We start from the raw sequence: 288,358 nt of genomic DNA, 5'->3' as shown, positions 1-288,358 counted from the left end.
GATGCCCAGTGTCCCACAGGAAGCTGCAGCCGCTGGGCGGGAAGGAGCAGCAGCTGCCGCGGAGCAGCATGGCGGTCAGCAGGTAGGAGCCGTGGCTGAGATGGCGGCCGCCCAGCGCTCTGCTGAAGGCAGCTCTCGGCATTGCTCCTCCTGCTTGCTGTCTGTGTGCAGCGTCTCCTCCGATGGCCGGGAGGTGCTGGCGGTTCTGCTGCACTCGTGTCTCCTGGCGATGCTGTAAAGCTCGCAGGTCTTCCGATCCCTGAGTTTTGAAGGCCGCTTGTGTGTTTGTGTCAGTGCTGGTTCTCGAGCTCTGCTTCAGGAGCGGTTTAAATGATCCAAAAGTCGGAGGAGACCCAAAAGTAGCGAGGGAGCAGAAATCCTGAGAGAGATCCTGGAAAGGTTTGTTGTTTGGAGTGGGACGCTGTGAAAATGGGGATTTTGGGGCAATCTGTCACTGCTGTGACCCATTGCTGCCCTCGTCCCGTGGTAAATTAACTTGCTCTCAACCTCCACATTAATGTATGTGTATTTTATAACCAGCCGTGCTGCAGGCAGAGGGGATGAGTCCATACTGTAAATTTACAACCTGAGGGCTCTTTATCCGCCAGGCTGTGCTGCACAGCAGTTCTGTTTCTGAGGAATCAGACTGCACCTTTTCTGCAGTTTTCTTCATCTTCCATTGATGTGGGCCTGTGCCCAGGGGTTTTGCTTTGGGGTTTGGGGGTTGAACGGTAGGAAACTCAAAGCCAGACTCTGTGCTGCGTGCTCGCTGCCTCAGAGAGCACATCAGAAAATGCCTTGTGCGTGATGAGTCTTCATTTCACAGCACAGCTTCTTCCAAATAGAAATGGACATTCCCCTGGAGAGCCGAATCTGCCCCATGGACTCTGAGGGAGAGGATGGGCAGCAGCAGGACCCATAAGGACTCTGCAAAGGAGGTCATCTGCCCATGGGAGAGCCCCACAGAACAGCAGGGCTGGGTAACCAGCAGCTCCTGAAGCAGATGGGATATTGCCTGTTCACAAATGCTGCTCACTGAGACGATGAGCTCAGCCACGTGTGGTTCAGTACCTGAGCCGTGCTGCTGAAGAAGTGCATTAGAGCTGACCTTCAGCGTCAAGGAAGCTCAAACTACCACAGCTGTGAATAATGGGCCCTGATACACCCGTGTGTTTGTAATTCAAGAATTCGAAGCATTTCTGGATTTTTTCCTTCCTATCTTTGGCATATTCAGGTCCCTCCATTACAAACTTCTTGATAAATGAACCTCTTTTCTTGCCCAATAGCAGATGGAGAATTTATGCCCATATATCCTGGAAAACGGTCTTATCTGAATTACTTTCTTGGCCATGAGGTGTCAGCACTCTGTACAAAGCACAGCTGGAGCAGAACTTGCAGGCATTTTTCAGAGCGGGACTAAGACTTCAAGCACCGAGTTCATTAAGAGCCAGCTAATAGTTGGGACAAAAAGAAAACAACGCTAAACCCTTCCAGGGAAGCCGTGGAATGGTATAATTTCTTAATCAAAACCAAAAAGAATCCCAAAGAGCAAACAAGGGCAGCAAAAGCTCATGAGCACTTCTCTATGAACTCCACTTTACCTTCTGTGACTTCTCAGTGCCAGGATGGGTCCTGAAATCACAGAGGACAGAACTCCTGCAGCACCTGAGGAGGGCAGCAGCAAGTCTACGTTGGCATTTCGAGCCTCTCCAAGCTTAGACTGAGGCATTGCCACCATTTAAATCTGTGTTGTTCTCAGGAGCGTTAGAACACTGCTTTCTATACCTTATGCCAGTGTTTCAAGACGTATTTCAAGATGCTTCTTTGTGGAGGGGTTTCCCAGATGTGTGTGGTGTGGGCCGTTATTCTGTGAATTGCCACGTGGCCTTGGACTTTCAGTGTTGCTATTTCATACTTCTGATTGTAAATGGAGCTTTACCTATGTGGCTGACGTTGTCCATCATGCAGACTCCTGCTGTAGGATGTAAAGTCTCTCTTCCATTATGCTCAGTGGTCCCCACCCCATGACAGGAGGTAAAGCTGCTGATCAGTACATTGTATGGGGCTGACTTTGCAGAGTTCGTGGAATCATAGAATGGAATCATAGAATCATTCAGGTTGGAAAAGCCTGCCAAGATCTCCAAGTCCAACCCCAACCCATCCCACCGGGACCACTGACCTCATCCCTCAGTGCCACATCTCCATGGCTCTGAAACACCTCCAGGGAACAGGGATTCCCCCACCTCCCTGGGCACCAGTCTGTGTGCAGAAAGCACAGCCTGTTTGAGTGACGTGCCAGGCTGTGAGCACCATCCTACGTTTGGATGCTCCAAAATCTATAGCATTGTTCTCATATTCAGAGTTCTCCCAATCTCAGGGCAGCTGGGGAAAAACAACAGACTGTGACATCTCCATTGCCACAGAATCTCCCAGAGGAGCAGAACCCTGCAGTACCCAAAGCAGAGGTTCAGCAGGAGGCTGCTGCCTGCACTGTCCCTGTTTGTGCTGTGCAGTCTCTAGAGGTGACCACCCATCCCCAGTGCGAGTAAAATGTGATGTCTTCTGTGGCTGTTTTTGTTAAAAGTGTTTCTCAGCTGCTCCTGAGTTCTGACTCGTATATATTTTTCCCCTGCATGGTCGATCTCAGGTGATCTGCACTACTTTCCTTCCTAATGGACCCCAGGCACCCACCGCCTGTGGGCTGGAAACCAGAGCTCCAGAAGCTCCACGTCCCCACTGCCATTCAGTGCTCACACGGTGACATCTGAGGTTCACAGCCCCGTTGGAGGCTGGGCACGTTGGACTCACAGTGCTTTCAGCTCCAGCAGTTCAGTTCCCCTCGCTGTGCAGCCCACTTAAAGCCGCCTGGAGTCACCTGGAAGAATTAGCTCAGTGCAGCAACTTACACATCCAGAGTATTCCGGTAATGCGAGGGATGTGTAAGGTTAATGACTGGAAAAAGGGATCGCTCCCTGTGGGCAGTTTCTCAGAAAACTCCCTGCTGTTTGGCTGAGAGAAGAAAGGAGTCTGCAGCGGCGGCGAGGATCCCAGTGCCCTGCTCACTGCCTGCTGTACAGGGGGCACACGGCACAGCGCTGGGAGAGCTCTGTGTCTGAGCTGCCATGCTGCCGTCGGGCTCCAGGTATGGTTTGAATGCATGGGGAAGGGTGAAGGACGGCGCTTGATGAATGCTCTGCTCCTAGGTGGAGGTCCTGTGCCGTGTGCCAGTTCCAGCTCCTCCTTTGTTCAGCCTGCCCCACAGGCACTGGGGTTTGTTGCGATCATGTTTGTACTTTCCTTTGTACTGTCTTGGCTACAAGGGAGGATTCTGGGGTTCCCCACATCCCGGGCTGCATCCCAGAAACCTCAGGGGGACTCTGTTGGGACGGGATGGGAGCAGCGGGCAGTGCTGGCAGCTCTGCCACTTGCAGGGCTGCTCCTCAATGGGCACACAGCGCTGGTGTGACCCGAAGGCTGGAGTGTAGGACGTGGCATCCCCATGGAGCCGAGCCCCTGTTAAAATGCCCAAATTAAAAACTGTTCTCCAGGTGATGGATGTCTCTCAAATCTTCCCCCAAACCTAACATTTCCCTCTCTTCTTCCCAGCTGGGAACACAAACACCAAAAGCATCAAGCACCTCTTTTATTTTTTTCCCTCAAGTCTCTGACTCTGCGTTGCTCAAACCTCATTAATTTAAAAATGGAACAAAGAATGCTCAGCATCCCACAGGATCAGGCCTCGGGAGCAGGAAGCACCGGTTGGCTCAGGAGAAAACTGGTTCCCATGGGATTCGTGGGGAGGTTTTGGCAGGCTGTGCAGTGGGATGGCTCTGTAAGCAGGCTTGTCCTGCCCAAAATGCTGCTGTGGGGAACAGCTGGCCCAGAGCATCACTGCATCCCCTGCTGAGATGGGAACCTAGCAGTGTAAGAGTTCTGTGGCTGGAAGTCACCTCTGCAGCGTGGCATCCAGCTCAGGCCCTGGAATAGGATCAGTTCAGGGCATCCTCATCCCTACCTCTGAATGTCTGAGTATCTGAATGCTGATAAATACATTATTAGTCAGCTTTTTTGGGGTGTGGAGCCTCAGGGATGCAGGAGGAAATCCAGGCGGTGGGGGAGTTTTCCCTTTGCCTCCAGGGATTTGTTTTATGCATTTTGCACTACGGCTGGCCTGGAAGCAGAGGTGAGCACCTCATAGGACCCCTTTTGGGCTGCAGGTTCCCAGATCTCTTCTACACCACACCAAAGAGGAAAAGATAAGCTATTGCAAGTCAGTTTACCTTTTAAAATTCATGTTGCCATAGCAGCTTAGCACACTGTCTCAAGTCCTCTTTCTTGGGAAACTTTGATCACCATGAAAACAGAATTATGTTGTTCTCCAGCATGTTCTACATATAAATATACCAAAGTTCCCATAGTTCATGCTTCAGCATCTCTGCAAAGACCTCTTTTATTGCTCCCTCACAGCATTTCCCAGGCCAGAGGACAGCACTGGGCTCCACAGCAGTGCGAAGCCATGCCCCCAGTGCTCATCTATCAGCTGAGCTTTCGCTTCCAGCAGTTTCCAGCACACACTGGTACAACACAGCACTGAGCCCAGCTGCCAATCCTTCCCCATGGATGGCAGCAAAACCCCCCTCCCTTGGCTCTGCTCTTTGCCCACCAGCTCCATCCCTTCTGTGGAGTGGGGTCATCATCACAAGGGGACACCTGAATTTATTCTCAGCATCCTCCTTGCTGGAGCAGCTCTTGCTCCTACACCTTCCCTCTGTTGCACTGTGCTGGGAGCAATGGGAGGAGTTTTCATAAGCACCATCACTTCCAACCCTGCTTGGAGCAATCCTTTCGCTTTCATTACGTGTCCCATTTTCTGGTTGCATTCATGCTGGCAATACTGGAAGTGAGCAAAGAAAGAAAGAAAAAAATTAGACTGGACAAGGATAAATTTGCAACAACAACCATTGCAGTCAATGGGTTAAACAGCACATTAACCCAAGCTACCATCCTGCTGCTGTTGTTTGCATCAATCCATCTCCCCACACCAGGTGAGACCCTTCCAGGCCAGGACTGCGAGAGGGCAGTGGGATTTCTATTAGTGTGCACAGCCAGACTTCTTCTCATCAGCATTTTCTTTTTTTTCTTCTTTTTCCCAATCAAATGAAGGAAAAAAAAATAATAATAATAAAAAAGGAGAAGAAAAAATTGGGGTAAAAGTTGAAGAACACTTTAATTTATAAGAAAAAGAACTAAATAATTGATGTAGTCATGGTGCCAAAGGTAATTTCTGCTGCTCCCTCTATCTCACAAAGACATTTAGCATTGATTGAGATCAAAGTATCAAAAACCCCTGCTGCTGAGCTGAAAGGCAAAACTTTCGGCTGCCTTTCTCCGCTCTAATAATATCGTCTTTATGTAGTTAATAAACTGCACACTTCAGTCAAACTATATCATTACAGAAGACTTAGGGAGCTAATAATTTAAAAGCAAAGAATTGCCTCTGTTCTTCGCTTTGAACTAAACAACATTCTGTTGAATGAAGGGGACATCAAAGCTTTGTTACTATTACCAATGTGGCTGGAGCATAGGGCCGCACAGAGTGTGTACTTCAGTCATCAAGAGAAAAAAAAAAGAAAGATTAAAGAAATTGGCTTATCAACCCACAGGCAGAACCAGGTGTTTTCTTTTCTGCTGTGCAAGCATCAGGTGGTTTGCTTATCAATGAGTTTTCTTGTTAAATAAATGTACATGACTTAGGCTGGTCCCTCCCATCCCGGCTGTGGCCCTTTTATTTTCTTTGGAAAACATGGGATGGTGGCTGTTTGTTGGCCAACCAGGCCTTCTCGCAGGGGCTGCCTCCGATTGCTGCCCCACTTTGCTCCCCGTGTGCCATGGGGCAGCAACACAAAGTCCATGGCCGCCAACAGGGCCTGGTCCAGCCCCAGCTTCTTCCCCTTGGACGTTGCTCCATTGCTCGTTTCTGAAAGCGTTGTCATAAGAATGAGAATCAGCATGGAATCATAGAATGGCCTGGGTTGAAGAGGACTTCAAAGGTCATCTAGTTTCAACCCCAGTGCCATGGGCAGGGTTGCCAATGCCCAGAGCCACATCCAGCCTGGCCTTGAATGCCCTTAGGGATGGGGTGCACGGAACAGTGGATTTTCTTTGGCCTTTCCATATATCTGACTAAGTGCAGAGGGTTTTCCCTGGGGCAATAGGAGAGTGAAAGTGTATTCCAACGGGACTTTCCATGATGCCAAATTGGACCTTCCAGTCCCTTAGGCTGGCGATGCTCAAATATGGGGCTGTGATGTGAACTCTGCGTTCTTCTGTTGGTGGCTGATGTGGTCAGCACCTGAGAACAGGGCCTCTCACCCCTCCTGCTCACACCTCACAGCCCTGATGCTCCCCTGGGTGTTCCAGGCAGATCTCAGAGCCGACAGTTTGGTGGGGCTCTATTATGGGATGCTTCTACTTCTTAAATGCTGCTTTTCATTTGCATCAAAACCTCTCCTTGCTTCTTGGCGGTCTGGATCTTATCCCCTATTAAAGACTGGAATTTAAAGAAGCAGAAAATAATGGCTTATTTCAAAGTAACAATTCAACCACTTTTTGAAGCGGTGTCCTTATTCAAAACCACTTAAATTTATACATATTTCCAAGTCTTTATTATCCTCAGAGGCTGAACCAATTTGGATCTTGATTTCTGCAAGCGTTCTCCTTGATTTCTGCATCAGAAAGTCAAGATGTGAGCAGACGGGACGTTAACCATAGGTAACTAATGGCTTCCTGAGAATTATTGCTTCCGTTGCTCCTTAAAATACTTTGCAAAGCCTATTAAGGTGGGGAGAAACTTCATATCAAACAGGCTTCTGCGAAGGGACAATCTTCTGCTTTCGGTCCTGTGGAATAGCGGGCTGGAGCTTGTGCCAGAGCACACGTGCAGGCGTGTGCATGTGCTGTTGGGCTGCACTCATCGCAATAGAAGTGGCTTCACTGTGCACTGCGGACAATCTTTTAGCCCTGCTGCAGTTGCCTTTCATTTCAGTAGGGCTGACACCTTTCTCTGCAAAGTGGAAGAGGTTCTTCCAGCAGGTACACTTGTGGTTGACCTCCATCTAATGACCAGAAGAATGTAAACCGCATTTTAAACATAGAGCAGCTTGCCCATCACTGCTTGCCTTCTGCAGAAGCAGTGGTGAAGACAACCTCATGGGTCATCTCTCAGACAGCCTGAGCCAAAGGACCCCTGGCGTGCTCTGCTCAATGCGTATGGACTGTCTCTAATGGGATCTGGCACAACACCCACAATTTGCACGCAGAAATTAATGCTGAGTGGGAATTTCAGACAACCCGTAGAGCAAAGCATCCAACACAGTTTCTGGAGAATAGTGTCTGTCCACCTGTCTGTTTATCTGTCTACCTGCAGGCAGATTCGTTCACAGAATGATAATTTCTGCAGCCTTTAGAAGTACTCCCACATCCACGCAGCTCTGTGAGCCAGCACGGTGCTGAGAAAGGCTTTCCAGTTGGGCAGGGATGCAGAGCTAAAGGCTCTTGAGCCAACCTGCGCAAGATCTGGCAATACAAAGAAAAGAAAGTGACTCTGATGGGAGTGCAAGGCAGAGTGAGGCTGTCTTTAGCCTTTACCAAAACCACTGTCAGTGCTTTTGCCTTTTCACAGCACAGCTCTTCGCAAAGCTAATTGGGTTAGTGCCTTGCAGGGGGTTTTCAGTGTCTGCAGGAGATGGGCTGCTGCAAACACCTTCCCCTTCAAGGCGCACAGCGTTGCCTTTTTCACACCACAGCTCTCTCCCTGGCTTCTGTTCTCGAAAAGCAAAAGTCCCAGGCTGTTCTTCAGTATCAGCCATTACAGCATTTCAGTTCTTTCCTCCCAGCCATTTTCAAATGTTCAACTTAAAAGGAAGATGTTTCATTTTAGGCCAAATTCCCCCCTCCTCTTCCTTTCCCCTCTCTTCTCCTTCCCCCCTCCTGCCTTTCTCTGGAAGAAGAACAAAGTCATTCAAATCAGGAAGCTGAGGAACTCCATGTACACTTTCCACTGGGACCTCAATCCCTACTGGTTTGGCTTGATTTGATTGAAGTGTAATTTAATCCTTCACCATTTGTCATAATGTCATTTATGTATAAAAACAACACCGCATCCAAATGTCAGATGAGCAGCGAGGAGCTCTCTGGGAGGCACAGAGCCCAGTGGGGCGGGCTGCGTGCTGGGGATGGAGGGGCCACGTCCCCATTGGGTCATTGCTGCTGGGACGGAGGGTCTGCACTCACAGATGGGGTGATGGTGAGCACATCCGTGCACGTGCTGGTGAAAATACCATGGGAACAGTGCAGTGGTGGTGACAGCATTGGCCTGTTGCCCTCCACTGCCTGCAGGAGTGTGGTAGGGCTGCACTCTGTAGCTCAAACCGTTGAGCGGAAACCACTGAAGAGGAAGGGAAAGAAAGGGAAGGGCACTGCAATCAGGATTCCCTTCCGTCATGTCTGGGCTTCTTCCATCCCCTTCTCAGTGACCTCTCTATTTTGGGGGTTCGCCTCCAAACATTCACACCTGCCAGCAGCCCAGCACAAGGGGAACAGAGAGGCGTTGGGAAAGCTCTCAACCAGAAGCCCTAAGGATTGTCTTCAGCTCGGTGTCTCGCTGAGGCAAGGTTTGCTCCCTGCATGGCACTCAGAAGAGCTGACCTCTGTGTACATTACCCACAGACTCCCATCCCCCTGCCACCATCCCCTCCCAGGGACTGGGATGCTGTGAGCTGCCCAGGAGAACAGAGGCTTCTTGGAGGCACTGAGCAGCAGAAGTACTGAGGAGAGCGCGAGGACCCCCACCTCCCCACCACCCTGCTCTGTCCCCTCTGTCTAATAGCAGTGCAGAGTATCTGTGCCCAACACTTGTCAAAAATTAAAGCAGAACCTTCCTTCAAATGCTCCGTCTGTGCTTCACTGCCAGAAAAGCGATTCTTCCTCCCGCAGAAAATTTGCATTTAAAATTCCAAATATGCACTTTTCTCAGACGAAAGAATGTGTGTTCCTGCTTTCAAGTCGGGCTCTCCATGACCCCTAAGTTTTAATATTTTCAGCAAAGTGTCATTTGACAATTCAAATACAGTCAGTAAGCACAGGAAAGTAAATGTCCTTTAAGATAAGCGCGCATTATATTGAGAGCTGGTGATGAGAAGATTTCACCTACAGCAAGAGACTTCACAGCAATATGTGTGACTCTCTGCATATTAAAAAGTGCTTTGGTGAAATATTGGTATTTCCAGATTTCAGCTTCACCGGTGCTAATATATTCCCTCTGTTTAATTCATAGGGAAGTGTGTGGAGAGATTTCACTGTTTGGCTTCGGCTTTTCAGTTAAAAAGCAATCCGTGCTCAAACGCAGCTTGCAGCAGATCGCAGCAGCAAAGGACCCCCAGGTCCGGACGGATGGAACCACACTGCCCACCTCTGCGTTGAGCTGCAGTTGGGGGCTGGGCCCTGTCCCTCAGCTCTGGGTGCCCTGTGCTCTCCCCTGGGTCCCCAGTTTCCTTGCATGCCTTTGGCTTCACGGCTAGCACGGGGCTCGCTAAGATTCTGCACACCCATCCCTCCGAGCGCCGCTCAACACACAGATCTTGTCACAATAATTAATAGACCTCCCTGCAGCCCCCGGTAATCCATCCCAGGGCTGCACAGCACCGGCTCTGTTTTACTTAGGTACATGTGAGCCTCTGAGCTGCCCCAAACAGAGCCTTTTTCATGGGGCTGATTCATTCAACACCTTATAAGGGCTGCGGGCGCAGGGAGGGGGCACGTTTACACAGATGCTAGTGTCTCAGGACGTGCTAGCAGGTGTCTCCTAACTTTACGCAGACCACCCTCACACTAAAGGGACTCTTTTGCTTTGAGCCTGTTTGAGTTACAGGGCTTTGGTCTTCCAGTTCCTGCTCAGCAGACGATTTATGGCGTTGCTCATTGATAACGGCCCTGGGAGCAGAGGGACGGCTGTCGGCCCCCAGTGTGGGGTTCAGAGCGGCCCCTGATAGCTGAAGTTCCCCAAACATGCCATTCCAGCAGCTTTCTAGGGCAAGGAAAACAACAGCAGCCCGGGGGCTGAGGGGTTTTTGGCTGTTTGTTTGTTTATTTAAAAAGGGGGATGGGGAGGAAGAGCTAATGATAGGTTTAAGCAAACAGTTTCCTCTGAATTTGGCCGTTTTCTCTCGCTGAGGTCATATGACAGCTGAGATTACATGATTAGAGACATTTTTAAGGCATTCCTTCAGCCTCAAGAGGAGAGGAGAGCAAATATTTGGGGATTGCGCTGTGCGGCTCATGAACACACATCTGAGCAGCTCTCCTGTGCAGGGCGACGGTGGAGGGCAGTGCATCTCTGGGGGGGGATGAAGCTGAGGAAGAGCAGGAGGCCCCACGCTGTGCCCAGGTATGGGACAGGCTGCTGCCCAGCTGAGGTCATTTCTTGCTGTTCTCTCAAACCTCTCCACCTTTCTGCATTCAGATCGGTGAAGGCACCACTGCTGGGTGCTGTGCTCCATCCGTACCAACACACAGGCACTGCGTCCCTTTGCCACAGCAGAGCAAACCTGGTCTGCTTCCATTCTACTTAAGTATCAATGGTGAGAAAGTGTTCCCTGTGCAACTGTCGTGCCTGGAAACCCCACCCCAAAGAGGTGGCCTCTGCCTCAACTCTCTGCTGCTTCATGCCCACCATGTTGTTCATCATTGCTGCCACTGCTCCTTGTCACCCCATAGCCCTCATTCATTCCTTTGCTCTAGGAGAAAGAAATCAGCCTGGAAGCATCTGGAAACAAAGATTAGTTCTCTTTCCCATCGGTGTGAACGCAGGATGGCAATTAGGATTTCAGCTGATGGTCCAGAGGTTCTGGATGCACTAAAACACCATTCAGTACAAAGTGGAGAGTGCACCGTTGCAGGTTGCACACCAGCTACTACCAGTTAAAGAACGGATATATAACCAGTGCAACAAGGGACAGCCACAACATTCATCTTCATCCCCTGCTCCACCAGTTCCCACTGGAAAGGGAAGGGGGAAGGTCTGCTGCCCAAGGGCACTGGGCAGTATTTACAAGGGCACTGTATTTATTCTTGGCTGTATGATAACTTCATGCTTCAGCCCTCATCCTTCAGTTCCCAGTTTTGCTCCTACAGCTGTAGAGGCACTCATCAGCCACACTGACCACACTTGTGTCAATTACCAGACCAGTGTCACCCGGTGCCACATGCGAAGGGTCCCAGGCAGCTGGAAGATGTCTCCCACACCCAGCTCCCTGCCTCACACCTGCTCTTCTGTGCTGCAAGGGTGAACCTGGACAGACACGATAAAAAATAAATGAGTTTGTTGTGCGTTCAGAATTAAATAGTGCTTTAATAGCAGAATCCTTTTTTAAAGTTAGCAGTTAAGAGCAAGCAGTACTTCAGGCAATCCAGGCATCTGCTGCAGGGACTTTCCCTCGTAATTAGTTAATGAGCTTGATGTACTTTTCCCATCTAATTAAGATGCCATCTTTTCAGAGCAGTAAAGTTTTGAGCCCTATTGGTGGTGGGTTCCTGCCTGACCCCAGTCTGTGTATCCTGCAAGCTGGTAGCCACCTCTTGTGAAGGGAACGGATCTGAAGGGAACGGATCTAGACCAATCCCTGCTTGTTTCTATGAAGAGCTCCCTGGAGCTGGGGGAGGCTGTGCCACCAGTTCCCCATCCCCTCCTCGTATGTTCCGCCCCACATGCAGTGTTTGCACCCAACCCACCTGGCTGCCTCTTCAAACTGAACAGGGGTGAATGGCTGCACTGGGATTTCTGTTGGCCTCCTTCCCCAGCTGACCCCATTTCCATACGCTCACCTCAACATAGCTGGCCTCCAAAGCCTGGATGTGTTTCCTCCCAGCTTGCCATCGTGCTGATTGGATTTGAATATGAAAAGCATGACTCAGTGCAAGTTCAGACTTTGGCTAAAAGTGCAGGATGTGAAAAGGTGCTGGATTTTTTCAGTCTCTCATAAAGTCTTTTTTTCCTCATCTCCTTTTGTGGTGGCCTTGAAAGGCTCTGATATAATGATCTCACACACAGCACTGTATTTCTCCTCCCGTTATGTAGAGATTTCCCAGCTAATTTCACAATAAACTTCATTAAACTGCCATCCTCTGCCACGTGCTCTGGAGGATCTCACTGCCACATGGTACATGTGGCTGCTGCTTGCATATCTGCCTTGAATAAATGCAGATGGCCTTCGTCTCCTGCAGCCTTTTGACAAAGCTCAGTGAGCTCATTCCTTGTCCTGCAGGATAAGGCCCCACAGCCACCCAGATCCCCTCCAGTGAGCAGTCTTTACCCCCACCCCATGATCCAGCCTTGTCTCTGCAGCCCCTGAGCTCCAATTTGAGCTCCTCTGGTTTGGGGAATGGAACTGCTGGAGTTTTGGGACAACCAGAGCAGCCCATTGCACAGCAATCCTCCTTGTGCCCCCCATTTGGAGGAGTAAGGTTGCAGAACGCTCCCTTCTCCCCACAGAAGCTTCAGAATAAAGGGAGAAGGAAAAGAAAAGGGGAGCACACATGGATTTAGGACAGTCACCACCACAAGCCACTGCCTTCTCCAACCCTTCTCTTATGTTTTCCAGAATCCCCCAGCCCAAGACCTCATGCACAGCCCAGTGCTGTCAGCAGTGTTCTTCCCATTGTTTTCAGCTGGCCATAAATCCCAGTCCCTGAAGGTGAACCCCCAGCCACATCCCCTGCCCTGGCGCCAGGCACGACCCGTGCCCTGTGGGGTAGCACTTTCTGGCATGAGACCCCACCTATATGACAAGGACAAAGGGGACAGTGGGTCATGCAGCACATTTTTATGGTCACATCGCTTCCTCATGCCCAGCCAGGAGAAGATTAATCAGGGATGAGGGCAGAAAGAGAGAACAAGCAGAACAAACCACACAAGGAGGCAGTCCAGCTGTAAGCCGTACCATCTTGTGGGTGCCTCCTATGAGCACACAACACAGGGTTGAACAGCGAGGAGATTCTCCCAGCCGAGCAGCACAAGGATGAGCTCAAAGCAACACTTCTGCTGCTGCCTTCCATTTGTTGTTCATGGAAAGGCACTGCTCTGTGTTTCAAGATGTCTGCATACCTACCCTCCCGTTCAGCTTTATGCGGATTAATTGCTGCTTTCCATTCCTTCTGCCATGTTTTGCTCTAACTCCCTGTTTGAACAAAAAAACTAGAATTACAAAACCCAGCTGAAGCTTAATTGGAAACACCATGTTCCATCTGGCCTCAAATAAATTACAGTCAAAGTTGCCATTTTAAAGAACAGTTGTTGTTGTTGTTGTTGTTTTCTAATGCCAAACTATAAATCAGTTCAATTTGAGTTCAAACCAGCTCCAAATTGGGACCAGGTTCACTTGCAAAATTTGGGCAAAACACTGAACTTGAAACAAGCCGGGCAAGCATGGGGCTGTGCACTGAGCATTATCCCAGAGCTGCATGGCAAATGCTTGGAGCTGATTTGGGCCAGGTGGGGCTATGGGGGGATGCCTTTGTCTTAGCAGGGGGGACACAGCTCAGGTGGCTGCACCAAACACAGCTGTCCTCGTTCCACCCTGACGATGCTGCTGGCCCTGCTCAGCCCTCCCTTAGCTGCCCTTAGCAGTGCTTATAGCACTGCCCAGCTCCTGCACTGGGGAGTAGGGGACTGTGGGCACCCTATCTCTGTCCTGTGTGGTGCTGGAGTGGTCTCATACCAGTACAGCTTGCTCTGCTGAGTGTCTGCTGTAGAGCTGAAGGACAGTGGGACCAGGAGAGCCTGATGCTCAAGTTATGCAGGTAAGCAGAGTGCAGTGTGTGTGTATGGAGGTGTGCAGCAGAGGTCCTGGCAGAGGTGAGTGTATGTGTCCAGGAGAGTCTGGTCCTTGCAGTGACATAATGTCTTACTTATTCCTAAAATAAGTTGGTCTGAGACTTGTGTTTGTTTTTTTCTTTTAAATCTGTTGTTTAATGCTAACTTTTGGTCCTGGAAGCGATGCATGCCTGTGTTTTACATCCTCCTCGGGCTTTTACTTCCCAGCCAGGTTTGGGTGCTGGGCTGGCACCAGCACTATGTGCTGTAGAGACATTCTGAGTGCAGGGAGAGCATGGCCCTGAGGCACCAGGTGCATTCTACAGCTCTGTCCTGCCTCTCTGCAGCAGAGTGGCTGTTGAGGGGCTGTGAATATCACAGGAGAGATCCTGTGGGATGGATTTGTTAGGGGAATCAGATGTGAGATTACTCAGTGACACAGCAATGAGAGCCTCTCTGAACACACTGGTGACTGGTGGAGTTAATTGTTGCGTAGAGCATGCGTAAATTGTCTGAGCAGAAGCTGCTGCCTTTGGGAGGGTGAATTTTTTGGTATTTTTCTTTAAGGCCGCACAACTCTGAGGCACAAACACTCAGCTGATCCCACTTCCTTTTTGGCTGACTCTGTGCCTTCTGGAGTTGAGCATCCTCCTGTGAAGTGTAAATGATGAGTGACTTCTGATGATCAAAGGGCCTTGATAGACACATTTCAGCTACCTAGTTGATACCCAGACAGCGTTTCCTATCAGCGCCCGCATCCAAATGGATATTTCCAGAGCACTTACTACATTAATTCTCTTCAGGCAAGCAGGTTGATGAGATCCTCCCTTCTCCAGGCCCCGTTCCTGCCATGTGTGTAGGTGCAGGTGGCCCTGCTGGTGTGGCACTGCCCCTGGGGCTCAGTGTGCTCTGGGCAGGAGTGGGAACGAGTGCTTGGGAAAGCATTAATGCTGCGTCATGGTACTGTGGGTGCAGAAAGAGAAATACTTGTATGTGTGCACACAATTGCTATATCTATTCCAATTTTTTTTGTATTTTACATACCTATATGCAGACGCTTTATAAAGGGACAATTAATGCCAGTGTTCTCCTTGCTTTATTAAGGGAGGACAGTTTGTGGCACGTGGGGGAACGCGTTGCTCTCCTCCCTTTCTGCTGCTTCCTATTGCCTTTAGCCAGAGGGGAAAAAAAAAAAAGCAACAACAAAAGGCAAAGCTGTGTGTGCAGCTGCTGGAGGGAGTTGCTGCAAAGCAGGCGCTCCCTGCACAAAAAGCAGCGATGCTGAAAGTGGTTCTCCTGCATCATCTTCAGAGGTGGGGGTGATGAGGTGGGGCTGCGTCCCGCAACCTCACCTTCCAAAGTGAGGAGAAACCCATCAAGCTTTTGAAGGAAGCACTGCATGGCCGGCAGTGGCTCCAAGATCCTGCAGGAGTTGTGGGGCTTTGATCTCCCTCACCTCATCTGTGCATCGCTCATGATTTTCCCAACATTGCACTCCTTTGCGTAAAAACTCACCTTTGCGTTGCTACACACAGTGACTGAATAACGATAATAACAGTAAAACTCCAAGGAAGTCTCCCTGTGGCAACAAGTAATTGACCCAGGAATTCTCACTACGAGGAATTATTCCTGTTTTATTTTATTTTATTTTTAATAACTCACAGCATTGGAGATCCGTGCGTCCGTCAGGGGATGCACCACCATTGTTCTCGGCAGCCCCGATGCTTTGCCTTCACCCTTTGAGTTTTCTCAAAGGATTGAGATTATTTGGTTCCTTTGAAGAACAAAGGAGGAGGAATTTTTTTTAGATGACTGGCTATTTTGATCTGCAAGGTCTGCGCACAGTGTGAGGGAACAAACATCACTAAATCATTAAGGGGAAAAGGAAGGGTATGCATAATGGAAAGGAGGAACACAAAAGCCACTGCTCAGTGGTGGGATGGGCGCTGGGTGCGGTGCCTCTCCAGCCCTGGTTTCTCTGAAACTTGGCAGGGTTGCTTTCTGATGTTGTCAGGTTATGTTTCTTAGTTATAAGTCACTTTCAGTTCCTTGTGCCCTTAGAAATAACGGGTGTTAAGCAGGATGCCTGACTGGAGCAGTAATCCTTCCAACCCAACCATGCTATGGTCCCAAAGCCGTGGGTCCTGCAGCCTTGCCCCCATCTGTGGTGCTGCACAGCTCACCCTGCCCTCCTGCAGCCAACAGCACTACCAAATCCAACAGCACTCCTGGAGCTGTGTCGTAGGATAGCATGCAGGCACACTTCCCATTCAGATGTGCCTCTTCTTTTTTGGGAGATAAGAAAGTGCCACACGCATGGAGGACGCAGGGTTAGCCTGTAATTAAGCAGGAATCCTTCTACTTAGCATGATAATTCTTTCAAACAATTAGAGTATTACCTGCTAATTAAGGGACTCGCAGTATACACAGAATCGCTGAATCATTCAGACACTGCTCTATGACCATCCTGCCTGGACTGAGCACCCTCTGTGTGATGGTTTCCATCTGGACTGAAGCTCTGCAGCACGATTCTTGCTTAGGACCTACAGTCATGTTGAGCTTGTTCTGGTTTTGTGGAAAAACTGCTAAAACCTGGTATCATTTCTACCAAGTCTGGATGTCTGCAATTGAGCTTGGACCACGTTGTGGTTGAACTTTTCTGTTTCTCTGTGGATCATGGGAAGTGGCTTCCTTAAGCTGCAAATGGCAGCTGACCCCTACTTTCTCTAAACGCTGACCCCCATTTCTCATCAGTTTTAGATTTAGTTCAGGATTCTGCAAACACTTAGGCACGTGTTTTACTTTGCACAGTTAACGGCAGCATTTGCTTATATGCCATTAAACACGTGTACTGTTCTTCATGGGATCAGCCTGCCACAAGTATTTTGGGTTCAGCTTCCACTTTGCATCCCCTGAATTAGAGCTGGCCTTGTTTCAGGAGCAACCCAGTTGTTGGCTGGTTGCTTTAATGCGCTGATTCCCTTCCTGCTCTGCACAAACTGACATGAGCCTGTCCCTAATCTCTAGTGGGGATTTCTTCCAATGACTTTGGGTTCCGTATGTCTCCTTGATCTGCGTGAGTGCTCCTGACATACGAGATGCTGGTGGTTGTGGGGTTAACCAGAGTAACTTCCGAAAACATGTGGAAGGAGAAAGTCTCCCATTTTCCCTCCTGCAGCTGAGTATTTTCTTCTGAGTATTTGCCCGTGCCTGTGCTTTGGGATCATGGACCTGAGGGGATGGATCACATGGAGGTCACTTTCTCTTGGGGGGTTCTGTATGGAGCCAGGAGTTGGACTCAGTGATCCATGTGGGTCCCATCTAACTCGGGGTATTCTGTGGTGTGTGAGCACGGGCTGACCCTGAATGTGGGGGGAATGGGGCAGCCACCCCCCTGCTGCCATGGGAGGTGGTGAGGGGCTGGTGTGCAGGTACTGACTGTGCTGGGTTCACTGCTTCTCCCTGTATCTCAGCAAATGTGAAAATGCACCTTGCAGCAAAGTGAGATCCCTCAATTAATAGAGGTGCTCGCAGGCTTGCCAGATGAAAGAAATGCAGAACACCGTGATCACTTCTTTTATGATCATTAATAATAGGATAGCTTACCTGAAAGGCACAGTGAGTGTCTCCAGTGGTTTTGATCTGTCATGCCTGGCTATGCGGGACGGGGAAGGCTCTGTCTCTTCGGGGAGTTGTGAGATGAGAAAACAGGCAGCAGAGATTTCTCCACCCCCTGCTTCGCTCTATTCCCAGCACTGCACAGCTCCCAAGGATCGATATCTGAACTGAGAAATTATATGATTAAGCTGCATCTCATAACCACACATCAAGCACAGTCCACTGCTTTCCCCTCGGTGCCTGGTCGCGGGCCCTGATGGAGTGATGTTTCTTTTGAAAAGATTAAGAGCATCCAGCAATGCAAAACGCGTGGGGTGCAGGAGGGGGACGGTCCTTGTGCAGAGCGCCTGACTACTTTGTGCAGATCGTTCCTTCTGAATTTGCATTACAGAAAAACAATCTTTTATTTATTTAAGTTGGAAATCCCTTTGCATCCGAACTTCAAGTGTGCAGCAAACACACTTTGATCATTTTAATGCAGAAGTCACTGATTTACAATAAATATTGTGTTTTCTTTTCGTACTTCTTTTTGTTCTTTGAGGAGATTAGAGCAGAGGAAGGAAAATAATTTTGACCTCGTTAGATTTGCCTGGCAAAATAAGCAGGAGGAGGAAGGTGCTGGGCTTTAGCTTCTGTCCCCAGCTCAGGACAGCTGCAGTGCTGAGCTGTGGGCCCTCATTCCTGGTGCAATTCACTGAGGCGGGGAGGAGAAGAGATGTGATGTTTGGGAGTCATCCTTTGGCTGTAGAGCATCAGGAGGGACCGATGTGTGGCCCAGGGAGGAGGTGGAGTCTCCAGAGGCAGGGATTGCTGTGACGAAACAAACCTGGGAAGCACCTCTGGGGTCTCCTTGATGTGTGCTTTCCAGCTCTGAGCTCACCCTGTCACCTTTGCTTTCACTCTGTGATGATTTGTCATTATATGGGACTGCAGTTCAGCTCAAAAGTGCTCCACCCTCAGTTAAGTGCAACTGCGTTACCTCTACCAGAATGACCAGAAGCAGCCCTTAATCCTGAGCATCTCACACAGATGGAGTGGTGGGGTAGGTGGCAATGTAAACAAATCCAGCTGCCCTTTTTGGAGGGCTGTGATCACTCCTTAGGGCTTGTTCCCATGCAGAGCACTGAGCCCACGCAGCATTTCCAGTTGTTACCCCATGACCGAGCTTAGGTTTCCAGTGACAATACAGCAGAAAGTGATTAACACTTATAACTCCATCCAGGTCCTCCTCCTCAGTAAAGATCCTTGCTTTGTTTGGGGACTCGGAAAAGGAACTGTACGTTACACTGCTTGAAAGCATGTCCTCTGTTGTAGGAAATCTCCATCTATTTTGCTTCCTTGTTATCTGCACGGCTGTAATTAGAAAATGATGTGCCTGCTATGTGACCTCCTCATAAAGAACATAGCTAAAGAGAGGCAATAACATTCAATTCCCTTTCTAAACCATCGGAAAGAAAATGGTTTTCGAGGCATTTCTTCCTCCTTCAGCCACTTGGGTGGTCTCGTCTGACAAGTTTTACAATAGAGGGTGGTTGTTTTTTTTTTTTTATGGACATACATGTAAGTGCAGGGGGAGATCTGGAGCTGGGACACAACCCTTCCCCCTCCCTGTGACACTGAACGTCAGCAGGTCCTTCTGCTGCTGCTCCTGGAAAGGCAGCACCAGAGGGAGACCTGCTTGCATGGAAAGGCAGCTCAGCCCTTCTGTGCTCCCACCTGTGATGCTGCTGCAGAAATCCCTGCTGGAGGGAGCAGCAGCAGTGAGGGCACGTTCCATAGGAGCAATATGCTTGCAGCACTCCGTGGTGCTACTTTTGGTGCTTCCATACAACCTGAGGGTCAGAGCTGCTATGAGCTCCTGGTGTTGATTAGCAAAACATCATGTGCGTGACTGTCACTTCACTGAGGCCCTTTAAATGCCTTTGCCAACCGAAAGAGGCCTCAACATGAATGAGAAATTGTATTCATGGCAATGAGCAGGAGCACAGGAAGGTGTCTGCAGGGGTGTTATTGCACAGCTCAGCTCACAACATATGCCAAGGGCTGCATACATGCATGCACCCAGGCTGCACCCTGAGCTCTTTGGGTATGCACGTGCAAGAAGCAAGCTGTTTGCATTTCACTTCTTTCTCTATCTCTCTCTCTATTTATTTTAAGTATTTCTTTGTTAATTCAGTTGTGTGCTGTTGTAGAAGAGCTGATTCCTGGCTGGTGCATCCAGAGCAGCTCTACAAGTGATCTCTGTGCTCTGAGAGCTTCCCATACTGTGATGCCAGGAGGGCACAGGTGTGTGGGCACTGAGCACGGATGGCTGTGCTGCTGGCAGCTCCACACTGCGAGGTGCTGCTGCAGAGTGCACTCCCTGCAGCCCCAGCTCTGCTGTGGGAAGTGAAGAGCAATGTCTGGAGTGTGCAAGGAGCAGAGGGAAAGCAATGGCTCCCTGAGGAGAGGTGTGGGGCACGCTGGGCTGCCCAGGGATGGGTGAATGCAATGGACTGTTCCCCAGTCTGCATGCAGTATTTCAAACATGGAGGAGGCAGTTTAACTCCCCTTTGCTTTCCTCCTCACAGCACCACTGCTGCGGGTGGAGCAGGAGCAGCTCAGGAAATGGCCATTTGGAGAGAGGTTGGGAGGGGAATCCTGTCCAGCTTTGGACATTGAAACCATGGGACCAGGTTATTTGCTAGGAACATCTCAGGACTCAGATGTCCACCTCTTCTACCTCCATGACATGGATATTCTTGGAAGGGGCACAGCTGCCCAGGGGGTGGGAGAGTTCCCATCCCTGGAGGTTCCAGAACAGTGGAGATGTGACACTGAGGGATGTGATCAGTGGGAAAGGTAGATTGGGTTGGGATTGGACCTGGATATCTTAGAGATCTTTTCTAGCCTGAATGATTTAGTGATTCTTCTTTTTTTCTGGACTATTTCCCCTTTCATTGCTTATAGAACAGCATACACCAAAATGCTGGACCTGTTCAGAGGCATCTCCATTTGGGGTGGGGATGGTGATGTCTGGGACACTGTTTGACCTTTCCAGCTGCAGTGAGGGGTATTTGGTCCCTAAGGCAGGGGACAGCACTGCAGGCTTCAGTGCCTGAGGCAGTGGGGCTGTGAGGCTCAGCAAATGATGATCTTTCTACATTATATGTGATCCACGTTGAGGGCAAGTCAAAAATATTATTCTCCTTAGCCATTTCCAAGATATTTCCCTGTCAAAGGTGAGCTCCTTGTGATCCTCTGGACCAAAAGCAATGCACCAAGGTGCGCTCACCTGGCTGCTGTCACTGCTTCATGGTCTGTGAAACTGGAGCCGAGCAGCGCTGCTATTTACATAAGGGACAGCCTAAGAGTGACAGATCAAATAATCAGATTTTGGGGTGATTTAGGGAAATTAATTAATTTGGTGAGAGAAATCATGAATCCCCGTGGAGATTGCAGGGTGAAACTTGCTTCAGATAGTTCGTAAACAAAGGGATGTGTTGCTAGGATCGCCAAGTTCAATGGATTTTGCTTTTGCAACCCACTGCTGTGGTTTTATTCTTTCCCTTTCAGACTGGGGGATATTTAACCACCTCTCAGTTTTATGCTTTCCTTCTGATTCTTTTTTATTTTCATTTTTTTTTTAAATTGTTTTCAACAATCCTCGCAGCAGGACTTGCCTCTGCAGCCTGCAGGACCAAAAAAATAAAATAAAAAAATCAGATGGTAAATAACAAAGAATATCAAATGTTGATGAGCAAAAGGAGTGCCGTGGGGCAGCCCAGCCAAACACAGGGAGCCTCTGCAAGGCCAGGCAGTGTGTGTGTATCCATGGGCAGGTGGTGGGGAGAGGAGCAGTGGCAATGTGGATAGGGTGGGTATATCTTTCATCATTGCCCTTTGGCGTGGTTAAGTGCTGTATCAGGGTGCCTTGGCACATCCCCTGATGTCATGATGTTCCTTAGTGACTCTGTTTGTTCTTGGTCTCGCGTTGCAAAACACATCAGGATTCCTTGATCTTCCCTTGTTTGGATTCTTTATGAATTGCATCCATGTGTCTGATGCGCCGAACCATTTCACACGATTGGGCAATATCTGCCTGAAGATCAACTGTTCTTTCCTACGTGAGCGTGGGTCGTTGTTCCCTCTGGTCCCAGGAGAGTCAATGCAACATGCAGGGCTGGGATCTGTGCACGTGGCCGTGAGTCTGGGAGATGGGGCTGCAGGACAGCATCTGCTCCACCTGGGTGTCCCTCAGAGCAGCTTCCCCTTCCAGGACAGTGGCCACGCTTGGGACCATGTAGAAACTGCAGGGGGGGCCATAGCCTGCCTGTTAAGGGGGGTTTTGTGCCAAAGCATGTTACATATGGCTTTCTTAGAAAATGCTGTTTTTGTTCCCATTCAGGGTTTTTCATCCATTCTCCTGCTGTACGTCTGGTTTATCAGAGTGGCTTTATGTGTTGCTTCTTCCTCCCGCTCTCCTCTCCTTTGCTGATACTTGTAAGAAAATCACCACTGTTTCGTGGCAAGCGAAGGATGGGGAAAAATAGTGATGCTCTTGTGTGCGCTGTGCAATGGAGATGATGATTGAAACTGCTATTAATGTTTGCTCTCTGCATGCCCAGGTAGGGAATTGGGTTTCTGAATAATTCTAGCGATGGTGATGTGCACTGATGGCACTGTCTGCAGCTTCACTTCTGGAATCCGCCAAAAACCACATGTTGTTGTCACTGGGCTGTTGGAATAGCAGCAGGATCAGACCATTTGTTAGTGAAGAATGGTAGCTATTGGTATGGATTTCCAGGGGTTTCCAAATAGGGTTTTGATTGGTTTGGTTTGAGGCCCTCATTTTCATGGAGGTCACACAGAACTTAATGAAAATCAAATCTCTGACACCTGCATGGCCACAAATGGAGGCATTAATCAGCTGCATTTGACAGTTGTAGCTATGAATTAACTGGTCAGCTGGCCTGGGGATCTTGGGCACGGAGGTGCCGTAACTCTTGGATCCAACAGAGCCCAGACTGCGTGCCTTGCAGATGCTCTCAGACAGAAGGTCCCAGCAGACACCAGCACCTCTGTGCCCCATTCCCTGGGAGTGCAGATCACAGGCACTCAGCTTAACGCCATCAGACGTGGATGGAACCATGACTCCTGCACTGTGGGAGTGTGGCAAGAGGGGTGCAATAAGGGTTATGGAGGCGATGCTGTAGGTGCAGCGAACCCAGGGTTTTGCTGGATACACTGTGCCACAGAGGGCTCCTTCTGTGGGAAAAATCAATAGCTGGAATGGGTCAGCCTCTGTGCCACGGCAAACCTATACTTAAGTGTGATTAAAATGCTTTCGGCAAAGGAAATACCCTGTAGTTTAAAGCCAAATGTGGGGACATCCTTTCTCCCCTCTGATTGATGTTATGGTGGTTTATGCGGTGTACTACATTCTGAACTGGTCCCAAGTCAATTAGGCACCATTTCAAAGTATTTTCTCATGCAGCCCAGGGTTTTTCTCGTGCCAACGAAATGTGAAACTCAGGGAAATGATAGTGGGAATGAGTTGTGTGAACGAGCACAGCCAGGCCGTGGGGTGAGCAGGCAGTGAGCTCGGCGGGACTCCCTGCTTCAAGGATCAGGCTGCCTTTTTCAAGTTGTGAGATTTAATGGCCTTTTTAGCTGAGATCAAGCGTAGCACTGGTTTAATATCTGATACAAGCTCTGTCAGGAAGGCATACCCTACACCTTTGTGAAGGGACGAGATGATCTAACTATAAAATGATCAGATCCTGATAGTTCTTTCCCAGCCCTGGGCCAGGTGGGATTTCTGCCCCATCTGGAACACCTCCGCCACAGCTGCTGGCTATGGGAGCTCTCAGTGTGGGGAAGGACAGTCCTCACAAATCTTCTGACCTTTCAGTCCTGAAATATCACTCCTTGTGATGGGGGGGAGTCATAACTTGTGAGAGCACCATAGCAAGCAAAGGCAATAACGGGGTGACCTTATGAAATCGGTGCTGCAGAAAAAAAAACCCACAACCAATTGTAGGGTTAAATGCCACTGAAGTAATGATTCTCCCTCTTCATCTCTCTCATGATACGCTGTATTTAAACTCAGCCGTGAGGGACACGTGAAATGGTACTTCATCATCAGCAGAAGGTTCTCTCGTACACCAGACACATTTCCATGTATTCCAAAACAGCCCTGGAGTACGGGCAGGAATGAGCGAGCTTAATTCCCTCCTTTGTAGTAGGAGATCTTTGAAACTCCTATTTGATCGTTTCCCCAGATTAGGACGATTCTGAGCTGCTTTGGAGCAATGTGTCCCTCTGCCCACCAACCTCCTCCCCGCCGCGATAAGGCATCTGTAAACACTCTGAAACTCTTTACAGAACCTCCTCTGCACGCCGCTTTGATGCAGAGCTGCACGAAGACCTCTGTACCGGCTGAAAATATCTTGCAAACTGATAAAGAAGTGCAGGTACAGCTAAAATCCGCTGTGTAATAAGGATTAGTTGAGCCTAAGGAGGTTTGTTAGGATTGAAGATGGAGTTGAAATGCGCGAGGCTCGGATGAATCCAGCGTTAAACTCAACTGGGGTTCCATCTGCCGCCGTCCCACTTCTCTCACCTTTCTGCACGCTCTGTCAGCGCTCAGAGCTCATTGATCTGAAAGGAGCAGTTCAGTTTTCCCACTGCTCCACGTCTCTGTTAATGGCGCTGAGCATCGGCTGTCCCGCATCCCCAGCGCCCGCCTGCCCGAATGATCTCAGATATGTGGGCAATTGCTCTGCCGAGCACGGCCCCCAAGAGCCCCGTTTGATCCATTGGTGATACCTGAGCACACAGCCTGGCTAATTGTATCCACGGAAATCAAGTGCACTTTAACTAATGGAATAAAAAAAAATGGGGGGGAGATAACGTGGTCAAAGCTTATTTGAAGAAATGACATGTTTTAAAGCCTGACATGACTTAAAACAGAATCATATAAGTTCCTTTGCTAAAACACTTTCAGGATATATTAGGTATAACAATAGTTTTCTACATGAAAATGGCTTTGAAATCTTAAAAGAAAAGTATTTTAAAAGAAAAGAATTTTTGCGGCGCATTAAATTGGACGTGAATATGACAGATTTCAAAGACTGTCAAAATAACGAATTTACATCATAAATGCACGGGCTCCCTTTTTAAAGGCCTCTTCAACAACTCAGGAAGGCGTTTAATGGTGAGCAAGTTCAAAGTGTCATGGACTCCCACTGGTATGAAAAGGAGGCAATACCCACTATACTCTCTGTGTTTCAGATAATGTATCTGTCTCTTTTCAAGTTAATAAACTGCACTCCTGTCAAATTGCAGATAAATGAAAGCGACCAAGACATTGTTTTCCCCGCATATTGCTAAGAAAGATATCTCCCAATATTTCTAAACGACCAGTATGCTAAAAGGAACTTGAAATGAATCCACCCTGCAGTTATTTTACAGCATCAAAGACAATGAAATTTCCACAGAGGCACTTTCTGAAGTTTTAAATGCTTTATTTCTGATAGCTGCTCATTAAGAAGCTTCGAAAGCTTTTTATTGTTTCAAAGGCAGTCATCTAAATTTTTAATCATTCTCCGGTGCTGTATGGTCATGATGTTACTCTCTAGCTTTAAAAAATCTTCCTATTTTCTAAACAGGAATGTCAACGCGATGTTTCCCCAAATAATTGTTGGGTTCTGCCTCACTCAAAAGAACGGTGAGAAGGAGAGGAAGGAAAAGGGATTTTTGCAGCTCCCGCTTGTGAGGCAGGAAAACGTGATATGTGGGGCAATGGAAACTCAGGAGCACGGGTTTGCAGCACTGGATGCTGATGTCAGACATTGGGCTTCTGCATGACTTCAGCCTGGATTTTTTTTTTACAGCAGGGGAAGTTTGTGGTGGGTATTCCCCAAGCCAATAATAGTACTCTGCAGCCCATTCTTGCTTGGTGACGCGTGGGGTCCTGAGGGATTAAAGGGGATTTAGGGAGATTTCCCATCCCTGCCCCTTGGAGCTGCCTCTCCCCATGCACACCCACTCAGCCATGTCCCTGCTCGGGGAGCAGCATCCCTGCACACCCACCTCCTGCATGGGGCTGTGCCTGGTGCCCCTGTGTTTGCATCTGGTTTGGCTTTGCTCCTCACTGCAGCACCCACAAAAGATGGGATTTTCTTTCTTGCTGTGTGGAACTGTAGGTTCTCACACACAAGGCATAGGGATGAGATCGCTGTTCATTTACTCTATGAGCATCTGTTACGTTTCTCCCTGCAGAAATCACAGCCCAGCCTCTCTCCTCTTTAGGGACAACAAGTTTGCCATTCTCAGAATCAGAGTGTTGGGCTGAGCACACATTCCCTCACTTGTGCCTGCACTAAACATGCTCTGTGCACCCATATGTGAGCAGCAATGAGAGCTGCAGGCAGCCAGCCTGCCCACATGGCCATGACCGTGGGTCTGTGTACAGGTACTTGTGAAATCCACCTTCCTGTTTCCAGTTTGGGTAAAAGCAAAAGAACGAGAAGACTGAGCTGCAGGAATGGGCCCTGCATGGCTCTGCGTTCGGAGGATCCTAGGAGCAGAGGAGAATGGGCTCTTGCTAATCTAATGCTTTGCCCTCCTCTAGTGGTACTTTTGATCTGTGTCTCTCGAAGGAATTGCTGGCATCGGTGCTGCAGCCCTGTGCTGGATCTGTGGCACAGTGGAAGCCCCGAAGCGTGGGCAGGGCACCCACCTCACCCACACCTCCTCCAATGGTGGTGGAGATTTAATCCAGCCTTCAAAGGATGACTTTTTTCACGTCGGCTGTGGTGGTGTTGTATAGAGCTCACCACTGTTGCATTGCAGACAAGCATATGGCTGCTATAGAGGCGCATTGACGTTTTCATAGAATCCTTTGGGGTAGAAGGGACCCCTAAAGGCCATCTGGTCGAACCCCCTGCAATGAGCAGGGACACCCACAGCTCCATCAGTGCTCAGAGCCCAACCAGCCTGCCCTGAGTGTCTCCAGGGATGGGGCACCACCATGTTGGCAACCTGTGCCAGTGAATCACCACCCTTAATGTAAAAATCCTTTTACTTATATCTGATCTAAATCTGGATCCAGAACTGTGTCTCAGATTGGGTCAGGTGGGTGCTGCAATCAGTCCCTTGCTCCTTCCATGGGCTCCAGCATTCCACACCTGTGCTGCCTTCAGAAGCTTCCACATCATCTTCTCCAATCCTACATTTGCAGAACGCCCTTTTCCCATGATGATAAAAGGCAAATTGCAGCCACCCAGAATCTGGTCTGAAAACAATTCCTATCCTGTGTCTAGGATGACCAATGAAAACAAATTGCATGAATAAATCACAAAATTTGCAGAACATAGACTTTGCCAGAGGCAAAATAAATTCAGACCTAATGTGCTATGTTCTGAGCTAAATTTAGAGCCCACGATTTTGGACAGAGCTCTGAGTATTGACATTCAGGGTCTCAGGCCCTTCTTACAGATTACAAACATCCTGCATTCTTGGCTGCTCTCACACTGTTCCCAACCTCTGTTACCTTTCCAGTTCAGCTCTGGCCCTTTGCACAGGCAGAGCCAGGGGCTTTGAGAACAGCTGGAAGCAGAGAGTTCTGTATAGCACTACAGATCATTGGCCCATCTCTGCAGCATGAAAGGAGGGGATGGAGTAAGGCAGCACAGCTCTTGAATACTTGCTGTTCTTCCCCTTTGGCCATCTCCTTGTAGAGCTGCATTTAAGGAGGGTCTCCCATCTTAAGATGTAGGCACGATGGTAGTCACTGTCTTTCCCAGACCCTGCAAATGGAGGTAGCTCCCAGGACAGCCTCTTGGAGCTGTTTCACCCCTGAAGTTAAGCATAACCACGTTGACTTCAGCTGAACAACTCCAGCACAGGTGCAGCCCCAGCCCTGCTCGTTGCACGATGGTAGTGCCCATGCTGCTGCCCTCTGTGCTCTGAATCCTCTTCATGCTCTGTGTGTTGCAACCAGCAGCTGGCTCCTGGCAGCTGGAAGGCTGTCCTTGGAGGGGTGTGATGGATGGTGCTGTGCTGCTGGGCTGTTTCTGGGGGTGATGCTGACTTGCTGGCATGATTCTTGAGGTGATGCTCTGCTCTTCAGAATGAGCCACAGTTCCCTACTGCTTTCACTTTCCTGTCATGCTGTTTGCTCTGAGGCTGAAGCGCATGTTTCCAGTGCTGATGTCCAAAGTAAAGAAGCAGAGCTTTTTCCTCAAAGCAAAGTTCACCAGTGTGACTCAGCAGAAGCTCCAGGTGTAGCCCCAGCTGGCCAGTGAGAGAAAATACTAACTTTATTACTCTGAACGACTTGTGCATGCCTTTGTACTCGATTTCTCCCTGTTTAATCTGAAAGAGTTAAACTTTGTCATTCCATCAGTGCTGGCAAATTAACTCTGTCATATGGTATCGTTTCTCTTCCCTCGTGGATGGCTGAGATGACTGACTCACAAAACACTTAAAATACTCCTTCTGAAATTTACTTTTGGGTAACATTCAGGGGTTTGAACTTCAGGCTCCGTTACTGGAGAGCCTGGTGAGGTTGGAGCATTACTGCAGTGCACCAAGCCGAGCACCTTAGGTGTTACTGCATTATAAATCCAGAAAAACATTTGCAGTGCGTCGCTGGCATGGCTTGTCTCTGAAATGTGGTTGTGGAGGGTGGGATCTCTCTTAATGTAGCTTGAACGTGAGATTTAGTTGGTATCCACTATAGGAGCTGCCTTTGCAGCTGGCTGAGATGTGCACTAAAGGTTCTGTGGTTCTGTTGAAGTCAATGGGATTCAGTTCAGATGAGGCAGACATTTGGGAAACCTGATGTCTGCTGTGTTTTTCTAAATGCTTCAGAAGAAAGTGTGCCTGAGTGCTCTCCGGGAGTCGGGTCAGATTTGGCTGACAGACATTTAATACGTTTGATCTTAATGTGACCTTCAGGAAATAACAAACTTTTATTTCGGAATGAATGCCTTATTTGGAGGAATTGAAAATAGAGCCTTTCCTGCTTCTTTTGGGTGATGTGTCCCCTTCCACCAAGGTCCTGACTGCACTATGTGTATGGAACAATTCCTTCCTTTGATGATAAGGGGGAATTTAGCACCGGCTGAGCCCCATTATTCCTTGGGATGTACAGGGCTAGAACAACTCTTCTGTTCCACGTATAGATTCTATATATTTCTTTTTCATCTTAAAACACTAGGAAGAGGCGCTGCCAGCCTCAACTTCCACTCTTCACTGCATCCCTTGGCTGCTAATCCTAGTTTCAGAAAGGAAGCAACTTAGTGCTCATAAACTTCCCAAATGAGACAAACAAACAAAACAAACCCCTTGTGTGCTCAGCTCCAGATGTCCTTTCTTGTGCTGTAATTTGTGGCTGTCCGATCTCTTCAGAGTCATAGCGCTGCTTTCTTCACCACTCCTGATCTCCCAGCCCTGGGAGGGATTTGAGCTCTGCTGACTGCTTTCAGAGATGCTGGTTCATGCTTTAAAGCTGCACGAGGGTAAATCTTCAGCAACCTGCCTGAAGTTCAGGCTGGGTGAAACCAAAGGCAGCCGCCAGATGCAGCTCCTCTTCCCTTCATTCGTGGTTTTCCTGCCCACACTTCTGCTCGTGAAAGCTGTGCTCTGTGAGCAGGTGTGTGTGTTGGGATCCAGCTGTGCTCCCGCTGCAAGATGGCAACGAGGCACATCTGGTTTCCCTTGATTACACTGCTGGGAAATCACCTTGTTCTCATTTTGAAGCGGTGGAGATGGCAGAAGGTCCCTTTATTTGCAGTAATCAATTCTAGTTGGAGGGTCCTTTAAATTTGCAGACAAAAGAATAGCAAGATCCAGTAAACCGGAGCTACCAAAGGTCAGAGCAGAAATAAGACAAAAAGCTTTCATGCCAAGCATAATTAATCATCCCAACGTCCTTTTCAGACGTATGGCAGGTTTTCTATCACTTCAAGTCTTTAAATAATGACTGAATGTTTCTCAAAGTTATGTTTGAGACAAGCAACAGGTTACTGGGAATAGTGCAGGAATTGCTGGAAGAAATTCAGAGCCAAGGAAACAAAGCCTAGGGTCCATGCACTTTGATTTTTGTTGAGCATCACTGTGGGATCCCACTGCATTTCACTAAGAACTTCGGGAAAAGTGGCTTTAAGTTGACGTTCGAGGGCATCGCTTCATGCAACCTTTGGGTTCTGGCCTTGGCACACCCCAAGATGAGCATGGGCAAGGTGGTGCGTGGGGCTGAGCGTGTTCCCTTTGGACACCAAGAGGGATGGAGTGAGCTGCAGGAACGTGATGCTGTTTGCAATTTGTGCCCAGCCACTGAATGGAGGTGCAGCTTGGGCCAGCTGCCAAGTTGAGCTCTTTTTGTAGAACAACTGGTTGGGGCTTTTTGCATCTCCTTGTTCCTCGCCAAAGGAAAAATATGCTGGAACATCCTCTCTGGAAAAGCAGATGTAGTATCTTGGATCCCTGGTAAATGAATTTCAAGATGAAATCAAACTAAACAAAGCTGCTAACTAACCCAACCCTGCTGCTCGGGTGTTTTGCTGGGTTTTCAAACACCTTTGTGATGATTCTGTTCTTCTCCTGTTTTCCCAGTGCCATGTCAAATCTGCATGACTTGAAAGCCTGAAAGTTGTGGAAGGGGGTAGGGTAGGGGAGGAGGAGAACACAGCATGTTGTGCAGGCAGCTACTGGGGGGAGAGAGGATTTTTTTTCACAAGCCTCAGTAACCACATGAAAGCCCTTTAAAAAAGAACAAAACTGTCTTCTCCATAGCAGCTCTGGTAATGCAGGTAGTAAAGGCTGGTATTAATTACCCGATTGAGCTCACTGCTGCAGGTGGAAGCTTGTCAGAAACCAAATGCTTGGGTGGCCAGACATGCTGGTTTCAATAAAGCTAATGGGACAACTTGTCAACCCCAGCCTCCTCCCTGGTGCCAGAGAGCAGCCTTCTGGAGGACTCCGTTTGCAGAAACCTCCCAAAGGAGATTCTGCAGAGCCACCCGGATCCAGCCCTGTACAGATACGTGTGGCTGTGTGCAAACCAAACCTGCTGGAAGAAGAAATGCTCAGGTGACACGAGCAGCAGCCTTTCGGAAGGCAGCACGGTGGGTGCTCCAATTAGCGGTGCCACGCCGATCGCTGTTGCTCATGAGTTCATTACAAAAGACAGACAGACATCCGCAGGGGTCTTAAAATAATGACTGCTTTTATCCGGTGATTGGCAGAGGTGGGCTGACAAGGATGTGCTGCTTAGCATAACCTGGTTTTTCCTTCTCTTTTTTGGATACCAACAGAAAACATAATGCGGGCACTTGAGAACAGCTCCACGGAGGGATGGCAGGGCTGCAGCAGTCCTTTGCTTCTCTCACCTTGCTGTAGCCATGATCTTCCCAGCAGGTTCTTTCTTAGGCTCAAGCTGTGGATGAGCTTTCTGCTCCTCGTTGCTCCGCAATGTGCATTTTGCCTTCTGTGCCCATGTTTTCCCATCTGGGGGATTTGTCCCCTCTTTCCACCACTTTCACACCCTTCAGTCTCTCTGACTTAGAAGCAGTCTGAGCCCCTCCAAGGAGATAACAATTTCAGGGCTGTTCTCAGTTCAAATCCATCACAAGGATGTCCATCCCATGAGCTTTGTGCCAACTTCTAGTGAGTCTTCTGAGAGTCCCAACATTTTACTTTAATTTATTTTTCCTAAACTAGGCCCAGCTACAGAAAAGAAGAGATTTTTGGCTGTTTTATAATTATATTCTGACCTTTTACAGTACATTTCGGGTCAGAAAAGAGTTCTCCCAACACATATGAGGAGCTGAGCAGAGATTAGACCCCAGTCCCCCGCCTGCAATCCCCAGCTTTAGCTGCCAGCTCAGCCGATGCTCATTCTGGCATGGGAAAAGCAATTGGGAGTAAGAAGCTATTACTGGGGCAGGCAGTCTGTAGGGGATAGAGTTACATTTTTTACAATAAAGTGTTCTGTAGGATTGGGCTGCGATTGGAGATGAGCTCAAGCTGCAGAATTCAGAGGCACTGCTGGGACTGAGTGCTGGAAACCCCCAAGTGGAGAAGAGTTTCAGTGTGAGCTTTGGGACCTATTATAGTGGGTTTCCAGAGATGTCCACTCCAGGGGTCTACTGCATATCTTCTGCAGCACTCATCTCTTGCTTTCAGTGCCATGTCATTAAGATTCCTTCCTTCATATTGACCGGCTCAAAATTATATGAGGAAGTGATAGAAGGCACAAGGCTTTCTAATTGAAATGTTTTCCTTTTCTGCCTCCCATTGCATAGCTGCACATTTGGAATGTAATGCCAAAATAGCAAAAAAATAGGGGCTGCTGATTCGTTTCCTTTCCTTTTTCATTTTAGGATTGCTAGCTATTTGCAAACTGAACTTAGCTGGAAGGCCACAAGAGTTTAAACCTGATTAAAATGATGCAGGAGAACATGAAATGCTGTTCTCCAGAAGCTATCAGACTCCCTGTTAATCTGTGCTGACACCTTTTGAGCATCGGGGTTAAGAGACAATAAAGAACGTGGGGCATCTGGGATCGAGACAAAAAGTGAATTAGTGAATTAATGAAGAAAGATCTTGAGAAAAATGTCTTTGATACTTAAAAATAACCAATAGTGTGTATTAGTCTAAAAGCATATTTTCAATGCAAGGATAAGTGCACGCAGCAGGGAGGAAAATAGAAGAGAGGAGCTCTGGTAGAGAGTGTAGCGGGTGAATTTAACTGACAATAGATCACTGGAGCCTGTGGTATCGCGTTTAGAGGGTTAAAAGGCTAAACATCTTTGTATTTAACGGAAGATGCTCCTAGAATTCTCAAAAGGAAAAGATGGAGAGAAAATCTGTTGCCTGGGAACTTGAAAGTGATGTACTTTTGAGCCCGGAGTCTGGAAAGCTGCAAACCTATTGAGTGGGGAGACCCAACAGACCGATCCCTTTTTCTGCACTGCAGGGAATAACCTCAGCCTGGGGGATTTGCTGTCAGTGAGACCACTGCCAGGTGTGGGCTCATCCTGCCCTACGCTGGAGCTGCTCTGGCGTGAGTTTATCTGCAGGTTAGGATGAGGGGAAGAGTGCTCAGGGTCTTTCAGTCAAACCTGGTGACAAATGCTCTCCTTGAGCATTGGGTGAGACCCACAGCCAGGAGAGGACTGGTGGTGATGCAGGACTGCATTTTGCCTCTGGTTGCTCTCTGGCACCTTTCAGCACCCAGAGTGGGCTGGGAAAAGGGCAATGCTTGGTCTCACTCCACTGAAAATTGCTTGTGGGTTGAGATCAGACTGGAGTTCAAGGCCAGAACTAAACCAAGTGGTTATAATTCTGAAATCTACCATAATTTACTCATTGTTGTCTTCTCTAGGGTTACACCACATGGCACTTGAATCAAAAAGTCATCTTTTTTACCCTATGTAGGTAACTCGCCTTCTCTAAAAACCAATGAACGTCTTTCTTGGATAACAAAGATCTGAGGATGCTCTGCAGAAAGGAGAAACATGAACAAAGCTGTACCGTACATTAAAATGGGCAAAACTGCTTCAGGCAATCCAATTGCATTTTTTTTTATTAGTATTGTGTTGTGATGCTAAACAGAAAATGACAACTGTGAATAAGATAAAGGTCTTCATTGTGCATGAAAAATTTAAATTGTTACTTTAAGGAAAGGTTTTTTTTTTTTTTAAATCCCATAAAACATTTACAATAACATTTTACAAAATTAGGAAGGGGAGAATCTTCTTGAAGTCTTCTAAACCCATTAAATTTGCATGCTGTTGTTCAAAGCAATGGTTAAAAAAAAGGAAGAAGAGGAAAAGGTCTGGAAGGCACGAATATATGGATTTGAATACATATTTGACAGTTTTATCTGAGAATCAGGAATCCAGTGCTTGAACCAGTTCAGAGCAGAGGAGTTTTACTTGTGGGTTAGGCTGGGAACTTCTTAGCAGTGAACCAGGTGCTGAAACTTCAGGAAAAAAGCTTTTATTCTCACCAGAAACCACATGTTACAGTCTGGGTTTCTTTGGGCACCTTTGCAATAAGTTTTCTTCTCTGCAAAACAGCCAAGGCAAGAATTCTGGAGGGGGAGGCGATAGAGGTGCAGGTCGTGGAGGTGCAACCGTGCCGAGGGTTCAGCGAATGCTTTACAGCAGCTGTTAGCAGATTTCTCGCAGAGCAGGATCAGTGCTGCCAACCCACCGTGCAGATGGGGACTGTGACACCTCCTGGGCTCAGGTTCCCGTTGTCCCACCAGCCCAGGGACCCCATTTCCTTCCCCGCCTCTTTGGGAAGCGGCTGCAACGTCAGTCGGCTCCTGCGCCGCCCGCCCGGCAGGAGCAGCGATTTGTTCCTTTTTAAAGAAAAATTAATTGCGGCGCAGGAAGGAATGTGAGAAGCTTCAAACAAAGCGGGGGCTCCGACCGGAGAAGTTGGCACTTGGAAAACAAACACGAGCAGCAACAGCATCGCGTGTCATGCTGAACTCCAAGAGAGACTTCTGAAATCCCGACTCCGGTCGGCGGAGCGGTGGGAAACTCACTCACTGCTTTTTGTTGGTTAGCAATTACATTTCTCATATTTTATTTATTTCCTCAAAAGGAACAAGTAATTATTACACAATCCTTTCCCCCGTACCGCTTTGGAGGATTTATCAATTATAATCTAGGAGAACGGCCCCGTGTTAGACTTCAAATGCGTCTCATTAAAGATATTTTTTAGGAAGAGTGGTGGAAAAACAAAGAACTGCTGTGCTGTTGTCTTTTACTTCTCTTTAATGTCGGGTTCAGAAGTAATGATGTTGGGAACAATCGTTCGCCAAGCCTCTGTTTCCTTGTGTGTACTCATTAAACACGAGAACCAGGTGCTCTCACGGGGAAATGCTCATTCTAACGTTGGCTTAAGAAATCAAAAGTCTCTTCACTTTTGCTAACAAGCACTGCTTCGCAGGGAAGGGGCTGGGAGGAAAGCAGGACCCGCTTTAAAATGAAATATTAGTACCCAGCCCTGCAAGATTAGCTCATAGAAATCATCCTGGTTTTAGAGAGTTATTGGTGGGAGGTGTGTGATTACGGTGTATTCATTTTGCCTAATGGTTGCTCTTGGCATTCTGAGCTCCCTGCATTGCTCACAGTGAGAGAGGGTCTCTGGGGACCTGGAGCTCTCACCGTCCTCTGAAGGTTGTGGTTCTTCTCCCTGCTCATCTCCCTCCGTGCATCACCCCTCATGGCCCTTCTAGCTCTGTCTCCTTGGGGAGCAATTCAGTGACCTGAACGTAGGCACCTCATGCTGCTTTGGGCTCCTTGGGGCACACAGGAGGTGCATGAAGGCTGGTGGGGAATACATGCCTTCTGCTGTAGTGCATGGAGGTCAATGGAGGTGCCACCTCAACCTGCATTTGTACATCTATGTCAAGTCATAAAAGATCTGTTCCTTCCGCAGGAGGTTCACTCAGTTTTCTTGAAGATTCTATAGGCAAAAATTAGAAGCCCACAGTACAGGTCTGAGCTGTGTTGGCTCTGTCGTCTGTGCCCAGAATGTTCCCAGTTTTGCATTGGTATTTGCTCTGAATATCTTGCATTCCATGGCAAGGAGGGATCAATGCAAATTAGGATAAAGACTTCTTCCACTGTTTTTCTAATGTGTGTTTAATGGATGTGGTGAAACAAAGCCTATCTGTTGTGGATGTCACCACCGAGGGTTGGAGGTAGGAAAGCGTTTTCCTGTTGCACAGGGAAATGAATGCATATGCAGCAAGAGGCGGAGCAGAGAGGGCTGCAATGCAGTGACCTTTCTGTGTAGGAAAGACGTTGGATGTTTTGGTAGAGCGCTAAAAACTTTCACATTCTCTCAAACTGGGTGAAATGTTCAGTGATAGAGTTATTTTCTTGAGGAGTAGAAAACTCGTGTTTCTCTGGAGGATGCTTTTCATGCAGGACTTCACCCTCTCCTAATTTTAGCACCACTTTGGTGGTGTTTGAGACATCTGTTTGTGCCTTTTGAACCACTGCCTCCCCCATCCACCAGATATTGCACTGGCTGATGCAGACTTTTCTGGTGCTGATGTCCACCAGTGCACATCCAAACCATGACATGGCCACAGTGAGTCTTTCTGCCTGGCTCCAGGTCTGCTCCTATTCCTGGCAGCTCATGGCTCTCCTGAGCCTTTGAGCAATCCGACTGATGCAGAACTTGAAGATCTGTGTTAAAAGCTGTGAATGCTGCTCTCCTGTTTCTCGCCTACCTTCCCAGAGCCAGTCGCTTAAACTTTTTACTTGTCCTGCAGGAAAGCCTGTTAGTGGGAAGATATCAAGGGGAATCTGTATAGATCTGATTGGCAAGCTGTGTTCTTAGTTCTTGGTGCTCTTTTGAGTTGTCGTCTTTTCCCCAGCAGTGCCTTTTAATTCTGGTTTTATAGCTGACCTTGTTACTGTTGTTAGTACAGTTTTTTTCTTTCTCTTTTTTTTCGGCGTAGCACTTCTGTAAATGTTTTTGTTCTTTGTTCTAGTTCACTGTCCCTTTGAGGTTCCCTCTGATGTCTAGTCAGTGGCGTGTTTTTGATAAATTCTTCCCTAGCTGGTGCATCTTCTCTCCAGGTATCAAAAATCAGGGCAATGGTTATTGAAGGGACGCTCATTAGAGCGATATATGATTCCACTGCTGCTGCTGCCACTTAGGAGTGGGTGCCTCTGAGTCAACAAACGGGCCAGCATTTAAACAAAGAAGCAGGAGCCCTGCCCTTGCAGACCACCAAGCAAAGCCTCAGCTGTGCGCTGGGTCTTTGTGCACAGGGCTTTGATGGTGTGATGGGGAAAGCAGTGCCTGTACTCCCTGCCCACAGCCCTGACAGCAGCACAGGGCCACGCTTGCTGTCCCTTGCAGGGCTGGGGAGTTCCTCAGGTCCTGTTGGATTGAGAACTGAGAGGGGCAGTGAGGGACTGACATGGGTTGCCCAGAGAGTAATGGGTGCCCATCCCTGGAGACACTCAGCTCAGCCTGGACAGGGCTCTGTGCACCTGTGGAGCTTGGGCATGCTGAGCTGGCCCTCACCCCATCTCCAATATATATTGACCTTGACCTTGGCATCTAGCTTAGCCAAACCAAACCAATCTGTTGTGAAGCAGAACCCCAGTGGCATGTAGGTCAAAATGCTTTCTTTGTATGTTAAGGGGTCAGTTTGAGGATGTCTCCCTGGGAGCCCCTGTGTTCGACTGTTTGCAGGCATCAGGGAATCAGCAAGTGCACAGAGTGTTTCTGAACCCAAGACAAATTTTGTTATGTCTTTCATAAACCCTCTATGGACAGAGAGTGGAGCAGGAGAACCTGCAGCTCCAGGCTCTTTGCAGCAGTCAAATGAGGGACCTGGGGAATCTAGGAATCCTCATGAAAGGAAAACCAGCAGTCCCACCGCAGTCCTTTCCCAGCCTAGACCTTTTGTCTTGGATTATTCAGGAACCTTTCTTGTGTTATGCATGGTAAATAGGCTTTCCTTGAGTCTCTCTTGTGTTAGAGGTTTAACAACAAGAAGGGCTTTGTTCTGGTTACAAGCATTGCAAAGAACATCTCCAAGGTTTGTTTACACCAAAGGGCAATAGCCTAATAATCCTCTGTGCATCATGCATGGGCTTGCAACAGGAAAGGTAATGTCTAATGACCTTGATTCCTTAAATGCTTTCCAAACTCCTCCTCAGACACTAGAGGGTGAAGCTTTACAATTCCACTGAAAGGTAAAAGTGAGAAAATGAGCCACCGAAAGGTCAAAGGCAGAGTCTGAGCCTGGAGTCTTGGCTGCTTTGATTGTGTCAGCGCTGCCCTATATCCTAAGAACCTGTAGGAAATTAAAGAAACACTTCGTTGGACAAAGCTAAAGTTAAAAACAAGATTGGGCGGCCTCTGGCAATGCCTTTTGTACTTCTGAACCCTCACAAGGAGCTGCTCTGCAAGCAGGCAGGCCCTGTGGAAGTGCTGAGCATCCAGAAGAAAATCTGCCAGAGACAACGTGACACAGATTCATGGGAACAGCAGCAAAGCCGCTCAAACAAGGTGGCCTTAAAATAAATTCAACCAATTCATCCTCACCGTTTCACCTTAGGATTCAAACCAGCTGCGAAGTGAGAGCTCTGGAAGCACATCCCTTAATTTAACGTTAATCTATGCTTGTTGCAACTTGATAGGCATATTCCGAATGCACTTCTGCTTTGTTCCAGCTCTAATTCACCCATCTGCACCTGCCTAAACTGCTGGTGACTTTCGCAGTTGGGTGCACATGTACACATCCTGGTGTTGAGCTGTGTCAGCAAACGCTGCGCCTCGTTGCTTTAAAAAGATTGCAAAATGCTTGGTTGGTGCCAACGAGCAAGCTTCGTGCAGCCAAAAGTGAAATGCAAATGGGAGGTTTGGCCCATCACCGGTGAGAGTCTTCAAAGCAGGGCTCCCCTTCCTGTGATGTGAAGACTTTGAGATGGAATCCCCCCAAGCAAGAGCAGCTCTCAGAAGGGATGCCAGCACCTGGTAAAATCAAAGCTTTGAAGATGGGCCTCCCCATTGATAGAAGTCTTTGCATAAGTACCCTCCTATCTTCTCTGATGCCTTTCCAGTGTCAGCAAACTGGAAGTTACAAAATCAGGAGCGGGGTGGGATCCCTCTGATGCACCCTCACTGGAACAGCAGGTCCTGACCGACCTTTCTCTGTCTGATGGAGGGGACTGGCAGGCGGGTGCTGGCACACCTTGCTGGGGAGCCTGCAGATGTTATCACTCCTCTGCTTTCCTCCTAAGGCCTCACCCTGCCATGCGGGGCCAGCACAGGGAGCACCTGAGGGGAAACCCCGCAGCTCCGCTTCGGATGGGAGGATTCTGCCAAGACTGAGCCTTGATTCCCTGTGCTGTGGGAGCAGGAACCTCCTGCAGGCTGCAGGCAGGGAGATGTTGGGGCTGGAACAGCACAGAGAGCTTTTTCAGATCTCAACCCAACTGCTGATGTACAACGTTCTCCATTTTGGGTTTCCCTGAAGGTGGTGATGATCATCATATATCGTCCAGTTGTCCTCCAGTGGAAGCACGATGCTCTCTGCTGCCTCCTCCCTCAGCTGTCTCACAAAGAATTGCTCACATCAGCCTCTCTTCTTCTTCCTCAAGCTGTTTGTCACCAGAGCAGTGCTTTCAGTACCAGAGTTCTGATGGCTCACAAATTACTATTGTTATTATTTGATTGGGCACCATTTTACCTTGATGTACTACCTGCTGAATTGCAAGGGAAAAATATTTTCTGGTTTTAAAGTTCTCTTTCTTTTGAAAGAGCCTTCAACCTCTCATTGTTCCTCATCCCTGGAGATTCCCACAACCAAGGCGTAAGGAGCAGGAAGGAGAGAAGCTTCATCTCACTCCTGGCCTGGTCCTCTCACCAAGAGGCACTGCTGGCACCCTGCAATACCTGTCCTGGAACCTGTTTGGGGTGAGGGCTGTCCTCTGACCAGGAAGCGAGGGGGTGGAAATGGAAAGAAAGCCCTCTGGCTCTCCTTGGGAAGAGGAACCGGGAGTGCAAAGGCTTGGGTTCAAGAGAAGGTGTTGGCTAATGAAGTGCCAGGGATGTCTTTGTCTGTGGATAAAGGCAGAAGGAGCCTGTACTGACTGGTTGTGTTCCTTAGGAGAGCAACATGGGCTGCATTCCTGAGAGCATCGCTGAAAAGAGACATATCGCTCCTGGGTTTGTCTTTCTTGGAGTCCTTCAGGATCTTCTCCTCCTTGGGGTGCTCTGGGAGGGATGTGGATGTGTGCACTGAAGAGTCTGGGCATGAGATTCTGAGCAAGACGTGTCCCTTCTGAGCTCCCTCTATGGGAGCACTGCTGCTGGTGGCAGAGGGAAGCAGCCCTGGGCTGCTCGATCGGATTATTTTGGTCATTTCATTCCACCTCTGGACAAGAAGCCCACTGCTTGAATCCACCAAGGCCACAGCTGGAGCTCTCCATGAAAGGCAAAACTGGAAGTACACTAAAACTGTGCATTTTAGTCTTAATGATTTACCCATTTTAAAAGTGAAGAACTGCTGGCGTAAGTGTGGAATAAGATTTTTCAAAGGAATTACCCCAGCCAAGGCCCAGGATAAGAGTATTTTCAATAATAGCATTACGCCAGGAAGAAGCACAGCAAGAAATGCCAACTGTAGTCTCTAAATGCTTAAGCAACTTGAAATCTAAAGATGAAAAGGCACTGTACACTATTTACTCTTATTAATGCTGAATTGTACAGAAGTACATTTATATTTTATACTCCTTTGAACTGGGAAATACATATAATTCCCACAAGAGGATAAAGTATTTTTGCACTGAAGGATTAGAGAGGTGCTGTTTAAAAGCAAATTTAAGATACAGTTCTAAAAGGGACAGAGATCTGACGGTAGGTCTGGCTGCTGCTCTTGTGGCTTCATTAGTGCCCAAAGCTGGTGAGTTGTGGCTGCATCTTGAGAGCGAAGGGGATGGAGGTGGATGTCAGCAGCCCAAGAAATCCTCAGCAAATTGCTGTGTTGTTTGAGGGTGGAGTTCTGCTTGAAAATCAGGGAACTGATGGATGTCCTTGACTCTTCTCCATCCTTTGTAAGGCTCTCTGTCGTCGTGACCTGCTGGACCTTGGCTATCCGCGGCCAAAACTCTTCCACATCTCAAAACAGGAGAGCAGAAAGTGGTTGCTCACGCTGAATGCTCCCGTTTGAACCCAGCCCATCTCTTCCAATGCGTTTCCCTGCTGGAAGGTTATTAAGAGTGGCAAGCCTCTCATTTGAATAAAGGAGCTGTTGTGTGCTGCAGGTGACTCCTTTGTGGTTGAGCTTGGAGGAATAGCGCAAGGAATGATGCTGCATGCCTTTAAACTTTGCTGCGGTACACAAAGGGTAGAAAGATAAATAAAAGCCAGGCAGCGCTCGCTCGCAGCGTGGAGTCAGCATGCCCCATCGCATCACTGGGAATGGCTGGGAAAGGCGCTGCCCGTGTGGAGCTGAGTTTGCACCCGAGTCGCTTTCGTTTGTTTGAGCACATCACCGACCCAAACCTCTCGCACTGCAAGGCAGACGTGAGGGTGGGAGGACCCGCTCCCCTGCCCTGCACTGCTGCACTGCACTGCTGCCCCGCCACCCCCAGCCCGCGGCGCCGTCAGCGACCGGGCAGCAATTCCTAACCAGCAAACAGGGTTTGAAACCTCCATTGTACAGCCCACGGTGAGGAGGGGGAGAGGAGCAGATAATGAGCTGCCGCATGATCAACCGCGAGAAGAAGGTATAAAAGATATAGACCATTAGAAAAGAACAAGGCTTAAATGCCATCTGAGATTTTAGCTGAAAAGGCCTTTATTAGGTTAAAAAAAAAATCTACATTTAACAATATAGAGTACCCAGGCCTGTAGATTTCTACCGCAAACTCCTCTGAAGTAAACTACAAAGGATTGCGATGTTTCTTCTTTCAGACTTTTTTTTTATATGAACTTTTTTTTTTAAGGCACCGTATCCCAGTGAACTATCCTCCATTTCTTTTTCTTGCTGAAGCTGCAGATGTACATTATGCTAGTGTGAAAAAAAGCTAATTAAACTGCATAGACTCTGCAGGAGGCAGCGAAGGCCTGCAGTGCACGGGGGATGATTGATTTGGACTGTCACACAGCTCTGCTGGGTGTCATAACTTAGTGACAAATAAAGGATTACAGTGTCCCAGAGTAACTCTCTCCCTTTTATTGTTCACCAGACATCAAAGCACAAAAGCATATTAGCATTTTTAATAAGTAGTTAGGTCAGTCGTGGCTTACAGTTTGGAATTACTTTATGTGAAACTATAAGGAAAAAAAAAAAAAAGAAAGGAAGAAAGAAAGAAAAACCAAACTTATTGGTAGATTAAAAATACAATACCCACAAGGCAGGAATGATTCTTCCATTGCTTTCGATGGAGAGTGCGTTATTTGTCTAAAACATGCAGGGAATACCAGTTCCCAGCCCATTGTCTGAAAGCTGGATTCCCAGCTATAAAAACATTATTAAGAAGTCAAAAATGTTTTATCAAAAAAAGCAATTCTTGAACTTCCAGCATTCCGGGCCTGCATGGTGTGTTGTTTGTGCATTTTTCATGGGGAGCTTATTGTTTTCTGCTTACAATTAGCAGGATAAAATGCTTTTTTTTAATCACCTTATCTCCAATGAACACGTATCCCCGGAAATGAAATCGTGGGCACCGTGTACATTTTATTTTTTTTTTAATAGCCATTTGTGGGTGTTTACTTTAAGTAAGCAGAACTTAGATATGGAAACACGAACCAGGATGGAATAATGAAGCCGGTGTTCTTATCGGGGTACAATTAGCATGGCGTAATTACTGCACTGCAGTTGAGGTTGGATGGCCCCAAAATGCCCTCAGCCATCACCACACCGTGCCTGCAGGACCAGATGCTGGCTGGGGCAGGATCCTGTGTATAAGGGCTGGGATTAGGATGCAAACATCACTGTCCCCAACTCCCCTCTCTATGGCACAGAAGCGACCAAAACATTCTCAACATCCAAGATGCCGTCGTTAAAATCAGTTTTATCTGCTGTTATGGGTTGCTGTTGCAGTGCCATCATTAGCACAATGCTGTTATGCTTTGTGCTGGTCTCTGGGAAGTTAATTTACTAATGGCCCCGTTTTATCTCAATGCCTCCCTCCATCCCTTGTTGTTACATTCCGTTGCACGCACGATCCAGCGCTAAGGATGTTTGTGGTGCGTTTTGGTGTTTCAGGTTTTCTGAAATTTCTTCTACAGTTTGTATGAAAAAGCCACACTTCAGTTAAGCTCAACTCGGATGCTCCTGTTGCTTCCCTTCAGCTCAGCCCCTGTTACCGTTGTGTGCTGACAGTACTCTGGCCATGGGACCAGGTGTGCTACCCACACTTCTGTGCTGACAGCATCCTGTCCTGGGGGCACCTCCCATTGCTCCCAGTCATCTCCTGGGAGCTGAACTGCTGAGTCTTTTAGAATTTGTATTTTTCTTAGAGGCCCCTTCCTCATTCATTTGCAGCTGTGCCTCCTGCACATCAGGACCACCACTTCCTTCTGCCAAGGACAGTGGCTGCTGCAGGGGACAAGAGAATTGGGAAAGAATAATGCGTGTTGTTAAGCTGTATTTATACAGTTTATGAAAATGAAGGAGGGATGCAGGACATTGGTGGAGCTCCAGCAAATATGCCATGATTCATCAGTGGTTCAAGACCACAGTTAAGGAACCGCCGGAATGGGCCACAACAGCTATAAAGCAGATATAGTTTTCAAATTATTCCTGGAGAGATGATTCCCCGTCTCTTATAATAATTCTTTCAATACTTTTGAAATGAAAACTCATTTTCTTGATATGAAATTATGTTTAAAAAAACCCAAAGTACTTAACATGAGAAAAAACCTGGAACACGGATACCTATACAACAGGCATTGTATAAATACTTGTGATAAGTAAGAAAAATTGACATGAATGTCGTCTTATGAGTCTGTCCTTCATCTCCAAAGACAAGAAAATGTTTCTTATTTAAAGCTGATGTCATATCTTTACCCTACTCTCTTGCACTTACATGAAAGACACTGAAGATATGATGGAGACATCCTAAAAGTACAGAATTGCATTGACTATTTTAAAGGTGCCAAAACATGACATGATACAGAAATTTTTGATGACTGAATGTCCACCTAAATTTAATTTTCTTTCCCTGGGTCAAATGGAATCATTCAGTTAATCTGAATGCAGTGCTTTTTAGTAAATCCAAGATTATGAGTTACTTAAGCCTCCATCCAGAACTGAATGTTGCCACGTGAGTCCACCACTAGTGCTTATGTGAGTACATTGCAAGGCGCTGCAATTACTGCGTGTTCTCAGGGCTGCAAGGACATGGTGGAGGAGTCAGTATTACGGGCAAGCTGGAAGCCTCCACAGGCCACAGGATCTGACTGTTGGAGATTCTTAATCTTGGCAGGAGTCAGCAAGTGACTTCTGCGCTCAGACTACAAAAGTCCATTTGCATGCGGGTTGGCGCGAGCTGCACTCGTCAGGATCCGATGTTTTTGCAGAGCTGCAGTGACTTCCTCCTTCCCCCGCGAGGAGTCAATAGTGCGGACTGCTTTTATTTCTTCTATCAGATACATCTGTATCATTTATGCATACCTGCTTTGCGTCGTCTGGTGATTTTCGGGCATCTCAGGGGGCTGGGAGCCTCCCTCTGTGCTGTGAGCCCTGTGTGCTTGCTTGCTCTTGTAATTTGGGAGGCTCCCGAATCTGAAAAAACGATGGCTTCATTTGTTTTTCCACGTTCTAACTGAATCACTTGTTAGTGTACAAGTGACATTCCAGGCACCGGATTAATGAAAGCTCCTTTCTTCTCTGTACAAGTTGTATTACGTCAGAAATTTCTACACACGCACACCAGCTCCAGTTATCTGATTGATATACTTAGACATCACGCATGAAATATGCCTTTATTCGTGTATTTGTGTCTGTAAACTGAAAAGGACCCTTTATTCTGAAGGAAGAGTCCTGCAGCTTGGAGCTGAACTGTAAGACTCTGTCAACAGTTGAGCTGGACACAGGCCAAAACCCAGTCTTATCTCTTCAAGCAAAATCAGTGGAAAGGAGCCACAATAGCAAATTTTGAAAGCTGTGTTTGGACAAACACGTTGCTGATGTCACCTCCAGTACCAGCCAACCGTTGCAGCCCAGCCTGTATTGGGACTCATTTTGTTGTCCTGGGGGCTCCCCACTGCTGAGTCCAGGGCTGAGCTAATCTGCCCCAAAACCCATCCTTGTAGAGCCCTGTGCATTAAAAGAGGGGCCTGGTGCCAGCTGGTAGCAAATGGGAACGCGGCCAGGAAAAGCAGTGGGAAAAGGGGCCAGCCCATCTCAGCCTCTTCTGACCTGATCCAAAAGCAGTTCTCTTTTGTCTGTGTTGTATTATTGCCTATATTATGAGTATTTGTAGTGAGTAACAACAACGTGGGAACCTCAGCCAGACGAGGGCACCATTGGGCTTGGGCACCAGCTCTCCCCGAACCCTGCAGGGCATGGTCTGATGGGTGGAGGAGATGCTGCTGAAGAACAGATTGTGTGGAAATAACATGCTGTAATGATGGGGCTGTGCCTGAGGGGAAAACCATGGCCACCACCCGATGGTGTGATGCACGTGAGGTGGAACACAGGAAGAGTCACAGACTGTTCCTTAACATCCTATACTGATGGGTCACCTCGTGGCAGCACGGGATTCCTTCATAGGTTGGCCATGTTCAGACAAGAGGACACCGAAGGGGTCAGAGCACTGTTCCATGCTCAGCTTTTGGCTGTATGTCCTCGGGCTGCAGGTGTCCTCCTGGCTGAGACCAGGACAGTGCAGATGGGGCCCTGGTTCGTTCAACCTTTTTATGCCAGGCATGGACAGCTGGGAGAGTCTGGGTGAGAAACTGCAGTGGATGAAAGGCTGGCAGAGCTGGCTGTAGTTTTGACCTGGTAAAACACAAATCATGAACATAAAAGTTGAGAAGAGTTTGATCTAAACAACCTTTGCTGGCCCTGGCAGCCATCATTCTGAAGCCTCATCTGAAACTTTGCCTTCCCCAAGTGCCCATTTGCTCAAAGATTTCCACCACCCTAGAGCCATTAGTGACCTGCAAAGGAAGGCCTAGCAGGAAAGCCAGAGCCTAGAAGGGCTTTGTTTTTCTCCCGCCCCTCCTCAAAATGGGCCACAGCTCTTAATAAACACCAACAGTGGTTTATTCTCTTAATGCAATAGTTGTAGGATATAGTATTTCAGTTCCAAGCTTCTCATATAATTCCTTACTTGTAGCACTCGAGCATGTGCTGCCTGGGAAGGGGCAGCAGTATTTGCAAAAAGCTTTTTCAGAAATATTTGTGCATCTTAGGCAAAAGCAAAGCCTATCAATAGGAAAAGCAAAGCCCCAGAGTAATAGGTAGCAGGTAGCAGGTCTGTGTGGATATGTGAGAGTGGGCATGCAATATATATTACAGGGCAGAGGATGCCTAGATTTGCTGGTGCTGTAGGAAGCACAGCACAGCTTTCATGCTCTTGTAACAGCAGAGGACTTTTTTCTTCTTCTTCTTTTTTTTTTTTTTTTTTTTTGAGCTGAGAGACGAATGAGCTGAAATGACAGAGACAGAATGGAAAAAATAAGCAGACGTGGGTCTGGACTAAATATACTAGCAGGAGAGAATGTTAATTTTACCCAGATTGGGTTTCGCTTGGGAAAAAAACCCGCAGCATGTTGTCTCTCAGAGCCGTCTGCATCGTGTAGAAATGTGGCAGATCTCAGTGTCACTGTGAACAGACTGACACAGCCAGGTCGGCCCCGCATGTGCTAATTGATAGCTCGTTGGAGGTGTCTCACACCAGCATGTGGCCTTTCTAACATACGTGCTGTGGAAGAGCTATGGCTGAAGACTCAGCTCCGAGTTTCCTTGCCCTAGTTGGATTGCATCTTATACTCCATAAAACTGGAGTATTTTGAAAGTTGATTAAGAATATTGAATCGATTAATGAGACACTAAAATATCTTGCTGTCGTAATGTGTCTTAAATGTCAAAGTAATCTGTGAAGAGTTTGGTGCTTTGGCTGCTGCTGTAGCTGATTCCTGGTTTGATGAAGATCCCCAGCCATTATAAAGGCTCAGGTAATTAGTGCTCATCTGTGGCATGAGCTATTTTAAACCACCCAGCTCTCACTGAGCTCGCTCCTTCCTCCTTCAGAAGTGGAACTTTTCAGGTGTAATTTGGAGAAAACCCAGGAAATTCCCCACTGTTAAGGAAAAGTTACGATAGGAATAGAAATGCTGTGCTCTGTGTGGACATGCAGGGCACGTGGGGCTCCATCCCAGGTCTAATCCTGCCCTGGATAGAGCAGAGAACAGAGCAGTTCAGGTGGAAGGGACCTAAGAAGGAGATCATGGAGCTCAACCTGATGGTCTCCTTGCAGAGCCTGAGAACAACACTGGGGCTGAAATCCGAGGTCTGCATCACACAGTTGGGCAGGGAAGGTCATGTTTGACATTGGAGAGCATCTCTGGTCCTCAGCAGTGAGGGACTGGGAAGGAGGAGGGTGACCTTGGCTGTAAAACCCCACTGTCCTCTGCGGCAGCGCTGCTCTGGCAGGGCAAAGAGCATTTGCAGTGAAGAAAGGGTAATTTCTGCTTTGCGTGGCTCACAGAAAGGTCTCAGCACACGAGATGCAAGGGAGATGTCCAAAGGGGCCCTGACCTCCTCTAATCGCAGTGACATTAAAATATTCTGCCCCAAGATCGCAGCGACATCTGAAACTCTCTTTCAGCAGTTTTCTTCCCCCTCCTTTTTTCTCATCTCTTTGGGTCCTTTGGCCCATATGTTGCTAATTTTCTGTCTTTTCAAAGCACTCTGTTTCATTTAAAGTCAGAATACATTCTATTCATCACCATGAATTCTAGGGAAAGAAGAGATCTCAAAGGTCAGCGTTCCCCTTAATATATAAAATAAATGAGCAAAGCGCTGTGTTTTTTTCCTTTAGCTTATTACTTTTCCTAATCTACTTTTTAGCTCTACTGTGTGAGATCACAGGAGGGTCTTAAGCAATCGCTCCTAGAAAGGCATTTTAGATATCCTGCAAGAAAGGAGTCCCTCAGAGATGCGTGCCTTTGTAGTTTGATGTGCTGAGCCAGCCCTCAGCCAAGCTAATTACTGGTCAGCGAGCAGCCGTGCACAGCAGTGACATGCACAGGCACCCAGAGGGCTTTTCTTGCCAGGAGTCCATTTGCTGTACATCACATCGATCAGGAGAACAGTCCTTTCTCTGTTAAGGCATTGCACCTAGCCCATCAGACCTGTGAAGATGAGGAGAAAACACCGGCAGTTGGATGGCTGAAGTGATGATCCAGTTGATCTCAGCCTTACCAAGATGCCAAGATGTCAAATTCACTTCACTTCTTCTCCCAGAAGAGCGTCTGGGAGGATTTGCTTTGTCAAGTTCTGTTGTTTAGAGATAGGGTCTGTTTGTAAAAGGTGACTGTGAGACTGCATTTGTGGAAGGGCATGGAGGAGACTGCCGTGCAGCCTGCTGAGAGAACTGGGGCTGTGCTTGCAGCATGCGAAGAGAAGGCTCTGGGGAAATCTGAGTGCAGTGAGTTCATTGCAGGGGAGTTGGACCAGGTGGACTTTAGGGGTCTGTTCCAACTAAGACCATTCTGTGATATCTGTAGCCCACTGTTTCCTTGTTTCTCTGCCATCTGCAGTGACAAATGTTGATCTCCCCACAGCTGTGACAGCAGGGCTGGGGCCAGCTCACATCAGCCTCGCAGGCTGCATGACCCAGGAGATGCAGCCAAACCCAAGGCAGCCGAGAGCTAAGTGAACCTTTCTTTACCAAACCTCAGACCACATGAAAGTGCCTGCATTTGTGTCACGTTATGAACCTGGGGCTCGGGCCAAGCAAGTTAAAACGTTCATCAAATCTCATCAAGGCTCAGATCTGTGTGAATCTGGGCCTGAGACTGGGACTAAAACTGGGCTCCAGCTATGCCCAAGGCGAGTGCTGGATGGAGTGGGACAAAGAGCAGGAGATGCTTCTTTCTGTGTGCCGGGCACATGGGCAGAGACCTGCTGTTTGTGCTGAGCTCTTGCACAGTGACTGCGCTAATAAATAATCTCCTGAAAGTTTCCTTCGGTGCTGCGAGATGCCTACTTCCATCTGGCAGCACTTCAGGGCTGGCACTTCATCAGTAGATGAACAAAGCCAAGGAATACAGTACAAGCAAAACTATTACACGCTGGGGTATTTCCAAAATGAGGTTCTGACCAGAGAAAAAATAAAAGGAAAAAGATGGGAGAAGTAGGCAAGGAGGGGCCTTAAAGCTGTTAGCTTTGAGCTGTAAATTTGGTGTAAATTTTTGAACAAGCGTAGAGGTTGCTGATCTGTAAGTGCAGGTTCCTTGCTTTGCAGGGTGGCTCCATCCATCTAAACTGAGAGCATCCAGTGGGAACCAGGAATGATGCTACTAAGAAATCAGGCTAAAAGCCAGTTAGCAGGCAGCTGTTCCTGGATGCCTTTCCACGTCGGGGCTATTTGATCTCTCTGAAGGTTGAGGCAGGTCCTGCAGATGGGTAATGGGTTCTTTTTGAACAAGAGGCCTGCAACCTTTCTGCATCTGCAATTGAAAACACTGCGGCAATGAAAGGAAGCGGGGTCTTTCAGGTCTTGTTTCTGGCTCTACCACTAACTTAATGCATGACCTTGAGCAAGTCAAAAAGCATCTCTGACCTCAGTTTACCTAGAGAGAAAATGGGAGTGGTAGCACTTATCAGCCACTGCGGTATCCACGATTTCACTGAGAGAAGTGAATCAGCATCCTGCTCACCTGCAGGCCCCGCTCCAACAAACAGCCTCTCTTTGCAGAGGTAACACATGCTGGAGAGAATTACAACCTGCTGCTGACCTCCAGCACTGCCAGACAAGTGTGCACGGGCTAATCCATCATGATATCATCCTGCCCATCACCTGACTCTTTCTGTGGCATTCTCTCATTGCTTTCCACCAAGAAGCACAATCATATTTAGTAAAGCACATGCACTTTAAAGTTAGGCTTTTCTGTCTCGCACCACATTCGTCTTGAATGCAATTAATTTAACACCCAGCTGGTAGTAAAATTAGGTGCATCCTGAGCATTTTGTTTTTTAAATTGCTTTCTTAATGTGTTCTGCTCCACCAGGGCTGTCTTGCTGAGGAGAGGGCGAATATCTCCTCCCAAATTCAACTTCTCGCTCAGCGTTGCTGTATAGAGACTGTTGTAAATGTGTCAATTTATCAAAAATGCCCAATGGGCTCTCCAAAATTCTTGCAAATCTTCCAGTCTGGAGGTGGTTTCAGATTCTTGTGCTGTGGGTTCATTAGAGCTTGCATGCTAATTTCTCATCGGGGACACTGTCCGTATCCAACAGCAGTGAGCCGCGCTCAGCCCATGTGCCTTTTTGGCCAAGAGGATGTTGGCTTAGCAAATTGTAGCTGCTCTCTGAGATGGATTCCAGCTTTGGCAGCCATGAAACCAAACCTATTGCCAGGCTTCAAAATCCATAGCAACTCACAATAGTTTTCCTAACCTGCAGGAAAGGGGAGGGAGGGAGAGAGGGACCCTACACGAGACATCCCATGTCTGATTACACTCCATGCATCCACGGCTATTGAAGCTCTCTGATTCCCCTGTTTGAGATTTAGCTGCAACATCCCATTTGTTACGAGCAGATATGTAAAGTCTCCTTGGTATTCAGGTTCATTTAAAGATTTACATTTTGTATTTCCTTGCTCTTTTTCTGACGACGTACATAAAACAGAATTGTAAATGTTTAGGAAAATCAAAGCTATTCTTAGATGCCTGCAATTCCACTAAGTTTGTATTCTCTAATTTGCGCCATGAAAGGAAAAGGAAATCTGGGAGAGAAGCTTGTAGTTTGCTTTTTGAGGTTTTCTTTACTGCATTTCCATTGAAACTTGGGGCTCAGTTATGCTTCCCAAGGCAATTTGAAAGTCTTCTCAGCAAGCATTCCCTCCAAGGGACATGCCTGCAGCTGCCTACCCTACCTTTTCACAAAGCTGTAGTGGAGTGTTTGAAGGTTAATTGCAACAGAACCAACTTCAGCAGTTGCCCCGAAGTTTGATTATACTCATCTAGCCTAGTGAAATAAGTTTTACTTGCTAAATTCTGCTTGGCTTTTGCATAAATCCTACCATCTTCAGCATAGAATGCAGTGCCCAGAGTGGTACTGAGATGCTGCCATGACCACAATAAACTGGATTTTGAACATCGTGAACCAAAAGACCAGTTCTTCTCTATTCTGAGCTCCTGGCTTGTCCCAGGGGTACCAGCAGCTTCCCAGTTCATTTCTTCACATGTCAGAGGCAGCAAACTACTTCGGGGGAGAATAGGAAGAAGTGGTTTCAGATTAAGATCTCTGGAAGAAAATCACTCCCTTGTTAAATCCAAGGTAGATTAAATCTGCCCTTCTTTCTTCTGCTTTACGGAGTCAACATCTTGAGAAAGTTCAGCCCATTCTTCCCATACAAGTGGGAAGTGAAATGCTGAAACACAGCTCCAAACTGGCAGAACAAGAAATTTTCAAAGGAATGAGAATTGCATTCCCCGAAGCCAGCCCCAGCACTGCTTTTGGTTCTCTGCTTCTGAATATGAAATTAAAAAGAATAATAATAATAATAATAATAAAAAGCAACTAGCAAACAAAAACAGAAAGCCAACAACAGAACCTGCTTGGAATAGAGAGGGTGGTTGCCCCACGCTTTGCTCAGGTTTACAGCTCTGTGGGAAAGGCAGATTTCTCCAAGCAGAAGCTCTGCAGAGGCTGCATGCCTCGGTGAGCAGAGGTCTGGAGTAGAATTCAGGCAACCCAAGGCCTCCTTCCTGCTCTGCCACCCGTCTGCAGGAAAACTCAATGCTTCCCCCCACATCTGCAGTAACGAGGACTTCCAGTCCAGAGAAAATTTCTCATATCTAAAATACCTCTCTGAATTTAAAAAAAGAAAGAAAGAAAGAAAGAAAGAAAGAAAGAAAGAAAGAAAGAAAGAAAGAAAGAAAGAAAGAAAGAAAGAAAGAAAGAAAGAAAGAAAGAAAGAAAGAAAGAAAGAAAGAAAGAAAGAAAGAAAGAAAGAAAGAAAGAAAGAAAGAGAGAGAGAGAGAAAGAGAGAAAGAAAGGGAGAAAGGGAGAAAGGGAGAAAGGGAGAAAGGGAGAAAGGGAGAAAGGGAGAAAGGGAGAAAGGAAGAAAGGAAGAAAGGAAGAAAGGAAGAAAGGAAGAAAGGAAGAAAGGAAGAAAGGAAGAAAGGAAGAAAGGAAGAAAGGAAGAAAGGAAGAAAGAAAGAAAGAAAGAAAGAAAGAAAGAAAGAAAGAAAGAAAGAAAGAAAGAAAGAAAGAAAGAAAGAAAGAAAGAAAGAAAGAAAGAAAGAAAGAAAGAAAGAAAAGAAAGAAAGAAAGAAAAATGAGAGATGTGGAACTTTCCACCAGTGGAAAGATTGCGTTTTGGAGAACCCAAAAGAGGGCCTTACCACCCAGCTCCACTCCTCTGCCCTGTGCCGGGTCCCGCGGCTCTGGGTGGGACAGAGCCCTGGTGAACCTGCTGGTGGGAAACACGGGGTAGAGAACTGACAGAGCAGAATGTTTCTGGGGAAGATTTCATTGATTCTCTTAAACCAGCTGCCATGGAGAGCCCATAGGCTGAGGACAAACCTGTGTGCTTGTGGGACTGACCAGCTCTGCTTAGCGAGGGCTATGACAGACGTGTGCCCAGCCCTGGTCCCCTCTGGCTGAGCCTGGCACAGGGCAGACATCAGCACATCTTGGTGGGGTTAGAGGAATTTGGCATGGGGCTTTACCTCTGCGAGGCAGCGCTGGAGGAATGCTTTGCACATATGAACTATCTCATGCTCACCAAACTGCTTATTAGTTTCAGGCACTGGCCCCTGTATTATTACGGCCTTGATAACTTTATTAAATTCAGCCCCAGCTTATTCATCTCACAGAATGGCCCTAACTATTTGTAGATATTTTAAAGTAGCCATCCTTGTGTCGTGATCGCTTCCAGACCTCGCTGCGAGACACGCATGTGTTTGAAATGCCTGCTTTCCTTCTCCATTTCACCATAAAGTAGCCAATTTAATTTTGCACAATACCATTTGATAACAACCATGTGTGTGCGTCTTCAACGTTTATATACTTCAGAGAAGGTACTGCTTGGTCAGTGTGAGATAATTTCACAAAGAAAAACGGAACCAGATGTTGCTCTTTTCCATTTGCCTTCTCAGTCCGCCTATTTCATTTCCAACGATCTCTGTGCAGGTTTTCCATTACCTTGGGAAGGGGAGATCTTTGCTCTTTCTGTTTTCATTACCAACATGCCTGACAAAGTGTGCAGAGTAGCTGAGGTAGATGATTATCAGCTTAGCACCTCTGTGATTGTTATCAAACAGTAACGGTGCTTGGGAGACAAATAAAGAGAGGGCGGGGAGGTGTTGGCAAGGAACTCCACAGGGTTGCATCTTCAGGTCAAACCTACTGGATGGTGACAGGTTGTGTCATATGGGCAAGCTCAGAGATGGTGATAACTTGCTGCTATTTGTGGTGGCAAAACAAAGTGGCAGCAATGGGGTGAGCTGTGCTGTGCAAGCTGTGTGCCGAGCACGGCGCGTGAATGGTGAAGCTCAGGTGGTCACTTGTGCTCAGAAGGTGAAATGAGAATTTCAGGGATGTGCAGAGGGCCTCCAAGAGAAACCCAGTCCTTTGGCTTTGAGGGCATCACATGCTATCTGCTCATTGCTTTTCTTTGCCCAGTTTTTGTTGTTGTTGTTGGTTGGAATGCGAGTTCGGCCTGAGCCTTGCATGTATTACTCTCAGCTAAATCACCCCAAATTTGCAGAAAACCTCATATAGGCGTAAGCTGATCTTATGAGTCATGCTCGTTGCTGTGAATACCGTATGGCATATGGTAAAGTGCTGCAATGGGACACATTCTCCAAGCAGCTGGCTGGAGTCATGCTAATCCAGTTAGCGGGTGGCTTGTAGGCCAATGAGCAGAGGTCCTGCAGAAAGAAGTCCGATAATCACCGTTTCTTAAGGACTAATCCTAAATGGTTTTGCTCCCTGGCACTGCTTGCAGTAATAACAGCAGGTGCCCATGCAGAAATCCCTTCCCTAGCACCTTTTTCATGTCTTTCCTTTCCAAGAGTGAAGTTGAAAGACTCTGTGATAAGGATACGGAGAGGAAGAAAAAAAGAAAATACTATCAATTTTTTAAAAGCCTTTTTCACTTGAATTGTCAACTGCTTGTGATTTCTTTCTTTTTTTTTTTTTTTTGCAGTCATTAGAAAAGTAATAATGTTGTCACTCTATGCTTCCAGCTTGGTAGCATGGAGGAGGCAATGCCAGTGGAGGCCTGGCTGGGAGGAAGGAGGGATATTTGCTTAATGCACATATATCTGGTGGTCATCCTGGCAAGTTCTTAGTGGCCAAAATAACTCTCATCACTGGAGCTATAATTGGCCTCTGCCTTTTCATTTGCTCTTTCCTTCCACTCATCTCCTTCTACCTGAACCAGCAAAAATCCACTTCCTACCCCAAACTATTGAGATACATGGAGATGAGGAACAATGCTGGTGCTGATTAACGTGGTTGAAGTGGTGGGGAGGACACAGTGGGCTGGTGGTAACCTCTGCTCCCTGTGGGGCTCATGGAAGCAGCCACCCACAGCCAATTGCCCATTGGTTTCAGTGGATGTCAGATGAGATCTTCAGCTCATAAAGGTGAGGTTATTGACCTGGGATATCGAGGGTGAGGCCTCAGTGCCACATGAAGGCATGCTGATAAGGGACTAGAGTTGTAGATGGGTGAGTTCAAAGACTCCGCAAATTTGGTATACTGCTCCAGTGAGCAAAATCCTCATCCCCAGGTGTGCTGCACACATCCTCAGGTACATAGCTTAGGTGACCCAGTTCAGTAAGCACAACCTGCAGCTCTTTTCCTCCGTCTGCAGACAGCACTGTCTGTAAAGCAAGGTGCCAGAGCTTCTCCCTTCCCTGCAGCCGGTGCGGCTCTTGGTGGCCCCGTGTCACCGAGCAGGGCAGTGTCTGGCTGCGGCAGTGCTGAGAGCAGATGGAATCCAGCTGACATTAGGGTGATGTTCACACAGCTACATGCACTCTGTAGTCTAACCTAGGCTGCATAATCAAACAGTCTTTGGAATGTCCTGGAAAAGCCTCTTGGAAAAGGGGCTGGCTAAGGTCTGCAAGCCCTCTCCGCATTTCCTCATCCCACCCACACCCCAACTCCCTGTCTGTCTTTCCTTGGACATCCAGGCACAGTTTTCTCCTCTTTGCAAAAGCTCAGGTCATTCGTTAGTGACAACGGGATAGATCTTTTGGTGATGTAAATCAGTGTCACTTCAAAGCTTCGATGGAGCAATGCTTATTTACACCTTCAGATATCAGATCCGTATGTTTTGCTTTTATGTCTGTCGGAGTTCTTTTTTTTCTGAAAGGTAACATTTTGTTGCAAATTTCTATAATTAAGCCACCTTGTTTCTATGGCAATAGACACTATAAAATTAATGAAATAAATATCCCAGCGCACTTTAATTCTGGCGAAGTCAAGCTAAAAACCTCTCCATCATTCCTCATTATGAAGGCAGCAAAACGTGCTTAACAGTCTATCTTACCAAATTAGTGAAAACATTAAACTTCCCCGAAAAACCTTCTTTTGAAAAGTTGTTCTAAGCAAGTTCCTAAAATCTCAGAAGTATTAAATCCTCATTAATATAAGCTCAATGTATTTATGGTGTCAAAAATATGTTTTATAAAAGCCAAAAGCAGAGTTGCACAAGTTGCCTCATTATCAATAATCTAGCATCGTCCCTTTTATGTGTCATTTCTTTACACAATATACTATCATTTATGACTTTTAGCAAATACATCATGGCAAAGGATTACTCTCATCAGAGGCAGTCTTTGAAAAGGATATGCTAATTTCTAGAGAGCAAGAAAACATCAAAACAGTGCCAGCAAATAGCCAAGGGACTTTCATGTCTTAATATCCTTCAGAAGTGCTTTATCTCCTAGTGCAACGTGTATCATAGAATAAACAGGAAATGAAACAGCCAAGGCATCAAAGAACCACCAGTGCATGGCTGTAATTTTAGATCAGGTTTAATAAAGGTTATCTGCAGCAGGCTAATCAAACAAAAGGGTGTATGTTTTAAAGCGCCATTTGATAATTTTCATTTAAGGCTCCCGATCAAAGAGATCCTAACAATGTCTTACTGACTCCAGATAGATCCCTTTGCCTCACTTTTCAAAGTAGCTTCGTTTATTGCTGGTAAAACTGGTTTTGATGTTCTAATTTTTTAGGTGGAGGAGAGATCAGAAACTGCTCTGGTTTCCTGTGCACCTTAATTTGAAAAGCAATAGGAAGAGAGCTGAGAAGGAAATGAGCAAATGCAGCCGGGGTCAGGGAGATCTCGGGGTCACTTCTGCAAGTTCTTCGTGGGCTGTAATGCGGGGCAGGAGCCACCATCCCACACAGGGATGGGTTGCATAGCGAGGAGGGACAGAGGCCTGGCCAAGCTTGGGCTGCGCCATTCACTTGCTAGTGCAAGGCAAAGCAGGCTGGAAGTGGGGCAAGGAGAAACCGGTGGCCATGCAGAGCGAGCCAGATGGCCACCTAGTGCCACTTGGGCGTCACACTTGTCCCAGATCTGCTCCCCTGCACTTTGTGGCTGATTCTTTGGTTGCCCTTCAGGCCAGATCCTGCTGGAGAAGGTTCAGGGGAAACCTTATCGCACTCTACAGCTACCTGAAAGGAGGCTGCGGGAGGTTGGAGTTGGCCTCTTCTGCCATGTAACTAGCAATAGGACAAGAGGGAATGGCCTCGAGTTGCACCAGGGGAGATTCAAGTTGGCCATTAGGAAAAATTTCTTCCCTGAAAGGTGTTCAGGCATGTAATGGGCTGCCCAGGGAGATGGTGGGGTCACTGTCCCTGGAGGCGTTCCAGAAACGTTTAGATGATGTACTGAGGGACATGATTTAGTGGGGAAATATTGGTGGTAGCTGGAAGGTTGGACTGGGTGATTTTGGAGGTCCTTTCCAACCGTGGTGATTTTATGATTCTATGGAAGTTCCTGGAGAGACGACTGCTTGATGAGTAATCCCCAACAGCAGGGATGTGAGAACTTGCTGCCTCACAATAAGGCCAAAGCATTCGGTGACGCCAGCTTAGTCTTCCATGTTTCCGGTTTAGTAATTATTTCTCCAAGTACAAACTTTACCAAAATCATTGTTTCTAGCAAGACATTTTTATGCAAGGAACTAAACATAGGTCTAACTTCTGGTCAGAGCTTTTCACACTGCTGAAGCACAGGGCTGCTTCAAACTGGGCTTCATAAAGAGGGCACCCTGCATTAAGCACAGTTTCTAGCCTTGAAAATTCAGACATCGATATTTCTTGCAGGAGATGCCTGGTGGGCAGCTGGGATGGCACAAAAACCCTGCAGGTCCCAGCCAGCCAGTCCCAAGCTTTGAGGAGAGCTCTGTGCAATCTGGGGCTGGTGGGTTGGGTGAACGCAGTGCCTTCTGAGAGCTGCTGTGCTCTGTGACCTGAATGTTTGTAAAGCTTGTTGTTATCTTTCATGTCCAGAAATCCAAAGCATCATGGGGAGGTGTTTCTAAAGAAAAAAAATCCAAACGAAAAAATTTCACCCTCGGGTGTACTTAATATTGTTGGTATGAAATGTGCTGACACCCCAATGTTCTTCTTCCCACACACTTCACGAAGCACTAGTTTTATACATATACATGTGTATACATTTCCTGCTGTCGCTCTCTTAAATCTTTCAAAGTATTCTCCCAAACCAGCACACTTTTATCACGGTGTAAGCAAAAGCGCAGGACTCTGGTTGTACCCATTCAGCCTCGCTTTGCTTCTTTTCCTTTTCAAGTAGATTTTAAATTACCAAAGACGTGCTGATAGTCAGAAAAATACAGTTACTTGCCATGAAAACTCAGCTGTAAGTAACCACCTCCAAACTGGTCCCATGAAATATTCATGCTCCAGGAACGCTGCTCTGTGCAGGGCGGTCTCTTCTGATAAATGCTCCAGGAGGAGCAAAATGGTAACTCCTCTGCCTTGAGAAGTGAAGATGTTGCCAAACTGTTTGGCAGGATGATCTGTTGGAAAATGGAAAGCAGAACTTGCTTCTCATTGAAAACCTGCAGAGAGGGAGGCTCCTGTCCCAGGCTGCAGAGCCAGCAGCGACCCATTGGGTGCCTGCAGCTGCCCCAGTCCCTCCTTGTGCTGGATTACAGCTTTGGTGCAGACACAGATCAATAGTGACTGAAGGTTAGTGACTGCCAAACATCAGACACCTTTGTTAGCAGCTTATTTGAACTACTATTGGTGCTTCCTAACCCTGTTGTCCAAGGATACCATGAAAAACACTGTGATGGTAAGAATTGCCAACCTTTTGCAGATTCACATACATGAAGCCAGGGGAAATCATTCAATATTCTTTTTCTGCTGACTTTTATTTCATGGACCATTACATTCCATCCACGTCAAGCCCAATAACTGATGCCTGACTAAAGTGCAACTTGTGCTTGGAAAAAGAATGTCTTCACAGAGGGAAACCTGTCCTGATTTGGAGGTGCTGGTGCTGGAGACTTCACCACCACTTGGCAGTTTATGGGTATGACATAAACACTCATCTGCCCAAGGAAATTAACTCAGGGCAAGGGAACATGTACAAGTAAAGCCAATGATCTCTACTTCATCTGCAGTCACCAAGACAGGAATGAGAGTCTCTCAGAAGCACTCTACAATGGCTGCTATGTCTTAAGGCTTTATCTGGGGCTTTTCTGCCTTGATCCCACCTTCTGGTCCTTTTCAGAATATTCTCTTGCTCACGAAGAGCTGCATATTTTATACTGACGTGCTTTCCTCAGGCCTTGTCCCTACCTTTTACATAGCAACAGTGCCTGGGGCTGGAGTGTGGTGATTCCTCATGTCACCTCCAAGTGGTTCTTGCCCATTTTACATTGGCCACATCAGAGAGTGGGGAAAGTCCTGGCCTGGCTGTATTCAGAAGAACTCAGACATTCACACTTGGTTGAGCTCGGAAGGTTTTACATCACGGCCATGAGATGAGCATCCTTCCACAGAGGACCACACGAGCCCTGTGCAGTGCTCAGGCAGCTCCTCTGCCCTGGAGACTGATTTTCCCCTCCCAGGTCTTGGCCCTTGAGTGCCACCAGCGGCCACCAAGACAGACACCCATCATGCCTGCAGCTGCCCAGCATGTGAACATCTGTAAAGTTGGTTACCGAAGCCACTGTCCACAAGGCTGGGGCTTTTGCTGAGCCTGGAAACATTATTTAGCAAGCTGTGAGATGTGTCTGTGTTCAAGCTGGTCACTCAGGCCATGCATGCCCAATTCGGGATCTGGGCCATAGCAAATGGCTTTGCTCAAGGTTCGTCCATGACCTCAAAGCTTTGGGAAAATGTGAGCACGAGGTGGCAGGTAGCAAATAAAATATACATGGTCCCAAACATGCCTGAGCTCAGCAAAGAGTGTGCCTAAGTCCTGAAATTACCCGAGACAGTCTCCATAATCTTTATGGGGGAAAATTAAGTCTTCAAAGCAAAAGGAATTTAAGCCATCTCTGGTTCAAAGAAAATTGCCATATGCCGACAAACACGAAGAATGAAAATATTTTGCTAAAGCCCCAGTAAATCGTTGTGTGGTTTCTCTGCATTTCCTTTCCCATTGCCATTCATTGCTCATCCATCCATGTTCACACTGGGAGGTGAAGGAAGGAAAATCTCCTGTTGAAGAGGGGAGAAAAACATTCATTCTGATTTGGTTTTGATGCAGTAGCACTGCTTCCTGTGCAGGCAGCTCCTTGGGAGCATCTGTTGAGAACCAGAGCACCCCAGCACGCACGGAAGCCACCTTATCAATCTGTCACATTAACAACTGTAATTAAAAGCATTAAGCAAATGCATTGAGTGACTCTCTGGCATGGTGCTAGAACCTGTGCCTGCCTCTGTGTTTGCTAATTGCTGCAGTTGCCGTTCTAGGTCGTTAAATGCCTGCGTGAGCTCTGGGAACAAGATGGAAGATAAGAGGGGCCTCAGAGATTGGCTTTCGTGGTGTGAGTTGGAAGTGTGACAGCACTGCAGTGGGGGGACAAGAGTTGGTGGTATGGGGGCTGGCACAGCTGTGCTGGGGGGCAGGATGAGGCCTTGACCCCCACTCACAGCTGGCTTCATTCACTTCGGTTCGGTCCAGGCAGTGCTGTACACGTGCAGCATCCCACCACGGCCAGTGGTCAGCATGAGGTTAACACTGGGTTGTAAAAGGAGCAGTAATTGAGTAATAAGGCCAGAAGAGCTTGGGCTGATCCAGCAGTGCCTTACAGAGCTGTGTACAGAGACAGTAAATCAGGAAAGTCTGTTCCCATTACGCAGGAGCTAAGCTACTTTGGCAGCACAGATGACATTAAACAGATGAGGAACAAAAATGGCTCAAATGTGATCATAATACGTATGTGTGGCTGTCACAGCTGCCCTTCAACTTGTGCCATATGAGAGTAACCTCATCAAAACAGAAAGACTTTTAGGGCTGAGGTTAATGGCAAAAAAAACCTGTAAATAAAATATTCAAAGGGCCCCAAATATTGTGATTGATGCGAGCCAGCACTTCACTCTGCACTCTTTACAGTGCAGAAAGTTTGCTCTGCACTTGCAAACCTTGCCACAAAATAGACAAAGTGTAACTATCTGCTGGAACAAGCCTAGAGCTGGTTTTAATGTGCACCAGGTTGCCTAATATCCCTGTGCCAGAACTTCTGATATTACTGAGATCACACATAAACTGCTCTCCCATAGAGTCACAAACCCTTTGGGGTTGAGAGGGACCCTTAAAGGCCATCTGGTGCAACGCCCTGCAATGAACAGGGACACCTGCAGCTCCATTACCCGCTCAAAGCCTGATCAACAGTTTGATGTCAGGCAAAGGGAGCCAGGTGGGGATCCAGCATGAGAACCCCCCTACAAATACCTGCTAAAACTGCTGCACAAACCCCACAGTCTGTCTTTTTTAAATGAATCAAATATTTGAAGGTGAAGCAGAGCCTTCCTGCTCCATCACAGCCCTGTCCAAAATCCCAGGCACTGTGTTGCACAGCGCTGCTCAGAACACTCATGGCACGTACTGACAACCCCCGTGAAGATGGTCATGAGGTTTTCTATTCATATGTGCAAGGACCAGAGACCTTCTGAGAAGATTTGTGGCCCTCGTGGCCACGTCAGGAGTGATTTCCCCTTCCTCTGGTGTGAACGTGAGGCTGAGTGAGGCTGGAAGCTCTGACAGAGCTTTTGCTTTCAGAGTCGGGTTTATTTAAGTGGCTCCAAGGGGTGCTGAGCTGCCTGGATTGAAGCCAAAGAAAATGTTGATGCAAATCCTGCAAACCAAACCTACCCCCTCCCTGAGCCACATGCAGTTTATTTGTTTTCTATTTTATTTCATGCGACATCCCCAATCCATCAGTGTGACAAGCAACACGGCAGCACGGAGGCATTTCTGGTTCTCTTTCTGCAAACTGGACAGAATTATCTTCTCCTGGCTCTCTCTTGCCTCATCCTTACATTTTTAAAGGTTGGATAACAAAGTTGAGAAACCAAGTCAGCTTTGAGACCAAAAACGCCCAAAGCTCACATAAAACTACTCTATATATGACTCTGAAACTCATCCCTGAAGGTTAACTTGGATGCCCTCTCTACCTCATCCTGAAGCAGCTTTAGCACATTGCTCCAGGTAAGCCCCTGAAATCTGCTCTTATTTTTCAATCTTTAGTAAGATGTAGGGGCAAGAGGTCTAACTGGTGCATTTTGCCCCTTCTGGTTTGTTTTCCTTCTGTTCCTTTTTGAAACATTGCTATTTTTACCCAAATCAGCAGTTCCCCATCAATAGTTGATTGATTCCTCAGCACTAAAACATCAGGCTGTCATGGTTGCCCTTAGGAATCTAAAGTTACAGGCTTTCCAGCACCAACAAGGGAGACAATGATCTAATACCAGGCCATGCAGAGGCCAAAAATACATCACTGGAGACTATGAGCCATCGCTGCCACATCTCCCCACGTACTGAAGAGCATCTTCTGGAAGCAGCTCAGCTTCTGGCTGCATCAGCATTCATGGCATTCCAGGCCAAAATTCCTCTCTCCTGACAAGGGGGGAGTGCAGTACTTTCAGGCTGCTTCCTTCCAGCACTTCTGGCCAGAAATGGCCCAGAGTACAAGGCTGGCATTTGGTTTCACAGCCAAGCTTTGGGATGTTGGACTGTTATGTGGTCAGAGGGAGGAGGGCAACACAGGATGGCTGTTAAGACGAGGAAAAACGGCTCTGGGAAGTGATGTGATTGATTTCAGTCTTAACCAAGCTGCTCATCAGGAACAGATCACACGACCAACCACCCTTCCCACCACACTGCAACACAAGGACATGGCAAAGCTAAACCAGTTTCCTATGAATCTCTTAGTACTGATCAACCCCTTCCTGCTGGGGGGCAGCCAGGTTTTTATGCTAATGCCTTGGGAGGGGAGGGGGCAGAAATGCTTCTCTCAGCTCCGTGTGGGTTTGTTAATGATGGTAAATGCTCACAGCTGGGCAGGGAGTGCTGCTGGGTCTCCCTTGGGCCTTCTGGCAGGGAGGCAGCTCTGGCACCAAAGTAGCTGGTCTTGTGGCTGTAGGGGTTTTGCAAGGTAAGATCCTGATTTATTTATTTATTTTTGCTTCCCTTTGATGAACTTTGCTGCTCAAAAGCGTAGGGTGAGTTCTGCTCTTGATGTAGTCTTTGTTTCCTTGGTGTTGGAGGTATGAGGAGCTTGCTGTTCTGGATGTTGCAGGCGCTGGTGGCTGCTGCTTTTTGTTTCAAGTGGGAAAGGATGCAAATAAATCCTGCTGTTTTGATCCATGTGGGTGATAGCAGCCCTGGAGGTTTGAAGCAACGCTAAGAACAAACTTCATTAAACTTGTAGGGTGTCATGTGGCTTTCATGCCAAGCTATAAACCACTGCTGGTGTCCGCAGTTCACTCTATGGTCTCCCAAACCTTGGGTTGGCCGTTGGGTTGGGTTGGTTTTTGGATGTGTTGCGCATGGGTTGCGTGCATAAGTGCATGCAGTTTTACTGCCCGTTCTAAAGCAGAGTGCTAGGCCTGCAGAAGTTTCTGCTGGAGCTGATGAGTTTTAGAGTTTTTGAATTGTTTTGCAGTGTGTTGGATGGGGTGCAGGAGGAGCTCCTTGGGAACCACCCCTGCTCCGCTCAGGGACACAGGGTGCGTGCAGTCAGCAAAGCAGGCTGCTCTATCTGGGTGTGAGAGATCCACGTGTATTTCAAGAGCAGCAGAGGAGTGAGCAGGAAGATGGGAGATGAGGTTAAAATGTGGGTTTGATAGAAGAAGAGGAACTCTGGGTTACGATAACACAGAGGGGGCATTTCAGAGCCATTAGTGACATCTGCAGCCTCGCAGGAATGTGTCAGGTAGTTAATTATTGTGTCGAACCATAATTCTATCGTGCCGGAACAGAAGTAGTTTGTTTGGGTACTCTTTCCTCCTCCCTCACTGAAGATAAAGGAGTTAAGCTTAATCATTAAATCTCCATCTCGATCCATGTAGGTCACGCGCCGAACCAAAGTCAGATAGCGCAGCATTTAGCAACCTTATCTCCTCCACTGTAAAGAGCGAGCAGGAAGATGGCTCTGCTGCCTGTTCTATTTTTTAATATACGTTTATTTAAAGAAAAGCCATCTTGAAAATGGGAGTGGGACGTGGGGGGGTTGGGGGGAATCTTCCAAACAGCAGCTTCTGTAAACAGGATGAAATCAGATAAAGAAATTACTGTAAAAATATTGCCTCATCTCTGAAGCTCAGAACTTTTTTTTTTTTCGTTGGCTCTTTTTTATCTTTGAGAAAGATAATGAAAGAGGAAGCTTGAAACCACATTTCCATTGATGTTTGAATACACAACTGCTGGATTTAAGAACTGGAGGAGATCAAAGAGAATGGTTTTCATTCCGATAAAATTATCGCAGTTCTGGTATAGGGTGATGGGCTCATTTATGAACTCTGCGACACAAATAGTTGTTAAGGCACCTTTTTTCTCCTTTCCTTTGCTAAGAACTAAATGAAAAATGCCTGGAATTCCAAAGGATTAATTAGGAGTGTGGCTAATAACGTTATAATAGATACATACTATGAGTGTGCGTCTCTCTCAGAACATTCTCTGGGAGCACAAAACATCTGTATGATCCAAAGGGAATAGGAATGTCTGTTCGTTGCTAGTGTATATTACAGCTCACATGACATGAAAACTTAACAGCATTAGGTTACAGAAGCGTGTACCCTGACACCCTGCGATGGTGATTTAATTTTTTATTAACACATAATCTGACGCTCATTACCACGTATAAACTGCAAGTTAAAGCCATTCATGCACACAGAGCAAGTGCAATTATTTATCAGACGTGCTATTATGTTTTTAAACTGTGCAATAAAAGTAATCAGGAAGGATCTGTACAAAGCACAGAGACGATGCATCTGTGGTTGGATGGGAGATGGGAGGTTCTGCGGCGTACCCATGAGGGATCGTGGATAGATGGAGGGTCTGCTGACTTGGGAAGGCTCTGCTGGAGTCGTTGGGGGATTTTTGGGAGCTCAGGGTTGTATCGGGGCTTGTGTCAGCTGCAGCGTGCTAACCTCACATTTGCATGCCCTGGGGATGTGAATGTGCTTTAATGCAGCTAGTGCAGAGATTGGTCTGCGCACACAGCGCTGCGTAATGTGGTTTGGTGCACACTTCTCTGCTTTTTTTGTATGCTTCAAAATGTGAAGTTTTGCAAAAAAATATATTCTCAGCTGGTCACGGTGTAGAAGGCAGAACATGAACTTTGGGAAATATTTCTGTGGCTTTTTTTTTGGTCTGTTTGTTTGCTTGTAGTAATGTTGAAATGAAAAACAAGTCAGACCATCTCCGCTGTGGGCAAAGCACTTGGCTGGTGTGCTGTGCTGCCTTGGGCTGCTTGGTCAGCCGCTCAGCCACAGGCCCAGGTTTAGTCCTGGTCCCGGCAGCTCTTGGTGCTTGAGGAGCTGAACAGGTGCTGGGGGAGGAACCTCATCCTCAGAGGGGCTGAGTGGTGGCACCTGTTGTGCTGTTGATGCTGATGGTAGGTGGGGATGTGGTGCTGGAGGCATTGGCCTGATCCAAAATGGTTGTTAAGGTGTGTGATTAGCAAAGCAGCCTCTCGCTTTTGGCTTTACTCCACACGTGCTCATCTCTCCAAGCTGGGATGGGGCAGCAGGAAAGCCTCCCAGCCCCTCAGAGCGCTGCCTGGGGGCATCCCTGAAGGGCAGAACCACTCCTCTCCTACCACACCTGATGAGTCCACTGGTCCAACCCTTCCTCCTCTCTGCTCTCTCTTGGTCTTTTTATTAAAACCTGGAGCAGAGAGCGGTTCTCATGGCCTCGCTTCTGCCAAGTTCTTTATCAGATGTGGCTTGTACCTCAAAGAAGCAGAGAAATGGGCGAGCTCTTACCCTGATTTCTTTTGTTTAGTTTCCTTTGCTGGCAGAGTGCCCTGCGTGACGGCACGCTGGGCTCCCAAATAGAAAGGAAAATGTTGCTTCAACTTAAAAATAGCTTGTGTTCATGGTGGGCATGGAGGCCAGCCTGAGCAATTAAAGTGGTGATTATCAAAGTCATGCCTAATAAAGTCATCTGTGACTTGCTGAACTCAAGTTAATGACCATGAAATGCATGGTTATTAACAGGCCAGCCATTAGCACGGTGGTGATGTGCTGCAGGTAGCCAATGCAAGGCAATAAATACTATCAGGTGTCTGACAGTGGAAATGGTCACTTGAAAATTTTATTCTTGTGGTGACTATTTGAAGCTTATGTTTTATTTCCAGTGAGGCAAGGCTGGCATTTGGAGCTAAGTGCTCGGATTGCTTGGTGGTGCTTGGAGCCCATATGCAGGGGTCTTTTGTCAGGTTCAGGAGCCAGCTGAAAGTTAGCAAAGTATAACTGGGCCTCCATCCTGCTTGAAAGGAGCTGAAAGGATGAGAAGAGCTGAGGACTGAGAAGTAAAATAGGAGAAAGCAGGTTGAAAGTGTAGGCAGATCGATAGGATGAGAGATAATGACTCTAAGTAGCAACAGGGGAGGCTGGTTATTAGGAAACATTTCTTTTCCAAGAAGAAGTGATGCGCCAGCACAGGTTGCCCAGGGAGTGGTGGATGCCCCATCCCTGGAGACACTCTGCTCAGGCTGGATGGGCTCTGAGTACTGATGGAGTTATGGGTGTCCCTGCGATAAGCAGGGATGGATCAGATGGTCTTTAAGAGTCCCTTTCAACTCAAACAATTCATTCAATGACTCCACAATCATGTCCATGGTGGAAGCAGCTCCAGCTGCACCTCAAGTCCCAGCAGGCTTCTCCAAAAACCCATTGCAAGGAAAGAAGCAAACCCTCACAAACCTAGCAGTGTACCCATATATGGCTCATCCTGTATTGGACCAGCTCCCGCCTTGCCCTGGTGGAGGAAACAGGGGTGGCACAGTGGCACCCTGGGGTGAGGGTGGGATGTGGTCCCTGCAGCAGAGCTCTGGGGGAAGCAGCCGCACTGGGCTGGAGGAGGAGCCCCAGGGTCACAGTGATCTCCTTGTGCCGCATCTTCATCTCCAAGAGCTCGCAGCGTGCCCTTGGAAGTATGTTTTCCATATAGATTGTCCACCTGAGGATATAGAAGCCCTTTGTAGGCATTACTTAATTATAATTAAGTTTCACCGTGCTTCTTTGAGTCAGGGAAATGATACTTTGTGGGTTTTTTTTACAGCTATGTAAACTGAGGTGCAGAAGTTGTGGATCTGTGGGAGAGTCCAGAGGCACTTTGCAGGAGAGCTGCTGTTGAGGGTGGTGTTTCCTCGGGAAAGAAGAGAAGTCCTAAAAATCGGGAGGGAAAAATGCAAAGCCAGAAAAGCCTCAGAAAAGGGAAAATAATGTTTCAGAAAGCTACACATTGAAGCAATTTTAAGTAAAGCATTTGGAAACAAAGCGCGGCAGTTAGTTTAAAATTAAAATCTGCTGGTGGGGCTGAAGGGTGGGGAATAGGTTCTGCTTCAAACACTGCCATCTGAAACGCAGGTCAGCCCCAGCTTTAGGAAGGGCTGGGAGGATTTTCACTGCAAAATTTGAATTGCCAGAAGGCAAAGAGTATCAACGGGGGGAACAGGGAAAAGGAGAGGGCTGTAATGCGTCCAGACTGGGAGAATCCCCAGCCCTGCTTAGAGAATGAGTTTTGTTTAGCTAAGCCCCAATTCAAACACACTTGAGAATGCAGAGTTTTACCAGGCGTGTATCGGGCTGTGAACAAGTTGCTGTTGTTGGGATGAAGAATGCTGTGCTGTCACCCACACTTGGGGCACGGACACTGCGCTCAGCCCCTGCGCGAGGCAGGCACAGCGGGGGCTCGAGTGCATTAGGAAACACCAACATTTGTGCACACAACACACAAAGCCGACCTCTTGTCTTGCCCTGCTTGCTCCTCCTCTCACCACGACTCAGACAGCACTGCTGGGCGATGTGCTCCAACAACGATCATCATTCAAGGTGGTAGCTGGAGGTGATGTTGGCAGTGCTGCCATTAGATGCTCTTCTGATAGCAACTGTTAGGTGTTGCTGGGGTCTTCAGCTGTTTGTTTTGAGCTCCTAAGTCTCTGTCCCAGCTTCTGAGTCTCTGCGCTGCTGCCATCTTTGATAGGATAGAATAATTAAGGTTGGGAAAGACCTCTAAGATCTCCACGCCCAACCAGTGCCCACTGACAGTGTCCCTCAGTGCCACATCCCCACAGTTCTGGAGCACCTCTGGGGATGGTGGCCTCACCACCTCCCCATGCAGCCTGTTCCTCTCCAGATTGGGGTAGGTGGTGCTCTGGGAAGGTGCTGATCCACAGCTGCCTTCACGCAGCCAAGTGGAGGACAAGGGCTGGAGGTGGAGCACATCCCCTCCTCCTCAGCCTCCTTGCTGGAAGAGCAAAGAGCAAGCTGTGGGGCACAGGCCAGACACGAGAGAGGCAGAGGAGAGGATAGGGTGCAACCTTTTCAGTGCAGTCTGCTGTACACCGCACAGGATGAGGCTCCATCTGCCATCACAGGGGGGTCTTCAGCCCCACATGTATTGCTTTGGGGCTGCACAAGGGTTAGCTCATGCACACAGCTCACCAGACCCCATACAAAGGCTGTGATGCTCAGTGTCGCTGTGGAATCAGGAGCATTGAAAAGGCAAATGCTGTTGGTCATCACTTTGAGGAGCAGGGGGTTTATCTGTGGGTAATTCATGGCTCACAGAAGCTGGGGAAAAGAAAGCAATAATTGAAGCTCGTGCCCATTTAAAATACTTCAGATCACAACTGAAGAACTGGAGCTGTTTTTTCCATTGCAGAAATTATTTGGCCTTGAACCATACAGACCTCACTTGCTATTCTGCAATTGAAAAGAGCCTTTTGTGAGGAATTTTAAAAATAATTACTACAAAGCACTTCAAGAGGAATTCTGATTGTCGTCTATTTTTCATTTCATGCTTTCATGACATTTTTGTTCAAGGATGAATCTTTTATGAAATGTCTATTTTAGGTTACACCCTCCAGAACCTTATTATTTGCCTTAAAAAATCCATCGTGGGCAGGAGCATATTCTTTAAGCTCTCCCATTAGTGTAACTAAATTCATCAGAGTAATATTACTATTCATGCAAAATAGGTGTCATCTTTCTTTTAAACCTCTTGGCAAGTGGTTAAACTGATTTTAACAAGTATGCAGTGCCAACTTCTTAAAGCCTTGAAATGTGTGATGATTCTCAGGCTGCAAAGGACTATTTACATGGTTACAATTATATACAGATCCCCTCTACTTACAACTGTCCCCTTATCACATAAGACCCTTGCAAATCCATTCTGACTTCAAAAGAAGGGAAAGTTCCTCTTCCAAGGATTTTTTTTCCCCCGTTGGCATATCCAGGTTGTGAGAGCCACCCAATGCATCTCAAGGTTGGCTTCCAGTTTCGTGGGTGCCTCTCCCATTGAGAGACAAAGTTAATGTGAGGTCTTCTGGTTTTGAAACCTGTTGAAAATGTAGTTGTAGAGATAAAAGACAACGTTAGCGATCCCATTGCCTGTTCATGTAACGCTGTGAAAACACCACAGGTGATGCCTTGAAATCTCCCGGGGCACATTCTAAACAGATTATCAGATTTACAAATTACACCTTCACTCTTTGACTGTCTTTGCACAGCTGAGTTCTGACTCCTTTGACACAGCAAGTGACTCTTACTGACCCTCGTGCACGCAAAGGGAAGACTTCAAAGTTCCTTCCTCCGTGCAACTTCATGGGAACCAATCGTTTTGCTTTGTGGATATATTCAGGAAACTATTTGCAAGTTGGTTTGGCGGAGGAGCAGAAACCCACAATGTGGTGCAGCCGGTTGTGGCTGCGCAGGCAGAACCGACCCGCAGTTATCTGCAGTCACTGCACAGAGCCACGCATGTGAAACGCCGTTAGAAGATTAAAAGAGCTGTTCTCATCTGAGATCTGCAAGTCATTGGAATGCATTTGGGGAGCTGCTCTGGCTTGAGCTCTGTGCCTTTATTACCCTTCCTCCTGGCCTGAAAAAGTCTTGGTGAATTTATTGTGATTCTGATTTTCCCAGGAAGGTATCAAGCTACTATGGGGGAATCCTGAGCTTGCTCAGCATTCCTACCTTGTCTTTGGTCTTGTTGTGCTGGATGTCTCGGGTGTTAGTAGGCTGCTGTGCTGACCCAGTGCAGTGAAAGAATTTGGTCAGGTGCACAGGAAGCAAACAAGATGATGTACCTATAGGTTGCTACCATATTCCTCTATTTCATTATATTATCTGACTGTTATGAACTGGATTTGTCTGCAAAATGGAGTAATGCTCCCAGGAAAGTGCTGAAAGTCGTATGCTAGGCATGACTGTGCGAGTTCTCTCAGTGGTACCAATGTAAGTCAGAAAACTGAAATGCCAATGGTTGCCTTGAAGTCAAAGTTGTTAACATCTCATGTTTTGACTTGGGTAGTTGTTGAAAATCTGTATGTGCGTACACAGGTGTAGAGTGGGGGGAGAATGGGATAAATGGTGAACCACAAAGCACTGATCCAGATTTGGATCTAAATACTTTTGAAGTTCAAGAGTGCTCCCATCCCAGGAGCTGATTCAAAGCCATCCACATTGCGTGTACCTGCGTGGGGCACTCGCTGCCATACCTGCCTGACTTGAAGAGCAACCAGAGCAGTATCTTTATTGCAAGCCTCTCATTAGAGGAAAGATGAATTACATAAAGTAACTCAATAGCTAACCAGGCTCGTTGCCATGCTCCTTTCCCACTTTCTTCAAAGGAAATGTATCCTGTATTTTGTATGGATTCAAACCAAGGCACAAAGGGCAGCATGCACTCCTGCAAGCCCAGCAGCCAGGTGCCATTCTGCAGTGTAGGGCACGCAGAGATGCTGACTGCTATGTGCAACATAGCCTGGGCAAGAAGTCTTCATCTAGGTTCTTTTGTAATAAACAAGAATAGTGGTAAGACTAATAATTTCACATGTTCCTCTGCAGATAAGCAATACAATTGCATTCTTCAGAGTTTCAAGGCTGCTCAAATAGTTGAGTATTTCTGAAATTTTTGATGAGAACCAGATTTTCTCCTTGTTTAAAAAAAAAAAAAAAAAAAAAAAAAAAAAAAAAAAAAACAAGCACAACAGGCATATTTCCACCAACAGCAACCAGCCCAGAACTGCCACAGCTGGCCACAGCCTCTGGGCTGGGGAGACCCCAGCAACCCCTTCTCTCTTATCTTACTGTATAATGTCCCTCGATGGGACCCTCTGTCCTTGCTGATGTATTTGGGTGAGTGGTGTTGCAAGAGAGAGCACACCAAGGGTGTCCCTGGTAGGGACCAGCTGCACCTGAGGACCATGCAAGCAGAATTGCAAAGGCAGAGTCAGAGCTGGCTTCCACTGGCAGGTCCTTAAGGTTATTTTGTAAGGCACCTCGGAATACCTGGGGTCTGAAAAGAAGCTCTCTTCATAACATACCAATCTCTGTTCTTTTCACAAAGTGCGCTGTGTTTATTTGCAAGGCTTCTGAGTGGTGTTTCATGGCTTAAATGGGGCCATTAGGAGAATCCCCAGGAGCTGCTAGCAATGGCAGCCAAGGCTGTGCTGGATTCACAGCACCAGGTGTGTGAGCAGAGAGCAGAAATGAATAGATAAACTGGTTTGCTAGACTCTGAGCCTTCAGTGACCAGCTTGTGACAGCACTAATTAAGAAGCAGTCAACTCCTGCTTCCAAAGTGAAAATGCTGTCAGCAGATGTAGGAAGAAATCCCTTTCCATTGGCAGCTGGTTAGTGGGACGCTGCTGGACAGGCAGGGGGAGAACACAAAGCCCTCAGCCTGGCCCTGTGCACACGACATGAGATGGGGATTTTTGAAGTGTACAAGTTACATAGCCATCACCTCCTGCAAAAAGGAGAGAAAAGTGTTTAAGAATAGAGCCAGATCGTACTTCCCTGATTTTTATTTATTATTATTAGTATTTTAAACAAAGGTCTTTTGATCTCACCAAAATATGTATTACTGTGGACTATAGGTTGTGGCACTGGCTGGCATAGCTCCTTCTGCAAGATCTCTGAATGGTTACAGGGGCTCTTCATAATGAACCTTACGAGGTTCATTAGACCTTGTAAGATCCCCAAGTCCTTGTTCCTATCAGCAGCACCAAGCTGGGTCATACAATTGCAGAATGATCAGGTTGGAAGGGACAGCTCAGGCTGCTCAGGGCTCCTCCACAGCCTCAGGCACCTCCAGGGATGGGCACCCACAGCTCTGGGCAGTGCCATGGCTTCACTGCTGTGCAGATGGGTCCTGCCAACTGCCCCAACACAATTGGAAAGGAAGGTATCGCCAGTGAGCCTCGTGAGTGGTTTCACCTGGAACATCCACCCTCTGAGCACCTCCAGATAGCAGAGCGATGTCAACAAACTGGACGGCATTCAGAGAAGAGCAATAAAAATGATGAAAGGGCTGGACTGATTTATGAGGAAGGATTAAAAGAGTTACATGTGTTTAGCTTGGCAAAATGATGACTAAGGGTGGGATAATGGTGTCTGTCTGTGAGTGTGAGAGGGGTGTAAATATCCTGGGAGGACGGGAATTATTTAGCCCGGTTCAAGAGGGAGTAATGAGATTAAATAAAGGAAATAATCTTTGTAACTGGGTTGAAGGAAAAAATTCTTCATGGTTGGAGCCCATTTCCATGTGGAATAATCTCCCAAAGGAAATAGCTGAAGCCTCAGGACTTGAATTGTCAGAAAGGAGCTGGGGGAGCGGAGCGCCAGGGTTGGAAAACGCCAGTTCCTGCGCTTCCAGCCGTGCCATGGGAGCAGTGAGGATGTTTATATCCACCATTAACCGCCGCTTTGATGTGGGGAGGGAAGCAGAGGGGGAAGAGGGGGGAAAAAAACCCAACAATTGTACAAATTATCTACGTACTTAAAACTGCAAATCCAAGAGGGAAGAAATTCAAACCGTTAGTGCAAGTCTCCCTTTGCCAACCTATCATGGAGGGTTGTGAAATCCTCCTTGCAGCCCAGGAGCACCGTGGCGAGAGCTGACCTGGAGCATCTGATGGCACAGGCTGAGCCCCTGCATGGCTGTTGGGCTTGGGATGGAGCAGGAATCCAAACAAAGCAATCTGCTGGTTACCCTAAAAGCTCCTGATCTGCACAGCGCTTTTTCTAATGACAATTATAAGAAAAGGTTTTTCCTCTATAATTGTGAAAAGGGGGGGGGGGGGGAAATGGTAATAATATGAAGAGATCGACTCCACATTACAAACAAGAACCATATGTTGACTTATCATGGGAAATATGTAAATACAGGCTTGAGCTGATCCGGAGCACATGTTGTTAGTCATGAAGCAGCTATTTAAAATTCCACGGCTGGATCATTAACTTCACAGTATCCTTTATGGAAGACAACAGAGGGCAAATAATCAGAGTGGCACTGAAAATAGCCTTCTTCTTCTGAAGTCTCATTTCACTGAGCTTTACAGGAAGGTCTCTGTGATCCCCCAGCTGAATGGAGAGCCGTTCCTTGGTGCTGGTTCACCATGGCTGGCACTGGGAATGATGCTCAGCCATGGGGACAAAGCTGCTGTCCAAACAGGGAGCGCTCACCTCTAGCTCCAACCTGAGATGGATTTTGCCTGGAAGGATGTGGTGATTGACCTCAAGCTTGAAGGGAGATCTGCCCTACAATGGCTTGGGTTGGTAGGGACCTTACAGATCTCTTCGTTTCTCTTGGCTGTGCAAAGCTTGGTTCCCTTCTTTGCTTGGCTGTTTTTAGCCATTCTGGGAAGTCACTTGTGTCTATCATCTCTTCACTTACTCTGTTGATCCAGACAAGACGACTTCTCTCTAGGGCCAGTCATGATCAAAGGAGGTCTAGATTGAAAGAGATTCCATAATTAGGGAAAAACTCATAAAATGCAAGAAAGAGATCCTGGACCCCAGAGAAGGCTCTGCCTTAAGCAAACGCTTTAGAGTGGTGAAAGAATGGATTTAGACAAAAGCAGCAACCTGGCAGGGCACGGCCCCCTCTCAGTCTCCTTCTGATGCTGTGCAAGAAGGTGTTGTGTCAGAAATCTCCATGGCATGCACCTGAGGGCCGTGTGGCTGCTTTTTGGCATTTCTGTGACCTCAGAGAGAGGTCGAGCAAAAGCTGAGCAGGCTGAAGGGTTAATGGCATCGCTAAGCCGAGTGAATTGGGACTGAAACATGTCAGCATCCTCAGCCTCCGTCCTGGCAGGATGGTGTGACCCAGTGTTTTGCAAAAGTCCTCATCTGCACATGCTTGGGGATTGCTCAATGCTTAAAAAAAAGAAAAGAAAAGAAAAAGAAGACTTAAAAAATATCTATTCCTGTGTAAATTTGGACAACGTTCAGAGCACGGCTCAGTCACCGAGGGCTTTGCTCAGCTGCCCCTGGGGCAGGAGGGAGGCTGCAGAGTAGGGCTGCTGTGACACAGGGAGCCCATGGCAATAAAAGCAAGCTTCCAAAAACATAATTGTGGTGAAGAACAAATTGCTTAAGGTGACTTCCCCATCCAATTGTGATGTTTTGGGGAGGGAAGGAGAGGACGGGAATTGCTGCCATCACTTGGTTTCTCCTCCTATGCCACCAGCTTTGGGCCCCTGTGCCTTTGGGGGAGTGATGGGCTGTCCTAGTGTCTTTGCACCGTGACCGTCAGGTTTCGTTGCTGATGCTCAGGCTCTGTCTTCTTTATTTTTCTTTTTTGCTATTGGCCTGGTTTGCTGCTCAGTCCTGCAGGCGATCACAGGAGAAGCTGTCTGTGAATACAGTGCATCATTTTTGTTCGGGGGGTTTCACAGTGCCATCAACTGTACTCTGACAACTTTGAACCTCAGGACCCAATTGCAGTTTCACTCTCACTGAAGCCACCATCCTGCACAAGGACAGTGCCTGCTCAGCTGGGGACAGCAGCATTAGGGCTGAGGTGCCAGCAGGAGGAGCTGGGCTTTGGGGCAGCCCCTGTGTTGTAGGTTTGATGCACCCATCTGAATCCTTGAGGACTTTCAGACCAGCAAATGGAAATTGGACTCAACCCACTGCCTTCATTATCTCCTGATAGCAATGAGTTTGTTTAAACTTTCCTGACTGAGAGAAAACGTTTGCTTTGTTTTTTTTTTTCCTGCTCGTGTTCTGACGGTTTGGTTTCAATGGGGCATTTTTATGAGAAGGTTTTTATTATTTCACTACGTTATTCATCTGCATTTTAATTGCACACAATAAAACTCGAAAGCTCCCAGCAGAGAAAATCCTATCCCACTTCCCACCCTGTCCCACTGGGGAGGAGTTGCTGAGGTCACAGCGTTTGTCAACAACCAGAGCCTTTGTAGGCAAGGCGCTGCTTTCCCTGCTATAGAACAGTAATAACTGCAATTGGAACAGTCAGAAAGTTCAGTTTAAGCCACCTTCGTTTTTTGTGAGCAGGGTTTGCTGGAATGGAGCAGGTGGAGGTGGGATGAGAAAAGCTGGGAGTGTTGCTGGGTCTGCAGTCATTGCAACGTTCTCTGAGAAACAGTGGTACCCAGAATGTCGGGGAGGGGATTTGCACATATGAGCTGTTCTGTATGTAATAGCAATAAAAATGCATCTGTGCATCAGGGCTGGACATTCAGGAATGTGCTTGGGCTCTGTGTGAGCCGTGGAGCTCATCCATCCACTGCTTCTCCCCGCTCCCAGCTGATAGTTCTGGATCAGAAGCAGGATTATGAGGCAGCATTTAAATCAGCCGTGCTGTGAGTGCCGTATATTCATGCACCTGTGTTTCTCATCAAAAGTGCTACCAAAAGGGATGGTTAAAAGCGCTTTGATCTGACTTTAAATACCCCCAAACATCAGGAACTGAAGGTATTTTAATCTGATTTTACTGGAACCTCACTGATTTAAGTGAAACGGAGCCAGAAATTAAGTTCATATTTTCCATCAATCCCTGGAGTTTGGAAAGAGGAGATTTTTGTAGGGAGCACCCCAGCTCTGTATGCATGGTGGCACAGGGCAGTCCCTGCTGTACAATAAGCTGCTGCTCTGATCTGCATTGCTTTCTGACTTGGGTACTACTTTAGTTTTTTCATTTCTTTTTAATTTATCTCCCTGGCAGTAAAGCACACTGTGTATTATCCCATGTGCTCTCTTAGCACTCATCTACCAGGTTTGCAGGGCGGCTGGGTAGGGCTGCACAGAGCCTGAATGAAACAAAGCCTGAAACATAGCCCTGTTTCTCCCTGAGCACCCATTTCCTGAACATCCCATCCCTGCTGGTGCTCCGGTCAGGCTGGAGAGGCACCTGGTGGAGCTGTGGGTGTCCCTGCTCATGGCAAGGCACTTGGGTCATCTAGGTCTCTTTCCACCTCAAACACTGCTATGATCCTCTATGATTTCCCCCTTGCTGATCTTCTTACCCCTGGCATGGCATTGGACAGGGGAATGCCCCTCAGCTTGGATCTGGGGCAGCATCCCTGCAGGCTCACTTGGCCAGGAGCTGCTCCCAGGTTACCTGCTCAGTAGATGTTTCAGTTTGTCTTGCTTGACATTGACTTCAGTTGTGCTATTAATGTGCCTTTTGTAATGTCTTCTGTGCTGAATGGGTGATAGCCCCTGTTGCTGAGTGATGGGTGGCTCTGAGCTGTGTTATCTTCAGGTCTCTCTGGTCAGACTTTAGAGCTGCCAGCAGTCCCCAGTTCTCACCTTTCTCTCCCAGGACAACACAGGGTGTTCCCAGCACTGCTACCTGCCTCCTCCTCCCCCTCATAAGTGTCCTGTCCTCCTGCTTGGAGCTCCAGCCCTTCCCCAGCCGCAATGTGCTGTGGGTCCCTTTCCCACCTGCTTCACTTCTTGGCTGGAGGAAAAGCTCAGACTCTGAGGTTTTTGTGCAAATGAAGCTGGCTGAAACCACAGAGCAGGGTTAAAAAAAAACAACAACAAAAAAACCCCCAAAACAATACGTAAGCACAGGAAGGAATGAGATATTCACAGCATGCCAATGGGCTCAGCAGAAACAAGGTGCGTGTCCAGGCAGGATGGGCTGAGGGTATCTGCTGCCTTGAGAAAACCTGACTGCACGTTTGCAGAGGCTGCATGCTGGATTGCGGACCTGGGAGACAGGTGGGATAAGATTGAAAAGGTTTGGGGGCAAATGGGCATCTCCTGCCCTGTGGGGCATGGAGCACAGAGCTGAAAAGTGTGCAGAAAAGAATAGAGCCAAGCCCTTGTTGGAGACCAGCTCTCCCAGCTCGGCCATCTCTGAGATATTGTGCTTAACTTCAGCGTTTGATCAAAAAAAAAAAAAAAAAAAAAGATAAAACGTATAGGTAGAAATCAATGGAGCCTTTAAACAGTGCCCTGTGGAAAAGGCTGCGCTTTGCTGTTGTCTTTCTGAACCCCATGAAACGCTGGGAAACTGTTTTTAATAAACAAGAGTTCAAACAGTGGGGCTCCGTAGCCAACAGTCACGCCTTAAACTCTAAACTTTACATGAAAACTCTCAGATCCCTTTGAACTCTTTTTTTTTCTCCTCCCTGGCAGAGGATTCCAGTGTTTATGCATTTTTTTTGAGGATTGCTGGCGGGATCATGAGGAGGGTTTTAATATTTTTTTTTTAAACAATCTCCTGCCTTCAGAACCATTAATGCCCACTAAGAAACATCAAGGCGTTGCTTTGAAGTGCCTTCTGGCTACAGCCCTCTTACACTCTTTGGTTACTGTGCAATCAAATAATTAAATGGAGTCTAAAAAATAGAATTCTTTTACCTGGTAATTAAACACCCCACGTTGGACAGTTGCGAGGGTTTTATAAAGGCATTGCTGAGTCTACAAAGAGTTGAAGTGCAAAAGCTCTACGTGCTGCTGGAGTTGGTGAGCAGGCACTTTCCCCCACGTTGGCAGCCTGTCCCCATGGCAAAGTGAGCACCGTCCCTCCTCCTCCAGCCCAGCCGGGGGCTCTGGGAGTGACTCCTAAGGGAGAGAGGATGGCTTCGATGGTCATAAATTAGCAAAGCTCAATTCTTTGACGCTGGTTTTTTTTGGTTTTTTTTTTTCTTTTCATTTGTTTGTTTGCTTTGGAATAAACTGTAAGGAAGAAAAAGTTGGAAATAGGTTGCTTCGTCGGATGTGGTGTTAGAAGCCAGAGGCCATCCCAGAAGGACAGGGAGTGGGGATTTGGCCACAAGAGGTCTCCAAGTGTTGAGGGTGTTGGGCTCCATACGCTGCTGTAAATGGGGCTCCATTGGGTTGCACGAGGCCGGAGCTCACCAGGCTGTGCCCATCCCCTTCTGGGAGGTTGTGAAGGAGCAATGGGAGTTTCAGCGATGGTGTTATGTGGGGGCAGGGTGAGGACTGCTATGGGGTGTTGTCACCCAGCGTCCAATGGCAATTCCCTCTCTGGGAGGAGAGGGACAGAGTCTCCTCCTCACTCCCGAGGGAGCTTTGTCTCCTCCAAGGAGCCGTTCTGGTCGAGGCTTTCTGAACCCTGCTTGTTCCACTTCCCAGAAGTTAGCTGAGAAAGTTCTCTCTGGTTCCAACCTAAATTAGCCCTTCCTTCCTGGAGCTCTGCTTTGATCCGAGCATTTGAATCTCAATGCAAAACTCGGTGTTTTTGGGTGGTTTTTGCATGGCAACAATGTGCTGCAGGCTTTAACCCCTCCCCAGCCATCCTGGCTTTATGCCCACGCACACCATCTTCATTCCCAAATCATCTTTGGGTGCCAGCTGGTCTTACAGCATCTGTCCCAGGATGGATGTCCCAAACGCTTCCCTTTGCCTCTATCCTGCTGGTGCTGCTGGGAGGTTTCATGGGTGCAAATTGCTCCCCAGGGATGCTCACCTGTTGCATGTGCCACTCAATGCACATCTCACGCATCTGCCAGCGTGTTCCCTTAATGCTTGCAACCACAGAGGAGACACCGTGGTTTGGAACTTACTGTGATACAATTGGGGTTTTTGGAGGACTGGGAGGTTTTCTGTTGCACTCCTTGATGTTCTTATTTTGGGTCCAGTTGGGACCTTGAGGGGTACAGCCCCGCAGAGGAGATACTGTAGGCCCCCTCCATAAGAGTGGCTTTAGGACAAGATGTAATGGCCTTAAATTGTGACAGGGAAGGTTCAGATTGGATATTAGGAACAGTTTGTTCTCTGAGCAGTGATGCAGTGGCACAGCTGCTCAGGGAACAGTGGGGTCGCCATCCCTGGAGGTATTCCAAAACTGTGGGGATGTGGCACTGAGGGATGTGGTCAGTGGGCACTGTGGGGGTGGGTTGGGGTTACTTGATGATCTTGGAGGTCTTTTCCAACCTTGATTTTTATGATGCTGAGCATTCCACTGGGAAGCAGGAGAGGATGGAAGAGAAAAGCCAGGCCCTGGCCATGCATCCCATTTATTCTTTGACTTGTGGATTAGTTGGGGGGGGTGGGGGAGGGGGAGGAGAGCTTTCTTTGAGCTGTCACAGGAGAAGGTGAGAACAAAGGCTGGGACCCCGAGGAGGCAGCACCCTGACTCCATGCTCCTGGGGGGGACAAGGCAGCATCAGGGATGGGGTGCGGGTGCCATGCACTGGGGATGCTGAGGAAGTGGCTTCAAAGCAGGGTGAGCTGTGGGGTTCTGAGATGTTCCAGACTCCTGCAGGGCCCAAGACTAATGTTGAAAGGCAGAATTCCCAGAGGGTCTCTCTGTTTTCTTTTCTTTTTCTTTTCCCTATTTTTAAATATCAAATATCTACCTGGCAAGTCTTACAGAAGGAAGCACTGAATTAAAGGAGACAAGGCTTATGGGGCTTTCTCCCCTAAAAATAGATCCTCTCTTGAAAGAAGCAGTGGGCACTGCCCAGGGAGGTCAGCCAAAGCTGCCTGACTTGTACTACCACCTCGATCTGAGGTCCAGAATTAGCCTCCTCTCTTGCTGCGTGGGTTCAATGCTGCCTGGAGATTAAATGCATCACAACATTCATTTAATTTAAAAGAGAGTCTAAGACATATGGCATGCTGTCATTTAAATGTTAGAAAAATTCAGCTTTGGACTCTTCCTTGTGATTTGCAGTGTGGTGATGAACCAAGGGAAGGGTCTGGGCTGTGCACGGGGCAGGGGCAGAAGTTGGGAAAGATGGAAAGGGCCTCGAACAGGGCTGCTTTTGCCATCCAGAACTGGTCTGACCTTTATACAGAAGGAGAAGGAAGGTGATTTGATTTAAACCATTCTCCAGCCTTTCTCTGTGGGTGTTTTCTGGGCTCTGCGACTAATAGAATGTTTAGAAGCAATAGGATTGGAATCTCATTTAAAGACTGAGCGTTCCTTACGTTTTTCCCATTTTTAATTAATCCTGGGATGGAGCAGTTGGATGAAGGAACAGGAGGTTGATGCAAGGTGAAGGTGGAAGGGAGTGACAATGCTGATACACCACAGCAGGGCCGGACTGGGGCACCTGGGAGGAGCAGCAGGGAGTTTGCAAGGGGCTTCTGCAGAGTGAGGCACCTTTCATCACCTGTGCTGGCCCTGCTCCCATCTGTGGTCTAATTTATGCTCATGAAGGGAGGGACAGGGGATTTTTCATTGTTTGGGGGTCTTTGCTTTGCTGTCTGAGCAACTGGCGTGCAGGAAAGCACCACGAGGCTACGAAGAGGGCTGATGTGCCTGGGATGCTATAGAGGCTGGGGCTGGGGATCTCCCGGCCGCTCTGGCAGATGGCTGGGTGTGAGCAGCGCTGGCCTGGCAGAGCGACCCCCCGCTCCTCCCCTTGTTATTGCTGCCCACCCCATCCCTGCTGCCGCCCCCCAGTGCTGCAGCTGGGGTCGAGCAAGAGCACAGCTTGCTCCTGCAGCCGGGGCGGCCGCGCTCCCTCAGACACGCGTCTCTCTGTGCCATTAAAGCCGTTCGGGTGACGCTTGTGGAGTTGTAACCACACAACTTTCCCACGCTGCCTTCGCAACGCCGACAAGACAGGGCTGGATATCAGGGGCCTCATCCCGCGTCAGGCTGAGAAACAAAATGCTTCTGAAGCACTGAAGGTAGCGGAACATTTTCCGAGTGTCACATTTTAAGGTTGCATCTAACGATCTCCATGTCCCACTTATAATTGAAACAGAAGAGAGTGTTCACTTTTCATTCATTTTTAAAAGACTATTCAAATACCCTTTCATCTCCGCTAAACAGCCTGCCATGTATTTGAAGCCATTTTATATTTTGTTTCTACAGACATCCAAAAAACAGAGGTGAGTATTTTGGAACGTTGATAGAAAGATGCAAAGGCTTGCGAGGCGCTGAATGGCTTCAAGCTGCCTTGAACACATTCATCTTCCCAAGAAGAATTAGGCACAGTGTGATTCATTTTAATAGCAGAAGAAAAATAATACTACGATGTAGTGCTAAGTTCCCCACCTTTGATGGCAGACTAAAAAATGAGAGAGAAAAAAAAAAATCTTTCTTCCCTTATGTTGCTGAAGTCTCCCTACACCCATCCGTTATGTCCAGCTTATCAATTAAGACGAACCCCATGAACTTCAGATGGTTTTTAAAACAAGGCACCATCCATTTAAATGTGTAAAACTGCCTGCAGCTCCCTTTAGCTGTGGGATTCAGTTCTGGGCTCTGTGTACTCAGTGTGAAGTTGAGCCCTTTGATAGAAGTTTTACTGATGTTTTAAATGAAGTCTTCTCATACACACAAAATAACCCAGATAATTTAAAACCTCACAGTAAAAATAGGGTGGAGGAAAAAGAAAAAAAAGTAGTCGGTGCCATTGGTCTAGCAAAAGAAAAGAGGCTGTCTTTGGTTACCAACATGACAGACCAAAAGCCTTTCCACAATTGCTTTCCCAGGGTTACTTGCTGGAGATGGGGAAGGTCTGGGCAACAGCTGGGAGACAAATCCAGCCCTGGTATGGGCAGCTTCCCTCGGCAACAAATTAAGGTCATTCATCTATAAAATAGGTTTTGTACCATAAAGACCAGCGAGAGGACGGGTGCGCAGCTACCAGCAGAGCCAGCTCTGGTGCCCATGGCTTAGAATCACAGAATCATTCAGGCTGGAAAAGACCTCCAAGGTCCCCAAGTCCAACCTCAACCCACCCCCGCCGTGCCCCCTGACCGCGTCCCTCAGTGCCGCATCTCTGTGGTTCTGCTACACCTCCAGGGATGGGAACTTCCCCACCTCCTGGGCAGCTGTGCTGATGCCTGACCTCTCTCAGACATTTTCCCAATCTCCAATCTGTCGCGCTGGGCCAAAGGCAGCCGGAGGAGCCAGGAGGGGCCAGGTGATGTGAGTGGTGGAAGGAGACAAACTGGCAGCCAGGAGCAGCCCCAGTGCAATTGCAGCTGGGCACAATCCCCCCACCCTCCATCATCTCCATCCCATCACTGGCTTGAAGGAGAGCTCCAGCACCAACTTTGAGAAACCACAACTGGCTTCTGCGACCCGAGTCCTCATCTTCAACAGCCCTTTCTCCTCCACCAGCCAGGCTGAATGTGTCCCAGTGTCCCAGCTACCTGGGTGAGCTGTAGGTGGTTTAACCGCTGTGCTCAACACAGCTTCAGCCTTTGTGATCCCTACCTGAACTGCAATGCTTCCCACTGGAAGCTCCTGAGCAGGCAGGGCAGGGGCAGAAGGCAAGGCTGGGCTCTGCTACTGTTTCCAGCTACCACAAGGAATCTTTTCAGACAGCAGAAGTTGGGGTGGGGGGAGGGAGGGAAAAAAAAAAAAGGCAGACGATATTAATTTGAAAAATATAAAATTTTAATAAAGGCTACATCTCTTAATTACAATAATTATTGTACCAAGTTGTTTTTGTTTTTGTTTTTGTTTTTTTAAATGAAACTCTTTATAATGCATAATTTACAGTATAAGTAGAACAAAATGCCATGGCAAAAGTCATGAGTACAGGACTTGTAATAAAAGGCATAAAATATATTTGTACATAAACCCCTTAAACAAACAAGGGAAAGCTTGAACCCTGAATATAGGGCGACGCATGGCCTAGTAACACCATGCAGGCACAGGTACTGTACTGATTAAATTTAAAAAACACTAGAGATAGTGTATTAATATTTTCACCATACATTTTCTACAATATATACAGACTTACACAAGGTAGCAATGGCAAACAGAATGCACAGATTAACTTAATCAAAACCCAACTGTAGAAATGCAAGGTCTTGGGAAAGGGCTGCTGTGTCCTTGCATACGCAGTCGAAACTTTGCAAAGGGCTGCAGGAAGCTTTGCTGACATCTCTATCGGCTCCAATGGTCACTGTGAGGGTAAGGCCCAAAAAAACCACCACCCCAACCCCTCTACAAATCCACAACCGTCACAGCAAAGACACCCCACCATAGGTCTGTGTCCTTTAAATATAAACAAGTTGTGCTAACAACACTGAAGTAGAATGGCTAAAAGATGAGCTATGTGGAACACAAGCGGGTTTCTAACGTGGTTTCTGTGCTGTGTCCTTCAGGTGTGCTCTGTACGACAAGGGGAACTGGATGGCTCCTTTACAGCCCTCCTGCACTCGGGTTTTGCTCCAGCTCGCCTCAACACAGCACTGAATGCCATGCTGAACCCTCAACCCTGACAGCAGCACAGCAAAAACCTCAGAAACCCACGGACAAAACAGCAGGTCAGCATTGCTGTTGTTACGTTGCAGCTAACGGACTGAGCGCTGAAGACCTTTATTTCCAATCAGAGCAGCATATGTTCAAATGCACCGGTCTCAAGATGAATGGTAGGACAGTATTTTTAATGTCGGGTTTTATTATTATTGTTTCTTTAGAAAAGTTTTCTCTTCGCTCAGAGAAATACTGGGCATGACGCTGTTCCTTCCCTCCCCCCCCCTTCAAAAAATAAAAATTAACAAAAAAAAAAATAATCATGAATGCGCTCCTGGCCACACTCCTAGGCTTTAGACAGTGGGAACAGCATAAAAAAATAAAATCATCCTTCCTCCCATCACGCCACTTCCCAGCCCCTCTCTCTTCTCCATTGTTAAAGCAGCATATCCAAAAACTGGACTTAAGGGAAAACAGACTGTTCAATAAATATCAATAAGGATTACTGTTAAGGTAAGCTATACATAGTTTCTCTTAGTCCGTAGATTTCAGATCCCCGGGAAATCATATATTATGTATGGAAGTCTCTCAAACACGGTCTGCATCTCCAATAGCCAACAGTGGTCATGTTTTTAATAAATAGTACGGGGTTTTTTATCATCTCAGTACCCAACTCATGAATAATAAATGCCATTTTTTCCTCTAAGGCTAATTCAGCAAAGTCTTCATAGACTTCACTTTTTTCTTCATTGGTTCAAAACTTTCCTTCAGAACTTTTTTTCTTTTTCCTTGTCATCACTACTGTTGTGTGTCCAAAGGCTTTTTTTTTTTTTTTTCCTAGCTTAAATTTTCTCAAGAAACACAGATGCCATCAATCGATCCTTTCTACTTTCCCAAGAATCCTTCCTTCGTACATGGGCAGAATTGTTTCGTCTTCCCAGATCTCTTCAAACACTGCACCGCAGTCAAACTCGTCGCTTGCCTTTTTGAAGTAGTATCTGTGGCGAGGAGAATTAAAACACAGTTAAAAATCAAAAGGTAAAGTAAAGGATGCTTTGGCAGTTCTTTAAACCACTACGTTTCCAATCTCTCTCTCCTAGGACACTACTTCAGTTCCCAGCGTGGCCAGGAAAAGCTTGGGGCTGGTTCCATATGAAAGCACCGCTGGCACCGCAGGGCCACGCAGTGGGATGGCAATGGGACAGCAATGGGACAGTGCTGGGATGGAAGGAGCAGAGACAACAGCTTGTGCAGCACTGTGAGTAACCCACACGCCTTGGCAGGGGATATCCTCAGCAGTAAAGAAAATTAGAAAGCGCAGCGAATTCTGGTCAAATATCTTATTTGAAAGAATAAATAAATACAATTTCAAAGCACAGCGTTCTTAAGGTTCCCCTCTCTCCCCACCTTCTTTCTTTCATGTGTTTTCTTGTTTCAAAGCGGAGGCCCAACATTAAAATTAGCAACTGTTATTAAAAGGAGAGGCTTTTTAGGCACACAGACGGATTAAAGGAAAGCCTTCCCAGCTTCCTGCAAAGCAGAAGCTGAAACCCTGTGGTACTTCTACAGCAAAACTGGGAGCTTCCCATTAGAAGCAACAAAATGCCTAATTCACATCTCCATTTTAAATGACTGAAACTACTGTATTTGCTTCCTGACGCTTGGTAGCGGTCACATGCAAAGAGCAACCCCCGGTCTAGCCTGCAAGATGTGACACGGGAAGGTCAAGTAGCAGTGTCCTGCATTCCTTCTCTTTTGCTCTGGGTCATTAGATCATGAAACCAATGCTCCCAGAGACAAAAAGTACCCCCACCCCTCCTGTGTCAAACAGTAAGGACCCCTCTATTATCCTGAATTAGACCGTTCAGCTTCTTGATTAAAGGTTCCTTTTATCCCGTTTCTAGCTTTCTTCCTTCTAAGGCTGCTTAATTGCATATGCAGAAATGAAGGGCTTCCATTCAGAGGGGTAGCATTTAGGGAGCCTGTCCGTCTGCCGCCGCGCACCTCCTCAGCCATGCCTGCTTTGCCATCTCTTCCCCAGAAACGGAAAAACCTCCATCAGATGGATCACAAAAAAAAAAGTCGGTGCCTGAGGGTGGTGGATGGCTGCTGGGTGGGAGAAGGAGGTTGCAAAAAGGGAGAGGAAATCAAGCTCCCTTTTACTACCGAAACTGAAAAGCCAAGGCATCCAAGGCATGCTCGTATAATCTGGGTGTGAAGTAGCGATGGTCGTATTATGCATTTTTAAAAATCACCAGCATCGCTGGCTTTCAAATCTATCTATTTCTAGGATATGCTGGAGTTGTTTTGGTAGGGGGCTACAGGCCGGCTTCTTGGTTCAAGAGACTGAAGCAGCTCCGTTTAGTCAAGGTGCGTTTAGGGTTTATGTTAGTCAAGTCATTCCAAGCCAAACTGCCACATGTTGTGTCCTTAATGGTTCAGCAAGGAAAACATCTTCACATCCTCCCAGGCTGTGCTTGCTGGCGGCCATGGCACAGCTCCCACCCTGTTAACGCCGCAGGTCAAGGCCACAATTCCCCAGGCCAGCAGGCTTGAAACAAAACCCAAAACAGGGAAAGTTTGAATGAATTACAAAGAACTTTCTCTTTCCTTTCCCCTTCTCCGCCCCTCCGCAGATAACAGCCGCTCTTCCCAATGACTTCCTCCCCAGGCCCAAACGCTGGCTGTGTTTACAACATTTTTATTGGAGAAAACATGCTGTGACCTTTTACATAATTACAACCTTATTTCACAGAGAAAAGGAGAAAAAAAAAAATATTAAAAAAAAAAAAGAAGAGGAGGCAAAGCAAAATCCTCCCCCACACCATCTTCAAACAAGGCGCTGGGCTCTTATTTGCTCAGAAATGGGCTTTCCATTGAAACATATTTTATGTGGCAAGCTTTGCTTTTTTTTTATTTTTATTTTTTTATTCCTCCCCTCCTTTTTGGACATCTGGTACCAATAGAGCCGAGCAGGCCTGGCGTTACTGCTCTGTTTTGAACCTCTGCCACGTTAAGATTACCCGACACCACCCAGTTTTTGTGTGTGTGTGTATGTTTGTTTTTTGTTAACGCCATCAGCGTTCAATCGCGGCTCGATGCCTTCGTTTTTGGGGCTGGGAGGAGCAAAGCAGTGAGGGTTGTGGGGCTGCCCCATGGCCAGCGGGCACAGCTCTGAGAGCAGGGAAGAGCAGGGCCTGAAGTACCCGCCTCGCAAACTGATTCAATCAATAAAGAATTTGGAGAGTCGAGCATTTATGCATGTCTTTGTGCATTAAATGAAAGGCAAAGGCTTCAAAGACATGCTTATTAAATGTGCCTTAAAAAGAAATCAATGCCAGATGTGACCAAAGCGGCCTAGTTAGTGCCTCCCCTAACACACACACCACTCCGGGCACTGCGGCCTTCTTCCCTGAAGGTCACCCGCAGTTTCACTCAAAGTCCAGCCAAAAGTCAAAGCTTAGATCAAAATGATTCCCTGGAGGTACACACATTTGTGTAATTAGTTTCACCTTGTGTCTGTGCGAGATAAAATACTGGGCACGTACCCAAGTTCCTTTTATAAATTTCAGTATTGTCTTTACCCAGGTGTAAAGGGGTGAGATCTAAGCAAAACATTGTTTCATCCTTGTCAGTCACTTAAAAACATTTTCTAAAGTAATTACAGTCTGACAAGACACAAATAATTGCACCTGGAGGGGCTTTCAGGCCACAGAGGTTCCAGTATCCTGCTATAGCACTCAGTCATCGCACAAAAATTGCTACTAAAGCAAACATTGGAAAAAAAAAAGATTTTTTGGGGGGGGCAGGAGAATAAAGCAGCAGCAAATCACAGCAAGGCTCAGGAAACTGGGCTGCAACTGGGCTGTGGGGTTGCACCTGTGTTTGCAGTGTGAACGGGTGCGTGGTGGGCCAGGAGAGGCTCTGCAAGCTGAAAAATGGCACAGGGGTGAAAGTAACACCAGAAGCTCTCCTGGAGGGTATCCAGGTTGGGTGTATTTGCAGGTTGCTGCCATCTGATGGCAGCTGGGCGGGCTGCAAAGATGGCTTTTTGGGCAGGACTGGCAATATTTCAGCCCCAGCCCCACTGGGTGGCATCCAGAGACAGACCCTGGATTAGCATCCTTCAGCCCGAGAGCTCCCTGGGGTGAGTTCTGATCCGCATAGGTGGAATTTCCAATGCTAGAGACAAGCCAGCCATGGTGCACCAGCTGGAAAGTCCTCTTAACAAAACAAAATGACCATTTGGAAGTTAAATGGGAGGCTGCCAGTTACAGGGCAGGCTGCCTGGCTCTTTGAAGAAGTGCCAAATTCAGTGCAAATGCAATCCTTCAAGCTGGACCTTTCCCCCCTGCTCAGCCTGAAGGAGAAGTGGCAGACAGATGATCCCACTTGCACCCGAATCCACTGGGAGAGTAAAGCAAAAGCAGCCAACAAAGACACGGCCATGGGAACAGGAAGAGCAAGGAAGCAGCAAACTGGCTAAACTGGGCCCTGGCAACCAGATACGTGGGGTTTTGCTGGTGCTTGAGGAGGAACCCAGTATCACTGGCGGATTTTTCCCTACTAGGCAGAGTTTTTTTCCCCCTAACAAAGAGAAAAATCTTTTCAACAGCTGAAGCAAACTGCCCTACACCTCAGCTACGTGCCCAGTCCCATGCAGCATCTCAACCTCACACCTATCGGATTTATGGCAACACTGTTCAAACAACCACCAGGACTGGTGGGGCACAGATGGCACTGTGCCTGCTGCTCTGCCCCCAAGTTGCACTTGGTTTGAGTGGGAAAAACATCAACAGCCTCCAAAAGGTGATGGTTGTAAGCATGTCATTGCGGGTAGCTCTGCAAAAAGATCTGCTGATCCTTTTGTCTTATTTCAGTACATGAAAGAACTGCAAAGATTCTTACCTGTAATTTCCCTTTTTGCTCAGCTGTTCTTTAAAGTGCCCAAGTGTCAGGCTCTGGGCCTTTAACATCCTCCTGTAGGGAATTTCTTCTCCGCAAAAAAAATAGGTGACAACCAACTCACTAGACTGAGAGGTGTGAACAACAGGGAGTTTCTTTGGCTCTTTGTGGCTGTGAAACAAAAACAAAACACAACACACAAAAACTCTATTTTTCCATCTGAGAACAGGCAGCTTCACGGCGCTCAGCCGACATGTAGCACTGGTCAGAAATACAGTGGGTGTGACCTGAAAGTCAGATATTCCTGCACTCCAAGTGAATTTGTCATGCTGTGTTTGCACAGCACTTAGCCCTGTGGGATGCTGGGCTCTGACAGCAGCTCCTGGTCGCTTTGATGGTGAAAGTATCAGCATCACAAAGTGCCCAGCCTCAGGGTGCATCTGGGCAGTGGAGGCTCAGCCCCATTTGGATGGGAGAATGAAGGGACGGAGGGGAGGAACTTGCTGGAACACCAGGCAGCAGGACTGATGGCCACATGAGCGTGCACAGGGCTCACCCACATCCCAGACCAGAGCACTGAACATATCTGAGTTTCATTAACAATCAATCTGCCTTCATACAAAGCATCTGACAAGCCTCCTCCTAATGCACAGATCTACCTGCAGCCAACAGCAGCTAACAGAGCCAAATACTGCCAACCAAGGCACCTGAGGAACACAGGTGAGCTTATTTTCACCCATGAGCAGCAGGGATAAAATTAACTGCATCTTGTCATTTGAAATAAGGAACACTTCTTAAGGAATAATTAAAACAATATTGCACAGCAAAATGGCAACGCTCTGGTGAATGCCATGCAGCCAAACCTACAACTGCTTCTGAGGCAATGTACACTTGGCATGTCAAAAGGTCAAAAAGTGTTAGTCCACAGTAATTTAGTCTTCCTAATTTGTTCTAAGTCTTTGTAGAGTGGCTTCAGAAAAAAAGCTGCTAGCAAAGACAGCTGGTGGACTTAAGGTCAACCAATTAAAAATGAAAGGCTCTAGTCAGGTGGCTCAGTCTGGACTTCAAACATTACTCATTGCTTAAGATGAAGAGGGTAAGAAAGAAAACTTTAATTATTTAGGCCATTTTAGACCTCTCTGTAGCAGATTTCTTGTTAAAAGAACCATCCTGTAATTAGACTAATCCAATCTTTGTCCACTTTACAGGAATGCAAGTTAAAAAGAGCCGGAGACAAGATTTGAAAATGTTTTGTTCTTTCTTCAAGAAGAATGTTTAAAAGACTAAACTTCAGATATAAAAATTTCCTGCTTTTTCAAAGCACAATCCATTTAATGAAAATATAATTATTACTATACATGCATATTTCCCAATCCTCTTATGTGCATGCAATACTCACTCTTCTGTCGTTAGACTTGCATTGCAAAAAGGGGTGTTTCCCCCCTGTACAGCAGTGGAGTGGTTTCGATCCCTCTGCTGATTTGAGGTTGAGCATCTGGAGTTGGAGGGGGACACATGGGGGAGGAGAAGGAAAAGAAACAAAGATACGTTTTTCCAATTGTTGAAATACGATCCTCCTAATTGGAATCTCCTGCGGATTGTTAAGTGGCATTTTGTATCAACCTGCACGTGTTGTAAACAATCAAAGGAAGAATTAAAAATACTCTGAGCTAATGATCGTTCCGTGCCCAAATGAATGATAACCAGCCCAGCTCTCCACTTGGTGTGTAGCTGGAGTCCATCCCAGAGGAAAAATGGGCAAATTACAGCCATCAAAAGAGTGGAAGTAATACTCTACGATTCAAACTATTTGTACTGGGGTAGGGTGGGGTTGGAATAAGGAGGCTCATCCCTGGGGCCTGGCCAAGCTGTGCAGTCATGCAGCCCTATGGTCCGGCCCCATCCCTGACCTGGACCTCTACCGACAACGGGAGGAAGATGCCATCCATGCCTGCTACAGCCCTACCAGCCCTCAGCCTCCACCTGTCTGAAGAAGAGCACAACCCGACAGCCAGCAACCAGCCCCGGCTGAGGCTCCTTCTTTGCACAAACCCACGCAGCTCCCACATCCCAGCACCCAGCCATCCCTCCCACCGCCCTTACCGTTGCTTCTGAGGCTTGGAGACTTCGGCGAGCCGGCGGCACGCTTCCTCCAACTGGGCGAGGGTGTTGGGCGGGGTGAGCGGGGGCATGGCGGGGTCCTGGATGAAGGGGTGGGCAGGCTGCGCCCCGCGCGGGTGGCTGCTGGGCCCCCAGGGGTGGTGGCGGCCGGGGCGCTCGCCGGGAGCCCCCTTGGCGAAGTCGGAGCCGTAGGCCTTCTTTGTGCTTTGTGTGCTTGGGGAGGGGAGGAAGTCGGGTTAGAAAAGCTGGAAAATATGACTTTAATAGCAGCTCCTATTCTGCTCGCTCCCTCTCAAAAGTCTGTCATAACATGAAAGGAGGTTTATTGCCAAAAACATGACATTTTTGTGGTTTTTCTGGTTCTGCGGAACAGCTTTTATATTAAACCAGAGGACCAAAGAGTCTCATTTGTTTTTAGCGATTGTAAAAATAGACAGCCCATGTAATATATAAATATTTACCGGGAGCGATATTGCTGTAGACAGCTGCGTATTTACCTATGGGGCTTGTGCTTATTTTGTCTCTCGCTCTCCAGCATCCACTGCCAGACGTTCTGCGCCCGGTCTGCCTCACCGCCAGGTAGCTGCACCCCACTGGGGCCAGGCAGCCCTCCGTCCCCGGGCAGCAGGGTGATGCTCTCCACTCCTCGGCCCGGCCTCTTGGTCAGCGTGCCTGTCCTGCTGATGGCGAGAAGGGGACAGAGCCCACCATTAGCCTGCGATTAGTCCCCTGTGCTGCCCCACCACCCAGCCTCATACAGCCCCGTTGCAGCGAGCTGGTGGGTTTGGGTGGGTGCAATGCAGAAAGGCTCGTGGCTTACCCAAAGGGCTCCAGTGGAGGGAGAGGTGGGTCAGCGCCTTTCGTGTGGCCCTTGCACTTGGAGAAGCAGTAGTAGTCGCTGCCTGCCGGGCAGCAGCACTGCACCCGCTGCGCCGCCTCCGCCTCGATCTGCTCCTTCGTCTTGGGCACGGCATGATGGTGGATATAGTGGTGGTGGACATGCTTGGTGGTCTGCTTGGTGATAAATCCCTTACCCAGGAGGGCGCAGGCGGCTGGTGAGGCGGTGCTGGGCTGCAGCTTGCCCCCCAGCAGGTGGTCAGGGGAGCGGGCGCGGGGGCTGTGCCGGCCCATGCCAGGCGACTGGCAGCCGGGGGTCTTCAGCACACGGGAGAGGTGCTCATCCAGGATGGCCTGGGGGTCCTCCTCATAGCTGCCAGATGGCAGGAGCGAGAGCGGGTGCTGCTGGTGCTGGGGGTTCACCATCTCCCGACCGCTTTGCAGGCTGGCAGGGAGCTCCAAGCCTTCCTTCTCCTCATCCTGGAAGAAAAATAAGAATAAGAAATAGATGCAAAGGGACGGGCAGCTGGTGAGGGTGTGCCCCCACAGCTCACCCAGTACAAGAGCCACATTCCTCCCTGTACTCCTAGCCCTCAGCGTGGGCAGTATGCAGCCCCTCTGCCCCCCCAGCCCAGAGCGTGCAGGGAGCTCTGCCCAGCCCCGGCAGGGCTAATCCTCCTCCTCCTACCTCCTTGATTTGCTGCAGCCTCTCCTCCAGACTGTCCATGGTTTCTTGCTCCTGCTTCAGCTTCTCCAGCCGGGAAATGAGCTCCGCAGCAAAGGCAGCCGGCTCCACCGGGGTCATCTCCTTGGGAAGGCGGTGGGTCCTCTACAAGGAGCGGGGACAGAAGGCACAAGGCATGTTTAGCAGGCAGTGCAGGGCGCTTAGCCGGAGCGGCATCGCCGGCCCCGCTACGCTTGTTGTGTCTCCATGTTTGGATGAAAAGACGACCGCAACTAGGCATGGTCTGCTCTGGATTTTTATGAGCTAGTGCTGTGGCCTCATGGAGTGACATCCTCCCCACCAGCGTTTGCCTTCGGCAGGAGCAGTTGGTCGCACTCTGAGGAACCCCGCTTGTTCTCTCTGTAGTACAACCAGCCCATCAGTAGCTACTCTGAAGTAGAAAATCTTCAAAGACTGTTGTCAAACATCAAAAAAGAAAAAAAAAAAAAAAGGAAAAAAAAAGGAAAAAAAAAAAAAAAAACCTCTGAGGTGGGAGGGAGAGACTTTAACTCAAGGAATAAAGTGAGTATAAACAGAAAGGAGTTGGAAATTAAAAAAAATAAGATGGGGGAGAAAAAGGGAAAGAAAAAAAAAAAAAAAAGTCAAACGGTTGCAGATCAGAGAAGTGCTGGTAATTTATTTCCTGGCTACACACTGGGCACCTTTGAGGTAGTGTTGTCTCAACAGTGTCCTAGATCTCTTCCCCCCCCTCTCCATCTCTTTGTACAGAAAATGAAGAAAGCTGCTGCAGGCTAGCGGTGCTACACTGCTGAGCTTGGCTGCCTCAAGCAGATCTATCAAGGGAAAAAGGGAACATCTCCAAATCAAGTGCAGAATATAAAAAGGCAAAACGAGAATTTCTGCCAAAAGAAGCAAACATGGCAGACAAACGGGGGGGTGGGGGGTGTGAAGAGTGGAAAAAAAAAAGAAAAAGGGAGAAAGAAAGCATCCACCTGACTCTGCCCTCCTTCCCGCCACCCCCACGCAGCCCCACTCCACTCCCCCTCACCCCCACTTTCACTCTCTTCCCCCCCCCCCCCACCCCCTTTTTTTTTTGAAAGCAGAAAGCTGAACTGCCAACTCTTTCACATCCTAACCACCAGATGAGGTGGGGCCTCTCTCCGGCAACCACTTAGCTCCAGAAATGATGTGAGGGTAGAAAAAGGCCACTCTGCTGGAAATTGTCACTCTTACACAAGCTGGCTCTATTCAGTCCCTGATCAAAGCACTGCCTTACAGAGAAAGTCGATTTGCACGCCCTGGGACAAAATAATCTAATTTACAAGCTCAGGCTATAGAACTTTCTTTATGGAAGAAGGGAAAAAAATACCAAAAAGAAAAGCCACATAAACTACCCCCCCCACCCTCCCCACCAGAAACATCATCTATGATTTCTTGCTGCTTAAGACAGCAGAAAGAGGAATTTTAGCATATTAATCTCAAGACAAGATGAGTTTATACTTGTCTGTGTAAACAGTTTATTCACTGCAGGAATCAGGAGTCTGCAAGTCAACAGAATTAGCAAGTCAGTGAGTTAATTTTCGAGAGCAAGGCTACTCCACAAACTGGATCCCCTCAAAGTACAGCAGCAAGAGTTCTGGAGGCACATATTTGCTGCAAATGTTTCTCTTTTGGGAGAGCCTGCTTCCTGCCAGCTTACAAACAGTGGGCTTTGAAGGCTGAGGGTAATGATGTGCATGAGGTGAAGTCGCTCTGTGTGGCACAGAGGTGTCAAGGCTGTGCCTGGCTGCTGCACCTGCAGCCAAGAAAGGCTCTGCTGGACCTAACCTGAGCATCCCTGCTTGAATTAAGCCAGGACGCCAAATTTAGGGTCATCAATGAGCCCTAATTAGCACTTGGCCTTCAAGGAAAGACCAGACATGACTACGTGGGTTTCTGCAAGGATGCTCAGAGCACGTGGCTCCCACTTGGCACCCAGCAGCTTTTCAGGAAAGCTCAGGCACCGTGGTAAGGATGGAATCACTTCTCCCCTGCTCCATCCCCCCACAAAATGTCCTGACTCCAACCCAGACCCTGCAGCTCCCACCTGAACTTACCGGAAAATGAGGTAGCGAAACTTGACCGTTGGCCTTAACGCTGCGATGCATCTCTCTCTGGAGCTGCTTCTTGCTCCCAATTCTGTACGGGGGGATCCCATCTCTGCACATGGAAAAGAGGTCACTGTCAGCTGGGGCTTCCCATCCAGAGGGAGGCACAGATCAGTCACACGCAGCTCCACACAGCCACCTTGTGCTCTACTCAAACCAGTTCTTCATCACCTCCAAAATAACCCAAGCATGCTGCAGGCCCACGTTCTCAGACATCTTGAGCACTCTAGATGTCACCTGGAGCCAGGATAAGCCTCCAACATCTGGCGGCTTGGGAGGGGCCCGTCACCATCCACATGGATGAGCAGTAATTAAGTAAAAGCTAAAAAGCAAGCTGAAGGCAACTCTGTGTGAGAAGACGCCCAGAAAATCCCATTAGCTTTACTCATGGGGCATCTTATAGAATGGCCCTTCCATTGACAGCTTTCTGCTTTTGCCCTTTGGCTTCGTTGCATTTTTCACCACTTATTTAAGCTCTCTGAGATCACAACTTTCTTCCTGCTCAGAAACATCCTATAGGACACTGGCACTTATGGAGTCAAGAAGGAAGGAGCTGATGATGAATGGCCATCAAAAAACTGCTCCCCATCCCTAGGGCCCTGCTTGAGCTCTGACACAGTCCTCCTGCCCTGAGGGTAGGCACAGCAAGGGACAAGCAAATGTGGGCCTCCAACTTCAGGCACAACACTGTTCCTGTTAGCCATGCCAGCCCCTTGCCAAGAACCCAAGAGAAGAGATCCAGTAATAACGGCACACTGCAACGCTGGCTCAAGACTATGCGGGGTGTTCTCACCTGGCCATGCAAAAAAATTACCCCACTGGGATTAAAGAGCCTTCCATAGAGAGCGGGGACAACAGGAAGAGCGTGCCTGGAAGTCCTGAATGTCTGATTCCACCCCTTCTCTCAGACTTGCTGAGAAACTTTGATCTCTGGTCCAGTCCCTTTCATCCATCTGCCCCCACACCTTACTCATCTGCTGAGCAGAGAAAATAGCTCCAAAAAGCCAAGGTGGCACAGTGTCACCCATGTCACCTCCTGCTCACAGTTTGAAGCGCGCTGCTTCAGGCCTCTGGGAAGACCAGAGCCAAGCTTTCAGTCACTATTAATAATAAGTGACTGTTTTAATGAGCGAAACTAAGCTGCAAAACCCAGAGTGAAAGAGCAGAGCAATCCCATCCCCATAAACTTGGAAATATACTGATAATGACAGAGAGCATACTGGGACTGTAACAGTCCCCAGTGCCTCAAGGTGACCATCAGCCTCTTCCAGATGCAGCCCATGGACGTGTATGACATACAGGAGCTCACTGTCCCCACTGCACGACACAGGGCTGCAGAGTGCTTTGCAGGGAAGCAGTGAACCATGGCCACTGGTGGCCCTCAAGTGTCCTGAAGGACACCTGAAGTACCTGCATGGGGCTGGAGAAATGACTGAGAGAGCAAATCCTGAGTGAAGGACAAATCATCTGCACTTTCAGGGAGACATATGCTCACTGCAGCTTCACTGAGATTAGGGTCTTTTAGGGAAAAGCATCACTTTAGGAAGTAAGGAGTGAAACAGACATTCTAAAGGTAAGTAAAAATGCCATCATGCACACAAGCCATGCATCCGTACATAGAGGCCAAATTCTGTTAACAATCAATGCAAGAAGAGGTGTCTTCTACCAGCAGCAGTCCAAGAGGCCAGATGGGGAGGAGCAGGGGGGGGGGCACAAGGGCTGCACTCAGCATGGGGCACACAAGGACATGAGCAGAGGGTGTGGGTAGCTCCCACCTCGCTCCAGCCTGCAAGAGAGATGCTGTCCCCAGACTAACACTGCGGCCATCAGCCATCCCTGCAGGGTGTCCCCATGCTTTGGGACCATCCCTGCCCAGCAGGATGCCCCAGGACAAGCAACAGAACAGGAGCAACTGACTTATGCTGTCCTTGCAGCCAAGCCAGGCGATGTGGCTTGAAAAGGAAAAGCAATGTCTTGCAGAAGCTGACCCAAGAGCACAGCTCCTCTCTTGATTTAAGATTTGCCCTTGTTCAGGTTACTATGAAGGCCACTCCTTCCTCCTAAACTTCCTCTGACTGCAGAGCCCAGATCAACCCTCCTGCTCCCTGCTTTTACAGCCCTGCCTTGTCAGAAGAGTTTTACAACTTGTAACAAAGTGCAGAATTAAAGAAAAAAAACACGTATTTCACTGTGATGAGAAGGCAGCAGTACTGCTCAGGAAAGCCAGCCTGCAGAATGAGGGGGGGGACTTTCATAGCCAGTGTGACTGGGAGGAAAATGGACAATACTGGGTGAGAAGGGAGGAGGAGCTGAACGAAGCATGGTCACCCCCTGCAGCAGGGACAGATGGATGGAGTGGAGCCAGGCTCACTACAGCAGGAGATACTGTGGGGCACAAACCCCTGATGCTGAAATAGACCCCAACCATGATGAGGAGAAAGCCTTTAAAATGAAAATGTGCTTGGTCAGAGGTTCCAGCACAGAGCATAGGCTTAGGGTCAACCCAAGTGAAAAAGTGCTCCCCTCGATGCAACCTCTCCCTGCACCCCAGCAGCAAACTTTTGCGCTCACTTTCTTGGCCATTAAAAGCTGTAGGCTGAAGAACTGCAAGGTTTAGCACTAAATAGTAGAGTTTAATTATAAACACCTCAGCTAACCAGGCTGGGGCTAGGCCAATCTGTTTCTGGGGGAAACACTAGCTTGAAGTCTTCTACCCAGTCAGCTGCCATTTAAGCTGAGCCAATTATCTTAGCCTTTTGACTCAGATGTGCCTGACCTAACCTGAATGTAGTTTTACTGCTGCTTTGAAATATCAGACTCATGCGCATATGCATTCACTCCCATCTTCATTTGGCAACGGCTCTGAAACAAGCCTCTGATCTTGCCAACATCAAAAGCCTGGTTTGTAAGATAAGGTAATATTTGAAGTTTGCTCAGCAGCATTCCCCTGTGTCCAAAGTAAATCCATAAATAAGATATAAGCAAATAAAAAAAAAAAATCCCCTTTCCTCTCCCCCACCAATCAAGAAATGGAAATAGAAATTTGCATGATGCTTTGTGACCATTACAAAACACACACAGGCTGCTCCAGCACAGAGCACCAAGGCCGCCCGTGTGCTGCTGGGAGCCCCCTCTCCCAAGTCCAGCGCAGTTCACGTTGAGATTCCTTTGGACAAACCTGACTTCTGCAGCAACGTCTGACAGACTTTTCCAGAACAAGTTTTTCCTCTCCACTTGATACCAATACGAGCCGAAAGAACTCATTTGCATTCTCACTGATGACACAGAACAAAACCAGGGCCCCCGTCGAGGCGCAGCAGAGCTCCCAGCACAGCACAGCACCGCGGGGCTCCGTCGGTGCCGGCTCACCCCAAAGCTCCTCCTGCCAACCTCCAAACTCTCCATAAAGAAACTTGCCCGTCAGCCTCAACTTCAGCCGTGCCTCCTCAAGCACCAACTCACGGCTCCCACCTCCACCATGCAACCACCCTGGCGTGGCCGTGCCATCCCCGGATGGAGCAGCACCGCAGCGGATGCGCGCTCCAAGCCCCCAGCCGCCCCCCAACCTGGAGCTGCGGGCAGTTTAATCAGCCAAGCTTCCCCAAACTCTCACAGCCTGCACGGGCCATTGTTATGGCAGGAAAAAACAGGCAGGCTCCTTTCATGCGCTGCTTTATGGGGAGCTCCTATTCACTTGTTCAAGGAAATTTCAAAGCGGGCTGCTACCCTCTTATCCCCGCTAAGCTCCCCTGGACTAACAATGGGCTGAAAGCGATTCAGTTAAGCCTTTCATCCACCATGCACTTTATTTCTCACTCAGTGCTCTCATCTGTATAAGGCCTACAATTGGCATTGCTGTGAAGAGAGGGTATAATCCTAGCCCTGTGAATCCCAAGTGACCCTACACTGGTCCAGAAATGACTAACCCAATGAATGCTCTGTTGACACATGATCACATACAACCAGAGCCAGTAAGAAGAAATAAAGAAGTCACCCTATGATTCAGCTCTTTTATTTAATGCCAATATTGTTCAATAAGGGAATCTGGTGGGACAACAAACTATTTTTTTCTGTAATATCAGTTCAAAACACACTTGTGTATTAAGAAAAAAAAAAGCCAAATAAAAAGCTTTTGTTTACGCATCAAGGATTTTTGGTAAATCCTGTTTTCCATTGTGCATCATCATGCAGCACTGTCAACTGAAAAAACAGCGTGCAAATCTCTCCGAGTACACAGGAATCACTGCCACATCCGATAGGCACAGGGGAAGGTTCAGCTCTGGGATGCAGACCTGGAACACAGCACTGTTATCTGACAGGCTGTTTCTGGAGGATCTGCATTTAAGTGAGGATCATGGGACACAAACAGAAACATCTGCCTCCTAACCAGTAGAAGAAAGTGGTCCTTCAGAGCACTACGTGAGTCCTGCTGACTCCCCTACCTCCAGACACAAAAACACCGTTTCCCTTCTGCTGGGGTAGGAAGACTGTGGGAGAACACTCAAACTCTGCACACTGCTCAGTGGTGAGGAGGAAAAAACAGATCCTGCCACAAAACCATCTCCTCCCTGTGCTCCTAACACATTCAGACCTGATCCAGGCAGTCCCGTTCAAAAGGTTCTTTGAAGGCTGCCCCAGCCACACCAGCTCAGCAGCTATTTGCCCCTTCAGGTCACTGGCCCTATTAATGTACATTCTGACATTACCGATGAACCTTAATTACAGAAAGTGCTTCCTACAGGAAGTAATCTCCTCCTCTTTGATGACTGATAACTAGTTAAGGAAGCCTGGCCTTAAGACAAAAGGCACAGGGAGATTGCTCCTTGGGTTAGTCAGGCAGTACTATTAGCATAGGGGAAAACACGTTTGCTCAGCTGCAAAGTGCCAACAGAGGGGTTCATCACCTCCTTCCATCCGATACCTACGGCAACGGCACACAGAACGAGGCCACCAAGCCTGGCTGCCCTCTGGGTTTGGCTGGGCCCACAGCTACCTGCAGAGCATCAGTACAGCCAATTGGAGATGGTGCACCCCAAAAAGGACCCGGCCAGCACAGGGTACTTACACACTGCTGTCTGTCATCGACATGGAGTCATCTGTCAGGGCATCACTGGATATTTCACTGTCGTTGGCGCTGGTTGCTGGGGCGAAGACATAGCCAGAACTCACGTGGTAGGGGTTAACAGGATCATTCCTCTTGAAGGACCTAGAGATAAGCAAACAAGAACCCAGTTATCAGCCAGGCTTGGGCTGGAGCACAGCACGTGAGCTTAGCTCTAGCACTCTCCTTGTGGGAACCCAGTACATCCCTTGAGAAGCACCAACCACCCACTGCTCACACCAGCTCCCTGCCAGCAACAAGGCCACGAGCAGGGCATGCTGTCCAAACCATGCTGCCCAACAGCCCAACATTAAAGATGTGGCTATTGGCAAAGGACACACAGCTCAGAAAACCCCAGGAGGCGCCCCAGGGCATTTTGATACCTTTAGAACCTTGGTTCTAAGAGCCTGGTGCTGTACTGCTGAAGCCAGCAGGAGCTCTGCCACCAGCAAGCACCGGATCAAGAAGTTCATAGCTCGAGTCCTACTGAGGACCAGCTCATAAATGCTTAAACCTACTCCGAAGAGAAGAGGCAAGGCACCTTTGAGAGAAGTTATGCTATCTGTGTATCTGAACCAAGAGAACTGCCTGGCATTGCTAAGCAGGACCCCCACACATCACGGCTGCAACCTGCTGTCCCAGGCCCCCCAGAGAGAGGTGCCACCTTCCTGGCACCACAGAGCCTCATCTTCAGGGTGAACCTCCTCACTGAACAGCATGGGATTTCTTGTGCTTCGGGCTGGGTGAGGCGGGAGGAAGGCACGAGGGCAGGAGCAGCTGCAGGTGGCAGCTGGAAGGGAACAGCTTCATCTGAAGAAGCAAAACCTGAGCCCAGCCTGGATGGCTGAGCCGTCCCCACCACCCATCCGCAGGCAATGCTGGGAGCTGCGATGGGGTCACTGAGCAGGGAACCTCCAACTCAGCTGGGATCAATCCCCTATCTTGGCAGGCGATAAGGGGATTATGCAGGGAGGTTTGAAAGCTGTGTGTTAAGGTGCACATTTTGTTCCCCTGAGAGGGAAGATGGGGTTGTTAAGCTTCTGCGTTTGTATATCAAAGCAAAGGGCCTTGTCATCTGATAAGGACTGCTGATTTTAATAATTAGGGCCACTTACCCAGGACTTGGGGGCCTAAGGAATGTGCCAGCAGGCTCGGCAGGTTTTTTAATGGGCTTTCAAGGTCCCCACCCCCACAGCAGGGCTGGGGGGAGCGGTGGGATGCAACAGAGCGACCCTAATAGGGGGCAGCAGCTGCCCCACTGCTGTGCACCCCTCCCTTGCAGCATGGGGAAACGGGGCCTTTTTACAGAGCTTGGATTAAAAACAAAGCAAGAAAAAAGAAGGGAGGAAAAAAAAAAAAAGTTATTAAAAAAAAAAAAAAAGGAAAAGAAAAAAAGAGAGGGGAAAAAAAAAAAAAAAAAAAGAAGGGGAGAAGCTGGGCCTCTCTGGTATGAGGTGCAGGGCTGGGGCTGCTGCAGGTACTCAGCCCAGCCAGGGCCGCATTCCTTTCCAAGGGAGGCCAAGGCACTGCTGATGGGGAGATCAAGATGTTAGAAAACATATAGCTGCAAAAAAATGAGATAGTGAGGAATGCCACAGGAAAGAAGTTAAATCTTCAAAGATAAATTAATTCCACATGTGGGTGAAAGCTAAGTTATCCCACTATTACTACAAAGGAGTTTGCTAAACGCATGCAGCCTTCTGCTGTGATTCAGAGGGATGTGAAGTCCCTGTGACACTGCGTGGGTCCTTGGTGGGCTTCCAGGGGATTGTGCAAGGGATGCAGCTCTTTCCTAACTCTGATTCGAAACCATCACGGGTCTTAAGAGCACACACGAGGACCACAGGGCTCAGTGGGGTGGGATGCTCCAGGGTCCTGGATCGGGATGCACTGGGGTCCAGGCGCACAGCCCTCCCCAGCTGCCCCAGGAGGGTCACATTCCTGCACTCTCCCAGCAGATTGCTAGAGAGGCTGTGCTGGGGGTGGAGGCAGCAGCTGCTTATGAACACAGAGCAGGGTGAGGAGGTGTGTCCAAACGGTGTTCGGAAAGATATAATTAGAGAAAGTGAAGCCAGAACTCACTCCTCTTCCCCAGTCTGCAGCACCGCTTCCCCCACCGAAGCCTCACTGATGAAAAACCCCCAAAGTTCACCTATCTTTAAAGCAAGCCCCCACTCCACAAACTTCAAGCGCAACAGCCCCTGCTCATTTTCCACATTCCCTTTTTATTAATTGTTCTATTTTCACATGACCACCTGGCTGCAGGAACTGCCCCCAGCTGCACCACGCTGCCTGCAGGGGCTGGAACTGCTGTGGAAGCAGTGGGCTCCAATGCAGCCCCAGCTCCACGTGCAGCTCTCCAGCTGTCAGGCAGCAGTTGCTTTGGAGCTTTAAGGAGAACACTTGATGTTTCTCAGACTGTTCTTATCTGGATGCAACGACACACAGCATGCAACTCTCTCTGCCCCGTTAGGCCATTGGTGTATCAGAGCTCAGGGCCGTTATGATTCCAGGGGCTCCTGGTTGCATCCCCTACTACCAGAGGGCCATTGCAAGTGTGTTTTTTTTATTGCCAAACTGTGCTTTTTCAAAATAAGAGCATTCTGGCACTTCAAACCACAGAGAGAAGAGAAAATCTACCAGGAGCATTTTGAGGCAGAACTGAACCTCATTAAGTACCTTCTTGGGACAAACATCATAGGGCACTCACAAGCTTAAAGGCAAAAAGAAAAAAAATGTACAAACATGGGGGGGGGGGAGAAACATATTTTAAGAAAACTATGTTAATCACAGCTTCCATACTCTAATTGTAGAACACTGCTTCGAGCATAACTTTACAATGGCATCATTTACTTTGATAATTGAAGCCAAACTCAGTTCCAATAACTTTGCACACAACAGCTCCACCGGCGCGGCGTTCAAAGGGCAGGAAGCCTCGGAGCCAGCACTGCTGATGAATGCAGGGCTAATGGGAGGCAGATGAGCCCACCGTGCTCCCAACACCACTTCAGTGGCACTGACAAGGCAGGAGAGGAGAGTGGCTCTGTGCACACAGACTGATGTGTGATAAACTTAGAAGGGCGTATAAATAATGGCTGGGATTCCTAGACAATGGGGCCAGGTCCAGCACGCTCAGCAGTGCTGATGCTGGGGATGAAGGCTCAGCCACACGCTTCCCGCAGAGTGCCATGGCTTTGGCCACAACTCCGTGCCTTGGGATTTCCAGGTGCCTCCTGGCCCCAAATCTTGGATCAGGTGCACTCAGCCCCATGCTGCTCTGCTCTAACAGTCCCACTGAGACCCAAGTGGGAAGAGCCTGCACAGTGCTTCCAAATCGTAGCACGCTGGGTCCAGGGCAGGAATTCTTTGATTCCATTGCATGTATGAGGAGGGAGGTGTGGTTTGGCCACTCACCAGGAAAGACTTTGTGGGAGCTTCAGCTCCAATCCTGAGCGCCTTCCTAAATGCTGAGTGATGAGAGATAACCCATCCACATGCTCTTAAAACACACACACAAAAGTGGCTCTGCAAATGGGCAGCTCAGGGAGGGACCGAGAAGCATCGCAGCTTGACCTCTCTCTCTTTGCATTGAGATCTCTTGGCCCCATGGAGAGCAAAAGCTCCTGGAAATTTAACAGGAGGTGATCAAAGCACAGCACACCACCTAACGTCCTAGGAGGGCAGATCTGACATGTGAGGAGCAAGCTGCATTCATCCTGGGACCAACAAAAAGAAGGAAAAAAAGAAAAAGCCCACAAGTGCTAATCAGAGAAGCAGCCACAGCTGTGCAAGAGCTCTTGTGGACCTGGAGCATGTGGGCTTCAGCAGGGCCTGCAGCTCTGGTAGGACACCACACTGAGCCCCCCCAGCCCCAAACACCAACAAAGCCTGCAAGATGAAAGCACCCAACATCCTCTCCTGGAAAGCAAGCAGAGGGCAGCAGGTCACAACAGGCTCTGGAGAACAGCAGACTGTCAGACAGCAACACTGAGGCATGAGATGAAGAGCCCCAAACCCCAAGTCCCGCACACAGCTGCCAGCCAGAGCTCCCATCCTTAGCAGCTTCCCAGCACAACCACAGCGGGATGAGACGCGTTTTCCCCCCCCATCCTGCACCGCTCCAGTGGCCATCACCTCTTCTCTGCCTCCAGCAGGGGCAGAGATCCCAAACCAAACCGCATCACCCCGCAGCACGCAGGAGGCTGAGCCCCACGGGCTGCCTGGCACCGCACAGCCCCACAGCGGGCAGCTCGGCGCAGGGCAGGAGGAGCGTTCCGGCACTGCCTCCCCCGCTGCGCTGCTTTGCCCTTTGATGTCCATGAATCACAGACAGCACTCCAAATTCCCCTAACCGAGATGTCAGGCACTTACCAGAGCTAAACCCAAACTCCCCATCCCGCAGACAGGAGCGCACATCTGCCAGCAGAGCCCTCTCCTCTCAACCCTGATTCAGCGAGCCACGCTTATGGCAAGGGTGGGGAGAGGAAAGAATACATTTTCAGGGGATTATACAACTCATCATTCGCTCATCTGAGCCTCCTTCCCATCCCCCTTCGCTCGCAGAGGGCTGTCCCTCTCCTCACCATCACCAACACACCAGAGGGGTCGGCGGGCAGACTGCCCCCAGCCAAGGGCTCTGCCACTCCCAGCACAGGCCACGTCCCCTCCAGTGCCATCAGACAGCCACAGCCTTGGCCCAGCTTGGACCACGCAGCAGGACAGCACCCAGGTGTGCTATTCCCCTACACCTGGGCTTCCCCTATGACCTTAACTACTTCGTTTTAAGTATCCTTCTGTATACGTTGGCCCAAAGCCACCCCAAATGGCTCTGACACGACGCCAACCACAACGCAACGAGAGAGGCTCCGTATCACACAGCCAAAACAAAAAGATGATTTTCAGCGAGTTGCACAGTTGGCTGTAATGAGCTCGTACGTTTCCTGCTCCACGACCACACAATTGCTTCCCACATAACCAGCAGAGTTAAGCCCTGTCTGATGGGGAAGTCGGGGAGCTGGCAGGTTACATTATTCATGTGCCTCTATGATCCTCTCCACCACTGTGCTTAATAGGTTTGAAAGTCGAACCAATAATTAACGCGTGTCCGGAGGACATAGTTGCCATGAAGTTTTTGATCTATACGAACCGAAAGAGCCAATGGGGCCGAAGAGCACAGCCTCTTCTTTTCCCTCCGCAGAGGGAGCAAAAAAAAAAAAAAAAAAAAAAAAAAAAAAACCAACAAAAAAACCCAAAACCCAACGCCCCCAAATCCCCCTGAGCCCCCCCACCTCCCCCACACGCAGCCCCAGATCCCAGCACAGCCTGTTTCCCAGCTCCCCTTACCTGTAGCCATTCTCCAATGTCTCGGTTGCTCTGACGCTCGCCGTAACCCTCAGCGTTTTGCTGGACAGCCCAACCACTGAAGGCAGCATTTTGCTTTTGAAGTCGGCGCAGCTCCATTCCTCCTCCTCGTTCAAGGTCGGCAGATAGCCACAGACAACTTTTAAGCTCCCCAGCCCATTGCTGCTCATGTAAGCGGGGTTCTCTCCTCCGCTCCGTACGTATTCGAGGTATATATCAGAAGTTAAAAACATCTGGTACGCATTTTCCTCCATCACAGTCTGGATCTCAGTCTGTGCCTGATCAAACATGATGGAATCTATCTGCTGCTTCTTGATGCTATCCCTTATGTAGGTCTTGGTAGCAGGCTTGAGCTGCTTGGAGACGATGCTGTTGTTCTCGATGTACCTTTTGTAGATAGCTTTGGCTACTCTTGAAGTTTTGGTATCCTTAAGGTCCATCTGCCTGAAGCCATTGCAGGCAAACCAGAAGTCTAAGGTATCCACGCATTTTTCCCTTTCCAAGAAGGTCCGAAAGAGATAGGCACCATCTTGATCTCCCAACAAGGAGTGCAGGGATTTGGTCCAACGGGCCAGCGGGGAATCGGGGGACGCGCTGCCCTCCGGCTCCCCCAGCCCGTTCTCATTCCTCCGCGGGGCAGCGGGCACCGGCATGGCCGTGAAGCTTTGGCTTTTGGCGAGAAAGGAGCTGTGGGGCTGCGGGCATGGCGGTGCCTCTCCCTCCTCCCCCGGCACCGGGGGTCGGGGCGCGTCCTCCCTGAAGCTGCTGCCGGGGTCCGGGAGGTGGGCGAGGAGCACGGCGCTGCTCATGGCTCCGGAGCGGGGCTGCGGGAGGCTCCGGGAGCTGCGTGCCGCTCGCTCGAGTCAGCGGGGGATCCTGGGAGGCTCCTCTCTGGGAAGGGGAAAAAAAAAAAAAAGGGAAAAAAAAAAAAAAAAAAAAGGGGGAGGAGGGGGGGGTGGGAGGGGTAGGAGGGGGTGGGGGCGAGTGGGGGGGGGGGGGAGAGAAAAAAGGAGTATTGATCTAATCAAAACCAGATCCTCCCGACATCAAAGGCAAAAAGTAAACAGGCTTTTCAACTCTTCGCGTTCACAAAAAAAAAAAAAAAAAAAAAAAGAAAAAGAAAAAAGAAAAAAAAAAAAAAAAAAAAAAAAGAAAAGAAAAGAGAAAGGGAAGGAGGGCAGCGCGGCGCTCCCCGCAGCCCGACCCGAGCGCAGCGCTCCGCTCAACTCCCCGCTCACTTTAAGCACCCCCCCCTCTCCCCCCCCCCCAAAAACACTCCGCTCCCCCCACGGCTCGGGCAGCCTCCCACCCCACCCCCGCAGCCCCCCTAGGGCCGCACCCGCGGAGGGGGCACCGCTCGCTCTGTTCTGGGGCAATCCCGAACCGGAGAGGGAGGGGGGGGGGGGGGGGCGGCGAGAAGATGGGGCTTTGCGGTAGTTTGCGTGGAGTCCGAAAGCGGAGCAGCGGCACATCCCCCAAAATACATAAAAATTGGATATTTAAGGCAAGAAAAAAAAAAAAAAGGGGGGGTGGGGGAGGGGGGGAAGGAGCAATGGGGAACGGCGGCCGTACCTGGGAGCAGCGGGGCATCCCGGGCCGGGCAGCCCGGCCGGAGACATCGGACCGACTGCGGGAAGAGGGGAATAAAAAGCAAAGAACCGGAGGGGGGGGGGGGGGGGGAAGACACAGGGGGGAGCAGCCCCGGGCGGCGCCGACCCCCTTGGGCCGCGTTGGAACGGGAGTGCGAAATAGCAGCGCTAATAAATAAAAACCTGCTGCAGAAATGGCGACGGGTTGGGAGGAGAGCGAGGAGCCCGAGCGGGCACGGAGGGAGGGGACGGGGCGGGGGGGAAAAGTCCGGAGCGACTTCGGGCCGCGCGCAGCCCCGGCCGCGCCCGCACACCGCCAAACAGCAAGGATTAAAATCATCATCATCATCATCACCCATCTGCGTGCCCAGCGATAAAATAAAACCCCGCGGGGAGCGCAGCCGCTGCCCCCCATCCCCTGCTGCCACTCACCGCGGTGCCTGGAGCTGCTGCGCGCCCGCGGCCCCGCCGCTCTCCGCCGGCAGCGCGCAGGGCTGCCCCGCGCCTTCCTCCTCCTCCTCCTCCTCCTCCTCCACCTCCTCCTCCTCTTCTCCCCGGCGGTGTAACCGCATCGGAGAGCATCGAGGGGGAAAGGTGGGAGGGGGGGGGGAAGCTGCGAGGGAAGGAGCCCACTGCGATCCGCACCTCCCTCCTCGCCCTCCCCTGGATATTTATTTTATTTATTTTAAATACAAAAGCGTTGGCCCCGCCCCGCCGCCTCCCTCCATCCCTCCCTCCCTCGCCGGATCCCCCCGCCCCTGCCGCCCCCCCCCCCCCAGCTCCGGGCTCTCCCCGCCAGCGCTGGGCGCATCAAAGCGGGGCCGGCGGAGCGGTCCTGAAAGGGCGGTACTCAAACACAGGGGAAAGCAAAAAAAAAAAAAAGAAAAAAAAAAAAGAAAAGAAAAAAGAATATAAATAAGGAGGAAAAGAGGAGGGAAGCGCTCCCTGCATCGCTCGGTGCATCCCCCCACCCCCACCTCGCGCGCCCCCTGTGAGAGGCGAGCCTCCCGCGCGCAGGCTTTGCACCGTTCGGGTGGAAAAATGAAATAATTCTATTTTGGGGAGAGGATTTTGGTTCCTCCTCCCGGTATCCCGGAGCGGTACGGAGTTGCCAGGACCTTATCAAAGCGCAGAGCCGCAGCCGCCGCCCCCGGGCGGGAGCACGGCGCGCCGCCGCCGCCTTAAAGGGACCGGAGCCCTCCGTGCCCCCCCCCCAAAATCATCCCACCGCGGGTCTTTGCCCGGTGCTGCGGGTTTGGGGGGGAGCTCGGAGGACAGCGGAACTCGGTGGAAAGTTTTCTTCTCCAGGAGAAAATGGGGCGGGTCCAACCCAGTTGTTTATTTTTTAATTATTTATTATTTTTAATTATTAATATTTTTTTTTCCTTAATAAACGATCCAAAGGCGTGGGGTTTTTTTTGCTTTGCATCCTGATTAAACAATATCTGATTGCAACATCGGCAAAACCATGCGGTTGTGTTCTCAACTTCACCCCCCTCACTGCCCCCCCCCCCCCCCCCTCAACCCCGGCCCCATCTGTTAAATATTAAACAGGCACGGAATTGAGTTGTTTTTAACTTCATGAGAAAGGTTTTAATTAGGGACCGGCCCCCAAACCTGTCCTGTGCCTCCTGCCCTGCTCCGGGCTGGACATGGGGTCCTCCTGGCAGGAGCTCGGCCCTGCAGCCCCGTTTCTGCCCTGCAGCCCCATTTCCCTGCTGTTTGAACACAGGGAGCACTGTGCACCCCAGGTTTGGTGTGCACGGCTCACAAGCAGGTGGCCAAGCTGTGAGGAGGGTAATGCCATGGCCTTTAATGTTGAGCACTGATTAGTTTTTATGATTATCATCACTAATTCTGAGATTGCAGTCCTCTGAGAGACACTGCTTCTCTCTCCCATACTGAGGAACAAATATTTTGGGGTAAAGCCCCACTCTTGCAGCACTTCTGCATTGCAGCACAGCCCCATGTGCCAGCCCCTGCTGCATGCACCCCACACCCAGGTGTCAGTCAGGCTCAGTCAGGCTCAGCACCCCATCATCCCTCTTTTTGCTGGGGGAAAAGGCTTTGGAAAATGAGTCCACACCTCCGGATTGCCCATGGGGCTGGGAGGGGGGTGGCAGTGACCCTACTTGTGCCCCTATCCTGGCAGCTGGCACAGCAGGGAGAGCCCAGCTCTGTGCCCAGTGCTTAGCAGGACCCTGGGGAGGATGGAAATCAGAGCTGTGGCCATAAAGCTGCACGTCTCCTGCATGCCCAAACTGCCTTCTCTTTGCATGCTGCTGAAACACAACTGGTTCACAGCATCCCTAACCCAGGGAGCTCAGCATGTGGCATCCTTCAAAGCTGCAATTTTGCCAGCTCTTGAATGGCTGAGTGAGCAGAGCCACACACAGCAGTGAGGAGCTGGCCCTGTGCAGGTTATGGATGCATGGCCTGGACAACCTGTGCTGGTAACATGAAATAAAACATCAGCTAATTTGTTGTTGCTCCCAATTACATATTTTTCAGGCCTGAGAATGTCTGCCATCAGACAGGGAAAGCAAACTTTCTACACAAGTCCTGTAAGACCAAGCAATGAAAGCCATCTCTGGGCCCAACAAGCAGTTGCAAACCAGCAGCATCGCTGGTAGTTTTGCTGCTGGTGGTGGCAAGAATGGACGTTCCACTATATGACAGATGCCACTGAACCATAAGTGCAGTCCTTTCCTCCCATCCCCGGCCCCTCACCATGGTAGGGCAGCTCCTCACCCAGGACAGACCGGGAGGGAACAGATCCCTGCTTGATGCCACGTCTGAACTTGCTTTGAAACAACCCAATGGATAAAAAACTCTCTGTGTCCCATCTGCTGCCATAGCACTGCCAATTAACCCACTGTCATGGAGGCTGAAAAGTGTTTCCACTTTGGAAGAAAATCTCCACCCGTATCATTTCAATGTCACAGGGGCACAAAGGTGCCAGGTAACCACGCCATTTTCCCAGGTCCTGTTGTGCCATCACACTGCCCACAGCTGTGCAGCTCAGGTGCATCATTCACAGCGCTATTTGGGACCACACGCGCATTGCACAGCCCACCACAGAACAGCTCTGACACCAAACGTGGCCTCTTTGGGGACAAAAGGAGAGGAGGGCGAGCGCCTGGGGATGGGGCTTTGTGCTCAGTGCCCGTCCTCCTCCCAAGGCTGCAGTGGCCCCATTCATTTCTGCGGTGTCCACTCAGGGAGCCTATTTTCTCCTCCTGCCCACAGGGAAGAGGCACGTCGTGCCGGAGGGTTGAAAGCAATCTGATGAGCCAGGCAGGCAGCAGTGGGTACAAGGAGGTCTTCCGCAGTTTTCTTCATCTTTATCAGCTCCTGGAAGTCCTTGTTCGTAGATCTACAGGGAATCTCTGTGCTAAGGTAGCAGCTGCAGTCATCAAGAAAGCAGAGTATCTTTGAATTTCCTTCTGATTTTCTAGTCTAAACTTGAATCTGAATTCCCAGGCTGAACAGCAGGAAAATTAACTATTTATATTTTATTTGTTAGCTCTTCTTTTTTATTATTATTTTAGATATAAATTCAGTCAATGGGTGAAAAAAAATGACTGCAAAATGCTCTGTCGAGTAGCATCACCTGGCTGTGGCAATGCCCTCGTGGTGCCCCTGCAAAGGGCGGACACGTCGCTCCTTGCTGGATGCTGTGCATCGCATCCACGGGCAGAGCAGAGAAGCTTGAAGTCACATCACGGCACCAAAAAGGAATAATTTTAGATGAAAAGAATCCGTGCACAGTGAAGCTCCATAACAAAGAGAAATGAAATGTTTTGTGAGAGCTTTTTCGGAGCAGATAGTGAGGAAAAAAACACCATAGGAGAGAAGAAAGCAGTGGGAGCCATTAAGAACATGAGGGCTGAGCCAGAGAGGCTGCACGGCGCAGTGCTGGCAGAGGTGGTCCGTACTGCAATGCTCTGTGTTGTGCTGCTGCAAGTAAGGGCTCAGCCCTTTGCCTCCCTCCAACCATGAGGCTGCTGTTTCGTGGTGCACTGCTTCACAGGGGCTGTCTCCAGTGGCCATCTTCCTGCACAAGGGAGGTTTTACACCTGCTATGGTAAGGTTTGGAGGGGACACACAGCTCTCCTGCCTGCCATTATCCATGGGCACAGCCAAGCCAAGAAACCTAAACTTTGAATCACAGAATCATAGAATGGCCTGGATTGAAAAGGACCACAATGATCATCTGATTTCAACCCCCCTGCTATGTGCAGGGTCACCAACCAGCAGACCAAGCTGCCCAGAGCCACATCCAGCCTGGCCTTGAATGCCTCCAAGGATGGGGCATCCACAGCCTCCTTAGGCTTTGTGGTTGATCCTCAAAGTGCTTACATCTCTTGGTGCCAACACATCCATCCGAGCCTCCCCTCCCTCATCCCTCCACTCAGCTTCGGTAATTCACAGCATAGAGATGCCTACATTTCCCTTGGTGCTTCCCCTGCACACAGCAGCACACTGAGTACAGGGCAACACCTTCCTCTGCCCATCCTCAAAGCGGTGACAAAGCCTCCAAGCACAGAATCACAGCATGGTTTGGGTTGGAAGGGACCTCAAAGATCACACAGTTCCAACCATCAGTCCACACCATCAGGTCAGGCTGCCCAGGGCCCCATCCAGCCTGGCCTCAAACACCTCCGAGGATGGGGCAGCCACAGATGCCACCCAGCTCAGCCAGCACCACTCACTCACGTAGCAATCCATCAGTGCTGCTGGACAAGAGCAGAGGCAGCAGAGCACACAGCAGTACGGGCCAGGGGCTGACGTCACACACTGTCATAGGCTCAGCTCTCACACTGGTGGTCACGTTGATAACGAGATCAAAGGCTTGCGAGTATTTCAACAGAAGTGCCGGGAACAGTCTTGATCAGAATAAGAGGAAGGCCCTGTATACAGATGACATGAGAGGTTTGCAACCCACATGTGAACCTTTGAAGTTATTCTTCCTCTTTTTTTTTTTTTTTTATAAACTAGTTTAACATCATTAGTTTAAGAGGTATAAAACCAATCGGCGGGGTAATCTCTCCCTGTACTGCGAGCACAGTGTTATCCACACGCAGACGTGCTTTTGCCATGAAGAAAAAAGCACTGCCAGAGATACTCAAAAATAAGACAAGAAAACACACAATTAGCTCTGTGGGATTTGAAGTTCATTTCACAAATCGACAGACTTTTGTTACCGACTATTGCCAGATAAGTCCGATACATTTTCTCTTCCTATAATCCTTTTAACATTTCCATTCCCCCCTACAGACTCTCTGCCTTGATGTTTTGTTCGGAGCACTCCCTGCTATCTGCACACGTTTGGCCAGATTTTTCCGACTTGAAAGGGGCACCGTATCAGCATTAAATGTTCTATGAGAGCTGATAAAACGCACACGAGCACTTTGCTATCTATTAACATTTTTGAACTGCTTCCTTCACCTGCACGGAATAGTGATTGAAAAGTGGGTAGGGGCAAAAAAGGGGAACGAGGATATTTATGGCCAACTTTCCACAGCTTGTTTTTTCCACAAGCCCTTCCTCATTGCGCATGAACCAGATGCTGCTTTCTCTGCTGCTTCATGTTCCAGTAAGCGGTGGAGACCAGGTCCTGCTCTGATGGCAGCTCCTTGCCTGGCACAGCCCTGGGGACAGGGGCTGCCTGTGGCACTGCCCTGGTGCCAACACATGCCTGTTGGGTGCAGAACCTCATGAGGCTCAGCAGTGCCAAGCTGCACCTGGACCACGGCAGCCCCAGCTATCAGTACAAGCTGGGGACAGATGGAGCACAGCCCTGATAACAAACACCTGGGGGTACTGGTGGATGCCAGCTGGACTCTTGCAGCTCAGAAAGCCAACTGGACCCTGGGCTGCATCCAAAGCAGGGTGGCTAGCAGGGTGAAGGAGGGGGTCTGCCTCCCTGCTCTGTGCGACCTCACCTGGAGCACTGCAATAAGGGCAGTGAGGCACTGGCATCCATGGAGATGCTCAGTTCAGGCCGGATGGAGTCTGAGCACCCAACGGAGCTGTGGGTGTCCCTGTTCATTGCAGGGCAGTTGGGCCAGGTGTCTTTAAGGGTCCCTTCCAACTGCAACAGTTCTATGATTCATCTTGGAGCGGTGGAAGCATGTCCACTGATGTCCTTGCTACAGGAGGGGAGCACAGCAGTGCAGGGGCTGCCGGGGGCAGATGCACGATGCCACAGCATGAGCACTGAGTGTGCTACACGCGGATTCTCAATCCAAGTGGCCTAAAGGTTGGTTTTCCTTGGGGCTCTCCATCTGCTGCCCTGTGGGTGTGGTGATGTGACCCTCAGACACCACACAGCACGACAGCGGGGTGTCACAACCGCAGGAGAAAGCCCAGGAGCCAGTGGAGCATCAGTGTGGGAAGGCCCACAGCAGATTCCATCCCATTTGCTCATGGAAACAGGAACATTTTTTCCATGCGTGCTAAGTGAAGCCGTTCTCCTGCGTGCCCGGAGCGGCGTGCGCTGGCACCGGCCCTGCAGAGGGTGGATGCTGCGGGCAGAGCGTGGCCAACTCCTGGCACCACGAGGGGCTGCAGAGGAGGAGAGATGTACGATGTGTTACAGCCCGAGCTGCTGCGATCTGGTTCTGCAATGTAATCCTTTTTGTTTTCTGGCCGCCTGCTCGAGCTGTGTAAAAATGGTTGCTTGAAAACTCAACTAAGTATGAAGTGCACTCACTGAAAATCTCGGCGAGGAAAGGAAATCCAAATGTTTTGAGTTTAACTATTAAACATAGTTTCCAGCTAGTGTGCTCAGAATTCGAAATTAAACAAATGAAAGAAACATGTTTCAATGGTTTTATGTAGGCAATAATGTCATTAACAGGAAATCAAGAAATTGGGCTTTGCAGCTGCAGCAAGAAGGTTAACCCTTCCTGTGCAGGGCACTCTGACCCCAATCTGCCACCAAGCATCCCAAGCACACTGAGCTGAGCAGGCACTGGCTTGGGGAAGGCAGGAGAAGGGACATGGGTGATGAGCCTCTGGGCTTTCCTCATCAGTGGAAACCTAAGCCTCATCCCTGCACTGCCAATGGGCCCGCAGTTGCAGCCCCAAAGGCCCTGGAGTTTCCTGTAAACACACAGCTGCTTCTTCTCTGAGCCCAATCAATGCTGGAAACATCACCAAAAGTATCCCCACCATCCATCACATGGAGGGGGCAATAAGCCAGGAGAAAACAGAAGGCAATCTTTTTGCTATCTAAGGCATATTTCCATGACTGGAGATGCCCATGCTCAAACACACCATGCAGGACACAATGTGAGCATGGCTGTGGCACTGGGAGTGCCCCAAGGATCCCTCTTGGCTTTGCACCAGGGGAAACAGCCTCCTGGGATGGTCTAAATGGCTCATGTGGGCAGTCTGCCTGAAAAGAGATGGGGTGGAATGCCATGGGATGGGATGGGATGGGACACCACGTCACAGAGTGCCACGGGATGCCACAGGATGGGACTCTTTATCCTGAATCTGCTTCTGTCACAGAGCAAAAGCAGCCTCTGGGCTTTGGGCTGGCATGGAGCTGCAGACATGGTGCATCCTGAGGGCAGCCAGCACTGCAGAGCCTGCAGTTCCCAACCATGTTTCGTGCAGATCCAGGTCTGTGAGCTGGGGCTTGCCTCAGGCATTGGTAACACATATTTCAGCTCTGGTCCCATTTATCCACCCCGCCTGTGCTACTGATAATAGACTCATTAAAAGCACAACAGAAATGCTGAATGAGCTGCCTATTGTTCTAGACATAACTTAAGACAGTAACACCAATTCTGTAGATTTAGCCAATATACCTTCATCCTACCATTACGCAGGCACACACCCAACATGAGAACAGAAAGCAGCTTATATTAAATTGATTTCAGTTTATAAATAATGTCATATCTGTGCAGGCTAAAAAAAACAAGTTACTCAATCCATTTAAAAGCATGTAGTTTGCACAAGCTCATACCCACTCACATCTGCTATCGGAGTGCACACAGATAATTAGACGCTTATGTGATACACCTGACAGCAGACTGGAAAGGTCTGTAAGGGGTGTAAGGAAAATGACAAAAACCTGTGGGCAGGTACCTGGGGTTAATCAGCACCCAGCCCTGAGCTCCAGCAGCTTTAGGAAAGCCACTGTGCTTAGGAAGCACAGAGCAGCACAGTGCTTTGGGCTGCTGGGCAGCCTGGGCCCTGCGGGATGAGCTGCTGCCCAGCTGCAGTGCACTAAATCCATTCATCTGCTATGGCAGTGATGCAGGTCAGGAAGGAAGGATGACACCGGTATAAAACCTGTTGTACACTGCTATAAAGCACTAAGAGAAGGAATAAAAATCAAAGCGATGTGTCTGCTGGCACTGCCCAGAGCACAGCTGTGTGGAGTGCGGCCGCAGCGCGGGGTGCACGGTGCATTTCTTGGCAGCAGCCACTGCCCCTTTCCTTTGGCCATCCCCTTCTTGGGGAGTGCTTTGTGCATTAGATCAGGGATCGCATCCAGTTAAAAATAGCCCTCCCCTGCACAGAAAAAATAGGCAAAGAAAAGAGCTATTTATACCCTGGATCGATTCCTCGCTCTGATTCACCCTGCAGCCACGGGACGGTTGTGCAAGGCGTGAGGACACAGCCCTCAGACTCCGAGCACTTCTAAAATGGTGATGTTAGCCCACAGGGTTTATGAGCAAACTGCTGAGATGGGCTTCACCTGCTCCAACCCCCCCCTTCATCTGGGTCAGGGCTGCTCCTCACTGCCAGCCTCAGCCTGGCACGCAGGCAGCTCCAGTGCCAGCTCCAAACGTCCAAAGAGAATCGGACGCATTGCCAAAGAGTGTGACAAAGCTCAGGGAGAATGATCAGACCAACCTGCCTCGGCAGACAAGCTTAAATATGGATAAAGATAGTTGGAATAATATAGACACATTTTTTTCCATGTTGTTTTCTGTTTTGACTCCTTTTGGATTATTCAAAGGGAGGTGCGGGCTTTGATCTCCTCTATTGGCAATATTTTTTCATCTAGGTTTTATAGTTTGAGAAGAGATGTTACATGCTTGCAACAGAGACTATCAATATGATGTGGGTCTGAACAAAAAAACTGGTGTCAGGTTCTCCATTTGGAGTGTTACCTCAAGCTTTGAAGTTCGTAATGATTCAAAAGCATCTAGAGCTGCTACAAATGTTAATAAAATTAAAGCCATCTGAAAGTGAGGCTTGCATGTGCCTTTGAAAGTAGGTCTGTGATCAGTTATTACCCTCAATTACCTTGTTGTCCACTCTTTTAGCTCGAGGTTAAACTCTTAACACTTCGCTTTGAAGTGGTTATCCTTTTATCTATGACCGGACTGAGGAATTTAAGGGCAATAATCAATGAGAGCTTCATAAGAATAAAGGGGAGACAAGGCAAGGGACAGAGGTGTGAATGTGCCCTATAGGGCTGGAGGGGTTCTGGGGGGCTACCGGGGACACCGTGCTCTGTGATATGATCTTGGGGGATGGGGGGAAGGGAAAAAAAAAGGGGGGGGGGGAAAGAAAAGAGGAAAGAAAAACAACAACAAAAAAAAGAGCCCCATCAATTTCCAAACCACTGCTAAAAATAAAGCCAAAGCATTAATTTGGGGTGGAGCAGGGAGTGGGGAGAGCACTGAGAGGTGAAGCACTCATCAAAAGCATGGGGCACATCTTATGGCAGAGATACAACTGGAGTATTGGCCTCCCTGGGGCTTTGATGTCCACCATGTGTGTGCTCAGTGTGACAGCAGGGATAGGGATGGCTGTGTGCCCTGGGCCTCCTGCATGCCCTGTACCCACAGACCTGCATGGGGGAAAACCCGTGCTGGGTGTCACCCCAAAGCAGGCAGCCCCGGCTGAAGCCAGGAGGAACCTTCAGGAGATGTCCATGATAGGATGTAGCATCACTTTGTGCATCCCGTGAGCGCACTGCTGTGCCACCCAGCCCTTTCCCCATGAAAATCCAGCTTCCACCCCAGCGAAGGAAAATCGCTGTAACACTCCTGGGCCAGTTTTCTTTCTTTCTTTTAAAATCCAAGGTGCCTACAGCAAGGTGTTGAAATCTGTGTTTGGAATGCCGAGCTTGGCTTGGGATCAGCTCCAAGCAGGCTGCATTTGGTGCAGTCCTGAGTGCAACTTCCAGCACCGCCAGGCGAGAGCTGCATGTGAGCTCAGCATCTCTGAGCATCGCACCGCTTTGCTTTGATCCGGTGCCAGCGCTTGGATTTGTGTGTCTAATTTAAGGTGCTTGGGTTGGAAAACGTTGACAATTATTGTTACTCTAAAATTAAATCAGTGCTTAATTATCAAAATTGATGGTAACTTACAGTGGCATTTTCTAAAGAGCCTAAGGGAGTCAGGAGGAGGTTTTCAAAGGCTCAGTGGCAGCTCGGTGTCTCAGGGCCACGTCTGCCTCCTTGAACCCACACATTCTTACTGCCTGCCATGCCCCCATCCTTTCTGAGGGCCTCCTGAGAGGTTCTGAGCTCTCTTTACATTGAAGATAGAAGGAGAGGTGGTCCCAAGCCCATGAGCACAGACCTCAGCCTTCAGCCCTTGGCTAAATCCCGGTGAAAAAAATCAATTGGCTTTGGGTGCCTAATTCTCCCATAATCCTTTAGATAATCCCAGCTTTAGGCTCTTGGATGCTGATAAAAAAATAGAACAATACAAGAAATGTGCGCAAACATAATAGAAAACAAACATACAGTTCATACAATTTGCAGATACTCCAAACTTCAGAAGAAATAGGTTTAGGACAATAGCAATAAAATGTTGCTCAAGAGAGAGTAAAGGCAGTGAGATCGCGAAGCCCGGGGCAGAGAACACTGTTTCGTAATTAAGGTAGCCTCAAGACAACGATTGTCATACGCAGGCATTGCTCAAGGACCCAACCATTATTGCTTTCATTATACTTTTTCAGGAGAGGAACTTATGCTGGCCTGGCTCCACGTTCATTCAAAGCTCCCAGTCACTAACGAGAATGCATTGATTGAGAAACGCTAATGACAGCCTCCGTGGCTGCAGCAAGGCGAGCTGGGCAGAGCCCTGCACTGCAGGGGCGGGCAGGAGCTGACAGCAGCTGGGGACATCCCATGGCACACAGGGGTCACCTCTCATGAGCCAGGTGAGGTACGCATGGACAAGCCATGCAGAGAGGCAGAACTTCGTGCTCCCTGCACAGCCAGCAGTGGTGGCAGGAAGGGCTTTCCAAAGAGAACTGAGCTGACTTGACAAATCATATGCTGGTAAACACAATACTGCAGCCTAATCTTTTTTTTCCCCATCAATACCTTATTTCCCCCCCCCCCCCCCCCAAATCCAAATTTGACTAAAAAAATGCAGTTGAGTGTAGCTATGCCATCTGGTCCCAAGTGAACCCCTGTGGAATCACAGGATTAACTCCATCATCCAACATTACGCCAAACATGACTGTGCCTGTCTACACTTAACTGCTGACCTATCTTAATCATCCTTGTAATTAATGCACTGAAGTAAAGTCATGTTCCAACACGATCTAATCTCCTAGCAAAGACAAGTGCCAAGCAGCATTAGGAACACACGGAAACACCCCGAGATGGGTTCCTCTTGCACCAGCCCCAGAAAGCCACCATGGGTGATTGCTCCTTACCTCCATAGCCCTCTCATACAGCAGCTCAGAGGGACCAGGCTGTCTGCCCCAGGCTAATTACTGGCTGGGCAAATGAGCAGCAGCCATGGCCGTGGGGCTCAGCAGTGCTCTCAGCTCCAGCTGCTCTGATGTGTAGCCAATTATCAGCACCTGGATGCTCAGGCAAGACGGAGGTAACGTAAGGAGGTAATGAAGGAAGAAAGAAATGCTTTCATGTTCTCAGAGCTCCTGTAATAACGCTGCTGCTAGACAGCCTGCCCGGGACAGGCTGAGCACAGCCCAGCTCCACGAGCATCCTTGGCTGCTGAGGCACAGTGAGGAGTGCAGATGTGCCTATGGGGCTGGGCTGTGATGTGCACTTCTACAGCACGACTATTACTTGTTTCAAATTTGTTGTAACAAAGAATGGAGCCAAATACCCTAAAAAAAAAGAATTTATTGTGAGGCCAGCCCTGCTTTTATCACCCCTTCCCCTTCCAATCTCCTCCATGGAGACACGAGAATGCAGAGGTTTCTCAGGACCAGACAGGAGTTGCCAGCTAGCACAGCTTCATTAGCCTCCCTTAAGGCTTTAATGCATTTTATCCCCACTCAAGCTAAATGGTCTCACAACCCGTCAGCAACTCTTACAGATTAACATCTCCCTTCCCAAGTGTCCACTGCACCCCACAAAGCCTTCCCCTCCCTGTGCAAAGCCCTTTTTGGTCTGCACCTTGCCACGGATGGGGACACAGCTACTGTGTATGAGGCTCTGGGACTGATGAGTTGGCAAATCCTTGGATTAAAGGCAAAATATGTTCATAATAAATAACACTGAAGTAATACATTGCACAATATTTGCTCCCTCGGAAAGATGTTGTTTGCTTGCAGTGGGGCTGCTATCTGATCCTGTGCCAAACGGTGCTGAGCTCTCTGGAAAAGGGACTTTTCTGCAGCTGGCAAGGGAAATTCAGTGCCCAAAGTGCAGCAATGGCATGTGTGTGCATAGGCACACATGTGAGGGGGGAGATGTGCTGGGGGTCTCTGGGCTGAAATTCTGATTTTAAGAGCACAGCTAATGATATGTCAGTGTGGGGACTGTGGAAGGATGAGAGGGGGAGAAAAGAGGTGTTGATAAAATACTTGTTAGAAAGAAAATTGGATTAGTGGTGCCATTCTGGCCATGAAGTTCTTTGAGCTGGAGAAAAGAAAATAATAATCTTGTTCCCTTTCTTTTCCCTTCTCTCTGCAGCCCACAGAAGGCCTCACAGCCAAAACATCAGTCCCTCTAATCTTATTTTCTTTTTTCTAGCATGTATTTTATTAACCCCTTTCCTCATTTAACTACGATGAATAGCTCAGTGGGTAACATCCTTCTTAGAAAGTGAAAACCTCCTTGGAGATGCGGTGCCAGAGCAGAAATGCAGACAAACTTACAGCTCCTGCACTTGGAAGAAAAGCCCCTTCTGTAATCCTGTCTGGTGGAGCTGAAGCCGTACCCCAAAGTACAGCCACTGCACCCAGGTCCCCCCTTTAGATTGGGACAGCTGGGGGAGTTGCTCTGCCGACACACCAGGGGACTGTCCTTGTCCCTGTGAGCTCTGTGGGCACAGAGCAGAGATGAGAGAGGAAATAAATCAGTGCCCGCACTTTGCCTGTGAACACAGGGTCTGGTTGGCGAGGGTCAGAGCTGGCTACAGAGCTCCAGGTGCCAGGATTGGTGCCAGGCTTGTTGCAGGAGGCCAAGCCAGACTGGTGGTGCAGATACATCTCCATAGGATGAAGCTATGGGGCACGTAATAAAGTTCACCCCACGTCTGGGCCAGCTTGTGCAGCCCTGCTGCACTGGCATCCCAGCAGTTCTCAGGGATCCCAATGGGAATTTGTCCTCTGCGTAATTTTGTGCTGCAAATGAAACAGGTACCTCAGAAAGCTCAGCGTCTGCTCAGTGTGCACAGCAACGTGAGGCCAAAAAAACCCAACCAACAAACAGCAAATAATACATCAAATGGAGATATTCCTGCCCAGTGCTGCTCTGAGTGAGAACAGAGATCTGGCTTTGCAAAAAAGAGAATGCCAGATCCAGCTCTCTGGCTTGCTGGGATGCTGCTCCTCTCCTGTGAGCAGCAAAGCCGGGAGAGAAGCAGAGCAGGATCCAACCCGGCGCGATATTCGTGCACTATTTTCCTTGACAGCTGCGGTGCATAGTGGTAAGTGCATGTTTAATTCATTCACAATTTATGGTGTAATGAGAACAATGAGTGTGTCTGAGGAAATAATTGCTTCACGGCGGGGAGCTGGAGAGTTCAAGTTGGTTGGCACCTGGACTTTGAATCGGGGCTGGCGGCGATTGGCTCTGCCGCCCCACAATAGCGCTGGTGACAAAGCTGCTGGGGATGGGGAGGGGGCTGGAAGCCACCCCCGCGCCTCCCGGGCTCCCACACGGACCCCTCTGGTTCCAGTGCTGGGCACCCGGCAGAAGCCACAGAACTGGCCTTTTCCCAACCTTCATTTGCAAGCGAGCGTGCACCCTGCAGCACGCACAAAGCCGTGCCCCTTGGAAACCGCCGGCTCTTTTCTTTTTCCCTCCTTCCCTCTAAAGACCTCTTCACTGCTCGGTCCTGGCTGCCTCTACCCGAACCTCCTTTTGTTGGGAAGGGGAGGGAGGGGGCTGACCCTTGGCAGTGTCCTCAGCAGCCACATGGAGCTTCAGAGCCCTCAGAGGTCAAGAGCATCCATATGGAGGGCCCGGCATCACCACGTCTCCCAGCTGTCCCCATGGCAGCTGCACTTGCGGCCCCGCCACAGCTCCCACGGAGCCAGGAGGCCACTCCAAGGAGCCCTGAGGCTGATCCCAAGGAGCTTGGAGGCCGCCCTGAGGAGCCCTGGAGCCTGCTCCAAACAAGGAGCCCTGGAGGCCGTTCCCAAGGAGCCCTGGCGGCCTCTCTGTGGATGACGTTCTGAGGAGCTCTAGAGGCTGCACTCAAGGAGATCCAGAGGCTGCTCCAGGGAGCCCTGGACCTGAGGTAACCTGCTGGCTGCCCTGGTGAGGCTTCATAAGGAGCTGTGCCTGGCTCCGGGCCCTATCTGGAGCACTAACGACTCGCCACGCTGAGCCCAGATAGATTGCATTATCCACCATCAGCGCTTTCATCCCGCAGCTGAGCAGGGCCAGATTTAGAGCCAGCAACAAAGAGACACAGCATTGCTCAAGCCCTGGCCTCAGCAGCACGGGCTCTGCAGCAGGCACGGAGCAGCTCGTGCCTCTTGGCACTTAGAGGAAGCACGGATCTGATTTCTCCAGCAGACATGTCAAAGCACGAGCAACAAATCTTCCGTGCCGCAAACCCAGCCTGGGGAGATGATCTATCAAGATGGGGCTCTTGGACAGAGCATCACATCGGAGGGAAACACGCTTATAAAGTGCCTTGAGAATCTCGGGCGGAAGGTGCCATGTAACCACAGGGGCTGTTGTTGATTATTACACCGTTATGTTGGGGATCTGCGCCACGGTTCATCGGCGCTCAAGCTTTTCCATACATGGACCGCATGGGATGGAGCTGAGGCTCCGTTCCCACTCTCCATATGGGAAAGCCGTGCGCTGGGGATATGCTGGCCTTGGATGTCTTTCAGAGATGCTGAGCTGAGTGTCCCATGCCGCACTCATCCCCACACGGGGCTCGATGGAACGCTTCGAACATGCGTGTAGCGCTCAGCAGCACATGGAGCCTGCTTTTAGCACAGCAACATCTGGGTGTGCGCAGAGTGGGTGAGCAAAGCTCTGCGTGGGCTCTCTCCTGGGGACTAAGTGCTCAAATTCCTGAGGTGCATACATTCTAAGCTGCCTCTTGAACTAGGAACCTAATTCAGGCTAAAAGGATCAAGATCTCAGGCTGCTGTGTCACACAGGTCCCTTTGAAAACACCCTGCCTGCATGCATGATGAAAATAAGCACAGACAGAACTGAGAGACGGAGTTTAGGCGCCGACAGAAACATGAATTTGCGTCCTGACAGACAACCACGTTTTATCCCATGTACTCGGAGGTTAAACACAGCGTTCTGTCAAGCTGCACACGGAGCAGCGCACGCTTTGGCAGCGGCATCTCACGCAGCCACGGTGAGCACAGCATCGCTCCGCGGGGCTGTGCAGCACAATTTGCATCGTGGGACGTGGCTGCCAGCCCAGCTTTCATCTGTGCCGTAGAGCAGCAAGGAAGCAGAATGCTGAACGCACATTAGCTGCTGCCTTGGCTAGCAGTGCTGCGTCACTGCACTGCTGTAGCTGCTCCTTGCAAACCTTGATACCTCTCTGCCTGGGGAGGAAAATCTGCAGACACTGAGCGCTGCAGGTGTACATAGGAACGGCGCTGGGACACAAGGGCGAGAGCCTTCCATCCCCTGCAGGATGCTCAGCTCAGATCCCAAACCCTGCCCGCGCAGCACTCGCACACAGCCTGGACCCAAAGGAGGATCCAGATCCACTCCAAGCGCAATCTCTTCTCTCATCTTATGACAAATCCAGCCCAGATGGCAGGTCATGATACAAATAAAGCCATCCATAATTGCCTGTGGTTAATTACTGAGGACAGTTGGGGTTTTTTTTGTTTGTTTTTTGTTTTTTTTGAGAACATTACATTGTGAAGAGCTTCAATCAGAAAGCCCTCATAGCACCTGTGGCTATTCTGGTTTGGATGCAGAGAAGAACTGCAGCCTGGCAGCCAGGGACCTTGCAGGGCCTGATGATCATAGCCTCCACCCAACTCTGGAGCAGCCACTGTGCTGCTCTGCTCTATTCCCTCTGTTCTCCCATAGCCAGACTGTGCCTGAGTCTGTGTTAGCAAGAGATGCATTTTACTGAATTGTTCTCCACCAGGTTGAAAAAAACTAGAATTATCATGATTGATTCCAGCCAGCCTACCACAAAGCACTACGTATGCTGTAGCACTAACCCCAAACGCGCTCACCTTCTACCTGCACGAAGCTCCATGATGTTCCTGAGGCCTCAGACCTCAGCTGTCCTTCACAGGTCAGACATCAGCACGAGCCTTTCTCCTGTGCTTCAACAGCAACAGATGCAGAGGGCGGCTTTTAGGGCACGGAAGGATTTTTCAGACAAGAACAGGGATTTTTTGGGCCCTGCTGCTGTTGGGACAGGGTGTGGGGCAGCAGCTGGGCCTCGTTGTTGTAATCAGAGTTGGTCTGCAGGTGCCAGGTTATTCTTTTACTACACCCAGTATTTATATTTCAAACCGTAGCATAACTGCCCTGTGGAGGCAGTTTATGGCACCCGGAGAGCTGGCAGGAAGAACTGTGCCAGAGGTCTGAAAAAAGGATCCCAGCACCTGCAATGGGAGCAGGCCTCAGACTGTGGGAACAGGGCTGGCAGGGGATGCTGCCAGGCGGCTGCTCTGCGTGCCCCCTGCTGCAGGAAGGGTCTGTGTGCTTGCTGTCCTCTCGTTTCAACTTCTGCTTTTACAGCAAGGAAGTCAGACCTCGTCCAGATCTTTTCAACTCAAACAGAAACTTTGGGGAGATTGCAATTGCTTGATTTTGCACCGGTTTAGATGCAGCCCCAAACGGGTGTGCTTCCTTCCAACCATACCCAGAGCAGCAGAACAGGTACAACGCTCCCGGGTCTGCCTCCAGATGAAGGACATGGCCACCCCTGATGTGCCAAAGGAGGAGAAGCTGGGAGAGCAATGGGGAACCTGCTGGGACTGCCATCAGGACACAAAACCTGCCTAGCTCCAGTCTGATCCAAACCCAGGCCAGCTCAGTGCTGCTGAGCCCTGGACTGCCCCAGCAGAGCAGCAGCAGCCCCATTGCTGCAGCCCTTAGGGGATGTCAGAACATTGGTGGTCCTCCAGACTGAGCTCAGGCTTTGGCCTGGAGCCAGCCGCAGTCTCCTGGAAGTTTCTCTTGGAGTTTAAAGCGTTTGGATTGGGCCCAGTTTGCCTCGTAAAGGCAGGAAAGTTTTAAGCAGGAGGACAGCAAATAACTGTTGACAAAGCTGGATGGCTCTCGCAAAGTCAGGGGAGAAAAGGGAGATCTGAAGTGCCCAGGAGCCGCTCTGACAGGCGTGAGGCATTGGTGCTCCTGCAGCCCCACTCGTGGTCTGCCTGTCTCCAAAACCCGCTCGGATGCAGCGTCCCCATCGCTTTATCTATGGGATGGCTGTGTGAAAAAACATCCCTGCGTTCCTTTTCCCTGTAAATTGATCACTCCTAACACCCCGGGTCGCTCAGAAAAACAAAAGGGCCGATTTGTTCAGTTGCTCCAGGTGCTGCAATGCAATCAGCAAAGAAAGGTTGAAATCTGGGGATAACGTGGGGAGGTGTCAGGTGAACTCTGGCAGCTGAGCCAGGCTCTATTGCTGCCCTGCAGCCCTCACGGCTCCATGGTGGTGATCCCTGGCACCAGCCCTAAGATAAACAGCCCTAAAGCAGGCAGGCAGGACCTGGGGAGGATCAGTACTTCTTTTGGAGCCAGGGCTGAATTCCCTTTGTTGATGGTTTTATCACCTCTTTACCTGGGTGGGGCTTTTCATGTCATATTTTGGCAACTTCAGTGTCCCATTAAGCCATTAGCTGCAGGTCTGCTAGTGGGTGGCAGGTTTTCTTCCTTCCTGCTTTATGGGGAATTATAGGATCTGGAGAGTGATTTTGCTCTGTCAGAGCAAATTGCCTTTGCTGACCTAATGTCTAATAAAATGGAAGATGTTTCTCCAATTATTTCCATTGCGAAGCATTAGATTTTGTGTTATTTCCACCTATATTTGAAATATATACGGAGCATGGATAAATTGAAACAACCTAATTTTAGAACTTGTAGCAGTTTTTCTACCTCTCATTGTAGTGCCCATGCTGTCCTGTGAAAGGAGGAAAAACAACAAGAAAGGATCTCCTCAGCACAGGTCACCAACAGTTTCAGCCATAATAGACAACTCCATTAGGAGCAGTAATTAACGGTAAATGGAGTCTGAGTGTTTGTCTGCTCCAGATCTGTGCCCTCAACAAGGCCTGGGTGCCCAGCAGCTGAGTCATCTGCCCAACAGGTTCTGAAAACCCAGCAAACACGGTGTGGCTCCAGGAGACGTGTCCTTTCTGGTGCTCAGAGCACCCTAAAGAAAGCGGTGTGCTGAAGGAGCTACAGACTTCTGAGAGGTGCTTAAATTTCAGTGCTAGCCTGGAATTCATGGGAACAATGTGTTTCAGGTATCTGAATGCCTGAGGAGCTTTATGCTGTACACCAGTGTTCCCAGAGCTGTGGCAGTGTTCCCATGCTGAGCCCCACGTTGCCCAGCTCCAGGGCCCTGACACAAATCTTGCACAAATAGGTGAAAAATCCACGTGAAACGGAGAAATGAAGAAATGCAACTCCGGTTTTCCTCTCTCCTTTTTACCCATGCATCTTTTTCTGCTCTGTGAGTTGAGCTCTGGATTTCACTTGGAAAAAGCAAATGGGGAAAAGCAATAGAGGAAGCCTCTCTTTGCCTGCAAATCTCTGCTTGGCTGTTCTGATGAAATACCCTGCAAGGTGCTGAGCTCTTTGAGCAGCACCAGCCTTGGGCTGGGTGCTTTCGCAGAGGAGTTGTTGGGGTGCAGCTGGGAAAGGAGAACGGGCTTCATGGGATGGGGTGTCCTATGCTGCTGGTGGGGCCAAGAGGAATGCTAACCAGAGCATCGGATGCAACCTTTGTGCTCTGAAAGCAACTCCAAATGCAGTTAAGTTAGTGCTTCTGAGGCTTTGCCCAGCCGAGTGCAACAAACACAAACCTCACACCTCTCTGCATAGTGGGAGCCTGGGACAAGTGACAAGTGACATCTCAGGCCTTCCAGCCCAGGGAGAGTGAGGGAGTGGGGAGGAACGGTTGATTAAAATCAGAGTTTTTTGTTCAGAGTTTTCATTATAGATTCAGATCTATATCGAAATTAGTCAGCCAATGACCTCATCCAGCAATGATGAACAAACAAGATGACAAGCAAGTGTCGATAAGTCTCAGAAGACGTAACATCATTCCTGAGCACAATTAAACACAGCCTTACAAACACTCAGGCCCTGGCTTTCATGAAATCCATATGGAGTCATTAGCCTTCTTAGGCCTGGTTTTCCAACACTCTTAGATGCAGGATGAGAGCCTGACTGTACAAAAATTCACTGAGATTATGTAGGCTCTGAATTTAAAGGGAAAGAGCCATTTCTGAGGAATCCCTTTCTAAAAATACTTGCTCTGGAAGAGGAGTGGTGAATCTGCAGGCAATTTCAGACCTTCTCCCCAAACCAAGCAGTCACATCTCCAGTGCTGTGTGAGCCAGCCTGCCCCTGGCCTGCACAGCACATGCATGATGCTACGTATTCACTCTGCTCTGCTCCCATGTTGATCTGTCAATGAAGGAGAGGTCATCTAAAGGCAGCAAACAGTAAGTAAGTGATAAGGGGCTCAATTTGTTTATGCTATTGCAGATTTCAGATGATATCAGAGCTGCATAACTGCTACGTAAAACATTACAAAATGCAACACGCAGACTCTCACAAAAGACAATTTTTTGCAGGATCAGACCCTTGTTCACTTTTTCAGTGCTTTTTTCACAACAGTAATTTCAAAGGGGAAAAGTATTATTTAATTATCTTCTTTTCTTGGTTTGAATTCACCAGCTGCACATCTTCCCCTGGCTTTATCAAAGAAGCCACTGGTATAAGAGCACATCTAATTTTAGGCGGACTTTGGTTGGCTGACTTAAAATTGATCATGCATTTTAGTTTCAGTAACTCACAATTTCTGTGCACTTTGATAGTGCACTTTAGAGAACAAGTCCTCTTTAATGACAAAGGCTTAAAAGAAATGACCTTTCTGAACAAAATATCAAAGCTTAGAAAAGATAGTCCCTTGGAAAAAAAGACTCAGCTAAAATGACCTTGTGTTCTGAAACTTTTTCATACAATATCTGACATCTTGCTTTTCCTTTGTACCCTCGGAATGAAACCAAGTATAATTCAGTAGTGTGCGGTGCCTCCAGTACATGTTGTGATTTGGGAAGGACTTGCAGTGCGTTAAGATAATTAAAATTAAATAAAAGTCCAGTGGCATCGACATGCTGTCAAAACTGCTCATCGCTAGAACCAAAGCTGTGTATGTTTTCCAGAACATCCGATAAATCACTTTAATATACTATAGTGATCACAATTATTTTCTTCACAATACAATCTCTTTCTGCAGAGCAAAATCACTACTCTGAAACCACAGATTGCAGAGATTTGGGCACGTCACAGGAGTATCTGCTGCGCTGCCCTGCCAGCACAACAATTAAAGCACTGTTGCGGCAGAAAGCAGAGGGCTGAGAGAAGGAGGGAGGCTGTATCCCTTTTCCTCCGACCGCCCCAGCAATGAGCGTATCTGTTACACGTAACGCAAGAACTGTGAGCGGCACCCAAGTGAAGTTTCACCTTGATAAGGGGAACCCTTGATGCTGGTGGACAATGCTCTCGTGCACTTTTCTTGTGCTTTAACATAGAGTGGAACTATCCTCTCTCATACAGCAAAATCCAGTGTAATAATAACAAATAAACATCATCATCGTCAACCCATGCAAATGAAGCTCTGACCATATGCCAGCCAGCTCTGCCAGGACCGCTGGCAGCTCCATGCCCTGCAGGGGAAAAGAGGCAAAGAACGAGTTCTGGAGGGCAGAATGTTTCTAGACTTCAACCTTAACTGTTACAAAGTGATCACAGAACTATTATCAACTGCAAACGAGCCCCAACCAACACTGAATTTAGTTCTTATCGGGTTTATAAGCACCTTCACAATGCCCCTCATGCTGTATGTGGTTTAGGAGAGTTTCACAGAGCTCCCAGATTGACCGAGATCTACTTTTCTGAAATGGCTTTTTGATCATCAACATCCAGTTCTACCAAAAAGAAGGAAATCCAGGCCTGAATTCAGCCAGCTGCATAGGGAAGGGCATTCAGGAGAGGCTCTTCATCACCTTGAGGATCTGCCCCGCTTCCAAAAGCCCCACAGCCCCATTTATCATGCACAGACACCAGCACAACACCAGACAAACCCACAGCACCCCATGCACGACAAGGGACATATCTCTGTTGGCACAAAGCAGCACCCGAGTGGTAAAAGCACAGCGCTCCCCCTGTGGAGCCAAAGCACAGCCGCCCTGCACCTCCCTGAGCAAACACATGGCATTTTACTGCCCACAATTCACCCTATGCATCCTGACAAATTCCTTCTCCTGAAACTCACCGTTGCCCCAGGCGAGGCTTGGTGGCACCTGCCGCAGCTTCCTTGCTTATCAGAGCCACGACAACCTCTTATCTATAATTAGAAGGATCACTTGCTGATTCAAGGAAGGTGAAAACCTGCCCAGACCCAAGCCAGGCTGACATGCAGTGAGGCACCGGGCAGAGCTGGGCACGCGTCCCGCTGGGAGCTCTGAGCAGGGGACGGCCTCTCCTCATGGATCTGGGGCTGGAGGGGATCAGTGCTCGTGGATCTGGGGCTGAAGGGCAGCCAGGGCCTGGTGGGATGGCTGCCTCCTGCTGCAGGCCCTGCAGATCAGCACGTGGCGGCCAATGCTGCAGCTGGACCTCAGGGAGAGGAATTTCTGCCCCCTCGTAAGCACTCAGGCCATGCACATTCCTTTGTTGCAAAACAGCAGACAGTATATTTTCCCCAGTTAAAAAAGCCATACAAAACTCTATTATGCACTGTGGCTATTCAGGTGAGTGAGATGCCCAAGCAGGACAATAATGGCAAAACAAAATAGTGCAAAATAATATTTTAATCTTATGTAAACATATGGACACAAAACGATGTCAAATTTGTTAAAAAATCTTGGACATTAATAATAGAAAATGGGATTTTCTTCACGTATAAGAGTGAAAAGAATGGTACGAGGAAGTAGTAACAAAATGTTAGTAGAGGAAACTTCCTCTTGGAAAGCAAGCAGAATCAACACAGTATATTGGAAGTGTAAGTCTGTGATGAGATGATAAAAAAATAATGGAAGGAAGCAAGGTACAACTAAAAAAAAAAATTCTGGCATGAGCAATGGATATGTTTTCATGAATTTCATTGCACTTTGTGTGCTAATAAAACAGCCACTGATCTTTGCATTTTAATTTACAAGAGCCAAATCTTCAAACCTATTGAAAGCAGTCCATTTGGCGATCAAAGAAATCCAACAGCTCCAGCAGCTACCTGAAAATTAAGACACTCTCGTTAGTTATGTCTTAGTAATCTTACCACAAAATGCAACAGTCTGCAGTGGGGCCCTGTGACAGCAGCCTGGCTACAGCAGCCATGACCACAGCTGCAGCCATGGGCATAGACAGACTGAAGTTGCCCTTCACTGACACTGATCAGTGTCAGCCAAAAAAGCAGGAGTTCAGTGAGCACAGGTCAGGTAAAGCAAAATTCAGTTGGAACACAGAGTTGGGAAAAAAGTCTGATCAGAAGGAAAACTTCATCTTTTCAACTAGCTGTTTTCCTAACTGTGATTAGGAAACACCGATTCGGAAAAGTTTGAGATAAGATGCATCTGTTTGCAGTGCTTCTGCTCTTACTGCAGAGAGCCTGCAGACTACCTCACAGCTTTGTATTTACCTGACAAAGTTGCCTACACTGGACAGGCTACCAAAAATTAATGACATTTTCAGCTTTCAGCTCTAGCAAGCTCTTGTTAAGAAAAAAAACCCAGCATTTTCAGACAACTTCCATGCTGCTAACATTTTTACAAACGTTTAAATATCTCACAGATTTTTACACTGTTTTTACAAGCATACACTTTTATTTGCAGAATTCCTCATGTGAGATATGAAATATCATCAAAGCCTATAAATATAAAAAGACTTTACTAGGAAGTTTCCTTTTACTCACCTATCCATGTGAATCACTTACTCTAAAGGCACGGCAAGTCTTTTTATTGCTGCAGCACTTGCCATAATTTATATTGGAGGGTGTAAACGTTTGAGAAAAGCCCAGGCTCATGAAGATCCGGTACTTTGAAGATGCGATCTGTAATATTATTCATTGCATCACTGTTTTCTATCTTAAAAGGAGGTGGCATCACCGCAGAGCTGCAGCTGTGCACTGAGTCTCTGTCTCATCATGAACATGGAGGCAAAGCCCAGACTTGCAGTGCACCTGCGTGCGCTCTCATCTTGCTCTAATAGTACTGACTAAGCACTGGGAAAATTCTCAGGCCCTTGTTTACTGAAAATAAGGATCTTTTAAAACTGCAACCATATTTGAGTGTTTTAATTAAGCTGTAAAACTTCAATAATTGAGATCCACAGGTGTGAAATGGTATAAATCGATGACAGAAAGGCCCATACCTCCTGGTGGGGTAGGCGTTCAGCTCTTCCTGCTGGACGGAGGCTCTTTTCTGCAGAATATTTACCTGCAAAATACATCCCAGGTGAAAATGCTGTTTACACATAAGTTTACACTCATTTCACAAAGGTGTTTTTCTTGTCTATTCTGCCTATATAAAATGCAGTAATGCTTTAGCTGCATATTAGAAGTAATGATAATACTCCATAGCAGATTGTCAGGATATCCCCAGCACACCACTTGCTGCATGCTACCCACTTTAAGAATAGAGTCAAAACAGCTTTTACATTCAGCTTGTGGCAGCATATGGATTATCAAGGGGTTGGGAGCTGCAGCTGTACCCTCAGTGCAGGTACAAAACCTGAGTTCTGATCCCCACACTTCTGTTCTTGTGATACTCACCTGCTCTTGAAGGGTATGAAAATTAATGTTTATCAACACAGTGGCAGCTTTTGGAGAACTCAGCAAAAGCAGATCATTATTTTTAGTGATATTTATTGAAAATGTTGCCCGAGCACACAGTATTTTCCTTCTGTTTATTTTTATCGCTGCTTGGTGCTTATACCAAGCCTGTCCTCTTCATCCCCCTCCAACAATAAATAATCCTGACAGGTGCAGAGATTCTGCTGCCCTTCTTGTCTGATGTTTTGAAACAGGAATTCCAACAATTTTCAAAGACCAGCACACCTGTGCTTCAGGAAGGAGCCCTGCTTACCGACTGGTCTGTGGCTGCAGTGTACCAATGGCAATGCAGCCAGCAGCTCTGTGTTTCTGGTGACACCCAGTTTTTAGTGTGTGCAGTTACTTTTACTCTTCTGAAATGCACTGGTGCTCACAAAAGCCCCGCAGGTGGATATCAGATTTTACCTCTCTTTTTTTGAACTCGTTACAAGATGTAGTGTTCTTACATTCGCTGCAGTGCAATGCTTCCTACCAGACAGTGATAATGGTCAACAACGCTTTAAAAACAGCTTTTTACTATCAAGTGGAAATTGATTTCCCCAGTTAATCCTTAACTTTTTATTTCCCATAAATATTTCAGTGAGAAAGAGCATCGCTTCCATCAGGAATCCTTTGACATATAAGCAGAGTGTCTATAACCACAGTATTAAAGTTGTGTCGTTAGCAACATACAGGAATTTGAAACTTTCCCCTGTGAATATTTCCTACTTCTGTTAAAGGCAAATTTTGCCATGGGAAACATCTCATGCTTGGAAAAAATGCAAGATAAATACCCTTCTACATGTACAGAAAAGAAAAAAAGGAATAAGAAGGAAAGAAGGGAGGAAGGAAAAGTAAGATCAGTAAAGCAAATACATTTAATGACCAGGCATCTCCATAGAGGGAGTGCATAAGGAAGAGAAACAGAGAGCTTGTAGATCTCTACCAGCTTGAAAAATGCTGTGTCAAGCCTGCACTTGCAGGCTGTGTCCTCAGGGCTGTCGCTCCTGCTGGAGCCCTGGGCAGCCTGCGGCACCTCCAGCACTGCCATGGCACTTCGTTTCTTCCCTTCCTGTCGCCAGGACAGATCCCAGAGCTCTGCATGGGGCCATCTGCCAACACTGACTGTTTTATTTGGATTGCCATTATCCCACATCTACGATCACTCCTCTTTATTATTATTTATCCTTCCTCAGACCTTTCTGTGTCTGTGAGTTCAGGCAATGACAATAATGTATGAAGAACTTTCTTCCAGCTCCTCATACACTCAATAGAACAGCACCAAATGACCTGTTTGGGAACTCAATACTAGAAGTATTAGTAGTTCCCTATTTACAATGACATTCTGATATTTCTATTAGCCAGGCTTGTGTCTATTTCACATTAAAAAAATTGATTTTGTATTGCTGCAGATGAGCTAGTGTTTTGCAGGATTTAAGACAAAGCGTTACAGAAGTGAAGATGGCATCTGAAGATACAATACAAAAGCTCTCAAGGTGAAGAAAGTGGGGGATGTGACTGAGGAGCATGGGAGCACTGCCATAACCTGGTTTTGAAACTTACTCAGTATGTTAGCCAAATTGTAGATGGCCTAATTTCTTGCCTAGACAAGAATGTTTTTACCCAGCCCCCAAAACTGAAGATAAATAATAAAAATTTACCTGAGATTTTAAAGATACGATGGTATCTTCAAGTTCCTGCCTCAAAGATGCTGGCATTAGAGTTTTGAGTTTAGTTTCATATTCTTGTCGTATATGGGTCACCTGTACAGGAAAAGAAAAATATATAAATAGGGCTACTCTGAAGGTTAGAAAGTAACTTTATTTTCACTTCTTTTGTCCAGTTTGCAGTCCAAGTAAACTCAGAATTACTGTATCAATGGAAAGGTAAGACGAAAGATCAGCAAAGACCTGTAAAGAACCAAAGATGTGTAAAAGATGAAGAAAGGGAAAAGAAAACATGAAAAGGAAATCGTTATGGAAAGGAAACAACAGTAATACAATTGTTGGGCTATGGTCAGAAGAAGTTATAATACTACTTTCCTAACTCTATCTCAACAGGGATACAGGCACATGGCTGAATGGCCTGCTAATACCAATGTAAGTATTTCAAAACTAGCTTTAAAGTTATTATAGACAAAATCCACAGATTGTTCTTTGCCCCTTTTCACAGTTCATGGTTCAACTACTCTTCATCAACAGAGTTAAAATAGTTTCTCTAGTGGTTTTTTTCACTTGTTGCAAGTAACTGGATAAGGCCACCTGACAAGAAAACTTGGCCCGTTTCATGTAAAATAGTAATATCATCATTTGTACAATTAACTTTCCCCCCATAGTGCCAACATTACTGTGTTCAGAAGTGAACTGTCAAGAATCATAGAACTGCTCAGGTTGGAAAAGACCTTCAGGATAAAGTGCCACCTCAACCTAACCATGGTACCCTAACAGCCCACTGTTAAATCATGTCCCTGAGCACCACATCCAGATGGTTTTTAAACACATTAGAAATCTGCAAGGAAACAACAGGCAGAAATGTTAGCTTGCTTTTCTGTGCAGTTATGAGATGTCATCCAGTAGCTTCCAGCAACTCAGACACGTCATGAGACCAGAAGTTCACGTAAAAATCATTCCTAAAGAAGAACGTCCTAGTCCATAACCTTACCCAACAGACGTGGAGTACAGCATGAAGTGCTGTTACACGAGGACAGACCAAGTGGAAGGGCTGTGCTTTGCAACTCCCAGTGTACCTGGATTTGCTGAATCCTGACAAACGAGTCCTGGGAGTCTCTCCTGGCTTTGCCCACCAAGTCTCCCAGAACTGCTGCACACTTTATTACTGTGCTGAATCAGGGCCTCACATCTATACTGAAGTTCCAATAGGATTAACTGCTTAATTCAAATTAAGCAAGTATTTAGGTGTTTTTTTCTGGATTAGCAGCCGAATATGTGAATAAAGGATAAAAGGGGGCTCTATAGCAGATTAATTTAGGAAATATTTTTAAACTTTCAAATCGATTCTTTCTTATCTAATGCATTTACACAGCAACACCATTTTGTGCTGACTCTATTTTAGCACATTTTCTTAGCTTGCAGTGAAAGCACAAGTCAAAGCCTCAGCCTCCCAGCTCCGTCCCACTTGCTTGCACAGGTGGGGACCGAACCAAGGTCAAGGAATGATGTGCCAATTACCACCCTGTGCACAGCTCAGAGCATGCCAAACTATACATTATGCATAGTGCAATTATCAATATAAAAGGAATAAAACAATCTGATTAAACTTCAGGAAAATTTTGCCTATGAGTCATTCTGACATGCAGAAATCTCCAAATCTCTATGCAAATAGGCAATTAGAGGCTTTCCTTGTGAACTGCAAGTGATGCCACTATGCAAATATAAAGAAATAACAGGAAAAAGATCTGTAAGACAGGAAACCTTGTCTGAACTCTGCTTGTTTATAAACCAGTGATCAAAATTTATGTTTCTTAAAGTTACTCTGATAAACTTGTGCTAGTCGTTCTGCAGAGGCTTACAAAGTTATGGATAGGTGCCTTGCCAGCATAAACATTTTCTGAGCCAACTGCTCATTTGGGTGGGGACCTCGATGCAGTCAACTCACACCACAGCTCCATGGAGAGCACTGAGGATGTGAGGAGCTGAGCCTGGGCTCCCAGCAGCTTCCTTAGGTGCAAGCATGCAGGAGTCCCTCATTGTAATTCTTCCAAGAGGAAAGTCAAGGCAATTTCATTCAAAATAGATGTAACAAAAAGCTGAATACAGCTCTGTGAGTGAAATAATAATGATCTAATTGTGCAACTTGCAACCAGGTCGCTGTTTTTAATAGTTTAATCTGCAAGTGTCCTCTAAAGACGTGCTTTCACAATGCTCTTTAACATTTGCCATTGACTCTGCAAAGCACCCAGGGGATCGCTCCCCTTTGATGAAGGTGTTTCTTGGAAAGTCAGGAAGGAACACGTATGGTGCTTTAAAGTACAGCTGTGTAGTCTGGGTCTCCTGAAAGACAAAATGAGAAACAAGCCCTGGTAGCAGAAGGGTTGCCTGGAGTTGATCTCTTACTCTATTTCAGAAAGAAGATGAACATTTTTCTTGCAGTAAAACTCTTCTTTGGGATACAACTGCATTTTGTTTGTTTCTGAAGTCAAAATATGTTTCTTTCAACTGTGCTCACTCATAATTGCATCACAATGAGATGAAAATAAGATCCCAGCTGTTTCCTGTCACATTATGATAAAGAACATGCTGAGGTTTTCGGCTGAAGTTACTATCAAGGTTTATTGACCCAAGAGATTAAAATAGTGCATGGCAAAAATCCGAATCAGTTCTTACAACTGAAAAAGGACACACAGTGGGCTAATATATGCTAATCTTAATGAGGGGAGGTTTTTATTTTTTAACATTGATTTCTGACCCAAGGAAACTGATGTTTGCAGGGATTTTGTGTGTGCATGCGTGTGCCTTAAAGGCTCTCTTGTTCTTTTATAGCTTCAAGCTGCAGCCCTAGGATCCTCGAGCACTGTGTCTCCTCTCGCACTCGTGAGAGATGTTTAAAATTGCAATTCTTCAGCCCTCAGGAGGGCCTTATCTGCTGGATGAGGACAGCTCTATTTCAGTTACTGTTGGGTTCGTTGTCATTCAGTCCTGAGAAAGCTGTAGTGAGCTTTTTGTAGTATTTTGGTGAGCTGCTTTAATCCACGAACCCCCAGGAAGGTTTTATAGCTTTTAATATGAAGCTGCCACGCTGCTCTTTGTTTATTCAGGTTGGTGGCTAGGATATGAGGTTTTAAGGTTTTATCATCAATCATCTCTGGTGTCAGGAGAAAGAACCAAAAGCAGAAGTTGCCAGAAAGAGGTAAGCTATGGTCAGTCACAGTAAGTTAGAATCAAGATGAGGCAAATATTCACACAATTATGACCTGGTCACACTGTAGCCACTCTTCTCTTTCAAAAAGCAATATCCTATGCACAACCAGGAGAAATGCAGCAGCTTCAGGATGATCAGATGTACTTCTGCCCATGTACTCACAACAGCCTGTAAAGCAGAGGCTATTCTGCCTCTCTGCTATGCTTTGCTATACAGCCACATCGCCCCGGTATCTTAGGCAGGTTGCTCAGAGCCAGCTCTCCCTTTTTCAAGAGGTCTACAATGCTGGGTTTGCCTTCCAGTGGCCCTGGGGCTCTAGATAGTGCAACATCCCCTTCTCAAACCATTGAAAAAACAAAAACACTGCAATCTTCTCCAGATCTCCCAATTGTAATTACTTGATTCAAACCAGAGGAGCATAAGGAAAATGCTAATGAAACAGTGAAGTATGCATTGCCAAAGCAAATGAGGGGACCAGAGATGAGTTGTTCAAGTTCCTTAAAAAGACTATCTTGTCTTGAAGGGCATGAAGTCAACATTTAGTGTATGTCAGGTAAGAATCGAAAGGCGGTTCACTTAACTCAGGTTTTGTGGGTTTTTACTATCTCAATTTCTGCCTGTTTGTAACATTTGTGAAGGACAATAATTCCACATGCCAGGAAATACTACGATAGTGACCAAAAGGCATAATTAGGATCATGTAATTATTATCAAATTTTCTCTGCATTTCAGGGGAGTAAGATGAGATAAGTTCTTTCCTGCCTCTCTCCAGTCCTTTCCTGCGTTATTCAAACAGTGTGGCTGAAAAAGCTGTCATAATGCTGTTTAAAAGAGAAGTCTCTTTAAAAACTTTATGCATCTGTTCAGCAGTACAAATCTCTGTGAGAAGACATGAAAGATGTGTTGTAATTAATCTGAAGACAGGTTAGGGTACCAGCAAGGTAAAAATAACTCCTTCAGCCTTAGGCAAACCATTTCATCTCACACTGAAGTCTCAGCCTTCTAAATGAGGATAATAATAATACTGCGTAGGTCAGCTTCATTCAGGTGACGTGAAGATGGCTGAAGTAATTTTCTGAAAGCAGTCTGAAGAGGCCAAGAGAAGGACAAATTACTACGATGCCATCCCAATTAAAAAACACACAAAAAGACAAACAACCCAGAGAATATCAAAGTAACAATTAATCGCAGCTTGGTTCTCTTCTCCCTAATTGCAGTGACTCCTCTGCTTCTCAGCACTCCCAAACCCTCAGTTAATAAAGCTCTAATCCCACAGAAGTGCTGAGAGCCTACATGGGCACCTTCCTCCATCAGCCCCATGGGGAGAGCTGGCCCAGCTCTATGGCCAAGGAACCAAATCCACCAAAACCTGCAGCTTCCTGAAGGTTCAGATCTCTCATGGTTCTCTTGTAAAAGAATAATTACAACTGGAAATCTTTTCAAACACTTTTTTCTGGTGAATAATCAAATTATGTATCATTTTATTGTTCAGTAAAGAACAAGGCCTCACCATTCATCCTTTCACAAAGCAGCCACATAAGAAAATCCGCTGCTTTTCTGTCTATGACCTCTCTTACTTCAGGCATGTGAACTGAGAAATGTCTGTCGAAATACAGTTCTTACAGGTTTAAAGAAATATTTTGCAATTTGATACAAATGTTCTCAAGTTCTTAAGGAAAGTAATGAATGCTATAAATTGCACAAACACAGCACGGCTGCGAATGGTAACTGAGTGTGATCAGCAGAGCCAGTTATTTTGCCAAGGGTACACAACACTGCTCTTTGCTGAGCAAAAACAGTGTTGGAGAACCTACTCTGCTCTGAACAGCCCCCCAAAAGCATAAATTAGTGGCACAGCTGTCCACTTTATTTGTTTTTAGCTGGTAAACCATTGGAGCATCCAAAATAGGTTTGCCTTGATGTGTTGCTGAGCTGCAGGGACCTCCTGTGAGCAGCTCAGTCAGCTCCTTCCAACCTGCACCCAAGAGGCCTTGCACTTTGCTGGTTTGTATTTCAATATCTTTCTTTTCTTACCCAAGATCTCCCACCTGGAAAATGCTCTGTTTGTAGTTAAGCAATACAAGTCCATATGATTCATAACTGCAGAGGAAGGGAAGTCAGGCAAAACTTTAAAAAAAAATCCAGTGGGCTGCATTATGGCAAGAATAGCATTCTTGGGATTACGCGAGTTGGAGAGGAATAAAAGCTTTCACTGTCAACACCATGGAACAACCAGGAATGCTGTGGCTAGAAAATTCACTCTGCTCTCTCAGCCACCCCCTCTTAAGGGCTCCTCTATTGTTTCAGTTGGGATTTGGAGGATCCTTGACCCGTCTTCCCCTCCTTCCCGATGACTCATCCAGATGCCAGCCTTGCTCCTGAGCAATGTTTGCTTCGGCCCCTGCCAGCACTGCTCCTTTGCAGTGGGGATGCTCCACTCCATGGGGCAAAGGGAGCCCAGCTGACAACGCTGACTTGCTGCATAAGAACAGAAAACTGAACCAGCCCAGGAATTAAAGCTGGGCCAAGGCTGAAGACACATGGTACTCATTTATGGCTCTGTCGAGGGCAGGGAATTTCTAATATGCTATCAAGATAATTAAGTCTGAAATAAAGCTGTAAGCATCTTTGACACCAGCATGGGAAAGTATTTATGTATCTCATACATTCCAGTATGTGTTACCTTCCACATGATCCCTTCCACTCTGGGGTGGATCAGCAAGTCAAAGGTTCAGGGTCTGCTACACAGAGGTGCCAAGCGCTCCCCAATGACAGCAAGGGCTGACAAAGCTCAGCAGCAGGCAGGATGAAGCTCAGCATTCTCACACTGTCTGTGTGAACAAACAAATCTTTGTAGATAATAATCAGCAGCTACTTTTAGTACCGCCATTTCCCCTCTGTCAAGAACAAGAATGGAACCAGCATCTCAACTGGAAAACAAGCTGCTAGATTTATGGTCAGAAAGAGTCCATGAACTTTGAGCACGGGTGGTAACCACGGCTCTCCATCCCTGATGTACTTTTAAAGACAGGATCAGTGCTGATTCAATTGCAAAGAAAATAATAATTTAAAATGTAGATGGTGATAAATATCTGCATAAAACTAGACTTATTTTCTGTCCTTTTTAGCTCCATCTAGGCACCTCATCTGAAAGAAATGAATAGGATAGCTCACTGACCATTGCTGTCACCCAGCTGGCTCCTCCATGCAGTGCCACTTCTCCTTTTGGTGTTCCCTGCATTAAACACCACGACAAAGACAAAGAGCTAGAAAACTGACATTTTTAAAACCTCTCCAATTCATGGATATACTAAGGTATACTTCTAATCTCGCTTGTTAAAAATTCTCTTCCTTCGATCAGTTGTCTGTTCCCTATTTTCTATTTCACTGCCTTTCTCCAACTGGCCACTTCATTTTGAAATTCATCCAGGCCTATGGAGTAGGTATACATTCGTGTATTTTCCAGTTGTGTCTGATGACCAAAGCTCATGTTTGATCACTGACTTCCATACAAACATCATCACTGCCTTCCCCTCTTTCCTCTGACAGGCTCACAGATGGTGAGATCCTTCTCTCCTGCAGTTTCTGCCGTATGGAGCCCCGGTAACTTTCAACTCCATTGATTTCCAGCTCCTTTCAAATCCCACCTGAAAATCTGCTTTCTTGTGCTTGAATCTCAGCTTCTTCCTCCTCCTGCTACTCTAAAATGTCATGTTTACAGTATAATTTACTATATTCTGTTTAATTCTGCATTCCTTTCATGATAGGTTGTTAAAATGCTGAAAGAACCCACTAACTATGACAAATGGAAGTTCTGATTTATTGTAACCATCTCAGTCTTAAATTTGGGGGCACTACTGATTAAAGAGTGCATCAGTGGAATTGCACATACAGTAGGTATGAGCCAAGATAAAAATGGTAGAATCTGGCTCCAAGTAATGACAGCACTAATTTTATCATGCCTCAGTCAACACTGCCATGCAGCCATAGGCACATCTATCTCCATGAAAGGTGTAAGGAAATATACATCAGTTTCCTTGGGACGGGGAAGAGGCTGCTTTGGAAGTGGAAGTTCTTGCAGTGTTTACCAAGGCCAGAGGGGAGGAAGTTCCACTGCTTCCATGTTCCACTCTTCTAGAACATATATCAAGCTTTGGCAAAGCTGTGAAAGCAGCCATGGTGGAACTGTAAAGGCAGACCCAGACAATGGAAGTAGGGGAATTTCTGTGAGTTCATCTGACTGCCTTTAAAACTCTGTGATATCTTTAAAACAAACCTGAAAATAAATATGGACAAAAAGCCCTGAACAAAAAGGGTATTACTCAGGTCTTCCAGCCTTCGTTGTGCTAAGAACCATTTGGGACACATACCCTGGATGTAGGCATATCTTGCTCATCGCTGTCTCACCGTTCCTTTACTCACAGCTCCCCAAATCTGCAGACAATAGCACAATTGCCATCAAAGATAAGGTGTGGCAAATGTTAGAAGTTCCCTGTGCTACACAGCAGCTGAAATTTCAAAATGATGCATCACAGCCTTCATCTGAGAACAAACAGATTTAGTTGGCATGGAAACAGTAAGTTAGGCTGAATGTGGTAAATATCCAGCAGTCATAAAAAGATGAGCAAGTCAGAATGATAAATATTAAAACTGAACACTTGCTGAATGCTTTTGAATCATAGCTCTTTTACGATGAACACTCCTGTTCTCATTGGAATGCAAGTGAAATCCACTTAACAAACTAAGCTGCTCTGTTCTACCCCAAATACTTCAACAACACTTTCATTCAGATAACTCCTTTCTCCCTTTTTAATAATCTATTTGAGAAAAAAAAAAAAAGAAAGTAAAGAGCTGGAAATCTGTATTGGCATTCTCCTTCAATTCCTCAGTAATGTTCATTAGTTGGACATCACTGATTTTGTGTCTTCAGAGAAGCTCTATCCTTTAAGGCTGTAATTGTGACTTGACTGTTTGGAGGCGCATTCCTATGGTTTGAGTACCTATCATGATGTTACCTTGATTGTTCATGAACATGAAAATCTTCGTTTCCCCCTGTATTATTTTCAATTAGAAATATCATACCCAATCCTGCCCTATAGACTGAGCAATGAATAGAATTCCAAATTGTTTCCTGTCAGAAATGTTGTTTTGTATTAGATCCACGCACAGGTCAGAGACAACCAACACTAAACACCGTGCAGTGCAGGAGTGTAATCTACACGGGATCAGTTCCCAGGTTTTCAGATTCCTGAGACAGAAGAAACTCCAGCATTGCTTTGCAAGGAAAAGGTTGGGTTGCACCCGCATTTCTTAGGAACCTTCTCAGTCTGCTTCCACTGCCGTGGCACAATGCACCATAAACCCACATACACACAGGTTATATGAAGGGTGAGTTACACGCCATTTACAGCTAGCTTGCCATGCTCCATGAATGCAATTCTGTATGTCTTGGGAAGTCAGAAATCTAATTCTTGAAAGACATTCAGCACTGCGACATGCAGAGAGGTGATAATACACAATGCTGAGACTGCAATCAGGCAGCAGTGTTACTGACCATGTGCACCACTGCCCTGGAAGGCCACGCTTAGCAGAGACAGGAGAGCCTCCATGGAGAAGATAAATGATTTAGTTTAATCCAAGTGGGAATTCCTGGGGGCTTACATATAAAAGTACTGGAAACATAACGTTATTTACACGACAGTTTATGTCACGAAGCTGACTCTGTCCCTCTGGATAATTATAGCAAAGGTTAACTCTGTGCAATCAGCAGAAAGTTCCTGGAATGAAGAGCTGAGCCCCGCGGACCTGTCAGTCACTGCTGAGTTCTAAGGACGTTGCACTGAAAGAAGGCAAACATGGAGAGCTGATACCACCCAACAAGCCATAACGAGAAACAGCTTTTTAGTTTTAATTAAAAGCGCAACAAAATGTTTTTTCATGTCTCATTCATTTGTTTGTTGTTGTTATAGAATCAAAACACAAGATTTTTCCTTTTAATGAAAAACAGAAGCTGTTTAACCCTCTCTCCTCCTTATTTATAGACATGTAAAAGCTTAGAAAAGTAGCCTTTGTGACAGTGCCAATGCAAATTTTGATGTTTGATGCAATTCTGGTTCAGACAATGTTTTGTAAAAGCAGCAAGCGAGTTCTGAGTTCATGCCTTATATCCTTCAGCTCCCCAGTCAGCTGACAAGTTGTTAGCTGCTGTTAATGCCTGATGAACAGGCTTACAGGTGGCCTGGGCACACCATTATAGTGGGAAATACATAAGAGAATCGTCATCACTGTGTTCAGGCCAGTGTTGTTCTGTGAGAGAGACAACCATGCACCAAATAACACATCTTCCTTCATTTCCAAGAGACTGAAGCCAAAATGCAGTGCTTGTAGGCCACTGCTTGATTGCACAAGTTCCCCCAGTGCCACGAGCACTTTTCAGTTAGGGATGCAACTGGCCCAGCAGCTGCTAGAATGGTTTGAGTTGGAAGGGACCCCTAAAGGCCATCTGGTCCAAATCCCTGCTGTGAGCAGCGACACCCACAGCTCCATCAGTGCTCAGAGCCCATCCAGCCTGACCTGAACGTGGTGGATACTGGTTGCTGATCACCATATAAAGTTTTGAAATGCTGCAAAACTGCATTTGCACCAGAGATCTGCAAAGCCTTTTCCAATTCAGATATCCACAGCCTCTGCATTTTCCTGAATACGTCAATCTGGTTTAAATGCAGATTGTAGGCTTTCTTGTTTCAGTACTACTCTGTAAATTACATACACTATTTTGCTTGAAGCACACTGCATCTCTGATTTCACTGGAAGTGTCTGCATTAATTTTAGCAGCATTAATCACGTGGAACTGTTTACAGACAACATGCTAGGACGATAGATGCATGAGATCAGCAGTAAAGATTACTTTTTATCTCAGTCATTGTCCAATTATAATTCTCTCAATACAAGCATCAAAACAAGGGGTTAGAATAGTCTCGGAGCCCTCTTATAGCAGTACAGTCACTTTAAAATAAATGCATCATTTAACAGCTTGGATAGTTGAAATACCAACCTGAAATAGAGAGCAAGAGGTAAGTATTTGCCTGTAGGGTTCAGACAGTTTAATTCCCTTTTATTAACAAAAACAGAAAAGAAAGCTAGCTGAAAATTTTGCAGGAAAATAAGTGCTTTTGCTTTGAAGCAAGATCTTGTCGTTCCCCATCGCAGCTCCCCCCCAGGGGCAGCCCCATACCTGCTCGTGGGTCTCCAGCTCCCTGCGCTGCAGCTTCTTCTCTGCAGCCCGTGCCTGGATGCGGGAACGCTCCGCTTCATCTTGTAGGGTCTGAAACAACACCAATGGGTGCAGAACATGTGAGAAACCCCCCAAAAAGCTCACAGGCAATGTGCTTTGACACTGGCTCATAGAAACATGGAATGGCTTAAGGACCTTAAATACCAACCAGTTCCCACCCCCCCCATGGCTTCGGGCACCTCCAGGGATGGGGCACCCACAGCTCTGAGCAGTGCCAGTGCTTCACCATCATCTATCATGCTATTTATACAACCTGTGCTTCCTGGGAACACTTCTGCAGTGCACCAATAACCTTTCCTTTCAACCTGAGCAACAACCCTCTCTGGAAATCTATGTCTGGAATTTGAGTGGAAATGCATTCCATGCTACTGCCATGGGACGCTCACTGAGACACGGGGCTCCCTTCTGCCCTGGGGTGAATTCAGCACGGGACCTACAGACACAGCATCAAAGGCAATAAATAAGAGGATATTACAATCGCCTCCCTTTACCACAACAATCCAGTCTTTATTTAGTTCAGGAATGATCACTTCTAAACCCCGCTCATAAAACGCATCGACAACTTTATTTTGTCATTATTGTTCCTCTTATATATTTATTTTTATTATGGCCGTCCCTAGGAGCCTTGATCTTTTTGTAATGTGCCTAACAAAGGAGAAGTCATGCCCCAAGGAGCTGATAGTCTGTGTTATTTCTAACAGATACACACCAAACAAACAATACCAAGTTTCAAAGATATTTTTTTTAAAGTTTCCTAGCCATTGTTGGACGTTTGAATACACACTTAACATTTACTTACACACTTACTAAAAGCTTAGTTATGTTGTCAGCTTGAATAAAGGCATTGTTAGCTGCAAGTGCTGACTTGAAGCAAAGCGCACAATGTGGATGTGAGATTGACATCGGCACAGAGGCAGCTGTGGCAGCAGAAAGGGAATACTTTGAGCTATCTTTTGTAGGGCAGAAAATCGGGGCAGAGCTGTCCGTCAGCTGAAAGGCGTGGGGCAGCCGGGACCGAGCAGGGCTGGCCCTGGGGACTGGCCATAGGGACACCGGGGTTTGGAGGAGCACCGGGAACTTGTTGCTGCAATGGAGACCAGTGTGACCCCACGTGTCCCGCAGAACACACGGCACACTGAGAGCTGCCTCCTCAACATGGGACATCCAGGAGTAAACCAGCATCGTTAACAGGACCGGGGGTACAAAGACTGAACAGCCAAACCCTTGCTCTTTTCCACAGCACTGAAACCCTGCGCTCCCAAATCATTTACAGGATAAAATTGCTACGGAGATAAGATAAGAGGAACTACTTACGATAGATCTTGCACATTGTTTTGAAGTGATGCCAGGCATTAACTTTAAAGTCTTATAGTTATAAGGCTGTTTGTTACATGTTCTAATGCCAAAAAATGTAACCAGACCCAAGCATGAACTTAAAATCTGCCCAGGGACTTTTATGCTATCATCACTTCTGAGAAATGCCAAAATCCAGTCTTGAACATGTATCTCAACTCAACTCTTGATACTCAACAAGTCTTGCAGTACCAGTAATTTGCATTATTATAATGAAACTTAACATGTGAACTGCAGGCTCATTATTTTCTTTTTGTACCTCTAATGTCGTAACTTAAAACACAAACAAGCTGACCTTGACGTGAAACCTACAAAGATCCAGGCAATGTGGAAATGCAACACAGAATGAGCAGGGCCTCGTATCAAAGATCACCAAAGGCCCAATCAACTTGATAATAGTCTTCCCATAACACCAAAGCGTCCAGGCATGACCAGCAGCTCTCAGGAACGCTCACGGAGCACATCTGGCCAAGCTACAAAGTACAACCTGCCTTCTGCTGCTTCCACGTGATCAGCTCATACAACCCAACAGCTTGGCAAGGTGAGGGCTGAGGATTCCCTCCTAGCGCTGAAAAGCAAGTTTGACTCTCACATGACTTTGAAGATTGAGGGATAGCACACACATACGAGTGCACATGCATGCTTTTGTCTCAGGGAATGAATTCCTATCATCCCATCACAAAAAACCTGAAGTATTGAATACAAAACGGGATCTGAAAGAGCTCCTGTAAAAGACAACAACCACGTTGTGGCAAAGAAGCAGCGCAGTGCTGTTCCACTCCCTAATTTCCCCATTTTTACTTTCTGCAACAGACAAACATACTCCACAGCACAAAATGAGCGGTTCCTTTAAATCTGTGGGTTTGTCATGCATCTTAAAGTAATTTAATTAGGGAAGTTCAGACGACACAGAGTTTTTCTTAAATCCACCTACTCTAGATAGCATTTGTCAGCATGGAGCACACATTTTGTTCCATTAAAAGGGCAGACAATGTATTAAACAAGCACAATTTAGAAATAAAGGTATTTTTTGTTTGTTTGTTTTTTAACCATAGCATATAAGGGTAACAAAGTATATTATTATCCATTCATCAACTGTCAAACCCGATATATTGTATGAGTTTGCAGGCTTTTCCAGTCACAACTGTCTGCTGGTATTGGGACTGCGTAAGAAAAGACTTGTGATGAACCACAAACAGCTTTACCATTTTTTGACTATCGTTGGTAAACTTCAGTGCTTTGCACACGGGCTCTGCTGCCACTCTCTTTGCAGAAAGTGGTTTTGTTTATGAAGGATGTCCTACAAGTAACGCTCATCTGGATATTTCAGCTCCCCTATCAGCACGAAGACAAAGAAAGCAAAACCAAAAGATCCGTATTTGATCAAAGCCACATGAAAAAAAAAGTAACATCAAAATCTCGTCGTTGCTGTAGATTCCTGCATGCGATGGTCTCTAAAGATAATAATTAGAACCAAGTAAGATTGCTGCCCATGATTGTAATTTGCTAGGAGGAGCCGTGATGGCTGTCATGAATAATGTGCCCTTTTGAAGATCACACTGAAAATTCTCTCTATTGTCAAAATGCTTCATAGGCAGTGGTCAGAGCCTGAATGCTGATAGCGGTTTCTGAAGCTATCCAGCACCATCACATCTTTTCTGCGTCTGACAGAGAAGTTTTCAGCACGCAGAATGCTCTAACAAACAGCAGAGGACTTACCCCAGGTGTACCAGAGAACATCTCTGTTGGAGAACGAAACAAAGGTTTGGTTTGGTTTCAAAACACACAGCTTCAAAGTGTCAGATTTTGCCCAAAGAAAAACAGTGCTTATGTTTAACAACTGTTGAGATGAAGAAAAAGGCACAGAAAAGAAGTGAAAATCGCTGGCCAATTTCTGAGGGTCACAGGCAGTTTTTCCCGAATGGAAAACAAAACCAAACTTATTAAGCTCAGTTTTTCCAAGGACAAAATGAATCCCCCTCTCTCAGCTTTGCTATGTTGACTTACATCACTGTTACAAAGACAGTTGGTTTTTTTTTCTTCAGTTAAACTGGCTTTCAAATGCTATGTAAACATGTTTGTTGTTGAAAGTCTACACCATACCTGACCTTGGAAGTGCTTTGTGTTGGCCTGAGAACAAAGAAATGAAATGTTTTGCTTTCCAGCCCAGATATCCTACACTTTGAAAAGCACTTAAAAATGTAAATGAGATAATCAGCTCTACTGCAACAATGTGGGTGAATTACAGCTGTATAAAAGGAACATTCATTTGATTTATTTATAAAAAAATGGAAAGGATCCTAAAATAAATTCATAATGGAAATGTTTTGATCACGCATGACTTTGAGTGACACGAGAAGGGTGGAAGAGTGATGGGTTTGAGAACATGCCACTGAAATACTGCCGTCAGACTTCAGGATCTCCAGTGGAGCTGGTGGTTGGGAGCAGGGCTGTCACAGCAGTCCACGACATGCTTGGCTACTGACTGATATGAAAGGAGCAGTGAACACCCAAGCTTCTTCTCCTGGAAGGCACTTGGTGGCTTGGTTATCACCAGCAAAATGGTGGGCAGACAGGGAGAAGCGGAGCTTGGCCTGCGCAGCTCCAGAGGTGCTGGGATGGTGCACTGGAGCACAGGGACTCAGCCCAGCTCTGGGCGCCAGATTGTGGCTGCAAAGGGCTTCTTTACAAACCCTAAACTTGTAAAGCACGTGGTTTTGACAGGGAGCCACAGAGACAAAGGGTGTGATGCCAGCATTACAAAACCCTTCTCAAGGCAGGAATACATTTTTGGCAATAGTTACAAGGCTTAATCTGAATCAACTAAAAGCTGGTAAGAGAAAGATTTCTACAGATCACATGAACAAGTATGAAATGGGAATATTCAAAGGATTTAGTCTTTAATGTCTGAAAACTGATTTGATTATCCTTTAATCACAGGATATCTTAGAAGTGTTGGATTCCCTGAAAGAAAACTCAGTTCTGGAAGACTTACATAAACAAAAATCACAGTGACGTGGAGTTACTCGGTATCAATCCTTACTGTGGAAGTGCTGCATTTACAAAAGCTGTGATATTCCTTTTCCTTTGGCCTAAATCATTCCTACATTTGGTGAGCTCTTGAGTGCCAGCAGGGCACCATTCCTGATCCCATCACCCTGTGATCACAGCGACAGTAGATTTCTCTCTCTGCTACTGAAGGCTGAATGAAGAAGAGGCACTTGGAAGGAAAATCTCCTAAAAATTGTTAAAAACCCAACGTATTTTCACTTTGAAACAAAACGTATCAGCAGTAAAGCACACGGCCATCAGGTTGCACCATGTAACAGCAGTCTCCTCCTGACACAGCACTGTCACTTACTGGCTCTAGCAGCAGCTCTGCACATGCAGATGTGCATCTGTATCAAGAAAAGACCTCAGTATTTAGCAAACCTTCTGCTAAAGGTAGTAATAGTTAACTTTTCATCTTCAAAGAATTTTTCAAACATTACTAAATTAATATAATTAGTTAATGAAAGATGCAGTAATAAAAGCTACCATAATTACCTACGGTAGATTTAATTATCTCCTAGCTAATGCCCACAGAAGGCTTCCACTTTAACGTCCTCAAAACATGTGCCAACAATAATTCTGAATACAAGGCCCCTCTTTAAGTGCCTTCTAAATTTAAATTACATCCATTGATGTGTTTTCTCTCCCCGATCATAAGAAGAAAACCTACCTCTGGAAGCATAAAGAAAACTCTGTGAATGGTAATAAAAAATAAAGCAAATTTTGTTTCAGAAGTATATGTGGAGGTGTTTTACAATTATGCTGTAGAAATGCTCAGTGTTGAGGACCTTTCTCTCTGCATGCAGCTGTAGGTATGGGCTGTCCGGGAAGAACGTTGTACCATGTGGCCTCCCAGCTTACAGTGTCAAACACTACCCTTATTTAAAGAAAGCAGGCCAAGTTCCCCACTGGAATTACTGTTAGGCATTTATTTTCTAACTCACATTCTCTATTCACATTTTTTAAAGTAATTGTTATTTCTCTTCAAAACACTTGATGGAGACCAGCAAGTATGTCTGCGCTTATTCCTGCTAAAGGTAAATACTGCAATGTATCTATGAAGATCACCAATGCTGCTCCACCAATCAGAGCAAAAAAGCGTACTTTTAAGAAGCAAAACACTGCTGTTGGAGCCAAATTGTTGGTGTATCATCAGTGCTTGCTGGTTCTCAGCAGAGTTTGGTGCACTGCTCCACACCTCGCCATGCTTGCTCCCCACGCTGCATTCCAGTGTGTTTGAAAATCTCTGTACTTGAGTCCTCTGAAGGTTTTGGTGGAAAGCAAGAGAAATCTGATGGGTTTAACCTAATACATATGTTTGCTGTTTGCATATGGAAAAATTCCTTTCTGGTGGGAACTTTTTCACTGTTGCTGCAACACACTATATATCCAAAAAGTCTCCTTTGATGTTGAACTATTGCTCCACTACTCATTATGCCACTGATTCAATATGAAAGGCAAAAATTCTGTGGTTTTTGTTAAAACAATAGCTTTGTTTTTGCAAACAAAGTTCTCCACAACCTATATGCAGGGAGCCAACATTGCTGCAACAGAAAAATAGAATCTATTATTTTGTACTGAAAATAGCTACAGCATTTAATAACTCAAATTATTTTTCCATCCTACAGGTAACATTACAATTGCTATTATGACTGTACTGAAAATTTATGCTTTATTGCTCCCCAGGAATAGAAATTAAAACACCATAAGCAATATTTGGACTTTCTTGAGCACACTCCTTCCAGTGACCTTGTAGCCTCCTACCATACGTTCAGCTTCATTAGGGTGAAGCTGCTAATAAGTGAATGGGAGAAGTGGGTGGAGAAGGGAGAAGTCCTGCAAAGACCGATTTGTCCACATCCTACCACGCAACAGAGCTGCAGACCTGGGAGCCTTCATGCCTGGTGTATGATGTCAACCACTAAACACCATTTCACGAACAGTGAACACGAATTACAACGTGGAATGAAAATGTAACTGTTAGCTCCTATTAAAAAGTGTCCCCAAAAGAGCTGGTTGCCCATTTTCTACTAATCGTTATGAGAGATAAAAAAAAAAGTTCCTTTGTTTGGGAATCAGGTACACGGTGCAATTTTCCAAGGCAAAGTCAGCAGCTCCCACTTGGAAGAATGTGAACTGCCATATACTGAAGAAATTTGGAAATGTGGCCCACTTTGCTGACATTTCAGAATGCGAGTGGAGATCTTGCAAAGCACAGCTGTAGGCTCTGCACATTTCGGCACGTCAAGCAGCCACTTCTAGTTTGTCTCCATTGCTTCTGAGCTTTGCCAGTAGGAGATGCCGTTGTGAAGTACAAGAAGTTCTTCCCTTGAGGTAGCGTGGGAAGAAAGAAAGGGGTTCAGGAAGGAAGAGAAAAATTTGGCTCCAGGAACAAAATTAAGCCTCTCCAGTAGCAGTGAAAAATTTTGCAAGTAGGTCACTTAACTACAAGAAGTGTCTATTCAAACATTTTTTCCCTGTGTGGTTGGGCCTAACGCTGCACTGCTTTAATTTTTCATGATCTGTTTGGAGGAGTTGACTGGCAGTGTATTTTAGACTTTGCCTGTTGAGCAGATCATTCACACAAGCTCCCGAGCAGTCCCTTAACACCCACCTAGATCTGGGAATTCTGGAGATTCCCAGAGTACTGTTAGTTCTGTCAATACATGGATTCTTTCCTCCTCTGTTCCTTTGAGACATTGGTGTGTTTTTGGCACCCCCTACACACTGACAGCACCAACAGAGCTATTTGGGGGCTTAAAATTAGGCAAGGACCAAAGCATTTTGCTGCGTCAGGACTTCACTGCATTGCACTATGAACAGAATTCATCTGAAATGCAAAGGATGTCATAGGGCACAGCAAGTCCAGCAAAGATAGCAGTTCAAGGAAAAGAGCAGGATGCACTGTAAAGTCCAGCATTGTGTTCCAAGGAGCCAGGGAAGGAATTGTTTTGGCTTTGCGTTGAGTGGCACAGGTGACAGGAGAGGGGACGGAGGAGGCTCAGAGAGCAGCAGTAAATGCTTTCATCTGCAGTTCTCTGTGAACCACTCTACCCAATGAGTCGTTGCCATGTGCAAGCATTGCTGTCTGTCCTCAGGTTGTTGCAGTGAAGTCACTAGGATAGTTGCCAGTTGGGGGCCTTTCCCACAGCATTTACCAGGAGCCCTCTGTTCCTTTGGTCCTTCCCTGCAACCCCTTGGATCCATGGCCATGGCATCTTTTCCCCTTTCCGCTCTCCGAGGTGCAGACAGAAACACCGACAGTTCACATACACTGATGGAACAAATCTTTTAAACCCAAAGATACCATGACATCCTAAGCATACGCTTATGAAGGAAAAGTTCAAAACTCCATTTTAAACCACTTATGAGGGGATTTACCAAGATTCTGCCTAATGTTCAGCTGACGCATTGTCAAAAAACATTCATCACAAACCTTTTGAAGTTTAGCTCCCCCCATCGTTATTAAAACCGGAACTGCAAAGTTTGTTATCAGCCTCAGAGCACACAGAAAATACTTCAGGTACTTTTCATGTCAACCTTTCAGTCTGATTTGGAGACTATTAACCAAAAGGAAGCGCTCTCAATCAGGTCACTGCCTGATGAACGGCAGAGCGGAGCAGGCAGAGCTGCACCTCGCTGAGCCCCCAGCAATTCTCATCTCATTTGCTTTTTATTAAAAACTCTGCAATACGAGGCAATGGCACAGAGGCCACGCACTGAGCAAGTTTCCTGGGAAGACCTGATGTCGGCTTCTGCATTTTCAGGCAACTCTTCGATTCTCTGATGGTGTGTCGTAAGAATGTCCAAAATGTCACATTGGTGGAGATGCTCCGCTAATGAAAAATTGCTATTGTGCATACAAACGGACAAGTAAAACATCTGGTTTTGCTGCTCGCTCCGTTCTTACCAACAGCTCCACAAAAACAAACATCAGGGGATCGAGCAGAATTTCCTGAACATCTGACTCCCAATAAAGCGTATTTATCAATCAGCAGCTGAACAGGGCAATCTCCTCCCCGCCGGGCGCTCCGTTCCCAACCCCGTTTATCACCAAACTGCCACTTTAAGTGAGTGTCCTGAAATGTTACACCTGGAGACACAACTGGGGTCCCAGCGGACCCCTGGTGTTCTACAAAGGTCTCCTTCCAAACACATTCCTTGTCCCCCATGCACAAAAACCTGCTAACATAAACACTGGTAACGGGCTTTGCAAAACATTCTGCTATGCTCTCTTAAAAAGAAAATATGAAAGGCTCGGTTATTTCCAATCAGCGGGCTAATCTGATTCCCGGCATGAACAAAAGAAAGCTATTCATGTTGTGCAATGAACTACCAGGCTGCCTGATACTGCTGGAATTCTCCCCGCTATGGAAAACTATACACATCCCCGTATATGCTCACACGCAGAAGAAAGCTAATAATGTCTTCACATCCTTCAAAGTAACCTTAATCAAAAATATTAACTCACCAAGCAAAGCGCTGCTTTGTGAACAGAGCAGGAGCCGGCCTGACGCCTGCACGCCTGCCCACCCCATGCAGGCAAGGTGGGAAAGGCAGCATCTTCTCAGATTATGTCTCTAATTCAAAAACTGGAAGTTTCTGACAAGGGAGGACATACCCTCGGAACCTTGGAAATTCCTTCATTCCAAGTCTTGAAAAGTTATTAATGACCTCCATCCCAGTTATACTTGCAACAAGACATGACAGTGCAATTGCTCACATTTAAATGTATGAGGGAAAACTGAGCATTTCTGAAGCTGGATGGTTTTTTTTAGTCTTGTTGAGATGAAGCTCATTTACTTAAAAAGAAAAAATGAAAAAGAACATCCTCTGCAGCTGGTCAAACAGATTACGAAACTCTAATCTCACCAGCCTGAGGAAAACAAAAACTGCTTTTCAAGTATTTATTTTACAGAGGGCTGACTTTATACTTTTAAAAGATGCATTAGTAGGACAGATCAGAACATCCCAGAACGTTTCTGATCTCGTTAATCATGTAATGTTATGACAGAGATGCGTGCTGTCATAATACCAATGATTCTAAACATCTCGAAAATCCTTTACACTCATCTTTCTTCCAAAGAATCAGACAGGGGTTAGATCTATCCCAGTTTCTTTGCAAGTTTTTCGTCCTCCATTTTAGAGCTCTGGAATACTTGTACTAAATATTTTAGATAGAAAAACACATATGCACATAGCAAAGAACAAGGCCAGGCTCTACAACCCATTCAAATGTTTCTGTTAGCTTTCTATTTAAAGTGTTTGTCTCTTGCTTAAAACTCCTTTCTGGGAGCACCTACAACTCTACTTCTTTAGCTCTAAAGTCATCTTTTTTGTTGAACTGGAATCACCAATAAAAAAATAAAGCATGAGGGCAGCTTAAACTCATTGGCTGTGCTTCCCTTAAAAGCAGTTCCTTGTCAGAGCTGTTTGGTCTGTAAGAAAATGTGCAGAACGCACTGTGGGCAGAGCAGACCCCTGGGCAGGAAGCTCTGCTGCAGCACTTACAGCAGGACCCTGCAGTCGATGCTTTGATGCTGATAATTTCACCGCTACCAGTGACAAATTAGATGCAATTTATACACGAGTAAACTTGGAAGAGGGTGAGAAAGGGAAAAGATACGCCACAGCTATTTTTGACTTCAAGATATGCTCTTTGTTGAATGTCCAGAACTCTTATTGCAGTCATGACAAGGAAGATCTGATTTCTAGGGAGTTTTGATTTAGCTTCTTTTTCTTGTTTAAGTCTTTGATCATTATCACACCTGCAGGACACTTCACTCATCACCCAGAAAGCTCTGAACAAGGGCAATATCCCAAGGAGTCTTCTCCTGGTTTTAGAAATGCTTCTGTACAGGTAGGGAATGCTGCAGGAGCTCGGGCGGCTGAGCGATGCTCCATCAGTGCAGAGCGAGAGCTGCCAAGCCTGCTTGGCAAGCCTACAAGCAAGGCAGGCTCTTTTCATTTTTCCATATTTTCTTTATGTGTAAGTAGTTCCAAATATTCTTATATAGATGACATTTTTAAAATGCAAAAGCATTAAAAATAACAGAAAACAGATAAAGTTCTGAAGCAGCACCGGTTTCTCATTTTGCTGTTACATACTAACGTCTCTCATTAGACCTGCATAGCAGAGCGAGCACAGCTTTCCAGCTACCTCAGGCACACTCAGAAAACTATTCCTTATCACACATGAGACATAAACTGCGAGGAGAACAACGCAGGACGTGGCATGAAAGAACTAAGAATTCTGATACTGTTGAAGTTGCATCCATCTTGATGCAGCTTTGGGATCTGATAAGGAGGCAGCAATAAGCTTGTCCTCTGCAGAGGAGGAGGCATGACAGCCTTCACACATATTGAGGGAGGCTGGATTATTAGACGCAGGTGCTGGCAAATGAGTTCACAGCAGTGCCAAACCTGGCTTGGAAGCACATTTGATGTGGCTCAGGATGGAGAGGAGACCTGGTAGAGCATACGAGAAAGGAAAAGGCACTATACACAGCATAAGCATCTGAAGGCAGACAGATGCCTTCTAAAATAAATCATTATTAAATAAATCATAGTCAAAATACGTATTTTAGATTTCTCCTCCAAGCTACCTGCAGAAGTTTGACTTGGTCTGCAGGTATCTCGCATTTGGTAGCCCAAATTTTTCTTTATACAGTTTCATGTAGCCACTCCCATGTTTTCTGTGAGTAAACAAACTCCCTTTTCACGTTGAGCTTTCTCCCATCTGTATTCCCAAGCTCTCTCCCACAGCAAGCTGGGAGTGGAGCAGCAGTGCCAGGTGCAGGACAGGTGCCCATGGGCATCCTTATGCCCAACAAGCACATCCTCCCTGTGCCTGCTCCATTTTAGGCTCTGCTGGTGGAAAGGATGGGGAGTGAGAAGGGAATCACACAGATAACAGCAGTAAGAGGGTCGAGATGGAACACTGAAGGCTACTTATGGGCACTCAGTGATATAGAAAGTAGACAAGGCCTGCGTTTTGATTCACAAATGACCTGAACGTGCCCGAGGATGCTTTCCTCCCTTTCTACATAGCAGGAGTTATTTCTTCCTGATGTTCTAAAGAGAGATCAAATCCGGTGTGAAACTGAGCTGTGACTGTATGGAAGAACTCAAAAAAAAAGCAGTGAACGTTTTGTCTTCTAAGGCTGACATGGACAAGTTTTGAAACGTAGATCTCATGCCATGCTGGGCCAGGAAAACAGCACATTCAGGGCATAGGCTTCCAGCACAAAACTACTCACAAGGAGATGTGATGTGGGGCTCTCTTCACCTGCCAACAGAGCTGGCAGAAAACTAAACAGGTTCTGGAGAAGAGCTGCTGCTGGAGGCAAAGGAGGAACCACTACAAGAGTTGCCCTGACCTGTGAGGAACTGGCCTTTTTCGCTTTGAACTTCAGCAAATCTTAATGAATCCTCCATAATTGGCAATCTGCTATTTTCACTGAGGATATAGCTCTCTTGAGGTGCCAAATGGGGGAGACACATTAGAAATTCAAATTTGGGGTTCTCACGATTGGTTGGCCAACGTTCACGAAGGCAGTTCCAGCAGGTACCTTTACCACTACTATTGTTTGGTTCCATTAATGGATTAGATCATTCACAAACACTGCCAGTGCTGAACAGTTTGGTTTTCAGTTTGGTAATCATTAACACACTGACAGATGAAGTTATTGACTTTAGTGCCATGAAAACCTGAACTAAAAGTAAGCAGAAACAGCTTTAGTAACAGAAGTAGTTAAAAAGTGGTTGTGTCAGAGGACTGTGGCTTTTGTTGCGCTTGGCGAATCTCTGCTTTACTCCTCTTCCAATCCTTTCTTATCTGGCAGTTGCACAGGGAACTTTTGCCAAGAAGCTCATTGAGAGTCCTACAGCTTATCCTGCAAGCAATACTCATTCCATATGCTTGAGAATAAACTTAATAGACCCCTGAAGGAGAAAACAGGTGAGTTCTTTAAGCTTTGTGAGGTGGTTTTCTCAGTGGAGGACCAAAGGTGTTTGGAAGAGGTCAAAGACACAAGTCTAGAGACGAGTTTATGAAGCAGCTTCAGCCTTGAAGTTCCCAGTCTTCTCTGCAAGCTTCAGCATCAAGCCTACAGCCTGCTTCATGCATGTTTGCAAGGGTTAACAAATAAAATACCGCACTGAATTCTATTAATCAATGAAGAGAATGAGCACAATGTAGGCAGTGCATGAAGCAGGGACAGTACTGCATTCCTAGGGAAGGATCCCAGACCCCAGTGCACGATGGAGCACGTGCTCTAAGTGCAGAATCCACATGCAAAAGGCTCAAAGAAGAATGAAGAATATTTTCAATGAAACTAACTTACAGTTTTGCCTTATGTTCTTGTACACTATACGAAGACATTGAGGCAGTCTGTTTCAACTGCAAGGCAACAAGGTGAACCAGGCCTAAATGAAAGTGTTTACTGTACAAATTTTGATGAGAAAGAAGGCAAAATTTGATACACAGAAATAGAATTTTATTCAGTTTTGGGGCTCTAGTGCTATTTTGGCTGCCAATTGCACAAAAAATTTCCACTGAAGGACAAGTCAAATTTCCTTTAGGACGAAGGCATCCAAAAACTTATTGAAGTTGTTATACTAGTGCCTGTGCATTCTTTAAGCAGATGAACTGCTTCATTTTGAATCCGTGTCAAACCACAAGAACTGGCTGATAATAACACTCAATTAAAATGATCTGAATTTTTTTTCCTTTTTCCAGAAGAAAATTGGCTAGCTGCTCGAGTGTGCATTTCTACCAGGGCACAAAAGAGTGATTGATACAAGAAGGAAATGAGATAGGATTATATCTAGGATCAGAAGGGTCAAGTTTGGTGACAGTATTTTTAGGTTTAACTTCTTCACACAAATTCGTGAGATGAAAAAGCCACTTCTGCTCAGCTTGGAACTGTGAGAAAGTCAGAGCCAGAACTTGCAAATATAGAAGCCATGCTAATTAGACAGATGTTTTTAAAACCCCCAAACTTCACTCCCAATGCATATTTGTAGCTTTTGATGTCCTCGGTGCTGCTTCACATCATGCGGGGCTGACTGAGAAGAGCAGAAGCTGCTCCCCTGCTAGGCTGTCTGGGTGAGTTTGCCATCTGATCTACTGAATACACAGATAAAAGTCCTCGCCCACTTTTTTCTTTTTCAAGCACAGTACTGTAACTTGGAAAGTTCCTTTCTTCTCGACTCCACTGATGCAAGACAGTGGCAGAAATATGGCAGCTTTGGCTGCTTTCCTTTAGTCTTCCTTTGTAATAATCCTTTACTGCTAAGGAAGCCAGGTATTTTCATTTGTAGGAAAAATATCACTTTCTAGAAGATGCACTATTTTCCAAAAATGCTGAGAGTGCTACTGACCCCTCGATTCCACTGCTGCCCTGCCCCTAAACACAGGCACTTATCCCACACAGCCTCAGATTCACCAGGTTTCTCTTGTAACTTTAAGAAAGGCTCAGCTACTGTGCAAAAAGTTGATAAGTTTAACAGGCACGTTGCTATTTTGCTGTGATCTGCCACTCTGAAGTGTTTGCAAGTCATTTTTTAAAAATATGCTGATATGTGATCTGCTAAAGTTACAGAGCTGCATGTAAAAGTGGAGAGCCAGCAGAAAATTTTCAATGGAATCTGAAGATCTCTAAAGTCAATAATAATTTTGGCAGGAAGATTTTAACGTATAGGGCTGAAATCCTCGGTGGCTCCTCTCCTGCTGATATCCCTGGAGCAGCTAGCGCCACAATTAGCACAGAAATGATAGCAAACTATATTAGAACACACAGTTTTGCAAAAAAAAAAAAAAAAAAAGTTTACACAAATACTAGAAATCGTGTCGGCATGCTTGAATAAGCTAATGCAATCTGCTGCTATTTTATCTCACTCCTGGGATCAGCCACACCAAAAGAGAGATATCTTAGGGAAATACAGGCTGATAAGTAGAGTGGGTCCAGATCTCTATTTGCCAAACCCTGCAATGCATGTTACTGTGCCAGGTTTTAAAACCTTTACTACAGAGTAATAAATGTTTGTGGACTATGGAAGGTTTGCTTTGAAGATGCCATTTTCCCCAGCAATCTTTTGTTGGTTGAATATATAGTTCACACATATTGTGTTTCCACCTACATGGCTGGAGAAGCCCTGCAGTCAAGGCTGTTCCAGGAGCAGGGAAGGAGGCTGCGTTCCAGGAACTCACTGGAACTGGAACAAAGAACAGCCTTTGGAAAGTCTACACAGTCCTATGCACAGACTGCTTTGCAGATGCCCTGTGTTTGGAGGACGTTAGACACTTGTTTGTATCTTTATCTTCTTTATTTTTCCTCTCAGTAAAGTCCCAGGGATTTGAGCATGGGCTCTTCTCCCACGCAGCGTGCCCCATAACTTTGGACCTCTCCCCAGCTCTGTCTCTCTAAGCTCCGCTCTCTCCTCCTCATAAAAGTCCCTCTGCTTTTTGGAGAGTAAAGCATCTTTGAAAAGCAATAGCACGATAAACTGCAACTGTCCAGACAGCCTCAAAAAAGCTCATTTCCAATTTCTTATACTGCAGAGAAAAACCTTGTCTGCTCATCTTCATTACCAGCATAGGCTCACGTTGTCTGTATTTAATGCTCATCATTAAGAGTGCTTTCTCTGCATCCTTCTAATAGACAGGGACCCCACTCATGTTTTAACTCCAGTTCTGGCAGTTAAAAGCAGTGATTTTATGGGTTGTTTTGTAATCTTTTTTTGGCATTTTTCCAATGAATTTCCAAAAATTACAGTAGTCTACCTTGCTAGGAGAAACCGATAGCTTCACTACATGAGATTTCATATCGTATCATGCATTTATGGCATCTTTAATTCTGTAATCTGGGGACTGACAGATGAAACGTGACCTCCCTTTAGGGCTGAGAAAGAAGAAAGAGCATTCAGGCAGCAAAGTTTCTTCTGCAGGGAAAGAAAGACACTGAGCACAACAATGAAAACGTAGGAAAAATCCAAACTTCTAAACCTGCCCACCAGAATTGGACTGCAGTTCAGAGACGAGGCAAGCACTGGTTCTAGGCTTTTATAAAACCTGTAAGTCTGATTTTGCTGTTGGCCATGGTAAGTTCTTCAATGTGTTGAGACATGAAAAGTGGAGAAAAATGCCAGAGTGCAAAGCTTGCTGCAGGAAAAAAAGATGACTCAATTCTTTGTCTCACAAAGCATGTCAAAGATATTATAAAGTACTTGCAGATGCTCAGCCACTCAGCCTGCCTGATTGGCTAAACATCTGAAACCCTGTAATTTTGAAGAGAAGGTACTGCGCCTCATACAATGAAACAATTTGTGGCAGCAGAAAAACAGATATGAATATGAAAAGGAGAGAGGGTTTTTCAAAATGTTGGTTGCTATTAATAGCTGATTAACCATAACACAAAATAAGCCTTTTTTTATTACCATTACCATTCACGATTGTGTTGATACAGCCTTTTTAAAGACAGCCATGTAAGGGAATCACGAGACACAATGTAAATAACAGCCAACAAGCTTGGGGCAAAACTCTCATTTCTCTTGCAGAATAAATTTGGGTCAAACTAATGTTCACATCAACAAAGACTGGAAAGCAGGTACTTCTGAGCTTGGACCCCATGTAAAAGAGAAACCTAAAGCATAAACGCCCTGCAGATTTCATTTGCCAACCTGTTTGGACGACACGAGTTCCTCTGCTGATCCAATGGGGTACAGGAAGTTAAGAGCAAGATAATGTTATTTGCATGGTAAATTTTCACGACTGCTTTACAACGCTAAGGTACAAAAACTTCTATGCTGGTGCCTTGTAATTCCCCACTAATAAAGACACTGCAGAATTATGACTATTATTACAGACTAAAGCCAGCAACAAAGAAGTAGAGACCCATGAAGAATGACTAAATGTATTTAACATCAAGATAGTCCCTTAAAACTCTTTATTTCACCACACCAAATGGCTTAGGATGCGAATGCTTTGCCACAAAGGCAATTAGGGGGGTTTGAGACCCCTCTGGAGAACTTGGTGACAAACACATCACTGAAGATTTCCAATGACTGGCAGAATTTGGCATGTCTGTGGTCACGGAACCATCCCAAATTGCAATGCATGTTCTGACCAGATGTTTTATAAGACACGAGCCAGTGTCAGTTTCAACAGTGAAACACTCATCTCCTTTTCACAGGCATTGATATGCTAAAAAAATCATAGAAGTTAAGGTAAACATTACAATAAGATTTACTAAAAAATAATGCATCTTACTGGCTAAAGTTCTCCGAGCAGTTATTCAACAGCAGCCTACATTATAAAAGCTACCATCCATGTGCAAGGTGGCGAAGAAAGCAAGTCAAGACTCACTGAAAGAAAGTCACTGAAATAATATTCCCTCACTTTAGCCTAAGTTTTAGGTTCTAGTTGTTAGCCTACCGGGCTTTTTTTTCCTATTAATGCTCCCAGTGCTATCAGTTACACATGGCCAGAGCTTTCTGAGCAGCTAGTTAGTACAGTCCTGCTGTACACACAAAGAAAATGCTGAACATGTAAATCGTTCCCCCTTTATTTGCCACAGCTTGGAAACTTGTCAGAAGCTTTAACAAAAAAGTAAAGAACGGAACTGGCTGGGCTCTCAAAGGGGTCTGACCAGACTGCAAGTGTGCTGTTAGATGTGGTCTCACACTGGGCTCCCTCACTGCCAAGAACCACTCCAACCACGCAGCACTGCAGTTCTGTTACTGCTTGGACCCTACCCCAACCCTAACCCTGTTACTGCTTGGATCCTGAAGCTCCGTGCAGAAGGGATGGATGCACCCCTGAGCAGAGCTCAGGAGCTGGAGGTAATTTCCAGCTCTGCCACAAACCCAGACAGAGTGAAGGCTCTGCACTGTGCTGTCTCATTTCTAAGGCAGAACCAAAAATGCTTCTTTTCTGTACAGTACTCCAGGTCTATTTACATTGCACGCTCTCTGATGCATCTTCTCCCTTCGGAAGCATTAATAAGACATCTAGAACACTGACTGCTAGCTTTGCCTGGGACTTTAAAATCTAGAAACTGTAATTTTTCTTATTAAGAACATCATTGGGAAATACAAAGTAATTCCAGTGTTCCAAAAGGTACTTTGAGGACAACAGGCTAAACATTTCTGCAGGACTCCCATCACTCAGCTCATGTTCCCACAGTTCTGACATGCTTTTTCTTTTAACACCAAATATTATTTGTAATTACAAGTGGAATTTGCTAATAAACATGGCTGATATTAAAATATAACTAAAAGGAGTTTATTCACAACATTTTTAAAAACATCGTTTCTCTCCTATACTGCATTTAGAGGGATTTGCAAACACCACCAGTATATTTTGACAACTACTTTTTGGAAACAAAGATATCAGGTGCCCTTGAAGAAATGTTCTGAATGCTTTAAACAACCCAAGGCTTAAAATTATTTGCTTTACTTTTAGCTGGAACCAAAGGCGAAAGGGAAGGGGGATTACCAAGCGGGGTACCTGATACAGGGGCAGTGACAGCAGAGGATTTCCTGATATTTGCACTCAGAAATGTCACCGTGTTGATAAAGCCTCAGCCAAGCGTTTGCACAGAGGAAATTATTTTCTTGCTCCAAGATAGGGCAGCATCTAACACAATACAGTGATGCTGTTGAGAGTGCTCAGTGCCCACGTTAGTCTGGACAAGTTCAAACCAGAAGTTTTCTCCTTTGTGTTTCTATGGCTATAAGTCACACTTCTGATTTTTTCCCCTCGACATTTTAAAACATAACGAAGAAAAACAACTGTTTCAAACTTCTTCACATAAAGAAGAACATTATTGTATGACATTCTTTCCTAGAAATCTTTTAAGTTCTATTTATTAACGGAATTAATCTGATCGTGATTTGGCTGATACACAAAGTGTTGAAATACATCATCTTCAAAACATGTTTTGCTAATGAAATTTTGGTGTTAATTCAGGGGACATAACAGAATACTAGAATCAGTAATAAGAGCCAAATAACAAATGTGGTTCTTCTGGCAAAAAAGCATCATTCTCTTCCCTTTCTGTTGTGGGTTTGTCGCTGCATGCTCTCCATCATCCATTTCTTTCCACAATCTGCTTTTTGATGTGGAGTCCACACTTGGCCATCTAATTCTGCATTAAAACATTCTGACTGTTTTGCAGCTCTGCAGCATTTTCAATCCCAGAATCCAAAGGAATTTCACCAAAAAAAAAGAAAAAAAAAGAGGGTAGGGTTTCACAAATCACCTCCAGGTATCTCTACAATGCAATCAGCTGCACGCTAGAGCTGAATCCAGGCAGTAACCACTGCTAACAGCACCAGAACAGTTAGGTAAACATTCTGACCATTTGACAGTGCTGAGCTACGGGTTGCTGTGGCTAGATTGCTATCAGAATGTAAGACAGCTAGTTTAAATTTAGCCTTAATAAGTTTACACAGCACTTACATCACAACAGAACTCCTGCATAGACATTCTCAAGAGCTGAGCATCAAATCCCTGCATAAAGCATCACAAACAGGTTAACAGACACTACAACTTATGAAGCTTTTCCAACCATCTGCAGGGCATTAATATAATTGTGCTCTCAACTAATCCTGCGATCTGAACCAGTGGTTCCTAATCTTTGAAGTGCAAGCACATGAGGGGAGCAGCATGGCACCGAGACCAGGTGAGCATTGCTGGCTTTGCCCCGTGCCAGGCCCGCTGCAGAGTCGTGTGCTGTGCTCCAAGGAGTGCAAGCCCTGGAAAGTTCAAAGGCAAGGGATGTGCACAGCACAGAGCCGTGCTCCATCCCCTGTGCCAGCGCTGTCGTAATCCCTGCAGGCTCACATTCAGCAGCAGAAGGAGGCAGCAATAGCAGTCACCTCGTTGCTCAGCGCTGTCAGATCACTGCAACTTGGATGCTTGCTGCTGGATGTTGCAATTTGGTGGTATCCGAAGTGGATACCTCCTGAGCCACAAGAAAGGAAGTTCACCAGCCAAGCTTTTACCCTGACTGTATGACTCTGAGAGCACGAAGCTTGGCTTGCCCTAGGCCAGACAAATCACAGTGCAATACAGAATGCCAAGTACTTTAAGCGTGTCTCAAACTGACCCAAATTGAGGCCATCTGAAGACTAAAAGTGTTGCTCAGATTGGGTTTTTAGGTTGTCAAAAGAAGCAAAATGTTTTTAAGTTTCTTTTATTCTTTTTTTGCTAATGCTTAAGATGCTATTAAGAAAAATCAAGACCGAGGAGATGGATAAAATCATGAAATAATAAGGACTTAGAAAACTAGAAAAGAGTCAGGAATTTGCATTAACATCAAAATCATGTACGATGGCATCCACATCTGGATATCACTTTACTGACTAAACGTGGAACTTCTCTGAGAGCCAGTTGGTTTCTGTAAAAATATATTTCTCCCTTTGAAAAGAATAATAAGTGGAAGGCCGTACAGGAAGTCACCCAATACCATATAAAGTACATCGCAATCCGTTCCTCAGTGTTAGCTTAAACCAATGTTATATTTAGCAATTGCCTGTTTTTCAGCGATAGTCTTTTCAATAGCTTGTATTAAGTCCTCTGTAAGGCTTATAACATATTAAGAATTGCTTTGTCTCTAAAATGTTTCTTCAATCAACTCTCATGGTCTTCAGCTTACCCTGGGATAGATTCCTTTCCCTATCCCCAGTACATCTAGGATTCCACTTCACCAGGCACAGTTTTTTTGCCCCAGGCTAATATAAAGCAAAGTATTTCTGCATATGCTTGTCTAGAAAATATGTGTGGTTCTTAAAAATACAAAGTGATTGAATATTAAAAACATCTCTTTACTCTTGTACAAGTATATGCAGCAGTTCATCTTCCTAAGAATTTTCTGCTCAGATATCTGGCTTTCAGTTCATTTCTAATAAATCAGTGGTTTCAAAGGAAGATTTTTTTCAAGTACAACCTTAATGATACTGAACAAAAGTTCCAGATCTCCAAGTATAACATCTCCTGCAATTTCTTCCCCATGTTGACCAAATCTTAGAAAACACGGCACCAGGGCCAAAAATTCACCAGGACACTGCTCAGAAACACCGTGCACAATTCCCCTTTGGTTTGTATGTATTCCATTATATTCTGAGTCATGATGTCCAAATTAAGTCTATAATGGCAGAAAACACATTTACATGGAGAAGGATTTCATAGAATCCATAACCATTAGTGTTCAAAAGCTGCTGTTACTAACAGCTGAATTGCTTCCAGTAAAAGTAACTCTTGTGAATCTGTAAATTCAATAGTAGCACATGCACCAGGTGAGAAGAAAAGAAGCTGCCAAGCAGTCTCAAACATGTTTTACAAAGCTATAACTTCTGGAGGTAGAATGCATGACAACTGGTGAATCTCAGTGTATTCATGACTGGAATACATTGTAATACTGGAAGGATGCTCCACTGTCACAGTGCTTTTGGACACCCAGTTGGCCCCTGGAATGCTGGGGAACTAATAATGCATGTTCATAAGTGGGATCATCCCAACTGTACTCCAAAATAATGGGACTTAACAATATCCTATTTGCAGATCCCAAAGAAAATAAAACCGACCTCCGTTGATCCAACTTGGACAAAAAATTACAACCAACGTTTATATCTGTAAACCTTTGACAGGATAGACTAACGAATGATCAGAAAGAAAATTCTGCTCCTCAAGAAACACACACAAATGAAGAGAAAAACATCATTAAGTAGTTCATGGCAAAAGGAGAAAAAGCACTCTCCAAATAATGAAATAGTAATGTCAATCTAATTTCATCATGCAAAACACTCAAATTTAGAAGACAACATTAATTGTAGCCTACATGAACACCAGACAGTTCCAACATGTAAAACTGCCACCATTTCTTTTCAGCACAACAAGTCAGAAAAACTATAGGAGTTGGTTTTTCATGAGTTCCCAGATTTAATAGCATCATTCTTTGTTTGGCACTGGAAAACGCCCTTACTAAGAAAAAAAGCATTTTCTCCTTCTACACCATTTTTAATGAAGTGCTTTAGCTGTCAAGCCCAACAGATTACAGCTGTTCAAAGAATCTTCCTTTGCTCTTTACTACTCTGAGAGGAAAGACATTTAAAAAGAGTCCTCTGCAGCTGATTGGAGGCAAGGTGTGTGAACAGCAAGGAACACAGTCCGGACACTCACACCAGCAGACTCTTAATGCTTCCTTAAAGAAGCTTACAGCGGGCCAGAGAATGCAACTCTGATGCAAAACAAAATATGGAGAAATTCAAAGATAATAATAACAAACTTGATTCCCCTCATAGTATTAAAAACATGCTTTCCTTCATTGTGAGCTTAATCACAAACGCTGCCATCTCCTTGTGAAAACCAAATGGAAGCTGCTGTGATGCACCATCTGAACGTGCTGAAACCTGTTACAGTACCCAAGTTAACATTAGGAGAAAAGGAGAGCTTCAAGCTTTTGACTGGATGGGTTAGACTTGCCAAACCCCAACTTCTGACCAAAGCCCAGTGAATGGAATTGGTGAGTGGCGTGTTAGCAGGAACGATTCCTGCGTTCATCTGCCCACTGCAGAACAGTGTGGTTAATTACACCAACCCAGCTTGTGGCATCAGTGACTAACATCCCAGATTACCTTGATTGCTCTGTTATTATCTGTAATCAGCTGCTGCTTCTTATCTTCAAACTGTTGTACAACTTCCTGGAGCCGCTGTTCTGCAGCGAGCTGCTGCTGGCTGTTCTCTTCTGTCAGAGAGGAAATGGTTGTCTTAAGTTCAGCTATGATCTAAAAAGAAAACAGCATGCTAAATCTCTCTTCAGTAACAGGCATGTACTCGGCATGTTTTTATGCTTGGTAAGAGCATGGCATTGGCATATTGCTGCGCAAACCAAATATTCTCAGTTAACACATTGCACACCGGCAAGCAGGAAATGTCATACAAAGAAAAGGAAGATAGCGAGGCTACAAATAACAAAACCTGCTGAACACAAAGTATTTGGAAGAGTTTTCCACTATGACATTCCAAAATATTTACTCATGAGAACAAAGCACATCTGTGATCTTCAAAATATAGGAAGTTTGCAGGTTTCCACTGCCCTGAAATGAGTGTGGAAAATTTGCAGGAAGATAACTGTGTACATTTCCTACAGTTACACCTTCCAGCTCCATTGAGCCCACGTTCACCTATTGGGATGAAATGCTGAACTTCAGTGCAGCTGAAAGGAATGCACTCTGCTTGGCAGTGCAGCAGGACCTGATTGAACACCCAGGACCTTGCAGTACTCTGCTTATATGATTCACTCCCTATTTGTTGAAATGTACTTGTAGCACTATTTTCCTTTTTTAAATCACCGTGGAAAGTCGTAACTACATCAGATCCTTCAGGCTTATTTACAGAATGTTATGCTGACAGGGAAGTCATCACTGCACCACATGGGACAGCCACTGACTTTAATGTACATATCCAGACTCAAGGTTCAACTGCTGGAGATGAGAACAGCTCCAACACAGGCAGCCAGGGAGGGGATAGCGGGGCGCTCCGATGTGTTTGCAATGCTCCTCGTCATCACAGAGCACTGAACTACACTTGGGCCATCATTATTTTGGAAGAAAAAAGCTGCTGCAAAACAACTGCTAATGGGATGGAACTGATGCAAGAAGTAATATTCTACAAGTGATGGTTTTAGAACCACCAGGGAAGAGGAAAAGGACTTAAAAGTTCGCTCTAATTTATTTCTCTATATCTTACTGGTCCTGAAGATCCTACAGAGCAAAGCAGATCCTAAGTAAAACATACATGGATATTTCCTAGATTTGTGTATATTTTGTTTTGTCACTTAAAAAAAAAAAAAAAAAGATAAAATAACCCATTAATATAACAGAAGTGAAATTTAAAGTTTTTACTGGGCTGGCAGAGGAATTCTAAAACACATGCTAGGGAATTTCAGCATGAATTGATGGAGAAAGATCTGCTTTATGCAGTACTTTTCAGAGAAAAAAATCTGTTTACTTTGCATAAACTTCAGAGGAAATTTCTTGAAATATCTCCTTTCTGTGGGTGTTAAAAGTGAATGCTCCAAGAGGCCACAGAGCATGAGATTAGACGGATGTTGTCAGCAACGTGACCACAAGAAAAGTTGCAATTGACCCATTATTAATACTGAGCAAGAAAAAGACTATGCTCAAGAAACACTAGGGATTTGATTCAAACCCACAAAAGTAAAGAAATTCAGACATTAGGGTAAAACGTCTTCATTGTGCCAAATAGCCCTGACATATGATGTATGTGTTGTGTCTGCCCCAGAAAGCACAGAGGAATGCCAGGTCTGGTTGCTGGGTCCATCTCTCCCCAATAAAGAGAACAGTGTGTGTTAGCTACAGCAATGCCTACCTTAAAAAAAAACACATCTCCAAGTTTTTCCATTTTGAGACTATTCTACAGGCCAATAAATTTCAGTCTGACAAAATTTATTACGACATTTAGACTAGATATTTATGGCTTTGCACTGTGCTACATAGGTGTTCCCACTGTAACAATTAAAGCCATTTCTCTTGCCCCTTGTTTAAAAATTGAGAAATGCTGGGATTAGTCCATCTGTCTTTAACAAATGGATCAAGACCCACTTTTGTTCAGACAGTTTGCCTGGCACAGAGAAGCTGACAATGGTATAAAAGTGACAAACAAAAGGTAAATTAGAATTAGCAATGAGAAGGATCTCTTCCTTAAGGTCTGACACGCATGACGTTACGTTTTGGGTTTCACAAATTTTCTGCTATTCAGACCCATAATTTCAAGTCTTATTCTTTCTAAAGCTTTACCAAAGGTAGCTGAAAAGTAGAAATCGAAAGCCTTACAAATTTTGAAGTGTTTCGCAAACTTTGGAGTTTGCAATTTCTTCTCATTGTGCCATTGATCTCCCCTCTTCAGTTTGGAGGGTTCTAAACTCTTCTTTATCGTGCTTTTATTGATTTTAATAGAGGAGTAGACTATTATTGCCACTGCTGAAAACGCCTTTGAAAGTAACAGGAAGGCACTGTGCTGAGGTTGGGAGGAATGAGAAGAATGACACCTCCATGTAAATCCTCGTGGCAATTTTCTTATTATTAAAAGATTAACTTCTGGTTGCATCTCCATCATCTTTCACACTTCAGTACTACCTGTCAATCAAACTGAAAGCTGAAATATTTAGCAATCATCCTGTCTTAGCTTTTTAAAGCATGTATGCAAATTCAGCACACATTTTCACCTTTCATGTTCTAAAGACTACACTAAAGAACGAAAAAAGTCAAAGTAAAAACTGTTTGCTGTCAGGACACTGCATTCTTCCAAATGTTATTCTGGGCAAGATGCTGACTTAGATTCACTGAATCATTTGAGTTGGAAAGCCATCTAGTCCAACTGCTTTGCCATGAACAGGGACACCCACAGCTCTATCAGGTGCTCAGAGCCCATCCAGCCTGACCTGAGTGTCTCCAGGGATGGGCACCTCCTCTTTGGGCAGTTTGTGCCAGTGCCTCATCACCCTCAGAACAAAAATTGGGTAGCAGCAATACTAACCAGCAGAATGCCCGTCTGGAACTGCTGCCCTAACATGGACCTTGTGGACCTAACATGGAGCCAAACATGGACCTAGCCTACAGAGGGGAGGGGAATCAACTCTTTGAAAGAATTGATAACTGCAGGACTAGGGGAAATGGTTGAGGAGAAAATGGTTGGGGAAAAGTTGAGGAGGGGAGATTTTGGTTGGACGTCAGGGGGAAATTCTTTACAGAGAGAGTGGTGAGGTGCTGGAACAGCTGCCCAGAGAGGCTGTGGATGCCCCGTCTCTGGAGGTGTTCAAGGCCAGGTTGGATGGGGCCCTGGGCAGTCAGGTCTCTTAAATGGGAGGTTGGTGGCCCTGCATATGGCAGGGGGGTTGGAGATTCATGATCCTTGAGGTCCCTTCCAACCCTGGCCATTCTGTGATTCTGTGATTCCTGTGGGCAAAGCCCACCTGGTGGCAGACACAGCTCTGGTATCTGCAGGGCTATCTGGTATCTGTGGGCTCCATGGGCTGTGCTGCTTACAGGGGCTGCTGCTGGGGCTGCATTTCCAAGACAGAGGGCTCAATCCTCTGGGGGTTCTCAAAAGATGGAAAAGAAGAAAACTCCAAAAATAATTAAAAAAATCTTTTATAGTGAGTTGTATGTCTCTGTCTTTTTCCTGAGGTTAAAGTCTTAAGGATGACTCTGTATATTTGATTTGGGAAATGGTTACAGCTTCTCCTGATCATAAAGACCTACACTTAAGAGCAGAAGTAATTACACTTTTCATCAGGTCTCCAAATCAAATGAGCTCATGGGAAGCTCCTGTCTTCTCGTCACCTACCTGCGAGGACTTGGCCAGCTTCTGGCTGCACTCTTTCTCCATCTGCTTCAGTCGGCCGTTGGCCTGAAACACACACACAGACAGAGGCACCCGATGAGCTGGGGTGAGCAGCGTGCTGCTGGCAGCCCCCCCGGGCACCGAGCCGCCGTGCCCATCACCGAGCCGGGACCCACGCCAGCCCCACGCCCTTCTGCGGCAGCCAGCAAACCGCGAGGGCTCGCCTTTGATCTGAGGCCAACTATTCATCGCTTGAAAGAGGGGAGAAATCGTACCTCTGCTGCCAATTATTAGAAAAACATAAAGAGTTCTGAGGATTAAAAAAAAAGAAAAAAAGAAAAAAAGAAAAGGGGGAGAGAGAGAAGAGAGCGCGTTCATGTGGCAAGGGGAGGAAGGAACACAGCCACCGGTTTATCGGGGTGATGCAACTGGAAGGGAAGGAGAAACGGAAGGAAAAAGCCCCAGCACAGGCTGTAGGGGGTACAGCACCAACAGCAAGACTATGCGGGGATGTCATGGCTTCCTTTTGCCCAGTCCCGCTCCCAGTCCCAGGCTTTGCTCCAGGCTGTGATCAAACTGCATGAGAGCCCAAGTGGGCTCTCTTTGGCCACAGCTCCTTCCTGCTCCTGGCTTTCTTTTTGTTGGATGGGGCCCTGGGCACCCTGGTCTAATATAAATAGGGAGGTTGGTGGCCCTGCATGTGGCAGGGGGTTGGAGATTCGTGATCCTTGAGGTCCCTTCCAACCCGGCCATTCTGTGATTCTGTGACTCACAACTCAATGATAAAGAACAAAACCCACCGAAAACAAGGTACACTGGTGTCCAGTAAGGATATGCCTCCTTACTTCCGGGGGAAAACAGCTTGTAAGGGTTTACCTCAAATACTTTCTTTTCCATAATAATTAGATAACAATAATTAAAACATATTTTCTGTTTAATTTCAGGAGACAGCTCTGATTCCCATCTCTCTTCTAAGGTCCCACTGCATCACACTGACACCAGCATCACATCACTGCCCTCCCATGAGCTCCTCAGCACTCTCACGCTCTTGGCTCTACAATCTGAGGAGAGATGTCTAAGGAAAATATTTTCTTAGGGGATGGAACACTGCAAAGCAGAGTTCTGAAGCAAATTTAAGCTGATTAAGTTTTCAAAAATCAACGTGACCTCGTGCTCCAACCTTTGATCTGTCCCCTCCGTTTCGTGCGCCAGCCCCATGGGTTGGGGACCACAGCCACCAAAGGGCCTCAAAGCCTCTTTGTCCCACATGGGTCGGTCCAGCTGCAAGGCTAAACTTGGGTTCTGCAAGCATAAGGCCCTTTGGTCAAGCAAATGGTGATACTGATTTTAGTGGACTTTAAATGTAGAGGCTTAAAATTGCAGACTGTTTTCAAGGCACTACAGGAGAGCATGACAAGGCTCAGATCCTCTGCATCATGCAGCTCCGTGGTGCAGCTTAACGTAAGTCTATTACAGCCAGTTAAACATAATCTGTGAGTTTACACAATGCTGCAATTTAAGGCCTTGAATCCCTTCAAATTCTGAGATTATGAAATCTCCGTATTTCATGCATTAGTCAGTATCAATAAACAGTTAATCAAAATCAATCATTAAGTATTTCAAGAACACTTTTTTGTTGTTGTAAATAGAGATAGTGGCACCACACATTGGTTTGAAACAACATACATTAGAAGTTTGGAGCATCAGATAAAGTGAGTTCTACCTTTTTTAGACCTGCTATGGAAAGCACTGCCTGGGCACGCTGAGGGCTGCATGATAAAGAGAGCAATAACACAGGAGGAGCTGTGTCAGCTCTGTGCTACACTTCTCCTTGTGCTCAGGCTCACTCACATTAACTCCTTCCACTGCACTCTTGTCCAGGTTATGATGTGCAGTGTTGATAAAGCATAAAGTGACCGAAAGTGTCAGTTTAGGAAAAGAAGTAAAAAAATAAATGTCTGCAATAGATTAAATTTCTGCTACTCCCAGCAAGGCAGAGCTACCAGCCAGCAAAGCACTGCACAGATCACATTGCAGCTGCTCTCTCTCAGCATGCCTGGGGTAAAAGGCTCCATCTCCCACAGAAGCAGCTTGAAAACCTCCTGAAGAAATCTCAACAAAGAACTAAAACAAACCTATAGCTTTCAGAAACAAAGCAGAGCTCCTCTGTTCACACTGCACAGACCCAGGACAACCTGAGACAGACACGACAGAGGGGATACAAAAGAGATGCTGAATTTCAGTGTTTTCTTCCTCTCTAAAGACAAAGTACATCTGACAAGTTCATCTAAATGCAGCTACATTTTATTTTGCAATGGCTTCAACAAATTCCAACCTGCAAAATACCAGTAAGTTGTCTCCAAGTCAACAACAAACACTTGCATTTAACGCATCCTTATTTGAGGGGTTTGATTTCCAGAGGTACCAAAACTCCCCTGGAGATGGCAAACGTGCATTTAGACCAGCCCTAGCTGTCTAAAACTGCCCACCCAGCCCCTATGGCCACAGCTGACTGCAGCTTTTCTCCCCAAATCCATAACACCTCACAGCTCCTGCACCGTCACAAACTGCACAGATGGCCCTGCGATGCTCAGCAGAAGGCAGTTTCTCCTACTTGTATCCAATGGTCAGCTGAAAAGATCTAATTCGTGGCCATGCTCACAGACACTCTTTTCCATTGTGTTCTCTTACATTTCCCTTTTCCAAACCTGCAGCTCAACCACATTTAACACACTTGCAGACCATCAGCTGTTGCTTTGCAGCCTGGGGAAGCATAAACCTACACCCCTGGGCACATGAAGCACTGCCACACAAAAAAAGGGAAGGCCTTTTTACTTACTTTCTCTGTCAGAAAAGACTTACAGCAAAGTAAATACACATAGCTGTGGATTTATATGACAAACGAGAAGGTTAAAACTGGCACAATGTACACAAGCAGCAGTTTCCTGGGCTTCTTTTCTCCCAGGCTCTCATCTGGTGCACTGCACAAAGCACACCCTGCCTACTTGAAGGGCATTCCCTCACTTTCAGGTTACATGCTATTTCAGAAACATAATGAATAAGAATCCAACTGGAAGGTGAACACTTGGAGGGTCAGCCAGTATTCATTAAAGTCTAACTCTTTTTATAGCAATGGGCAGCACTGCAAATATAGTTAATGGTCTTAAACTAGTTTTCCGTGTGTGAGAGGTAGCTGTTGAAATTCATGCTTGGCAAAAACTTGTCAGAAATATCAATTGTAATATCCATTTCTGTAATAAAAGGGTTTAAATTGGATAAGGCATAGAGGAATCCCACCGATTCAAAAAATTAACTTGTTTAGTTTCACACACTTAATACACGTTTTAGCTAAAATTATCTGATTATGACAATTTAACATGCAGTTACTTTATATTACAGAGTGAGGACTTCTGCATTAAAAAGATTATGTCCTGGTTACAGTTAATTGGTTTTAAAAACCAACCATAATTCTACAAGAAGCCTTAAAGCATCCTATTGTGATTGCTGAGCAGAACTGCACCGACTTCAACCAAACATTTCACACAAGCGTTAAAAACAGCATTAGAAATACAGATGTGACATCTGAACTAATGGGTGCCATTCTGACACCATCTGATTTTCATTTCTGCCTTTCATGAAACAGAGCCACATTACTAAGAGTAAAGTAGCAAAGTTTCTACCATGATACGACCGTACTCCAAACACAGACTGCGGCATGGCTTGCACACAGACTTTCACACGCAGTTTTTAGGGTGTAAGATGTATAGGAAGCTTTTGGATGCAGTTCCATTCAATAGAACCAGACCTTTATCTGAACACAGTGCAGCCAAGCACCTGCTGAAGGCTGATGGGGAGGTGCAGGGATGCTGTTCCCATGGCACTGCAGGGCGTGCACGCATGAGGACAGTGCGTTCTGCTGACATCTAGGCTGTCTGCAGTGGTTATCAACACCATAGCTGCTCATATATGACTATTAATTCTAGAGTGGTACAAATCTGTGCAAATCTTTCAGCTCCCAAATGGCGATTTTTGGATGGAAAGTCAGCAGTAGGATTTCTATCGTGCTACAGAATGGATACAAACCCTCCCTGCTGCAACCCAAACACAGGCAGGTCTGGCACAGCGCCATCCTGTTCGTCTGTATGTGAATCCATCACAGTCTTGCAATGGATTCTGTAGCGTTTCAATGTGATTTCAATTTCAGCAATACAAAACAACAATCTCACAAAGTCAGCTCTTGCTAGGTACAGCCATACTCACTACCAGAGAAGCAGAGTTAAGGAATCTGGTTAGGGAACCAGCTATGGAATAAGCACTTCTCAAAATGCCTGCAACTAGCTAAATGATGGCCATACATAACCTGATCCTCCATAATTAGTGAGATAAAACTGTAAGGAAACTGGAGGAAAAAAAGAAAAATCAAAGAGTGGGGGAAAAAGAAGAAAGAAAATTTGCTCCAGGGAAGAAGCAACTGTTCTCTGATGTGCAGCAAAGAATTTAACATCAAAGAACAAATGTAAATGGGGCCCATTTACCTTAAAAAAACACACACACAAAAAAAGCCCAACCAGCAACACACCATTCCAGATTCTGGAATATTTCTCTTTCAGTTTGACAGCATTATGCTAAAGCATCAAAAATCAAGATCGCGCAATTTGACAGATGTCGAAGGAAAATGATCTGAATAATGACAAAATGTAGCAAATGATGTGAAAACAGCGTAACCTGTCTGCTTCAGCTTCAGAGATCAGCCGATCACCTTTAAAATTCATCTGACTGTACACGAAGATTTCAAAGTCTGAAACTTGTATTTTCTTTATGTGCCTCCAGTAATGACAGTGGATGGCCTCCTTTGTCCAAACCCTTTCTGTTTCTACCACTCTCTCCACCAGTCAGATAACAAATGGAAAGCTGAATCTCTGTGTAACAGAATGCCAGTTGAAATATGTAATTTGAGTCCCCAAAAAGACTATTAAAAGTAGTTCAATATTCAAAATGATGTTAACAGAATTAGTCAAGTACCAAATCACTTCAAGGGTTTTCAAAATGAATGATAGAAATCCCAATCTGTCCCACAAATCCTATTAATTTTCTATTTTATGTTCCACTTTTGTAGGTCTACAAATCTTTCTCTTCTTCTTTTTTTTTTTTTTTTTAAACATGCATCTTAAGGGAAAAAACCAACTGCGCTCTCATTCATGCACTAAGAACTTTTCATTCCAAAAAAATGAAAACGAATGAATAGAAATGGATGTGACCCTTCACAGGATGGAGAATTGCAATTCTGTGCTTAATGAGGCCCTGCTAAAAAACTGCTTGGGCACTTTGTGCCTTGGGAAAACTCTTTTTTTCCAGTCCTTTCATTTGAACCACTGGTGTACTTACTTCTAATCATTCTGAAATTAAGTAATGAAATTAAATACATCCATTTAACTCTTCCAATAATTCTTCTATGAGACTCCCACTGCTGAACTTACCCAGTCCTTATACTAGAATATAACTACTGCCTTCACCTAAGTGAACAGGTATTTGGATTTACTATCTAAATATTTCCCAGATCCACTAACACCAACTTGTATTCAATGCTGCAGTGAGCCTGGACCTTACCTGAAGGCTGCTCCATGATTTGGCCCAAGATACAAGCCTTGTACACAACGCAAGGTTTTACAGCCAGGTTAATACTTCAGTCTTGCTGTATGAAACCATCCCATACCTTAAACACACTTTATAAGAAGACAGCACTGACGCAGTGTCAGGCATTTGCAGGACAGATGGCAAATGCTATCTTAATCTGAAGAGGTACTGTGACATTTTGCCAGAGGAGCCTGGAGGCAGATGGCTGTTGTGTTATGGCATTCAAATCAGATGAACCGAGCAAACCTCGTGAAGATGTTGAGAATGAAAAACTCCCTACCCAGTGCTACGTGAGGAATAGTTTTCCCTCAGCTCTGAACTTCCATACATTCCTGATCTGTTGTTTTAAAATATTTTGTGTTTTTCTCCTTGTCTAACTAAATTTAAATGATTATTTAAGTTATATCCAGAGCATTGGTCACTTAGTACGTTATACCCACTCAGGCCCAGATGGTTTTTGTACACAAACTGCTGACACCCAGTACAATCATGATGGGATAGGCTGCTAAATGTCCTTTGATGGTTCAAGTCAAAGTTAATGCTTCTTCCACAACTCATTGGGCAACAGCACCAAGATGATCCAGGAGTTGACTTGGTTTCAAGCTTTATAGCACAAAATTTCACCAGATTTCAGAGATTTCTGAGGCTCATGCACTTTACTGTTTGGTATCAGCCTGTGTTCCTTACCTTTTACCAAGGTGAGACTGGAAGGCTCCTGAAAGGACCACATAGAGAAAGAATGTGGCTTTTATTTTTCAGATTTGCCTTTGCTGTTCTAAATGGAAATTTGTAGCAATAACAAGCAATTTATAAAAAGATTAGGGCTACAAAAGAAGATCCCAAGTATCACTCTGGGAGAAAATCTGGTTAAATAAATAGAAGGAAAACTGGCAACAGAAGGACAGACTTGGCATTACCAAGTTACGTCATCAGATGACAGCCCAAGAGAAGTCAAGCTTCTACTGCTGGAAAGACGAACATTCAAAGTAAGGCAAAATCCTCTAACAAATCTATGATGTGAAGGAATCAGTGCTCCTTAGCAAGATTATGTGGGGTTATTTTTTGTAGTTTTAAATACAACAAAGCTTCCCAAGAAAAGCACTACAACTTCACGGAGCCAGAAAGCATTTCTGTAGCAATGACTAAGTGTACCCGAGACCAGAAAAGTCCCAATTAAAAAGAGGATTGCTCAATCATAAGGGCAATTAAAAGCATAAATAAGACACTGTGAGGCACTTAACATGCCCAATGTTTAATTATTTATCTGTTCTTTGTCCTGCAGCTGCAGGTCAGAATTCACTCTTGTGAACTCAATACAGGAGAACTCCTGGGGATTTGTACCTTATTCATTTTCAACCAGACACCCAAATTCATTTCAAATTCACACAAGAACTGCAACAGTTTCACCTAAATCAGATTTTCTACAAGTTAAACACCCCTCCTACACTCAGATGTGATTGTGAAACTACTTTGATCTCTGTTCCCAAATTTATTGCTCTGTGTAATCCATGACAAAATATAATGTGATTTACTGTATCTCTATATGACAGCCCAGCAGCTGACAGAACTTAATAATTTAGCATAAGAAAAAAACCTTCTGGCACCAAAATATACAAATCATAATTGAGGCACTTTGGTATCGTGTTACAATGAAGCATATGCAGGCTGATCACAAGAAGTTCAAAACAATTAGAATTCTTTCTCACCCATTTAATGAAGGTGGGTGTTACTCTGTGACATGTTCTACAGCTGTAAGCAAGTCATTCTGGAACACTTTTGTTTCTTTACGTTACAGACTCTGAAGGACTCGTAGCAGTGTTTTGATCCCTTCCCTAATTTCTAAATACTTCTTTCTCTACAAAAGGGAAAAACAAGCAAAAAGGCCACTTGTAGTTTTGCTCTACTGTAGACAGACGAAGAAAGAGCAAATAAACATCAACAATCTCTTCAAATTGTACCAAAATTTCAATACGCAATAGAAATATTTTCTGTTATTTTAGTCCTAATAGTGGAACCCTTCTTCCAAATAAAGCTATAACGAGTAAGTTTGATGTAGATGCCGACCTCAGCAGATACATTTCATGGGGTAACATTTGCTTTGGCTTGCATTGACTGCCATGTCTGGGCACCCAGACCAGATGGCATTCATTCAACAAAGCTAAATAAGAGTGAATTGGCAAAGCTATTTAAAAAAGGAAAAAAAAAAAGGCAACAAAACAAAGTCTTACATTTCAATCAGCTACTATACTAGAGAGCAGGCAACTGTAAGTTCAACTGATAAATCTGAGGAATAACAGTTAAGGCACACAAAAAAGTGTAAGCAGGAACCTACAGAACTGCTGCAGAGATGTCCAGCTCCCATAAGGTCATAGATACAAAGGGAACCATTTTGGGTAGTTAATGAAATGTATAGTTGGCAAAGAACAGCATCTACAGAGCTTGTATTAAACAATGTAAGCTAATGGAAAGCATGCAATGCTTATTCTTTATGAGCAGAAATTGCCACTTAGGGGAAACTCAATACTTCTAATGGGACGTCTCTTAGAGGATCTCTGTAATTTCTTTGAAGATGTTGTAGATGTCATATTATGTTGTATATTTATGCATATTCTTTTATATATGCATATTCTTTTATATAAGAATTTTATATTCTTTTGTATATGTAACCTTCCAAAGTTTCACCTTCAAATCTCCCAGGCATTTTAGCTTCACCCAGACTCAGCAGCAGATGTAGGTGAATTATAACAGGTATAGACCAAAACACATTATAACTGTCAGATTTTATTTAAAGTAACAGAAATCTCAGAGCACAGGTAACTGCTACACCATTAAAACCTACCAGAGTGGTCTGCACAGCCCTGGCCAGGCTGCACACATTCTTGGGGTCCTATCTGTGAAATTCACAGAAGTATCCTAACAGAAGAATTGTAGCCAAGTAACTCAAGTGCTGGACTTTCCTTTTTTTTTAGTCAATGCACAAAAATGTAAATTACTTCTCCACAGAAAAGCAGCACTGAAAAAGAATTAGATGTTCCTGGAACCCGCATAAAGGTTTAACAGGATGAGTCAAAAAAGTCTCTATTTAACTATAGAAAAAAAGTCAGTAAAAAGCTAAATGTTGAAAATTATCTAGAGAAAAAAAAAGTCTTTTCTCCCGCTCCAGTTTAGTCATGTACACTGCTCAGAGAGCTTTTTTATGAGATACTTGCAGCGTTCCAAGGTTGCTTCCTTTGAGCATTGTTAGCATGTCTACTGATCTGCTAGGGTCATGCTTTCTGAATGCTCACTTGCTTTGCCAAGAAAATACCACAGACGAATGTTACAAACAGTTGTGTTAGCCAAGCTTCACATCTGCACACACTTAGCAATGCAGTTTGTCTCTTTCTTTCAGTAATTTCTGGCAAACCTGACAATGTTCATAGGCTTTGTAGGGTCTGTTCCACCTGGCTGATCAGTGCTGGTGCTGCAAGTGCTGCTGATGCAACCTCTAGCACACCTGACTCCCTGCTGCTGAAATGAGTCATTACTGGAGCCTCAGTGCAGTGGTTTGTCTGTTTAATACATTTATTGAATAATTTGTTTCGTTTCATCGTAATGAGGTATGACTTCAAATAGAAAAAAAATCACCACCGTATCTGAAAACGCTATAATCAACTTGATATAATGAAATTCAAGCAAATTAAATCTATAGTTAACAGCTTTAAAAGCAAATCAAAATCACTATGATTGAATGCAAGTGTTCCTCTGAAGCGGTATTTAAGATTCCTTAGCTAATATACAAGAAATAATTTGGAGAAACTGTCAAGTAATTTTTATGTTAGAGACAGATAACAGATATTATGAAAGCACAGAAGTCCTAAGAACATGACAAGTAGCTGCAGATTCTCCATGCTACCATCTTCAATTTGTCTGACTTACGTCCAGCACAGCTATCGGACCTTAAGGACGTTACTGCTGATTATCCACATCTGATAAAGAGGTTCTGTGTGCTAACACAACAGACCTGTTACATCTTACAGGTGAGCAATACGAGGACTACTGTTGGCTGTGGCACCCAACCTAGCCAGGCTGAAAGCAAAGTGCCATGCTGCCCTACAGCAGCACAGCCCTATTGCCTTATCACACACACACAGGCTGGTGGCAACAGCCCTGCTTACAAAATGAGGACAGATCAATGAAAGGAGTTCCTGCCTTGTTCTCCTGTTCTGGAGGAAACAACACCACAGCCCTTTGAGGGAAGGAGACATAGGAAAGACGAAAAAAGCCCATTAGACCTGTGAATATCCATATCCTCAGCTGCACTGCTTACACCACCAGGAAGGACGCAGATGCGAAACGAACATGGGAGACTTCACGTGGTCAGACCCAATCGAGGAAAAGCACAAACACATCCAGTTTGATAGAACAGCATGAAACTGTGCATGTGGAAGCATACCATACTACATTCAACCAACAACAAATAACGTAAGGGCTTCTCCAACACTTGAGTCTTGGGCAGATGCTCCCCAGGAACGTAAGTGCTGGGGTGGGAGTGTCTGTGCCCCTTCCCCAGAGGCTGGACACGAGCCCTTTCAACTTGTGAGCAAGGGCACGTGCAGACCAGGGGCACAGCTTCCATGCTGATTCCCACTGAGGCAGAGCCCTCACCACCTTCTCCAGAGGTCAAAGAGCTCATGGGATGGTGATCAGCATGGAGAAACTTCAGAAGTGCTACAATTTGTCCAAACCAGGTTCAACACCATTTATAATGTCCATTTTTTTTGCTCACCTGTGGCTCACTTTTGTGCAAGGAGGTGTTTAAGTGAAAATGCTGCCTGCCACAGAGGGGGTCCCTGGAAAGTTATGGCCTGTTCCCTTTATAATTGCTTCCACAACAATGGATACATTTATTTTTCCTATAGCATGGGTTACACAGCGTCATTTGGAAATTTGTTAAATATTTTTTCCCACTCATCATTCCCTACTGATGCAGAGATAGAATAACTGTCAAAGGATACTTGGTTTTGGAATCACAGGTTCAATGCTACTTTTATTGGGTAACTTTCCAGCATTATATGCCATAATCACCAGAATTCTACAGTAAGCAATATCTCATCTCATCTGCTGCTTAAAATCTCAACTTCAAAGGTCCCAGCAAAGAACACTGCTTACATAAATATGGAAGAGCTGTCTACAATACCAACAGATATTTAAATGCCCAGTGTGCTTGCAATAGAAATTGGTTCTTCAAACTCTTCTCCCCACTCCCCTCCCTCCCATCCCCACTGCAGCAGGGCTATGGGGAGGGCAATACCATAGGATTCCTGTGTCTCCTTGTACTCTTTTTTTCCACTCAAGTTTTAGCCAGTTCTTCACAATTTCATGAAGCAATACACACAAGAATCAGTATTACTCACAGAACAGTTCCAGAAGGAACGAGCTCCTTCACATGGGAATGAACTGACCTTCAGAAATCTGGACATCCATATGACTATTTCAAAGCCTAAACAGTGAAATCCAGCTTCCTCTTGGATTTTTAAACACTCTTTAAAGACTTGGCAAAAAGAATTACATTTGGAGGACAAAACTTTCTCCCATGTTGTCCTACACTTCAGGGGAATGAGATTTGCTTGCTTTAAAAACAAGTTTCAAGATTCACGCTGCAATTAAGGTGCTTTATTCTCTTCTCTCCCTCAGATAAAATCCCAATCTAAAATTCTAAGGGTTTTAATAGGCTCAAGATTTGAAAATAAGTCAGCTGAAATTGTTACTGTTGACCTTTAAATGGAGCACGCCCTTTAGCTATTCTGACTTTTGGACTTTGTGGTCATTTTCTACAGCTCTGCATTTGGAAGAAGTGAAGAACATCAGAGGGAGGTACGAAAGCAATGCAAGGTATTTCTTCATGTCTATGAAAGACTTTCTAACAGACTTTTTTGCCCCTTATTCTCTACTCAACGTGTGCTCTTCTGATTAGAGGTTAAAAAAAAAAAAAAAAAAAAAAAAAAGTAGGTTAAATTAATAGCAGTTAATAAAGCTTAAAATTAGCAATTTTATTTGGAAAAATGGGAAAAAAATCCAACAAATTCAAAAAATATATATTTCTGACAGAAATGACAATTCAAGACTATTAAAGATATTTCCCTATGAAGGATTATTTGTAACTTTAATTTGAGGATGTAAAGAAGTTAACTTTTCTTTTGCTATACTACACATGTAAAAAAAAGATCAAAGAAAGAAAAGAATTGAGATTCAAATTCCATTTTTAAGCAAAAATGACAATGTCTTCCTGAGTTAAAATTAATCCTTTAATGATGAATTTCAAAGGTTTAAATACTTTGTGTGACCTTGGCTTTAAATAATTATGCCAAGCGGAGCTTTCCTTACATTCAGAAAAGATTCTGAATTGTTGATCACAGCCATTTTAATGGCTTCAGGCTGGCTGATTTCCAACATAATCCTCCCAGTGCTGTTTAAAATTACAGACCAAGAACCTGACGCAGGTAAATGAAATGTCACTTTCACAAAGGCCATTCAGACAGTATATGCAGACTGTTAATTTGTGCCGCTGTACAGCGGGCAATAAAATGTATCACTCATAACATTAACGAATATAAAAGACACTTCAACAATTATCTGCTTACACATAGCCCTTAGTCTACCACCAATATTAGGCAGGCTTTTTTAGTTCAGCCTTTGAAATAAAACTAACATGTTTCAGTTCATATCATCCCTCCTGTAGTAAAACACTTCAGTTCAGAAGCTGGTAAAGTAGGGTTTGCCAGGAAGCCATCAGTGCACTGATATGCAGTGACCCCTCTGAACAGAACAAGGATTGATGAAGCTGAAACATTAATTTCTGTTTTCAGACCTTTCACACAGCACTTGCTCATCTGATGCACACAGACAAAAGTAGTCCAGACACTGTTAGCAACTAAACTTTATCTCCTTGCAATTTTAGCTTGAACTTCCCTTATTTTCATAAAATGGCTCAAGTTGGAAGGGACCTTAAGGCCCACCCAGTTCCAGTCCCCTGGCATGGGCTGGTTGCCACCCACTCGATGATGCTGGCCAGAGCCCCATCCATCCTAGCCTTGAGCACCTTCAGGGATGGAGCATTTGGAGGGAGAAAAAGTGTGGTTAGACAGAGCTGCCCTTTCTGCTCTCTCTAATCCAATAAAGTTAAAGCAGCCAGCCTAGTCCTCAGCTAGGTTTCACTTTGCAATCATCTGGACTTTAAAGGTCATGGTCATCCTGCTCACAGAGCAGCCAGAAGGTGAGTCACAGCCACAGTATGACTGCTGCCATCGTATCTTCAGACAGAATGCTTTCACCACAGAATCACAAAACTTGCCATACTCACACAGTGATTGTGGCATCCGATGCAGCTGTACAGCACACTGCCTTGTTACCTCTCAACTCAAAACGACCCCTATATGTTTTTACATTAGTCCACCTGTGGTTATCTGATTTCTGAGGCAATCACTCCCCACTTGCTGTGCCACAAGAAGCAGCCCTAGATGATTTCCTTACCTTGTCCAAGGCCTTCTCTGTCTCTGCAGCATGCACCTTTTTCAGGTCCTGCACCATCCTTTCGGTCTCTGCTTTCAGCTGACTGACCGCTGCCCTGTGATCTCGCGCTGCCCTCTGCCTCTCTTGCTCCCTCTGAAGGCTCAGCTCCATCAGCTGCTGCTTCTGCTGAGCTTTCACCTGAACAAGCTCTTCCCTCAGCTTGTGGATTTGGTTTTCCAGATCACAGATAACCTGAAATAGAGAACAGTTCTTTCAGAGAAGCGTTATACCCCAAGATCATAACAAAATGTTTGAGTGAGTGCCTTTTACTTAAGGGGAGAAGAGCTACACTGATGAAGACAGCAGCTACAATTTCTATAGGATGGTATGCTCTAAAGTGACGAATGTAGCATTCAGTTTTTTAATAGCCATTCCTATGGAACAGTAGTTTTTAATAGCTATTCCCATGGAACAGTAACAATTACTCTTCTTGAGAGATTATTCCCCATCCTCACTTTGTTTTAAAAAGTCTTCTTCAAACTTGCATCTCTGTAAGAGAAACTTTGTGATATTACATCACTCAGAAGATTCCTAAGAAATTTGCTTAAATATTTAGGGTAACACGCTAAAGCTCACTCAGAATACAAGGAAAAATCATTCATAAATCACATGATAAACCAGGATAAATGAGTGAACTCCTGAGTTATTTACTCCATTCCATACTCAATAATTCCTGTATAAAGACACTGGAAAATTAAATAGCACATTGCAGCATTTTCTAATGCCACATGGAAAAAGCAATGGCACCGAGCTTCCAGATTCAAAACTGGGGAGCCACAAGAGTGAGCTGAATGTTATAGGTAAAGTAAGAGTAATTAACATGCAAAAGAGCATTAACGTTGGACCTAATAGATGGCAAAAGCAGATTTGGTTCTATTAAGAAAGAAGAAAGAATCTGAAGACAGGGTGATGGCAGCGAAACTAATATGATTATGGGAGTCCTTTTGGAGCAACTTCACTGCGAGTAAGATGATGTTAAGAGACATCTAATCTCCCCAAAGTGACTGGGAAAAGCTTACATTGGGGATCACAGACACAGTTCTTGTCAATTACCTTAAAATAAGTCTGGTTCTCACAGCCAGATTTCTTTCCCATAAACAAAGTCGCTGGCAGAAGCAGCTTACACCCGAACAACTTGCGACAGAAAACAACTTTCTGTGACACGGATAACTTAAAACTGCTAAAGGAAATGAATCCCAAACTTTCCATCACTGAGATTCTGCTATTCCATGTGTCAGGTTTAATAAAGTATTATTAGACTTACATGTGGGCAAATTAGTATTAGCAGAAAAAAAATGCACAACACAAGATGATATAATTTTCAGTGGAAAATCCATGAAATACAAAACTTCAGAAAAACTGTAAGGTTTTTTTGCTGCTGTTAGGGATTTTGTCGTTATTGTTATTTTGGTTTGCTTTTCTTTCGTAATTTTGGGGGAAAAAACCCACAAAAGATTCAATTATAAAATATCACTTCTCATATGTGAGACTGGGATGTACGATGCTTGTTTAGACTGGTTGTAAAACTGAATCCCACTTCTCAGTTAATTAAATTCTTCTTCTGGATGCTCAAATCTATGTTTGTGAACAACGCAAACCAAACTGTTGCATGGTCCAGACAACACAAGCATTCTGATTTCATCAACACGACTTCACCAACATAAAGGAAAACAAATTGAAAGAAGCCACTAGCTCGCAGGATAGCCCAAGAGAACAGAAATACAAGTATTTAAAGTCAACTCCATGACAAGTAGAGGTGTCACATGAATTTTTATGGCACACTGAATGTACGTACACACACGCATGCGTAACAGTCCTATAGCTGAAGAAACTGCTACCTGAGATGGTGATTTCTATTCCTGTTTCAAAGGGGTAACTTAGAATTCTAACTAAGAATAGTGCTGAAATAGTGTCATAAAAAGGGTGAGTCAAAAGCCCACAGCAATTTGCCCGTAGGGAAAAAGTAGACTTGAAAGAAAAAAAGAAGGTTGCTCACTCACTTTGGCTTATTTAAAATGTCAATAAATGTAGTGCATGTTGTTTGGAAGGAAAACATGTGCTCTTAATTTTAAAAAGTAAATTGCATAAGAAAATATAAAGCTGGCAAAAAGTTCAAATTAAAATCTGTTGCTAAAGTTTGAAACTCCGTTCAGTTACATGCCACAGAGCTGAGAAATAAACTGAATGAGTACACTCCAATTAAAAGAAGATACATTATGGAACCATAAAATGGTTTGAGTTGGAAGGGATCCTTAAGGGCCATCTGGTCCAAATCCCCCGATGTGATCAGGGACACCTACAGCTCCACCAGGTGCTCAGAGCCCCATTCAGCCCGAGCTGAGTGTCTCCAGGGACAGGGCACCCATCATCAATCTGGGCAACCTGTGCCAGTGGCTCATCATCCTTATCGTAAAACAGCTTCTCCTGCCACCCATCAGTACCCCCACGATGTCCTTTCTGGCAGGGCTGTGCTCCTTTCTTCCTTACATACCCCAGCTTGTATGATAGGGGATTCCTTTTATTTTTTCCAGAGCTTCTATTTCAGCCCAATGAAGCATTTACTTGGATCGGTTTCTAAGGAAGAAACTGCAGCAAGGCTGAATCTTCCACACTCAGTGATGGAACACACAGACTTCACTGTCTCCCTCCCTCTCACCGGATGACACAGCAAACCACATCTAGCCCACCAGCACACATAACTTTGAAATGCCCTCAACAGCGTTTGAACTCACGAAACCACGGATATGTGGAGTTAAGATAAAACTCAGCCTTATTTCCAGTGGCTCAGATCTAAAGTGATGTAGGAGTTGCTTCAGCAGCTTCCCCCCAGCAGACAAAGTCATAGGAACTGTTATTGCTTCTCACTGCTGAGTGTACTCAGGCAGCTGAAATAGTGCATCCCCTTTAGAGACTCCTGCATTTTTCAAGTGGATCACAATAACTCTTCAGGCTGAGTTTCAGATGTGTTCTGCAGTGGGCTCACTTGGCTTCAGCTGGAGATGACTGCATAAGTCTCTATTTTGCTGTGTTTAATTTTGCTTGGATGCAACTTAAAAGAAAACAAACCTGAGCAATTCCACAGACTCAGCTCACGATCAGCGCAATCCTTTTAAGGATTATAACCTAAAATATTAGTCCACAAGTAACAGCCCTACTTTATAGCTAATATGCACTTTCTGCTTCTGTGAGCCAACACTTGCTCAGCATTTTCTCACCTGCAAGAACATTAAAATTGGTGCATTTATTGAGCAGCACACTGTATGAAACCATCAGCTGTATCCACTGAAAGGGAGATTTGTTTCTTTGTGTCTTGTTATGCTGGCTCGATGTGACAGAGATGGATGAGGTATACATAACATTTGTTATTGGACAGTGGATTATTTTTGAAAGGAGATCAGTCCAGTAAGGGAAAGGAAGTCTGCCGTAAAAACAAACCTCACTTTGATGATGAAGAAGAATTAAAAGGAAAATAAGGAACAAAGCAGAAGAGAGTTATTCAGTGGTGACAATGACTCCCTTTTATAGCGCAGCATTCCAGAAGAGGTGGGAGAAGAATCCCCTTCCAGTCAGCAGAGCAACTGGTGACACATTCAGTGCAAAATGACTTAGAACAGATTATCTGTTGGAAACGGGGAATCTGAAGTACTTTAAGTTTCTTACTAATAAACAAAGCTTCGTAAAGTGCTGAGAAACAGTTTCTCTACCATCACAAAAAAAGCAGGGTATCTAACATAAAAGACTACTAAAAAGTAAACAAATAATATTCGTTTACAGCTCTAAGCTAAGAAAAAAATACAGCCATAAGAACTTCAAAGATGTGTAACGTTGGTTTGTGTTCAAAACAAAATTGGTTTAAATTAATGAGTCTTGCTATTGCAGCCTCAGCAAGAATCAGATTTACACTCGATCTCTGCTTTTTGGGAACTATCCGTACGATTTTTACCATTAGGAGATAAAGGAATTGGGCAACAAAGAGCAGTTTCTAAGGGCCAGGCACAAACCCAGTGGCTCTCTGCTCCTTTTGTCCACACAGCATCCTGAGTCACCCACTGGGCCGGCACATCTGCCCTCCTCCCAGCCAGGAGAAGTTAGCCAGCTTGCAGATAAGCTCATGGCTCCGTTCTGACACGACAATATCTCAACATGCACACAGCAATTCTGAAAACAGCAATTCTTTTTGTTTAAGCTACAATCCAAATCTGAAGAAACATGAAGTCCAAATCTATAGCCTACAACTATTTTTGATCATTCACAAGCCATTAAAATGCTGTATCTCAAGTCTTTAATGTAATTTTCTAAATAAAACACCTCTGAGCATCAACATTAGCAAGCATCATTTTCACAAGTGAAGAACAAATTAAAATAGGGAAGTGATAGGAGGAACAAAGGGAAAGGCAAGGGAGTAGAACCAAAATGGCAGATTCAAAGTAATACACAAGTGATTAACATAATAATGCATGGCTAATTGTGGTTAAATTATTACTTTATAAGCGAAGAACGATTTAATGCATTCTTGCTGTATTTCTTGGTCAGGAAGTAAGATTGAATGCAACATGAGAAAGGCAGTGGTTTGTACAGAAAACTACTTCCACAAATATCACGGACATTATCACATGGGTAATGATGTGGGAAAGCCCAAATTAGCAGGGATAAGTAATAAACAGCTATTTAGCTTTCACAGCACAATCTATTACACTGTCAAGTTTAAATGCCTTTGGGTAAGAACACACAGACCCATAAAAGTGGTAATTAAGGAAACAGATAAATAAAATGGTGTAAAATGAAGTGAGAATGACCAACAGTTCAACAACCAACAGGTAGGCTTCACCCCCTCGGAGTGCTGATATCATTTTCCAAAAAGCAAGTTGCTCTTGAGGAAGAAAGTCACTGAAATACTTCGACTGTATTGCATCTAATCCTGATCACAAGCCTACCTCTTGCTGGGAACACTAAAATACCAGCAAAAGTAGAACTTCAATACAAAAGAGCTGCACAGAATGCTACATAAGCATACATTAAAATGCATAGCCAAGTGTCCTCATCCTTGGGGGGAAAAAAAGTCTGTCCATAGCATTGCTGCTGCTGCACAATTAGTTAAATAGAAGACATCTTTGTATATGAATGCATTTCAGTGAGGGAATGAAGTGATGAATACATTCATAAATCAGATGCTCACAGATTATAGATCAGACTGCACTATAGAAATTTTAGGTATTTCTTGTAGGAAAAATGTTATGCAAATCATAGTTGTACTCACTAAGCTGCCCAGCATACAAAGAGTAGCAGCTCTCTAAAATGAACCAGATGCATGTTCGGTGTCAAAAAAAACCCTTATGCAGAAGCAGTGCAGATGGCAACCATAACACTAACAGTAAAACGTTTGCTATTCAGCTGTGTAAAATCTCAGTCCTTGTATTACAGGGCTTATGCTAAGGTACAGCAACTCCATCTCAACACAATCCCAGCTTTTCTCACCTTTGCATATGTACCTCTGACATCTCTTTTGAAAACATCCACTAGGACTTGCCAAGTGAAGTGTTGAGCTGCTGCCTTGCATATTTATTCTATTAATTTTAACAGCATTAAGGTGCTTTTAAACATCAAGACTCCTTTGTAAGATTCTTGCACTGTTTCAATACTGTGTATGCTCTGAACAATGTCCAGTATTTGTGAATGTGATCAAAGTACATTCCTACCAACCTTACTTGTTCTGTGCCCTGCTCAGTAGTATTTGAGGGCTGGGGGCAGGCGTAGCACTCTCATACCCATAGAGTGCTGCTGGAGGCAAAACAGCACTCCATTTTCAAACTATGGCTAACTTATTTTTTCCCTCAACTTCTGAGCTTGTCAGTCCTAAGAAAAGTCCAGCATCTCTTCAGACTACATTTTATTTCTTCGTATGGTACTTGCTCTATCTTGTTTCCTCTTGTTCTACAGATTAAGCCAACAAGCGTTGACTCATGAAGAACAATAAAGAGAAGTTACTTTCTGCTCAGCTCTGTTTTCAATAAAAATTAATGAAAAAGAATCTCTCCATGTCATTCCTATAAAGAAACGTGCTTAGACAACATTTCCATATGCAATTTAAACTCCAAACTCTTCACCGACTTTGCCATATATTTTGGGAGATTGAAAAGAAATACGAAGGCACTGGCATCCCAATGACAGTAGGAACAGTTGCATTGAATACATTGGCAACGTTCCTATTTCCACATCTATGACTACCTGTGAGAAAGGAGTAGCACATTTTCATGATCTGCTGTTGATGTGGTATCAAGCAAAAATACAAAATTTCAATCTTTATTTCCCAACGAAGTGCACTGAAATAGATCAGGACTTTTAAAGATGTCAGTTAGCTGCCTAAATCCCAGTAAATGTCAATGGGATTTAAGCTACAAACTACTGGGCTAAAAAAAAATAATAATAATAAAAGAGGGAGGAGAGAGGCAAGGAAGGAGAGAAAGAGTGAAAGAAAATCAGACATCCATTTCACAGTTCCACAAAGAGCTTAAAATTAACGGAGCTTATTTTGATTTCTTCATTTACATAAGTACATTCGATTCAAATTCAGTTAACAGCACCTAGAAAGCAGAACTTCATGTAGATTATTGCCAGCACTTTCCTATTAAGACGATTTTCAGCCAAGTGGAAGAACCTCAGGCCTACGTGGGGAAGAGATGAGTGGAGCTAAACAATACAGTGCACTGGTGATAGAACAGATTAGTCAATGAGCCGAAACTGAGATAAGTGCTGGTTTTCCTATTTAACAGTTGAAGATCTGGAAAAGACTTGGTCATCTTGCCTGGAAGACTGCTTTCAGATGAGTTTCTTATGACCTGATTCAAAGTGTGTGACTTGGAACACATTTGTGAGTCAAAAAACGAGAACAGAGGCAAAGATTTTTGCAGTGGACCAGGAGGAACTACCCATCACAGTGATGGGAGAAGCTGGACACAGAAATACTCTTAGATAAAACTTTCAAAAAACATTTGCATTTAAATTTCCATGTATTAAATTTAAAAGCATTAGCATTTCTTGAACATGCAATTCTGATTTAAATGCAGACATGATGCATTACCGATTTAAGGATTAATACAGACATTCATCTCCATGAAGCAGAAAAATTAAACATATAATTCCTAATTTGTCCCCAGGAGAGGTACAGACCATATTGTCTATGAGAAATGTCTTCACCCTGTCAACCGATGAAAAAATTTCACTGAAAGTTGGAAAACGAGAACAGGAAAGCAGTCACTCCTTTCTCTTTTGGCTGCATTTGTTCAAATTATCGTTCAAAACACAGACATCTTTAGAACATTCCAGAAATGTTACCTTGCACATCCCACAGGGCCTTTTATGGTGACTGCAATGGAAAGGGCATTAGTTTGATAACAGAACAAACATAAGGCAAGATACAGACTAAAAAACCTAAGCAATAAGCTGTTTGGACATAAGAGGATTCCCATTTCCCCCATGTGAATACCTGTAGAAATACAACATGGACACTAGACCCTGTTCACCACCACGTCCATCCCAATGGGAATCTGAAGGACTCACAGTACGTGATCCTGCCCAAGTCCTGGCCTGACTCTTAACGAAGGGGAAATACATTTTTCCAAACTCCAACATAATCACAGTAAGTCAATTAAGGAGCCAAACACTGCTATCCTCTGGTCTAAAGATGACTTAAATGCTCTGGTCTGTGCGCACTGTTCTGTTCTGTTAAAAGATCTAATGCACCAGGAAACTTTCACATTACTGATGTCATGCTGCTATACTGGAGACGAAGATGACAATCTTTAACCAAGCTTGAAGTCCTCACTGTGAGTCTCATGAGTGAATACATGTGTGGAAAGAAATCCTGAAATCCAGTAGCTTCAGAATTTATTTTTGAACTGTAATTTACAGGTTTAGGCTTTAAAGAGCTGATCAGCTTCTCACTTTCAAGATAAACACACAAAGACATTCCTGCAAGGCAGTAACAATAGTTGTATTTCTGCTAATTAACCAGTAGTCGTAAACTCTTATCTGTATATTAGCTGCTTACATAAATAAGACACCAAATTACACATCTGAGTGCTGATTTTGACTTTCCCCTTTTTCAAATCAGTACCACATTGGAAGAAACATCTTCGAGCTGATTATCTTTAGGGTCAATCCTTACATCAAACAGCTAAATTTCTCAGATCCACAGGAAGATGAAAGTGCTAGAGAAGCAAGTCTGCACTCCAACCCAGATGTCAGGCTAGAGCCAAGGGCAGCAGCTGCCAGCACCTCTGGTGTCCTTGGTGCACAGCACACAGCCCACACTGCTTCCAGGCCCCCACTCTGCACCTTCATCCTCAAGTGCAGGCTGCTCCCTTCCTAGCAGCCCTTCAGTGGCTGTTCTGAGTTCAGAGACCTTTTGGAAGCACGGTGCTACAGCTCCCAGTTCAGAAAGAAAAGATCAATCACAGGATGATCTGTACAAAATAAATAAAGTCTGTGTGCATAACATTTCTTTTCTTGAAACTGAGAGTATTTTTGGCTCAGTATCTTCCTCTGGCACCTTTACATTGATCTCTATTCTTTTCATCCTTCTCTGTCCTTGACTTCAGTTGATGCCACTTCCCTTTTCTGAATGACAAACAGACCACTGCATCCCGGGGCCAGAACGTCTTCAGACTTATTTATGCTGCTGTTTTGAATCTGCTGTTCTTTTAATAAACACACAGCTTAAAGATAAAAATCTAAATTCGCACTAAATGTGAAAATTCTGTGAAATATCACAAAAATAAAATAACCTACTGAATGTAGCCATTTATTCAGGTGCATGTTTATAATTACTTAGCAACACCATCAGTCCCCACCACCCCCATAAAAACCAACACAGAACATGCTCCAAATGGCATTATGAGATCAGCAGATCAGAACCAATGCATTACCCCTAAACTGCAAATCCTGGCAGGGAGTGATGGCGGCAGGGAGCTGCTGACCAGAAGCACAGCAGTCCTTCCATACAACAACAAAGCTTGGTCTCTTAAGAGGACATAATTTGATGACTTTTGAAATCTACTGCTTTTACTTTTCTGGAAAACAGCATTGTTTTAAAGGTTGCAATCTGATTGCTGAGATGTGAGAAATCATGCATGCGCACCCATTTCAGCTAATATAAGCACAAAGATCAGGGAACTATTAGAGAGATTATTTCTCTGGTACCAAGAGACAGTATTTTTGACAAATAGCACCTGATTAATTTTTTGAGAGATTTCAGATTTCTCCATATGCACGCCTAATTACTGCATTAATAAGGGCTACTGCTATAAAGGAACAGCAAAGCTGTCTCTGCTAAGCCTCCTTGAAACTCATGAACGGAAGCAAACGTTGCCTCCCATGTAAATGACTGCATTAGAAGCCATTACTGATTAATGCTACACACTCGCACTCAACGTCTGATGCAAAAGATGCCAAAGAAATATTGTCACAAGGGTTTGCTTGCACAGTTTTAGAGACAGCAGTAAGCTAAGTATCCGACACAACACTTGGGTAGGGCAGGTAAGAATTAATTGGTACCTTCCCCCCCAAGAATTGCAGATGCTGAAACTGTTTTTCCTTTTATTGAACCAGCTCGGCCTAGACTGGCTTGTCCCGCAGTGACATGTATATTGAATACAAATCAGACAGCATAGCTTTAAATCTGTGTTGCAGCTCTCATTTCCAATTCGAGAACTGTACTATAATCATAAGCTTCTGGTGGATGAAAGGAAATCAGCTCTCTGAATATTAGCTAATGCCACATTTGCAAGTCCTGAAGAGATCTGTGCTGTTTAAAAAAAAAATAGATCATTTCTCATGAACCTATATATATGAATCGCTTTGTACTGCTCGACTGATAGAAGCGATGCCTGTGCTGGGATTAAACCCTTTTCATCATAAAACCTCATCTGGTTCGGAGTCCAAGTCCATCAAACCTTTTCCCTTTAAAGTCCCGCCTTTGATTCTACATCAATTTATTCAAACCGCAGCTGGGTGGCTGAAAACGAAAGGACAGCATCATTTAAACCAACCATGTTCCTAACTTGAAAGAAGGGCTATAATTAAAAAAATGGGCATAAAAGAATGGAAATGGGATAATATTTTTTAATGGTAGTTCAAAGGCCGACAGATGTCAGAGCCTTTGAAGATGTCAGTACACTGAGCAAGAAGTTGCCATTAAATAGTTTGCCTGAGAGGTGAAGCAGCTTTTTAATGACTGAAAAAGCCCTTGCAGACACATCCTTGTGTTTTTAATTTGTCAGAGTTACTGCAGTATTTTCTGATTAATGACATATGATTATAACTGCATAGCATACATATTTTTATACTTGGTTAAAGGAATACTTTATTCCACATTCCTTCAGTGCCAGATAAGAACAGGAAAGCTTTACTACAGAGTCTAAAACTATTCAGATTGCTCAAATATTTATGGTAATTTAAGGGGATTGGCCAGATACAGAGCTACTATGTGTTGCTACCTTTTGTTCTTTAATGGTGCTATTACCACTGCCATCACAATGTGCATGCATTAAGCAAGCATGTGACCGAGGAACGCATTATGCCCTTCTTGTGCACCAAACAATCACAGCTTTCATAATTCACTGGCAAACAATGTCATCAAATCAAATCAAAATAACATTCAGAAAAATCCCTCATTTGATCCTAAACAATACAAACAATGGCTGCCAGTGCATTGTAAGTGCAAACAGCTCTTCTGAAAACAAACAAAAAACACGTATTGCTAGGAAACGCGTTCAGAAGAAAAACACCATTTACAAATGCAGATAAGGTCCCCAGTCTTCGGCTGAGAAGATGCTCTTTCAGCTCTCTGTCGAAATGTGTGTTTTGCTTTTTTTTTTTCCTATTTTCACCATGAATGTAAACTGCAGCAGCCCCAAACCTGCAACCATTTACCTTGCTCCCCGGAGCAGTCCCTCAGCTCACTGCTGCAGTCTCTGACAATGCCTGCCTGTGAGCTGGGCTGGTACAGGCACAGGGAAGCATCCAACCCTGGGGACGCACAGAGAAAGCCAGGACAGCACACGTCTCATTGTATCTCTCACCTTGTGGAAGTCATTCATAGGAAAACACAGTCATTACAAGGGAATTCGGTTAATGTACTGTTTCTTTTCTCTAAGCTCTGTGTTGCTCTAAGCTGGACTCAGCTATTAATCAGATAATAAAGTAGTAGAAGTATGATGGACTCAACTAAAGCTTGATGTACAGCAACGCTGGGGGTACTGTATCTTAGCAGAGCTGTGAGAACCGATGGAGGCAAAGAAAGCTCTCGGTAACACTATGTTCCATCAGATACATGAAACAAGATTGAGCTACCCATTGCAAAAACAAGTGCTGGGAGTTTGGAAAAAGAAGTCTATGGCTTCAGAGAGAAGCAACATAATTTGAAAATTCCATTCTCCCAAATATATTTATTGAATGAAAACAGTCCTGCTAGGAAAAAATACAACTGTGTTAGGACTTCACTATAAAGGACGTGAATAAGTGGCCAAGTTTCAGTACAAACAATTGTAAACCCAGCTTCCAGCCAACCTGCACTTTCTGTTCATATTCAGTTACTATTTTAACACTATGGAAAATAAATAAATCAACTAAAGAAAAGAAGATGGCAAATTCTAAGCAGTGGTACTTCAGCTGAAATAGAGCTTAAATAAAACTTCAGAGAAGAAAGGCCTTTCTCTGAGCTGTGGGATTTTCTGCTGAATTTCAAATTATTTTCACAAACTAAAGGAACATTACCTGCAAAAGATGTATCAGAAGAAAAATTACAAGATTCTTCTACAGTGGGAAATATCAGACAGCCTGAAAGTAACGTTTTGCTACAGGAAAACGCATACAGGCGCGCACAGCTGAGCCATTCAGATTCTATCCATTAGAGGGCAATAATACATATACACACATGTACATACATGCATACAAACACAGTCACCCACCTGACTGACTTGAGTAGGAAAACTAGCTTTGTCTCTCTAATATCACCAATGGCACATTGGTGACTTGGACCCAATTCCTTTCTCCCTCGTCAACCTTCAACATTCACATCCAACAGATTAAAAACTGCAGTTAGAAGTTGCTGTTTAATTTTGCTTTTTTTTCTACAGGCGATTCCCTACAATACTTAGACTCAGATCTCTGAGAAGATTCCAGCAATACAAATAAATACTCCTACAAATACAAACCAGCCCCTAGAGTATAGCTTGTCAACCTCTTGTTACTTCCAGGATGGCTGGAATTTATGGTAACCAGTAGGCAGCTGTATCACTCACATAACGACCATTAATTCCTAATAGCACCCAGATTGGACAGAATTGGTATGTCTTTAAATATTGCTTTGTAATGACCAATCCATTATTATCACTACAATTACATTAGTAACGTCATTACGAATACCCAGGTAACAACTTCAGCCAAAAGATGGTCATCTCCAGTAACTGCTGAATAAATATTAATTTCAGATCACACCGGTGGTTTCACTGAAGATCCAAAGTGGAATTCATAAGGCACAGGATGAAGATGCACAACAACGTGCTGGCCATGTGTGTTACCCCATCCCAGGCTGTAGGCATTCACCCCAGTCATCGAGGCAGGCGCCTGGAACTCGGATATCCTTAATGATGCCAAGTACAGCAGGAAGACGTGCATCTATTTTCAAATATTCCAGCATACACTGTGCACTTGTAGTGGCTGCCTTTCCAAAAATCACTTTCCTCTCTACTTCTCTTTCCTAAATTCATTTTACAGATGCCAATACACCAGAAAGCACAGACTACAAAAGAATTCAAGCTGTCAGAGACAACTTTAGAAGAATTCTATCACCCATACAAAAGGCTGTAGCTCACTCTTCCTGGAATTTTCAGATCTGTTTCAAGTAAAAGCACTGTGTCAGGGGTTTTTTGGCTTGTTTTTTCTTTTCTTTTCTCTTCTTTGTTTCTTTTCTTTTCTTTTTTTCTTTTTTTAAAACTACATCATTGCAGTTTTTATCAACTCTGGAAAACAACTTTAAAAACTTAAAATGGAATATTTGCCACCAAGCCAATATTTGAGGGGCCAAGTTTGCAGTATTTCAGGATGACTTTCATGCACGCAAATATGAGACAAGTAATTTCAATTTGAAATATATTGTTTTCTCCATTAAACAGAAATCTACGGCATCCTTGACATCGATTTCTGTCATTTTGTCATGATAAACACCAAGGTATTAAGTACCTTCCACATCATGCACCCAGGCTGATTCCAATTAGTGCTGAATAGAAGACAAAATGTCAGTGTAATAAGCTTCAATTTGCGAAGGCTTTGAACACTTGATGATATCACCACTTTGCCAATCATTCCTTGTACTTTGGCTCTATTTTTTTTCTCCGTATCACCTTCCTTGTCAAAAGAAAGTCTTTCAAATCTTCAGAAACCGAAGACGTGAACAATGTCAGTCATTGGTCTCATTGAGCTAAAAGATCCAAAATTACTCCCCAGTACATCAGAGAATGATGATCTGCACAATATTCCCTCAAAGCTAATTTGCTGCCAACATGTGGAGTAATTGGGAGAAAAAAGTCTACTTTAAAGTCATACTGAGAAAAATATTTTCTCTCATGAAATCAACACAGAGACCTTAAATCACTGTCAGAATCCGTGCCGCTCTTTCCAAATAAAGAAGTGCTATTTATTAAAGTGGGATGACAGTCATGTCTTCAAAGGTGACTGGGCCAAAGAGCAGCTCTGCTGTCTGACTTCACATTGAAAACACTCACTGTATTTTAAAATCATGCAATTTTTAACATGCTCCTTTAAAGAAGGCACACACAGTTCTGTAAGTTTGAACACACATGCCTAGTACACGTCTAGAACCTAGAGCCAAGGAGACAGGCAGAATTCTCTACCTGGAACTTCCCCAACGCAGAACTTCAAATGCAGCTCTTACCTGGCCGTGGGGGAAAATCAGAACCACAAAATGGCAGCAACAACAGGCTGGGAAACATGGAACAATGCAGAATACAGCTGGCCTGGCTCTGGGATCAAAACGAGCTCTGAGCAGAGCCCTGCTCAACAGAGGAGGGCAGCCATGTCCCCAAGCTGGGTTACGGAGGGGCTGATGCTCAGCAGCCGGCTTAGCAAATTCCTAACATCTGAGGCTGAAACTGAGACAGAAGTTGCTACAGACACAGCTGCAAAGTTGATTAACAGTGAAGTACTCAGCCTGGTGTCTATGCCAGTAACACCATCTGCAGATACAAAGATAACCCGCGATGGGTTTCTTTCCCCTCACCGCAAAGCTCCTGCCTATGAAACAGAGGAAAAGCAGAGGTGTCTTCTGTTTTCCCCCTGACTGAAGGAGAGCGGATCGATGGTGGGCTCCCAGGTCAGGGCAGTTTGCCACAAGCAGCTCAGCTGCAATTTGTTACTGGTTTTCCACTTGAAGGTTCCTCTGCGATACTTTAATGTGGGTGTGTGTGGAGCTGTACGGATGCTCTCGTATTTCTCAACTGACACATCTTCAGCCAAAGCGTGTCAGCTACAGGAGAGGGCAAAGCTTTCCACTGGCTTCGTGATTTCTCCTTCCCCCATCACAAACCACATAAAAGAAGAATACAAATAATCAGATGTCCAAAATGGCTATTTATTACCTCATCATGAGTCTATTGGATCCTGCAGTGGTATTGAGTAATATCATTACTTAAACCATAAAGAGGCTGCGTTCATTGCACAAAATTGGGAAAATTAGCATCCATATGGATCTTATTGTTTGAAGACCAGCAATACTACCAAAACAAGTGATGTTAACATTCCAAACTACTGATAGTCATAATTTCTCGTCTGGTGTTTCAGTCTTTTATTTGGTATTTATAATACCATTGAAATGAGGAACTGAACGGATCGTAAAATCTCCCCTATCAGATAAATCGTGTAATGGCTGGACTACTGTTCAAAATTTGAGTTGTGGTGGCAGTGAGTGAATGGAATTAGTGGATGAATTCATCTGCTGACCTAAGGAAGGGATACAAAATTGATTTTGGCTAATCTTTCTCCAGAATAACAGACAAGAGAAAAAGTAAGCTGTAATAAATTAAACTGCTTGATTTACAAGACTTAGCACCTCAGTTGGTAGTCACACACAGGACATCCTGCCCTCCATCCCCAGAAAACAAATGGAGCAACATCTCAAGAAATTCATTTCCAGGCACATGATGAATAAAAAGGTCACAGAGAACAGCTGACAGCAACACAAGCAAGAGCAAATTGTGCTTGGCCAAACTGCCTGTCCTCTAAATGAAATGACAGTGGTAAGGGGAGAGCTGCCAGTGTCTTTTTATCTTGGCTTTAGCGAGGCTTTTGACTCAGACATTTACAGGATCTGCATAGTCAAACTGAAGAGACAGGATGGGTGGACTGCAGTGTGAGCGGTGAGCTCCTGGACTGCTGTGTATGAGGCACAGGAGTCAAGGCAACCATTTAGAAGGAGCACTTCTCAAAAGTGCAACACAGGGCTGCTGCAGCTTAACATCCCTATCGGTGACATGGATGCTAGGACACCAAGAGACCTGAGGAACACGTCGGATGCCGCACTGGGAGAAACGGTCAGCGTGCTACAGAGCAGGGCTGCCATCTCCTGCAGCCCAGCACTGGGTTTGTTCAGCCTGGGGAGCAGAGGGCTGAGTGGAGCTTCTGTCCTTAGCGGAATGCATGGAGGAACCATGGAGAAGGCAGGAGCAAGCACCTCCTGAAGAGAGCACTGGGAGGACAAGCAGCTACAGATCTAAGCAATAGAAATTTAATTGGACATAAAGGAAAGGATTCATTCATCTATCACTTTAATATTCCTTCATATAATTTTAAACATCATTTCACACCAATGCATGCAAAGCCACGCCCAGTGTATTTGCTAAAAACTGCCATGCATAGACATCCTTTGCTCAGCTGATGGGCAAAACTACCCTCTGCTCGTTTGGGTTTTTTCTACCCTCAGAGAAATTATTCTATTTAACTTCTCTTTAGGAAGTAATCACTTTTCAGTAAACAGCATGTACTGGCATAAAACAGAATACTGCCTATGATACGAACCCTGCCCCCTCTGCAGTGACACTGCATACACCATCTTTGCAGATGCCTATATTTAAAATCAAAAGCCCTAACAATATAAAATGTTCATAACAGTGTAAGAACTACCACATATTCCATCTTACATTATACAAAGTCCGTTTTGCTGAGAGCTCCATCTCAGAATCAGATTTAGTGCTAAGTGATGAGCCAGTTTCTATGGCAACTGCTTCCTCTTTTACACGCACTGTAGACAGCACAAAATGTCAGTTCTGTCCTAAGCTAACTTAGCATATTTGATCAGCAAACAGCAATTTATGCACCATTATGTATGGCTTCATTAAATATTTCAGATGCGGAACATTCTCAAGTACAAAAGAATACAGGAGCAAGAAAAGTCACACCTGCACTGAACTGCTTGCTGTCTAATTCCAATCATGCTGTAAAAAGTGAAAGTCAAGCAAAAACGTAGAAGAGATCACAGATGATCACCCCTCCAGTACAAGAACACTTCAATGGTTCCATTAAGCGAGGAAGTGGCAGATGTTCATAGGCTGTTCAACAGCCTTGTGTTGAAAGACATCTCAAACAGGAGCAGCAGCTTCCAAGTGGGGATCAGGAGCTGAGCACTTGACACAAAACAACAAAGGTGGCGAGACAGACTTATCACAGCAGAGAAAGGGAAGATACACAGGAGGCTGAGGCCCTCCCCTCGATGGAGGTGCTTGGTGGAGGGATTCACCAGCCTGAGATGCGTGCTTCTGGCTTTTAGAGCAGAGCGTTATTTTTCCCTTTAATTTCACTGAATGTCTGCACTGCAGCCTGCATTCTTCTCACACCCCTCTACATTTGCTCAAGTAGAGCTACAACCAGTTACATTGCTTGCTAGAGCCCAATTTGGGGTAGTATTTCAGTATTTCTCCATGAAATGATGGGTTTGGCCACCTCACTGAGCTCCTGGCTGACTGGTTTGAAGCCCTGTTTGAGTGTCCCTACAGGACCCCTCATCAGATGCATGATTTTTAGGATGTACCCCTCATCAGTGGGATCCATCCCCATCCTGACTCAGCCTGCAATGAAAAACAACCAAGAGAAATCATGCAAGGGCTGTAACAAATATTTGGTACTTCTAATGTTTTACATCAACAGTCGTGTTCATTACTTTGCTTTGAGCGGTGGGAAATTAAACATGCTGCAATAAAGCTAAAAGCCTTTGTTTAAGAAAGGTTCAAAGGGAACTGCTGTCTGTCTGCAGAACTCTGACTGTCAGCCCAAAAGCTACTCTCCAAGCAAAATAAAACAAACAAATATTTAGATTGCGACTCCATGATTTAGATTGTTTGTAGAGAAAGCTTGCATAGCAAGCAGTGCATTTCTTCTCATGCCAAAGACATCTTCTATTGTGAGAAGAAAAGTCGTCAAAGAAAAAATGAGTCATAGAATTTATTTACTTAAAGTTATATACGGAAGTGACTTCAGTAGCACCATCAACATCTGAAAGTTTCACAGAGTACATTTATCTGTTCCTTCCAGACACAATCAAATAAAATGCTTCCACTGATACTGGAAGAGCATCTGGGTGGAAACCGATGCTTGGAGATATGAGAATAACTACCAAAGTAAAACCAAGCTGATCAGAGATTTAGGGTAGGTTCTCACAGATCAAGGTTTAAGAAAGTCTTCTATTGTGAAACAAATGCTGCTGGATTATTTCTGTATTAATACAGCAATGAAAAGTTCCTCTTACAGCACAGACAGAAGTTGTGCACACATTTGGCTGAGTTATTATTAAATAGCTATCAACAGTTGATCAAGCTCTTTATCCAATAAGCACACCAGTACACGTGGAGCACATAGATATATATGCTGACTATACATATAGACATACACACTATTACATATATTTAGTCAACATACATATGGAGGAGACAGGATAAGTCTCTTCTTTCCCCTCTGCTTGATGCACTAACTATCCGTAAGCACACCAACAATTTGCTTCAAGGAAAACAATGATTGTTGCCTTTTTATTTGTGTACTATTGAACCCAACAGGCTCACAGAGCTCAGAACTAATTCAGAGAAAACAGCTGCAGAAGGATCACAGCATACAAGTGCAAGAGTGAATTTTCAAAGCAGATTGCCAGAGGAAAAGTGGAAGGATGTCCTGTGCAGCAGGTCTGCAAAGGAACTGCAGGTCTGCAAGAGGGTGAACGGAAGCAGGCTGGTGGAGGCCAAGAGGAGAACATGAAGAGCAAAATGCAATAGAGGAAGAAGGAAACAGATACTTCAGACAGAAAAATGTCTTCTCAACTCTTCTCATCACCTCCAGCCCATTCCTTGTTTATATATCATATACTTATAAAAATAAATATAAAATTGGACTTCTATTTGTAGTATGTGTATTTGAACAAGTTTAGAACTGCCAGAGGTTTTCTCTCCCAGCTGGCACTGGATTATTGAGAGTCCTAAGACACCCCCAAACACCACTGACATTCTCTCAAAGCAGCCAAGTTTTTGAGATAATAAACAGTATATATTAAAATTAAATGCTGTGACATCAGTGACAGAAAGCAACAAAGCATGCCTCGGTGTTCAAGTTACTCTTGACCCAGTTATGAATGGATAAAAAAGTGGATTTGGTAATTATTGTGCAACAGGACGTAGAGGAAGAATTTGGTTTCAAGGAACTTCTTTCCCGTCTTGCTTTAGTGCAGAGCGCTGTATTTCAAGTTATAGAGGTACTTTTTTCCTTCTTGCCCAAAGGTCAACGGTGAGAGAACAAGCATGAAAGTGATCCAACTCTGTACAGCAGCTGGAACATGAAAATCTTCGAGCTGGTTCAGGACACGTGTCAGATGCTGGTGAGAGAATGACAGCCACAGGATAAAGGGGAAGTCCAAGGGCACAGCTGGCACAGCTGGCATCGGTTGTTAAGATTTCCTAACCTTGCTATCTTATTTCACAGTAGAAAAAACATCTTCTATTCTCTGTAGTCAAAGCCTTGCTTCCAAAAACCTCTGATTCAGTAGCAAGGTTGTTTTCATTAAAACAAAGAAAGTGCACTCTCATCCAGGGAGTTCCCCTGTTAGCAAAATAATGAATGCATGAAAATTATGGAGGAAAGTGAGGAATGAATGACCACACTATTGCTTCAAAATGTTCTTAAAGAAAATCCTGCTCACATCCCAAATCTGAATTAAACACAAGCAGTGATTTAAAACTGACTTTTTACCAAACTAAATTCCTTTGTCATTAACTATTACTTAAACAATATTACGGCAGCTCATAGGAAACACATAGGATTTAAACTACTACGAGAACACAGCATGATATAAAAGCCTTTGTACTGCTCTGACTTTTACTGACCTACATGTCAATTTACTCCTCCCTGAGCATTACAACCCCAGGTGAAAAAAATCAAAGTAAGCCTCCTAGAAATAGATAAATGCAGGAGCTGAAGTGGAATGCAGCTGTTATCCTGAAATTCATCAGGAATACAAAAGGTGATCTGCTTAAATCACATTCCTTTCCTGAAAACATACTTAAATTGTTAATCAAAGAAACAGTAACATAATGTTATACGAAACAATACCTGGCAACTCATTAAAATCTTTATTTTTCATATTTTGGTTTTGAGTGAAACATTAATAAAAGTATATATATCTGAATAAAATGGAACAGTTTTGTCTATTGGCTCTTACAGCAGCTAAGGACCCATGTGAAAGAGATGTGGATCCTTTCAGCAGCGGTGCAATGAATTGTTCTGCAGTACTCATTCGTATCTGATTCTAGTAATGCAGTATAAAATGCGTGCTTTAAACATTTGCTACTTTCATTGGGGAAGGTTTTAGAAAAAACAGAAGTGAATATCTTTAATAAAGGTGCTCTCAAATCGCTCCCCGAATACTGAACCCATCGGTCCTTCAAACCAAGGTTCTCAGAAAGTGATTAACACTAATTACTACTTTTTTTTTTTTAAATACCCAGCAAATCCACTTTTCATTCAGCAAGGCAAAATGGCCTCTTCTCTTGTCTCAGAGCACCATCGCTGTAATACAGAGAATTCCTACGATCACTGCTGTCAAACGTGATTCAATTTTAACAATTTTTGTATCGATCTTATTTTTATATAAAGCCCTGACTACACAGATGCATTAGATCGCTGTGATATCTTTGTTAAGAGACCATCAAATGTTTCACAATGGACATTGGTCATTAGTCTCGTTAGATGATTATGCATTTTGGTAGCTTCCTTTTTTTTCCCTTTTTAATTAAAAATACATTCTGTAATTCCATAAAAGACACCCGTATTGTCTGTTAAGCTCTCTGCAAAGACAAAAGTGAATTCTAACACAAAGACCAGATGAAGGAACAGAAACAGAAAAACGATGCGTCCTTGAAAGCAGATAGATACTTATTGGAATTTAAATAAACAGCAGCTCTTCTAGTCAAAGGCAATGACATTTTTTCCCCTGATTTACATGTCATTCTCAGGGCAGCGATGCCCAAACGACTGTACGCGGCCATTCAAACTACAAAGAAAAGGCCAAAGTTTCTTGCTATTCAGATTGTTCCGATTTTCATAATAGCTGCCATGATTCCAAGTTCTTTATGCAGCGCCTGTAGTAGCGTCCTATATCCCGTTGCAAACAGAATGCACAACCAAACTTTGGGCTCCAGTCTTTAACAGAAACAACCCACAACAGAACTAAATAGAGATATACTTACAAGATGCCTCCCAGATTCTCTGAATTTGCTTAAGACAGTCCCTTTGCGCTTGTGCTCGACGTTATAGAGAACAGTTGTAACAAACGTGGTCACGTAGACAGAACTCAAACCATTTTTTAACCCAGGATATACAGCTCTGCCTTGGTACACAAATGACACGAGGCGAATAGGTAAGATACAACTCTGCAAGGGCTCTCGCAAATAGCTATATAGTCGAGACGTATCTATCTTAGGCCAAAGAAAAAAATCCAAATAGAAACCAGCCCCTTTAGCTCTTTACGCCTTTGTTCGCTCTCACAGTAGAAGTGGGGAATCGGGGACATGGTTTAATTTTTCAGAAGCCATCTGAATAACCTCTTCCCAAGCGTTCCCACAAAATTCTTATTTTCCTTGGAAATCCGTAATGGTGGAAGCAGAGAAATAACCCCTGGCTCTGCAATGTATCCCCTGTCCTCCTCCAGCACGCGACTTCTTTTCCAACAGGCTTAAGGCAGATTTCGATAGTCTGAATCGTCCAAGGGTAACCCAAAAAATTTGTTAAAAAAATTAAATATTCGATTTTGCTTTGCCAGGTTAGTTTTCAGTAAAAGACACAGCCTACCAGTCTACAGGAAATTAAAACGAAAATTCCTCAATGTCAGTCGTACATCTCATAGAGAAGGCAGCAGTGCGCGAAAAGCATGTCGTTAAGGATGCCTTACGAAAATGTCCAGTTTTAGTATAAAATATTCCACACGTGATAAGCGATTCTAATGCTGATTAGTAAAGACTATTTTCTGAATACTCTTCAAACTATGAAACCATCTTAAATTTTTTAATGTTGCCATTTTAGGCCTTTTTCATACAGGCTCTTTGACACCATGCCATCCTTACCGAAAAATATATCGAAAAAATGCAGTAAGATTTTTTTTTTTTTAACTGAAAACTAATAAAGATCATTTTCCATGCTGACAGTGCACATTTCATCCAGAAGTTTGAAGAGTCAAATGCTACCCCAGCTGGGGGTTATTCTGCCAAATGGCTTCCAACAGTGACCACAGAGATGGAGGATGGGAGGGGTGCATGCGTGCGTAGGAAAATAAACGTGATGGTAAGCAACCCAAAAGGCACATTGTCTGATCAAATATCTGACATACGTAGCCAAACACACAATACAAATCTAGAATGCAAAATTGAAACAATAAGATAAGGACAAAAATGAAATAAAGCCATCTGTGAGTTACCTGCAGAGATTTAAAACAAAAAAAAAGCATACAAATGAAGTAGACATAATTCATATGGATTTGCCCAGGAAGGAGAAAAGGAGGGGTGAATGTGAGGGCTGAGGGGGAGAAGAACAGATACCTTTTTTCTTAAACAAATCCATCATGAAAGAAAATGAGACAAGATTATAAATAGGCCGAGTTATAGCGCACCATGGGATTTTTAATCTGGCTACCTGTGGTTTTTGCAGTTAAAGCCCTATTCAGTAGTGGGAAGGGAGGGGGGAAGCGGAAAAAAAAAAAAAAAAAGGAAGAAAAGAAAAACAAAATCACGTTTACGTGCCAGTTTCGCAAATGATCACACAGCGTACATCACCAACCATGCTGGAAAACAGGAAACCCCAATTATTAGCATTTTCTAATAAGTGTACGCCTTTCAAACGTTATTGATCGTTACCTGCCCGTCTCGCTTCCTGCATTCCTGAGTTTTGCTCTCGTGCTCTGCCATGGCAGCGCGACTCTGCTTCTCCAGCTTCTCGATTTCCCGTTCGTGGTGTCGGACCAGGCAGTCCTTCTCTGCGTTGTGCTGCTGGAATAGGTGCGTCTTCTCCTGTTCGTGCTCCAGCTTCAGCTCCACTATCTGATTGGACAGTGAGGAGTACAGTTCATCAATAGAACATCCTTGTCGTCATGACAACTCGTCTACAGCTTAATTTTCCCCTTAATTTCATCAAGTTGGCGATTTTATTTTTACGTCACTATTACCTCACCTTTTAAAAAGCCACCGTTAGCGTGACAGAATTCCTCCAGACAATTCCAACAATGGCGACAACCGAGCAAATCCAGCGCATCCTTAACCAATTTGGTGGTACAAATGTCGGAGCGTTTAAAGGAAAAAAAAAAAATTGCATTGTCGCGTTCCGCAAACGGTCCCCCCATACCCTGCTGCTGCTCATCCGCGGGGCTGAGGATCCTAAATGGTTAATAGCCAGCCTGCTCGCCCCTTTGCTCAAGTACACAAACGCAACCCCCCCACCCCAGTATTAAATCTTTCAAGGATTTCTTGATGATTTTCCAGAGCGAAAGCTCTTCCTTCAACATCCAACGTTGTGGTGCGTACAGGTTTTGTTTTGTTTTCAGAAAAAAGAAAATTATAAAAAACAAAGCTCTATTATCCCGTTGTCAGCCACGCTACCCCAACATAAACAGATGTATGTGTTCCAGAAGGGCACCTGCTGTGCCGCAAGCCCGCACCAGGGTCTCAGAAGCAGCGCTCTATTCTCAGGATCCTTTCCCAGTCCGCACCACACTGGCTGCTGTGACCTTGGCCAGCCCCAGCCTCTCCCCGCTAGACTGAATGGCAGCCCGAGACCAAGGGCCTGGTTGCCGCAGCTTTGATACTAATCCTCCCCGCCTGCGCACAATGGCACCCTACCTGGCCTGCACACTGGAGCAGCCAGGCGGCCTTTGAAGCAGGTGATGAATAGGGACGGCAGGAAGCCGCTTCCCCACTGAACTCCGGGCCACACAGCTGCTAAGAACAGTCACTTGGATTTTTCTTCAGTTTTGGTGGATTTTGAGGAGAGGGGGGAAAAAAAAAAAAAAAAAAAAGAAAAAGAAAAAGAAAAAGAAAAGAAAAACGCCCTGATGGAGAAGATGGTGGGTTATGTGCAGCGTGAGAATCCAGCTTCAAACAGAAGCTGTCGGGAGGAGCCGGCATCGCAGCGCCCGGCACCTATCTTAAAGCTGCAGCAGGCAATTCCACGCGGGCCGCGGCCCCAGCAGTGCTCTGCCTGTGCCTTCGGGTGCCCCTGGTTGTGGCTTTTGTATAAAATTTGAAGCGAAACAAAACGCAACAACTTCTCTCCAACCGCGGATCGGAACAGCGCAACATTTGAAGGCAAAATGTTGTGGGCTCAGCACATACACCCAAAAACAGCATGAGGGGAACAGAGGTGATGTTCCACAGTTTAACATCTCCATGTTATTTACTGACGCCCCATGGTCTGCCCATCACTGCCTCATGCTGAGCTCTGCACCTCAGGTTTTTGCCCCATGTTTGTGCACAAAACTGTTTACATTCAGCTGCTGTTGGTGCCCTCAGCACATTTAAACGAAAGTATTCTTGTCCCCTTCAAGTAACTATGAAGGCTTTATCCTGTTCCTGAAAATCAAGTCTTTCAGACATCAGATCTGATTAAAAAGAGACCATGCTAACAAAAAAGGTCTTTTTGTTGGAGCTTTTTCTTTTTACCTTGTTGACCACACTTTCAGCTGGTTGTGCCATGTAAGGTCTGGGGTGAGAAGCTGTGAGAAATGTACATTATTTTCATCTTTACTTTTTCAGTTGAAGAAAAGAGAACGTTCCGGAAGGAGGCTGGGGCAGATCTGCTTCCTCCACCAGCTGCAGCTCTGTGCGTGCATGGTGGGTTTACCCAATCAAACTAAGCACTTTCACTTAGAAATCACTCCACTTTCAACACGTATATTGAAGTAGCAGAGCATCTGAATTTAAAAAGGGGAAAAGGAGTGAAAAAGAGCAGCGTTACTGCCCACAGAGGGGAGCGTGTGTGGTCCGACGTTGGAACAGAAATGGCGGCAGCGTAAGGTGAGGGGTTACCAACAGTCATCAGCAAGTGCAGAGTGTGGAAGAAGCCCTCCCTGCTCAGAGCGTGCAACTGCCCATGGCAGTGCCTGCAAAACTGACCTTCCCTCACAAATCTTAACAATCCCCCCACACTCATGAGCAGAAAATGTGCTTTCCTGTATAAATAACAGCAAGTGAACGAGGAAGTGTTTCACTATGATGGTGAACACTCACTGAACCTTCTTTTCCCTTAAGAACCACCAAAAAAAACCCTTGCCAAGAAAAGAAAGACGACCATGCTGGTTCACAGCAACAATCCGACTTCTTCATCACAGGAAGCTGCATGAAAACTATATGAAGTCTTCATAAGTCAGTAAGTATTCTGACTCTTCTTTGAGGCAGCACACACATTTATGAATAACAAACCAACAAACCACCTTTTAAAATTGCATCATTTTGAGGTCTTTCTGCACCTAAACCTAGATGCTTAGCACTCCAGATGATATTGAGATGTCTACTCATATCTGGAATGTGTCTGTAAGACAGAGGTTGAGATGCTGCACATCTCAGCCAAAAGTAATGTGATATTCACAGTGCAACAGCCTCCGTGCCAGGCAGGTGTAAGTGCACCTAACTGCAGAGGTACTCCAGAAGAAACCAATGAAGTCCTAGCATAAAACCCTGCTGCTGTTTTGGCTAGGTCAGTTTGTGCACCCAAAGAACAAAGCTCAACAATAAATAGTCTGACAATTGCACAAGACTTTTTCAGAAACCACATACTTGTAAGACAATCGACGTCAGCAAATGCGTTTTTAAAGTCCCTAATGTAGACAAGAGCTTCTACTATACAGTTTTTGCTTCTGCATCACCCACCAAGTTTAGGCTTTTCAATTTTAGAACAATTTCAACTTGTTCTCAAGAACAAGTATGCCTTTGAAAATCTTTTTACAGTCCCCAAAGGAGTGAAAGGAAATTAGTTAGCTCACAGCCTCTTTGAAAAATGTAGCTGCTACAATAAATATTTGACACCAAAGTATGAAAATACATGTAAATTTATGTCCACAATTCCAGAAATATTATAAGTAACACCTACATAAAATATGGTTTTGCATGGAAGGATGATTTTATTAGCCTTGTTTTGGCATGACTGTATTTCTGAGGGCCTGAGAAGCCACCGGTAAATTATGTAAGTCATGCCAAAGAACTGAACTAAAGCTCATTCATTCAGCACACACACAGCACTCCCATTTAACAGCAATTTTATCTTATAAAAATTTAAGAACATTTTCAAACATTTTACTGGGGATTTTATTTCCCATTCCTCCACTGGTAAAACAGGTGTCTTCATTATAATTACGCTGCTCAAAACCAGCTCTAACCTCTGACCAGCGCACCGCACGACATGCGATCTATCCCCAAACACCAAATGTAGTAAAAGCTAGCGTTTTCTGTCTCCTAAGCCTACACATAAATGTGCGTGTTTCATGAGGATATGGGGATTACCCATCCCTGCACATACACTGCTTCTAAAGTAATCTGATATAACAGACTTGAGGAACGAGTATTAATCATGCTGGGCTCTGGCTTAGCATAACTTTGGGTGGAAAAGAGGAATCTTTACTGCAAAGCAAGGAAGTACACTAGAACTATTTCACAGCAGATTAATTAAATGCATTTTACAAGCAAACTTTTTTTTTTTTTTGAGATTTCACTATAATTTTGAAAACAAAATATGCCAAAGATAGAAGGACTGTAATGAGCAGAGGGCAGTGAAAAATACCTCAGTGCGGATCCGTATGTTACCAGTGAGGCAGCAAACACATTCTGGGCAACGTACATCACACACACATGGCAATTATACTTTACTTTCTATTTCATTGCAAGTTGCAATAATTTAATTGTTGCAACTGTGTTTCCTGTTACTTTGCAAACTAAGAACCGAGAGAAATTCAATGATGTAAATGAGTCGTTAGCAAAACTGCAGTGTTATTAACCCTTTCCACAGCAGTATGCCTGAGTGGTCTCAGTAGGTGGCGAGACCTGATCAGTAAGCTTTCATTTACAAAGACCTTCCTGAAGTAATATTTTTTTAAGCATAGGCAGCAAAAGCATCACACAACCCTCTTATCTTCTCAATCAGCCCGCCATGAGTAAATTTATTTTTAAATTGCCAGCATGATGGCACTGAAGTTGCATCCCTGTGAACAAACCACATGTGACACTGACAAACATCAGTAGGTACCCACTTTGTCTGCCTCAAGAAAGCCAATGAGGTGTGCAAATAGAAACATTTCTTTCAAAGTAATACACCTTGAGTCATGGCAACTGCCTGTTTGTAGCAGGTTCTGCTGCAGAATTTACTGTACGTTGTCTTTGTTTATCCAAGGACTTTCTTCAAATGCTGACAGCCAACTCCACAAGCACTCGCAGGCTGACTTGTATTTACTGCAGGCATCAATTTATGATCCTGACCTCATGTCCCTCCTCCCAAAGCTGACTGTTGACTATCCAGGGAGCTGAGGCTCTTAACTCTGAATCACACACAAGTGAAATGCCTGAAGGAGTCAGTGTAAATACCCATCCATCTGATTAAACGGCTCTGTAAACAGCAATGGTACAGCTATGAGATTTTCACCCACTCTTTTTACTTGAAAGTTAAATTCATATCCTTTTCCCGATTGTGAGCTTTAGCTACAGCATGAAGTGAAAAGCTGATGACTGAAGAAACTATTCCTCAGATATTCCAAGCAAATGGCATTCATCTGCGTGTTAGGATGGTTGAAAGGATACACTTATGCATCCTGGATTAATTTGTTAAATTTATGCAGCTTGTTGCTGATGACATGAAAAATTTAGAGGCTCTACTGGCATTCTCATTTGGCCTCCATGCAAGAACAGGCTGTATTTCAATTATCTTAGGCTACAGACAAAGAGGAGAAGAACAAAGCCTTCTACAAAGATGGTGTCCTTTCAGCCAAACCAGCATACTAAAAATATTCAGGCATTCACTGTTTGAGGAATACATATTTCAAAAGCATGTCTTTGCAAATGTTTTCTTCATTCAAGTGGATAACAGGCTGGTCAAAAAGAAGCTAGAAAAAAAATAAAAAAGGAAGAAAACAGCCAAAGAAAAGCTGGGACATAAGTGCAGTGGCAGGAACTCTCAGCTGTGAAGAGGCACAGGGACAAAGCAAGCTGAACGTTAAGCTTGTTATCTCTATTAATGCGTGCTCCCGAAGACTTAAGCATGGGACTGAAGTCAGAGTTCAAGGTGTACACATGGTCATCATATCTTGTCATATGATTGGTGATGCTGGGAGCCGTTCTGAAGACGTGACGACCCTCCAGCAGCCCACATCCATAAGTCTAATCTGCATTTCTCAGCCTGAACAGCCTCAGACCTCAGATTCGCAGCCAGTAGTTATTTTCCTAACAGGATGGCTTCCCAAATCCCACCCATGCTTTACTCTATTCCTCATTTAAGCTGCATTTTCCCTTTCTCTCAGGAGGTCAGCCTTAACACCTCCTCCATACACAAACTCTTCTGGTTCAGTTTCGCAGAGAAGACATGGAAATTCTCAGTAAGACTCTTTGAAACATTTAGCAGCTAAACTCCAGTAAATGGGAATTAGTGTTTATTACCTAAATATGCTTGAGTCGATCTTCAGAGAAAAATTAAAATATAAAAAAATACAGGTGAAAAATTCCTGGCCTCCAGCATTTCAAGAGAGTATTGCTACAATTTCAGCAAAAGCAAAATGTCACCTCAGCTTTAATCACCCAAACACTGGCAAAATCTTTTGGCACAAAGTTGAACAGCTAAAGATCAGGAGGGGAAGATGCAAAACCATTAATTCTCAATTAAGCTTTAGAATATTTTTAAGAAACTGAGCGTGAGCCTGCACTTGTAGCCTTAGTATTAAATGGCACTGCTAGTGCTGTGGAAGACGTTGGTTTTTAAATCTACGCCTCTATGTACAAAACAATGACCATGATTACAAAACGTCGTATTTTACCTCTGAGGAAGCTGTGCTCTTTTCTTCACATTGCATTCACTGGGAAGTTATATTAAAAAAGCCATTAAGAATATTCTTCCTCTTCACATAATATTTTCCTCTGCTCCAGCACACTGCTCTAACAAGAACAACTTCATCTCTACCTCTAATTCTCGCCCTTGCTGCTGGCAGGTAAGACTACAGTCATGCTTTTTTCCACTGTTAACCAGCTGATTCTGCATTTCTTTAGCTCTCCTTTTATATAAAAGGTACATCCAAGCTCAACCACACCTTTGTCTTGCTCTAGACTTAAAAGCCTAAACTAGTTCTCTCATCTTTACCATAATTTCAAAGAGATTTTGTAAAACACCCAGTAAAACATCTCTGAAGGTGCTCTGCCTCTACTGTTTGGCTAAACAGAGCAAGAAGCCTGCTCTAATTATTCCTTCACAAGTTTTACAGAAGTCAGCACTCAACAATAAATGCCTCAAGAAAGGATTTCCTGAGATACAAGGAGATTCTTCAGCTACCACGTAATACTTTTCCTAGCTTTCCACTTTGTCATAGAAGGATGAATAATTATTATTTTAAAATGAAATAAACACAAAGAAAAAAAGCCCAGAGAAAAGCTTATTTAGAAATCCAGGTTGGCACCCACTCTCAGAGAACATCCACAGCTCAGCAAGGAGCACCATCCTCCTACAGCAATTCAGCAGCTTTTTCATTCCGTGTTCTCTGCTAGGAATAAGAAACACCACAGACTTCAGCTGTCTCACTAGCCTCATATGTCAACTTTTACACAATCTCTCAGTTGTAGCCCTTCAGCAACACCTCATAAATGGATGTAACTGCGATTGGAGTGATCTATTACACAATTATTTTTTTAAAAGACAAATGCAAACAAATAGCATTTAAAAGAGCATCTCCAAAAGCCACTGAAAGGGTTCAATTCATGAAAATTTATTAAGGTCTGCTTGAAACAAAAGTAAGTGCTTCACTGCACTGGGAAGTGTCCTCGCTCAAAGCTGTGCTCCATCACGAGTGCTCTGCTGTGCAATCACACCTTGCTCTGAGAGCTGCAGCATGTTGCACGCAGGGAAGAACCATATGCATTACTTTGCAGCAACATTTCCTGCCTAAAATCTGTTACAGCCAGATTTGGTTGCAGACTTTATTTTCAGACATTTAAACTAACAGAAAGTGATCGCAGCAGAAACTCTTCCCAGGTATTTTGAGCTAAGCTGAGAATGTCATTAGAAAGCAGAAAAGAAAAAAAGAAAAAAAGGGTGGGGGGTTTGCAAAAAACCAAACAACCAGACAACCTTTTTTCCTGTGCTGATGGTGCCATAAAGCCTGACTATAGATACTGCAACCATTTCAAAGGCAGGAAAGGCTGAGGCCTTCACTGTGGTGTCCACTGGCTTTGAAGTGCCGCAAGCAGCTGCTCCCAGCAGATAGGAACTGTGGTACTGTTGGAGTTATTTTTTTTCCCTTCAAAATATACTTTCAAATCTAACAGCTGCAAGTAGAACAAAGTTGAGCTAAAGTATATTTAAAGAAAAAACCCACCAGCTTCTCTCTAAGAGCGTTCTCAGTGGATACTTCAAAAGAGTGGCGCTGAATCAGATGAAGCTGGAACGCAGTACCGACACGTGACAGCTGAAACAAAATGCTGCAAGATCCCCTCATTTCTTCTTCTAAAAAAGCAAAGATTCAAAAGGAAACTGGAAAAGTTGAAAAAAATGTTAACGTCCATCATTTCGTTGGACCTTTTTCCTAATTTTTCAAACAAAAGATGTGAAGTTTCACACACACACAATAAGCTGATATTTATTTGCAGGCAGGGACATCTTTCAGTCCCATTACCAGCAGCTCAGATGCACATCTGTAATCTCTCTGAAATCAATACTGAAGATTACAGTGAAGCACTGGCAAGTATTCATAGAAAGCAGATGGAGAAAACCACGGCTCTCAAGTTCTTACACTTCCAAAATGTTTCTCAGGTTGGAGGAGGTAATACCACATCATTTGGTTCTTCATTATCAACTCCACTTAATATATGGACAACAGAATTGTCCTGCAAGCTACCAGTGCTTCTTCTGCCACTCCATGCCAACCCGCCCCAAGTAAACCTGAAGCTCAATTTTCCTTCTCTGTCTGTACAAATTCTGTTCTATAATATCATTTAGACACTTGAGGCAGAACATCTAAAGCAATTACTACATTCCTCAGAGAGCTGAAGTATCCTGTTTGTAGCTGGGTGCTTATTTCAGGACTGGAAGTCTGCTGGAGCCATGCTGAAATGTGCCACCAATTCTAATTTACTACCCAATTTAAATAGTCTAAATCAGCCTATTACTCTACAAGTAACAACTGAAGAAGCATGTAGTAAAACAAGGCAAGGAAATGTCTGCTTTACAATCTTTTTTACAATCTTAGAATTTCTGAAGCATTGAGAGCTACTGGAACTACTGAAAGGAGATTTAAGAGTGGAAGAACTGAGCTCATACCATTCTGTGGTGTGCTGAAGGAGTTTTACATTGCAGAAATGACAATGCAAAAGAGGGCAGTTCACAATGATAACCTGTTACAGTCTGCAGAAAGGGTCACATTTTTCATGCCTGCAAGCTTTCAAAGAACATTCTAAATGAAGCATGATCAGAAATGAAAAAATAACGGGGCAAATGCAGGATTCCTATGAAGATTCTTCTGAAGCTCTTGTTTAGCTGTTCAGTGTTGAAACCCTTTCCCTGTGTTTCAGTGTTATTTCATGAAGGCTACTTATCACCCTAACAAAGAGCTGCTGGACATCTCAAATGAAATCAAATTGAAGCAGCAAAAAGCTCCTTTTGGAGGAAAATGTTTTCACTGATATCAACCACAATATCACCATTGTTACAGAATACAAACGTAAAATGATTCATCAAAAAAGTTTAAACCACCACATTCACTGCTTGCTTTTTGGGTTGTTTTTTTCTTTTTGATCCAGCATTTAGGAGTTCCAAATTTGAGGCACAAAGGTACAAGAAAATAAATAAAAACCAAACCGTGAAATTAAGCACTGTCACTTTCCCTAAGTGCACAAAAGAGCGAGTATTTGGCAGAAAATTCTACCTATGGCTCATTATCTCCTCTCATACATAGTGAAAAATAAATGACCGTTTGTTGATAGAAAGAAGAAATGTTGCAGCATCTTATGAACTGCAGCTTAGTGTTCATAATTACAGATCACATTCCTAGATGTGGGAACAGAATCTTCGAATAAATACTTACTTGTGGCTTTAAAAACGTACCACCAATTTTGAGAGTTGTAGAGAAAAAAAGAAACCATCATGCTACCAGAGTGATGGGAACATAATACTCCACAAAAATGTTCACTTTCAGGTGGACACCACCCATCCAATGCTTCCCATCATCCTTCCTTCAATGTGTCCTTTAATTGACATTGAACTTCACCTTCAATGCAAGCATTTATTGCTTTCATAAATTAAAAAAATTAAATAGAGTGATTCCTTAATAAGGAGCGTGTTCTTGATTTCTAGCCCTCGAGAAGTTCTACTGAATTACAAGAGAAATGAAATTCTCCCCGCTCTTCTGACAAATGGGCCCATCATCTTCTACAGAAAATCCATGAGCAAAAGTCCCAACAAAGCTGCAGGTTGGACTGCTCCTGATTCATGCAATAGAAGAGCCATGAGTGTTTACCATCCACACACAAAACAAGCAGATGCATCTCATTGCTACGCAGGACAGCTTTGCATCCTCTGTCAGGTGACATCATAAATAGTACTGTTGACAATTATGAGTGATAAGGAAAATACCTTGACCTGAATTAACAAACTCTTCAATTCAAGCTTAACTGGAGAGCTATGCACAACACACACTCTAGGTTCTCCCAAACACTGGCTATGAGCGGTCTCAGCACCCTCGGAATGATCCCAATTCCTCAGTTACTCAAAGAAGTGCCTTCTGAATGGAATACAGCAATCCTGCACCACTCCCATACCAACATGGAAAATAAACTTTGTCAGGAAATGAAACTGCATTTCCCTGCTGGAAATGTAAACCTCTATCCACATAAAAACACTGATAAGAGATAGCTTTAAGCTTTCGGGCTAATTGCATCACTGCTGTACCGCTGTACAGTTGTCCTAAAGTAATGAAAAAAAGGATTTCAATCTTAACAGATGTTACCAGGCACCACCTTACACATCTGTGCTAGCTCCACGGCTCTCAAGCCTATGACATGCAATAATTGATCTGCCTCTATTTATCTTTTCCCTTTGCACTTCACAACACTGCTACACTGCATTTTCTTGTTTCCACCCAGATATTTCCTGACAGGTTCCCAACCCTGAAATTACATTGCAATACAGAAAATCCCTAGCAGTGGGCCAAAAAAAACATTCATATGAACACCCACCATGTTAAAAACGATAAAAAGATCAAAACACTGTTCCTTAGCAAGAAGAAAAGCAGATAACACCTGAAATATTTTCACCTGGCCATTACGAAAATAGGTGTTGCCACCTGTAAGCTTCGGAAACAATTTGCAAGAGGCAGATGTACAAAGGATTGCAAATGGGAAACAAAAATATTTTTCATTTGGAATGCCTCTCCTCCATCCTCCCCCCCGCAAACTCTGTGTACCTAGAAACTCTGTTGTTATAGGAAGAATAGCAACACAGAGTGAGAGCAGGATTTAGCCACAGGAGAAGAGCTCCACCTGCCCCTGCTCCCCTGTGCCCGAAGGAGCAAGCTGACTGACCTGCTGCTCGTATCTCTGCTTGAGCTCTTCCAGTTGCCAGGAGAATTCTTTCGATTGCTTTTCCCGGAGCACTTTTGATCTGCTTAGATCTGCTTCAACTTTTTCCATCTACATGGTAAATAAAAAGTATTTATTTATTTTTAAAGGCATAGCATTCCAGCGTTTTCACAGTTGTTTGCAAACCATCAAAGACCTGAACAGAACCTGCTGAGAATAACAATAGTGTTATTTGTATGGAGTAAAGATGAATATTCCGTGAATACAGCATTATTAGTAACTTAAAGACACTTATGATGTCATTCTCTGATCACAAAGTGTAGGCTGTTTCTCACTTGACAGTAGTAAACATCCCATTAAAATTAACTGAATATTTTTCTGGACAAATGTAAGACTCAAATATATTTCATTTAAAAATACATTGCCTGTGGAAGTTCCAGAGAAGCAACGCGTGAGTCAGCGCACCAACTACACATTTAAAGTTTACATTAAATCAGTAAAATAACTTAAAAGGGAATTATTTGGCTGCAAGTAAAGTTCCCTGAAGATAGTCATCGCCTATGAATAATGAGTCCCAAGCATTCCAGCACACAGCATCAAGGAAGCAATTTTATAACCCAATTAACAAAGGCTTTTGTATCAAAAGCACAACTGTTAGCTGTGCATCAGGCATGTTTCCAGGGGAATATGTATACAGTGCTATGCTGCAGTGAATACTCATCAGCTATTTCAGATCCAGGTCCCAACACAAGCAGCAAATAAACCGCCTCCCTACATGCGACAGAAAGGAAAAGGAGTAGAGCTGTCAGGAGGACACTGCTGCCACACGTCCATCTGCTGCACAAAGAAGCAGAGCCTGAATTCCTGAACCACAAGCCAAAATTCTGTTTGGCCTAAGGGAGCACTGTGTCTTCAATAGATGTCTTTGCCAGTCGGTCTGGACATCACTTCTAAGCCAAATAAAGAGGAGAAAAGACAGCGGTCAGAGAGAGAGAAGAGTTTTCCTGGAAAATTCTGCAGCAAGAGAGGAAGGTGTAGGATGAGGAATTATTTGGGCAATGTAGGAAAAAAAACAGAACAAAATGGACCATTTTTCAGTAATCCTTGAACCTCACTACAATCTGCTATTAGGAAAAGGGGCCTCTGTGAATATTTTATGAAGATTTCTTTCACCTGCAAATTTGAGTTGCACCTCCATAGCCAGACTTCACTATGATCAATAAACATAGAAAAATAAAAGGTCTTGATCTTTTACTAAAGGAGTACTTTTCAAGAGAATGAAAACATTCTAAAACATGAGATAGTAAAAACATATGCAGAGATCCTCTAATGCTACAGGGCTTAATGATCCTCAATCAATAGCAAAGGTTTACATTTCCTACAAGTGCAAGGGAAGCTCCTGGTCATCATTTGCCAAGCCCAAGAAACACTTTTTCTTAGCTACTATCAGAAAGACTGCAGATCTGGCAGTTAAAAATGTACTACTCACCCACTGAGGGGCATCAGGTGGCTCTTAGTAATCAGAAACTCAACAAAATAGGAAGCAGATGGCAAAAAAAATCACTGAGCCAAATGAATGAATCAAATATTGATTACAAGAAGCAAAAATGCCACAGCCCATTCTCCATAAGTAACTTCACCGCACCACACACAGAAAAGATTTTAGAAGCCCAGCATTCCTAGTGCAGTTAAAAGCAGTGTTGCTATAGCTACTACAGATTTTGATTTGTAAGTAATACGTTCCACCTAACCACAAAAAAACAGCAGAGAATTTCCCACTATGTTCTAATCTAATAGGTGATTCTAAAGAGCAGGCACGTGCAGAAGAACGGGAAAGGACAAAGCTACAAAGACATCCCAGCACTGCTTCTTTCATCTTTGAACCTTGGTTCCTGTAAAACACTACTGCTCAGTTGTGAAGTACAGCTTACTGTTTCTATGAGGGACAAAATAACTCTACGGCAGATTGCTGGAGTACAGTAAATCTTGTTTTCAAAGCGTCCCAGAACACTTTCTCAGATGAAATTTACTGCACTTTTTAAATGACAATTGATTTTCTAAGTTATCCAAATTTACTGAAACTGTTATTTAACCCCTTTTCCATTTCTGTATCAGTAAAACAACTCTTCCCTATAAGACAGCTCTTCTCATTCAAAGGAATAGTAAAACAAACACTATTTCAGAGAGCTGCACTGATGCTTGGTAGTAGCAAACAATATCCTCAGAGATAGAGCTATTTATATACCAAATCTTTACATATACATTTTGGGCAGCTCTTCAGTAAGGGATGGGAGTGTAGCTTTGTGAGAGAGGCTTATTTTGTTTCTTTTTTGACAAAAACTTCACCACTGTCCCATACCATTGCCATCCTCAGAAAACCAGTACACCACCACATAGTGTCAACAACAAGGTTTGGTTGTGGTAAGTGAAGCTGGAAAACTGAGCATATGGACAGGTAGAATCACAAGCTTGAGATGCGTACAGGGATTTCAGTCACATGAACTAGTTAGGAAAATACTCTGTTTTCTCCCTTTTGATCACTTATTCCTTATTTCATTCACCACGCTGCATCTTTAAAACACAAGAGACACTGGCTGAACTATTGATATAAGGAATTTAAGGCACTAAAATCTCTATACATAAACTCTTGCTACTAAATTTCAGGGACAGAAAAATGGGTTTCACTGTTACCTGCCCATGAATGACAGCAGACACAATGGCTCTGCCCCTGTTTAGGCTCAAACTGATTACAGCACCTCATTAACAGAAGGCAGAATCGCTCCGAAAAGCATGGGAAGAGACACACAATTAAGTGGAAAAATTACGAACATTGTTCTGTAGGGGTGTATAAACTAACACTTTATAGAGTCACTCTTGAAGAATCCCTAATCAGTATCATAACTGCAGATACCTTTATAACAATGACAATTCTGGCTTTGTTAGAAAGATGAAACAACCGCTAACATCCCTTTTTGACTTGCTAGCAAAGACACTACATTGTGAGAGATTTTGATGTAGCACTATCAAGTGAAGCATGTTTCTGGCATTATAAGATCAGAATACGCTATCCTACTGAGACAGAGTTTCAGAAAGGCTGGCATTGTGACCTTCTCACCTGCTGTTTCATTTCAGCATAGACTTTTTCTGAGTTCAGCTCCACCTGCCGCTTAAACTCCTCCAGGGCAGCATCTGCCTGCTGGGCCTGCAGCCTCTGTACCTCTGTCACCCGAGTCAGCTGCTCCTCCTTCTCCCTAGAAAGTCACAGAAAATTTTCAGAGTTCAAGTATCAAATAAAAGAACAAGTGTGCTAGTGTAAAAGAAAGGCCTTTAACCCTATCAGTTTAAAATAGTATTCAGATTTCAATTTCCTGTCCCAGCTTCTGCCAAACTTCCCTTAGCAATACTTTGAAGAAGGGAATAGAAGTCTGCAGTTATTTTCACTTTCTCTTGTCAAATTCCATGAGCCTAAACATAGCATTCATAGCCTCTGACAATAGCTCCACCTTCAAAGTCCACACGGACGGGGATGGCTCACTACCTGGGTATAACCTCCTTCCTTTAAATCTTACCTTAAGAAGTGCATTGTCTCGATGGTATTTAAATGAACTGCTTTATGGCATGATTGCACTGCTCCATCAGAAACAAAAAACAATTATCCCAGAGCCATCTTTGCTCCGACAAGATTCAGGATTACTCACTGCTTGACATGTATCAAAATGCAAAGCAGCACAACACCCGACGTACAGTACCTTCTTAATATATTAGACACCCATAAAGCTGTAATATCCATCCAGCCTTTAAAGTAATGACACGTTAAATCTTTAAGCAAAGAGAGCTCGTATTAACAGCCTCTACTATTTGGCATATCAGCATTAAAACACAGACAGAAATTAGTTTGGGCTTGAGGCATCACAGCTTATCAATGGCAAAATATTCAATATTTTATGGACATACGTGCACACAGATATATACACCTTAAAAATGGCCACAGCCACCATACTGACACATCACAGAAGAAAATTCTGATTCAGTCGGGAAGCACGGATAACTCTGTTATCACAGGGCAGTGGAGCTGCCTGTGTCAAAACATGCAAACACAATGGTGCTATCAATGGACAGAGCTGGCTCCACCAGTGGTTTATAACAGAAGACACATTCAAATAGATCTGTGGCTGACATTTTCATTTTGCAGGTGGAGGAAGTACCTCATGATAAATTTCCCACTTTGACAGAAATTATTTCCATATAAAACAAAGAATCTGACACACAAGAGATGGAAAAGACCAGCTAATTCATCCAGCCTGTCACCTCGCCAGCACTGCACTGGCTGTTATAGCACTGAGCTTTTTACAAAGGTCAGGAAGCTGCCAATCCCAAACTTACAGCATTCACATCCTCTTCCGTGGTTTTCATACCAGCCTTTAACAATGGGACAAAGGAGGTAATCCTACATCTTTGCACAGTGCCCAACTGCAGGAGAGCCAGGGTAATTCTATTAGCAAGGCTATCAAAGAAATGCCACAAGCCCTATGTGAGCACTTTACTGTTTGCTACATTTTTCTCCATTACGCATATTTGAAGAAAATTGTTTGGTTTTGGTACCCTCCTTATGCCTAATTTATTCTGTTGTCTATAAAGAGACTGATACTTACGTTAAGAAAAAGAAAATACCTTTTTTACCTGACAGAAACTGGGCCAAGACAAAAACTCCCAGATCACATTCTCATTTTGGTGATTATTGCTAAGGATGCGTGTGTTTTTTTCTGCCTAAATTCAAATGGCACAAACGTAACTTATCACAATCATAAGTGCAATTATAAAAACCTTCAGACAGATCTCAGAAGGTAAGCAAGGTCCATGCGAGCTGATGCACTGATGCTACCTGCAGAGCCCTTGGCTTCATGGCTCCCCTGAAATGCACATAACTAGAACTATGCTGCTGAGCACAGAACTTCCCAAGGTTTTAGCTGCTGGAGACTGAGGTACAGTGAGCACATCATTACCTTCTCCCATAGCAAAATCTACAGCAATTCATGAGACTGAATACGAAGAGAACGAAGGACCTTCTGAGATTCATGTGGCTCAGCATCCTGCAAGAGCAGAGATGGGCAGCAGCTGAGCATTGCCCCAGAGGAAACAGAGGGGAATGCATCACCATCTCCCAGCAATCCTTCATTTGTTTATGAGCACAGCATAACACTTCTTCCTCCCCACAAAATACATCTAATACTTCCATCTCCACACAGAAAACAAAACCAAAGCTTATTCCAACACTGATTAACTGTCAAGAGGCACTGGAAGAACATTTTCAGCCCAGGCAGATGGAAATGCAACAGATTTAAACATAAAAGGAAAAGATGCCAGTCCTTGTGCTGCTAGCGAGCCTCCAGATGTACACATCTTCTTCCCAAGGAGTCCATTTTTATTTTGAAATATTACAAGATCAACTTTTCAGGATTGGATTTATGCACCTTCCTTTCAGTTAAGGACTTAATGCCATGAATAGATGTAACACCTCATTGTAACTAGGAACAATTCTTTGTGTTATTTTCTTTAGGATGGGGGAGCAAGTTCTACTTTCTGTGGGTGTAAGATTTGTACAGAAGCTGAGAAAACATGCACAACAATGGACTGCAGTTCACAAATATAAGAAAAGCTGCACTTTTTTCCCCAAGCCACTGACAATGTGCCTAGCATGAAGCACTACAATATTCACTTTGAAGACTTTTTCAGTTGGTTTAGTTGTGGGGCTGAATACAATACAATTACACCACTTAAATCCCCTAAAGCTGAGCTGGCTTGAATATGAAAATAGTGTGAATTTACTCTTTGTCCCCAATTTTAAAAGCATCAAATTCTTCTTGTTTCAGTGTATAGAAGATACGGCAACAGAATTAGCAATTTTGTACAGCACAGACCATCTCAGTGAAAGTGAACTATGAAGTCCAGAATTGCAGTTTCAGAAAGCAGCACTCTGAAGCTGACTGATAAATGGCAAATATAAACATCTTGAATACCTCTTCATGCTTAATCAGAAATATTTTCCTTGCTTCGTAAAGTGCCTTCCAAGAGGTAACAACTGAACGCAGTAAGACACTGCAGCACTGCAAGTTAATGAAACACAGGGCAAGGCAGTGATTTACATGAGAGGGTAAATAAATTCAAGATGTTCCAGCAAACGTAGCATGAACCAGCAGTATTATTTGCAGGGTCCTCCAGCCAAAAGGTTCTCACCAGGCCCTATAGAAAAGGGAAAGCTGACCACCAACAAACAAGGAGTGGGAGCAGCATCTCTCTCAGTCTTCAACAGATTTTAAAGTCTTAGATTGCATTAAGCACAAAAGAAGTACCCTGGAGCCACACGTGGACCAAGTTCCATATCCCACTGGCAAATCTGCACGCAAGCACCCTGGGCAGAGCTTAGAGGGCTTCTCAGTGATAGGAAAAAGTAATAGGTTGTGAAGAAAATCTCAATGTTCTAGAAGTTTAGAGGGATGGCATCTCATCAGACAACCTAAAACACAGAATCCTAAGCAGCAAAAATCAACTTTTATCATAGATACAGGAAATCTACATTGGTATCTTTTATGTACAAACACACGAGTACCTGTGCTGGATACAGACACTCCCACACTCAAACCTTACACAAGGCATCCTATCATCCCACTGTCTGACCTTGGAGCATCTCACCCTGCTCCAGGACTACACGAAGGCAGCACTTTACCAATATATAGCCAAATGCAAGATTCATGGCACTGCTACTCAGTCACACGTGATGACCATTAAATACACCACACAACACACCTGCTAGGCACGAAGACTATTTTAACCACATATATGATGTATTAAGGCCTAATGCACCACGTGTGTAGAAAGAAAAGGCTCCTGTTTTAGTTTGCTGCTACAGAAAAATGTTCTGAAACACTTTTCTGTTCTTTTACTGCTCATGCTCTACTATTTGTAACAGTGATAGTTTACTACCAGCTTCCTGTGTAAATTATATATTGGCCCTGCACACATCCATCTTAGCTGCAGTCTGTGCATCTTACAGCAGAGACAGTTATTACCAGCAAACAATGAGGAACAACAATGCTCTTACAGCAAGAGCACCCAAACATCTGGGATGTGTGCAGAACACTTCTTTCTGGTGTGGAGAGGAAGAAAGACAGTGTGAAGTCATTCAGGCGGAATGATAACTAAACCAAAGCCAGATCAAAGGAATGAAGAAGAAAGACTGAAATGTGAAGCTGAAATATTTATTGCCTTCAAAACATCATCCCTATCCTGTCCCTGGGCACTTTAATATTTCCAAGTTGTTAGAAAGCATTCTAACTTGTTTCATCATTTCAAAGAAAAAAAATATAAGGTAGAGAACAATTTAATCTTTCGCTCTCTGATTTTAAGCACAAGATGAGCTTGTCCTGATGAGAAGAAGTATGAATCCACTTATAAATTGTTTACATTTTGCATAATTTGAGATGTTAACATCAAAAAGCTGGTCTGCATTCCTTCAAGTAAGCTGTAATAATTGTGTTGTAAATATCAATCATTTTAAACCATATACTCACGTTTTAAATAAATCGCAAGATAACATTAACAAAATAAACCACTACTTAGAGTCATTAATGCATTTAGAGTAAATACTCCGTGTGTGTAATATCACACGTCAGTGAAATAGGAGGAATAATGCATTACATTCTAAATGAGCAGCTCACGAGTTTACCAGATATTGTTCAAACACAGCAATAATTATTATAACTATTTCTCATTATAATAATGACAGGGTAGTGCTGTGCTAGGTGCTACGCAAACAGAATAAAAACAGCAACTGCACAGTGATGAATGAGATGTGGGTGAAAAGCCTGGGTAAGCATTGTGAATGTGGCTGGAAAGGAAAGTGGTGTAACTTAGCTAAGCACTGCAGAAATCGTCCATGAGATTTAGATGCATCACATATGAAAGGGCCACAGAGGCTTGGTTATCCAAAACGGAGGATTAGGACATGGATTAATTGTGTGGCTTTCATGTGCTGAGACGTCAGGCAAACCTCAGTCAGTGCAACATGGAGGGGAGAATAGGAGAAGTGGGTGTAGATCACTGCTCAGATAAAAGGAGACAAGTCTGTAATTAAAAGGTGGACCAGTAACTCAACAGCTCAGATAAATAGATTTGTGAGATTACCCAAAGAAGAGGTACAGAAAAAGAAAAGATGGGGATCAGAGAACAGTGCTGTACCACAGAAGGCTGGAGTGGAATAAAATAAACCATCTCAAGGACAACCCATGGGAGAGAACATCTAAAAGAGGAGGAGAGCCAGGCAAGAAGAATCAAAGAACAGCAAGATGGCACGAGTGACAGTGCCAACAGTGGCTGGAAGTCAAAGACGATGAGGATTAAATAACAGTGCTAAGACTGCCTCCAATTTTTTCCATGACAGAATTTTAAGTGAAATATTTAGCTAATTACTTCAGTTTAAAGAATGCCAAATATATTATTTCAAGGACGCCTACAAGTTGGGTCAAAAAGCCCCTATTAGCAAAAAAAATCCCCACTACTCTTGTTGCTCTTCTCCCCTTAGACAATCACGACTACACCACCAAATACCATTTCTGCATGAGAAGGACTCAAAAAAAACCTAAGCCTATCAGAAGTGAGGAGATGCAAGCATCCAGCATTCATTCAGTCATTTTGTATATTAAGGCAATTATTTTTAGAGCTGTTATGTTTTAGGATGTTGTAATATCCATGTTGTAATAGACAACATAGTAACTCAATACCAAGGAGTGATGAGCACTTACACAGCTCATCAGTTACTTCTTCATGCCCACCAGTGTGGTGGACGTGGTTTTACATGTTATTTTTTCAATAGCAGCATGTTAGAAATGCTAACTGTCACTTCTTAGTGACGGTTGGCTCTGCTGTTGATGTAATTGAAGGAAAGCTGCACAAAGTAAGCAAAAAAAGTAAAAGTAGACTCAAGAGTACCAAATGTCATTGAAGTTTGCCTGGCAACAAGTAAAAAAGTAAAGAAGACATTCTTTGAACCAGACTCCCTTTGGCCAACCGAAGGCTCTTCATTTCAACAGTGTTTTGGGCACTGTAGCCTTGAAGTACACTGCACCAAATATAAAAGATCTGCTAATATCAAAGGGAAGCTTTTTTGGAATAGTAAGAGGATGATTCTGACCTTTGTCTTAAGCATTTATATATTCACTTACTGAGATCAAACTATAGCCCTTAACTATATTAATTATTACAATATCAGTTTCAGCAGAAACTACGCATGATAGCACCATGCACAGTTCATCTAATAAGGCAATACTTCTCCCTTCATACAGCTATATGTCATAGCAAAGCACTTCCTTAGTCAATATCATTAAAAGGATGTAATAGATCTATAATCATCTTAAGGGACATGAGTATATGCTGAGTATAGGCAAAAGCTGCAAATCAAGCCACTTTTTTTGGTCTAACTGGAGGCTTTTTTAAATACATATTTCATTATTGCCAGTGGGTCTCCAGAGAAACTGGTGAAAGAAAATGAAAGGCTGCAAATAGTTAATAGAACACCTTGGGTTTTCTTTTAAGTGAGACTATTAAATAAAGCTACCACATTTTTTTGTCCTCTGTTCATACTTTACATTGTGCCCCCTAGAGTGAGGGTTATGTCAGCATGTTCACTGGAGCTAAAGGAATGTTTACAATATGCTGGAAACTTTGACTGGCTCTAAAAGGTTTCAGATGCTCAAACAGGGCACCAAGTGGAGAACAGCTGGCTGTTTTTCCACTGATTCTTAGAGGGGAAAAAATAAAACACACACATACACACACACAAAAACAACCCAAGACCACAACCCTGTCTTAAAGAGTAGAACAGTCTCTAAACTGTTCAGCCACTTAGCATTATGCTGCTCCTAAATCACAAGCTCTGCCTTTCTCACCATACTGCGACTGTTGTAACCAGACAGCATGAAATATTTTTAATAAAAGCGAATGATGAACACAATGAACATGAGCATAAACTCTTAATAATGCTCTTTATTGCAACATTTGGAATTAAAGACAATGGCTTCTCGTATTTCTTTAATTATTTCCTGCTTTAAATAGTAATAGCTTTTCCATTCCTACAAGAATTTCTCCATACACAAATACTTTGTTTTCAAGGAAAAATTGAATTAACTGCAGGAAAATAACTACACTTAAGCAATTATCCTAAAAATATTAAGAACAAGCAGTTACTGAGAATCTGCATTCAACATAGAGCAGCAAAAAAGAAAACAGCCCTTACGGTTAAAGTTATCACTGCATTTATTTATCATCATATGGATGATTCTCATGCAGTTGTATTTTATTGTATGCAGTACTATTTGTCACATCCTCCTCTACAGGAAATCCAAGCAATGTACTCCCTATAATTGCATTTTAAAGAAGGACTTGTTTAAGATAAAGTGCTCAAAGGTGTGAGATTAAATCTCAAGATCCATCATAAATCACAACTGAATTAAAATAATATTTCAAATTCCAAATTTTTTTTTTTTTTAAACACTGTCCTGCACCATAATAGTAAATACACAATTATGCAACTGCAGCCTGCAAAACTACAAGCAATTAGATTCACTGCTACTTATTCCTTCTCCTCCTGCCACGTATCTTCAGGTTTTTATTTATTCTTGCCATTATCTGTTTTGGTTTTTGTTAGCTAAGATGCATTATGTACACCATCACTTTATCTCAGATTTATGTACCTTCATGTTTCTTATGTTATCCTTGTTATAACAACTTAGATAAAAGTGATATAAAGACTAAGGGAGTTTTGCAAGAGATTGCTGAAAGATTCTTGCATAAAACTTCCGGTGCTAAAATTTGGTGTTTTTGCATATAATTGCAGTGGGAATGCTGAGTCAGGCCTGAAGCAGCGATGGACCATCTGATAGGAAGGCAGGGCCAACCCAGGGAGCTCAGGTGCACGCATTGAGGCTGGGCGAGCAGAAGGGATGGAGCCAGCACTTCCCAGACCTTATTTAAGGGTTGGCAGTGGAGGCAAGAGGATCTCTTTGGAGATTTCTGCGTACCTGAGGCCTTCCAAAGGTAAGCAGCTTCTTCCCCTTATTTCCATGCCCATGGCTGTTGCATTTGAGCAAATCCTCACTTGCTGCAGCCTGGGACCTTGCTGCTCTGCTGTCATTGCTGCACTTCCATTGTGTTACAATTATGAACAAAGAGAGTCATTTAGACCAAACAACATCTGGACTTTCTCTTCACATATAAAAGAAAGCTATGCTATGAAAAACAAGTCATTGCAAAGCCATAGCTGTAGGAAAAAGTAGGAGAGATGCAGCATAAACATAAGATCTGTGTATATGTGTACGTATACTCTTATCCCCATATGTACTTGTGAATTCCTTTACTTTCTGTACTTCATTACATTTCTACTGCCACAATCCATCTTCATACCACGCCTTTGGTTGAAAAGGCTTGGAAACATTTTGCTCTGCCATCATAAACAAATCAGAAAATGTCTTAAAACTGTACTCACATAATTTAACAACCATTCTAAAAATACAAATCTGCTAATAGATAAGAGCAGCTCTGCTGGATTCAGGAGATTTTATCTCTTTTCCTCAGAACAGTCTTAAGCACGCTCAGATGAAAAGGAGCAGAGAAGAAACTGGCAACACCTCTCTTCTCCAGTGCTTATGTAAACAAACAATTTTATTGAGTGACTTTCAATAAACCAGCTGCTAAACATTTGCTCTGCATCTTCACCACTCACAAAGCTCTGAGCTTTGACTCCATAGGCAGGTTTAAAAAAAAAATGGTAAAGATTAAGAGGAAGAATGGTATGAAGCATTTAGCTGTATGTAGTGTCAACGTATTGCTTGTCACTTCAATGTTTGGTTGCAACACCTGCAACTGTCGATGTGACATTCCATCTAATGTGTCATAAGATCACTTTATAAAGCTCGTTTCCTTCCATTGTACTTCAGAACAGATCTTGAGAAAGCTGCGTTTCTGCAGCGTAGTGAAAATATTAATTCCCATACAAGAGATGCAAACTCAGAAGCATTAAATCAGATCCTGTGATTATTTTTAGTATGCGAGAATCATCACAAGCATTATTCCAAGAAACCAGCAGCAGGAAGGTCTGCACCTCCATGCAGGTGACAGGCACAGAGAGTTAGGAAGAAGGATAACGACCTCATCTCTCAGATACATTTATAATTTATTGTAAAGCTCCATCTTGATCTGGAGAAGCTTTATACATCCATGGAGCCATAAAGGTATGTGACCAAACAAAAGGGAATCGAGAGAAAACCTTTTCCCCTAAATAATTGCACAGATGCTTTCTACATAATATCTTGTTATTAAATAAATGCAGTTTAAATACTTTCCTTACAAAAAAATTGGAGCACTTCTTACAGCCATTTTTGCTATCAGGCAATGCCTCTGATGTGCATTAGTAAACAAAATATGAAATTTATACTTACAAGTCCCCACCAGTAATCATGAGTATTAAAACAATTCTTTTGCAAAACATTTGTCATAAACTTTGTAGACATCTATTCAGTATAAAACCTCTGGCATCATTTATTTAAAGTGAATTATACTTTTTTTTTCCTTTGCTTTCATTATTCATTTTGGTATGGGTAGTGTTGAAACTGCGATAGAACTCTGCTGTCATACCATGGGAAAGAATGAAACTAATAAGAATAATAAAATGCCTACCACTTCCCTTTCTTTGTGTTTGCAGCTGCGTAGCTGCTCAAGATAGAATCCTGTGGCCATTTCAGAATCAAAGTGCATACAGATCAAAGTAGCTCATGAGAAATCACTGATGCACCTACTAGGTTCAGAGCTGCAATTCCACAAGGCATCATTTCTACTGAAGACAGTGAACTGTATTTTCACCCATCTCAAGAAAGATGAGGTTGTTTTCTAAAGTTTTACTGTCTGCTTTAGCTCGTAATTACTTAATCAGTAAGTAGTCAAAGAAATACAGGAAAACAAAGCCTTTTCACATAAAGCATTTGATCTTGTGATTTCATCTAATAGCAAGAGACTTCTAAATATGCTTATTTCTGCAGCAGTTGAAAGAAATCTTCAGGAACAGCCATTTTTCTGACAAAAATCTTACTGCTTACTATATTTCTTGCACACAGACATGTTGTATATAAATGCATACAGACATATTGTTTAGAGAGAATCATAGAATGGTTTGGCTGAGAAAGGACTTTGAAGACCATCTTGTTCCAGGTCCCTGCCACGGGCAGGGTCACCTTCCACTTGATCAGGATGGCCAAAGCCTTGCCCAGTCTGACCTCCAGCACTTCCAGGGACAGGGCGCGTGCTGCTACTAAAGGTTTGGCTTCCAGAAGGTCAGCTTTGTTCCTCTATATCAGGCCTGCAGCAAGTCTGTTCCTGACATTCTCATGTACTGACACTTGTGTGATCAGAAATGTACAGATGCCAAAGCAGTGAATCATCTGTACCACACAGCAAGCCATTTACACTTGCAAGGTCTATGTTCTGTAGCTGCCTTCATTTGCAATAAAAGCTGATCAGACCATCAGGAATATTGCTTCTTATGCCAAAAATACATTCTAGTCATTTACTTCTAGCAATCCAGTCTCAATGGGAGAGAAGTGTCCGGATGTCCTTTTGGAGGAACTAAGAATGCTTTTGCTCCACAGTTGCAGTCTGAAAGAACTGGTCAAAAGACCAGGGTTACTCAAGGGCTACATGCTTATCAGGAAAATATTTTTTTATCTCTTGAAGCACAAATCAGCTCTGATGGTTCTTCCAACTTCTGATTCCATCCAAACAAAGACAAGAATGAAAGCTCATTTTTACTGATACTTTACAATACTAATTCCATTACTAACTTTAAAATTAACCCCAAACCACTGCTATAAAACAACAGTAGTATAGATGTTGGTAAAGAGCATGAGACCTCTGAAATTGAGATGTTTTCCCACAAGGCTGATCCATCCTCAGTTTTAGGCAAAAGGATCATTCACACAAAGCAAAAGGTTGGGACTGCTCTCTGCCATTACATTCTGAGCAACGTGGGCCTTGAAACATCACTAGTAACCTGGGCTCTTTCGTATCCTTACTCTAACCCAAACATTACACCTAAGCTTAATTACAATCAAGGAATATATAAAGTAAATTAGGACCTCTTCAGCTCTCTGCTGAGCTCCTCATTACAGTGCTGTTAACTAAAAAAGTTCAAAATCTACAGGCCACTAACCCACTTTACAAGTACTTGCCTAGAGGAGAGCACTACTGTGTTTACCCTGCAATAATGGCACCCAGGGGGGAATCAGTTCTCAGCAGGACTGAAAATTCATACTTACTGTATTAAACATAGTTAACATTAGTAACTGCAAGCTGACATGTAGTAGCATTAATTATCTTCCATTTGTAAGCTTCCACGGCTTACAAATAACATTATAAATGAATCATGTTAAAAGATTAAAAGATCAAATTTAATTGATGAACAATGTAATTTCTCTAAAGTTAAAAAGAAAGTGCAAAGAATTTAAAGATTAAATGCTAGTTGGCTTTAGTTTCTGTAGTGATTTAAAATATTCTCTGTTGATGCTAAATATCTACGAGATGATAAGAAGAAAGGAACACAAACTTCATACCTGCGACTTCCCAATGCCTCTGTGAGGTTAGATAAGATGCATCATCACATTTAACTGAGTAGTTTTCACAAAACTTGTCATTTGTTTTGGAATAATCTGTTATCCTTAGAAATTATTTCCAGAATTTTTATTTTAAACTGTATTGACATGTGGAAATAATATTTTACATAATCAGAAAGGGAAGAAGCATAACAAGAGATAATCTTGTCATACGTGCATCTGGTGTATGTAAACCACTCCTGCTCAGAGAATATCCAACTTGTTGCATCCAAATTAGTTTTGTGATGTACAAGGTTAGCAAGAGTGTTGTTCCACGTTAGGTAATGAAAAGCATCTCTGCTGTACCATTCCTCTGAATCCTGGTCAGATTTGAAAAATAACTACTTGACACAAAAACGTGTGGCATCAAAGGAGTAAAATCCACAACGGAGAAGTAATTTATGGCTTTCTGAATGACAAATACCACATACTAAGCAGAGGTTGAATATAATTTCTGAGATTAAAACCAAGACTGAAGTTTTTCCTCAGACTTGAGGAACATCTCATGGCTTCTCCTAAATCATAAATACCTTAAGAATCAAACAGGAGATGGCACAGTACACGGCACAGCAGACCAGTATTTATTGCATTGGGCTCTAATATACATTTTTCAAATTCATCTTCTCCAAAATGGGAATAGAACTCAGACCAACTATCAGAAGGCGGTTAGACAACACTAAGCATACACTTATTAAGTTTGACTGAAAAATCTACAGACGTTTCAACAATTATTTCAGATTCACTTACTTCAAAGTCTCCTCCAGCTTGTGAATTTTCTTCTGGGCATCCCCTCTTTCTTTATCAAGATCATTCTGGATGCTAAGAATCTACCATTTGAAAGAAAAAAAAAAAAAATCACATTTCAGGTAAAATAAAGCCTGATATAAAAATGTTATTTTAAATTCCAAAAACCATTTGTTTTACATATTTCTTTAGTATTGACACAGACAACTATCCATCTATCTTGTTATAAAGCAATACAGTCGCAACAAGCAGTGAATTAAATCCGACTCCTACCTCCCTAGCTCAGTAACCAGGAACAGATGTTTCCAAAGCATTTTTCAGATGAGGAAAGCTGCTTCAGCATTTAGCAACCTCCCTTAGTATGGTGCAAACCATAGGCTTTCACAATACCTTTTTCCACAGGCATATTAAGTGCAAGAACTTGCTTTACTTTTAGGATTGCTGAAGAAACATTGTCATGATGTGACTTACCAACCACATTTTTCTTTAAAGGAAGAGGAGCATAGGAATTTCCTTCTTATCTACAATCATTTGCAATGTTACATTTTATTAAGTTATTAAGACATTATTTGTTCTTATATTAAGTATGCTCGTAAGTGTAGGAAACATAATACTGAATTACAGGCTCACACCCAATGGAAGGTGCCATGAATTTTTTTCATAATAATGGTAATATGGAATTTCACTACTGTAAACAGTTCTACACAGGTGTTTACTGTCCAGAATCCTGACTACCTAGATCACGTCAAAGAGCCTCAATACTGATGGGACGTCCAGAGAGTCAAGAAGGTATTCCCAATCTTGGCTAAGTTACACACATATTTAAAAGCTGTCTCAAGAATGGCTCTCAGTAATAATCCATCACTGTTCTTACACTTAGTTGAATGTTTGGAAAACAAGTGGTAGATTATTTATAAAAAGCAGGTGTTTCCTTTGCTTGTAAAGCCATTTAGCCTAACGGGTTCCTGATTCAGCAGATAAGCACATTTAATCAAACAGTGACATTTAGGGTTACTACCTATTATTTGTTTGATGTTTAAATATCCTAGCAGGCAATAGCCACTGTAGACCAATAAAGATTATTAGATAATGGGTATGTACTTAAGTGAACAGATTTCATCAGAGACTTCATGATTCCTCTACTTAAAGGCAAGCTTGGTTTTAGTGCTTTATGGGCCAATCTATAGCATTTTATGGTTTTATACCATACCCACATTTTAAGATGTCAATAGTTAAGACAGACTCAAAAATAATGAAAAAAATTATAGTAAAGAGCACTGACAGTACTGTACCCTCTAAGCTGAAGTGAACTGCCCTCAAAAGGAGTTAAATGGCATGCATTCCTTTTTCAAAACACTGCTGCTGTACATGTTTATTACCTGCTTTTCATATACAGTCTCCAAGCGAAGCTTGTCTTGTTGAAGTTTATGGTCTTGATCCTGCAAATGAAGAAGTGTACTTCTCATCAAATGAAAGAAAGCTATGATGTTATTTCATTTCAAAGCAATCCTTAAACACACCCAGAATATTCATAAGTGTTAAAATCCTCTTTATATCATCACTAAGCAATACTGTAAGATTGACTTGTAGCCTTTATTTTAAGTTACGGAAAAGACACTGCTATATTCAGTATTTCATTAGCTTAAAAGGGCATCCGAAAAGACTTAAGATTGCAGGTCTAGATCCTTGTCCATAAATTCAAGATGCAAGGAGTATCTTAAACTGTAACTCACGGAATCTCTCTGATGTACAAAAAACCCAACAACCAACAGCAAAAACATCCACAGCAAAACCATCTCAAAAGGCACCATTCCAAGTGATGAAGAGAAAAAGTAACTTGCTCTCCTGAGCTACTAAAATGTTGGGGTTTTTTTTGTACTGCAGTAAAATAAAAAATAGAGGAAGAATAGATGCCAAAACTTGAACAAGATTGATACACAGTACAGGCATGGAACTCAACCTGAAATAGAAGGATTAATCAGTGTCTGCTGGAAGATAAAAATTGAGCTGAACTGTTAGAAAGCAACAAGAAAAAGTTTTTCTTAATCAGCACAACTGTATTCTTTGACATGTTCATAGTGCATTGATACATGCTTATGGTGTTATATCATGCTGAAGTGAAGGTAAAGTCACAAAGGTCCTATGAAAATTCTGCTCTTTTCCATAAAAATGTGACAAGAGATGACTCTATGGAAAAGTTTACACCCCCTTTATCTATATGATAAAATACGTGAGGATGCATATTGTATAACGAGTATTTTGGTACAGCTATCTAAATATTCAGATTAGTGCAAAAACACAGAAGGAGCTTGTCATTCTGAGTGAGAAGTTCAGTGCTCACCCTCAGTTGCTGCTCTCTTTGATGTTCTGAAGCTTGTAACTGTTGTTTTAATAGACACACACTATGCTGTAACTCCTCAATCACATCAGATGCCTGCAAGGATTTAACAGAAGAAAGGATTTTTGTTTTGTGTTCCCATTAGCTCTACAGATGCATCTTTTTGCCATTTTTAAGTCACTTTTCAAAGCTGCCTAGAAAAAGTAGTGTAAGTTTGCAACTTCAGATACTTTATATTCGTCCCTCTGGTGAACTCATCAATGCATAGATAACCACAAGTAACAACTAAGACTAAAGCAACTAAGTTGATCAACTAAAGCAACTAAGTTGATCAACTAAAGCAACTAAGTTGATCAACTAAAGCAACTAAGTTGATTTTGCATCAACTCGGTACCAACAGTTAAAAGAAAGACAAATCTTGCAAATTAAATGATCAGTGCATCATCAAGGCTCCCAGAATTCCATAAAAGAAAAAAAGACTTCATTTATCTTGTTGTTCCAAAGACTATTGGATTCAGTCGAAAGATTTTCTATTTATTTCATATCATCAATAGAATAAATGCCATGTACTACATATGCACACTGGTAGACATCAGCCCAATAGATGTTTTTATGTAAACAGATTGATTACATTTTGGGCAGGATATATATTCCCAAAATTCTAGAATATCTTCTTAAATACATAAATATTTAAACATAATGTTCCATATTAAAGAAACCCACAAGACACTTTATTACTGGAAATAAATATTTTCCCTCAACATCCCTTTGAGGACAACTTACTGAAGAGGCCCTATAAGAGCTCTGGGTCTTTAAGTGTGTGGAGATCATCTGGCATTCAGAATTTTTTCATAAGTACAAGGAAAACCAGCATACTGATTGCACCTTACCTGTATCAGCTATAGAAATATCACTTGTACATACATCCCAGAATTGTCATCTTCAGTCATTTCAGTCAAATTTGGGAATGAAAAATAAACCACTTTAAGTTTTATACTTATGCACATGAGTAACTTCTGCAACTGAACATTTCTTGGATTTATTCACATGCGTTTTATTTATACTGAGGAGACCAAAAATAAACAACATTTAAATGGAATATGCATGAAAATGTACCTTAGCTGTAGAGAGAGCATGCTCCTGCTTCATAACATTTATATCAACATCATATTTACTTTGTAGTTGCTGAATGCTCTCCTCATATTCCTGCACAATACGGTCCTTGCCTTCCAGAAACAACTTGTGCCTGTAAGTAGTAAGCAAACAAAATATGAAAACTGCTTTCGTGCTTTGGCATTTTACATGCTCAGCATCAGTTTTTACAGCGTTTTCAAGTTGGACTGTACCACGTGCTCCTTGTAAGAGAATGAAAAGCTTATAAATAATGAAAATGCAATACTTAAAGCAGTCATTTGGGCCAGCTTCAAAATGAGTTTCTTATGCATCAATTAATAGATTTTTTTTTTAATGACATTTTACTAATGCAAATGACCATCCACTGAGTAATTAACTGAAAACAACTACAGTTTGCTTTTGGAGGTCCCCTATTCTACAAAGTTAAAAACAGCAACTGCTACTTAATTACCTTGCCTTCATTTCCTGAAGTTCAGAGCATACTGCCTGGTAACATTGTTCTGCTTCGGTCTTTTCCTGGGATAACTTCTGACGCTGTAAATTACTGTTTTCAGCCTCAACCATCAACTGTTGCACTCGAGCCTCCAGATTTTTGACCGTCTGGTTCTGAAAGAACAGACCATTGTAAGAAACACCAGAATAAATCAGTGTATAACCCTGTTGTTATCCAATAGCCTTAAGCAACAACGTTCCTTGGTGAGCAGAGACACAAGGGTTAAAACAGCAAAGCTATCATCAATTATGATAGTAAATTCTATGCTGTATATGCATACCAAAAAACCCACCAAAGTAATAACTAAAAAGAGTAGTGTCCTCTCCATTATACGTAACAGTATGTACAACCAATTTCTAAGGTACAAATCTTTTAAAAGAGGAGTTAAGATACAGCAACAAGTACAGATACTGAGGAAATAAGGGTGACTATAATACATACGATGCATGAACATGCAAACTTTAGCTGAGTTTTATGTAGTCAAGCATCAGGGAGGTGCTGGAGTAGGTGCTGCACTGAATTATGTAGTTTAGAGTGGCCGCAGGCAGGGGTTGATGGTTGGATGAGATGATCTTACCAGTCTTTCCAACCTTAATGATTCTATATTTGTTTAATTACAGTGAATGTTCTCCAATAAACCACAAATATCTTCCCCCCTTAATATAAACAGTTCTAAAGATGAGCAGTTAGTTTCTGGTTACTTGCCCCTTCTACTCAACTACTTCCCACTCTTCCCTAAACTTATGTTGATCTGCACGGAAATGACTGAAGAATTCCACAGGAGGCTGGAGTCATAAAACAAGACACAGCTGCCCTCCAGGATGTACATATTGTTATTTCTGTATTAACAAAGGTCTGAATATGGGGAAATTGAAATGTATTTTCACTCTTTGCCGAAGTAAAATGAAAAAACCTCCAACATCTGCCCTCAGAAGTGAGTGCTCCAGCTGCCGTATAACATCTACGTGAGCCTGTAGCAATGCAAGAACCTCATCCAGTCAGAGCGGTCAGCTGAACTTTGGCGAGAGACTTAAGATATTTTTTCTGAATAGGACAGACAGTTCTTCCATCAGGATAAAGCCAGCTCAGCCTGGTGCCATTTTGGTTGGTTGTTTCTTTTCAGTCAGTCACACAGATACGCTGCCAAACATCCCAACTCCTCCCTGTGGCCTCACCCTCAGGAAGTTGATATTTATACTTGCTTAATGCACAGAATCCCACTTTATGAGCTACGTTGCTCAGCCAATTTCACTTGCTAACAGCACTGGCGTCCTTGACAATGTAAAACTCTGAAGAAACCCCTGAAATACCAAAGAAATAAAAAAAAGAAAAGAAAAAGAAAAGAACACAACCAAAAGAGAGAGAAAAAGAAACCTAATTTCCAGTGACAGGGTAGTCTTTCATCTTAAGCCCTGCCTTGAACTCTACCTCGTTTAATTATTAAATCAGAAGCTGCTCAGCAAGATCTGTCTAGTTTTGATGGTTCTTAAATTCAATCCTGCTGACAGACTGTGTCCATTTTTCTATGTATTTACTGTTACCTATGACATGATCTGAATACTAATTTTTAAATTCAACATTCATTAATAAGGGAATAAAGTTTTTTGACATTGTCCTTTCACTCATTCAGCACTGATAAAAAGAGCAGCACGCTTTCTAGGATTCTTGGTAATATTTTGCTTTCTACTTTGCTTACACATTGAATTATTTCATCTGTCATATTCAATTCCTTGGATTTTCTCTTTCCACAACACAGACTTCCACTTAAATCAAGTGTGTCCATGTAATTCTGCAGTCAGGGAAGAACTTGTTTCTATTTGTCAAACTGATGGTCTTCACAAATGGGTTTTTGCCTATAAAAACATCACTTAGACTCACAGTGAAAGGAATGGGAATAAAAGTAATAACAGATCTTTAGGTAAGCAAAAGATAAAACTGATATCCAAAATCAAGAAACACTAGAAAAGGTATCTCAGAAGGATACATGGAATTCAATATTGATCTTGCATTTTCAAAACAAGATAGACTTGAAACCTTTCTAATCAATGCCTGTGTTCAGCAGTCTCTTTCCACGTCAGACAAAAACTGAGGGAAAAAGTATACAGAAGGTAACTCAACAATACGGCCTGGGGGTGATGATGCCTTCCTACAAATTGTTGTATAATTTACATAATTACAAACCTCGTATGCTGGAACAAGACCCATTTGAAAGGCTTGGCATAGGATTACACTTCCCTGGAGAGTAAAGTTGAGGCTGATGATTAAATCTCCCCCCACCATCTTACCATCATTCACCAGCAGACATTTATCTATCACACCAATATGACTGATACAATACACTTTTTAAAGCTAAACTAAGATCAAAAAGATCGAGACACATGATTAAACAGTGTTTCCAGACTGCTGTTAGACTGCTCATAGAGTTTTATAGACAGTTAAAAAAAAAAATGCAGAAAGCTCCAAGATACACTTGCTGCTGTGACACATTTACAGAAAGCTTACAGTTGACTCTATTTGTTCCATATAATCCTCCTCCATTTTGCTCAGACGAGCATTGGTGACCTCAAGCAGGTCCTTCATGTCTTCTGCATGCTTCTTCCTAATACTGAACTTCTCCTTTTCCATTTCGGCCACAGCATTGTGAAGCTGCATCACAAAAAAGAATTATCAAATAATAAATTGCATAAGAACTTGCACTTATAAATATTCTATTACCATAATATACCAACAGAACATCTGACACGTGAAGGCTACGTTTCTGTCCCCTGTAACATAACCATATCACTCTCTATAAAAAGGTCTACTGTTACCCCTTCATAGCATTGTTTACAGATATTTAAAAACAAAACATTTATTGTATTTCCATCATGCTTCACACTACCATCTTTTATAAGGTAAATGCTTCAATTTAGCTTCTATAGCTTCATTAAATTGGAATTTATATTAGCACCTTAATTAGCCTTCTCAATATATGATTGCATCACTGATGGCAGCTACAATTGCTGTGTAACTACAGCAAGTGGGATGATCTCAGACTGAAAATAATGCTTCTCTAAAATGAAACGCTGAAGCGTCGAGGTTTTAAGCACAAAGGACAAGATTTACCATTTTTCTTTCAGAAGACAAACATTCAAACTAATGCCCTTCTAAGTGCAAGAGCTGCAAAAAAAAAAAAAAGCGAACCAAAACAAAAAATAAAGCAGCACTGTTCATCTTCAAGGTCACTCTGCCCTGCTTGTGACCCTCCCACTTCTGAGAAGGGTAAACAAGACAAACACTGACAATAACCTGGGCAAAGGTGAAGCTCTACTGCAGCGAACACGCTTTTCTTTGCCTTGCTGCTGCCTTGAGCCTAACAGTACATACAAATATCTTGAAGAATTCATGACCCAACGCAAAAGTACTAGGTTCAAAGGAATTGTGGTGACAGCAGGTAGGAGCAGGTTTACTGAGATTAAAATTCCATGCCAGGTCAACCAGAAATAAACACTTCCCTAAAACATCCCAAGGCTCACCAAGGGGGCCAGGTGGAGCAGGGATCAAATTGTAGAACGACCAGCAGGTGGGGGCAGGAGGCAGGGGGTGGGCAAAAGTTGGCAAGAAGGGCCTTGAGAGATTAGTCTAGACATAAATAAAATCAACCCAGGAAAGTATCTCTAAGAATAACATATTCTATTCTCTCTATATTTTTTTAAAGCAACAAAATGTATTCTCACAGATGTACATTTTTATTTTGAAGCATTATTCATTACCCTTTTCTCCCACTCATTGTTCAAAGACTCAGTGCTTTTCTCGCACATCTTCTTTAACTCTACAATCTGCTTTTCCATTGCTTCTCTGATGACTTGTGACTCACGGAGTAGGGTCTGAACTGTCAAAAATAGGAAAATAAACAACCATTCAAGGGAGATCCTTGGGATTTTTCCACTGTTGGCATCAGATACAACCAGATTACAACAATTTTCAATTGACCTGGCTTTGCTCATGTTATTCTGCTGTTAAAAATACTTAATACACATAATTTACAACTTAGCACTTAAATCCTATGTCACTAAAATACAAGTACAAGTACAAGGTGTTCTCTACTATATTTAGAAAATATTTCAGTGAGGTTTTCTAACTCCAGCAGTGAAGAAACATCAAAAAGAATCCACGGAATCTAAAGAAAACAGGCATTTTTAATCTGATTTTGTGTGCACCCAGAAAGAGGTTCTCACATGGGCTGAAAGACCAAACTACTCAAATTGCAACTGGTTGCACCAAGAACACAGAGACTGATGCTTGTGGCAAACAAAGCAGGAACACATGCTTTTCAGAAATGACTGATGATTTTCAGTGTTTGACAAGAGTGCAGGTGACTCCAATGTAACCCACTGCAGCTGAGGACAGCTACCAGCAGCACTGGATTGCCAGCAGGACAATTCACTCTGTAGGGAGCAGGTAAATGCTCCCTTCATGGCTCCCTCTCCCTTTCTGCGCCTAGTTTACCAAACATATGTATTATTTTACATTGTGGTTCCATCCACAGCACAAATGCACTCCAAGGAATTCTAGAAAAAAGTAATATTAAGAAACTGCTGACAAGCCACAATCAGATGGGCCAAATTTCATACTTACAACGCATTCAAGACTACTACTGATGTCTGAAATCTCTTGCCACAATAGACCAAAATAAACAACACATTGTGGTTTGATTAAAATGTACTGAATGTATAAATAAATTAACCTTGAACCAGAGATTCCAAAAATTTGGAAGAAGTGGTCAAAATACTTCAGTATCAAAGAAATTTTTTTTTCAGTGGCACTTATAAAAGGCTGAGTATTAAACATAAGATCACACTGTCTCTTGGAAAATTTGGTTTGGCAGCTAGACAACTAGCAAAGGCAACCACACAAGCCTCAAGTCTAAAGGAAAAACAAGTGCAAGACCTGCAAACAAAGAGGGAAAGTATGTTTGTACCTAGAAGGGACACAAACGCTCACGGTCACAAAGAGGATGTAGTATAAAATCACCATGCAAAATAAATAAATAAAAACCAACCACAGAGAAAAAAAAAATCACCTTTCTTCTCCAGTTTTCTAATTGTCTCCTCGGCTTCATTTTGTTTGGATTTGTGGAGGGATTTCAGCAACTCTATTTCATCATTCTTCCGATCCAAAATCTGCAGTGAAGATTCACAGCACTGTAACAAACTTCTGAAAGCATGAAGCCACAGCCAGTGCATAGAGTAATGTACACCGATACCTGTCAAAGGAACTGCCTTTAAGATACGCTTAGATATTGCAGGGCAAGCAATGAAATACGTAATTCTCATAGCTGAAACTGCCAAGCCATAAACAAAGGACTGGTTTAGATAAAAGCAGGCACTAGAGCAGATTTAAAAGGACTTTCATGTTTTAGAGGCATCTTTTTGTGTTTTCTTTTATATTTGGGCAAATCCAGTGTTGCAATTACAAGACAAAAATTCAGCTAGTGTTCTAGAAGAATTTGGAAGTTTCCCAGTGCGACCACTGCAAATAGAAATGATTTATTTTTAAAATCTGTACTGACTAATAGTACTTACAAGCATTAAAATGCCCAGCAAAAACTCAAAATTCTCATTCAAAATGCTTGAATCCCTGATGAACTTCATTAGACTCTCACAAACAATTGCTCTCAGCGCAGTCACAGACCAAGTCCACCAAGTGGAACCACTTTACATTTCTGTACATGGTGATTTTGGAAAAAAGTTTGAATGGTTGCACGCTTTGAGATACCATTTTAATTGAAACTTCACGTTTAAGACAAACAATAAAGCCACAGAAATTTTATAGCAGTGCCCCAAATCTCTCAAACAGGAGCTTTCATCTTAAAACAATATTATTCCATCTGCATTAAATGGTTTGTGTCTTTAAAGATTAATACGACACTATTTAACCTTTTCTGAAACACCCAATATTATTAAACAACTTCAAAAGATGGAATTCCAACATTAGTTAGAAAAGGATGACAACTCAAGGGATGAGAAAGCATTTCAACTATTTCTTATTCTCACAAAGCTGTTTCCTTTATTCTCTCATCTTTGCTAGCCAGTTCTGCTTGCAGACATGGAGAACAGATGAGCCAAAAACGCACCTGACCAAATATTCACATCCTTTCAGGAGGCTTTGATGTGTCACAGTGTTGTGTCAACTCACTTCCTCCCGGTCTGTGACTCAGACTTAAGAAACAAAACTGAGATATTCAGGAACATAGAGCTGAAAGTAGGGTAAGTCATGGTGCTCCTGTGCGCTTGGCTCCCATTGCGCTGCTGGATCAGAGCCTCCAGAAGGCACTCAGTGACTCAGTCTGACTCCATGCATTTACAAGGTAGTGTTAAAGGTAACATTGCTGTCTTTGACAGTACTTTTTTTTAAGCTTCCCCAAAGGTGGTGTCGTGCAATACAGTAAAGACAAATTTAACCTAAGCTGAGGGATGTGTATCTGGCAGCATTTTATTGCTGAGAAGAGTTAAAAGGAACATGCAGCTTTAATGATGCAATAACATAGATGAAGACTGTTTACAGACCAGCCTACACTTTAAGCACTTCTGCTGTTATTGGTAGGAACATGTGATGAACATTCATATTACTCTACTGTTCTTTGGGGTTTCAGCCATAAAAAATAAATTCCTTTACATATTTTTCTGCACCATTTCCCACAAGTACCTTCTATTTAAAAGAAACATTACAAGTTGATCATTTCACCAGAATACGAATCTGTTGAGGCTGTGAGGCTCCTAACATGGGTTGTCTTGTTTAATTATTAAGTAAAAACAGACCCCATCTTGTATTTTCATCTACAAGTATTCTCCACTTCCCAAGTTCACCTTATAATATTCCACATTCATATCAGCTTCTGCAAACTGTTACCTACAATCTTAACTTAAAGGAAAACTTAGAGTTGTGATTATTGTAAGTACAATTGTGAGCAATTTATGACAATTAAGTTGTCTATTATTTTGTCCTAGATATCATTCCTGGAAAGAAACAACACTCCTTACCTTTTGAACATTAGAATCATGCTTCTGCTGTAATTGAAGTCTTTCTTCATGAAATTTACCTTCCATCATTTTCATTTTCATGTCTAGCTTTAAAAATACAATAGAACCAATAAACAACTTCATTAAAATAAAGAATAAAATCAGTGACCTTTGCATAACCTTTAAATAATTCACTGGTGTCTTTCAGCAGGCCATGGGAAGTCCCTAACAAATATCTGCTATGAAAAATAATCAATATTCAGTTTTCCAGCATTTTCTTGTTTATCTGATAAAGCCATTACAGAAGGCCTCAACCTAAAATATTTATTTAGAAAATGAATTGGTAAGATGTTTTCATTGGCAATAAAAACAACCGCTATTGCCCAAAAAAGCTATCATCTTTTATCTAAATAAACACTTCAGAATGAAGCTTTTCATATTTATGTTAATACACCAAGTATGGGAAGCGTGCCTTCACCATGTAGGCAGGTGTTACATTTACACAAAGAACATCCCCTGGCCCAGATGCACGTTTATTTTTGTTTGTTTTCTATTATTCAGAGATCTCTCATTATAAACACATTTCCTTTTTAAGGTTACTTGTAACAGGACCAAGATTGCTGCTGAATTTGATTGTTCAAATCCATTTCCTGCGGCTGCTTGCATTTGTTCAAAGCTGGGTACTCACCTCGTCCCAACAGTGACACTTTGTTGCCTCTCACTTACAGTCTTAAAAGTATTTTTAATTTCTTGCATATTTGCCTTTACAGCTTACCCCGAGACTGCAAATATGAAAGGTATTTTGTGTTCCCTGACTTCCAACAAGGCGAAAGTGGCACCTCTGGTTCAGCCCCAGGCCGTCCCACACTTCTTCCCTTTGCTGTTCCTCCCATTCAGACAACAAAGCTGCCAGAAGAGCTCCCAAACCACAGCACATCCCAGCAACCTGCCACATTACACAGGAGGGACGACAGCCTCAGCAGAAGGCACCAAAGCAGCCTCTTGCTAACATCCAAGAGCCTGCAGAGCTGAGGTCCACTTGCCTTGCAAGCCCCCACCTCCTCACAGCTCTTGCATTCTCACAGCTCTTGCATTCTCACTTCTGCATGGCCCAGCCAGCAGCCCAGCTGCTCACCTCAGCTGACCAACTCCAAACGAACCAATACTTGTCAGCCATCCTGCCCCTATTTTCACTCCTTTCAATTCTCCAAAGCAATCATCCCAACACAAATCTTTAACATATAAGGGCAGTAAATACACTGCAAACTATTAATTTCTATTCTGTGGTTGCTTTATTGTATGTATTGTATGTATTGTATTTATTGTATGTATTGTATGTATCTGCTCACTGCAACTTGCAGAAATACTTTTTTTTAAATTGAAAAAAACCTACAAAACTTGAGCATCACTCAATCACAAAACACAAGATGCACTGCAATAAACAGTGAAGATTCCCTATCACCTGGAAGCAGAAGAACAGCAAACACTGTCGATTTCCAGACTCCACATTCACCAATGCCCAAAGCACAGCCTGCCAGTTACACCACACAAAGGTTCTTATTTATCTCTCAGCACTGAAGACTCACCCAGTCTTATGCAAATTGCCAAAAAAACCAAGTTGGATTGACAATTAATCCAAGGGAAAGGCAAAGTATGCTCAGCTCTCAGACAGCTCTTATCATTCAAAAATAAGCATCAAAATAAAAACGCACATTCTGTTCATAAAATATACGCATATGTATATACACGAAAAGAAAAAGATGCACATATCCCTCAAAATTTGACATTATAGAAGAAAAATCTTACCATCAGGTGATAGATAAGTGTTCATTAAGAAAAAGAGCAAGTAATCCACCTCCAAATAGACAGTCTGTGAACATTCCATAAATAATTATGAAGGACTTGCAAAAACACAAATATTGGAAACTAAACTCCAATCTACTTGAATTACATTAAAAGCTTATGAATTACTGATCTGTAGCTATTGCACCCCCATGCTATTAAACACAAACACATTACATTTGAAACTTATTAAAAGTGAGTCTGTCTTGGCTTATAGAAATAAATCTTGGGCATTTTGCATCAGTAGAGATCTGGTTTGTGCTTCTTATTAATCTGTATATTGAAAGATCATAAAAATGAGCCTAAGTAAAATTTGCCTTGCATGAAATACAGGCATACATTTCCAAGTGACAGCGGTTGTTCTCAGTCCTGCTGTTTTCTCCACAGGTTGACAGCAGAAATCACTGTTCTTGATTGGCTTCCACTTAATAACTAATTTCAGGAGAATGGATCTTGCATAAAATTTCACACATTTTGGGACTACTTTCTGAAAAGGATTGACAGCTTCATCTCAGAGGAGCTAACTGCAATCAAACAACACACATCGAATAAGTGTGTCCAAGATAAAGAAGATATAGAAGTCAGCTCTTCACAAAGCACTGTAGTAACAAAATTATTAAATATATACATATTGTGTGTGTGTGTGTATAAATAAACAAACTTGCTTGAAAAATCCCAAAGGAATTGGATGTTGGAAACCAACAAGGAATCATTCCAAAGCTGAAAAGGATACCTGCAAAGCACCCACGGTTCTTAACTTCCATAAACTCACAGCAAAATTCTCCAGTTCTCTAGTCTCAGCACTCCAAACATTCTTCAGCCCTGTTTGTTTCATCCACAGCTTAGAAAATTTTGTCACTTCATTACATACTGATCAAATAAATGTTAGGGAGCCCAATTTTAAAATGTCTGGAATTCAATAACTTATGTGCACTTGAAGTTTTCAGCTTGTTTCAAGATGAAATCTGTGATTATAAAGAGTAGCTGGTCATAATAACACCAGACAACAAATTTGATAAGGGTTCAATACTTCCAACACACCTTCATCCGTTTTCACTGCAACGTCTGGAAACGTCAATGCAAGTATTTGCTGTAAAAATACAGATATTAGTTTTAAAACCCTACATTCGTGATTTATTCTGTGAAAACCTGTGAGAAAGCCAAGAAGCACAGCAACAACAGAGCCAACTTTCTGGCCCACCCTCTGGAAGCTGGCCTTGCCCCAGCTCTGTGCAGGCGTAAGGGAAGAAATACAGAGTAGGATGAAAACATTTTAGAAAAGGGCCTCATTAAGGCTGGGTTTGAAGCAAATGAGCTCATTTCACAATTGGGTACAACTTCTCCCCTTCGATTTTTGAGTTTTAACACTTTATCAAAGGGGCATCTTAGAAATGACAACCACGCTAACAAAACTAAGTGCATATCTGTAGCCACCAAATTCCAAATATCAAGTGTCACAGCACTTGAGAACTTCACATGCTCCTCTGCTCCTCTTCCATAAAGTGCTCTTCCCACTTGGGCATTTAACACACTGAGAAACAAACTCACTCACCACAGTAACAAACCAACACATCCCTCAGTTTTAGGAAAAAAAAAAACACAGGTAAAAGCAGCTTAGAAAAACATACGTCATCCATGTCATTAGGAGCAAACAGTTGTCCTGCCACTCATCAGTTCTAATGTTTTATCACCAGCAGCAGAGAACATTAAGCTTATGACATCTTACCACTGAAACAAATGTCCCTTCCAACCCCTGACATTCTGTGATTCTGTGAAACAAAAAAAAACCCACCCAGCTATTGTGTAGATATTTGGCTATATTGCAGAAGTTTGCAACTATGTATGAAATGCAGCCACTGCTATCCTGACCACCATTCCTTTGGATTTCTGTCATTGTTTACTCTCCTTACAAAGAGTATGAGGCAATTAAACCCTAAGGCCATGTAAACATCACTGATGTCAAACATCTGTGCTGTCTCTGTTATTTAAAGCCATGAAGAACAGAACTGCTTTGATGGGCCTCCTCACACTTTCTTCCTGATTTAAAGAACAAAACAACCAACAAATAAAAATACCCTCATACACTAAAAGCAGTGAGCAGTTACCTCACAACAGGTTTTCCTCATATCGCTGTCTTACAATTTCACATGCAGGTTTGTTACTGTGACAATTTTAATAGCTGTCAAACTAAAGCTGATAGAGCAACCTGCAAGTGTCAGAAATCTTTGGAAAAATAAAGGTGATGTCCCCAGTTTTCTTTGTGACAACAGGCAAATATTCATCTTGTCACTATCTAAAAAAAGTAATCTAGAAATATTCAAAGACCTGATCGTAAAGTCAGGCTCCAAGTAAAGGAACAATGCAGATTTGAGGCTGTAGTTCAGAGACAGATTTGAAACACTGCTTGCTCTTCATTTGCTTTCATTCCAGGGATCCCCCTTGGGCCAGAGGTGGCACTGTGAAGCCCTAACATCCATCAGAGGTTTTTGGATATTTGACAAAACAGTATTGTTTGCCTGCCAGATATTTTCCAAGTCTATGAATGTATGGGGGACAGAGAAAGAGAGGAAAGGGGGAGAATGATGTAAACAAGAAATGAGAACTTCAAAGTGAGAGCTAACAATGCAGAACAATGACTCGTGTATCTTACAATGTCCAACAAAACTTATTTGTCTTGCTGTAATGCAGCTGCTTTAAGAAATCAGTTCACAATACAAAGCTTTGATATTATCATGGAGGAAAGAGATTTCTTTAAAAAAAAAAAAACAAAAAACAAACAACTAGAACTTTCTATAGAAACACACTCAAGTTTAACGTGGCAAGAGATACTGTACTTGAGAAATACCCAGGACTATGCATAAAGACAGTCGCACAAAAGCAATAGTGCAGCTCTGACTATAATTAACGAGGAATTTTCTCATTGCGTTCTTCCTGTATCTTGTGTTGTATCCTCAAATCTGTCTAATAAAAAACTTTGAGGTATACCAACACTTCCATTTTTCCATTTAGAGAAGCTTAAGAGGCAAAGCACCCAGTACATGCCACTGCAGAGAAAGAAAAAAGTGGAAGAAATCAGTACTTCATAGTAAGTCATCTGAATAGAAATGTATGCGTGGGATCTAAATTTGAGCATCACTTCTCATATTTATCAAGCACCCTTTACTCACATGCACACACCCTTCTGTAGACCAGTATTCATTACTCTTGCAAGTGTTTTTAATCAAGGAAAAGAGGCACTATATTGTGAAGAGAAAAAGGCAATCAGACATCAGATGGATGTAGAAATACACTTCATCTTTCACACGTTTATGAGCTCAGCCATCATATCCCTTCTAGTGCCTACAGCAAAACAAAGTGTGCATATCACATGAGAATATCAAATAGAGCAACTCTTATCTTAAAACTGAAAAAAGACTTGATCTCCTTCTAAATGGCATTCAATGTTGTTCATAGTGGAACGTTGCACACAGTAAAAGCAGGTTTTCCATTTAGGATCCACATCAACACTGGGCTTTCTTCCTGGTGGCGTTGTGCCCATCTTCTCAGAGTCACACAGAAATCTGCTCCTCCGAAAAAATGAATGAATTTATAACTGCAGATACAAAACCACTCCAAATTCTTGTATTAAATGCTATCCATGTTTGTATCCAAAATAATGCCTAAGGTTAAGAAAAAGTCTTGGGAAGTCTCTGCTACAAAGACTATACAGCCTCAACAAACCAGCAAACAAGTGAAATATGCAAGCCAGAAGTTAGAATGTAAAAGGAGCCTCTATATACATGGCATTCTGCCCAGATGCAAAGGTCCCTCCACAAAAGCCTATGTTTATGATCTGGACTACATTATTTGACCTAACAAACATTTATTCTTCTCTCCACATTTCTAACCTCCTTTGTATCTGCACTCTAAAAGCACTGCAGCCACTACTTCCACTTAAACCATTTTAACAGAGCACTGTTTGAAGAGAAACTAGATATTAACTGATGTAAGAAAAATTAGTAGGACATTACTCTATTTCCATAGCCACTAAAAATGAAAAGCTTTATCTTAGGCCAGATCATATCAGCTTTACACCTTCAAGCAAGATGTCTGACTTCTTTTTAATGACACTGAGCATTTTCTGTATACAGAAAAGGAGCTGAATGGGTAATTGTTGGTATTGATGCGTAAACGTCATTAATCTCTTTCAAAAGAGAACAGTAATTTTTTTCACAGATTTTCAAGTTGAGGGTGCTGGGAACAGGCAGGAAAGCACACTGCTTTGAGATCCAACTATGGTAGTAACTTGGAACGGTGTTTTTTTCCTTCCAAGATGTATTAGCTAATAAACAGTCATATTAGCACTACAGCACATCACACGACTTAATGGCTTTCTTTGGAGTGGTAACTGTCCCTTTCCCATGCATAATAAATACATTTGCCATTCATAGTGCAGGAAGTATCAGTAAGCATCAAAGAAGTTAAATATGTATAGGAATTGTCAAAGCTTTTCTATGGTAATAACTTATCAGATGCAATCACATAAAAGAGAGCTCAGAAATGCAATAAACTATCTTCAGTCGCCAGTACTAAACAGTGAATCCTGATGAACCTTGTGAACATGCAGAGGTCAACGCCAATTTCAGAGGGAGCAAGTAAAACCCAAGTGGAATCAAACAGCACATACTACTTGAAAAGTTCATCTAATTCCACCTAGTGCCGAGTCCAGTGAAATGAATTATTCTGTATACACTCAGTCAACACAACTTTTACTCCTTGCATTATTCTTTATCTTTTCGTGCTCACCAGCTACTGAACTTTTTGCACTCATTTCAAGATCTAAAGAGTCATTAAAACTGCACTTCTGTTTTTACTTCACAAATGTAACGTGGCAATAAGAGCACATAGTACCTACTTTTTCGACTCAATGTATTTTCTGCCTTAAAAAGATGGGATCTATACATGTGAAAAAAAAAAAAAAAAAATCAAACTTAAAAAGAAAAAGAGACACTTTGAGGTAGAGATTAATCATGCAGCAAAAGATTAATTCCCAGCTGCTTGGCAACCATCTGGACATTCTACTGGTTAAAACACTAGTTTGAATTGCTAACCTACCTCTTTGATCTTTCTCAATGTCTCCAGCACATATGTGCAATAATTAAAGACATAGTTCACAAACTGCAGCAAATAAATACACACACACACACACACACACACGTACATATATATCTCTATGACCAGACCAATTAGTATTGGGAATTATAAATCACAAGTCAGCTTATGAAAACATGTCTCATCCTGACATACGCTGTATGTCTCACACCAGTCTAGCAATAAAATAAGGTTTGGGTTTTATTACATTACATTCTAAAGAATTATCAAAGCAGACAGGATGTGATTTCCTCATACAGAAGACAATGGACAACTTGCATATGTTCTTAGGAACAGGACATTAATCAGTCAGGAATCATGTTAACAGAAGTCAAGATTGCTGCATTTCTAAATGCGAACGAACAGATCGCTGCTCAGAATGATAACTAAGCAGTGAGAGTCAGTTTACAACTCAATTCTCAAAATAAATCAAACACTGAATTCAAAACAGACATCAGGTTTGTGGATAAAGAAAAAAACCTGAAATGAAACATTCGAAGTCACAATACTGACTGCTTGGAACATTTTTAAAGGGAAATGAAAGTATTTTCCTACCCCAAGTTATCACAAGAAACGTTATGGAGAAGTAAAAAAAGAAAAGATGACTGTGTCCTATCTGCCTTTTTGGATTTTCTTGCCTCTTATGGGCCACACCTGAACATTCAGACATTTTAACAAAAATATCCACCATAATTAAAAGTCTTAACAAATTTTACCACTTTGAAAACAGCCAGGAGTTTAAGAACAGAATGACTGAATTAACAGGGAGTCAACAGAAGGGGAACAGTAAATTAATAAGCGAGAATAGAATCTAAGATCATCAGGTCCAACCATTGATTTATCACCACCGTGCCCACTGAACCACGTCCCTGCATGGGGAATCGTAGCATCGTCACAGTTGGAAGAGACCACTAAGATCACAAAGTTCAACCCCAACCCATCCCCATAACGTGTCCCCACATCTTGGTGTTGCTCAAACACCTCCGGGGGACTCCACCAAATGCCAGCTCCCAGTGAATATCGAGGTCCAGGTCCTGAAATTTTGCATCTGAAGTCATAGCGAAACCTGACCTCCTCCCTCCCCACGTTATCAGGAGTTGGGCTTTGTTATAGTGTAAAAGAACTATACTGATAGACTCTGTTGCCATTCTTGGAAAATATGAAGAAAATATGTTTTCAATGAGGAAAAATATCAAATCCATGCTGTAGCTCAGAGCAAAATAATGTTAATTTTACATCAGTACAAGCTTAATTTAATTACGAGTATCCCTCTTTTAGAATACTGTCTCCATATTAGTTTTATTTATTGTTTCTTTTCTGGCATGCATTAAGTGCCTCATTCATGTATTTAAGTACTTCAGCATAGAACAAAGCAATTAAGAGGAAGAAATCAGAACCAGAAGGACAATGCCCACTGATCCCTTCGTAGAACTGAAGAAAGGAGAAAGCAATGTCACCTGCTGTTGACATTACAGTCACAGTCTCACTGCTCTTGATTAATCATTTCCTAATCTGATCTGATATTTTGATTCATTCAAACACAGCACGCCCATCTCCTTTTAACTGCAGTGGCATATACTTTATTGCCATGTCATTTACTCATTTATTCCTAAAACTCCATCTCCCTTCACTGATAATACCTCCCAAATTCTACGGCTTACTTTCCTCCCTGCCTTCTCTTTCACTACATCCAATGTTCTACATCACAGCCCTTAACAACCCTCAGTTTCAAGGTACAACCTCTTGCCAGATAAGTGAGAAGCACAGTACATCTTCTGCTTTCAGCACCTTACATTCAGAACACTTTCAGCCAGATCAAGACTGCAGCATGCTGATTTTCTCTTAGCACGTACGTATGAATAAATCCCAGAAATTTCGTCTCAGCAGAACTATATATATGGCTTGATGGCCTTTTCAAACAAGATTTGAGTGTTTATTCACAAATAAAGGAGAAAAACACAAATGAAGGTTAAAAGACAAAAGTTCTACATCACTAATTTAAACAATTCTTGAAAAGATAGAAAACAAACACATTCTTCCTTCCTGGCTTTCATACAGTCCTCGATCAGTTAAAACGCATTTCCAGGAGAAAGAAGTTTTCCCCATTCCTGGCACTCTCAGGTGCCTTTCATTATTCAGCTCATCTTACAGCTCTTCACTCTCTCTTCTTCAGTCCTCACTCCATGTAACAAATTGGGGGAAATTATCCTGCAGATATTCCATATCCTCCTGGAAATTCAACCCTCGACCTCCCCACAACTACTCCTCCCTTCAGTTGCACAACTCAACACTGCTCCAGATGAAAACACGACCACTTCTGCCACATTGCAGATACAGAAAGCTGGGAAAGCATCTGTACTCCAAAACCCAAACATTATCACTGGATAAAGTGATAAAGTCATCAAAAATATTGCAAACACTCAACGTTTTCAGTTATCCCAGACAGATGCTGCTTTGCAGTAGTTATTGCACAAAGCACTAACATTGTGTAAACCAAGAAATAAAGTATTAATAACAATACAGTTGGTGTATAGCACTCTGTATTCGATTTACTCCTAGTGATCTTGGTAAACTTCAGCTTAAAAGAATTTTTCTTAGGAATTTGTTCATTTTAAGACTGACCAAATTGAAAAATTAAGAAATGGAGCTTCTTTAAGTAGACGTCAAAGCTTCTTTGAAGGATATATTATTCAGGTAAGCTAGTTATTTGAGAAAGGTTTAACAAATCATTAACAAGTTTATTTTTTCTTTTAAATCCCAAAATTATTAAAAAATGGAATGTTGGCAGTAGTGTTGCCTTTATTTTTCTGAAAACCACTGATAAGAACTTGAATTTCTTCTGCCTTCCTTCACTCTGCGGAGCACTGAGCAGCACCCTGGATGAAAAAGCTTCACTTTAAACCTCAGCTGGGGTCCTGTTTATCAAGATAAGCTCCTCGTGCAATCCGTTCTGTTTTGCTGTACTGCTGGAAACTGATGTATTTGTTTTGTTGCATCTTCCTTGTTTAAACCCAGGATTCTACAGCAATGGCAGCTTCCCAAATGGTTTAATCCATATCAGAAATATTTGGGGAAACCATTACTAAAAACAACTGCCTGACAATGATCACATTCTCATAAAACTGTGATGTGGCTATCATAGAAAATAGCCATGTGCTTAACATTACAGAGTCAAAACAGGTGCAGGAATGGTTTACGGACAAAGGTCTAAAGGTTAAAAGCCAAAAACCACAGTTATCCTATTTTATGTTCTCCTGTCCTACTACAAAGAGGTTGAAAACAGCTTAAGGTTTACAAACTCTGGTATGGCACTTTTCTCTCTCCTGTTAATGCAACTATATTCTACAAATGAAAAGGCTTTATTCTTCACTGAGCTTCACAAAGTAAGAAGAAAACACATTTAAGTTTTCCATTTAATAGCACACACATAGTGATTATAAAAAGTATTTCACAACTTTTCCTGTTTAAACTACCCCACAGTAAAGCAACATTAGCAAGAAGTACCAGATTTTTACTGCGTGGTTTGAAGGATTTTTCCAGAGAACTAAAAAATCATTCACTGAGTATTTTGTGTAGCAACTTGGCATGCATTCCTGTTCATTTAATTTGAAAACATTATTTCAATGACAACAATGTGCTTACAAGTTATTTCTTTTTTAGTCTATTTTCACATCTTGTGAAACCTTGTCGTGCCTCATCCCGAGGCAATGGTGGTTGAATGCTGTCAGTGAGAAAGAACAATGAATATCTGAACAGTGCAGAGAAAGTGAAATACACTGTGTCAGGCTGCTTATTTAAGCATCCCATTAGATTCCCAGTTACCAACACAGAGCAAACTCCCATGTACATTACATATTACATATACATTACTACATAACAACAAAAGCATCTGCAAAGCAAATATAACCTCCCCTGTGCCTTCTAAAGCGCTCTTGAAATCAGCTTTAGGATAGTTCCAATTCATAGGTGCCCTTACAACACACCATGCATGCAAAGGAGGAATTATTTCAGTTTCCAGTTGACACCTCCTCCTTTCCATCTCATACCTGTCCTACGTGTGTCCAAGGAATTTCGGATACCAGGTTCCCTGCATATACATGATTTGACTTCCCAAGAACATATGACTAAAAACAGAAAGTTGAAGGATTTGAAGAGGGAAAGAAGACTGGGCTTTAGTTTTGTTTTCCTCCTAATACATGCTGAATTCGACTTCCTGAAGCCTGGTCTGCCAGACCACTCCCAGTAATATGTAATGACTATAAGACTGCAGAAGAATCTACGTCCTAAACGCTTTATGTTCAAGTTCTACCTCGTGGTTGATTTTAAATGGCTGATTTTAAACTAAATTAGATTATGGCAAAAATACCAGAAAAATGCAGCTTATTTTCAGGTTTTGAACTACCAAAAAAAAAAAAAAAAAAAAAAAAAAGGCCACAAAAGTACTGCCAAAGCTCAAAACAAAATAATAGAATATGAGAGATTCAGATAGGCACATTATATCATCATCATTATTCTTGCCAAAAAAAAAAAAAAACCCTCAAAAGAAATAATACAAAAATGCAAATGAAGAGGACTGGAGCTAGATGAGGGAAACAGAAATAATGTAGGATTTAATAGAAATCAGGTTTACATCTGTGGATTTCTAAAGACATACAGAAAGTTAACTCCATAAATCCATTGCTCTGAGAAGAGGAAAACGTGGAAAATTCCTAGCTTCCTTCTTTCCAACACAAAATATTCCTTCAAAAGTCTAGTCCATGTATTCAGAAAGTCCCTTTTATTCCCCAAGCAATTGAGAAATACGTTAAGTATTTAATGAAAAGCCCTACCACTTCAGGGAAAATACATCAGATTTTCTGCTATAAAAGCTGCCCTACGAATACTCAAATCAACAAACAAATGCCCTAACTTGCTAATTTAGCTGTAACCCTAAAAAGACTAAATAGCACCTTACCTCCTTCTCGTGCATTCGAAACAGTGCTGGGTCCTCCTGGAAGCTGCTACCTTTTCCTAGGCCAATTTTGGATGTCTTCTATTGAATAAGAAAAAAACAGATTCTGAGTTCAAAGTAATAACCCCGACTAGGAATCATTCCTAAACAGAAAGGAAATTTACTGAGCAAGTTTGCTTGCCCTTATAAAATACCAAGGGGATATAAATACCTACCAAAGACACTGGGATTGGTTTTTCCCGTAAATATCTTGGATTTTCAAGCTGAAAAACAAAGTTAAAGAACAGGTAATCATATCAGCAATGTCTTATTTCTCACAAACAGGAAAAGAAAATAAACACAGAATAAAACAGCAAGGTTAAAGAAAACCATTTGAATGTACTTCCAAAGACCTAACAAATTGGTAATAAATATTGTAAAGCTTGAGAAAGGTTTCAATGCAAGTCCTGATATCTTAAATCATTTATCTTAATTTCAAAATGAGCCAATGACTTTAAGGTTGGCTGGATAATAGTCTACTAAACAGTTTTATAGGATTTGCTACATGCAGTTCCTACCAAAAGAACTTTATTGGGTAAATTCCATTTAAAATCAGTGTGAAGCTAGAGAATATTCCTGATTACAGTGATTTTAATCTTGTGTTTTTGAAAAACGTGACTGTTAAAACTGTATCCACGCACGTAGGACAGAGACAAAACAAGGAAATAATTCATTAGCAGTACTGTACAATTAAAGCAGCTCTTTCAATCACTATTTTTAATAACTGGATACAGGACACCATTCAGATCCCAATTCCTCTATCAGAGAGCTGTATCTTTTTAATTTTCCTCAGATGATGGGACTCAAGCATCACAGGGACTGTAAAACTCAGGAGAAGCTTTCAAGAGTATAATCCCATAAAATGTGACAGCGAGATTTGGAATTGGAATGTGATTACAATACATATTTTATAAAATTTAGTCTATTTAACAAGAAAGATTAAATAGATCTATGAGGCGTGGCAAATATATCAGATGTTTGCACTTTCTCCAGCACTATTAAATAAATTTTTGTGTTGAACTTACCAGTGGTAAGAGAGGTTTAATCCCTCTGAAATTTTGATTTGATACAGTGCTATTCATCTCCTTCCCTAAAAGGTTAGGCAGGATTTCTATATGCTGTTAAAGTTACCATATTTCACCCAGAAGTACTTGAAAATATTAGTATTTTTTACACGTGCCTTCAGTTTCATTGAACAGTACTATCCAATATTTTAATGGTGTATTTCTGATGGTAAGTAGTTTATTAAGTAAGCCGTTTCCCTTGTCCAATGAGTTTACTAAAATATAGAAGTCTCACATAAAGGTTTATGTTTTTTGCTTTAAAAATATGCCACAGTCATTGGCACAGCAAAAAACATGGGTAGACCTTAATGAATAAAGGCACCCTCTCTGCACCTACTAAAAAAAAAAAAAACACTTTTGCTTCTTTTAAGTTTAAAAAAGGTGCAAATATTTATGATTAATTCAAATACTTTATCCAACCACGAAGTTGCTCACTCTGGTATATCTTGCTTGTTTATAAGGGAGAAGGAAAATGTGTCTCCAATACTTTGCATGGCCCAAGTCCCTCATTTTTTGATTTTGTAACAGCAGCCATATGTGCTTTGAAGTTAAATGTTCCCACTTTGTTACTTGTTGTGGATTATATCCACTTAAACTGATCTGTAAACATTTAATGTCTCGACATCCATTCTTTTCATGCTGGCCTTCCGCAAAACTTCTTGTTCTCAAAATTATACCACATTAAAGAGGGAATATCACAATAAAGAATGCCCAAAAAAGAAAAAAAGCTTGTATTTATGAGAAACATGCAAATTTAAAAATAATAAGCAAAAGGTCAAAGACAAACCAAAATACATATGTATGAAACTGAAGGACTGCCATGAGAAGAACAGTAAATCACATCATGCTTTTTTAAGAGTATGAACCAAATAAATGTCACCATGAAAGACATCTTTATTTGAACTAGAATTGAACTCAAATTTGTAAATACCACTTCTTCATAAAAAATGACATTTTGAATCTCTTTGTAGCAAAGACTTTTGTTTCTCCTATTCTATTGGGCAGTCAGACAAGAAACCATTTTTCAGTTTGTGAGGACTGGCACTGTCACCTTCTTGTTCTTGAGTCCCCATAAACCAGTAAATCTTGGCTTTGGGAGGGCTATACATAATCAGATTCCCATTAAGAGGGAAAAAAAATACTTCCCGTAAAGTAGACTATTTCTGTTAACATCTTTTTCCCCCCCATACATTGAAAAAAAAAAAAAATAAAAATGAAGGATTCAGCATAAAAACACAGAATCCAAAACTGAGTTTGACGTAAACAAGCCATAATTTTTAACTCCAACATTTCTAGTCTGTACTGCACATAGCAGCCAAAACGATGCATTTTCAAAGCACAGAACTTAAAAGCCAGTAATTAAAGCAATGAGTAACGCACTGATAAGAAAAGTAAGCTGAGCTAAGATGGTTTCTCACAAAAGCAATGACAGTGCTCCTGCTCACTCTGTGCTCTAAGTCCTGCCACAGGATATCCTCAAGCTGAGAGCAGCATACAGACCTTCTGTCAGTCTTACACCACAGCTTCTGCTCTTTTGACACAGTAAACATCATAACAAGGCTTCGTTCTACCTCTCCCCAAGTCACATTTTGTTCTTCAGAAGATGCTTATCACTGTATATTTATTTTCAATAATACATGGTGGCATCTTCTGATAGCTCAGAAACAAATCAGAAGGTATGTTGTATATATTAATGTGCAGAAAAAAAAACATTTGGATCAGCAGGCTTGTTGCACATTCCCCCTGTAAGCTTCTTCAAAGACAAAATGCGACTGTTTTCAAAACAAGGATGGAAAAACACACATGAAAGAGTTAAGAACAGTTAAGATTTTGAAATGGTAAACAACTAAACTGAACCTTGCCCTAAGTTCTGACTTTAATCTAACAAACCCAGCCAGCCAGCATGTTCCCTACAGAAATAACTGCTGAGTAGCTTCAGGAAATTTGAGTAAGGACATTCTTATCTAACATCATAATTTGTAGGGAAGTTCACTTTAATGCCGCTTCTGCAGTCTTAGTGGAAGAACATTAAAGCACATGGAGGTTGTTTGTCAGCATGGAAGTAGAATTTATTTTTTGAAGTCACAACACCATTTGGAGTTCACTGTGGGAAAGTTTTCACAGCGTTGCTGCCCTCCAACACCATAACATATACGGTAGATATGTTTATAGTAAGCAGAAAGACTAAAAAACCAAACAGAAGATAATAAAATGGTTTGTACAGAAGTGGTTGAGCTGAACTAGACTGGAAAGACACAGGCAGGCATGAGCCAAGTACACAAAACATATCATGCACTGCTGCTGCAGCCATCCAAGAACTCTGTGTTTGCATTTGCTTTAACCCTGTGTTATATAGAATTCCTTAAGCAAGGAGAATGAATTTCAGGCCAATGACCACAGAATTCCTTTGACCTTGATACTCTTAAACCTTTATCATGCCACAACATTTCCCAGGATAGATTCTTCTGGGCAAGATCTGAGTGCCCAGGTACTAAGGACTGAAGACACCACTTCTAGAAAAAGTTAACTCCTGTCCTGGATGAATTTCCATAAGGAAAACTGACATTCTCCCTGATTAAAAACCCCCTCTGCTACTTATCCAGGTACCAGAAGTATCAGGAAAAGAAAAACAGGTTGCTCAGATAAGAATACACAAGTGTTTAATCCATTCTTACTCCTAGACATGACTTAAATTTTATATACAAAAATTGTGTTTATCTGCAACCTACAAGTTCAAAAGAAAAAAAAGTTTCTAAGGCAAGTAACTGCTTTAGCCAACCAGCTTCTGTCCATGTGTTTTACAATACCACACATTTTACAACATTTAATTACTTCTTGAACATAATTAAAGGGAATGTGGGGATGCCCTGTTCATGATGTATACTGAATTTCCAACAAAAAGCTTATTGACAGCTGTTAATAAAATATAAAAGATAATGAAGGAATTCTTCAATATATTCTAAAATATCTAAACAGTGACAAGAGTTCAGAGTAACAAAATGGCCAAAGATTACTTGAATTGTCCGAACTCCCAGCTCTGAAACTTTCCCTTCAAACAATAATACAAAAGGATTTTTTCTTTTCTACATTGCAAATGCAACTTCAAGGCATTAACACTTCATAAGGCACAGCCCACATCAGCTTAGATAAGAGTCAATAAGGGCTAAGAAAAACACATTTTTATAATGTATTTAACATTAGTTAACATTAGCATTCCATGTATGGAAAGCAAACTTATCACAATCAAAACTTCTTTTTTTAAAGACATTTAACCAATCATGCCCAGAACATAAAGAGCTTAAACAATAAAATGTTTGATAGAGATAATCAGAAATGCTGCAAGGCAAACAAAAAAAATGATCTTTTATTACTCACAAGAAGCAACAATACTAGAAAGCAAAATGATGCGAGAGTCTGACTTTTTGTATAGAAAATGTTATTACCCATAATAACAAATACATCCAAACTACAGCCTGCCTGGCTTTGACCTCTGCTTGGTACAGAAAAGATAAGATTACTTTAGATATCCACTGGAGGCCATGATCCATAGCAGGAATACACTGTTCAACTCCAACCACTTCGAGGCCTCTCTTTTACGACCTCAAATCCTTTTTGCTGTAACCCCCACAAGTCCCACGTGATCACAATTTCTCACTAGCAATTGGTTCAAGTCTCTTCTCATTGATGGTAATTAAACAACTGATTTGTGTGTCACTGTAGCCAATCTGTTATCCAAGAGACTTTCTATATCAGTGGAGGATTGCTGTAGTTTAATAACCCTCTATTATTAACCCAAAATGAATGCAACTCAAAATTTCAATTAGAAAAACAAAAAAAAAAAAAACAGAATTAAAGGGACAAGCAAGAAAAAAGATTAACACTAACAAAGTGCTTGATATCAGGGATTCTTTGTCAGCCTCGACTGGAATAATTTGTAAGAGGCCACATGCAAGTACCCCCCTACAGCAGCTTTAAGAGCTCAAGGTATTGTAACAGCCATATAATTCAGGTATTCATGTAACCTGAATATTCAGAATCTGCAAGTGACTGTTGGTACATTTGTTTCAGTCACCTGAAGAGCAATTTCACGAATTGAAGTTAACTACCCTTGAAAAGCTTTTGAAAATCAGCTCTCCTCACTTAAAAAACAAGGAAAGACAATCCTTGAAGGATATATTCTTCTTTAAACTGAGGACTGCTACAAATCAATCTTATATTACTCTATAAAATGGAAAGAGCTCTGAGGAGCAATAACAATCCCCCAGACTAATCTTTTCATTATCTACACCCTCAGTTTGGAGAAAGCAGTCAGGCAGCTCCTGGATTGCCTCAAGGTCAAGACTTTCTTCTCTCTCAGAAGAAAAGAAAGCATGCAATTTACATTTAGAATGCTAAAATTCACCAAAACAGCAGGAGAAACACTGAGTAGGACACAAGAAGACTTCACATTCTCTTATCATTTATGCTTCTTCTGAAGAGAACTCAGCTGTTCATGCAAAACACTGAGTTACAACCAAGACTTTAGAATTCTGTCATATCACTCCGGGCTGACAATAGTGTAAAGAATTAGGATTATCTGGTCACCTATTAATAATACATCAACAAACTCTTCTTTATGTTAGCATAAATTCAAATATTATCAAGTTCTCTAGAAATAGTCTGCATTTCTACTGGAAAAAGATACTTAGTTTTGATCAGCAGAAAGTTTTTTCTTATGAATAATTACATTAAGGACAATCAAATTATTATTGCTTAAAAATAAGATATTTGAATGTTTTCCTTTTAGGCTAATTCATAATTAGCCTTCCCAAGCTTTACCACTTTATTTCTAAAAGACTGATCCTTGCATAAGATTTTGTTGACAAATTCAAAGTTGCACACTACATGAATAAGGAGTTTTCATTTCAAGTATAGAAGTATTGCACTGTTGTTTTGTTTGTTTGTTTTTACCCCAAGATTCCAACTACTGAGACGTGCATCAAGGTCACTGTCATCCACAGAAATAGTTTTCTTATGATGATGGTCCTGGAACAGAAAAAGTCAAATAAAATATCAGAAGAGTTGACAGAGACATAGTGTTAAAGAAAACATTGTTAGATTTGGCAATACCTACAAAACTCTTCCTAACTGTGTCATGGTACCCGTGATAGCTTTAGTCAAATAGCTCAGTTACCAGCAGCATGCTGTACTACAAGATGATGTTGACACAAACAATTTTCCAAGCCTGGGATTAACAATGCAGTAGACATTAAACACTAAACATAGGTCAACCTTTGGGATGATTTGAGAACATCCTATAAGAAGTTATCTTCCCCATGTACTTGCAGAGGGCAGGTTGCGATTTTAGTCCTTTTGTGTTACTCATTCCTTAATATCTGCATCTGTACGCATTCACACAACTGAAAAAAACCAGCTCCACAGGGATAGATAACAGCAATTCATTGCAACTGCAGTAAGTTTTATTAGAAAAAGGCAAAGCATCTTACAGGCAGAGGTGCTGCTAGGTCATCATCATCATCATTCTGGAGAAGAGGACTCGTAGACTGTGATCTCAGTGTTGGCTTCCCATCGTACTTGAATCTCTCTCTATTATTACAAAAAGTAAGCAGAAAGAGAAGAATTCATTTTCAACAACTTGTGTCACACAACTGATTTTACTCCTCAACTAACATCCTTTTTAAAAGGAAAGATCATTGTCAAGACATAATGGTCAAAAATAGTATAAAAAAAAAAAAAGGAATTTTTGTATTATTAAAGGCTCTTTAAAAAGGAGTATAAGGTCTTAAACAGTACATTAAAGTGAGAATTAACATCATGTATATCTTGTATATTAAGAAGTGCTCGTTGCATATCTCAGTTACTGCATGAAATAATGTCTCCCAACAGATTTTAGAATAAATCATAGAATTATAGAATGGTTTGGATAGGAAGGGACCCTTAAGATCACCCAGTGCCAGCCCTCCTGCTACAGGCAGGGACTCCTCCTTGTGGACCAGGTTGCTATTCCTAAACATATCAGACACAATAGGATGAAGACAGACAACTCAGAGAAAAAATGGAATGATGATGCTGGTTGGGCACCCATAGGGAAGACTGGTTCAGGAAGTACCAAAAATGTTGTGCCAGGTCAAGGTACGTCCTTACATAACACACAAACATGAAGACAAGGGCAAGACACAGCTCAGTAGTAAAGCAGTGACTCAGAAAAACCAAGGTGGAGTCAACACGTCCAAGAGATAAATCAAAGCTGTAGCAGCTGCATTTTACTTCAGTTCTGTTTCATAGAATGTAGCAGTATGTACACAGGGTATGGGAAGGAAAGCTCAGCAGGACAGTGCAAGTACAGAAGGAAAATGTTCCGTCCAGTACTGAAAAAGACAAAGATTTTTTTGTGGAAAAGTTTTTTGTATGAATCATAAGAACAAAAGGTGAATTAAAAATAGGAGATACATGAACACAACTGTCACTCACAAACCTGGACAACAAACCTTTCTCAATTACAGAACAGTGAAAGAAAAGAACAGCAGCACGGGACAAAATAAAACAAAAGAAAATGAGTTTATTAGATAGGTTGATACAGCAAAAGATCCAAAACAGTAGCAAGACATCTTCCAGTATATCCTCCAGTGTCAAATCCACATGCATTAAAATAATTAAAAACTCCTGTTAGTAAATCCACCTTCCTATGACTAGCTATGTAGTATTAAAATCAAGTCAGATCATTAAAATACCCTTCATTCTTTCCATCTGGCAGAAAATTACACTGGAAGTTATGCCAAAAGACACTGAGATGAATTAAGTGTTTATGAAGAAAAAGACAACTGTTGTATGTAAAATATAAACAAGTTGCTTCTAGGAAGACATGCAGAGAGTAACTTTTCAAGAAGCACAGCACCCCAGCTTTCATCAAAGCAGCAGGAAACAGTGAAATACAACAACTGGAAGCATACCTTCCCTTCCAGCAACAATCAGTATCAACAGCATACATGGATGCAACATAACTATTAAAAGCAATACATTAGATAAGTTTAGATAAGAAAAGTCTCAGATGTTAAAAAAAAAAAAAAAAACACGGAAGAGGGATAATAATACATTGACTGTTTCCAGCATTCCAGTTCATTCATATCTTACCAAGACTTCATTTTACACAAAGTTATCTTCCAATGTAAGGAGACAGATCTTTAGCTACCAGCGAGTCTGGCCTTTTATCAATGGATTTTTCTGAACAACATTCAGTTACCTAACAACTAAATGAAGTTCAAGTTGTTTAAAATTAGAAAGAACAGAATTTACGCTCCTATTATTGTGAGATTAGGGGCTAATAAATATCCAAGCCAACCAACAAGTTATCTCTAATACTTTCCAACAGGAAAAAGTATTAAATAAAGTCTAATTATATTCTTAGTTCTGTATTTGTTGTTCTGAAAAAGAAGCCACTTTACTTGACTACAAACAAAACTAAGGATGGTCTGCAGCTTCCCTCATATCAAACATGCACTGCTCAGTTCACTCCCTTTTCTATCCTCCTGCTATCAAGTCAGGCTCCAGCAACCACAGGATGTTATTTAAGAATTGCTTTTTCTCCTCCCACAGCAGGCAGGTGCAGAGCTATCAGCCCCGACACCAGCCCCACAACTCCTGCTTCAGCCACAACCATGAACTAGCATGGAAGAAGGAAGCAATTTGCTGCTAATAAAGGAGATTTGTAAATTTGCTACTAGGAAGAAAGCTAGGGCAACTCACTGGATCTTTCTTGTACAGCAACAGCCACACATTATCTGTAACAGTGTTTCTCAGGCATAATCTGTAGTGCTATGAACATACAATACAATTTTCCTACAGAGCCAGGAAGGTCAGATTTTTGTCCAAACAATACATTCTGACACTTGAAAGAATACTTTTTAGTGAAGATGCACCTTTCTAGCACCAGCTTGTTTGATCTTACATCCTAGTTTCCATGTCAGATTTGCCTATTACTTCTTATTTAGCCACATAAACAGCATCTGATCAAGAAAAGCCAAAACCTTCCTACACAGCAGCACACATCTCACAAGATAAAAATAACTACAAACAAAACTCCTCCATTTGTCTGCTTCCTTTAGAAGAGAGAAACTTGAATAAACAAACATATTAAAAAAAAATACTCGTAAGCACTGACATATCTGTTCTGCCTCGAGAAAATGTTTTAGTCTATCTGTAAGAATTAAGTCACGGTTGGAATACAGCATTTCCATCATACTATGTCACACGCCTATGGATGCAGCTCTCCTCACATCCTCGGGCAGACAGAAGTGTAACGTGACACGATCGCCATCTGCTGGCTCTCGTTAAGAGATGCAGAGTTCAGTTATTCCAGTGCCTTTATGTCTTGCACTGACAGCACGATCTAAGCTGCACATGCAAAGAAAAACTTTATCTTCACGTCATTTATAGCTAATATCTTAAAATAGACACTTGTAAATAGGTATTAAATAGACCATCTCCAAGACACACCGTAGCTGAGACAATCAGTAGCATTTCTTCCTGTGTTAGTCACATGTCTAACAGTTTTCTACAGCTATTAAAAAGTTATGTAATATACAGAGGTATCAAAATTGCTAATTGCCAACACACACAATTCAAGTTTCCTTATTCTGATAATGCAGCTGCATGTAAGTTCTATTAGCAGAGTCCACTTGAGAACTCATTGAACCAACGACCTCATCAACCACATTTACTTGCTTCTCTAGCCACAGTTCAATAGGCAACACATGCCTCCACAGAACTTACCAACCCTCAAGAATCAATATAGATAGAGCAGGAGTTCCACAAGACCAAAAAGAAAATGCAAAATAAAACTTCAGTACCCCAACCACATCTCAGGGAAACTTTGCCAGATCAGGCTAAACCTTGTCTTAAGGTACGGACTGAGAAAGGAGGTCAGAGTTCCAACGTTCCTCCCTGCCAACCCTTAAATGAGGGCTGGGAAGGGGTGGATCCTGGCTCCAGCCCTTCTGGTCACTCAGGTTCATTGCACGCACCTGAGCTCCCCCAGGTTGGCCCTGCCTTCCCACCAGGTGCTCCATCGCTGCTTCAGGCCAGGACTCAGCATTTCTGCTACACACATTTAGTTAAGGTCTCAAAGAGCATGTCTAAAGCACAACATATTCCTTATTCCCATAAGGCTAGGCCTAATTGCTTTAATATTTAGACAGTTCTTCCCAGTGGCTCTTCTTATTACAAAGCCAGAAGTAATAACATGGTAACACAGCTGGTTACTGCAGTGATTTACTCCTTTTTTTCTCAACCAAACCACCTGCGCCACAGGGATGTACCACAAAGCCCCTCAGTATTAACGTAGCACTTGGAATCATGAGACAAATCACTTTAAAGAGCAACTTTTAAGATGATTGTTACAATTGCACACCGTTAAGGGATACATAGGAGGAAAAGTTTCAAGATACTCAATATGAAGGTGCCATGACCTGCGAGAGTGCCTGTAATCTGCATGAATCACAGCTGAGCCATTTAAAAATCCAAGACTTGGCACTGCAACAGAAGGAATTTGAAAGACAGCACAAACATCAACATGCCTAAAAAATTAATAGCTAATGATAATGACTTACACTTTTTGTAAGTGTATACATCAAAAAGCCAACAGGAAACCAAGACTTAATAACCTGATATATTTCATCCCTTTAGCTGCTTTGTAAATCAGATGGAAGAGGAAGAGCTCTATATCCAAATAATAATATGAAATGAACATGCAGCTTAAGCTTGCTGGTACTTGCAAATCCACAGCGGATTGCAAAAATAAGATGCAGCTACAGATAACTCCAAATTCTGACATACAGCTGCAAACAATCTGTAGTGAAACTTTGTTACCCTCAGTGCAAACATGCAGCATCTAGGCATAGAGCACCAGCTGCCAAAGCCTATGTGTTTGTAGTAGACAGCATAATCAAAACATTCTAATGTTTGTAACATTTAAACATAACAGGAAGGGGAAAAAGACAGAACTATAAGAATTGGAAGAAGACATACAGGAGTATGGGAAGCAGACATAACGGAGGAATGAGACAATAGAAAAGTGATCAAGTTGAAAGATGTTCATGATGTTTCTGTACATAAAGTAGAAACACTATTTCAGATGAGTCCATGAGGAAGTGTAATAAATCCATATATGCAAATTAAAACATGCAAAGCTTGCCAGATCTAACATACGTTACATATGAATCAAATATTGAATAAAGCAAACATAAACGTCTTACTCATATGTAACTGCTGTTGCTGAAGATGACTCTTCTTTAGAAGATAAAGTCCACAATTCCTCATGCACGGATTCACCTTCTCCTAACTCTCCCATCACCCAGTCAGGCAGGTAGTCTGGGCTACTGCTTTGAATTCTTGTTGAATTTGGTTCATCAAAATAAATTAACTGTAATTGAAATAACTGCAAAATCAACACTGGAACATACTTACACAAATACATTCCTTATGCTGTTAATATAGTTTCTTACACAAATACCTGTTGCATTAAAATTATTTTTCAGATTAAGTCAGTGAGGTGTGCAAATATTACCTCCCCACACATGGTAATTAGCACAGCCTGCACTTTTCAATGTTTTCCTGCACTTTACTTCCTTCAGCACAGGTAACTTGACTGGTCACGCACCAGTAAAGCTGATGTATGCCATGTTACATTCAGGTCTTCAGAAAACAAACTACAAGCTTAACACTGCCTATGTGTGATAATGTGCCTACCAGTATCTTTTCTTTCAGAGTTTAAACAGCTGGAGTTCATGGCAAAAGCCAGGAAGGAAGACTACTGAGTCATATGAGTTAAGCACATCATATTCCATGCAAGAGAGCAATCTGCTGTTTAAGAAAAATTATACCCTTTCAAAAAATTAGGCAGGTATCATCTTTCTACTCCTTAACACCTACTTTTATAAGCCTTAGAATCTGTATTCAGAAGAAACAAGTCTCTGATAAAGGATTTTGTTCCCTGAAAGGTATTTCAAATATCAGCTACAAGATATATAACATAAAAGTCAGTGCTGACCACACACACCACCACTCAATTCATTCAAATTGCTTTTATGCCAAATCTAGGACTTGCAGGTATTTTCAAGAATAAATTTAAGCAATAAAGTCACGCTCACCATGTACGAAGGTAATGTTTTCAGCATTCCTGGTTCTGGTTCATGTGTAAAAGGATCTTCTAGCACTCCTCGTTTCAGCATGTGGAGCAAAAGTTTTGCATATGAGTTCCGATTCTTCCTTCCCGCTATTCCTGTACCCGCTCCTGAGGGCTCACACAGTTTTTTAACCCACAGAGCACACCTCTGGCGTTCTGAAAAGGTAGACACATGTATAACCTCTAATAGCATCAGGGAAAATCCAACATGTATCAGCAAGGCACAAAAAGTAGCAGCAGGGACTTAGAAAGCAACTAAGCTGTACAAAACCCCCACAAAACAATGCCTTATAACATCAGACATCAAGCTCCTAGTTTGGTTGGTAAAGCAAGACACATACACCTAATAATTAGCAGTAAGGTAGAATACTGTTATTAGTGTTTCTCCACACATGAGTGTTACCGTATTTACCTGACCTATGCTGCAGCTTTAGTATGTGAGGCTTCACATCCACAATGCAGCGATCAAATTCGGCATCCAGCTCTTTCCATGTTTCCTCTTCTCCATTCATTTTGACAGAAAACACACCAACCTGTATGATCGCCCACATTGAAATGGACAAGGTTAAACACCACCCTAGATCTGTCTCTAGTTGTCCTAGGCCAAAACACGGCATGCTTTGAGACGATATGACAAATAAAGCTAAATATTTCATTGAATTCATACAAAAATAAGTGGATTTTTTTTTATTATTTGCAAACTACAGAAGTTGAATTAAATTTTCAATGAGAACATGCTTGCTTAGATTTGAAATTTGCCAACCACACAAAAAGGTGTTCAATTACACGCAATTTGTATAAAACAGCACCTACACAGGTTTGTGCAATAGCTGCTTTTATAACAGCTTTCCCCCCTATAATTAGCATGTATTATTATTATTTTAAATGAAAGAACCAGGCAAAAAGCACCAAGGAGGCTTCAAAGCGGCACTCTCAAATGCTGTCAGGACATTTACAGACACAGCACTGCAGGAGGAGGGCAGCTCCATCCCCACAGCACTGCCGTGGTCAATAGAGCGGCCGTGGCCAATAACACTGCTGTGGTCAATAGCACTTCCATGGTCATAGCACTGCCATGGTCAATAGACCTGCCGTGGCCAATAGTACTGCTGCAGTCAATAGAGCTGCCATGATTAGCAGCACTGCCATGGTCAGCAACATTGCCATGGTCAATAGCACTGCTATCTGTGGTCAGTAGCACTGCTATCTGCAGTCAATAGCACGGTTGTGGTCAATAGAGCTGCAGTGGACAATAGAGCTGCCACGGTCAACGGAGCTGCCATGGTCAGCAGTACTGCCATGGGCAATAGCACTGCTGTGGTCAATAGCACTGCTATCTGTGGTCAATAGCGCTGCCATGGGCAATAGCACTGCTGTGGTCAATAGCACTGCTATCTGTGGTCAATAGCGCTGCCGTGGTCAATAGCACTGCTGTAGTCAATAGCACTGCTATCTGTGGTCAATAGCGCTGCCATGGGCAACAGCACTGCTGTGGTCAATAGCACTGCTATCTGTGGTCAATAGCGCTGCCGTGGTCAATAGCACTGCTGTCTGTGGTCAACAGCACTACTATCTGTGGTCCATAGCACTGCCATGGTCCATAGCACTGCCATCTGTGGTCCATAGCACTGCCGCGGTCCCGCCCCGCCTCGGGCACAGCCAGCTCATGGCAGAGCCCCGCCCAAAGCACACATCGCCCGCCGAGGCCCGCTCGGACAGCCCCGCAGGTTTGAGCCCATTTCCCCGCTCCGTTTCCTCCTCGCGTTCACCAGCGCTGCACTGAAGCAGCACCCGGCTGTGGGCGCGCTGCCCCGCGGCCATCCGTAGGGATTACCGCTCCCTAACCGCGCTGAACTCGGCGGCATTTCCCATTCGCTGCCTCCAGCAGCACCCACCCCCCGCCCGGCCCTCCCGCCGCCGCGCCGCCCGTACCTCACAGTCCGCGCTCTGAGGGGCCTCGCGGGGGCCGGGCCGGGCCGGCGGTTCCCGCTCCCCCTCGGCGGGCAAAGACCCGCGCGGAGCCGGCCCGGCCGAGCGGCCAACGGTTCAAACCGACCCCACCCCCGCTCCCGGCGGCCTCCGCTGACAGCACGGCCCGGAGCTTCCGTTTCCGCGGGCCGCGCCGTGCGGCGGGACGGCCTGCGGGTCGGAGCGGACGTGGCGGCGGTTCGGTGCGCGTCCTGAGGGCGCGAAGTGTGCCGGTGCCGCTCGGAAAGAGCTCCGACAGCGTTGGGCAGCGCGCCTGAATTTGATGTGGATGTTTCTGCTTGTGTGGCACGGGCTGTAGAAAATAAACACGCTGCGTTTAGGAGTGTAGTTTGTAAAGCTGAAGGTGGTCCTGCTGTGCTGACGAGTTCCCGTCCGTGCGGGCAGTGATGGATGTGAAGGAAGCTGCTGCAGTGAGGTGCAGCCGTGGGCTGTGGCCATGCAGCCCCGGGCTGGCCCACACGTGGGTCTCGTGGCAGTGAAGGAGCTCTTTGAGAAGCTGGTGTGTCACTGACAAGTGGTGCAGGCATTGCTGTGTCCTGTGCTCTTCCCCACAACGATGCATCATACATGGCTGAATATTTTAGATGTAGAATCGTGGAGTATCATCAGTTGGAAGAGATGCATAAAGATCATAAAGTCCGATCCCTGGTTCCTCACTGGACATCCCAAAAATCCAGCTCTGTTTGAGACTGTTGTCCAGACACCTCTTGAGCTCCTGCAGCTCGGTGACTGCTGCCCAGAGCAGCCTGTTCCGTGCCCTTCACCCCCTGCTGAAGAACCTTTTCCTGTTACGCAGCCTGGCCTTCCCCTGCCACATCTTCACCGCTCCCTCATGTTCTATCGCTGTTATCAAAGCACAGATCAGCACTGCCCTGCGCTCCTCTTTGTAAGGAAGCTGAAGACCGCAATGAGGCCTTCACTCATTCTTCTCCAAGCTGAACAATATATCCATACACATATTGCTGTGCACACACATTAAAAACATCAAGAGGGCCCAGGAGAGGATAAGGCAGCACCCATGGAGAAGCAGGAGACGCCAGTTCCGTGAGGTCCCCCAGGAACCTTGCAAAGGGGATGTGCCAGGTGCCTCAGCGCTGTGCTGCAGCCTGCACCCTGAAAGCAAAGACTTGAAAGAAGTGGAAGGTAATTCTTGGGTGTGTTGCATTCTTTATTTTAATTGCTGCTAGTTGGATACCAGCTGAAATTATTTTTAGCTGTTGCTGTTTGGGCCATGTCTTCATTATGATTAACAACTGGAAATATATAGATAGATAGATTTTTCCAACACAGTAAGACTACCTAGAGACTGACTTGCTTTAGTAACTGAACTGCTGAAATTTCCGCCTCTGAATCATCACTTACAGTGCCCAGATTTGTCATGGGAATTTTGTAATCATAATGAAACTGATCTGCTCAAGTCAGTCCAACACAGAGGAGAGAGTTTTGTTACTGAGCAGGCTTTGGGAAGTTTGATGGGTGTAACAACACATCTCTTTCCAGGTAGGCTTTTCAAGGGCAGCATATTGGCTGGGTTACATGCTGAGGCTTGCATTTCTGTTCATCACCACAAGCCTTTTTTTTGTTGTTGTTTTAATCTGATATTTGAAAAGGGAATTTTTAAGCCAACTCTTTTGTATGCTGTTCATTGGTACATATCCAAGGATTGCCTTCAGAGATGAATACCTCTCTATCATGCTAATCACAAAACTCTTCTCTTTGAAAAACAAAATTTGCTCTTACATTTGCTGGTGAAAAAGAATGTGAGTCAGGATGACCAGTCAACCAGTGAAATGAACCAGTTATCCAGGAGAAATTTATTGAGGGAATAGAACCAGTTTCTGGGTCTGCTTACCAATGCAAGCAGCCAGAGAGTTTGAAGACTACCTGGATTTATGTGACAGTTGCTTAATTTTGGTGCAAAAAGAAGGAAAAACAAAATGCTCAGGCGAAGATGGTGGTCTGGTCTTCATCCAAAGCTGCAGCTGGACACGATGCATACCCTCCAAAGGGAAACTCCAGATATACGGTTATAGAACACTTAAATATTGCAGCCAGAATACAGAACTAATTCCCAATCTGAATTGTAAAAATATGTTCATTTAAGTGAAACACGTGGTACTTTTATGTACCGCGTTCTCTTATCTCTCTAACTGTCTCAGCAGGTTGCCACAAGTAACACGAGCACAGCTTACGGCATTCTTTCAAACATCTAAAAAATAAAATGACAGGTTTCACTCACTCATACCAGCCTTTGGAACACTTCTAGTTGCAATACATTATTTTTCAGACCTTCTAAGCAAACCTTTCATGTCTGAAAAGTTGTGATTCACAAACACTTCACTACTTCAAAGACATATCAGGTCATAGATTTCCTCCCCCCCTGCCCCCACCCCTATCCTTCTTCCTTTAGGAGACTAGATAATAAATTCAGCATACAAGCATTGACTCCTAAGGGTGATTCTTTCAAGTAGTCAAATACTGCTTATCCAGCTAGGAAGCAGGGCCAGCTGACGTGATGGTTGTCATCCTGCTGTAACTGGGAAAGCTTGTTAACACTGCTTAGAAAAATCTGTATGTTCCTGGAGCAACAGTTTTTGTGCAAAATACAAATCATTTCAAGGAAAACTTTATTTATTCCAGCTTCACAGTGTTTAACTCTGAAAGACAAGTTAATATTAAACTGTGTTTGGTATCTCAGCTAGTGTCCTGAATATTCAGATCCCACACAACGTTCAGACTAGATTTCCAAACAGATAGGATCCTGCCAGGTGATCTGCGTATGTATTTAAGGTGGTTATTAATATTTTGGCTTTTAAGTCAGACATCCTTTAGAAGTTCCATTTGAACATATTAGCAATCAAACACAGCTCACGTTGTGCCACAAAATAGACAAATTTACTCTTAACAACTGAAGAGGCAGCTTCTGCTTCTCTTATCTGCTGATAAGAAGCAAGTACTAAATGATAGTAACTGACTCAGCCTCTCCTTAAAAATAGGAAAATAAGAACAAACGATTTCAGGAATACTATTAAAATATTTATGTGCAGCCTTAAAAGATTAGAAAAAAGCTGGTGGGAGTATGTTCAACGTTTTCTTAAGAGTGGCTTTAGCATCTTACAAGTCCAGTTTGATTTTGATATTGGTGCTAAATGGATCTTTCAAAAAGTTCTAAGGTAGGTTGCTTGCTGTGTAGCTTACTTCTGTATCTTATCAAAGAGGAGAGAATCACAGTGCTTCACTGTAAGTTATTGTAAGCATGCAACAAATATTCCTCCATCATTTAGTAGTAAGTTGAAATTTTAAGTATTTTCTGATTAGAAATACAGATACAAGCACAACATTGCTAGAATCAATCACAGCAGTGGTCCTCCTAATGAAATGAAAATTACAGATCACTTCAAAGCTGCTTGCTGACCAGAAATCATTATTATTGCTCAATGGTGCACAGTTCTCTTTATTTAAAAAGGAACCAGCTACATTGCATAATATTTAAACAGCATTAAACATTAACTGCTGTTTTAAACAGCAGTTTCATGTAATGTTGAAGTTATGAAAACATAAATAGTGTTATTAATTTTAGCAATATTTTTGAAGTATGGAAGAATCCTTTATCGGATGCAATTTTTTTTCAGTGGTGGTTGGACATTTGGCCACTAAACACATTTTGGAAAACTCCATCTTTCTCCTTGCCTAAATTCTGGAAAATCCTAGGCTGATGGCCTTCTGTCCTTCTATAATTAAAGGTAAATAACCTCCTTATCACATAACAGAGGAAATGGAATCAGAACTCAGCTAATTACTCATGAGGAAGGCCTTCTATAAATCAGTTAAGAGCTAAAGGATTTGATTGATGTCTAGGTGATATTAAATCAGAACACGCTATTGGCCAAAAGTTACTTTATTCTAAAGGGGTTGCTATTGAGAAGATCATTTACAATGACATAAAAGCTGGAAATACTGAAAGAGAAGTAGTGTAGCAGGGATGCTGAAGGAGGCAGAGGAAGTTAATGGCTGAAATAATGTGTCACAGCTTGTGAAGGAGACTGGGATAACAGCAGCAGGGAAAAGAGCAGAGACTGCGTACTCAGCGCTTCCCAAGTTTGCCTGGAATTTACACTCAGAGGTCTTAAGTTGTCCTGTGTATCCACGTATCTGTCTGTGAGACATTCAGTACTGCTTTACTTCTTTGACTCATTTCAGATCTTCGCATGGTTTCATGTTTGATGGGTCTGTCTTAACAAGGCTTGAAAAGAAGCCACGCTCTGTTGAAAGCAAGAGGTTGAGACTTTGGGTTAAAGTCTTACAATGTGCAGAGGCTGAAAACAATGCATCTCAAGGGCTCTGCTAGATATAAGCAGTGAATTTTTGCTTGCTGTAAACTGCTAGAAGAAATTCACTATTTTAATTTCTACTTTAAAAAGAGCTAAATGATGTCCACCTGAAGGCAATCCAAACACAAGGACGTTTTGACCATAGGTTGTCCGTGTCCTTTCCATCACTTAGGACTGAAAAAACTTCCAAGGAATATTGACAAAACAGGTGCAAAGCACTTCCTCTTGCTGATAAACTTTGCTATTTCACCCCTTCATTTACTCTAAACAACAGAGTGCCTGTGAACCAGTTCTTCCAGCATCAGGATAGCTGTTAGCTGCTTTTTAACTCTTGACCCAATGTCAGAAGCAGTCAGAGCAATGTGAGGGCAATTCAGCAGAGCGGCAGTGAGCAGGGCAGGCTCCCGGGGCTGAGGCAGGGTCCAGGCTCTAGAAGTTGACCCAAGGATTCCTGAAATCCCAGAACACTTCATGTCTGGCCCTTTGGCTGGGCTAGGCCTCTAATTAACACCTCTCGGGAGTAGGATTTCTTCCTAAATGCCCAAGAACTTTAGCACAACACAGATGAATCAGCTGGTCAAATGCAGCTTGAAGATGAACTGGGACACTGCTCCCTGACACAGGCAGGCAGCTGTGGTAAAATTATCTCAGCTCTTACCTTTGAAGCAGAAAGGGACAGTGAGATTGCCGTTCACACACTGAACAGGCACAGTGTAGGCACAGGATTTCTCTTTATTCTTGCAGTAGAAGGATATAGTTTCGCCATGCATGATGCCTTCCTTAAGATCATTCTGAACTCGTTTCTTCTCCCCTTCGTATAACACTACAGCTTTCTTTACTGGAATTTTACATGGCTCTGTAAAACAATCCAGTTATCAGCAACACATAAGGATGGTTAGAGCTCTGTTTTGAAACATGATTAGAATAGATTCCGTGAGAAATTTGCATTAGAGAATGAAAAATGCTGTGGTCCACAGGTATGCAATACTTCTGCTGATATTATGATACTAAAAAACTTTGCACACCTGTGTACAGGAGCAAAAAATTCTGGTGAAAACTCAGCCCAGTAAAATTCCTAATTATATTAAATAGGAAGAGGACAGGAAATATGAATATGTAATACATTTTAGTGTCTGATTATTGGAGCTGGTTCCAATACATCACAGTGTAGAACACTGAATGCTGGGAGTCATCTTAGATTATCAGGGTCTTGAAATCACAGCTTCAATTTACTTGTGAAAAGACACGAAGGTGCAACAGCACACTGACAGTCAGTGGTGCTTTTTTAGGAAAATGAAATCAAATTGCTGGTTTCTAAGAGATTCTATATGTATACCTTTGCAGGATGGCTTTGTGGACCAGTTCCCTGTCTTCTCGCATCGGGAGTGCTTGGGTCCCTCCAGCACATATCTGGACTGGCAGCTGAAGCTGACACTTTCATTGTAGTGGTACGTTCTACGAACAGCAAAATTTAAGAACCCATTTTCTATTCCAGTTGGAGCAGGACAAGTGACAGCTGCGGTACAACAACAAAAGAGAAACAAAGCTTTGTCACTGCTGCAGTTCTAAAAGATGCAGTGTGTACTTCAAAAATGCATGTAAAAATTTTATATTGGTTCATTTTGGCATCTTGCACTGGAGAACACAGTCAGGGGAAATATTATAGATAAATAAATGATTTAAATACATCTGTTGTGGTTGTACCCAAAATGTGGTATGGTTTCACCGTGCGATTCTCTAGCCTAAGGATGAGGTTGCCTGCCTCTGAGATGAATGCCAGCATTTAGCAGAGTCCCTGCACTTGGGCAGCCAGGCTTCCTCCACACTGACAGCAGTTTTGCAGCCTTGTTTGCACAACCTTCATACCTGCAGCAGATGTTTTGTCAATCCCATCTCGTGTGCAGTCTTGCAGACGCTGTCAGCCACCCCCTTGCATTCATGATTCTGACTTTCAGAATGAGTGTGCTGTATGTTTATAAATAATATGCTTTTTTTTCTTTTTTTTTTCCCTAGGAAATAGTTGCTCTTTTTGTATGTTGACACACACAATTCTAGGCTTTTGTTTCAAAGGTGCTGAAAGTCAGTTACCCACCCCTGCACTCCGGGATGCTGCTCCAGGTGCCATTGGCCTGGCAGGTTGCTGTTTCATTTCCAATAAGTGCCAGAGGTGGTACACATTCAAAAACAATTGTGTCCATGAAGTAAGAAATATTTCCAGGCTTCAAGAGAGTGTAAGAAAGGACTCCAAATTCAGGAAGTGAGGGAGGTTCACAAGTCACAGCTGGAAAAACACAGCATTCTTAGAAAGAAAAGCTTAAGGACCAAATTGTTACTGTTATCACAGGAGCAACTTGTTTATAGCCAAAGTAACCCCACACAGTGCCTTATGGAAGTATAGCTGCCAAAACAAAAAAAGATCAGATTAGAAGTCTCAAGAGCTTTTCCATGTGAAATTCATGATTTTTGCTGTATTTTTTATACTATGTTATGCAGTATCTTGTTTTTTCCGTAAAACATTTATGCAGGACAGGTCACAGCAAAAAAACATGCATAGCAGCTGTAAATTGTGATGCTATCCTCATTTTTATATACAGGGAAGATGAATTTGAAGGGACAAACATCTTACCTTCAGTTGTAAACAGCATCCCTGATCCTCACCTTTTACATAGAATTTTAAACTGTATTTCTCTATAAATAGAACCCACACCTCTAAAACAAAATATACAAGCTGCTGCTTGATTGTCCCTAATCTTTTTTAGAACACTGCAATGGGAGGCTTCTGAAGAGGAGTATATGTAAATCTGAGTGATGTAAAGGAACCCTTCCATAGTAGCAATAAGGATGCAGTAGTTTTGGGGTATCTGAGCACATACGTTGACACTGTGGGGGGATTCCACTCCACTTGCCATCTGACATGCACTGGCTTGTCCTTGACCCAACAAGCTTGTAACTGTAAATAGAAAGATCTGGTTATCAAAAAGCTTAATGAGCCTTTTTGTATGGAGAAAAATCAGTTTGTTCTTTGTGAAGATTTCCATTTCCCACATGCAGATTTAATGACAGTCCAGTTCTGAAATCCTTCTCTAATTCAAGTACTTACTAACCTGAAAAGAAATTTAGATTCAAACACGAAATTATGTTAATATCCAGGTATTACAGATTTCTAGAAAGAGTGCTTGATACAACAAGGTATTTCACTTTCAACTCTATATTCTATTTTAATATTACAATGATTCCTATACCTGATTAATACTTGGATATTTGCAAGTAGTGAGCACTGAGCAATGACGTTAATCTTAGAGTTTCTTAGGAGACGTTCCTAGCTGGTTATGGCAATTAGGATGAATCTATTTGTAAAGAACTCAGCAGTCAGTCCCTGAAGTTACTGAAATGCATTATTTTATTATAATGCCAATTTAATTTACATTATGTAGTCCCTCTAGATGCTTCCCTCTACTCCTCTGTACATATATTATTACTAACACACTGATATTTAAAGAAATGCTCATTTTGTATCGATTGCATCAGTATCACATAGCTGCAGCCCAGTAAATTACCATTAGTGAAATCAAATCAATTCAAGTCCCATTGCTACATTTGATATCATAGGTGAATTAATTTATTCCTTTTCTTGTCTGTTCTGCAGAAGAGCGAGATAACTGAGGTTTTAGTACTCTTCAGTGAACTCCAGCCTATGGCTCACCTATGGTCTTCCCAGGTAAGCACTGTTTATTAATTACTTGCTTAAACAGAGTGACTGCATGCTGCCATCAAATATCTCCTTGCATTTAACTTAACTATGTTTCTTTAAATGCATCCTCATTTCTAAAACCAGGAGGCAGTCTTCAGTAAAAGTGCATTTGCTCCAGGGACTAAATTAGGATTAACCTCATGTTTTCATTTACTGAGCTTAGAAAGACATGGAAACAAATTTTTCAGCCTCCAGATCCTGACAGCATGATGACTCAGATGGAGATTATCCTTTCTGTGCTGTAGGATTTCATCTCATGATGTAATAAGAGGATTTTAAAAGCAAGGAGAAGTGGTCTGGAATGAATCTTTGCATAAAATTTCTGCTATTTTCCTGGTTTTCATGTCTGCAAGACATCGCTTTGGAGGAGCAAAGCCCCGAGATACAGTAGTCAGAGCTAAACAGAGAAGGACCCCCAGATATGCCATTTTTAGGTCTCCAAAGTGCAGGTGGATTTTAGTGTGGTATTTTCTGAGTTCCTTGGCTTGCAATGCTGCAGAACACAACAGTACAGCGTTGTGCTGTGGTTTAGATTTTGTGCTAAGTAACACAGAAAAAGGGAGCACTTACCCTGGGTCACATGAAAAACTTAAAGAACTCTGGTAGTGGAAATCTCTAGAATCAATTGTTCCATGCTGCAAGCGTTCAGGGGTGGGACATCTCTTTGCTGTTAATCAAAGTTTAAAGAAGGATAGCATTATTTCACAAGGCATGAAGCACAGTGGGAACTGGTTGATTTCAAAAGGCTCTGAGTGCTTCCCATGTTTTTCCACTTCTGCGTACTACATTTCATAACCTATTTCACATTTCTATCAAAACATAGCAGTGGTAGTTTCCAAGTTTTTCTGATGAAAATATTTTTTTGCAGTTGATTGTCTGAGGAAAACAGCTGTTATGCAATTAAATGATAAAAATGAATAGCAATTGATAGGCAGATATTGTCAACCAGTGTACGTCATTTGTAGTACAACAGCACTGAGATGAGCCCTTACTTACGTAGGCATAAGAGTGTGTTGAGAGGCCACCTGCCAGTGGGCTGGCAGACGTACTTCCTCTGGCCGTTGTTGGGGGTAAACCCTGGCCTGCAGGTGTATTCGATTTCGTCACCCACGTTATACTCATTTTTGACCACATTGATTGTGGCAAACATCACTTCTGGTGGCTTGGGACAGACTGGAAGATAGAAGAAAATTTATGAAAAGTAAAGCAGAGAGCTTGAGGTATTCAAGTTTCTGTATTACAATCTATTCTGTTTCTCCAGGTTCCCTCAGTTACGCTCCAGGGTAGCACTGGCTGTTAGGAAGTGGAAGGCACTTACCTTTCGCTGCAAGAGCGGAGTGGGTCAGAGCAGCCACACACAGGAGCAGTGCCAGGGAGTACATTGCTGCCAGCCCACCAGCTTCCCCAGTGACTCTCAGGCCAGTGGTTCCCCCCTTAAAAATAAAGGCATCCATAAAAGGATGGTTACATATTAACTCTTTGTATTTATTCCCACCCAAGTAAACAGAAGATAAAAGGGTCCTTGTGGTGCTGGAATAAAGGATGATATAACCATCACATGTTGCGCTTGCACATAATGCAGGGATTCAAAGTCTCTACTGAAAATGCCTCCTCTCTGGTTGGTTCTGCAGAGCATCTCCTGCAGGGACTGATGGTTTTGAGGAAACAATATCATCTCCTCAGCATCTGCGGAGGCTGAGAATGGTTGGATCAATGAATAAAACTGTCACAGAGAAGCTGTTGTTTCTCTCTTGAGTTTGTACTCTTCCACATACAAGAGTTATAGAAGTCTTTTAAAAGCAAAATCACAGAAACACAGAATCAAAATGATTCATGTTGGAGTGACACTGGTGTTGTCGTAGGCCTCCAGTGACAACACCAGCTTAATGGTGGTTTGTGCTGGATGATGATCTGGCCTGAAATGTCAGGCTCCATGGGCCTGTTTTGTCTGATTCACATTGCCAGTCATTATCTTTCAATTAGCAGATAACTAGTTAGCTCTTGCTTTACTACTTCTCTCATTGCCCACAGTGCCAGCTGTGCAGGCAGAAAAAGTGAAATAATGGGTCTGGATTGTGCTTAATTTGTGGCAAGGAGTTCAGATTCGAATCATATTGTTGGGTGGCATAGAAACTTGTTTTGACTCTGCCATTTGGGGTCATCAAGTCAAAACTACATAGCTATCAGCTGATGCTCCGATCAGTGCATTTTTCCTAATTTAGTAGATTTTAATTGCAGGAACATCTCAAATGCAACCAAAATAACATCTGTGTAATCATTGTTCCACAGTTTGCTGTTTCTAATCTCAGTATCCTCCTTGCCTGCTGACTCACAGCCTGTGAGGGGGAGTGAGGGACATTGGGAGCTCAGACAAGAAGCTAGGTTATGTCAGATCCTTCCTGCTGTGATCTTAAATACTTTGTTTATTTTTGCTTCATACATTTTCTGCATTTGAAATGTAGACTTTAGCCACAACATTAAACAATTAGGAACATGCTGGTCTTACCAGAAATAAAAATACGTGGATGGCTTGCTCAAAATGTTTACCAAATACACAGTGCCAGAGGGCAAAGTACAACCTCTAAATCAACCAAAAAATACAGACTTGATTTTCTGTTTTTACATCTGCTTATTTCTCCTTTTGTCCCAGCCTACTTCTTCCTTTTCTTTCTCTACAAATGTTTCACCTTTCCCAACTGCAGTGCTGTGCTGAACTTCCTTGCCTTTGGGTTATGTCCTTCCTCAGATCTGCTTGCTGTTTTGCTTGCATTGTTTTCTGCGTTTAAACCACAGGAATAGATGGGCGCGATTTAATCCATTTCAACGCTGACCGTGTGAGCAGTTCTCACTGTGCTCAGCAGATGGCAGAATGCACCCGAGTACATGTGCCACACACACCTGTGAACTCCAACTGAAGTTTCCTATCCTACTTTAAGAGAGAGGAAGTCACGTAGGTAAAATTGGGCTGAATAGATCTGATCTTTGCATGTCATTTGAACATCCGTTGTGGGCAATAACTTCACTATTTCTAAAGCTGGCAATAAAACTTTGAATAATTGCATACGAAACTGAAAGAAAAATACCAAACGTTTCATGCAACTGCACAATGACTGCCAGTGTTGTGATTTATGTGGAAGACATATTTCTCTGTAATAAGAGTCATTAGAATGCATGTTGTCAATAACTGTGCCTTCTTCCATAACTGCACGGGAAGGATTCACCTCAGCAGAACATGAACAAACCAGTCTCGTTCTCTCTATATTTGGTGATAATATGCAGTTGTTTATATCATCTGACTTCTCATCAAATCCATGTGTTATTTATTATTGTAGCTCCTATAAACCCGGTTATAAAGCAGAACTTTTTGTTAGTGGCCATATAAATGCAGAGCAGACTGATGTTCTCCACCACAAATAGTGTTATGTTCTAAGGAAAGAAATGCTGGCTGCAGGCAGAGCAGTGTAAGGGCACGCTGAGATGATACTGGCTAGCACAATATGCACAGTATCAGTACCACAGAAGCCTGTTACCTGTTTCTGTGCTAGCATAACCTAAAAGAAGAGTATGAGGGAGGGGTGTGAATGAACTTTGCAGAAGCTGTGCTGCCTGGGCAAAAATATGAAGGGCAGCAAGGCAGAGATCAAGAGTGTGTGTTTGAAAAGATAGCAATCTAATGATGGAGCCCAGCATCACTCCCTGAGCAGAGTAGTTTCATTTATGAATAAGAGATGGGGAGAGGATAAGTCAGCAAAGCCATAAAAGTGAAAATGGAAACATGAAAGAGTTTGAAACAAAAACAATTTAAAAAAAAATAGAGGGATACAAAAAGAAAAAAGATGAATACCAGCCTATGTAGCAGCATTCTTCCTTGATACCAGGGGTCAACTGGAGCTGTCAAGACAAGAGGAGAATACATTGTGGTAATTGGAACACAAGATAATGAGAAGCTGGACAAAGTCTTTCAGGCAGAAACAGTCTCTCCTAGAGATATTTTGCAGAAAGTCTGCAGGAACAAGACAGACTGGAGGTCAGGTCACCAAAGTAACCGTTCCCCAGCTAATGAGCCAGGCTTTAATCTGTCCACCTGCTTCTCCAACTGATGCTATAGCTTTCATGATCTCGTAGGATTTGCCGCACCTCTGCTGCTGCCACTTGCTGGCAGTCTGTCCATCTGGGTGATGTGTTGGGTCATGTCACCCACCACTCTGGAGCTTTTACAGGTGTTCTTCAAACAGAAGATGTGTGATATAGCCCAGCCAGTTTCTCAAATCACACTGAATGTATTGCTTACGGCCATTGAGGTAAAATATTAAAGAGAGATTGAATGCAGTTCTACTTTTTGTGCCAGCATCCCTTACTGAGGCCCTCTCCCTCTGGCATGAAAACTGGGCTTGGAGCTCTGCTTGGACCTACAACTTCATCCTTTCCCTACAAAGAGGGGATATTCAGATTCCAGCTGATTTCTTTCTGTCCCTTTTGTTTCACATGTCCATCACTGGCTTTGTATGGGTGTGTATCCTTTATGGGAGCAGGTGTTGAGCTACAGGTCCAATCACTGCCCTTCGTGTTGCTGTGATAGTTCTATTAATATTTGTTCAAAGTTCATTTATGCTCTGCACAAACATTTTTATCGCCTCCACTCGATACATCCGATATTGGAGTGCTCCATAACACCGAAAGAGATAACAAATGGAAAGTAAGAAGATAAAATGCATCATTTCCAGCCTTAAAGAAAAATGACTGCCTTTAGTTCTGGCCAAGCTGAGGCTATTTCCTAAATAGTGGCTCCTTTTAATATTTAATATAGAGCTGTGTAGATAATTTAGCTTTATGTATTCATGCTTAGCAAAATATTCAGCCAGCCAGAAGCCAAGATCCAACTGCACTGAATTAGTTTTCCAGTCAATGTTCCCTACCTGCTGAAAGTAAACACACGGTAATTTACATTAACCTGGAAGGATGTCTCACTGACATCAAAAGCAAACAATATCTGTGTAACTTCTGAAAATATAGTTTTCATGTAGAAGCATAATTTAGGGTTAAATGGCACTTTGATTTCACTAACTGAGGTTAGTGAAATAATTATCATTTCAGTCCCAGACCTCAGGTCACTTTAAGCACCCAGCGTTTTACAGGAGGTATGGTATTAAAATACCCATTCCTGTATTAACTTGAGCTGTTGGAGGGCTGGCAGGAGCAGTTTCCCAGGTCTGAGCAGGTCTGTGCCATCACACAGAGATGTTCCATTTTTCACATACATTAAACTCACAGTGTACAAAAACAGAGAGTATTTTAAAGCCGCTTCCTCCTCTCCGCCTTCTCATTTCCTGCAAAGAAAATCCAGAGAATCTCTCACAGTTGTACTGCAACACAAATATTGTAAAACAGTCTGTTCCTCTGATAATTCTTTCTGAATTTTCTCTAAAAAAAAAAATAATAATAATAATCCCGTACTATATTTCTTTATCAGGAATGCTGAAATATGAAGCTTTGGGGGCAAATTTTTCTTCATGAGAGTTTGACTCTGCAGTGGCCAGCTGGGGTAATGGGGAGATTGGAGAAGGCAGGGTACTGACCCAGCTCAAATCAAACCCACTGTTTTCTCTCACAAAGCTTGAAAATATGTTTTCTAGATTCCCTTCATCATTGATCTTCTGCTTTCTATGAAGTCAGATTTCCGTGAGTGCTTCATTATATAAATGTACTGCCTCAGGTTGTCACACTGTTTACAAGCTGGGGAGAGTTCAGCCTCGGTCAGGATCTCCTGCGGGTTCTCCCAGAGAAGCGCAGTGCTGCAGGAATGCACTTTGTGCTTCCAGTACATCAGGAACAGCATTAACGTTTCACCACTTTGCCATCCAGAGGAGCAATCCTCACTAGCTTCCATCCCAGAATGACTCCATCGCTCTGGACTTCTGTGGGTAAATGAGAGAGCTTTTACGCTGCCTCTTCCTCCCTTGGCATATTGCCACAGTACTGCCAGAAAGCCCAACTAACACCAGATTTACTGCCTTTCTTCGATTATATCCAAATGACAGACAAAGGGATCAATAATGAAGGAGTTGTTAGGTATATTCATCATCAAAAACTTCACTGAAAAGTGCATGTGTCTCAGAGCAGCCTAGAATCAATGCAGTGTCAGAGGCTGCTGCTGCTATTGCCATCGGCAGCTTCGATCTAGAGAGATCCTCTGATCTCTATTAACTTGTGGATATTATCTGTGAAATTCTTTCTGGGCAGAATTCCAGAGTGTTCCAGATGAAAAAATTCATCCTCTTTGCTATTCTGCTCCTGTGCTGTGTACGATGCAATCAAAAGGTGAGCATTGGTCATGCTTATGGCCGAAGCCAAAACCCTCCCAAGCCTCTTCAGTGCTTGAGAATATAACTGGAATCAAGTTATATGGAATTAACAACATGACAAGACCAGAAATTTGTGCCTAATCTTTGTTAGTCAACACAAATAATTGACTATAATATTTCCTCATATGTTTTTAATCTGGTACTCTTAGCAGATTTACTCCAAAAGGAGAATTTTCCCACTTTAATCTTGTCTGAAAAAATGGAAAAATCTCAGAACAGGAAATTTCATAAAACATTGGATCCAGGTTAAGGCCATTGAGTTGTACAAGCTGAATTTTAAGTTTTCTTGAAATTTAAACTGAAGTGAGTGATTTTAGGGCTAATGTGATAGGAAAGATCAGTTTGCCCTGAGCTAGATGTTCCACAAGAAACTCCTGCGGCTGTTTCAGCTCCTTGATGTGGGTTGTGCCTGCTGCTCCTCACATCTCATTATCCTGTGTCTGGATCCTGTTCACAGACTGATCTCGTTCCAAGCAGCACGACACTTTTATTGTATGGACCATTAGACAGTATGAAGATATCAATAAACTAATTTCAGTTTGTGACAGCCTCCCATCTCCAGCAATAAATCCAGGGCAAAGCATCTCTAAGAGGAAGCAGATTTTGAAGGGGCCGGTATCGATAACTGGAATCAGATTTTCAGAAGGGCTTAAATCCTATTTGGACAACTAAATGAAGGTCATGCTTTCCAAAGTGCTCGTTTTATTCAAGTAAATTTCTGTCATACTGGGCTGTTTGGAAAATGTTGCTCCCTATTTCAGTTTCCAGAAGGACACGTTACCAACCTCCACATGCATGTATAGCTCTGAGAACATGGATTCTAGTGCTGTTCTGCCACTTTTTTATTGTAGCTTTGCATTTCTTTGGTAGTTTCGTTTTGAAAATATTTATCAGAGGTCAATTTTCTTTCTCTACTCACTGCACATGAAGACACAAAGACATTGTCAACATTTTGGCAGCAGAATGAAATGAAATTGCAGATGTTGCATAGTGGCCAGTGCTGAGACCAGTGACATTCTCATAAACTGAAGTTCTGAAAGGAGATGTATAAATGTTTTGGGAAGAGCATTCCTGAGCATTCTATGAAGTGCTTAATATTTCTCATACAAGTTGAAAATACTCAGCACACGTACATCTTTGCTACTCCCATTGATTTGTTGCTATCTGTATTTCTGGAAATATTCTCATTTTTCCTACCTCGTGTCATCTAAGCATGCAGTCGGTAACAAAAGGGTTATTTTATTTTTGCATGGACATCAAAGTAGTCAAGTTCAGTAATATTAGCCCACTGTGCAAGTTGGCTCCAAACCTTTATAAAGGGAACTGTCTGCCCGGCTCTTATATCACCAACATGAGAATACAGCTGGAACAAAATCCCCTGGCACTTGGGCAAGGGATGTCCTGTCATTCTTTCTCCCTAGCAGCACTGCGGCTGTTTGGTTTTAAAATGTCGTTTTCTGGAACAAAACTATTTTTAAATGTAGTTCACACTGGAAGAACATCTGTAGCATTTTGTATCCTCACAAGCAGCAGTTCTGAGCGATTAAGGTCACCACGCCTTGTGGAACTGAATGGTAGCATGGGACTTACTTAACGCAACCTAAAGGGACGTTCCCTTGTTATGATATGAATAAGGCTGCTAATCTTTTCAGTCTTTAATCCACAATACTGGATTAAAAGACCAGAAATAGACTCTGCTGTCTTTAAGGGACAGTTCCTGTTGGGCTTTTTGTTTGTTTGTTTTGGAAAATGAAAATTCCAGTGGGGAATCAGATGAAAATTGAGCACTAACAGAGTCCTCCCTCACGCTGTCTTCAAGACAGAGAGGTTTCCCACACTTCATTTTTCAGTCAACTGACATTTTGGTATTTTGAAATCTTTTTTCTTGAATTAATGTCAGCTTGCTTTGTGCACCAGGGTTTTCTCTTTTCAGTTCTTCTAAATTAAACAAATATTTTAAAGCTGTGTTTGCCCAGCCAGACTCCTGTCATTTCCATTATTAGTGTTTCCAGAAGTGTAAACACTTGTGCAGAGCACAGCCGGACCTGGAACAATTGGAAATCTTACCATTGGAAACAGCATTCGGCTTTCTCCGTGTCAACATGTCATAACACAATGGTGGCACACAAAGAAGGGCATATCCTGTGTATTCCAGCTGATGGGTTTTGTTTTCCTCCCACAGTTATTCTCTAGAATAAACCAACTGTGACATGCGACTGTTTCTTACACCTGTGATAAGTGATGCTCAGCTGTCAGAAATAATAATTTGAAGCACAATCTGTGGTGTCTGCTCACGTCTTATATATTCACTTGGCGAAATAAGCTTGCTTGTACAAAATTATCATCCCTTTTAATAGAATATTTGTTTGAATTTGGTAAAAGATACACAGCACCTTGCTGTTCACATCGAAATAATGGGAAATTTCTCTTTCAATTCGGTGTCAGTGAGATGACACCACAGAGCCCATAACCAACACAAAGAAGCTGTAGCTGTTGTCCTGACATTGCATAGATGTGCCAGTCAGTACCCAAAGCAGATGCTTTGCAGCACACCAGCAGTACAGAATAAGTTACTTGTCCTGGTTTGGGGTCAGAAAGCACATCCAGGATAACAACAGACCAGAGAGAAGCTTCAGACCAGTGTAGGCAGTGCTCTTCTACGTGTTCTTGATGGACGGATTTTACTATTCAAAGCACTGTATTGTACACAAGCTACCAGAGCTCCTTTAAGCCATGAATGTAAAGCCTACATATACAGTTAACATCTTGCACCAAAACAACTGGAAAGAAAGAAATGGAGATTGAGGATAACATTTCAGCATCTGGCAGCTGACAGCTTTCAGTTTGGGGAAGCTCCTGCCCTGTGGTTAGCAACACCTGACCTTCATCTCCAGAGATGTTTGCTCTCCTCCATGCGCATGGCAGCCTCCTGCATCAATGCCAATCCTCGTGCTTGGTTCTGCTGGGCAAAGATTCCAGGAACCCATTGTCTATCACAAGAACCACCTACTTTGTTTCCTTTGAACCTGTGTGCCATGTTTCTCTAAACACAATAATAGAGGCGCTCTTGTTTGGCTGGCACAAGAGAGGGTTGTTCTTTTCAATGTGGTTTGAGTGCTTTGTTTGTATTTCCAAGTCTGAGCCTTTCTGCCTTTTTTTTCCGTGCGTACGTTTGAAGAGTGAAATTTGCCTACACGAGAGAATTGTTCTGATGCACTCAAAAGAATGTGAATTACTTTTTGGAAGCGATGTTGAAAATTTTGCAGAGAAATTGCTGGTGGGAAGGACAAACTGCAAAACAGCGGTGATAAAAAACACTCCAGCTGAGGCAGAAATTTTTATTTATACAATCTAGAAAGAGACAAAAACCCATGAAACGTCCCAAGGGACCACCGTCACATTTCAGACTGTAGCAGCATCAAGCTCTGATTCAGCCCCAGAAGTAGGAGATATTTCAGCATGTTCCTAATGCACCTGAGATGTGAGAAAGGAAAGCAGTCGGTTGTCACTCAGTGTTCTGATGAGAACATTGATATGAAAAATGAAGATCTATTTTACCCTCAGTGTTCTGTATATCAGCAGCCATTTATTTCCAGTCCTATGGAGTGCGGTGGGGATAACTCACAGCTCTGTGTGACACGTGGGCTTTGCACCACTTCCAGTGAATTGCAGTTTGGGATAATGGCACTGTGTGCATGTCAGAAAGGAAAGCAGGATTTTCCTAATGCGTATCAATGAGCCCCGATTTTATCCCTTCCAAATGGCCATGTATTACCAGGTGCCATTTTTTTGTTGTTCCAAACTCTTAGGCACTATTTTATTCTGTGAAATTCCATCTCTTGTAAGATTGTTTTCCTATGCTCAGCCTTCTTTCTGACTGCTTCAATACATACACTCAAGCTTTCACATTAGTACTAGCATATGTGAACAAGCTGTCACATGGAATAATTTGGTAATAAGCTCTGTCTACAGATCCAGTATTTCCTAACCTGCAATATCAGGAACTTCGGGGAGGAAAGGCAGAAAAGAGAATCTGGGTAAGCACAGAAAGACACAGAATTACACAGACCCTGCATACACCGATGCAGAGAGACTCCAAGATGAAGATGGCAGTGCTGGTACAGGAAGATGCAAAGCAGGCACAGTGGGGATGGGTCAGTGGTTGGACAGTCAGTGGTTGGACGGGATGATTTCAGAGCTCGTTTCCAACCTCAGCTGTTCTGTGGTGGCAGGAACATACTCCTGCCTTCCTGCACGGCTCCAGCAGGAGACAGAAGAAGGCTCACACATGTATTTACACTGCCACATCCTACCTTTTTTCTAAGTCTTGGAAACACGTATGGTACATTGTTGCCAAAGTGTCTGCATAAGAGTAAGAAACAATGCTGCTGCTGAACGCCTAACAGGAGCTGGAGAACCTGTAGCAGTAATGGGCATGGTGTACTGATTAACAGCTACTGATTTGAGAAAGGGAGCTTCAAAACTAAACGTTGTGGATGATTTCAAAGAGAGAAACAATTTGTTGTATAGGGAAAAAAAAGTGGGAAAAGCTGGCTTTGAATTTTGACCGAATCCTGGATATTAGTGGAAACTGGTAATGGGTTTGGACTTTGTTATGACAAACAGTTATTCCACAATAGCTGCAGGAACAAATGTCTCAGAAGCTGACTGTGAAAATTCCTTTGAAGGATGAGATTGAATGAAGGAGATTGTTTTTAGACAGCAAGTTTGCAATGAAGTCATCCTTCTGGACAGGAATCTAACTGCTTGTTCTGATGGCTCTCGAGAAGAGGAAGTGATTGTAATTTGTTTTGAAATGTAAGGAGAAATTGGGCTGTGAACTTCCGTATAGGTCTACAGCAGGAAGTGATTCCTTTTTTTGTTGCATACTTCTAAGAAGCAGGAAATAATAAAAGAGAGCAACAACTGCCTAAGGCAGTAATGAAGGTGTTCTCTTTGCTTTTCAAGCTGATCTGATGCAGAGAGCACACATCAGAACAGAACAATCCAGGCCCTTTCTCTGGGATGCTCACAGACCTGGGATGGTATTGGTGCAGATACAGAAAGCCCTGGAGGAGCTGAGTTTGTTAGAGCAATCATCTTCAGAGACACATCATCCAATGGGCCCTTCCAGCAGAGGAATATTCATACATGAGTAAACTTCTTATGGGGTGATCCTGTAAACTCGTTTGGAGTTGGAAATTCTGAATCTGCTCTGATTTAATAACCTCTTATATGCCTGAACACAGATGACAGTGCTGACTCCTTGGCCAGATGGCCTGACTCAGGAACAAACTGCAGTGCTACCCGAAGCAGAAGGGCAAAGCTGTGGCTGCTGATGGTGCTGTGTGCACTCAGAATGGCAGACTGCTTTCCTTCAGTAATTCACAGAGGAAGTGTGAGTTCCTGTAGCACCCACAGGACCTGCAGGCAGAGGAAATTGGATGTCCAGGCTGTTAAAAGCTGATGTTGGGATGCATATACCAAAAGCATCTGGCGAGTGGAACATGGCATCCCTTCATAGCACCGCTGTGACATTTCCTGGACGTGGTGAAAAATATTGATGTTCAAACACAGATATGTATGCATACAGATTTTTGTGTATTAAAGCCTTGTGTAAGTGAGATGCATCCAAAATACTGTGGTCAGGGGAGTCGTACATTACTTACAGTACGGGAAAGTTATAGTGCCGTAATGCTTTACCCAATCTGAGGGTTGCTATGCTCTCATAATGGCTTTTTTCCCTTGCCTAATAGCCATATTCATCATACACAAAAAATTGGTTGGGTTTGACATGCAGTGAGGCAGAGGAGTGACTCCAGTGTCATCTCAGTGTCACAACTGTGGCTTTTCCCTGGGGCCTAACGAGGCGATCAGCAGGTGCTGGAAATAGGAGCCTGGGACACGTGCCAGAGTTTCAGTGAATGAATCTCAACCAGATCCATTCCCAAGGAAGAAACTGGAATGCAAAATGAATCAGCAGGTCTGTGAGATTTTAAGGAAATGCATAATTTATAAAGTCCCCTAAATCCAATGCAATGGAGTTGTGTCTAATCAGTCAGGTTCTCCAGTTTCAGTAGCTCAGTTTGTAAGACAGCACGATAGGAAAAGCAAAGAATGCATTCCATATTTCTTGATAGAATACTTAATGAGAGTACAAAATGTTTCTCAGTGCTCCTCGTGCTTCGGCATAAGTTAATTAACACAAGAAAAATCTATTCTCTCTGAACAGAAATAAGGGCTTTGAAACATCTGTGCACAATAGGTAGAAACCAAACACAAAATCTTTCTATTTTATTGAATTTCAGATCAAATTTGAACGTGGTAGCATGGAAAATAAGAGCCTGTGAAGTAAGGGCACATGGCAGTAGTTGGACTGATTGGCACATGAGCTGATTCCTTAAGTGCAGAATAAAGAAAGCCTGGCCCTGTCCCCAGTTCTTTGGTGTGAGGCTGTGCTGTGCCAGCTCAGCCAGGCTGCACCCAGAAACCCAAGCTGCACAGCAAGAGTAGAAGAGAGATAACGTGTGATGATTGCATGGGTAAATGTCTGCGCTCAACTTCTCCCGTCAGCAAATGAGACTTAATTGGAATTAATTGGCCTTTCATTCTTGTGAAATACTGCATAGTGTGCATGCTTACACAGACAGATGTGGAACGGTGTGGGGCAGAGGAACTTTTAGTCACAGAATCACAGAACTGTAGGGGTTGGAAGGGACCCCAGTGCCACTTCTCATGTTCCGGTCTGTGCCCGTTGCCCCGTGTCCTGTTGTTGGGCACCACCGGAGCCGGCTCCAACCCTTCGGCCCTTCAGTTATTGATGGGCACTGCTCAGACCTCCCTCAGCCTTTCCTTCCCCAGGTGAATAGCCCCACGGCTCGCAGCCTTTCCCCATCAACATGTGCTCCAGGACCCCACCATCTCTGCACCTTCTGCTGGGCTCTCCCCAGCAGTTCTGCCTGGGACTGCAGAGCCCAGAGCCGGGCTCAGTGCTCCAGCTGTGGCCCCAGGGGAACCTCCCTGCCCTGCCCTGCAATGCACCCCACCGAACCGTTGGCCTTCCTGGCCACCAGGGCACACTGCTGCCTCATGACACTGTGCGCCCGTTCTCCGTAGGTGAAAAACATGAGGTAATAATTTTTATTATTTGATAATGATTAGGACTTGTTTCCTTTGGGATGCAGAATACTTTCAAACACACACGGCCGTGCTTTATGCGGTGTTTTCCTGAATGCACGGAGTTACTGTAGGAAATGATGTCTGTGCCGGGTGCATACAATATTTCCATGTCCTGAGACTGCGTGATGTGAACAGGAGCAGAGGAGTTACTTCCAGAGCGTTACACAGGCACGAAAACGGGATAGAAGTGGCTGTGCACGTGTGCGC

The 288,358-nt window shown here is 43.9% G+C and overlaps 3 protein-coding genes across 4 annotated transcripts; all 3 read right to left on the bottom strand.

The window, feature by feature from the left end:
• Nucleotides 1–83,170: 83,170 nt before the first annotated feature.
• On the bottom strand, nucleotides 83,171–104,265 carry AXIN2 (axin 2; the record flags this gene model as incomplete). 2 transcript variants are annotated; one of them, XM_079544484.1, is made up of 10 exons in its annotated part: nucleotides 83,171–83,297; nucleotides 87,208–87,375; nucleotides 88,604–88,699; nucleotides 89,308–89,538; nucleotides 89,823–90,005; nucleotides 90,146–90,642; nucleotides 90,851–90,991; nucleotides 92,944–93,046; nucleotides 98,060–98,200; nucleotides 103,439–104,265. In XM_079544484.1, the coding sequence occupies 10 exons, from the start codon at nucleotides 104,263–104,265 to the stop codon at nucleotides 83,171–83,173; spliced, it is 2,514 nt and encodes an 837-aa protein (XP_079400610.1). The 2 variants fall into 2 exon arrangements, with proteins under 2 accessions (XP_079400610.1, XP_079400611.1); XM_079544485.1 differs by lacking the exon at nucleotides 89,823–90,005.
• Nucleotides 104,266–119,657: 15,392 nt separating this feature from the next.
• Nucleotides 119,658–265,051, bottom strand: CEP112 (centrosomal protein 112; the record flags this gene model as incomplete). The annotated part of the gene is made up of 26 exons (XM_079544254.1): nucleotides 119,658–119,835; nucleotides 129,024–129,088; nucleotides 131,124–131,225; nucleotides 141,575–141,664; nucleotides 163,679–163,828; nucleotides 167,412–167,474; nucleotides 180,555–180,785; nucleotides 203,045–203,227; nucleotides 213,938–214,045; nucleotides 217,050–217,185; nucleotides 229,372–229,451; nucleotides 230,748–230,807; nucleotides 231,710–231,802; nucleotides 232,823–232,952; nucleotides 233,292–233,446; nucleotides 235,836–235,979; nucleotides 237,086–237,204; nucleotides 238,396–238,495; nucleotides 240,356–240,442; nucleotides 252,261–252,338; nucleotides 252,473–252,520; nucleotides 258,311–258,385; nucleotides 258,847–258,946; nucleotides 263,611–263,777; nucleotides 264,505–264,695; nucleotides 264,952–265,051. The coding sequence occupies 26 exons, from the start codon at nucleotides 265,049–265,051 to the stop codon at nucleotides 119,658–119,660; spliced, it is 3,033 nt and encodes a 1,010-aa protein (XP_079400380.1).
• A 5,668-nt stretch (nucleotides 265,052–270,719) lies between these two features.
• On the bottom strand, nucleotides 270,720–275,992 carry APOH (apolipoprotein H; the record flags this gene model as incomplete). The annotated part of the gene is made up of 8 exons (XM_079544438.1): nucleotides 270,720–270,790; nucleotides 271,518–271,715; nucleotides 272,196–272,375; nucleotides 272,952–273,140; nucleotides 273,733–273,809; nucleotides 275,181–275,277; nucleotides 275,607–275,783; nucleotides 275,929–275,992. The coding sequence occupies 8 exons, from the start codon at nucleotides 275,990–275,992 to the stop codon at nucleotides 270,720–270,722; spliced, it is 1,053 nt and encodes a 350-aa protein (XP_079400564.1).
• Between the last annotated feature and the right edge of the window lie 12,366 nt (nucleotides 275,993–288,358).

This window comes from Tetrao urogallus (assembly GCF_951394365.1).
Source record: "Tetrao urogallus genome assembly, chromosome: 18".
Taxonomy (NCBI): domain Eukaryota; kingdom Metazoa; phylum Chordata; class Aves; order Galliformes; family Phasianidae; genus Tetrao; species Tetrao urogallus.
This window is presented reverse-complemented; position numbering and strand designations above follow the sequence as displayed.